Below are 288,358 nucleotides of genomic sequence, written 5' to 3'. Positions count from 1 at the left end.
TTTGGTATGTACTTGTATGTGACCTGTGTAATCCATGAGCCTACCATTTTAATAGTATTACCCTGATTGCTGTGCAATTGATTTATACAAGAAGGAGCGAGGAAAACAAGTGTGTCTATTTGGTAGCAGCAGCAGTGAGCTAGTAAAAGTGTCAGGGAAAAAAACAAACTGTACTTCTTGGTTCAAAAGGAGGTGAGTGTCTGCTGTCAAAACTGTGGGGGGCAAGCCTTGGTGAATTCATGCTTCCTGTCCTCAAGACATTTTACTAATCTGACATTTAATTGTATTAATTTCATCTTCGGGAGGCAAAGTGGCACAGCAGTTAGCACTGCAGCATCACAGCACAGGTCACATTTTAGTTCGCTATAATCAGTCCAGCATTGATGACAGACATTTCTTTAGCCATCCCGAACATTTCCATGATTTTGTTGAACTCGAGGTGAAGCAAATTCAGTTTGCTAATCACTATTACTGATGTATAGAGCATCAAATAAATAATTGTACTGCATGGCTTTCTAGGAAACTATATTTCGTGTCAGGGGCACAGACAACTGGTTGTGTTTTTCTGTGAACCATTGAAATTGCAAAAAAAATTGCCATTGGGCAAGCAGCTTTCAGTGGCAGTCAGAATTTATTATCATGTGTTAATAAAAATGAAGGGAGACAGTGACAGGAAACTGGTGCCATTTAAACTGGAAGGGGTAAACAGGTGGTGTTACAGGAATTGGAGAATCAAAAGCAATTTACTTTTGATACATCGCAATTCTGGCCACTGACTGCACATTCATGTTAATTAATATTAGTGCTGTACCAGGAGAGTGACACTTCAGCTTTAAGGCTGTACAATTCAGTAAACCTTTGACTCAATTAATCTGCATAATAAAATATAACATTTAACAGTTAATGTGTCATATCGAATCCCATTAACATTGTGTCCTGGCAGGTGTTGCACAAAATCAAAACATTTTTGTAAAATGTAATAAATAGACACAATAAACACCTTGCTTTTTCACTGGAGACCAATGATTTTGTTCTCCTGGATTATGTACTACATGCTCATCAAAGTACACAGCTTCTTCAAATTTTGTGCTGTACTTGTGGATTACCTCAGTATCTAAAGCTGGTTGGTCATAATCCATTTGTTAAGCCATGCCTCTCCAGCCCATTGACGACCTCACCATGGCAATGATTTGAAACAGAAAACCGGACCCATGAACTCCTCTTAGCTTTAGTCATAATTAGTTTCCTTAATATGCATCTTGCCTGAAATATGAAAAAAGAAAAGTTCAGAAGTTTCCAGGCAAGGTCCATGTTTGACTAGCAATACTGCTGATCATGTCACCAGAAAGTGTAGGCTTGTTGCATGTTAGTCAGACCAGCAAGTAAGAATTTTACTGTACTGTACAAGTGACAATGTATATGACTTTGAATGTAAATGACACATTTTTGTTGGCTTTATATTCATTCCATGACTTCCTTATGTAAGTTTTAAATGTGTTTAATGATATTTGGGACATTAAAATATACAAATATATTTCAAAATTGGCTTAAATTCAGTTTGACAGGGCTCTAATTATAATATGCTGCTATAGTAATTATAAATTCGACTTTTCACGTATCACTTTGTGCTCACTATTGTAAGTTAATCTAAAAAAAAAAAAAAGGAATGAACCATGGTGTAGTGGTTAGTGTTGCTAACTGACCAGGGACACCATTTCAACTCTCTTCTTGGTCATAAAGTCTATGAAGATTCTACATTCTCTGTGTTTGCATGGGTTTTTCTGCTAGTCAGTTAGTTTTCTTTCACACCCCAAAAAAATTTTCATTTGATTGCCAACTCTAAATTGGCCAAGTATAAGGGAGAGTATGTGTATTGCCATGAACCTGGAGTTCCAAAGCATGCAGTTCCCAAAAAGCACTTCCAATAATGCCCACTATTGGGATAATACTGTCAAAACCCATCTAATAATAGGGAAAATACAGGGTCTTTACAAAATAAAAGATTTATTAAAAATAGTATACCAATAGCAATGAAGCTCTGTGAAGCACAAAGGCAAAATGGAATTGCCAGAAACACCAGGTAATCCAAAACAAACAAGTCCCACTACAGCAAATCTAAGAATCATGAAAAAATGGAGCAAAATGTCATAAAATAACAATAATTCACAAGCAGTATAAAGTGTAGCAAAAATGCAGAAACTCGCCAAAAAACTCACTAGTGCCCATCTTCGGGGACCACCCACAAAACATGCAGAATACACACCAGGAAACTTGCATACATAGGCACAATCAAAAACAAAGAAAATGCAAGCAATCAAAAGAGTAACATTAACATAAAACAATAATGAACAAAACAGACCTACAACATGAATTTGAACCCCAGCCTACCTTGGCCAAAGCATAACAAGTATGTAGAGCTGGCATTCACCCAGTGGTAATTCCTGCTGGAATAGGCTTCACAAACCTGCAACTCTGTAATGAATAAAGTAAGTTTGTAAGGTGAATGCAAAATAGAAATAAATGTAAGTCTTACCTCAGGTTTATGTCTTTGTAAGCTGATAAACATATTTATATGATTACAAATGAACTAATGGTGCTGGTTTGTAAATCGATAGTCCTACTCAGTGCTTAGTAATTGGAGTTACACTGCTATGATAACACTGTACATAAACTAATCAAGATGGGCCTTCATAGCTGCCACCCTTGAACACTTTACAATATGATGGATTTTATAAAACTGAGTCCTTTAAGATATAAGATATGGTGGATGAGAATGTACCAAGTAGTGACTCCTGTTATTGCCAGCAACATGCTACTTTTATTAGTAGATGGTGCAGTGTCTTCCTTCAAATTTTAACTGTAACATCAGAAAGAAATTATTGTGCTCCCAGGACAGCAGTCGTGTACTCTGATATAACAAGTGATTCAGTCCAAACCAGTCTGTGACTCTCCCTTACGAAAAGCAAACAAGTTGGTTTTGTCTTTAAGTTGTTGGGACAATCTTTGTGTATGCAAGAGCTGACAACCAATGACCTGGAAGTACTAAGGAATAAAAATAAGAAGGAATGAGAATCATGGGTGTTTTGGACTTGCCAAACAGAAGAGTCTGCATGTTGTATGATTTACATACCACAGCAGAATGATAAATAGAAAAAAGAGACAAGATTGCAGCTAAACCCACTATTCTTGTAAAGCCATCACATGAGCACCCAGCTCCGCCAGGCAGAATGTGATTGCTTGCAAGAAAAAGTGTTGAACTCGCTATACTTTGGAAATGTGAAATTTGTTATGCCCTGATTCAGTCATGCAGTCTGATATTCAACTGGGACAAGTTCAGCAGTCATTAAGCTTGACATCTCTGACTAGAATGTGTATAATGTGACATTAGTTTAATCTATCTTGTTCCTTCATAGTTGTTTCGAAGAACTGATTATTGTTAATTTTGAATTGTATAAAAAGTCCAACTTCAGTACATTGGACAGCATACGGTGTACCTTTAGAATGATTACATTTATAGCTTTCATGTAAACTTTACTGAAAACATGTTTTTTGTTTATTAATTTAGAATGTTTTAGCTATATGGCCCAGTACAGGGAAATCTGTTTCTTTTTTTGCAGTACCTATTCTTTTGCAAAGAAAAGAAAATATTTATTCAAGTTTTTTTTTTTTCTTTTTCTTCTATCAGCTAAGGCTCAGCCTTAGCAGATGGTTTATCAGAATATGTCAGTTTCTGCTCTTTTGTTGATGATACTCTTTGAAAGTGAAGTCTGAATGGTCATCACTCTTCTATCCATCCATCCATATTCTAAAACCGCTTTATCCGGAGCACAGTTGCAGGAGAGTTGGAGCCTATTCCAGCAAGCACAGGGCACAAAGCAGGAACAAATGCCACATACTGAGGCCAGTTTAGCATTGCTAATCTTCCTAACCTGCATATCTTTGGTCTATGGGAGGAAACCAGAGCACCAGGAGGAAACACATGACGACACATGGAGAACATGCAAACTGGAGGCAGGGACACTCTGGAATATTATGGACCTATTTGCTGTGAGGCAGCACTGCTCCACCAAGCAGTGGTCACTTTTCAAATTTGGCCAAAGTCTTACAAAAGTTCTACACATTACTGCTGAGTTGAGAGCATGTAGATGCCTAGAAAAGGGCATGTGTAATATTTATATGAAATGACAGCTGTTGGCTTCTTTTTGAAAAAGCACTTTGTTAGGCAGAAGAAGAAATACTGTTTTATTGTCATCCATCCACCCCTTTCATAAACCTATTTATTCCACCACACGTTTAAAAGAAGCTGGCAGCACTAGACTCAAGTCAGGACCTAACCCAAAACAGACCCCCCAATCCATCCCACACACAACTTTACTAACTCATACTTGGGTACACTTAGATTCAGTCCTGGACTCAGGATTAAAAGCTCCCAGGAACAGTGAGGCACTGACAGCTGGTCTTTTTTATTTGTGAAGATTTGTACGGGATGTTTTTTATCCAGGCTTTATGATGTTTCCATGGCCCTTTATGGTACAATTTAAAGTGATTTTGGGTGAAGCCTTTGGTATCCTGACGACATGCTTAGTTGTACTGTGAAGGTTCTCTTCATTTAATTTAATGATATTGTACAACATTCCAGAGGCTGTGTGGTCTCAACAAGTTCTTAGTAATTTAATTGATATATTGATGCTGTCAGCCCACCTGATTATGATTAATTCTCATTCACTGGTCTCTAAATCGAAGCTTGATGGCTTTTCCAAGTAAAGTTGAAGACTGTTCACCTCAGGAGAGCTTTTGGATTTTTGGTGATCTCTTCAACTTAAGCTAATGCTCCTATTTGTAAAATTGTTAAGATGTGCAAGTTTTCATTCATATATTTGTAGTTCCAATTTTATATCTTGCCTTGATATGGGGTAGTACTCTAGAAATGCATCAGCCTGGAAGACAACAGAAGATTTCAGGACTGAGGAAGTTGCGGCTTTACTTTCTTTGGATATTAATTTTCAACACCATTGACAAATCTACAGTTGCCTGCTTTGTTTTACTCTTAAACTATTTTAGCATGTGGGACTATGTGCTTAAATATAAAAAGGGTGGAAGCCACTGTTCACCAGTTGTGTTACAGCTTTATAGTTTTAAAAATATGGAAGTTGGGTAGTTGTAATATTTTTTAAACATATGATTTAAATTAATTAGAAGCAAGTCATGAACTGTCCCACATCCACCCACACTCACTCGTACTGAACCAGCACAGAGTTGCCAGTTAACCTAATACAGACATCTTTGGGACGTAGGTGGAAACCAAAGTCGCTGGAGAAAATTCACACAGACAGAGATATGATCGTGCAAACTCCACATAGACAATCACAGGCCCAGGAACTGTGAAACATTAGCACTAACCAGTGGGTCACTGTGATGACCTGTGAAGATTGTCACTGATTTGTTAGGATCCCATAGTAGAGGTTTGAGTTTGCCATGTTAGTTTTTTTTTTCTTATGGTTTCACTGCAGTTATTTTTGTGATTACTAGTTATGATGTACTATTGAACATATCCTGATTTGTTCAGTTTAATTGGTGAAATTATTGTTGTCCTCCTTGTTGTTTCAGATTGTTGTTCCTTTTCAAGAATGCCATTGTGTTGTTGATAGTAATTTTGCCATTTTAACCCCCAAGAGCCGAAACCTGATTAGAGCAGTGTGCATTCAATCTAGCATTTGATTATTAAAAACAAAATGAGCTGCAGTGTGAGCATAGCCATAATTATCATTTCTTCTCTCATATATGACACAGGTCTGATCTTTTTAGTGAAGTGTGATCATCAAACAATGACATGGAATCATAACATTTCAGAAGGAATTTACATTACTTTCTTAATTAATTATAAAACTTAAACATGTTTCCCTTCAAGTCCTGGCTCATCTCTTGTGTCCATAGGTTTTCTATGTACAGATATGGCAGTTTTTTTCGGTTTGTTTTTATTGTTTCTCTTCTTTGCCTTCATGAGCTGACAAATTTGCAAACATCCCAGACTGAACACTGTAAAATAGCACAGCAGCCAGTATCTGTCTGACAAAATTGTTTTTATTCATTTTGCACATGCCATGCACTCATGATAGACACTTGTACACACACTCTTATCAGATTTGTATCACTTGCAACATTAGTGTGAATAGTCAAAGACATAATCAGTTACGAGGTAAAAATCAGAATAGAGTCACTTTTAGCCATTGTGTGAATGTAGCCCTAAAAGACCAAACAACTGTAACATCTGAAGAAGTATTAAATGTGGGAAAACTGTAAATATGGAAGTACTAAGTTGGGGTTCTGCTGTGCATACAGTATATAAAATGTACTATATATAATAAAACTAGTGTCTGTGTCCTGTCCCTCCAAGTAGTTTGGGTGGTCAGTCTGGCTTTGATCTAATTGGACGGTTTGGCTTTGGTGACAGTCAAAAACGGAAGTGCCGGTAAAGAGAGGTTAAATCCCACAAGGAGGGATAGGAGGCACACTGAGAGTAGCCTTCAAAGACTGGAAATTTTATTGCAGACAGGAGGCAGCAAGGCTCCTCGAAATGCCCAAATCTGAGCAGCAGGCTTTACACACTTGAGAGAAGGAGTGCCAGGCTTTACATTATCTTGCAGCCAAATTGTATGACTCTTTCTATTATATGGTTAATTTAAATTCATCTGTACATGTTGTGAAATATTATTACATGTTAAACTAGCTGTGCTATCTATCTAAGATGGGTTGAAACCTAAGTAATCAACATAGGCTTTAGCAGTGTTGTTTGCAGTGCAGCATGTCGGTCCCATTGCTATATCTCTGTTACATACTGTTTGGCACAGGATACATTAAAGCAGAGCTAATGTTTGTGATGTGCCACCTGTTGGATAGCAGAGACATAGCAACCAGATGGACACACAGACAGACGCACACACCATAATGAGGTACATTTAAATTTAAGTACTGCATAAAGCTATATTTTTCTCTTAATAATAATAATAATAATTATAGCGCTTTTCTCACTAATTAATTCTTTTATTTTGTGCTTTCTTTTTTAGACCATCATCTTTGAAAATGAAGTCCTGCCAAAGATATTTCTTGATTTCCTAAATATTCGTCATTTTCCTTCACTGCCCAAAACTGAGAGTTGTGGGTAAGAACTTTTGATTTAATAATAAGCTATGCATGTTTCATACTACCATTGGTTCACTTTTTAAATTCAAATAGAGTTGGTATGTTGTTTAAATAACTTCTTAATTTCTATTTTTTTCTGTTTTTAAAATGTTTTATGAAATGTTTTTTTATTACTGATACTAATGTATATGTTCCTTTAGATCCTTTGATGGCACTGAATCTGAAGAATCAAGGTATTATCATACTCACTTTTATTAGAATACAATTTCACATGGAGCTTTATGCACTTACCATTTATTATTCTGACACAGATGTAATGACAGCTACATTTTTATAATTAATCTAAAAGTGCTGAAATTTTGTAGTAGGCTAATTTGTACGTATTAGCTCAACAGATTTTACAACATTTATTAGAACCCAGTCATCCTGAGAACATTGTTAACATTTTTTTTAAATATAGTGTTAAAGAACACACTTAAAAAAGCATACAGGGATACCTTTAGAATGTATGTATGAAGATTATAGAAATGAAATACTGTAAGCAATAATTTATAGTACATGAGATAAATTCTGTTGTAACCACTTGTGTGAATAGTAGCCATTTATTAATATTGCAATGAAAAACAGAGCAATATGGTACAGAATTACAAATGGTGATACTGATCAGCAACAACTAGAAGTATGTCATTATTTGACTATTGTTTTATAATTTAAAAAAACAGTTCCTAGGACTCAAAAAATAATTTATACATTGATTTAGGATTTTTGGAGATCCAGGAGTCATTCTGAATGTCATGGTGACATTCATTTTTTAATAATGCATTTAGTCATTTTTGCCTTTTTTAACAGGCTCTGTCATTTTAGGACTTTTTGGTAACAGTTACTAGGTAAAGACAACCAGAAGTATGCACTGTGCTATATCAATAGGTCCCAATTTGTAAGGCTTTAGTGCTTACCACTGTTGGCCACCACTTTAAAATGTCCAAGGAAATCAATATGTTTATTTGCTGTTAATAGTCAACAGTCTGAACAGTCAATAATTTAAAACTTTGTATTGCTAAATTTTCCCCATAGTTCCCATATACTGACAAATGTTAGATTTCTTGTTGCATAGAGAACCAGTATCAAGTGACATAATGCACTTTTTAGGTCATATTTGAAACAGTGCATGCAATTTTGTCCTCCATATTTTATGAAATTGGAAAAAGACCAAAATGGTACTCTGAAACAAATAAAACCTTAATGAGGACATGATTAGTTCTAAATTGTGTAATGCGTAACACGTAAGATATAGTTGAGGCATTTCAAGGGTTGCCTCCTACTCAGCACCCAATACTACAGGAAAGTTACCAGGGGCTTATGATCCAGGACTGGATTAAGGGGGACTTAGAATGTTGCACTGATGCCTGCTGTTACTTAAACTCTTCAATTCTATTAAATTGGCATTTTTCACAAACCTTAGATAGCTTTCATTTATGTTGAAAATTGTATTCTAGACCAGTTAAGTGGAAATGTGTTGAAAGTAGCACCTTGGGGGCCTTCAGATGTTGACATTAGTTTGCACTCATTAGTTGAACGGGAATTGACAGGTTCTGTTGAGCTTACTGGTGTTCTGTCATTTGTCATCATATCTTTTTATTATTCTCCAATATTTTCCTTGGGTCTGAGATCATGGGATGTCCGCAAGAGTGATTGAATTAAATATTTACATCTCTGCTATACTGTCATTATCCAATATGTGCTTGTGTGAATCCCTAAAGAGTTTATTTTATCTCCAGAAATAGTAAAATAAAGTTAATGACAACCTTTGAATTTGGCAATTAAGAGTCTTTTCTATAACTGTCTTAATCAACATGTACTGCTGTTTAGTCCACAAGTGATACTAAAGCACAGTGGTGCGTCCCAGTTCTTAGACCATGTTGCCCAGGGTTGTTTAGATTTATTGACAATGTAACCTGCACTTGCACAACGACAGTTAATTTTGTGCTGATTGCTCTGTTTCTCATTAAGTTAAGTAAAGGCCTCACTTCATCACTCTAAACAGCTGGAGGCATTTTCTTTCACTCTCTCTAATGCTGATCCTTCTGCTCTTGACCTTTCTAGTAAACTGTCCCACCAGCCAGCGCTTCTGTTCCTGAGGGATCCATATGTCTTGCCAGCAGCCGATGGTAATGAAAGCTGTCATCCTCAACCAGGTTTTTACTGGTTATACCCTTCACCGCAAAAACCAAATAAATGCAAATACTGTCCTCAGATTGACACGTCTCAGCAGCATGTCAATAACTTTACGTAGTGTTATGGAGGGCTTACATCCGTGCCGGCAGAATAGCTGAGATAAACAATGTTAGCAACAGCAGGTCTGCATTTTAATGGTGAAAAAAACAATGTTACTTCAAGCAAAAAAAAAAAAGAAATTGAAAAGTAATTTTGGTACTTTTAGGAAATCATAGATTTTCATTTCATTGCATTTTTTAATATCTGTAGGTTTGTCCAAATAGAGTATCAAGTTATTTATTAATAAACAATTGTCCCAACTGAATAAATGGTTTATAAATATTTAATAGCTGAAGATAATTAAATCATTGTCTAATTGGTAACACTTTAGGTACTTCAGAAATGTATCTATTACTCATTTACTCTAAAGTAACAAGTCCTTATCAAAGGCTTATTTTGGAGTTAATAACACTTACAACGCCTCAGTAAAACGGTTATTCATCTCTGCAACGTGGCCTACTAAAATCACTTTGGAAAAGTCAGAGGTGCCTTTAGTGAGACACATTTCTCTTAATATTACATATTTAGTATAAGACCTGTGAATCCTTCATGTTAACAAACAGTGTTACCATCATGTCAATATGCCACACTACACAGAGATGAATAACCTATCTACTGATGTTTTATAAGTGTTATGAAGACCAAAAGAAGCCTCTTATTACATAAGAGTAAAGGAGTAATAGGTGCGTTTTTGCAGTAGATCAGGTCAGGTCAAATTGGAGAGCATGCACTGGTACAGCACATTGCCACACCCACCACACCACGAAACAGCTCAGGATCCTGGTTGACAACCCCCCAGGCAGACACACACTCCAGTCCCACCCTCCGGAAATGACCCTCTATCTACCACAGCCAGGTGTTACATTGGCATCCTCTTGGCCTGGTCCAGCCACTTGGCCCTTCAACAATGAGGATCCTGCAAGCCGGATCACCCTCGGGGAATCACTCCACATGGCCATAGTGCCATAACTGATGTTCCCTTACAATACAGGTAATTTGCCTCATTTGGGACTCCATGAGCAACTGCTCATTCGAAACAAAGTCAAACCAGCAGTACCCAAGGATTCTCCGAAGAGACACAGTACCAAAGGAGTCCAGTCTTCGTCTCGGGTCAGTGGATAGTGTCCACGTCTTGCAACTATACTGTATAGCAAGACAGAAAGCACCAGGACTCTAAATGCTTGGACCTTCGTCCTTTTTCATAGATATCGGGAGCACCACTCACCCCTTTGCAGCGACCTCATGGCCCCCCCATGCTCTCCCAGTCCATCTATTGACTTCATGAATGTCACTGCACAGGTAAATAAACCTCTCGACAAGGTCGACACTGTCTCCTCAGACAGACACACTGCTGATGGCTGTACCTAAAAGGTCATTAAAGGCCTGAATCTTGGTTTTTATGCAGGACACTCACAAGCCGAGACACTCGGACTCCTCACTCAGTCTCTCCTGAGCCCCAATCAGAGCCTCCATTGATTCAGTGAAGATCATGGCATTGTCGGCAAAATCAAGATCAGTGAATCTTTCTTCACCAACAGATGCCCCACAGCAGCTGGACCCTATGACCTTGGCCAAAACCCAGGCCATGCAAGCATTGAACAGAGTAGGAGCAAGAACACGCCCCTGATGAACCCCAGAATCAACAATTTTGCAGCACCAAAACTAAAGTGTTACCATCTAATGAAATCTTTACACAGAAATACAACACTACAGACACTTTTCATGGCTAATGAGTGAAAACATCCATCCATCCATTTTCCAACCCGCTGAATCCGAACACAGGGTCACGGGGGTCTGCTGGAGCCAATCCCAGCCAACACAGGGCACAAGGCAGGAAACAATCCTGGGCAGGGTGCCAACCCACCGCAGGACACACACAAACACACCCATACACCAAGCACACACTAGGGCCAATTTAGAATCGCCAATCCACCTAACCTGCATGTCTTTGGACTGTGGGAGGAAACCGGAGCGCCCGGAGGAAACCCACGCAGACACGGGGAGAACATGCAAACTCCACGCAGGGAGGACCCGGGAAGCGAAACCCAGGTCCCCAGATCACCCAACTGCGAGGCAGCAGCGCTACCCACTGCGCCACCGTGCCGCCCCTGAGTGAAAACAGCTATGTCCAAATCTATGCAGCCATAAATAACACAGCAAGCTGGTGTTCATAATTAACGCTGCATGCTGGTGTTAGCATGGTTGTGCCACACCTATATTTTCTTGCGACAAACTCTTAAGAAGGCCAGCAGGGCACCTACCCTGTGGTCTGAATGTGGATTCCAATGCCCCCAGTGTATTGACGGGGATACTGTGCTGTAAAAATGACACCATCCTTTGAATGAGACTTAAAATTGAGGGCCTGACTATCTCTGGTTATAAAAGATCCCAGGGCATCTTTTGTAAAGAGTAGGGTTTATCTTGATGTCCCTGCTAAATTGCCCACCACAGCCTAGTCATTCTTACCCCCTAATCATTCCCTGTGTCTGACTGGCTAACTTTCTCACTCTTTCACCACCTAACAGCTAATATGTGGTGAGCGTACTGCCGCAAAATGGCTGCTGTCGCATCATCCAGGTGAATGATACACATTGGTGGTGGTGGAAGTGGCTCCCCACTCACTATGTAAAGTACTTTGAGTAGTGAGCAAAATGCTATGTAAATGTAAAGAATTAATATTATTATCAAATGCGCAATGTCAACTTTTTACACCACAGTTGATGCACTTAAAAAAATCATTATGGAATTAACTCATTACCTTTGAAAATAAATGCTGACACCTTCTGTACATCCTGTGGGCTTTTTCCCTTATGCAAATCCTCCAACACTTAATTAATGGTGCTTAAAGGAATTTTTGTGCCTAAATGTAAATCATTTACTGGGCAGGTATGTCCAGATGTTATTTCATCTTAGCCCAGTTCTCAATATTCAGAGCTTCCACAACTGTACCTTGAGGTAGACTGATTATAAATGTGTGCAGTCCAAAAAGGGTTTTGTAAATTAAAGGTTTTGAATGATTTTACAAATTCTTCATTACATTTTTGCACAATTTTTAGTTTTTAAGATGCTTCTAAAGCAATTTCATAGTTAGAGGCCAATTAGCCTATTCAATCACAGCTGAAAAATGCAGAAAACACTTTCTTTGATTGTCATTTGTATTGGAAATAAATACCTCATATTAGTGTATGTGTTTCTAAAATCCAGCATTGAACATTCATTTCCAATAAATGTTCATTATTTAAAGTAGTTGCTTAACACTAAAATCCCTGAAGTTCTCCCAGCTCAAGTCTCTTTATGTGGGTGTGAGGTGCCTAGAGTTGTATAGGGTAAATAATATATCGTTATTTGGAATATATGCATTTCATGTGTGTTCTGTGTCTACAATTATCTGGGTAAATTTTGGATGACAGGAAATGTGAGGCAAGAAATGTTGAACACGTAACTAAAACAGAAACTTTTTCCATGTTATAATAATAATGACGTGGGAGAACTTCAGCTGCATCGGTGGTGGATGTGATAGCAGGCTGCTTGTGCTGATTGACACATCTGCAAAATAAAGACACTGATGAGGAGGTGCAAAGGAATTTAAGGTGCCCCGGCATTATGACTTTTTTCGTAGGCGTCAGGGATTCTAGTGTTAAAAATGTACTGCAAAAAATAAGCATTTGTCTGGGTTTTTAAATTAACTGTGGTTTGTTCTTTGTTTGCAGATACCTTCTCCAACGTTGTTATTGATGGTGTAATTCATGGAATATTTTATCCAGACCTTCAACCAAGGTAGACATGAAAGAAATATGGAATCAATGGGCTAGAGGAAATGAAAAGTGGTGGTAAACTTAAATAAGAAATGTAAAGCTAAGGAATTGATAACCAGCACGTGTGGCCTGCATAGCTGTACCACATATATATAACGTTAAAATGGAAGAAGGAAAAGACACACAAACCAACCGTTACTGGCTGCTTGTACGCATATCTGTGTGTGTGTGTGTGTGTGTGTGTGTGCGCGTGTGTGTGTATGTGTGTTTTTATTAGAAACGTTTATCTGCCTTTGTTAGTGTATATTAGGTTGAATAATTAATTACCTAACTAGGAACGATGCTGCTAAACAGAGTGAAAGGCTCTGCCAACAGTATTTTTAGAGTAATAAGAGCACAATGGCAAAGGATGACTGAAAATTTTGTAATTCACAATATGAACAAATATGAATATTACTACTGTCTTTTGAACTGACAAAAATACAACATCGCTACCTTGTATAACTTTTTAATAATTATTGCCTTTACAGTTATTTAATGTACTGTCTTTGTTCTAATAATGTTGCATATTATTTTAATACCATAGCAATTTCCATTGTATTTTCCTGAGACATGTATTTTATTGAGACAATTTGTTTTGCTATCATTATTTTTACATTAACATATTTATTTAAGAATATTCCAATAAATACAAGTCTGTTAATTAATTTGATTTTTATTAAAAAAAATCCATACAAAGCACACTTATACTTTTGTTGGCAGTTGTTTAAGAGGTTATTTTTTTTATTCATTATGTCTTTACTTTGAAATAACCTATATGGGTAAAAGTATTATTTAATAATCACTGATATTATTAAGACCGTAAACAAATGCATGCATTGATACTTTGTATTTTTGAGGGATTCTCACTGTCTTCCATTTTTCAATAAAAAACAATAAACTAGTGTACAGTATTGCAATTCAATATATTACTCTTGACTCTTTTTGCCATTTATCCTCAAAATGTCATAGGTTGTTGTCTTTTTCAAAATATTTTACATGAATTAATCCAAAGGAAAGATGACTTTGAATGCCACCAACAAGAGATAAAGCAGAGTCTTCTAAAGTCATTTCTTGAATAACCAAGGATGTGGTGACACAAGTCTGGCACTCGGGCAACACTCAGCCATGTGTTACATGTTCCTTATGCTTTGAGGCCTGCAGACACACTCCTGCCTCAAACAAACTGTTTTCTTGCAGAATTTTAAATAAACACTTGTACTAACATGCTCTGTACTTTTTTGTATGTCTGTTTAAATTACTTTGGCCAGTAATGATAACAGTATAAGCCATTTTTGTCCATCAGTCTACACCCAATGTCCCATAATGACAAAGTGAAAATGTGCTTTTGGAAAGGTTTGCTAATCAGAAACTGTAATCTCTCATTTCATTGAAGTATTAATTCAGGTCCTTTGGTAACAATTACAGACTGAAGTCTTCTTGGGTAAGACTTCACAAGCTTTGCACACATGGATTTGAGGAAAGAAAGAAAGAAAGAAAGAAAGAAAGAAAGAAAGAAAGAAAGAAAGAACGAAAGAAAGAAAGAAAGAAAGAAAGAAAGAAAGAAAGAAACTTTATTTGCTCCCAGGGAGAGCATTGTTCACAGTGGCACTCAGTTTTTTTTTTAAATTCTATTCCTTTGCTACGACCTCCAAGGGGTCCAGAGTGCGTCCTATAACTTGCCCTATTAAGCCTGTTGATTTGGCGGGCTTTTCTTGAAGTGTTGTTACCAGCCCAACACACCACAGCATTCAAAATTGCACTGGCTATCACAGTTATAGAAGATGTGATGGATGTCACTTCCCAAATTAAAGGAAACTAGTTTAGTAAAAAAAGTGTCTGCTCTGCCCCTTCGTATTACAGTTCCTCAGTGTTACGAGACCAGCCCAACCTATCATTGATGTGGATCCCCTGGTACTTGTAGGAATGGACCACCTCCTGAATACTAACCAGACATGGAGGCTGTTTGGTTCTGCGAACGTCCATAACCAGTTCCTTGGTTTTTCTTATGTTAAGTTTCAGACAATTCTCTTTGCATGTAGAAACAAACTTCTCCACCTGACTTCTATATTCTACCTCATCCCCTTTTTCAATACCTCATTAATGCAGAATTATGAGAATGTCATTTCTACCTCCTGTGACCAAAATGTATGCAAATACCCTGAAATGAAAGTCTGCATTGAGCACTTTAATCATGTCGGTATAGTCTGATTTGTAATTTTAAAATTGTGGAGCAGAGGGGTAAATCAAATGCGTCTCTGTCCCAAACATTACGGAGCACACTGTATGTTTATAGTCTGAGGTGTACAGAGTGAAGAGAAAAAGAGACAGAACTGTTCCCTGTGGTGCTCCAGTGTTGCTCACATCTGTATCAGAAACAGTTTATCTCCTTCTTTCTGGAACATCCTCTCAAGCTTCATCAAACTAAATGGGAAGCTTTTGTAAACTGCCATCTTCAGGAGTCTATACACACGTTTTATGGGTTTTAAGTCTGTGCTCTGGTTGGGCCACTCAAGCATAGTCAGAAACTTACCATGAAGCCACACTAGCCTTGTCTTGGCTGTATGCTTTTGCTCGTTGTTGTGCTGAAAGGTAAACCGTCACCTCAGTCTTAGGTTGTGTGCCCTCTGAAGCAGGTTTTATTCAAGGACCTCTCAGTGTTTGGCTACATTCATCCTTCTCTCAATTCTGATTAGTCTCCCCGTCCCTCCTACTGAGAAGCACCACTATAGCATGATGCTACCACCACCATGCTTCACCATAGGGAGGGAATTAGGCAGTTGATGAGCAGTGGTAACAACAAATAGCGCAGACAGAGTTCTTGGAGTTCTGCCTTAACAGTCAAATTTATGTCTCATCAGACCAGAGGGTCTTTACCCTCATGCTCTGAGTCCTTTAAATGCTGTTTGGCATACACAAAGCAGCAGTTAGCCACTCTATCATACACGCCTGACTGATGATATTTACCATGTATGTGCATGTGACTGTGCAACTATTTATAAATATATTTGGTTTAAATACTTACAGTACATGATGACCAGGCCTAAGAGAACGTTTATGGATGTGGTGAGAGAAGACATGCAGGTGATGGGTGTGACAGAACAAGATGTAGAGGACAGGAACATATGAAACAAGATGATCTGCTGTCACAACCCCTAATGGAAACAGCCGAAAGAAGAAGAAGACTTGCAGTACATGATGGAGCTTATCTTGAACATTGTAATGATAGATAGATAGATACTTTATTAATCCCAAGGGGAAATTCACATTCTCCAGCAGCAGCATACTGATACAAAAAAACAATATTAAATTAAAGATTGATAATAATGCAGGTAAAAACAGACAATAACTTTGAATAATGTTAACATTTACCCCACCCAACCCCCCCGGGTGGAACTGAACAGTCGCATAGTTTGGGGGAGGAACGATCTTCTCAGTCTATCGCTGAAGCTGCTCTTCTGTCTGGAGATGACACTGTTTAGTGGATGCAGTGGATTCTCCATGATTGACAGGAGCCTGCTTAGCGCCCGTCGCTCTGCCACAGATGTCAAACTGTCCAGCTCCATGGCAATAATAGAGCCTGCCTTCCTCACCAGTTTGTCCAGGCGTGAGGTGTCTTTCTTCTTAATGCTGCCTCCCCAGCACACCACCGCGTAGAAGGGGGCACTCGCCACAACCGTCTGATAGAACATCTGCAGCATCTTATTGCAGATGTTGAAGGATGCCAGCCTTCTAAGAAAGTATAACCGGCTCTGTCCTTTCTTACACAGAGCATCAGTATTGGCAGTCCAGTCTAATTTATCATCCAGCTGCACTCCCAGATATTTATAGGTCTGTAGCATCTGCACACAGTCACCTCTGATGATCACGGGGTCCATGAGGGGTCTGGGCCTCCTAAAATCCACCACCAGCTCCTTGGTTTTGCTGGTGTTCAGGTGTAGGTGGTTTGAGTCGCACCATTTAACAAAGTCATTGATTAGGTCCCTATACTCCTCCTCCTGCCCACTCCTGATGCAGCCCACGATAGCAGTGTCGTCAGTGAACTTTTGCATGTGGCAGGACTCCGAGTTGTATTGGAAGTCCGATGTATATAGGCTGAACAGGACCGGAGAAAGTACAGTCCCCTGTGGCGCTCCTGTGTTGCTGACCACAATGTCAGACGTACAGTTCCCAAGACGCACATACTGAGGTCTGTCTTTAAGATAGTCCACGATCCATGCCACCAGGTATGAATCTACTCCCATCTCTGTCAGCTTGTCCCTAAGGAGCAGAGGTTGGATTGTGTTGAAGGCGCTAGAAAAGTCTAGAAACAATTCTTACAGCACCACTGCCTCTGTCCAAGTGGGAGAGGGATCGGTGTAGCATATAGATGATGGCATCTTACGGTCCCACCTTCTCCTGATATGCAAACTGCAGAGGGTCGAGGGTGTGTTGAACCTGTGGCCTCAGGTGGTGAAGCAGCAGCCTCTCCATGGTCTTCATCACATGTGATGTCAGAGCAACAGGCCGGAAGTCATTCAGCTCACTAGGACGTGATACGTTTGGGACTGGGGTGATGCAAGATGTTTTCCAAAGCCTCTGGACTCTCCCCTGTTCCAGGCTCACGTTGAAGATGCATTGTAGATGACCCCCCAGCTCCGATGCACAGACCTTCAGCAGTAGTGGTGATACTCCATCTGGACCGGCTGCTTTGCTGGCACGAAGTCTCCTCAGCTCTCTGCTCACCTGCGCTGTTGTAATTATGGGTGGGGATGTCTCTCCTATGCTGGTATCAGCAGAAGGATTTGTGGAGGGTGCAGTACTCCGAGGTGAGAGTGAGAGTGGGTTAGGGTGGTCAAACCTGTTAAAGAAGTTGTTCATTTGGTTTGCTCTCTTCACATCTCTCTCGATGGTGGCACTCTTCCTTCTTGTGGTGACATTGAGAGTGCTCCAATAGAGATAAACGGTGGGGCAGCTATGCATGTGCACACATCAGCAGCGGGGGGCTTATGGAGCGCAACATGAGTCAGCCAAGTCCGGTAATGAGGAGTTGTCCAGGCACAAGGTACCAATTATGAACTAGGTGTCTGAAAACCCATAGTTCCAAAAATGCTATCTAGAGGGAGGTATTACTGTCAAACCCTGGCTTGTAATAAGGGCAAACATTTATAAATGACTGCGGTGGGTTGGCACCCTGCCCGGGATTGATCCCTGCCCTGTGTTGGCTGGGATTGGCTCCAGCAGACCCCCGTGACCCTGTGTTCGGATTCAGCGGGTTAGGAAAATGGATGGATGGATTTATAAATGAAAAGACTTATTCTTTACAAAAGTGCTCTTCCACAAGAGTGTTTCAAAGTTCCAAAGGAGCACAAAAGTCAATCCAAAGCAAACAAACCCCAATACAGATATTCAAAGAATGGTCAAAAACAGACTAATAAGGTCAAAAATTCAAAGAATATCAAACTCCTAAGCACATTTGAAATGAACCACTTCTTGTGGGACCACCCACAACATACCTGGAACACCGAGACATTGAAAATAGACCTGGGAAAGTTAATGCATTAATTTTTACGATTAATATGTCCAGTTTAACGCATTAAAAAATACTGCCACATCCAGAGCCGGCAAAGAGGTAAACGGTTCATGCAGTGCTTTGGTCAAGGCATTATTTTCATATAGTTTTTTTTAACATTACTAAGCAATAATAAAAAAATGTTAAGTGTGTACTGTACCTAAAGAATTACATACACATCCAGTACCGCATTTACATACTACATTTACTGTTTCAAGTTAAATGAAATAAAATTTCAAATTTCGTATTACGATACGCCACATGTGAATACATAGCACTGGTGTTTGTTTTATACGTACTGACATAGGTGCAGTAGAGTGAGCGGAAAGAGGACAGGACGGGGGCGTTTATGGCATTCCTGGTGTAATAACAGAGAAAAATTGCAAGGATAATTATTCTTCTTTTTTTTTTTGTCATTTCATGTAAGAAGATCGAAAAAATGTCATATCACATAAGTACTAAATAAGTTACCTTTGAGTGGCAGTAAAACCAGCGTTCTTCTTCGGACTGTCACACATGTCTGATAAATGAAGGAGAATGACTGATAACATTCATGCAGTGCTTTTTTTTTTCCTTTTTGAGTTGTGCTCGTTTATTCGTGTTACTCAATAGAGAGCGAATCAGTGTGATTGTTATCAGTGCATAGTTAAAACGTGGAAATAACAGGCATGTTCCCAAAAATGGAAAATAGATGTAGAAAACTGAACTTTTAAAGTTGAATGGACAAACCAATATATGTACATTCTTCCTGTGGGAAGTTCAAAACCAGTCTGTCTGATGCGTTCTAAAACGGTGGCTTTAGTAAAAAGTAGCAGTGTGAAGCGTCACTATGAGAGAAAACACGGATCGTTTTTGCACAAACATATCGGCGGCAGTCCGAAGTGAGGGCCCACTATGACAGATCCACCAGAGTCCTCTCACATTTGTTTACAGCCCAGCAGCATGCAAATGAATGTTCAATTAAAGCAGCGAGGATTTTGGGGCAACATTTTCTGATTGGACCGTTGAAAAGGAGTGCAGTTTTTAGTTTTATTCAGATGGTTTTGTTTTCTTTTACTTAAAATGTGAATGCAATAGGCCGACTTTAATTCTTTATTAAAGAGAGTTGTTTCTTTATTTTATATGTTATGATAAAGATTGTATTCATAAAATACAAGACCAATTAAATTCAAAGCTTCACGTGTTTAAAGTCCTTACTGAAAATTGAAAATAAATATTGTTGAAATGCTATGGTAATTACACCTTGTTTCATTTTTTTATAGATATTCAATGACTACATATATAAGACTCTGAAACATAGCACAGACCTTTGATAGGAGAAAATTTAGTTGGTCGAACCTCTTTAAATTTTAATTCAATACCCCTGCTCTAGTACCTCTGTATTTAACTCACCAGTCTACCAGGTATCATACAGTGCTGACTACCCTCATATAATGACAATATTCTGCAAAATAGAAGTGTAATTTTTATCCCTATTATTCCATTTTGCTGTATCTTTGCTAATTTATGCAAAGAACGCCACATAACCACCCGAGTAATGCACTTTATCACTTCTTAAACGAGACAGCAGCTACAGAGACCTTTTTTTAGCTTGCCAGGAGTAAAGGTGGAGGTAGTGTTTTCAGGCCTTTTTTCTGGGGTGGCACACTTTTTGCAACCCAAAAAATCCCAAGGTACATCACAATTCTACCAACCACAAAAGCATTAAATCTATACACATGCTAATCTGTCCAAAGGGGCAGGACAGGGGGAAGCCAAAAAGAGCAGGTCGGAGATTGTCATTCGCAGACACAGCACTTAGTGAGCACTTTGGACTCATTTCCCAGATGCTTCGTCCTTGTGTCCACTCATAAAGGCGGTCATCTCTCTGCCTCAATCCACTGACCAGGGGCCTCATATATAAACGGTGCGTGCGTACAAAAATGTTGCATACTCCCGTTTCCACACTCAAATCACGATGTGTAAAACCTAAACTTGGCGTAAAGCCACACACATTTTCACAGTAGCGCAAACCCTGGTGTATGTAAGTTCTCTGCTCGGTTGTACAATCTGGCGGCACCCAGTGTCAAAGCAGTGTTTTTATTCCAGTGCAGTTTCCCTTTCTTTTTTAGATCCACATCCCTGACGCAGCTTTATAAATAGACTGAAATTAACCACATATTGTTTATTAGTTTAAGGCATCTGATTGTAATTAACCTGTAACAATATAATAGATAGATAGATAGATAGATAGATAGATAGATAGATAGATAGATAGATAGATAGATAGATAGATAGATAGATAGATAGATAGATAGATAGATAGATAGATACTTTATTAATCCCAAGGGGAAATTCACAGTGGTCCACGGAATGGGCAAACTATTCCAAATACCATAGCTGCTTTAGTATTGTTACTTTTAATGCACCACTCAGACTATTTATTCCACTGTGTCTGAGTGTGCAATCTGATCGGAAAGAGAATTATCGGTATACACCATCAAGCATACGCTGCCTCAGCCATGCTGTCAATTGAACTGCTCTCAAACGGCAAACGCTTCACAGCCTTTCCTGTAGGGACATCACGGTTCAGAAACAGTTTCATCCCAAGAACTATAAACACATTCAATCAGTCCATCAAGTGCTCCTTGTAGAATTGTTTGTACTTATTAGTACAATTACCTCACTGTAAACTTGCAATACAATTATAATATTGCACAACCTGAGCCATTTTATAAAGCATGTATTTACATATCATGACGATATCATTTTTAAGATGAAACGCAGCAAAATATGTTCATTACATTATGCAGATAAAATGTTAACATCATTTAAATAATCTATATTGTTAATATTTAAACATGTGAGGACACGGTGCTGCAGCGCTAGCGACGATCTTTTGCCTCGTTCACGGATTGTTCCTGCCTCGCGCTGTATTCTTGCTGGGGATGGCGCGACACTGGAAGGATAGATGGATAGAATAACTAAACACTACGAAGATATTTCAATGTTCCTTAAAAGTTTTGAAGAATCGGCGTTCTAAGCTTACAGATGGCTTAACATCTATTACAGAGCTGATTGTGTGGCGATTGGTTACTTGGAGAAAGAAAAGGAAGGACAGGAATTGTGTTAGTACGTTTGAAAGAGACTGTACTGCTGCAATAAATTATTTCATCGAAGGTCGCGCACAGCGCAACAAACATCTTGCGTGAGGCAGTCTGTGGACAGGGCGTCAGCTCGTCACAATCACTGTGCCACCGTGTTCTCATGTTTAATAACATGCTTTAACTCCTATCATCATAAAAGTGATATCAAGTATACATCTCAGTATTTTAATTATTCAGAGAGCTGTAATATCACAAATTTAATGGATTCTGTGTCCAGTCGTTTAAGAAGCATGTAGTGATTCACACACATAGAGCAGATAGAAGATCAAATACAAAACAAAGCATTTAACATGCTACTATAGTTGCGATGGTATTTGAGAAACTAGTAAACGACTTAAAGATGAAGTTTATGATGTTCTACTTTAACGACAAAATAAACTACATGATTAAAGTGGAAATTTCAAGATTAAAGTTGACATTTCGAGCTTTTTTCTCACTGTGTCCCTATTTTTTTTTTCTTTTCTCTGTACCCTAATAAGCTTTCATATGAAACTTACACAGTGGGCTACGACTCGCCTTTTCACGGCGACTTTGATATCTGACAACTTCTTTTTTATTTCGGGCACTGTGCGACTTTGTGAACTTGAGCTTTCAAGTTTCTTCGACACTCTATGTCACTCGATCAACGTCGTTTTGTTGTTTATACCACTGTTTAAACCAACAAATAGTACATTTTTCCTTGCCTCCACTTGGTATTCGCTGAAATTCTTCTATTTTCCCCCATGCTTTTGCCATTGCCTTTTCACAGAACTCTGAGCTTAAGGGCTATTTATATTGATTTGCATATTCAAAGAGGTGTAATTCTGGGAGGAGTTTGGGTGGGACAGCAGGCACGTGCACGTGCGTTACTTTTCACACTGACCGGGATTTATGGAGCGGAAGAACGTGGAAGTTGGCGAACACACAGATTTATGCATCTGGATTTTTTTGTGCATACAAACATTTCCACTTTTGTTACCGTACGCCATGTTATAGTGTGAATTCTACGTACAGCGTTATGCATGAGGCCCCTGGTGTCAGAGGCAACTTGTATGCCCACTGGCCCTTGGTTCTGCGAGAGTCACTGGTGAACCCACACCCATGCCATTAATTTTTTTTTATTTCTTTGTGTTGATTCTACATTAATTTTGTTATTCAGTGTGTATTTACTTCATGATTTATGTTTTATTATAATTTCATGTTTTAATGTTAGATGCGATTAATTAGTTAACTTTTTAAAATCAATTTCCAGCCCCAATATATATATAACGTTCAAAAAGTTTCCACACTTTTTTTTTCTCTATTTATTAAGAATTTCAAAAACAAATTACATCACTTTTCTGTATAGTCACCTTCCTTTGAGATGCAATTTTCCCGGCATTGTACCATCTTTTTAATGCCCAAATACTAGCTGAACATGGGGCCGACTGGTGTGGCTGGCCATCTTCTTGTCTCTTACATTTATGTTTTTATTTCGTCTTTATGTGTTAGTTTATCCCAGCGGCTACTGTCATATGATCGCATTTCTTTACCTAACATCTTTTCTTGTATGCTATCTTCTCAGTTTTCTTCTTGTGATGAGACTTTATTTGAACCTCCACCCTTATTTTATTCATCTCCTGACTTCTTTATCTGGATTCCGGTGTTCACCTGTAAGAGTGAGCGGAGTACTCCTTGGACACGCAGACAGTCCTAACGCGGAAGGTGTGCTGGCTTTGCTGTTAAACGACAAGGCTCAATTTTTCATTGCCAGGCTCGGATTCTCGATACCTGAGAGTCATCTTTGACCCATCTTCTCCTGCAAGCCCGGCGCTGCTGGATGCTGGATTTAATTTGTAAATCTCAAGGTGGAATCACTCAAGGCTTTTTTACATCAAACAAGGCTGCTTTCCTAAATGTGAGATCTGTGGCTAATAAAACTCTTATCCTGCAAGAAACTGGGATTCTTTTTCATCACCGTGTCCTAGATTGTTAATGGTGACTCTTCATGTTTTACTGACTTGGTACCATCAGACTATTCATTTTTGAACTCTCCTCGGCTGTCTCGTCGTGGGTGATGTAGAGGATAGCATTGCCACTGTTTTTAAAAGTATGTTGATTTGTTTTCAATCTTATTTTTGTAAAAATTGATTTATTTGTAGGGAATGTTGTGTGATTTCAATAAAATCATTAAAATAATAATACAAAAATTTAAGAAATAAAAAATAAAAGTATTTTCTTTTATCGGGCCTTATAAGGGGTCTATTTAGTAGCTATGAACTGCAACTTTTTGAAGTGTATAGCTGTTCCTATTTGCTGTGTTGTGTGTCTTTTATAGGCCTTCTGTACTTAATGATATGTTAATTTCTGAATTCTCTGGCTGATATTATGCTCTACTTATTGTTGGTGATTTTAACATACACGTTTGTTGTCAATCTAAACCTTTGGTTAATGACTTTGATTTTATCCAGTATATTAATGCTCCAACTCATTCTCTTGGTCGCACCCTTCATCTCATTCTTGCACGTGTATTTCAGTTAATAATACTGATATATGTGATGTTCCTTTTACTGATCATCTTTCTCTAACAATGGATCTGAATATGTTGATGTTACTACTACAAGCTGTGCCTCACACTATTCTCGTTTTTTAAATTCTTTTTTTATATCTGATTTTAAAAACATATTCTCCAGTCTTGATATACAAGGCCAGTGTGATAGTATTGATGGTTCTGTCTTATCTTTAAATTCATCATGTAAAACAATTTTAGACTCAATTACTCCCCTCAAGATACGCTGCAAAAGGGAAGACCTGCTCCTTGGCCTAATGACACTCCATGGCAGCTGCGCTGCACCTATAGAATTGCTGAATGATATTAGAAGAAAGATATCTTGGCTGTATCTAAGCAGATTTTTAGGACTTCTCTGTTCGACTTCCAGGGTGCTGTTAAGAAATCTAAACAAGACTACTTTGTGATTTGGCATCCTCTCATTCTAATAAACCTAGGGTCTTATTTAATGCAATGAATGCGGCTGTTTATCCCCATTCAGAGATGGGATTAAATAGTGCTATTCTTTCATGTAAGCAGTTTCTTTCATTCTTTGTGAGCAAAACTGATACTCTCCGCTCTGGCACTGTTCCTACTGGTTATGTACCTCCTGTTGTTAATCATGGCATTGTCTTGGAATCTTTTGATGTTTCACTTTCACAGCTAAAAAGTACTATCGACACACTTCAACTTGCTTTCAGTCCTCTTGATGTTATTGCATCACACCTCTTAGTTGAAGCTTTTGATGTTCTGGGTCCATTTTGTTAGCTATTATCAGTGTTTCTATTACTGAGAGGGTTGTGCCCTCATTTTTTAAATATGTGGTGGAGCCACCTAAAAATGGCAGATTTAGATCCTGGAGTGTTAGCTAATTTCCCAATTGCCATTTCTTGCTAAAATATTAGAAAGAATGATTTATAATCAATTGGTTGATCATCTTAACTCCAATAATTTATTTGAGATCTACCAATCTGTGGGCGGCACGGTGGCGCAGTGGGTAGCGCTGCTGCCTTGCAGTTGGGAGACCAGGGGACCTGGGTTCGCTTCCCGGGTCCTCCCTGCGTGGAGTTTGCATGTTCTCCCCGTGTCTGCATGGGTTTCCTCCCACAGTCCAAAGACATGCAGGTTAGGTGGATTGGCGATTCTAAATTGGCCCTAGTGTGTGCTTGGTGTGTTTGTGTGTGTCCTGCGGTGGATTGGCACCCTGCTCGGGATTGGTTCCTTCCTTGTGCCCTGTGTTGGGTGGGATTGGCTCCAGCAGACCCCCGTGACCCTGTGTTCAGATTTGGAAAATGGATGGATGGATCTACCAATCTGGCTTATTATTATTGTGGTGAGACAGCCCTTCTGAAAGTATTTAATGACATCTCTCTCATTACTGACTCAGGTGGGGTCCTCCTAGACCTTTCTGCAGCCTTTGACATTATTGACCATGAAATCTTGTTGTTGTGACTTGAACATCTGGTTGGGCTTAAAGGGGCTGCTCTTAGCTGGTTCAGGTCATATCATACTGGTGGACACTTTTTAGTGTCTTTCAATTCCTCTTTCTTGTCTACTACTCCTGTTAAATGTGATGTCCCTTTTGGATCCTGTTTTATTTTCTATATATCTCCATCCTATAATAGCTATTTTCAGGAAATGTTTCCTTTCACTGTTATGCTGATGATATGCAGGTGTACAGTATATTCCTGTTTATAACTCTGCAAATTAATTGGCTGCACAATTGTCCTTTTGAACTAAGATTCTGGATGGCTGACAATTTTCTTAATCTCAACCAAAATAAAATGGAAGTGTTGATAGCTGGTCCTTCAGCCAAAGCTCAAATTGGTCTTGAACTTCTCAGCTATTTTGCTGACTTTTGCAAACCTCAAGTCCAAAACCATGGTGTCATTTTTGACAGTAACCTCTCTTTTGAGAAATAGATTAACTCCGTGGTCAAGAGTTGCTTTTTCCAGCTTCATCTTTTAGCAAAGGTCAAACCTTTTTTGTATCTCCTAGGGATCTTGAAAAAGCTACTCATGCTTTTTTTATCTTTTCTCGACTTGTATTGTATTGTATTGTAATCAATACAACATTTATTTCTATAGCACATTTTCATACAAAAAGTAGCTCAAAGTGCTTTACATAATGAAGAAAAGAAAAATAAAAGACAGAATAAGAAATTAAAATAAGACAACATTAGTTAACATAGAAAAGGAGTAAGGTCCAATGGCCAGGGTGGACAGAAAAAAAAAAAAAAAAAACTCCGGAAGACTGGAGAAAAAAATAAAATCTGTAGGGGTTCCAGGCCACGAGACCACCCAGTCCCCTCTGGGCATTCTACCTAACATAAATGAAATAGTCCTCTTTGTAGTTCAGGTTCTCATGGAATCACTTGATGCTGATGGTCATGCAGACTTCTGGTTTTTAATCCATCTATCATTGTTGGAACATCATGGTGCTTTGAGTAGATGGTGGTGGTGCAAGCCACCACCAAAAAGACACCGGAAAAGGAAACAGAAGAGAGAGTAGGGGTTAGTACAGATTTTAGAGCCACCATGAATAGTTATTATAATGAATTGGATATACAGAGTATCAGGATTAAATTACAGTGAAGTTATTAGAAGGCCATGTTAAAATAATGTGTTTTCAGCAGTTTTTTAAAGTAATCCACTGTATTAGCCTGGCGAATTCCTATTGGCAAGCTATTCCAGATTTTAGGTGCATAACAGCAGAAGGCCGCCTCACCACTTCTTTTAAGTTTTGCTCTTGGAATTCTAAGGAGACACTCAGTTGAGGATCTGAGGTTACGATTTGGAATATAAGATGTCAGACATTCCGATATATAAGATGGGGCGAGAATATTTAAGGCTTTATAAACCATAAGCAGAATTTTAAAGTCAATCCTGAATGACACATGTAACCAGTGTAGTGACATCAAAACTGGAAAGATGTGCTCAGATTTTCTTTTCCTGATTACGGAGATCAGCAAATCCCTGATGCGCAGGCTGCAGTTGATTCAGAATGCTGCTGCCCATTTTTTGGTTGGGGCAAGAAAGTTTGATTTTGTTTCTCAAATATTACCTTCTTTACACTGGCTGCCTGTTAGTTTCAGAATTGACGCTAGTTTTTAAATCATTATATGGGTTTGTTCCTGCCTATTTATCTGAATTGTGTGTTTTACAGATACACCGGTCAGTTGTCTCATATGATCCCTGATGTAAAACTAAGGGGGACAGGGCTTTTGCGGCTGCTGCACCCTGTCTGTGGAACTCTTTACCGAATTACATTATGGAGTCGCCTTCAATTGAACCGTTTAAAACGAGATTGAAGACCAATTTCTGTTCTCTAGCTTTCAGTGAGCTGTACTGATACTTATGATTTCACTGCTCATAGTCATCTTCTTTCTTTTTCTTTTAACTCACTGCTGGCTGTATTTTGTTTCCTTGTACTTTATTTGTACTTATTTTATTTATGTTCATTGTATGTTTTAATGTAAAGCATTTTGGCTACAGCATTACTTATATTGTTTTAAATGTTCTCTATAAATAAATTGACATTGACATATATACTGTGGCAGGTGGCCGGGTGTGGTCCGCAGCCGCCTGCCTATTTAAGGAGCCGCCTCCCTACAATCAAGGCTGGAGTCGGGTGAGGAGGTGGACAAGGTCAGAGGAGGCGGCAGGAGAGGCCCTGAGTGTTGTGTTGGAAGAGAGAGAGAGACGGCTGTGAAGAGCCAGGACTTTGGGTGACGGTTGGGGTTTGTGTGGTGCACTGAAGACTTTGTAAATAATAGTGACTTTGTGTAAATAAACGTGTGGTGATGGCTTGTAATGTGTCTGCCTGCCTGTGTCCAGGAGCACCCTTTCACAATACGTATAGTGTGTGTATAAATATATATATAAATATATAGGTCTCAATGACATCCGGTTCCTCTCCTGATGATGTCATTTCCCCTGACTGTCTTTAAAACTGCCATATTCCTCCTGTTATCTCAGTTCTGTTTTGGACTCATATCTGTAAAAACCTATTATTCAATTTTGCCTTTTTTTCAGCCAAAATTCAAGTATACAGACTAGCCCCCAAACCTTTTTGTTGTGTCAAGGTGTATCATTTCAAAATATATATATATATGAATTGACATTGACATACATGTGCCTCCACAAAGCAACACAAGCACAAATTATCTCTCTCTTCTAATCAACTCTCCTCTCTCTGTTGCACTTCCTTCCTTCCAGCTTCAAATCGCCTGGATAAGGGAGTGCAGTCCCTTTTATTGAGGATCTGGGAGTACTTCCAGTGCCAAGGTTGCTGCCTGTTGGAAGTACTTCTGGGTCATACAGAAGTCCAATATAGCAAGGAGCAGCTCTCCCTTCAGCACCCTCTTGCAGCACCCACGGACACCAGCAAAGCTGTGCTGCCGGACTACAACTCCTGGCATTCCCTGCTGGTTCCCAAATGGCCACCGATATGGAGCGCTGCTTCCATCTAACTCCTGGGGGGAATAAACACCCTTCACCCTTTTCTTCTGTACAGGGAAGGTACTGGAACCATGTCCGGTCAGAATGCTTGTCCATTTGCCCAGGGCCTCCCATCCTGGTAAAAAATCTTCTCTGTCCGTCCATCCACTCAGGGAGTCTATATTGGGTCTGGCACCTTCCTTTCTCTTGGCCATTCAGGTAAGGTCCCATCCCTTCTCCCGGTTGGGATGCCTGTCCACCCTGTATACCACCTACATATACTGTATACAGTACATATATATATATATATATATATATATACACACACAATATGCACACATATATCCCTTGAGCATGGGAAAGGTGCTACATAAATAAAATGTATTATTTCTGAAATCCAATTCAAACTGCATATGCAAACAGCATACTATAGTAATACGCACATTTTTACTAACTTCTTTTTCTCAGGTAATTTCAAGTTTTTAACTATTAAAAATGGTAGTTTTTTTAGGCTGTACACAAGCAAAAAAATATATTTTGTTAGGTGCCTGGTTTTTTACTGTCTCTCTGATGGCCTCCCCTACTCTTAATTGTGACAGCCGAGAGCATTTTTAAATGTCTATGCTAAAACACACTAATTTTCTAAAGAAACCGCAAAGACCATTCTGTATATTAAAATAGCATCTTGTAGATTAGTATATGTGTAACCCTTGTCCAGCAGTACACTCTATTTACCATTAGTAAATAGTTTATTTTATGTTTACATGGAATTAAAAGTTAAACATTACCATATACAGTTGTGGACCACCAGGGGGCGTACAGCTCCCCAAACCCCCAGACAAAGTAGACACACAAGCCAAGTTCAGCACACAAGACACATTTATTCCCATGGTGACACTTTTGTCTCGTTCCCCACATTGTCACAGTTCCCAAGCACAACACAATGATATCACACTTTCTTCCTTCTCGCTTCCTTGTTCCGCCTCCACTCCACTCCTGGCAAGCTTCGTCCACTTCCTCCCGACTCTGGCTCCCCACATGTAGTGAGGCGGCTCCTTTTATTACGCTCCTTGGAGTGCTCCAGGTGGCTCATCAGTGTTACCTGGAATCACTCGTAGGTATGGTGGAAGTCCAGTATTGGGTTCTACAGTTCCCCCTGACAGTCCCCACGGAACCTAACAGAGCTGTACCAAAGCCCTGTGGAAATCTGTGGGTCCCTCTAGCGTACCAGGGGAGGTACTGCTTCACCGATGCTCTCTCCCCTAGTCCTTCCATTCCATTGGTGTCCCGGCCAGGTAATGGCCTTAACCGCCTGTCACACAGTATAAACATTTTTCTACAATATAAATCATTGCCCAGAATAATGACAACTTGAAATGCCTAACTGCAATTATAGTGTACTTTGAGTACATTTATCTATTCAAAAAAAGGAAAAAAAAGAAAAATAGAACATAACTTTTTATTTATTTGTTTAGAAAATAGTCATACAGCAGAATACAGCAGAAACATCTTACTTGACCAAAGTAAACAAACCTCATCTAGCTGTGCATATTGTTACATCATCTATTTACTTCAGGTTAATTATATGTTTATTGGGGCTTCAGGCCATTTTACCATGCAACAGTTCACATATTATCCTACCAACCATCCAGTTCAACCACAAATGGTTCTTTAACATCAATTTTGCCGCTGTTAATTATAACACAGTCCTGGAAGGGTCGATTCCTGTCATCCGTGTCCTGGAGTTCAATTGTGTGTACTACAGACTAAAAATGAAAACAAACAACATATTAATTAAATGTTTGGTGTCATCCATTTTAATGTTCTCTGAAATATATCTAATGATCTTGCATGAAAAAATAAACCATTACATGTATTAATTTAGAAAACTGCTCAAAATATTTTACACCTTAATAATAATAATACATTTTATTTATATAGCACCTTTCCCATGCTCAAGGCGCTTGATAGGCACCTTGGTAGCCATGACTCACAGCTCAATTTTGAAAGTCAGGAGAATGTCCAAGAACAGTTTTACTTAATATCAAATGGAGTTATCAGATCACCTTCTCACTTAAACAGTCGCACTAAAGCTCTCTTCTTCATGTAAATGGAGCAAGTGTGCAAACCCTATCCCAGCGGCATCAGTTCATTTTTTTATAGCACTCGTCTCAGAGAACTTGCCAGAGTTTCCAGCTATAACTTCCATAATTGAACATACAAGCTACATTAAACACACAGTACGTGGAACAATTTCAATTTGATTAACACAAACAAATCATGAAAATATAGTCTGTTAATGTTTTACCCAGGAATTTTTTCCCTGACTTTGGTTTATATTATCTTTTTGGTTTATTTTAACGTATATATATGTCATATGAAAAAGTTTGGTAACCCCTCTCAGACTGCATAATAATTTACACTACTTTCAACAAAAAAGATAACAGTGGTATGTCTTTCATTTCCTAGGAATATCTGAGTACTGGGGTGTTTTCCGAACAAAGATTTTTAGTGAAGCAGTATTTAATTGTATGAAATTAAATCAAATGTGAAAAACTGGCTGTACAAAAATTTGGCTCCCCTTGTAATTTTGCTGATTTGAATGCATGTAACTGCTCAACAGTGATTACTTCCATCCATCCATTATCCAACCTGCTGAATCCGAACACAGGGTCACGGGGGTGTTCTGGAGCCAATCCCAGCCAACACAGGGCACAAGGCAAGAACCAATCCCGGGCAGGGTGCCAACCCAGTGATTACTTGCAACACCAAATTGGTTGGATTAGCTCGTTAAGCCTTGAACTTCATAGACAGGTTTGTCCAATCATGAGAAAAGGTATTTAAGGTGGTCAACTGCAAGTTGTGCTTCCCTTTGACTCTCCTCTGAAGAGTGACAGCATGGGATCCTCAAAGCAACTCTCAAAAGATCTGAAAACAAAGATTCTTCAGTATCATGGTTTAGGGGAAGGCTACTAAAAGCTATTTCAGAGGTTTAAACTGTCAGTTTCAACTGTAAGGAATGGAATCAGGAAATAGAAGGCCACAGGCACAGCTGCTGTTAAACTCAGGTCTGGCAGGCCAAGAAAAATACAGGAGCGGCATATGCGCAGGATTGTGAGAATGGTTACAGACAACCCACAGATCACCTCCAAAGACCTACAAGAACATCTTGCTGCAGATGGTGTATCTGTACATTGTTCTACAATTCAGCACAATTTGCACAAAGAACATCTATATGGCAGGGTGATGAGAAAGAAGCCCTTTCTGTACTCACAGCACAAACAGAGTCACTTGTTGTATGCAAATGCTCATTTAGACAAGCCAGGTTGATTTTGGAACAAAGTGCTTGGACTGATGAGACAAAAATTGAGTTACAGTGATCCCTCGCTATATCGCGCTTCGCCTTTCGCGGCTTCACTCCATCGCGGATTTTATATGTAAGCATATTTAAATATATATTGCGGATTTTTTGCTGCTTCGCGGATTTCTGCGGACAATGGGTCTTTTAATTTCTGGTACATGCTTCCTCAGTTGGTTTGCCCAGTTGATTTCATACAAGGGACGCTATTGGCAGATGGCTGAGAAGCTAGATTGCTTACTTTTCTCTCTCTCTCTCTTGCGCTGACTTTCTCTGATCCTGACGTATGGGGATTGAGCAGGGGGGCTGTTCGCACACCTAGACGATACGGACGCTCGTCTAAAAATGCTGAAAGATTATCTTCACGTTGCTATCTTTTGTGCAGCTGCTTCCTGAAACGACATGCTGCACGGTGCTTCGCATACTTAAAAGCTCGAAGGGCACGTATTGATTTTTGACTGAAAAACAAACTCTCTCTCTCTCTCTCTCTCTCTGCTCCTGATGGAGGGGGTGTGAGCTGCCGCCTTCAACAGCTTTGTGCCGCGGTGCTTCGCATACTTAAAAGCAAACAGCCCTATTGATTTGTTTGCTTTTCTCTCTATCTCTCTGACAGCCTGTGCTCCTGACATGCACTCCTTTGAAGAGGAAGATATGTTTGCATTCTTTTAATTGTGAGACAGAACTGTCATCTCTGTCTTGTCATGGAGCACAGTTTAAACTTTTGAAAAAGAGACAAATGTTTGTTTGCAGTGTTTGAATAACATTCCTGTCTCTCTACAACCTCCTGTGTTTCTGCGCAAATCTGTGACCCAAGCATGACAATATAAAAATAACCATATAAACATATGGTTTCTACTTCGCGGATTTTCTTATTTCGCGGGTGGCTCTGGAACGCAACCCCTGCGATGGAGGAGGGATTACTGTATTTGCATGGCGGAAGTAGAACAGCACATTCCAAGAAAAACTCCTGCTACCTACTGTCAAATTTGGTGGAGGTTCCATTATGCTGTGGGGCTGTGTGGCTAGTTCAGGGACTGGAGCCCTTGTTAAAGTCGAGGGTCGGATGAATTCAACCCAATATCAACAAATCCTGAAGGATAATGTTCAAGCATCAGTCACAAAGTTGAAGTTACGCAGGGGATGGATATTCCAACAAGACAAAACACAGTTCGAAATCTACAAAGGTATTCATGCAGACGGAAAAGTACAATGTTCTGGAATGGCTGTCACAGTCCTCTGACTTGAATGTCATCGAAAATCTATGGGATGATTTGAAGCAGGCTATCCATGCTTGGCAGCCATCAAATTTAACTGAACTGGAGAGATTTTGTATGGTAGAATGGTCAAAAATACCTTCATCCAGAATACAGACATTCATCAAAGGCTATAGGAGGCGTCTAGAGGCTGTTATTTTGGCAAAAGGAGGCTCAACTAAGTATTGATGTAATATCTCTGTTGGGGTGCCCAAATTTATGCACCTGTCTAATTTTGTTATGATGCATATCACATATTTTCTGTTAATCCAATAAACTTAATGTCACTGCTGAAATACTACTGTTTCCATAAGGCATGTCATATATTAAAAGGAAGTTGCTACTTTGAAAGCTCAGCCAATGATAAACAAAAATCCAAAGAATTAAAAGGGTTCCCAAACTTTTTCATATGACTGTATATATACGCATATTTGTTAATATTATATTTATGTTTAGTAACTATGTGTAATGCAATGTTCTCTTATGGCCCTTCTGTTTTGTGGATGGTTCCCCAGGAGGTGGAGCCACGTTGATGTCACTGCTGCTAAGACCTCCCCCTAGCTATTTCTTCTGTCAAGGAACAGGCCTCAGTATCAGTCACTGAAGTCTGGTGAGAGTTTATTTGTAAGTATTGTGTTGATTTTCCACTTTCCTGATATTTTTCTGATCTGGTATTTTTGGATTGTAATTGCAGACTTGTTTCCTGTGGATTGTCTCTCAGTACACTCTTTGTTGCTCTTTTGAGCATTTTGATATATTTGCTTTTTTTTGTCAATTCATATTTTTGTTTATGAAGATCTTTATCCTGGATTATCTATACAAGCCGGAGGTTTCGTGGTTTCTCTTCCTTGACATTTTAGAGTATTAAAAGCAATTTGAATTCTAAAAGCCAATTTCCCTATTTTGGGCATGGTCAACCTGCAGGCTGCAGGTTGCTGTTAGAGGTGGTCTAATTTGGGGTGGAGCCATTCTGAACAAGCTAGAAGAGATCCTGACCTGCCCTGGTAGCACTTTTCTCATTATGTGTGCTACTCTCACATAACAATATTCTATGTATATTGTAACTGAGATATGACCAGTTAACAATAGAAGAGCAGAAAACAAAAAACCCAATCAACAACATACTGAAGAAAATTAGCATTTGGGGTAGGTCCCCTGTCATTTAAAACAAAAACAGTCACAGTGAAAGCTCGACAAAGCTATAGTTCTGGTGACCTAAGTTAACCTGTCACAAACCCCTTGATACTGTTGCTGCATACAAAAAGTAATTCAATAAAGTTTCACTTTTCTAGTTCCTGCAAACAACGTATCATTAATTGGAAGAAATGTACTAGGTTAGTGGTCTCATACTCTGGTCCTGGATGGCCAATGTGGCTGCAGGTTTTCATTCTAACCATTTTCTTAATTGGTGACCAATTTTTGCTGCTAATTAATTCATATTCCTTTCATTTTAATTGACTTGTTTTTTAAGATTTGTTCCCCTGAATTTCTTTATCGTTCCTCTGAATTGCTCCATTTCTTTCCTTAAATGGCACCCAAACAGAAATGAAACTTGAAGTGAGTGAGCCAACAGAAGACCAACTCAGTCAGGGCCTCAAACTCCAACCAATTTCACACCAATCAGGAGCAAATTCTTGTTGTTAATTAAACCCGTTCTTTAATTCCATGGCTTGTTGCTGCTCTCATTGTGCAATGGCATACATTTCCAAAATTATTGATTTTCTCTTTTCTAAGAGCACTGTTAAAATGTGTCACACACGACAATTCCACGCCAGGCCAGGGGGCAGTGGGGTGCATTGAGCCTCTCTCTTTTCTCTCCGCAGACCAAACATGAGAAATCCTTCCTGTCCCGGCCCCGAGGATGTCACTTCCTGTGAACCAGCTATAAAAACCCCTCAACCTCCATACTTAAGCAGTTCTGTTTTGGACTCTAACCAGTACACATTATACTATACTTTAAAGTCTTTTGCAGCCAGGGAAACTATATGGGTGGCTTCCCCAAACATTCGTTGTGTGTCCGGCTGTTTTTTTCACACTGGCGTAGTCAGCAGTGAAAAGAAGCAGGAGAGAACCCTTAGAGGAGCCTGGACACACCATCCCACCAACAAAAAACAGGTGGAAGAGTATCGTTCCCAAGCTGCCATGGTGAGGTCAGTTGGTGTTGGTGGAGGGAACCTGGGGGGCACTCGATCCAAGGGTCTTATACAAAGCCCTGGGGATGTGGACGTAAGGCTTACAGAATAGGGCCGGGGTCAAAAAGCTGCACAGGCGGGACAGATTATGGGCTCCTGGGTGAACGGTCTGCTCCCAAAGCCCCCACAAAGGGAAAGAACCTTGGTAATTGTGGGAGTGCCCCAGGTTGGCAGGCAAGGAGAGTGATGCAGTGGGAGTTTGATCCCCAACTGCCGGTGGCTCCCCAAGCCATGAAATTATGGAATGAAGTTGAGTGTTGGCTACGGCCCGAATGAAATAACACCCCACAAATAGTTGAACAAGTAGTGTGTGCGCTACTGCTCAAAGCCCTCCCGACTGACCTCGCCCACCCGGCCTTGGGGTTGGCTAATCAAGAATATGGTCTCGTTAATCGAGATCATACAAACTGTAAAGGTGGAGACATACTCAGGGAAAACAGAAAGGAACCCCTGTGAACCCATACAATCCTGTGTCCCTACCTCAATGCCCCGTTGCCACCCCACAGAGCAAACCCGGGAACTTTCTAGCCAGCAGCAGCCGTCGTTTTGTGGTGAGCAAGGGGTTTGCGGAGGCACAAAGACTATGAGGTGCTGTGCTTGCTAACCCTCTGGCTTGTGAACATATTGGGGAGGTTTCAAAGACCAGCCTTCTTCGATTCAGGTAGTAACATTTCAATTGTTGCTCGCCACTTAGTGCTGCAGCGACAATGGCGTAAAATGAAGACCAGTGTAACCTGTGTACACAGGGATGTCCGTGAATATAAATCCACCATGTGCTTTGTCAGCTGTGACGGACTGGTTAAAAAACCAATGGTAGCCGTCATGGAAGACCCTCCGTCCCCGGTGATACTCTGGAGAAACTGGTCAGACAGTAAAAGCGGCATAACACTCCACCTTCCTAAACAACCGTTGGGCCTAATAATGGGTGCTACGAAGGCGTCCTCGGCTGACTCCACTCCGTGTTTACAGCCGGTAGAGAGGCACAGTACGGCCTCTACTGATGACGTGGAGATCCCAGGGCCATCCCGCGCCGATACATCAAATACAGGCGCCACAGTGGTACAGGCCGAAACCACTCCCATTAAGGTCACCTCCGACCCTCTTTCTCAACTGCACTTCCAATTGTGGCAGACACCGGCTTCTTTTAAAAGGGAGCAATGGAATGATGACTCCCTTAAGTTTATAAAGAATGCAGTCATTCTGATAAACGGCCATCACACTCATCATCCTATGCCACAGGGTCCTCACTTTGTACTAAATAATGACCTCCTATATCGGGTGGCTAAACACGAGGGGGAAATGCGCTCCCTGTTGCTAGCCCCATGAACTTACCGGCGACAAGTTTGTGAGCTAGCACATAGCCATCTCCTCGAAGCCCATTTGGGGCCCGAAAAAGACTCTAGATCGTATCAAGCTCCAATTTTTTTGGCTGGAAATCAATGTGGAGATCCATCGCTTTTGCGTGTCCTGCCTGAAATGTCATCTGCAGCAGAATCCAAAAAGGGACCATGCTCCTCTCATTCCTCTACACCTGGTTGATGTCGCATTCGAATATGTCAGGGTTGACCATAATGGGAACCGTCGGCCCAAGGCCATAAATATATAATGGTCCTGGTGGATTATGCAACCCGATATCCTGAGGCTGTTCCATTGCGGTCAGCTACTACTAAGGCTATCGTGCGGGAATTAGTAGGGGTCTTCTTGTGTGTTGACATCCGTAAAGAAATCCTTACGGATCAAGGGACGCCCTTCAAGGGAAACGGCTAAGTTACTGAGAATTAAAAATTTAAAAACCTCGGTGTATCATCCTCAAACAGATGGTTTAGAAGAGTGGTTCAACCAGACCCTCAAACAGATGCTTCGTAAGGTGGTCAGTGAGGACGGAAGGAACTGGGATCAGCTCCTCCCCCTCGTTCTTTTAGCATACCGGGAAGTCCCACAAGCCTCTACGGGCTTCTCACCATTTGAGTTGTTGTACGGATGACAACCCCGGGGCATATTAGACATTTTAAAGGAAGGTTGGGAGGAAGAGACCGTCCCTTCCTCAAATATATTAGAATATATCGTGCAGTTACGCAATAGATTCGCTAAAATTAGGCCTATTCTTAAAAGTCACTTGGAAAAAGCGCAAGCAGCTCAGGCCCACTGTTACAACTGCAGCACATCTCTACGGGAGTTCCACCCGGGTGATCGTGTCATGGTACTCGTTCCTACCTCCCATTTTAAACTCCTGGCCCATTGGCAAGGCCCTTATGAGGTTAAGGAGAGGAAGGGGCTCGTACACTATTTGGTTAAACAACCAAATCATCGACCGAGCGAGCGGATATACCATATTAGCTTACTGAAACCATGGAAAGATAGGGATCCCGATCCCTCCTCCAGACAGCCCCGTTCACACTTCGCTCGCAAATCTGACCTTAACTTTAGTCCTGATTTGACCGCCCTCCAATGCCGAGAGCTGGAAGCAACCATCTCGGCTATTCCTGAGGTAGTGAATGAAAACCCAGGGCAGACCACACTGGTTATGCATGACATAGTGACCGAACCGGGGTAATAGTCCGAGAACGTCCATTTCACCTTCCAGAGGCAAAAAGAACTGAAGTGAAGCTGGTGATCAAACGGATGCTGAAACTAGGTGTGACAGAGGAGAGTCATAGTCCCTGGTCCAGTCCTATCGTATTGGTCGGAAAGCCTGACCGTAGTTGGAGGTTTTGCAATGACTTCCGCCAGCTTAACCAGGTCTCCCGATTCGACGCTTATCCAATGCTGCGCGTGGACGACCTCCTCGAACGGCTAGGACACGGCAAATTCTTGACCACCCTCGATATGACAAAGGGGTACTGGCAGGTTCTCTTAACAGATTCCTCAAAGAAGAAGACTGCGTTTAGCACCCCAAGCGAACACTGGTAGTATCATGCCCTTTCATTTGGGTTACACGGGGCCCCTGCAACCTTTCAGCATCTGGTGGACAAAGTGCTTCGGCCCCATAACTCATACAGTGCTGCCTACCTAGATGATGTTATTATCTATTCCAGCACATGGAAGGAATACGTATGTACAGCAGGTACAAGCGGTATTGCGGACACTGAGTGAAGCCGGCCCACGAATTAATCCAAAGAAATGTTTCTTTGGGTTAACCGAGGCCAAATATTTAGGCTACCTAGTGGGCCAGGGTACTATACGACCACAGTGTTCAAAAGTTGACACCATATTGAAATGGCCCCATCTGAGGACCAAGCGGCAAGTCCAAGCCTTTCTCGGACTAGCGGGCTACTATTGCTGGTTTGTGCCCCATTTTTCCGAGAGAGCAGCGCTCTTGACGAACCTCACAAAGAAGAGGTGCCCAAATCATGTGGTATGGGATGCTAAATTGGAAACTGCATTTAGTAACTTGAAACGGGCCCTTACGTCAACTCCAGTTTTGAAAACCCCTGACTTTTCTTTACCCTTTATGACACTTCGGACACAGGTCTTGGTGCCATGTTGAGCCAAAGTGTCAATGGAGTAGAACACCCCATCCTGTACCTCAGCCAGAAACTGTTGGAACGCGAAACCAGGTATGCGGCAGTGGAGCGGGAAGCCCTGACGGTTAAATGGGCGATCACCCAGCTGAGATACTACCTCTTAGGCCGTGAGTTCACCCTGGTGACGGAACATACGCCACTGCAGTGGATGGCTTTGCACAAGGAGTTGAACCCACGGGTCACAAGCTAGTTCTTGGACCTCCAGCCGTACAAGTTTTTGGTCCTTTACCTCCAGGGTAACCTACAGGCCAATGCCAATGCCCTTTCCAGGTGTCACGATCTCTCAGCTAAGTATGCCCGACCTAATGGGTCTGGGCTGAGGGGGGGCCATGTCACACAGGTGCGCTTGGGAGTCAACCAAAGGGACCAGAAAAGAACAATTCCAAGACAGGCCAGCAGGCAATGGGGTGCACTGAGCCTCTCTCTTTTCTCTCCACAGACCAAACACAAGAAATCCTTCCTGTCCCGGCCCCGAGGACGTCACTTCCTGTCCCAGCCCTGAGGACGTCACTTCCTGTGAACCAGCTATAAAAACCCTTCAACCTCCATACTTAAGCAGTTCTGTTCTGGACTCTAACCAGTACACATTGTACTCTACTGTAAAGCCTTTTGCAGCCAGGGAAACTATACGGGAGGGCTGCCCCAAATTTTTGTTGTGTGTCTGGCTGTTTCTTTCATAAATGTTTTGTGAACCTGAGCAGATCAGCATTCCTGAGATCTTCATCTTTCTTTATTTTCAGATATTGTATGATGGACACAGTTTGCTGGTTATGTTTTGGCTCATTTTGTATCTCATAACTGTTTGACTGGTAATTAAGGAAAAAAAAAACAATTGAGTAGTCTGAGTCTTCAAGAACAAGTCATTTAAAATTAATTCAAAATAAGTTAATTATCAGTAAAAACAGGTCACTAATTAAGAAAAGGGCTAGAATGAAAACCTGCAGCCACTGCGGCACTCCAGGACCAGAGTTGGAGACAACTGTACTAGGTTTAGTAATGGTTAAATCACTGATGTGTGATCTTTTGCATTATATGAAGTGAACAATGATGTTGTCATGAACAATCAATTGTTTTGTGCTTCTGTTAAGTATACATTTCTAAACCTGCAGGTTTAGATACACAGGTCAATCAATGAAAATAAAAGCCTTAAAACTACTTATCAAATATAGACATTTTGAAGCAGTAAAGGTTTAAATTTAAGAAAATGTGATTTTTGCATTTTTAAAGCATCCTTGTGCTATTAAAAGGAAATAATCATTTTATCACAGATTCTTGGAACTATTTCTCTTAAAGTAAGAACACATTTTCTTTTCACTTGTCTGCTCATGGACTTCATTGTGTGCAGAGTTATGACAGCCTAACAAGTTCCCAACGTGAAGGTATATTCTGCTTATAACCCTACTTTTGCCTCTACATTGTGATTTTTTTTCAACAGTTATATTCTGCCATGACTTGTAATAAGAAACAGATGTGCACTTACATTATATGATTATGTTTTCCTAAACGGTGCTTACTTGTCACCCATTACATTCAATGTTGTTGTTTTACATAGCCTACAGATCGAGATTCATGCAGAGTGTCAGCATGGTGGAAAGAGCATACAAGAGTTTCATTGTACTCTGTACAAATAACAATTCAGAAACACATGGGGAGAACATGCAAAACTCATGCAGACCGTGGCACTGTGAGGCAGGGAAAACAAAAAAAAGCTCCATAAGCGGCGGTGGTAGTAGCAGTGCTAAGGGCTAGTGTGGCACATACCACAGACGCAATATTTGCTGAGCCTGTACACTATCACCTTATTTGGAGGCTCCATTAGCTGTACCTCGCATGACAGATTACTAGTACAGTTTTGTACAAAAATGCAAAATAAAAAATTGTGCTCCTGATGCGTAGCTGCTAAGGGGAGCTGTGGGAAACAGTGCCTCAGAACCTGGATGAGGTGGAAGTGCATGTTACTGCATAGTGGAAGCAACTGCTGAAATAGTTAAATAAGCTTCCATAAGGTCAAAGAATACAAGTGATGGTAAATGTGCCCTTTTCAGTTATTACTGCCTAGTTGTCTACAGAACACAGACAAATCAGGGCTTCTAATTTCAACATTAATAGCAATGTTTGGTGATGGCTTTCCATGGTGTATCCACTCCGTAGGCCCTGAAAGAATGCCATGGAAGAAGATAAGCGGCACAACAAAATGCCAAGTCTCCGTTTAAAATGGCTGAATGTCACAACAATGATTTGCTTTGTGCTTTTTTCCTTCATAAAATGACATGGATATGCTGTTTTGCAAGATGTGTGCAAACTCAAGATGCAGATCAATACTCAGCAACATTTCTGGCTTGAAAATTGACACATTTGGCAAATTTGAGTCTTTTTCTTTCACCTATGGACCTGTGTATCCATAGCCTCACTGAAAGTTACAAGAACAGGCAAGGAACGTTTAAAACTTATTAAAAACGGTTCCCTTTACAACACAGTTTTATGTGGCCAATTAATATATAACAGTGGCATGGTTGTGAAGAAACAACTTTGACTTTCATTAATCATTTAATTAATGATTATTAATTAATGAATCAATAAAATAGTCAATGGATTAATTGTTTACAAAATAATCATTTGTGGCAGCCCTAAAGTAAAGCAAGTATTCCTTGTTACACAAAATTTAGACTGATATTAAGCTACTTGTCAACATTTCTGGCATGTAGATTTCAAAACAGCAAATAAAAATGAGTTCATCGCCATTTAGGCTACCTTCTTGCTCCCTTGGCTCACATCAGATAATGTGCCAAGCCTATTTTACCTTACTAACAGTGCTCTAAAGTTCAGCTCCCTAATAGCTATTCTTTCTTTAGATGAAGGAAAAAACACATTCTGACCACATAACATTGGTACTTATATGAACTCTTCCATCATATGGTCACTTTTTAAAAATGATTAAAATACTCTTCTTACATAGATATTTTGCTACTTCTAAATTTCCTGTTCCCTTCTAATTCTCTAGTAATAATTTCAGCATCCTCTGCTGAAGTTTGTTACAATAAAGTTATTAAATCTAAAAATTGCATCCCAATCTAAGTCGAAAGGTTTTTGATCCAGTTACTTTCATTACAGACCAGTAAGAGTCAATGTTTCTATTGTTAATGTTTCTCAAATATGCTAAAACCCGGCTTTGTTAATTTGTTTCCACCTGTAGGAACACCACTGTGTTATCAACTGCTGTTGTCTGCACTGACAGCAATTATGGTACCAGATTGCTGAGCCCTAAACTGAAGCAGAGACTTCTGGCCAAAGGGAAAGGGACACTGTGGCATAACATTAAAAGGGGAGTGGAGGATGTGTGCAAATTGATGGAGCAGCAGCAACATTAACCCTTCATCTGTGGGTTTATCATTTTTTAACCTGGATTTGAGTTCTCGTACTTTGTTAGTATGACCATCTGTATCTTGTAACCAGTGCACTTCCAACAGAACCACCCACAAACATCAGGGAAAGTCAGGGAAAAAATCCTGGGTAAAACATAACAGACTATATTTTCATGATTTGTTTGTGTTAATCAAATTGAAATTCTTACATTTACTGTGTGTTTAATGTAACTTGTATGTTCAATTATGGAAATTCTAGCTGGAAACTCTGGCAAGTGCTCTGAGATGAGTGCTTTACAAAAATGAATTGATGCCACTGGGTAAGGCTTTGGGCACTTGCTCCATTTACTTGAAGAATAGAGCCTTGGTGCGACTGTTTAAGTGAGAAAGTAATCTGATAACTCCATTTGATACTAAGTAAAACTGTTCTTGGACATTCTCCTGACTTTCAAAATTCAGCTGTTAGGATCCTCTATTGGTCACAGGGATCTGTGTTGGAGCCGCCAGGCTTTGTGCCAGCAATAGTGTCTGCTGTGCTTGCAACGTTAGTTCACGAATTTGACAGACTTCATATGGCGCATACAAACGACAAAGTTTTTTAACTTCTCACAGCACTTGCCTCAACTCTATCCAGACCAAGATGACGTTTACTGACCATAATATCGATACTCTGAAATGCTCGGCCGAGTTCAACAGTACTTGAAAATCACAAACTGCAGGTGATATGCATTTGGCTGACTTCTAATAACAAGGAAATAAAATCAAAGTTAACAGATCTTAAAGTGACATAGTTGAAGAGAGAATTGTGATCTCGCCAGAGTTAATTGAAGGGGCTCATACTATTTCTTTTTTCCAGAGTTCTTCATGGATCTTCTAGGCCGTGTGATTCTGAGTTCTCCACCAGAGTTGAACAGAGTGCATCAAGGCTCTATAGCAAAGCCATGCATTGGTCACGGTGCACAATTTTTAATTGTCAGGCTTCACCATTACCATATCAAAGAGTTTATAGTGCAGGCTGTGAGGGAGTGTGGCAAACTCCAGCAAATGTAGATCATAGAGCAGCCATTAAGGACATCACGGCTAACGTTTTAAGAGTGCTTGCTTCATCCTGTGACGCTTCGAGTCACTCACAAAGGAAAAACCTTACAGTATTATTCTTCAACCGCCAAAAAGCTGATGACTTTTATAGAGATTTAAACATTTCACCTACTTGATATTCAGGTTCATATATAGTTACAGTTGACTTTTCTAAAACTTGTATGCTTTGACACAAACTGAGAATTAATCTTTTCCTTAGGTTTAAAAAGTTATTCTCCTCTTAATTTTACAGGCCGTTTTTGTTGTAATTTGAAATTTAAACAGTCCTCTAGTAAACTACCATCTTAACTGTGACCGTATTTATGTAAGTATATTTATCTATTTGTTTATATATGAGTCTATATTCAATTTTATCACTAGACATAATTAACTTTGGATGTGTTGTTTTTGATCAGATGTTACATCAGTAAATTGCTAGTTATACTACAATAAACAGTGAATGGATGTTTCATTTACGGGTTGTAACCTGGAGTGGTTATGGAAGCTTATACTTGTACGTTGAATTTTATTCACTTTGTTATAACTGTAGTACATGGTATTCATGATTGGATTCTTCTAAAGGATTTTTATATTAACTTGTTTGCAGGATACAGGGCTATCAAAATGACTTTGCCTGTTCCAAGGCTAACTGCAGTCTTGGGGAGGCTGCCTAAAACTACAAAGTGGGATAGTTATTGGTGGAAGTTATCTCGTTCATTAGATTATTTTTCTTTCATAATTAGAACCCTTGATTTCAAAGTACAGCTGTCAATATTGTGTTTTTCTATTTTAATGATGTTTCCTTTTGCCTTGCCTTTCTACCAGATGTTGTACAATTACCCAAACAGCACACATATTATGGCCTTTATTACTTTACTAACATCCTCTCTTATCCTTAAACAATGGTAATAGTATTCAGTTCTGTTGCATTCCCACTTGACCAAGCATATAGTATATTTTGCTTAACTGGATAAGGTTTGACATATCCTCAAAGGATTATATGCCATCATATTTTTCCTTTATAGGAAGACTTAATTTCATATTTGGACAAAATCAGATTGTCTATCAGTGATGACGATAACAGTAATTTATCGCTGATACAAAGTGTGCATCTTTTCAAGGTTTTCCGTCTTCTTTTTTTGGCTGGAAGGAGGGCTGTGATTTAGGTCTTTATTATATCAAAAAGAAGAATTTTTTTTTATTCAGTTTACTATATTCATTTTGCATTCAATATAGACTGTGAGAGGAGTATTTTTGGATTTTAAAAACATAATTATAATAAACAAGACAGTATTTACTAATATATACTCAAAAGCCAAATTATCATATAACATTTTATAAAAAGTTAAGCCATGTCTTACAGAACTACTTAAGAATGCACAGTTTAACTGTGTAGATCGAACAGGTGCAGAGTTACTGTACAGCAATCCAATTTCACCTCAGTTGTTAAATGAAATTTTTTTTATTTAAATACATTATTAATGTGGGCAGCACGGTGGCGCAGTGGGTAGTGCTGCTGCCTTGCAGTTAGGAAATCCGGGTTCGCTTCCTGGGTCCTCCCTGCGTGGAGTTTGCATGTTCTCCCCATGTCTGCGTGGGTTTCCTCCGGGTACTCTGGTTTCCTCCCACAGTCCAAAGACATGCAGGTTAGGCTCCCTGTCTGGGGTTTGTTTCCTGCCTTGCGCCCTGTGTTGGCTGGGATTGGCTCCAGCAGACCCCCGTGACCCTGTAGTTAGGATATAGCGGGTTGGATAATGGATGGATGGATTATTAATGTCTTGTTAATACCAAATGAGTGTGCTGCTGCTCTGAATACAGGTATAGTGTCAGGTACCCTTTCCATTTGTCTCTGAATTTATGTCTTACATCACCAGCAAATATCATCCTTGTAAGAATAAGTTTGATTCCAGCCGATATTCTAATTATATCTTAAATGACTGTCAACAGTAAACACAGCATAATGCCCTGGATCAGATTTGTCCCATATGTAAAATGTGCATAAATGCAGAGACATTATACCCAGTTTGGAAACTTACAATTGATACGTAAGTGCATTGATAGATCAAAATCAGTACTCCCCCATCATGTTAGCCTTTAAAGGGGAATACAAGTTTCACTTCATTATTTCCACTAAAAGAAAAGAATCAACAATTAATTACTAACAGTCTAATTTGAAATGTTATCTTACCATTCCTTCAAGGACCTTTCCAAACACAACATGCTTGCCATCCAGCCAAGGTGCTTTTGCTGAAGTAATAAAAAACTGTGAGCCGTTGGTATCAGGTCCTGCATTGGCCATGCTTACCCAGCCAGCTCCCAGATGCTTTAATTTAAAGTTTTCATCTGGAAAGGTTGCTCCATATATGCTCATACCTAGAATGAAAAAATACACCCTGAGTTTAACTTTATTTCTCTATCATTAAATGCGTATACTATGTGCAAATTTCACTTTCAAATATATAAAATAATTTACGTTTTGTTAAAAATGCACACTTAATTAAAACTATGCTTTGCTCTCATTATCTCAATACAGCACTTCTTCACTTAGCATTACGTTATAAATATAGCAGTGTTTTGCAATATAGATTTGAAAATTATGAGAAACTGTTTTACTGAGACATGCCACTATGCATACAATAAACTTCCGTGTTTCTTGTGTTCATCTTCGCCTTTTATTAAATACCCAACCATTTGAAAGTAGTACAGAAGGAAATATTATTATACAAATTCCAAAAATCAACAACTTTCTTAATTATTGTTCAATTTATTTGAATAAATCAACACAAGCCATCTTCTCCTGTCATTTTATCTTAGATTAATAAAATATTGATTACAAAAAAAACAACAAAATGGCATACATGCATCCATGTGCATTCTTTTATTTTATTTAACAGAACAAATTATACTGTAACATACAATTCAGTCAAAAATACATTCACATACAGTGCAATAACCATTGTATTACAAAAAAAAATCCATCAAACTAAAAACATCACATTACTTCCAAGAACTATATGACAACAAAGACCCAAATATGATACCCCATATACAGTGGAACCTCGGTTCACAACCATAACTCGTTCCAAAACTCTGGTCGTAAACCGATTTGGTCGTGAACCGAAGCAATTTCCCCCATAGGATTGTATGTAAATACAATTAATCCGTTCCAGACCATACGAAATGTATGTAAATATATATATTTTTTAAGTTTTTAAGCATAAATATATTTTATTAAACCACAGAATGCACAGCGTAATAGTAAACTAAATGTAAAAACATTGAATAACACTGAAAAAACCTTGAACAACAGAGGAAATTAACACTGCAATAGTTTGCACTATAGCGCTACCAACCGCTGGCTAAAAACACTTTTTTTAATGAGTTTTAAGCACAGGGAAAAAAATGAACATTTGAAAAAATCTGTAATTTAATAAACCACCAAGAAAAGTAACATTGCAACAATGCACGCTACGAACCGATCGCTGTAAACAGAAGTGAAAACAAAATCAAGTCCAGTGCATTCTTTAACTGCCTTCTCTACCTTATGAGTCCAGCCCTCTCTCTCTCTGGCGCTGCCTGTGTGTGTGCGCGGCTCTCTCTCGCTGCCTGTGTGTGTGTGTCTGTCTCTCTCTGGCGCTGCCTGTGTGTGTGCGCGGCTCTCTCTCTCGCGTTGCCTGTGTGTGCGCAGCTCTCTCTCATGCTGCCTGAGCTCTCTCGCTCTCTCTGTTACTCACTGCACAGGAAATGCACAGGGAGAGACTGAACATGTACAAACCGAAAGGGAAACTGGCTTGTTCGTATACCGAGTGTGTGGTCGTGAACCGAGGCAAAAGTTTGGCAAACTTTTTGGTCGTAAACCCGATTTGTACGTGTACCGAGACGTTCGTGAACTGAGGTTCCACTGTACTGTATATTTATATATCAGCAAGGGTCTCGCTAAGAACCGACAAGCCATTTTACAAAAACTTAAATAAACTCCTCAAAAATCTCACATGAAAAAATCCTGCTGCTTTTCAAGGCCCTCCTACCCCCAAATACATAATTAGTGCATGCCTTAATAGTCTAGTAATGTGACAGATCAGCTGTTGCAATCCTTTTATGTTGCAGTATCATGCATTTGAATAAGGGATTTAAAATAATGATGAGATTAATTGCTATTTGATAGAGCATATGTAGAGCTTTGCATTTATCGTATTTTTAATGAATATGGCTTGTGTTTTCTGACCAACCTTTCATTTTTTAATTGGCTCATTCAGTTCACAGTTGCTGGGAGCAGGTACCTATCCCATATGAATATGAGAATGAAGTAGAAACCACCCTTGGATGAGGCACAACACTTACACATATCCACAGTTACTCACATTGGACTTTTTTTAGAGAAATTCAGTAATCTAACCTCCATGTGTTTGGGATGTGGATGGAAAACCAGGGTATCCAGAGGAAACACCACATAAGTAGTACCTGCTACAGTTGTAGTAAGAAAATATCAAAGGCAGCTGTTCACAACATTCACAATTCAAGTCTTGCCTCAGATTTATATTTAGACAATTTTAAACAAGATATGTGTTCTTTATGTACACCTTTAGCTGATATACAGTACAATATACTTTGAACAAGCTGAAGAAAAATGTATTCAAATAGCTTGGTTCCTTTCCTTTCTAATAAAAAATATCCCGTGACTGCTGAGACTACAATGTGGTGATAAAACCTAAAAATACTACCAATATCCATCTGCATTCTAAGAAATTTAGGGGCATGGAGAACCACAGCAACATTGAGTGCAAAACTGTAATAAATTCTGGACAGTACTTCACAGAACATATTTATGTAGATAACCTAAAACATTACCTTTACTAAAATGTGTAATACTACATTTGGTAAATTTTAGGGTTTCTGGCAAAGAAAAAAAAAAGCATTACCACACCTCCTGTTCCATCTCCAGCAGTAAAATCTCCTCCCTGTATCATGAAATCCTTTATCACCCGGTGAAATTTACTTCCTTTATATCCATAACCTTTCTGCAAGTGAAAAAAATACATACTTATTTTATAATTTTTTCAAAACAATTGTAACATGATGCCATATTTAAGGTGCTACTCTATGATTAGTATATATGGTATTTGCACACCTTTCAGTTAAGTGTCATAAATGTGATTTAATTTCAGTTAATGACATTTGTACAAGACAAAACATGTATAAGAGGCCATAAGAAGGCTACATTCATTATAATTATTGTATATATGGAATGGGTAGATGTAGTTGCTGGCTCGTAAATCTGACATTTATTTAATCATTTTACATACCCTGTGGAGCTATTTTTGCCATGTCAGCCATGTCTTTAGCTTAATCCTGCAGCAAACAATTCTGCATTTGCATTCTCAAATTGCAGGTTATAGCTCTCAAATGAAAATAGAGAATTAGCTTAAAGAACTTCTGATATGCAATTTCTTAGTCCAAAACATAAAGAAGTACTAATCTAAGTAACTTTTATGCCTGCAAAAATGCTAACTCCTCAGCAACATACTATGCTTCTGAAATTTCTGCAACCATGATTTCCTTTGCAAACACTGATTTAAAACTAAAATCAAGTAAACATATGAAGCAAAGATATCCTAAATACACATTTTTTTACTATTAGTAGTAGTTTATTTACAGCATTTAATTTTTTAGAAGACTGTGTTGTAACAATTCATGGATTAGGCCAAACATTTTTGTCTAGCTTATACATAAAATTGTTGACACTACTTAATTTAGTGGTTCCCAAAGTGTATTTTCACATTAGTAGGCCCAAAAACTGCCCAGGCCAACTGAACAATCTGAAAGGTAAAGAAAGGAGATTGATTTCTTAGAGATTATCGGTCAACTCCACGAGTCAAACAAGGAGATATTAATTTCCAGCACTTTCCCAGAACTTCCAGGCAACTTGGGACGTCTGCTTTACACAAGTATGACAGCTATTAAATTTGGCACTTAGAATTAGAAACTGGGCTACATCACGATGTAGAAGTTTAACAGAAGATACATGAACCAAAAGAACAATGGTAAGTCAGCACTTTGTGCATAATACAGTTATATGAATTTTCTTATTAATTTATGCTTGCCGATTGTTGTGAGTTGCTGCTTTATTTCTTAAAATTGTTTAGAATTCTTCGAAAAGGTGAACTGTTCTCCAACTTATCTCGTGGCTGCCTTTGAGGTATTCAGACCTCAAATATTATAGCCTCAATGTAAATACAAATGTGAATGACATCGTGTTTTAATTTACTGTATATTCAGACTTTTTTATTTCAAAAACAACATTTTATGATGTTTTACTTTAACAGTGCTTATACTGCATTATAACTATTATGTATATACTAAGATCTTCCATTTAGGCATATGTTTGTTGCTTTTTCATCCAAATATGACCTGCACTGGATTGTTACCTCATCTATGATTGATTCCTGCCATGTGCCCAGTGTTGTCTGGATAGGTTCCAGTCTATTGCAACTCTAACCTAGATAACCAGGTTAGTGAGTAGGTACATTGTTGTTTTTCTTTTTATTCAGTCACAGCCTAATCCCTTTCACTAATTAAACACATTGCTTTATTAGCCTCCTTCAAATATTTTTTTACCATACAGTAGATACAACGTCTCTGTAGTTCCTATAAACTTTTGTCTGGGTCATGTTTTAACAGGTGTTTACTGATTTCCAGATTTTTAGCTTCATGCTTTATTCAGTTTCTTACCCCTGTTTTTGAAAAGGTTTACTGATTAAACATTTCTTGGCATATATTTACTCAACTATTACCACAAATAAAATCAGCAAATGTCCATCCATCCATTCATTTGTGTTCTGAAATGCTTAATCACAACTTAAGGTCAATATAAATTATAAATGTGTGTAATATAATTTCATATTTACCCTAATAAATGATTAGCATGTATTCTACATGGCATTATGTCACATTTCCTCAATTAAAAGAAAGGGCTAAGTTGATCTACAAATAATGTAAATAGCATGTTTACTACTTCTCAAGCCCTTTACTTGACCACAAATTAAAAGAGAGCCTCAAGTTACTGAATTTAATTATAAATCACATAATTACTGCATATGTTTACTTCATAAGACATGCTTCAGCACAGACTACAATTTCAATGTCATCTTTGAACTCTGGCCTAGACCACACAACACATCTCATAAAATTGCCTTTAAGAAGGCTCAGAGTGTACGCTTTATGGTCTATGAGTAAATGCCAATATAATGCACTAAAAAATGCCCACTTGATTACAGAGCTAGAAATCCATAAGCATTTTGAAGCATCTTCACTCGTTATTACTCTTCCATTTTCTTAAATCGTTAGTCTAGTACAAGGTCATGTAGAATCAATGACCTTGCTGGCAGGAACACGTGCCATACTTAACACTAGAATTACCAGAGCCTACGAAAAAACTTATAGATCCGTCCCACCTTAAATCGCTTCACACTTCTCCATCAGCGTCTTTTGTCCTGTAAATTTGTTGATAAGCAGCAAGCAGTCTACTATCACATCCCCAACCGCTGCACAGTTTTCACAGCTCAAATCTGTTTATCTGCATGTCAGTTGCTTGGAGTTGTATAGAGTGAGAAGTCAAGCAAAATTACACCTTTTATAAATACTATATCGTTATTTGGAACACATGCATTTCATGTGTGTTCCGTGTCTACAATGATCTATGTAAACACATCGTTAAAACAGAAACGTTTTTCATGTTTTAGTAATAATTGACAAAATGTAGACATGAAGTTTATAATGTGTGAAGCCTAAAGTCCAAATATCAAAGGAACACTTTCACAAGAGGTACAAATATAACAGAATAAATGCGCTCAGTCAGTCTGTAACTGCCGGTGTAAATGTGTGATACTTGTAAAGGTTAGCTTTGTTTTGTTTTTTTTTTTAATTCAGTTCCATTCTCTGTCGCATTCACGATTCTACCATACCCCCCTCCCCATCTGACACTGCTGTTTTCACATAAAGACGCGCTACAGCTCAAATGTTATTTATTTGGATCACATAAAGACGCGCTATAGCTCAAATGTTTTTATTTGGATCACATAAAGACGCGCTATAGCTCGCATGTTATTTATTTCGCCAACGCTACACCTTCCAGATCTAAACACTAGCGTGGTGTATGTGCCCAAAAAAAGTCTAACTGCATTCTCGTACCATTACTCGCGTACTGAAGTGTCAGCAGGTATTTTTCGTGACATTACACGTGTAATTTGTGAGCATGCCTTTGGCGATCAAACAGAGGAAGCTCTGCAGTTCACTGTTGACTTTATGCTGTAGATCTGGCTCTTACATACAAAGGACGGTGCATGTGCCCAAAACATTAACATTTATATGTTACTTACATACAGTAAAAGCCAGAGCTAATGTTATTTACCTATTTACCTTGAGTTATTTACTTACATGACGAGGGTTCTACATCAGATCAAGAATGTACTTTTGCCATCGCTGTATTTTGTATATGTACATGGGAAGCACTGCACTCGAGACTTTACGCTGTAGGAAGTAAGTAAATAAATAAAGGTAAATAGGTAAATCGAATGTTATTTACCTTGAGTTACTTACTTACATGACAATGGTTCTACATCGGATCTGGCTTTTATGTAAGTAACATATAAATGTTAATGTTTTGGGCACATGCACCGTCCTTTGTATGTAAGAGCCAGATCTACAGCGTAAAGTCACAAGTGCAGAGCTTCCCATGTGCATATACAAAGTGCAGCGATGGCAAAAGTGCATTCTTGATCCGATGTAGAATCGTCGGCATGAGTTGAGTATACCTCTGTTATAGCGCGTCTATGTGAAAACAGCAGCGTCAAATGCGTTGGCGCGGGGAGTTGGGAACGTGAACACGGCTGAGAGAATAACAGAATAGAAAAAAAACAAAGCTATCCTTTACAAGTATCATAAATTACACCGGCTGTTACAGACAGGAATCAAATGTATGTTTTTATTCTAAAATAGTAAGAACACGAGCAGCTCAGTTCTCAAAACGGACTCACCCGGGATCAAACCCGCGAAGCTTTGATTACAAGTCAGCAGCTGATACCGTTGCGCCACTCAATCTGTTGTACCAATTGCGTGTCAATGTCGCAGGTAAACGCGGGTTGTTTTTTTGCAGTTATATTTTTGAATAAAAGCTCATTTGTTCTGTTATATTTGTACCTGTTGTGAAAGTGTTTCTTTGATATTTGGAATTCAGGCTTCACACATTATATACTTCATGTCTACATTTTGTCAATTATTACTAAAACATGAAAAACATTTCTGTTTTAAGGATGTGTTTACATAGATCTTTGTAGACACGGAACACACATGAAATGCATGTGTTCCAAATAATGATATAGTATTTATAAAAGGTGTCATTTTGCTTGACTTCTAACTCTATACAACTCCAAGCTACTGACACGCAGGTAAACAGATTTGAGCTGAGAAAACTGTGTGCCGGTGGGGGATGTGATAGCAGGCTGATTGCTGTTTGCTGCTTATCGACACATTTACAGGACAAAAGACGCTGATGGAGAAGTGTGAAGCGATTTAAGGTGGGATGGATATACGAGTTTTTTCGTAGGCTCTGATAATTCTAGTGTTAATCACAACGGAGCACTTGGATTTGCTAACCATCCTAAATGCATGTGTTTAAAAAGCTGGGATACCTACAGGAGGTTCATGCTAACAGGCTGAACAGAAGCAAGGTCAACACGGAAAGTGACTAAATTGGAAACAAACTAAACTCAAATCTCTTTTGGGTGGTAATCCACTGTGCCACACCATTTCCTTACAATACAATCAAATTCTCAAATGAATACTAGGATACAGATTACTGGATTGATCATTCTTGGTTGCTGTCACTTTCAGTTGCATTGTATACTTATTCACCTGTGCAACATAAAATGCTTTCTAACCAAATATTCATAATTTCTCTCACCTTAGCGTGGTCAAGCCAAACAAGTAGTTTAGATAACAAAGAAACCAAATGGATGAACAGATGCTATGAGTGGGGCAACCCCACCCATATAGACCAGCTTGTCACAATACTAATACACAGCTTTGCTAATTTCATCCATTCATCCTTCTATCCTGCCATTACCTGCACCTTCTTAATACAGTTCAGAGTCACCGATACTTTTGTATCTTATCCCAGTAACAAGGGGCACAAGGTAAAAACAATTTTGGATGGGGAACCAGCTCACTACAAGGAATATTCATAAAAAACACATACACATAGGGCCAATTTAAAGTCACCAATTCACCTAACAACATATGGCTCTACTGAACTCAAAATGCAAAGACTAAGTATGAATACAAGTAATGAAGATGTCAAACTAACAATAAAGTCCATTTACAACCCTAAATTAGACTCAAATTAAGAGAATGGTTACAAAAACCAACAGTTACTTTAGTCCTTAATCAATGAGCCCCTGTGCAATGTACGTCTAGGTGTTGTATCTTCAATTAAAACACATCTCAGCTACAGAACCTCATTAACCTTACACAAGTATGGAGATGCCATGCAGACTCCACATAAACACATTAACCCACATTAGAATCAAATATCAAATGGACACTTTGGGTTTGTGGTCTGTTTTAGACTCCCACAAAACTACTATTTTTTCAAATTTTCAAAGTTCATAAGGTTTTCTTTTTGTTCTTACATCCAAATAAAATTTACGAACTGTTTAATGTTTAAATATGGAACAGGATAATGATGGCATATAAAAATACTTTCACTTATTTGGTTTATGGTTAAGGAGACCATAAACACTTAACAGATACAACTGTCTTACACATGTAATTGATTGCTTGGTCAGCAGCAGGATTATACATTACATCCATCCATCCATTTTTCAACCCGCCGAATCCGAACACAGGGTCACGGGGGTCTGCTGGAGCCCATCCCGGCCAACACAGGGCACAAGGCAGGGAACCAATCCCGGGCAGGGCGCCAACCCACCGCAGTTATACAATACAATACAATACAATTTATTTTTGTATAGCCCAAAATCACACAAGAAGTGCCGCAATGGGCTTTAACAGGCCCTGCCTCTTGACAGCCCCCAGCCTTGACTCTCTAAGAAGACAAGGAAGAACTCCCAAAAAATAAACCTTGTAGGGAAAAAATGGAAGAAACCACGGGAAAGGCAGTTCAAAAAGAGACCCCTTTCCAGGTAGGTTGGACGTGCAGTGGGTGTCAAAAAGAAGGGGGTCAATTCAATACACAGAACAAAACAAATCCTCAATACAGTACAAAAATATGCTCATATGCTAATACCAATGTATTGTGTGTCCAAGTGTCTGTGGAACTCAAACAAAGAATTGGCAAGTAAAAATATTTAAACATGCCATGGAATTTGTAACCAAAACTTCCAGCATGACTATATGAGAAACAACAACCCTACAGGAGTTTCAGTTTATGACAGAGTTAAGTGTGCACAGAGAACAGACACCCTTAAAACTGTGGTAAGACAGCCCCCCGTACACTGACAGACAGACACCGAATGTCCAAAGCACACACGTTTAATGGCTTCTTTGTCTTTAAACACCACATAATGCTCTAATCAGCTCAACTCAGTCCCTTCTTTTCTCTCTCTTCTGCTTCTCTTCTGTCGCCTTTACTCCGCTCCTCACAGGATCCCCAGCCATCCGCCACAAAAGACAACATCAGTCCAGAGATCAAAAACTAACCATTGATGAAAAAGGCCAAAATTGGACAACATATTTCATTCAGAGTAACAAAGGGCCTTCATCTACCTAGCTAAAATCTAAGTACTGTAATGGAGCACAAGGAGATATTGTACGCCAGATAACAAAGATCTGATCTATCTTGACATTAATGTGGTGTAGCATCAAATGACCAAATAAACTCTACTTCTGTTTGTGTAAAAAATGGAAGGTATAGACAAAGCAGGCTAAGGAACACAAGCACCATAAAACTGATAAAACCTTTGCCTGAGAGGACAGTGAAAAAGCAAAAAAAAAAAGAAAAACAGTCAATGAATCTATCCTTATAGGTGTTACTGTACAGGATGGCAGCAGCATGTTTTTTCTTACACTTGCTGGATTTTTTTTTCTAACATAATGTTATTTAAATGCTGAACATCAGAATAGTGGTGTTAATTTGGTACATCCCTTCGTTGTAGCACTGTACCCAACTGCAGATAGGTTATTAAAGCAAGATAATGTTCTATTAGGGCGGCACGGTGGCGCAGTGGGTAGCGCTGCTGCCTCGCAGTTGGGAGATCTGGGGACCTGGGTTCGCTTCCCGGGTCCTCCCTGCGTGGAGTTTGCATGTTCTCCCCATGTCTGCGTGGGTTTCCTCCGGGCGCTCCGGTTTCCTCCCACAGTCCAAAAACATGCTGATTAGGTGGATTGGCGATTCTAACTTGGCCCTGGTGTGTGCTTGGTGTGTGGGTGTGTTTGTGTGTGTCCTGCGGTGGGTTGGCACCCTGCCCAGGATTGGTTCCTGCCTTGTGCCCTGTGTTGGCTGGGATTGGCTCCAGCAGACCCCCGTGACTCTGTGTTTGGATTCAGCGGGTTGGAAAATGGATGGATGGATGGATAATGTTCTATGCCACAAGAAGATAAAGTTCTAGTTAGTTTCCAGCAGTAGTACATTTTGTGGTCTCAGATCTCAATCCAAACGAACATCTGTGAAATGAAATGGAATGAGCTAGGTACAGTGGAGATCTGCCAAAAAGCTAATGTATAACTGTGGGGAGTACTGGGTCTGCATCACTGTGTTTCTTTCAATATCTTGTTGAGTCCATCCCCAGTGAAACTGAGTAACTCTAACAGCAAATGGGGAACCAACCATAGGTGAAATGATCATTTAACATTTTGTCAACAGTAACATTTTGTTGGTAGATTTTTCTGTTGTCAGTTATTTATGTACATTTTCAAATTGAAAACTGATACTTTTAAACGAACTTTAAACCCTCACTCTCAACTTCTTGGACACAGAAACAAACTCAATTAACACTGCCACAGTACAGTATCAAGAAATACATAATAAAATAATTTTCCATGAACTAATAAAAATGTGAAATGTTTGGCATCACAAAACTCTAATTTTAATGTCAGTTTTCACTTTTTCGGAGTAACCAAGGAATGTTTCAAGGAGACACTGCTGCCAACAGAATTAAAATTTGGGATGTAATTACATTTAATAAATTGCTAATGGATGGATGTATCGCAATATTTACAAATAAAACAATCTTTCTGGCAGTGGGTCTAGTATTCAATATGAAATCTGCTTTTGTGTCATAACTTATGATCTTCCAATGTGTGCAAATATTTATTGAATGACAACTCTTGACACTGTGTGACCCTGAGCAAAAAACTTCACACGTTTGTGCTTCACTTGGAAAAACAAAAGAATCAGAACCAGTTATATCTCAAATGTTGAAAGCTGCTTTGGATAAAAGCTCGGCCAAATAAATAAATGTAATTGTAAATGAATGTGATATGTCTCTGCCCTCATCATGCTGTTATAAATATTACCATTTGACAGCAGTTTTTAACTACAATTGAATTATTTCTAATTCCCCTCATATCACAGACTTTACCTGCTGTGCTCAGTGCACACTTGGGCCAACAGTTCAACTCCCTACACACTGTCAATGCTAGTTGTTTGTCCTTTAACAATGACACATTAACCACAATTAAAAATGTGTGGCACATGCAAGATTTGCCTTTGTTTGTTTTAATGACTTTAAAATTGCTTTTTTAAGAGCACGTTCAGTGTCATTAATTCAGTATTAATATTAGTCACCCTGAGCACCAAGCACCTTCATAATGACCACAGAGCTTATGGTGTATTTTATAAGCTGTAATTTTCAGCTAAGCTGAGTAATCACTCTAATATTTACCTAAATGACTGATTATTAAAATATCAAGTTATTGAAGTCCTAGAACCAAATCACTATGAGGTAAATCAAAGTGGCCACTTGATGGAGTTAAATAGCATCATGTTTCAGGTATCAAAATAACCTACAAAGTAATTTCTTTCTCAGAAAAAGAGAACTGCAATTCAGCAGATGAGTATTTCTGTCCAGTATCAGCAGCACTGTAAACACTCACTGAACTATCACAACAAAAACAAGAGCTCATAATTGTAGGAGTAATTTTATTTGATTGCTTACTGAATTAATAAGTAGAATAACCTCTGCATATGTTGAAACATGCAGGGCTCTTTAATTATACCATCTGTACAATTTTTAAGCTGTGGAATGCAGCCTTAATTCACCTACGCAGTTTTTATCACCCCTAGCATTTGTGGTCATTAGATAAAAAAGACTGGCAATTAACAGTTAAAATTGTTTTATGTTTAACTATAACTTGCAAATAACGCATAACAATGGAATGAAATGCTTCACCCTGAGGACAGCATTCTGAGTGTAAATGTCTAGAAAACTCGTCAAAAATAATATTGTTGTTCAAAACTACAAAAACTATTATTGGCTGCTGCTTGCAATTAAGAAGTAAGAAACTTTGCTTTTTGATTTTGACAACTTGATTAAAACAGTTGAATAAAAAAAAAACAGGCAAAATTATTTTTTTAAGTGTAAACAGTAACAATGAATCCATATCTCACTGTCTGATTCTAGACAAAACGTGGCACAGAAATGAAAAATTTAAATTGCGGCTGACTTTTCATGATCTGTAAGAGATGAACACACCAGCAGGGCTTTCTCTTAACTTCAGTGCTATTACAAACTTCACAAAAAGGTGTAAACCTTAAGACCGAAGCGTCGGGTCTGTTAGTACTTACCTCGCCGGTCCCCAGGGCTATGAAGTTGTTCACCGTCCGGGGCACAACTTCTCCAAACACCCCGATTACTATTCTTCCCACCTCGTGTTCTCCCACTTGGATGTCGAGAAACACCTGCAGCGAAAGCACATGAAATATTTGTCATTCTACAAGCGAACTACACGCACACCCCCAGTCCGTCGCACTGCAGCAGAGCCGCAACGCCTTAGGCCGCCTGACCGTGGACACCCTTCAAAATGTGTAGCTACACATATGCAACGTGCAAGTAAAACGCAAGAAAGAAAGAAATAATAATAAAAAGATCTCGTGCATACGACACACATAGACACAATGCAATTGTCTGGACATGTCGTAATGAGCTTTTTCCAGAATAGGTCACCTTACGAACACGCCGGTATTTGAGTGTTCCTTTATCTGCATGTATACTTTACACAGTTTATTAATGCAATGATTCTGAATGTTGTCGAGAATTTAAGAGGATGACATTCCCTTTTATCAAATCTCAACTCCTTATACTGTACATTTCTAGTCCGCACACGTTAAATCCAACAAACATAAAATGTAACTACATCTGGCAAGAAGGCAACCCGTCCGAACCCAGCGCGACCGTCCCGTCCCTCGTAGAAATGCCAACCTTTGCCGTTACTTTCGGTCCTCTTTTCTTTTTGCTGCAGCTAACGTCTCCGGGAATGGTAAGCAGGAAGAAAATAAAAGTACACAGGCTCAACGTCGCTTTCAGTCCCATTATTTAAAATGCTGAGGTGGGATGCGCTGACAATTCCCTGACCCTTTCCGTCTGACTTGTTCTAGAAATGTTAACTCCTCACAATAGACTTCCTGCAGAGAGACAGAGAGAGAGAGAGAGAGAAGGGAGCGGAGGCAGATCAGAGACACCACCTCTTTCCAAAGGCTTCCGAGTTTTCATTTCATGGCAAGTAAAGGATTTGGCTTTAACACCAGCCCCCAAACCGCGCTGCTTTTGCAGTTACGTCATAAGGAGAACGTAGCGGAAGGAATGGTGAACATAACATTTTGTACAGATGTCATTACCGACTACAAGAAAACTCTTCTGTCTGTTAAAACTTTAAGGAAGTTTAAAACTGAGTAAGAAGGTTACATTAATGGAATAGTTTGAGAACTAAAGAATTAGTCTGAACGAAAGCCGGTTGTAAATTGGACTGGATGGAAATCAGAAATGCTTTTCATTTAAGAAAAAGCGTGCGTGGAATAACAAATCATAAACCAGCAACGGCTCTCTATCCGACACAGGAATCAGTCTTTGCTTTTTAGAGACAGCCGTCTACTAGTCTGTCCTTGTTGTCAGCAAGAGCGATCCACCAGTCCTTGGATGTTAGAGACAGATTCGGGAATTAAATCTCAATATAAAGCTATATGCAATTTCCAAATGTAGTATAACGACTTAACTTAAAACAACAAAGTGGAGTTTTATTTACGCACACTTTGTAAAATATTGAACAACTTTCGTAACCACTGTGAAAGAAGCAAGACGAAAAGGAATGGTAAAAAAAATCGCCAGGCCACTGTGCACTCCCCGTGTCATTAACTCTGCCACACCAAAAGAGGCGACATGGAAATTAAATTTATCAGTAGTCATATTTATATATAATTCTCTAAGGACAGGCTCGTGCATTTTTGCTGCCCTAGGCGAAACTTTATATGACGCCACCAAAACTGCAAAACCTCACCAAAACATTTTATAAGTGTACGATTATTGCTATTATACCTTTTAATTTAATATTACCAATTATAGTATTACCCATTATATTAATATTATTAATTATATTAATTACCAATAATATTAATATAACAATCATTTTACAAAGGGAGTACCACTTTTAAAATGTATATATTATGTTGAAAGTCCTTTACGATGAAAAAAATACAATTGAAACTGCTTTTTTCTTGACTTCAGGAACATCGAAATACAGTCAGAAGAAAGCACCCACGGTCTCTGATTTACACACATACAAGTTCAATCAGAGGCACATTTAAATGGGACTCAGTGCAAGTAAAATTCAAGTCTTATATTAAAAGTGCCAGAGAGCTGGCTTAAATCCAATGAAAATGCCATTAACAGACATTTGGACATGAACCCGGCATATGCAGACTTAAAAAGAAGAACATGCACATAATAAATAAGACCAATAACCCCCCCAAATCCCACCTCATCAAATCCCCTATACATCCACCTACCCTCTCCTCTTTATTTGCTATATATTGCCTTGGATTCTTCTAAGTCTAATTATGTTCATCTGATGATGATTCCTGATAGGAATTAAAAGCTTATGCATAAAAGGCTATGTTAAGATATGTGATTCATTTGCTTCCTTTGTGGATTACCAGCTACAGATATGCAAACCGTATCACAGACCTACGCCTCCTGCATTACCTATATAACATTCTGTTTATTATTCAGATTTACATATTTACAAAATGTGTAAACACAAATAATGCATTAATAAAACATCAATAAATCGGTTAATTGCCTGATGGTATCATTATTTATAAATGAGAACACCACTTTTAAAAAGGATATATTATGTTGAAAGTCCTTTACAATTAAAAAAATACAATTGTCCTGAAACTTTTTCTTGACTTCATCTTTGTGAGTTTAAAAAGTATTGCTTTCAAAATAAATTGTATCAGCTAATTCACTCTCCATTGATAAGGTTGCTGACAATTACAGAATATGAATCATAACGAAAGAAATACACACATACTGTAGTGTATACAGCAGAACAGGAAGTTATTTGAGATAAGGAAGGTAAAGTAGACAGACGTTTTGAGGGAAGGTTGTTATAATCACTAAACATAGCACAAACTCCTTACGTGGAGTTTGCATGTGTGCAGGGGTTTCCTGTGGGTGTTCTGGTTTCCTCCTACACTTCAAAGACATGCAGGTTAGGTGGATTAGCGTTGCTAAATTGCCCCAAGTGAGTGTGTGCTGGGATAGACTCCAGCTGTCCTAAAGAGAGATGGAGTGATGCAAATATACAGTATATATATATATATACTAGACAAAGAGCCCGTTTCGACAACGTAAGATGAAACGGGCACGAGTGGAATAGTAATAAGTATAAGCACCACAAATGTGATATAGGTGTATTGAATGAATGCGTAATTGAATCAGAATGCATAGTTAGGCCTCGAGCTGTAGTCGAAATCGCCTTTCAGACCTCTAGAGCTTTAATCAAAGTCGCCTTTCTCTTTCAATTTTTGCGTCCGTAAATCCGCCTCCTGCCGCGATGTTGGGGTTGGATGTCGGTCGAAGTCGCCTTTCTCTTTGAATTTTCACGGCCGAAAATCCGCCGCCTGCCGCAATGTTGGTCTCGTAAGGTTTTTTTCGGGCAGCTGTGCAGAAGGCGACTGCGCATTCGGCTTCGGATGGACGTGAATGAGTGAGTGAGTAAGTGAGTGAGGAGGCTGGCAAATTATGTATTAAGATATATATATATATATATATATATATATATATATATATATATATATACTATATATATATATATATATATATATATATATGAAGAGAGAGAGAGAGAGCATATCATTGTACCTTAGCCTTAGAAATATTTTCCTCTTTATGTATAGCAAAGATAGTATATTTTGTAACATTCTTTGGCATACAGTATTACAGTAACAGGTGTAGCATTTTAGGCAGTAGCACTTGTAATGTATGGCATTCATTTCAGACAATGCTTTTGTTTATTGCATGTTTACACATCTGTATTTAAAAACAATATTTCAGTAAGCAATGGATCACAAACATATACACAGTTTTAAATTTTCTTTTCAATGTGCTTTGCAAATTTTGGTAAGTGTTTTAGAAAGAGGTGGCACAATGGTTAGCACTTCAGCCACAAGAAACAGGTGTCCATGGCTTGAACTTCTGATCTCAGTTCTGTCTGTATAGAGTTTGCACATTCTGCCCATTCCTGCATCGATTTTACTTCATATATCCTTAAAAAAATTGTTATAAAAATTATTTTAAGTTTTTCAAGGCTGTAATGAAAAATTAACTCATGCAAACCACCATCACATAAAATATATGTTGTAAAGAATAGAATAATAAATAATAGCTAATAATACCTTTACAGTATATTGTGCCTACTTCTTTTCATACATCATTCACTAAATTGAAGATATTATCAAATTACTGAGATTAGGTGTTTTACAGTGTGTCTTTATTTTTTTCTATTGTTTATTTATTTAACTTTTATTGAATTTATTAAAAGCATGTCTTTAAAATGTAATCATCAAAGATTTATGACAGTTTATCAAGGGAATCCTTAAAGATTCAGAAAAGGATTGGCTGAAAAACATATTGGATTTTTTTAACCACGTGCATATTGTGATATGTGGCCAGCCTTTCATCCCAGCCAATACCCCCAGGCCATCAGGTGGAGCCCTTCCTGCAGCATGGAAGTGCCCCGAATGCCTGCAGGGAATACTGAACAATGTAGTTTTTATTCTCAGCCCTGTTGGATACCTTGGGGCCCACTAGAGGACGCTGCAGGGAGGCACAGAGACTATTTGCCTTACGCCCAGGAAATACGTCAGAGTCACGTGGACAAAGGGAACGATGTGCTTCCTGGGTGAAGAAAAGAAGGATTTTTATCTGACCCGGAAGTGTTCCAGGTCACATGGACAGAGAGGGTGAAATGCTTCTGGGTCAAGGACTATAAAAAGGACAATGAAAGACCAGAGCATTGAGCTGAGCTTGGTGAAAGGGTGGCAACGCATCTGGGAGTGGAGGATTGTTTATTGATTATTGTATTGATTTATTATATGAGTATTTTGGAGTGTAGGTGCTTTGTGCACTTTAATATTGTCCAAATAAATAATAATTGGACTTTTACCTGGTGTCTGAAGAGTGGTCAGAGGGTTCAAGGGGTCGAGAGGACCTCAAACTGTCACAATATATAACTTTCTAGGTTTATTTTATGTTTTCAATGCATCTGTTAGTTACAATTTCTGGGTTATTTCAAAACTTATACTATAACTGCATAATAATCACATTTTTTAAAATGTAAATTATGCATGTTAGGGTTTTTGGATTGCTATGGTTTGTCATGTGGTGGGTGCGGCAATGTATCAGCGGGTGCTCCTAACCTCTCTCTCTCTATGGAAAAAGCTGACTGGAAGGACAGGTAGGATAAACTCAGCCTCTTTTATTAAAAACTAGAGTATAAAAAAATGGCAGGATTCATATTTTAAGTCTGTAATTTTCTTTTTTATATAAGAAATAAAAAAAATCAGATGACAGCTAACACCTGTTATTCTGCATGAATTTATTAGAAATATTCATTTCTCGTCACCCTGTACGCCTTGTAAGAATTACATCAAGTCATGTCACTCACAGAAATTCTTAGATAATTCTGTACTAATGGAGTCAGGTAGGGAAGCAAAACCAAAGAAAGGGTTATTGACTTTTGTCACAGCAAAGGACCTCTATGCCTAGTCACTAATCAGGCAGTGGATGTGAAGGTGGTGCACTACTACAGATACGTGCGTGTCCACATCAATGACAGGCTGGACTGGTCTTGTATAAAAAGGAACAATATACTGTAAGGACTGCATTCTTTTAATGTGGGTAGAGACATCCTTTACATTATCTACAACTCTAAGATATCCAGTGTGATTTTATATACTGTTGCTGGTCCAGTAACAGAGTCCCACTGATTTAACAAGCTAATTAAAAAGGCAGGCTCGGTTATAGGACACTTTCAACCTGATGGAGGCTTTTAAGCAGAGGAGAAAAAAAGAGATTAAACTGACTGCCATTAGGAACAATGCTACATGTCCTCTCTCTGTCACAATAGCACTGAGGGCTTGCAGTCGACAAATTATTCAGGAGAAGTGTGTGAGGAAACCCTTCATACCAATGGCAATATGTCTTTGTAGTGTCTCGCTGTGACTATTATAATATGAATGTATGTATGCATTTATTTACTTATGGAAAAAGGCTAAAGGTTATTTCCATTCTGAAAAGGAAAGGAAATTAAAGACACAATGTTTTGGCTGTGTAGCCTTTATCTTGTGTTCAACTGAAAAGAGAAGAACAGGTAATATATAGGAAGGAACACAGTCAGGGCAGCTGAAAGGAGAAAAAGTGAGAATAGGTGAGAAAAAGTTGCCATTAGAGAAGATGAAGGGAGAGATTTAAAACTTAGTTAGTCATTAAGACCTGGAGAAATATGTAAGCATGAGCTTGGCTTCTTCTGTTTTTCTTTGTGAAGTGTCTTTGAAGCCCTGTGAAAGAAAACAGACGGATCAGTGTGGCTATGAGCAAGGGATGAGAAATGTTTTACAATAAGCTTTGTACAGTCCTAGTCCTTTAGTGTTCCTAAAACGTTCTGCTAGCTGTCTCCCTGTTTTACCTATGTGGATGGCTGAACACTTCCTAAAAGAAATGTGGTAAATAAGATTTTAAGACTGGCAAGAGGCTTGTTGTTTAATATTGAATTTACCAGAGGGACCAGATTCAAGGGTGTGTTTGGCAACATATTTGCAAGTGACACAGCAGCTCGTGTTAGAGCTCAAAGTGCCTGGTGAGGAGATGTGATGGTCGAGGTGAGTTCCACACTCCATGGTTGCTTCTGGGAGCCTCTTGAACACAGGCCCATTGATAGTCATGAACTAAAATGAGCCGTGCAAGTGAGGACATAGTCAGCAAGGGGTTGGTGCAAAAGTGGCAAGTGCTATTAATTAAACCAATGCACTGTTCAAAAGTGCAGTGCATGAAATAATCCAACAATAAATAAATAATCCATTAAAATCTAAGTGTCAAAAAGTGGAGGTTAAAATCCAAATAAATAGAGCCAACGAAAATAAGATTAAAATCATGACAGGAAGCTGTCCATTCATTTAAAATAAACCAGTTCCTCTCTCAAAAATCTGGCGTCTCCTCAGCCTATCACTCCTGGACCTTGCAGCACGAGGAGACGTGTGCAGTCTTCCACCTATCCCAGGTTCAGGGATCTACTGCTAATCCGTTGGCATCTGTAGGACTACCTGCCGAACCCCACTCATTTCTCCCTCACCCTGTCCATTGGCAACACCAGGTACTGTAGACACTGTACAATGGGGCCACCCTACTCCTCTTCGTTGCTCAGTCGGAACACCCCTTCATCAGCCCTACACTCGAGTGCAGGCCGGCCACTCTCTCCTAAGGTGCATACTTCTGACCACATGTGTCCATTCTTTATCAAGCTCTTCAACATCCTGCCTCTCTCTCTTTCTCTCTTTGATTTCATCCTCTCTCTGTCAGGCAGGCCCCCTTCATATACTGCCCAAGTGGGTGCAGGTGCAGTCCTCCATCTTCTCTAAGGTGTGAATGAGGCACCTGATTGATCCGCTCACGTTTGCAAGTGAATTTGCGATTGTCCAAGAACTCCAATCAACACTGGAGCAAGCGCCAGCATGTGCACACCTACAACCATTTGAAGTCTGCATGCTCCAGTGCTTCACACCAGACCTCTTTTCACAGGACTGTGGCTCTCCTCTGTGTAGTCAACTGTAGAAGAGAAGTTTGCATAGATTAGGTACTAGATGGAGGGAGATCAAGGGAGTATTAGGGAAAAAGGCTCCTGTGGAAGGTTAAATTTGCAAAACTGGGAAACTTTATTTGATGACTTGTGAGAGAGATAGACTTTTTCACAGTGATGGTTTCTCCTCCAGAGTGTGCTGTAAGATGAATCCCATGCTAAGGCAGTTAAGGTTGATATGAACTTGGGGATTGTCCATGCAAAGACTGATCCTTGTTTAGTAGTGATCGTTCATCCTATGAAAGTGGGAGGTCACCAGGACTAGTTACTACAAGAATACCATTGGAGAGAATGGAGGACACTTTCTTCTCTGGCTTATTTTTCAATAAGGAGTTTAGCTTGCTCTCCTTATTTTTGTTGAGAAAATTATTTTTTTATTAAGTTTCTGTTTAAAAGCTAAGTTCACTCTTGGGACAAATAAAGTTCTATCTATGAGTTCTATCTTTTTTCCAGTTCTGCATTTGGAACTTTATGAACTTTTTGGAGACCTGTGAATGTTGGAGATCTGTCTGTTGCTGTTTCTTCGTCTTTGTTAAGATCTCGCTATCTGTCACAAGGTTTGCATGAGCCCTTGTTAGCTCTTGATAGCTCACTCTAACACGGCATCCTGTGAGTAAGATGCCACTTTTCTTTTGGCTTTTGTTCGGTTGTCTGTGTGTTCTGCCTTGTGGTTGGCTGGCTAATGTGTTTAAACCTTATGTGGCTGTGTGGTGATTTGGGGATTAGATGTCCGCTCTGAGAGCAGCTAGTTTTTGTTTATACCATTTTTCTGGATATAGCACCTTATCCCCTGTTTCTCAGCTAATGGGCTAAGCTTCTGCACTTCCGTGGCTTGTTTATTCACACACTGCTGAGTTTGAACTTTATGGCTTGACTGGGAGCTGGATTATATAATCATTGTTATACGACTCCCCAACTATATCCACTGCAGATCTTGTCGGAAGCTGCACTGGAGTGCACCCTTCAGTTCCTTGACTGAAAGTTTTATTTCCACCATCTGTTCTGCTCCTGGATTTAAGGAGGAGGAGTAAACTTTGACAACCTTTGGTAATTGAAATATTCAGGTGTGAATAAGACCAATCTAACAGATTGTGAAATATCATCAAAAGGCTTTGTGAAGATGACCTTAAAGAATGTTCGGCCCTTGGCCAATAAATCTTTTATTTTAACTTACTTTTTTATGTCCCATAACCTGAACTTTTCATTTATGTCAGAGACTTGGTTAAATGCTAGCAACTCAGTTTCTCTCCATGATCTTTCTCCTCCTGATTGTAACTTATTTAGCTCACCTAAAATCTTTGGTTGGGGTGGTGGGCTTGCTCCTTTTTTTCATAATCATTTTAAATGTAGACTTATTTGTGTAGACAATTTTTCCAGTTTTGAGGCTAAGCTGTTTAAAATTGAGCTTACCAATCCCATACTGTGTGCACTTGTTTATACACCTCCTAGATATAATAAGAACTTTGTCCAGGAGTTCTTTGAGTTCTTATCTTTCATGGTGCTACCCACTGATAGATTGCTGATTTTAGGAGATACTGAACATCCAGGTTTAGGTTTAGGTTAGGTTTAGGTTTAGTTTTATTTGTCATATATAGGTTAACACAGGGTCAACATACAATGAAATGTGTATGACGAGAAAAACAAGTCACTCAGCCTAGATCCAATAAAGCTAAAAAATAATTTTAAAAAAAAATTACAAGTTAAAAATAGACAAGCCATATAAAATAAAATCTGTACGTTTTAAAAGAAGTTATAGAGCAATATGAGTTGAATGAGCAGCAAGTACAAATGACAGTTATTGCACAGATAATGTTTTATAAATACAGATGCATATTCCATAAAGTGCAGATGCATGTTCCAGTCAGTATTCAGAGTGTGTGCAGGTACAGTTTGTGTGTGAGTAGTGCAATGTAGGTGTAATGTAAGTGTATGTAAGTGTTCAGGTGTTGCTGTTGAGGAGTCGAATGGCCTGGTGGTAAAAACTGTTCTTAAGTCTTGCAGTCCGAGCAGTCAGACTCCTGTATTGTCTGCCAGATGGTAACAAAGAGAACAGCTGACGTGCTGGATGACTGTGGTACCTTATGATGCTGCTTGTCTTACGCAAGCACCGATGGAGGTAAATGTCTTCAATGGCAGGGAGACTCTTGCCCGTGATGTGCTCTGCTGCCTTCACCACTCTCTGTAGTGATTTCCGTCTTCTGGCAGAGCAGCTCCCATACCAGACGGTAATGCAGCCCGTCATCAGACTCTCAACCACACTCCTGTAAAAGTTTGAGGTGATGTTGGCATTCATGCCAAACTTCCTCAGCCTCCTCAGGAAGTAGAGCCACTGGCGAGCTTTCTTAACCACCGTGTCTATGTGAAGGGTCCACGAGAGATCCTCGGTGATGTTTACTCCGAGGAACTTGAAGCTGTTAACCCTTTCAACTTCTACGCCGCTGATGTAGATGGCCTGGTGTTCTCTGCCTTGTTGTTTCCGATAGTCCACGATCATCTCCTTGGTTTTGCTGACATTAAGAGACAAGTTGTTATCCAGGCACCAATTACTCAATGCCAGCACCTCCTCTCTATAGGCCGTCTCATCGTTGTCAGTGATAAGGCCTATGATGGTTGTGTCGTCTGCAAACTTGATGATGGCGTTTGTGCCGTGTTTTGCAACACAGACGTGGGTGAACAAGGAATACAAGAGGGGGCTAAGCACACAGCCCTGCGGTGCTCCTGTGTTTAAAATGAGTGATGAGGACATGCGTTTGCTGACTCTCACCACCTGGGGCCTGTTTGTGAGGAAAGAAAAAATCCATCTGCAGATGGTCATCCCCAACCCAAGGTCATCAAGCTTCAAGACGAGTTTTGAGAGGATGATGGTGTTGAATGCCGAGCTGTAATCTATGAACAGCATTCTTACATATGTATTTCCTCTTTCCAGGTGGGTGAGGGCAGTGTTTATTATTTTTGTTAGCGCAATGGCATCCTCTGTAGATCTGTTTGCTCTGTAAGCAAATTGGAGAGGATCCAGCGTGTCGGGGAGGGAGGAGCAGATGTAACCTTTGACCAGTTGCTCGAAGCACTTCATAATGACCAATGTCAGTGCAACCGGGCAATAGTCATTCAGACAGGAGACCACCGGTTTCTTTGGGACAGGAATGATGGTGGATGCCTTAAAGGAAGTGGGGACCACTGACTGCCTCAGGGAGAGATTGAAGATGTTGGTGAACACACCTGCTAGCTGGTCAGCACATGCCCTGAGGGCACGGCCTGGGATGCCATCTGGTCCCGGAGCTTTGCGAGGATTGACCTTTTTGAAGGACCGTCTCACATCAGACGTTTCAAAGATCAGAGTGACAGTCTCACTGCCCCCTTGAGGATATAGCACCTGTTCTTTGTTGGCTGCATCAAAACGAGCATAGCAAGACATGCAGTGGGCTGAACACTGACTGTGTTTTTCTTTTTATAGTCAGTGATGCATCGCAGTCCATTCCACAGGCGCTTGGTGTCAGAGCTGTGGTAGCTTGTCTGCTGTCTGATAAAACCCCAATTTAAGGAATTCCTAGCTTTTGTGGACTCTTTTAATTTAGTTACACATCTGAAAGGTCACATGTTGGACTTATTTCTATCACTTGGCCTCTCTGTAAATAACCTGGAGATCGCTGATTCCGGCATTTCTGATCACTTTTCAGTTGTTTTTAAAACCAATCAATTACACTCTACCACAGTAATACTCACGTCCTATAAATGCTGATACTGCGTTGAAGTTCTGTGATAGTTTCTCTGACACTCACTTATCCTTGGTGACGGAAGCCTTTTCCGTTTGCTCTGATATTCATGATCTGGTTAAGGTTCTAGATTACATTTGCAAGGATACACTGGGTCTGGTCGCACCCTTAAAGTAAAGGAGAGACAACTTTAAATCCATTGTTCAGCCCTGGTTAAATGACAGCACTCATGCTCTCAGAAAGGAGTGTAGGCAGGCCAAGCATAGGTGAAAGAAGGATAAAGTTCAAGTTTCTTATGAAATTCTCAAAACCTGCTTGAAGTTCTACCAAGAGGCTGTGAGAACAGCAACAATCTAATTAGTTACCTTTTTTAATTGCCAATGCTGCCTCTTTAGGACCATGAACACTCTTTTAAATCCACCTGTCTGTGGCTTCCCTGAGTGTACACCTGAGACCTGTGGACTATTTCTTAATTTCTTTATACATAAAATCCAAACCATTCAATCCAGCATTATTCATCCATGTGCTGTTCACTGTGTGCTGCTGTATGCCAGTGCACAGCTGTTTTACTTTTTTCAGTGTCCTCTTCTCAGCTAGTCGATATAGTCTTGCATATGAAACTTTCCAGTTATCCACTAGATATTTTCCCCTCACACCTGTTTAAAGATACTTTCAGTCATTAGTCCAATTGTTTTGGCTATTACTAAAAACTGCCTAAAATCTAGTATAATGCCAGACAGTTTTAAACATTCAATTGTTCAATCACTGAGGAAGAAGCCCACTCTTGACCCCACAGTTCTTTCAAACTACAGTCCTATTTCTGAGCTCTCACGTTTGTCCAAAATTATGAAAAATGTGGTTTCTTTAGTTACTTTCATATCTGGAGGATAACAATCTATGTGATGTGTTTCAAACAGGTTTTCAAAAACTTCATAGTGCAGAATCTGCTTTGTTGAAGGTGACAAATGATATTCTATTAATGTTGGACTACGGTTTTTGTGCAATCTTAGTTCTATTGGATCTTAGTGCTGCATTTGACATGGTGGACCATGGGGTTCTCGTAAAATGGCTTGAATATGAAGTCTGCATTCATGGCTGTGTATTGTAATGATCTGAGTCTTACCTTAAAGGTAGATCTATGTCTTGGATTAAAAGCCAGAAGTCTGTATGACCATCAGCATCAAGTGACTCCGTGAGAACCCTAACTACAAAGAGGACTATTTCATTTATGTTAGGTTGAATGCCCAGAGGGGACTGGGCGGTCTCGTGGCCTGGAACCCCTACAGATTTTATTTTTTTCTCCAGCTTTCTGGAGTTTTTTTTTGTTTTTTCTGTCCACCCTGGCCATCGGACCTTACTCCTTTTCTATGTTAACTAATGTTGTCTTGTTTTAATTTCTTATTTTGTCTTTTATTTTTCTTTTCTTCATTATGTAAAGCACTTCGAACTACTTTTTGTATGAAAATGTGCTATATAAATAAATGTTGTTGTTGTTGTTGATGTCTATTAACATAGGTGGTAACTTCTCTCAGCCAGTACCTCTCATGCAAGGTGTCCCACAAGGTTCCATTTTGGCCCATCTTCAATTTGCCCTATATTTGTTACCCCTGGAGACCATCTTTCAAAAACATGGTGTCGCTTACCATTGCTATACTGATGATACCCAGCTACAGTGTTGTGCATGAACTAGTTCAAAAGAGTACGTTCATTGAACAAGCTCATTTTTCTAAGAACGGTGAACTTAACGTAACATATTTGCAAGTGAAGAACCTGAATGTGAGCTACTTCAGTTTTATGTGACATTCTGGATCTGGTTTATGTCCAGATTAAATGTTTTACCTTACCCTGTAATGTAGGGGTGGAGTCGAATACAAATATGGTTTTCGGATAAGCACAAATATTGGAGTTTTACGAATATTTATTCCGTATGATTTTTTTGCCATTTATTTGTATTCGGAAAAAAATGTAAAATCAAATACACACTGCCTGTGTCTGCCTACATTTGCTTAAGCTGAACCCCGCTGACATGAGCACGTGGTGAAGCTCCACTTTTGCTTTTAGGAAAATGTTGTACTTTGTGAGGCCACTTTATATTTTTCCCCATTGGACATGCAATATGTGACGCAAATTTTGACCAGCAGCATAATAGGTTAGTTCACCTACATGCTGGTTCCACAGTCACCATTTGTGTCACACGGTTGGAAATAGAGCGGTAATTTATATGCATACTTGCATCTATTTAATTTCTTTTTTGACAGGGAGGATATTAGCATATATGGTTATATGTGTTTGTTTCTGGGTATAACTTAATAAAGTGTATTTAAATAAAAAAGTCTTCATAATTATTGTATTTTATTCAAGAACACTGTAATAGCCTAATATAAGGCAAAAAAGTAAACTCATTGGTCATTTATTCTCACTCCTTAAAAAATACAAAATGAACTGAACATGAACTAGTTCAAAATTGAAATGGTGAACTATGAACGTGAATTTTTTCATTTTAATCTGCATGAACTGAACTTTGAGGTAGTTCTCGTACGGTGTGAACTTACACAACACTGCCCAGTTATACCTCAAAGGTAGACCTGACATCATTTCATTGATAAAAAAGCTGATTGAGTGCCTTGATGATATTAAATAATGGATGGTGCAAAACTTCTTATAATAAAATGAAAGTAAAACAGAGTTCATTATTTTTGGTCCTACCTCATCCATTGCTGAAATCGACACTCAGTTAGGCTGTTTGTCAGCAACAAACCTAGGAATCATCTTTGAGTCATCACTATGTTTTGATAAAGAATGGTTTCCATGGTAGTAAAGTCCAGTTTCTACCAACTGAGGCAAATCTCAAAACTAAAATCCTTTCTCTCACTGAAGGTCTTGGAAACAGTCATTCATGCTTTTATCACATCTCGGCTAGACTACTGTAACTCCTTATATGTGGGATTGCCCAAATCTGCTCTGTCATACCTCCAGTTGGTTCAAAACGTAACACCAAGATTTTTAATAAGCACTACAAAAAAGGATCACATCTCCCCTCTACTAGCCTCTCTCCACTAACTACTAGTGAGATTTCATATTGATTTTAAAATTTTGTTGTTTGTTTTTACAGCCTTACATGGTCTTACTCCAATATACATCTGCAATCTCCTTCATCTCCACTCAGCACTGAGGGCATTGAGGTCACTGGAACAACTGTTCCTCGTAGTTCTAAGATCTTGGCTGAAGTCTAAGGGAAACAGAGCTTTTTCAGTTGTTGCTCCTATGCTTTAGAATGATCTGCATTTCCACATCAGGTCTTTGTCCTCTATTGAGGTTTTTCAAACTCAGCTTAAGGCCCACTTCTTCTCTTCCACCTTTCACTATGTCTAAGGGTTGATGGGGGGTGGTCTTAACGGATTGTTTAATGATTCTCTTTTTATACTATTGGTTATATTGTTTATTTTACTGCCCCTTTGTACAGCAATTTGGCTCAAAATCTGTTGTTTTAAATGTGCTTTTATAAATAATTTTGACTTAAAAACACGTTAATTAAATTACTAGAAAAAGTCACAAATCAGTCTTGCTTTTCTTTTGTTTTACTCTTGAAACACATTTCACAAAAACTGTTCAAAATTTCAAAATATTGTTATTTTCCTGAGATCATCTCTTCTATTGTCAAAGTTATTGATTACCTATACCATAATGGATGGCTTTGAGTTTGTTACACATTGACACAAAACAAATAATTCTTTATTGCCTAGGGTAACATTGCTCAATACAGGATGAGGCATCCAAACACTCTGCCAACATGTAGTTATTCATTTTCAATGCATGATTAAGTTTTGCATATCATTTTGATTTTGGTAATGTTTACTTGTTAGAGTTTATGTAGGAAAATGGTTTCCCCTTAGCATTCACTAAAGGGTCAACCAAAAATTCACACTTATAAAATTAAACTGGTTAATTTTGTTTATGCTTTGATTTGTTACAACCTCCATTGTTATAGCTGATTCAATATTAAGACAAAATAAGATATCAAAAACTGGTTTACAATTTGATAATAGTATCTACTGCATTTTTGGAGAAATCACTTATAGGCCATTTTAATCTTCATCTCTATCCTTGTTTTTCTAACAAGCTACTACTATGTCATATTATGTTTGCAGAGAAAAGGAATGGCAAATGTACAAAGCCACTGGATTAACTTGGCAGTTCAGTCATGTGTCATTATCTATTCAACACTGCAATTTTCACTGTAATGCAAAATTATTTTAAACTTTTCCTGTATTACAAAATTCTTGATCAAGTTAAAAAAGCTACAAAAGAGCAAAGATTCTTGTTTTTGGAACCAATTTTCCTCTAGTAAATGGTTCTGGGGAACCAGGAGCTATTGAACAGGAACAATTCCACGTATGAGGAAGGGATTGTGTTTATGATATGGCCTATCCACAGTTGTTTCTTCTTATTAGCCTGAATTTTTCTACGTGGGCTCAGGTAATGGGTTGAAGAAGGATCTGCTGTTGACACTAAACAAAAAAACTAAGCAAATAGATTGAATCTTTGTTCTTTTAAATGCATTGGGTGCCTACTACTATATGTGAGCGACAGAGATCACCTACCTAATTGGTAGGCAGAACTGTAGCCATAAACAAAGCTAGGCCTACAATCATGAAATTCTACCTACATTTAGTATTACTTTTAAGTAAGCCACCACAAGGTAGCGTCAGGGAAACCAAGAGTTAAGAACCAGAAATAAAACCAACATCAGTGTCTAGACGAGGGAGAAACCATACTCTGTTGGATGTGCCAGTGGCTGATCCAAATAATCCTGAATAAATTGGTGAGCTAAATTAACAAAAAGATGTTGCTATGAGAGCAAACAGGAAGACACCAAACAGTTAACCCCACAGTGGTATTGACATTTAGACAGAAAAACAGAAATTGGGCAGCAGTACATTTATGAAAGGTAGTCTGCTTCTCAAAAAATAATTGAAAAAATAGAAACCATGACTATAGCCGCATAGGGTAAGGGTTTGGCTAGCCTTCATTAGCTACTGACTATCCATCCATTATCCAACCCGCTATATCCTAACTACAGGGTCACAGGGGTCTGCTGGAGCCAATCCCAGCCAACACAGGGCGCAAGGCAGGAAACAAACCTCGAGTAGGGCGCCAGCTAACAGAAGTCAATAGCAAAGTAGACAAGGTAAAGAATAGCTGTCAGGGATCAAGTGGCAGAAAAATAATATTTTGTTGCCTTTCTGGATGAGTGATAAAAAAGAAACAAAAATAACTGCCACCTTCAATAGTGTACAGGCTTTCAAAAACTTTACAGCTAATGTTCAGATCTCTGTTGTACAGACTGTACAGATCAGCAGTCATGTTAAACTGAAGCAGAATAAGAAGACGAATTGTTAAAAATAACTACAAGATCAATAGATACTCATGATAGTTCAGTTATACAGCCTGTATACAATTAGAATAGTAGTCAGAGTAAGCCACTACATAAGAGCGTAGGGAATTAAAAAAACAAAAGACCACTCAATCTATCAAGCTTGTGTGGTTAGCTAATACTTAAACTATTCAAGTTGCACATCGCATTTAAGGATAAAAATGAAAACAACCTCAATTTTTATTAAGGAAAATGGTTAGTCTTGCCAAAAATAAATTAGCTTTATTAGACATTATTTCTTCTAACATTAGTATAAACAATAATTACATATATAAATAACTAAATATATAGAATTTCAGATTAAGACATTTGCCATTAGTGCTGAAACTATTGGACTGCAAGTTGTTGCTCCATGCAAAGAGTGTGACAGTGCGGGTCAGCTCCATGTTCACTCTTCCATTTTGGGAGCCTCTCGAACCCGACACCGTCAATAATGCAACCAGGTGAGCCTGCCTAGATAAGAACAAACACACACCAAGCAATGGGATGGTGAAAAGTGCTCTAGTACTTTTGTTAAAATAAACAAACCAAAACAATGTTAAAATAGTGTACTGCATCCAAATGTTCAATAAATAAATAATCCAATTAAAAGAAGGTTTTTGTGTGGAGGTTAAAATCCAATCAAATAAATATTCCTTTAAAAACTGAGGTTAAAACTAACATTACAGGAAACTGTCCCTTGAAACACGTGTCCTAGTGCAATCCATTAAAATCACCGTCTCCCCAGCTTATCTTTATAGGCCTTGTAGTTGAGGAGCTGCCTACCCAACAGACTCGGCCATCTTTCTTCTGCGGTCTACAGGTCCGGGTCCCTGCTGCTTCCATGACCCCACAGTACTGATCCCAATGCAGACTTAGGCTCGGGTTGTTCCCTCCCATGCACCACTGTCACTGACTCTCACTGCCTTGCCAGACTAATGCAGAGCCGCACTCCTCCTCTCACTCCCTTAAATCATTCAGCTTAAGCGAACCATCACTGCAACCAGCCAGTGTTGGCCGCACGCTGTCCTCTTAGGGCTCTCCTTCTCCTGGCTGTCTGCCTCCTCACTCCTGCACTGGCTATTCCTTATTTCCTGTCTGCTTCGTACTCTCTTTTTTATTGTCCATTCTTTTCTCTTTCTCTTCTCTTTTCTTGTTTTTCCTCTAACATTCATGCTTTCCTTTTTAAAGTGGGATGAGGTGCAGCTGTGGCAATCACAACTGCAGTGCTAATTTGGGTCACAGGTGATCCTGCACACGTGCGCAATGTGCAAAACTGTCTGCTCCCGCATTACGCACTGAAGCCTTCTCCTGACACCCTACCATACCCGACCCGAAGACATGAGTGTCATTTGTATTTATTTGTTTAAAATCAGGCCCTGCGCCACAGACCATTCATCACAAAGACCATTTTGATAACTTCAATAAATTGCACATTAAGCACATTTAATTCTGTACATTCATTTTTACACTTGCCAGTAAACTGCTACAGTGAGCCAGATCCTTGCCCGAGTCTAACAAATACAAGCCAAGAAAGAACCATTGATTGGATGACACACTCACAGACTGTATTTCACTCACACTGGTCTAACTTCCTTTCCCAAATAACTAATTTCTAAAACAGGATTCCAGTTCTTAAAAAATATGTAAAATTGTAACTTAGAATCAATGAAAGTAACTGAAAAAGGTCAAGTTGTGGTACCTACTAAACCCATACTTATTATGATTACGCCTATGTATTAGTTATCATAGTCTCTCATTTCTTGAAATCAATAGTTGTTTCACCTTTATTGAAGATATCAAATGTAAGTCCAAATGTATAGAACAATATATCATTTCAAAATTTGCAGCTATTTTATTTGAGTGTTACATAAACTACAGGAACTTAATTGAAAAATTGTAGGGTCCCGTGTTCTGTCACAGAGCAGACTGTTGCTTAGCATTAGTTACTGCATAAAAGGCCTGCTGCTGCAGAAACTGCCACATGTTGTCCTGCTTCAAGACTTAACTGCTTTCTAGGTTCAGGCCTGGAGGAATACCCAGATGAGAAATATGAAGGCAGTGGTGACCTTAAGGTTCATACTGCAGTTCAAGATCTCTGGACCTGGCACCTGGTGTTGAGACTTGAGCAGCTTTGGCTACCTGTTGCAGGCCACTATCTCACAGACTTGTACTTAACACCCCTAAACATGCTTAGCCCTTCAATGAAACCCCAAAACCTTTAAATTGATCCCACAGAACCTCTTAGACCAGAAAGATATAAGAATCTAGACCAAATTAATATTAAAAGAGTTTCGCTTATTTATTAAATGACATATAAAAAAGTAACATAAAAATAATATTCTTACAATAATTCGGCAGCGATATCAGAGATTCAGACCTTCTTCTCTATCCTCAAGAGGGTCTGTCCATCTTTGAAGTCTCATTGAGCTTATATCAGAAATTCTTGACCAAAACATTCAGTAACTCCTGCATCCTTCCTAACTTCTGTCCATCCCTGGACTTTCCCTTCTAGGATGGTGTAATACTATTCTTGAAATAAACAGTTTCCTTTCATATCTCACAACCTAAAGCACATAATTAAAATATACATTTCATTATACAAGTAGTATTTACTTATTTCTAATTTTATTTCTACTAACATGCATTATAAGTTTCACATTTAAATATTTAAAAACTCATTGGTTATATAATCTATTAACTATTTCAAAGCATAAAACTTGAGTATAAAACTGTACAAACCTTTGAGCAAATCTTAACAGAAAAAACACTTTAGTTCAAACATTCAGATCTTCAAACAGATTTTAATGAGGAAATTGAAAAATAAAATGATTTTGGTTCAGATCTTCAAGCAAATTTTGATAAGAAAAATGCTTTAAACTGATTTTTATTCTTGTGTTCAGTTTAATTCTTTATTTTTCGAATTTTCTAAGCTAACATTTTTACAAGCAATCTTAATATTTTTGCACCTGAGTTTCACCGGTTAATTTCTGGCCCAATCTGGTTTTTAGGCTGAGCTTTTGCTAGTGGGTGAGGGTGATCCATTTTCTTGAAACTGCTGCATTTGATAGTTAATCTAATTACTTTATTTAGTTTGAAACTTAAAACACATGCTAAGCTTAACATAATAATGATATGATAATATGATATGATAATGGGCCATTAAGCTTCCTAAATGAGACTTACTCTGAAACAATAATTATTTTATGCCAAATACAGTACATCTTTCAAGAATATAGCCAAAGTTGATCGATAAGAAGTATGGTTTAAGTCAAACTCCTAGAACAGCAGGTCCATGCTTGCTTTGTTGAGAATGTCTGCTCTACAAATGTCTTTAAATGCACAGAAGTTCTGTTTAAGTTCTGTTTCCATTTATCTTTCTTGTTAACATTTAATTGTTTTATTTTTTTCTGATTTTTTAAAAGACAAGAGTAAATTTAATCTTACATTTTTCAGTGTGTACAGAAATCTGGTAACAGTGTACATTGATTTTTTTCTCATGTTGGAGTTCCACATTGCTAATTTCTGCACTTGATAATATTTCTCAATGTAAGTTATCAACAAAAGAAATCATACAAAGACATAAAATTTATCTTCATTCCTATTCTGATAACCCTTAGCTGTTTCAGTCTATAAGGCCTAATGGTGTTCTTTCTGTTACTGGATATCATTTTTAAATTCTTCACAGTGATAAAATAATGGATTCTTTATCGTAATAATAATAGGACTATTGTTTTTGACCTTATTCTATTCTTCTCCAAGCTTGTTTCTCCTTTCATTTTCTGTACATGATAATGGTTGGTCAATTGCTGCTTCAGTGAGCACTTAGCTGCGTCAGGAATTTATTAAATGTTACATTGTATTATTTCCTTTAATTTCAAATTTTTTTTAATTGTTATTTGTGTTGTCATTGATTTTTATAGTTATGTTAATAACATCATCACATCTACATTTTGTCTGATGTTTTTTCATGGACACCATCTTGAGCATGCTTGCTACCGCAATGATGCTTGTTGCCAGTCATTGGGTCAATAGTGACGTTTCACATAATGTCCTGATGTTGTCATTATAAAATATGTCAGCACCCTTGAGAAAGTGTTCAAGCTACAGATAAGGACAGGTGGACAGCCTTGCAATTGTCTAGTAATGAAGCACATTGAAAGAACAATCATAATTAATGTTCATGTCTTTTCAGACCTGCCTGGTTTAATCATTTTTTTGGAATCGCTTTTATTCATTTTTATATATATTGTTGTTTTTTGTTTTTGGATTTTTTTGCATTACTTTATTGCTTTTGTGGATTGTTGCCATTATTTTGGGACACTTTTTGCACAGCCGTGGTCATGTTGGTTGTGGTATGCTTGTAATGAATGCCTCCTATTCTTCTACTGTATACCTCATCAGCCTAATTTGGATGAATAAAAGTCCAAAAAAAGAAGATCAACACATTCACCAATTATAATCCTTAGCTCTTCTCACCTTTCAACAAGAATGAAATTAGTTATTCTCAGCCAGGAAAACAAAGAAACTCTAATTAACGTATAAACAGTAATGAAATACAGATAATAGACATTAAAGGATCCCTCACCACAAATCTAAGCAAATTAAGATAGTCCAGACAAAAACAAAAACTCTAGTTTAAACATAATAGCTGTAATAACTGGAAGTGTTACAAGCTGGAAAGGTGGTGGGAAAGGTAAGATCAAAACCAATTTATTAAACTATCTCATTGTCCCTTAAAGTACAGTAATTCCGTTCCTTTTCCAGCAGCTCCACCAGACTTGCCATCTAAGACAGTCACCTATCCCAGCAATGAACCACCCATCACGTGATCTGACATTTTTTGTCAGCTTGAAGTAGTTGCTACTGTTGAAGTTCCAAACCTTTTTTGTGTTGCTGTTGTGTTTTTTGTCTTGCAGTTCCAGCGAGATGGCGGTCTAAGAAGTCAAAATGTGGTCTTTTTGCATATAGGTCACTAATTCAGACCCACAACAAATTGTCAGCACTCAGCAGCATGTCTGTCGAGGCAGAGAACAATAAAGCGTGGAATTTTAGAATTACAAACTATCTTAAAATCGAATGCCTCCTGGGATGAAGGTATCTGACATATAGGCTAAATTGGACTTTCTCGCTTATTGTTGAATGTCAACACTAACAATATCACTCTGCAGCAATATGAGGTATTAACACTAGAATCACCAGAGCCTACGAAAAAACTCGTAGATCTGGCCCACCTTAAATCGCTTCTTAAATCCGTTCACACCTCTCCACCAGCATCCTTTGTCCTCTAAATGTGCTGATAAAAGACAAGCTGCCAGCAGCCGGCTATTCCATCCCCCCACCGACTTAGAATGTGAGCGAACTTTTCCCAGCTCATGCCTTGATTGATTATCTGGGAGTGAAGTGGAGTTTTACAGTGAAAATAGATCGTTATTTGGAACACACGCATTTCATGCGTGTTCCGTTTCTAAAGTAATCTGTGTAAACACATTGTTAAAACAGAAACTTTGTCATATTTTAGTAGTAAATGTTACCAAATGTAGTAGGCATACAGAGAGTCAGATGGGGGGAGGGGTGATGTTAGAGCGCCTGAGCTTATTCATTGCAGCAGGAACAACGCACGTTGATCTTTTTTCTTCTTTCAGTACATGTGCCTTCCCTGTTTATTTATATATCTAGTGACTTCTCTGCCTGTCTGTCTCTCTATTACGCAGTGCTCTGACTGTCTGTGTGTTATGGATCTTAAAAATAACAGTTATAAGGACAGTTGTTCCTGTTAATTGCAGTCTCAATTGTTAAAAAAAATATTTTAAAAGGAGCATCCCACATGAAAATATAACGATCTCATTAACTGACAGTGCATACCAATTTATAAATTTTATGTCCGTTTGAGGTTAAAAAGAAAAAAAAAAGCAACACTTTATCCTCAGTGGGGAATCGAACTCAGGTCTGTGAGGCGGCAAAGCTGTTGTGCTCTAAGAGGCAAATCTTAATGCGCTACACCACGGAAGTTGTTGTACCATCCTTGAAGCTTTTGTGAAAGTGTTTATTTGATCTTTGGAACTCGGGCTTTACTCATTCTATAGTTTATGCCTACTACATTTGGTAACATTTACTACTAAAATATGACAAAGTTTCTGTTTTAACAATGTGTTTACACAGATTACTTTAGAAACGGAACACGCATGAAAAACTCCACTTCACTCCCAGATAATCAATCAAGGCATGAGCTGGGAAAAGTTCGCTCACATTCTAAGTCTGTGGGGGGATGGAATAGCCGGCTGCTGGCAGCATGTCTTTTATCAGCACATTTAGAGGACAAAGGATGCTGGTGGAGAGGTGTGAACGGATTTAAGAAGCGATTTAAGGTGGGCCGGATCTACGAGTTTTTTCGTAGGCTCTGGTAATTCTAGTGTTAAAGAAGAACTTCATATCTTTATGCACCAAAGCTAAAAAAGGCCACTTACAAAGAGACCGTCCATTTTCCAACCCGCTGAATCCCAACACAGGGTCACGGGGGTCTGCTGGAGCCAATCCCAGCCAACACAGGGCACAAGGCAGGAACCAATCCTGGGCAGGGTGCCAACCCACCGCAGTACAAAGAGACCTGGTATGCAAATACAACTATAGCCTATGTGAATAATTGGGATGATTTTTGGGAAAGATCTGAATCCAAATTGGAGGGCATTTTTTGTTTTATCCCAAAATATGGCAGCAAAAATACTTGGCTGACTGATTAGAGCACAATACAGGCTGCAGCCTTGTGATCTTAAACCACAGGCTTTTGTTTATCCAACCTGTTACTATTCTGTAGCTGATAACCAGAATCCCTGTTCTGGATAATCTTATAAATTTAATCTTGAAGCAAAAATTAAATCACTTGTGGCCTCATGTATAAATGGTGCGTGTGCACAAAAATGTTGCATACGCCTGTTTCCATGATCACTTCAAAATGTATAATAGCCTAAAACTTGGCAAAAAGCTATGCGCATTTTCACGGCAGCCTCACACCATACATACGCACTTTTCTGCTCGGTTTTGCAAACTGGTGGCAGCCAGCATAAATGCAGTCCTACTGTTTCTGTGGTCATTTTTAGATTCAAATCCATGAGGCAGGATGTATCAAATACACAGAAATTAATTGTAGGCTGTATCAAAAACACCAAAATTAATTGCATATCATTTATAAATTTAGGGCACTTGATTTTAATCATTCTGTAACAATATAATGGTGCACGGAATGGCCAAACTATTCCAAATGCCATAGCTGCTTTAGCATTGTTACTCTTAGTGTACCACTGAGAGTTTTTTAACCTGTTTATTTTATTTGTGTGTGGTATCACAGCTGCACAGGTTGTTTCAATAGCACAGAGGGTTAGAGCTTACAGCAGAAGATACAGCTTCCAGTCCTTAAGGGCATTTATAGCACACCCTGCCTCAGGACAGCCACCAGCATCTGCATGGATTCCACTCATCCATGCTACAGTCTATTTGAACTTCACCCATGCTTCAGAGCCTTTCCTGCATGGACCTCAAGGCTCAGGTAAACACACTCAATCAATCCATCAAGTGGTCCCGGTAGAACTGCTTATACTTATAATTACAATTACCTCACTGTAAACCTACACTACAACTGTAATATTTCACAACCTGAGCCACTTTATGAACCATTTGCACTATCTGCACTATATGTAGATGTATATTGTACTCATGCTTTCATATTGTACATTTTACATTGTTTTTTAATCATAACCGGAACTCATAAACAAGAGATATCTATTTTGAAATAGATCAAAGATGGTGCCGACTATTGATTCACGCCGTCAGCCGCTCTGGCTTTTTTGTTTCTCGTTAATCCTGCTTTTTCCTCGGCTTACTTGCTCTTGTGATGCTCTTCCTGACTCGATGATTCGTTATGATTGCTTCACCCTTCTGGCTCTTCGAACGAGTGAGGGGGTTTCTCGACATCTGACTCCTGAGTTCAGTCAAACCTTTGGCCGACTCTTTGAGGAAGTCCCAGCCTTCCTCATTACTGTCTACGGCTTGGCCGGTCGCCGATTGAAACGCCGCCGCCGGGGGAAGCGTGGAGGCATCAGGGCTCGGCTCCGAGCCTCCCGGATCCTCTCTAGGAACAACTCTCTTGGCTCCCAACATGAGTCAATGCTCCCGGAATACTACTTACCCTCGGATGCTCCGGTGCACCTCCCTGTCCCGCTCCGTCACCGCCGCCGGGGGGTGAACTTTAACAACCTACGCCGCATCACAACAATGTCTGCCCCCATGACTGGTGCGTCTTTGTTAACTTTGTCCCAGCCGGTTTGTTTTGCGCTGATAAATGCCAGATCGGTCATGAACAAAACTTTCATCCTGAAAGACACTGTTCTTTCTAATGCCTGGATTTTTTATGTGCTGTTGAAACTTGGATTTTACCGGGCGAGACGCTCTCACTCACTGAAGTTTTGCTCTCGGGATGTTCCTTTATCAACACGCCGAGAGCGCAGCGCCGCGGCGGGGGTTTATTGACCTTATTTAAATCTGATTTTACCTGCAATCGCCCTTCCCTTCCCCTTTCATTTTCCCCTTCAACTTTTGAGCTCAGTATGTTTGAACTTGTCTGTTCTCCACCGTTGCTATGCACACTCATCTATCATCCCTCAAAATATAATAAGGACTTTTTAGATGAATTTGCAGCTTTTTTTGCTGATATTACCTGCAGATATGATCACTTCCTTTGTTTGGGTGATTTTAATATCCATGTTTACTGTCCCGTTAAACCTCTAGCAAAAGACTTTTTGGACATTATTGACTCCTTTGGTCTCTCTCAACTAGTGAATGGACCAACACATGGACAGGTTCACACACTGGACCTGGTTCTTTCTTGCAGTCTCAGAATCAGTGACTTGGACATTCTGCCTCCTAGTTTTTCTGATCACTCGCCTGTTCTGTTTAATTTGGATTTGGTCTCAGCTGAGCATGGTAAATCCACCACTACCCGTCCCTCCCGTGTCATTTCCCCTTCTGCTGCTGAAGATTTTGCAGCTGCTTTTTCATCAATCTCCACATCATGTGAATCCATGGATGCTGATGTCTTATTGCAAACCTTCTATACTTCCTGCTGTTCTGTGATGGATGTTGTAGCCCCACTCAAACGGAGACAATCCAAAGTCAAGCATGACCCATGGCTAAATGAACAAACTCGCTCCATCAGGCAAAACTGTAGGCGGCTAGAACGTAAATGGAGGAAAGATGGTCTCACTGTTACCTTTGACTGCATGAGAGACGTGTGGTCTCAATACCAGAGAGCAGTCAGAGGTTCAAGGAACCGTTTTTTCGCTGACATCATCTTAAAAAATTCTGGCAATCAACGTGTCTTATACAAAACACTGAATGCTGTCCTCTCTCCAGCTGCAACTGTTTCCTTTTCTCCCTCCAATGCTCTTTGTAATCAGATCCTTACATTTTTTCTGGATAAGGTTACAAACATTAGATCCCAGATCTCCATTTCTTCTTCTGGCTCTGGTGATTTAGCCGTTCCTGTACACGGCTCTCTCACCAGCTTTGAATCCATTTTGCTTCCCCATCTGGAAAAAATCGTCGCCTCAATGAAGCCTTCGGGCTCTCCGGACGATGTGGTGCCGTCCAGATTGCTGAAAGATGTGTTTCCTGCGATTTGATATGATGTCCTAAAGATCATAACTAGTAGTCTATCTTCGGCTATAGTTCCTCGTGCTTTCAAACACGCAGTTGTACATCCAATCGTGAAAAAACCTGATCTTGACCCTGCCGTTTTTTCCAATCTTCGTCCAATTTCCAAACTACCTTTCTTGTCAAAATTACTCGAAAAAGTAGTTTATGAGCAATTAATTCATCACTTACAGGACCATCAGGTAATGGACCTTTTTCAGTCAGGCTTTAGGCCCCAACATAGCACAGAATCCGCTCATTTACGTGTCCTAAATGACGTCCTCTTGGCATTGGACTTAGGACTCTATGTGATTATGGTTCTTCTCGATTTATCTGCTGCCTTCGATACAATCGACCACGACATCATGATCTCTCGACTTGAATCCTGGGCTGGTGTATCTGGCTTAGCCCTCGATTGGTTCAGGTCATATTTCTGCAATAGGACTCTTAGAGTCATGATAGACGATTTTTCATCTGAATCAGTCCCACTCCCATGTGGTGTCCCCCAGGGTTCCATATTGGGGCCACTACTTTTTTCAATTTACATCCTGCCTTTAGGTGCAATTTTTAGAAAACATGCAATCTCATACCACCTATATGCTGATGATTACCAAATTTATTTCTCCCTCAAGTCAACTGACTCCACTAAACCTCTTCTCGACTGCTTATCTGACATTAAGGACTGGCTGGCTGTGAACTTCCTTCACCTGAACGATTCAAAAACCGAGGTCATTGTTTTTAGTCCTGACCGCAAACAGACCCTACCCTTTGGCCTCGACTTTCTTCCCATTCCAGTAACTTCGTCTGTTTCCAGTCTTGGAATCAAAATGGATATGGTCCTGAAAATGGATGCTCAAGTCAACAGCACATTAAAATCCTGCTTTTTCCATCTCAGGCGAATTGCTAAAACTTAAACCAATTCTGTCTTACCACCTCCTGGAATCAGTAATCCATGCATTCATTACGTCCCGGCTCGACTATTCTAATTCCTGCCTATATGGTATTGGTAAAGCCAATCTTTCTAGACTCCAATTGGTTCAAAATGCGGCTGCAAGGCTTTTAACTGGAAGCAGCAGAAGCCAACACATTACACCGATTTTAAAAACCCTACACTGGCTGCCGGTTAGATTTAGAATCGATTTTAAGATACTCCTCTTAACCTATAAGGCACTAAATGGTCTAGCCCCTGCCTATTTGAGTGTCTTGCTCCATTGTCATAATCCCCTCGTGTTCTTAGATCCGCTGATCAGCTGCTCCTAACCATTCCCAAGGCACGTTTTAAAGTTCGTGGTGAAAGGGCTTTTTCCGTCTTTGCACCCAGGCTCTGGAACTCCTTACCTTTAGTGGTTAGGCAAGCCGCTTCAGTCGCCACATTCAAATCACACCTAAAAACGCACTTCTTCACACTGGCTTTTAATTCTTAACCTGTCTTATTTCCTTTTGTTTTTTGTTATTTCTCTGTTTTATTGGGTCCCTTGACCTGTTTTTATTGTCTCTGTTTTAATTCTTTCTCAATGTTTGTTTTTAATATTTTGCTTTTAGTCTTGCTTGTTTTTACTGTACAGCGCTTCGGTCAGTTGTAATGCTGTGTTTTTAAGCGCTCAACAAATAAAAATGGTATGGGTATGGTATGGTATATTATTATGTTTTTTATCATTTTATAGGAAAATAAATTTATGGAGGAGTTGCATATTGAATTTAATTGTACCATACAATAACAATAAAGGAATTCAATTCAATTCAATAGAAGACTGCATATTTATAGATGATTAGGACTGGCTTCTAAGTCGATTTAGATTATCCTTTTGGAGATGTGTGCTGTTAGAATACTAGGATGTATACCTGATATCATTTTTATGATAAAATGCATTAAAGTATGTATATTACATTTTACAAATAAATTGTTTATTCATATAAAAATTTTATAATGTTAATAATTAAACATGTGGGAGCACGGTGGCGCAGTGGTAGCGATGAGCTGTCACACCATCCTGGGATTGTTCCTGCTTTGTGCTCTATGCTTGCTAAGACTGGTGTAACCCTGGATGAATGGATGAATGGCCTAATTAAATTTTCAATGCTACTTAATTGTTTTGAAGAATCAGCATTCAAAACTTGCAACTGGTTTTTCATTTATTACAGATTCTTATTATACTGCGATTAGTTACATGGTGAAAGAAAACAGATGGACAGGAAATGGGGGCTGGGTACATTTGACAAAGAAAGTACTGCTGCAATAAATTATTCCATCCAGGGTCGTATGTCTCCCAGTAAGCATCTTTTGGGGGGCATGAACAATCCCTGGATGGGGCGCCACCTCATTGTGACCGCTATGCAACCGTGCCCCCACATGTTTAATAAATGCTTTAATGGATTTCTTCATGAAAATGATATCTATCAAGTATACATCTTAGTATTCTAAGTTGTTCAGAGAGCTGTAACATCACAAATGTAATGTATTTTGTGTGGCGATCACTGCCTGCACGCTTCTGTCGGTGTTGAAAAAGCCCATTTAAGAAGGACATAGCAATTAATGACTGGATCAGAAAACATATGGAATATGAAACATCTAACATGCTACTTTAGTTACAATGGGATTTGAGAAACTAGTAAATTAAACATTGATTTTAAGATGAAGTTTGCGACGTTCTACTTTAATGACAAAATAAATTATGAGATTAAAGCGGAAATTTCAAGATTAAAGTCGACATTTCCACTTTAATCTTGCCATAGACCTTTTTTTTCTTCACTGTGACCACATTTTTTTTTTACTTCTCTGTGGCCCTAATATGCTTCCATATGACACTCAGACACTCACCTTTTCACGTCGATTTTGACATCTGACCACTTCTATTTTTGAAATGCTTCTTTTTTATATGGTCTTTTACCATTGTTTTTTAACAAAACACTGTATTGATTTGCATATTAAAATATGCAAAATTCTGAGAGAAGTCAGGGTGGGGCTGTAGGCGCATACACGTATGTTTAAAATTCACGGTGATTGGGATTTATAAAGGGACGCACAGGTAAACCTGTATTAGTAATTTAATTCATCTCTCTATTATAAAAAAAAATCTTGGAGGGGAGACTAGAGAGACAAGATGTGATCTTCTTAGAAGACAATTTGACATCCCGCGAGAGACACTTTAACGTCACACGAGACAAGGCAGTCAGACAACATTTAAAACAAGTTCACGAACATCTAACCCAGCAGTTCTTGGAATGCCTTTGGCAGACACACGTCATGTGTTCCCAGCTCTTGAAACAATGACAAGCAACAAGCAGAAAATGCAGCTCACCAGCAGCAGCAGCAGCAACAAGCCAGCAGATGATCCGACCGCTTCTCCTTAGCGTGCGTTCAGCCCCCCCCCCTCCCCCTTTGCAACTCGAGCGGAGATGCAATGTGGCAAAAGGACAGCTGCTGTACAGGCTTTTAAATGATCAATGCACAGCGTGACAAACAAAACACACAGCTCGCCAGCAACAGCAGCGGAAAGACAGCAGCTGATCCAACGGCATCTCCTTAGCGTGCGTTCAGCTCCCCACTTCACAACACGAGCAGCGTTATAAGTCATGTGAGATAGAGATTTAACTACACCCGGGGCTGGAAATAAAGGACAAGTATTGATTTTACAAAAGTTTTAAAGGAAAAGTGAAAATAATGCATATGTAACAATTCCCATGAAAATAACAATCCCTTTAAATTGTATATTTGGTAAACCAAACCCGGGGGTGGGTGAGCAGGGGGCAGAGCCCCCTAGTATTAAAATAAAAAATATAACACTAGCACAGAAACATATTTGCAGATTAAAATGCTGCTTACTAAACATACACTGTCTTTGTAATATGATGATTTGGTAAACAACATTATATTAAGATTGAAAACCAGCATCACCAGACAGTTATACATACCATCATAAATCAAGTGATACTGATCGAGGAGGTGGCCTTGGGATAATTCTGTGTGATGAAGTGCAAACTGCTTCTAAACATTTAGATGAATTTACATCATTAGAGGCATTCATTTTAAATATTTAAACAGATACCAGGACAATTGTAGTGCTAGTCAACAGACAACCACGTAAATATTCATTATTCAGGACAGAATTTGGCAGCCTTTTATCCAGTTTAGCCATAAATTATTATGATCATGTACCATTGGTGGACAATATGTACACTTTAATGTGGAAACTGACACTAATTTGTTAAACTCAGTAGGGTTTTTCCATATTGTCAATGGCCCATCTCAAAGTCATAGCCAAACATTAAATTTAATTATTACTTATACATTTGATATTCAAAATTTAAATATGGTCACTACTTAACAACATTTGATTTTGTTTTGTCCTTACCAGTACACTTGCAGATTATAACAAGGACAGTGCATTGACTAGATTGTAACTAGATACTTTGAGAATCTCAAGGATAAATGTGGAAAACAAATTGGATCAGCTAACATCAAATTATAATGTGACTTTGAAAGTGGTTTTGGATACTCTTGTTCTAAAGGGAGCAACATTAGAGTAGTTTCCATTAGAGTAAAGTTATAGCACATAGAAACTCTGAATAGTTTAATGAGAGCACTCATGCTCTTAAATTAGAATGTCAAAAAGTGGAGTGTAGATGGACAGCAACAAAGTTGAAGGTCTTTTTTGAATTGCTTTGACAGAGAGTGTCAAAAAGTATAAAAAAGCTCTCTTAATAGCCTCTCCGGATTACTATTCTAGATTAATACATAACAACAGTAATAATCTGACAAAGGATAATTCTGTGTTACAATGCAAAATACCTACAGACATTAGAAGTGCAGACATCATGAACTACTTTAATAAGAAAATTAACAGTATAAGATCCTATATATCAGCGTCACCTCGCAAACTTGATATTAGATCAGCCAACCCTGTCTCATCTTGCCCACACCATTTTAGTAATTTTAATTCAGTAACAGAACAGGCAGTCACAACTTTAATTTCTTAAATGAAACCTACTAATTTTTCCTTAGACCTAATCCCAACTAAACTAACAAAAAACTCAACAGATGTTCTAGAAGCACTCATTCTTAGCATTATTAGTAGTTCATTACTGAATGGTGTAGTTCCTGATACACTAAAAGTGTCAGTTATCTGATTGGTGCTTAAAAAGCCAGAGCTAGACCTACATAAACTAATAATTATAGACCCATTTCAAATGTACCCTTTCAGTCTAAAATACTCGAAAAAGCAGTTGTCTCTCAGCTTCAGTCACATCTTACATATCACAAGTAATATGAGAAATTCCAGTCTGGCTTCTGCACTAGTCAGCATTAATAAATGTTGTAAATGACATTCTTATATCCTCTGATGAAGAAAATTCCGAAACAATTATGCTATTAGATTTAAACGTAACATTTGATACCATCAACCATTCTATTTTTCTACACAGGCTGGAAAATTACATTGGACTCACAGGCACTGTGCTTGCCTGATTTAGTTCTTATTTATTAAATTGATTCCAGTACATACAGAAATGTGTTGACAGTCCTTCATCATTATACTCAGAAGTTAAATATGGTATTCCACAGGGCTCAGTATTCAGACCTTTACTGTTTTGATCTTACATGTTTCCATTGGGAACTGTCATTAGCAAACATAACATTAATTATCACTTGTGTGCATATGACACATAATTATACCTTTTTAATGACCAATTGACGATTCTCCAATGTTGTCCTTTCTTAGTTTTGCCATTGAGTTAGAGGAGTGGGATGGATGAGAACACCTTGTCTCTGAATACATAAAAAACAGAAATGCTATTTATTGGGAGGAGTGATGCTGACCTCAACAACATTCTGTCACTTTTTAATTCTTTCCGTTAGTTTTACTGAATCAACATGCAATTTAGGCATTACCATTGACACTAACATTTTTCATTTTATTATATGGTATTTACATATTTTATTTATTGTTTTAATGTTTTATTTTACTATTTAGGGCATTTATTTGTGTTATTTTTGCCTTGCATTGTGTGTATTTGCTGTTTAAGTTTATCGAATTGGGAATTGTTTTAGGGTATGGGAATGATTTCATTCACTTTCCGTTGTTTCTAATGGGGAAAATTGATTCAAACTTTGAATGATTCTGAGTTCAAATGGCCTCATGAAACAAATTAATTTTGAAGTATGAGGTACTCGAACCCGCATCTGGCCCAACTATCTCTTCTACTGAAGTCTGTGAGGAATTCCTTCACTTTTTCCGTAACAAAATTAACGATCTAAATAATTCAACTATCATAAATACATCATCTGTTTATATCTCTCCCTGTTTTCCCACTCCATCCAGCTCCTTCTCTAAGTTCTCACCAGTCACATCTGCGTTTGTTAATAACCTGCTTTGTAAGATGAGGCTGACTACTTGTGTACTGGACCCCATCCCCACCACACTACATAAATCCTGCCTTCATGCCATAATCCCAACTGTTACAACAATAACAAACTCATCCCTTGACACTGGCTCTGTGTCGCTCACTTTTAAAATTGCTTCTGTAACCACAATGTTAAAAAAGTCTGGTCTGGATGCTGACAATCTTAACAATTTCTGGCCTATTTCCCACTTACCTTTCCTGTCAAAAGTTCTTGAGCATGTTGTAGCTTCCCAACTCACCAATTACCTAACCTATAATAATTTGATGGAACCCTTTTAGTCTGGTTTCAGGGCGTGGCACAGCTGTGAAACTGCTCTGCTACGGGTAACCAATGATTTGCTTATGGCAGCAGACTCTGGACAAACCAGCATATTAATTCTGTTAGACCTCAGTGCAGCATTTGACACTGTCAGACATGACATCCTACTGTCCAGAATGGAGAACATGCTAGGTATCTCTGGCACTGCCCTCCAGTGGTTCAAGTCCTATCTGACTGATAGGCAAGAGTTTGTTAGTCTTGGCAACAGAAGATCCAGCTCAGCGCCGGTCACACAAGGAGTCCCTCAAGGCTCTGTCCTCGGTCCTCTGCTTTTCTGTATTACATGCTTCCCCTTGGCCATATTATCCGTAGCTATGGACTGGGTTATCATTTTTATGCAGATGATACTCAACTCTACTTCAATGTTAAAAGTGGAACTTCATCAGAGCTTTCTCAGCTCACAACCTGCCTTAGTGAAATTAAAACCTGGATGGAGCAGAACTCTTTTAAATTAAATGGCAATAAAACTGAACTCCTGCAAATTGGGACTAAAATGCAACTTAATAAAATGAGCTCCTTCCCAGTCTATCTTGGCGGTGATCTCATCAGACCTGCCTCTACTGTAAAAAATCTTGGTGTCATTTTTGATTCCTCCCTCTCTTATTCCGCCCACATAAATCACATTAAGAAATTTTCTTACTTTCACCTCCGTAACATTTCCCATGTTCGCTCCTTCCTCTCCTTTTCTAACGCTGAGAAACTTGTCCATGCTTTTATCACATCCCGCATCGATTATTGTAATTCCCTACTGGCAGGTGCCCCTTCTAATCTTATATCACAGCTCCAGCTTATTCAAAACTCAGTTGCAAGAGTCCTTACACGAACCAGCAGCAGCAAGCACATCACACCCATCCTGCTCCGTCTTCACTGGCTCCCTGTGTCTTACAGAATCGAATATAAAATCCTACTAATAACCTACAAAGCCTTAAATAACCTCGCGCCAAATGACATCAGTGACCTTCTCCATCACTATGTGCCTGCCTGCCCACTAAGGTCCTCTGATTCTTGCAATATTGTTGTACCCCACACTAATCCACACTCCATGGGTGACAGGACCTTCAGCTGTTTAGCGCCCAGACTCTGGAATGACCTACCGAAATTAATCAGGTCAGCTGACTCCATGAACTCTTTTAAAAAACAACCCAAAACTCATCTGTTCAGGAAGGCTTTTAGCTCTACTTGACTTTATTACCCTTCTCTCAGTTTACTTCTCTGTCAAGATGCTAATATAACCTGTATGTGTGTGTGCTAGACCATCAATTATGTTGTCTGGTTTTTTTTCCTCCAGAATTCACTGTCTTAATCTTCTTTATTTATTTATCTGGTTTGTACAATGCTATATACTGTATACACTGCTGTTCTTTATTATATTCTGTAAGTGCCTTGAGCATGGGAAAGGCACTATATAAATAAAATGCATTATTATTATTATTATTATTTTTGACCTTGACCCTTTGTGAGACAACTGAATGCAATTCTGTCTCATCCCTTGAGTATAGTTCCATCTCCTGGTTATTATTTATCTCTTAGTTGTATAATATTGTAGTATCCCTTCCCAGGCAGGCAAATAAATTTCACAAGCAAGTGGTGGTAATTGTCCAAAAAAACTAATCAATGGTTTTATTTATTTTCTTCTGACTTCACAAGCCAAAAAACTACGCAGTCAGGACAAACAAACAAGCACTGAACTCAAAACCATCACACTCTTCTTTTTACCTGAACCTCCTTTACAAAAGTCCCTCCTCCCCAGCACCCCAGAGGCTGCTTATTAAGAGTGGCAGTTGTGTCTTTGCCCGCCCCTCTCCACAGCACTCAGTGCAGCCCTCCATTTTTTTTTACTTTTTAGAACACACTGCTTCAGTGGCAATTTCTTTCCCAGATCATTACACTATGAACAACAGAAACTATATGGGTGTTTACAGTTAAGACTTACCCCAAATTACTGGTCAAGAGTCCCGTCAATTTTCAAAGCTCTGTCCCTTCTGAACATGCTTCCTGTTTATCAATCGTTTTCATTTTCCAGAAGTACTTATATAACAATATTTTAATAAAAGTTGCCTGAGTTTTGTACACCATGAACAATCTGTACAAACGGATGACCTGACATGTGGATTACGAGACTTTTATCATGGGCTATTTTTATATTATTTGCTGTTGTCCCACATTTTCACCATAGACTCCCATTCTTTAAAAAAAAAAATTAATTACAGGCTACATGGAATAAGTAGAATATAAAAAATTTTGGGGTGAAATCTATGAAATAACATAAACCAGTTAACATGGTTTACGATCAACATGAGCTAGCATGGGACTAGTAACTAAAAACAAAAAGCACAAAATGGCGGGCCCCATGATTAACAAAGTAATGATAAAAATACAGTATTAGCAAACTGAAATCAGTTACATTTAAAAAAACAAATGTAGAAATAGGTTCTGCTAAACTCACAAATTACATACAGTAAGATGTTCCACAAAGATCTATATCCAGAGTTTCTCCCAACATACTTTAGGTTTGTCACACTGGCTGCCTTGTGGTCAAAGCCCTGAGCAGAAAATTGTACCTCAGAACAAACTGTACTAATGATCTTCCCAGACACTGCTTGTCCCGGTCTGTTGTGAATATTCTTTGGGCATCCATCTGACCATTTGCTCTGAACAAAGTGTTAATCACAAGAGTATCTTTAATGTAGTGGAAATCTGAGCCTTAAGCTGGGAAATGGTAAGGCTAACAAAAAGACAGGACACCAGGTCAGGAAAACAGAATGACACTTAGAAGAGCCAAATGGTGTGCTTAGCTGCAGAGGTTAAAAAAGAGAACTCCAGTGAGTGCCAACAGTAAAGTAGCAAGTATCCTCATGAAATTCAAACTGTTGCTGTCAGAGTTTTGATCAAGTGAAAATGTGTGTTATATTAGTATAAAATAAACAGAAATACAAGCACAGGGGTCCATCAGGCTTCTGTGTATAGCTGAGGGCAAACCCACATGTAGTCATTGGCATTAGCACAGCATGTCCTTGCAGAATATGGGAGCTGAAACTGATGAAGTGGTGTTCCAGTAGAAAGTCCAGAAATATTGAATGAGGTGCATAAAAAAGCAGTTAGAAGTGTATGACAGGGTTACCACATTATTGAGACAATCCACAGGTGATCAACAGGTGTAAGCATAACACGTCTCCACTGAGTATACAAGAAGATAGTGCTGGTCTGAGAAAATAGTACAATATGCCTAAAATTAGATCTCCAAATTGTAAATAATTGTAAAGCTGTATGTACATCAGGCATTGCACAGAAGAAGGCAATTGAAAAAGATTTGTTCAATAAACTACAAAGAGTTCAAACCAAATTGCCCCAAAATATATGATTTTAATGAATCAGAGTCCAAACCAAAAGTAAAAGTGCAGCAAACTGTGGTCTTGAATAGACCCAAAGCAATGACAGCAATCATTCACTAGCATAATTCTGCCCATGATGTCTTCGAGCATCACAGATAGGGTTGCTATAGTCGGGCTGCAGTGTATAAACTTCAAGGTACATCTAGAAATTAAGTTTTGTGAGTAAAGCGCTTTAAAGAATGCAAGCGGTGGTCTTCTTAAGACAGGACATAGTTCTAGGCCTAGATGAGATAACCTTCATATTGTTCTCCACATCCAGAACAGTGCATGTGTAGTACACACCAGAAACAAGACTAGAAGTGTGTTTGCTACAGTAAAGAGTTCTCACAACCCTATTATTGACTGAGGTGCATTTTCCTTTAAAGGATTAGGCCCACTGATTTCCACAAATTGCAAAGAACATGCAGATAAACAGGAAGCAATTCTCTTATTCATCTTAGTGGATCATGTCTACCCTAAGGATGAGAATCTGCCTAGATGGCAATGCCCTCATCCACAGGGGGCGAGTGAGCAATGAATAATTTGAAGAAAATTGATAATGACTATACTGTATCACATAGTCTACCTAGTCATGAGATCTCAACCCAAATGAGCACTTATGAGAGCTTCTGGAGCCATGTCTATAAAAGTATTTTCTACCACCATCTGTATAAAACACCAAATCCTGCAATTTGTAATGATGAATTGCACTGCATCATTCCAATACAGTTTTAGACGTTTGCAGAATCTATGCCAAGAAACATTGCTGAAGGTGTGATGGCTCTGTGATTTCAAAAATTCTTGCTTGTTTTTCCTTTTAAGCTTACATAAAATCTGTTGTGGATGTTCAATTGTGTCATGAATGTGTGGCTGGAGATCATCTTCCTCGTTCTGCTAAGGTAAGTGGTACCAACTCTGGGGCAAGAGGGAGCACTGTCACTAATTGTATCATCTCTTCTACCCGCAGTTCCAAGAAGACATCTTGGGAGGACACTTAGCCCTGCCAACTGTGTAGAAAAGAGTGAAGGACTGACATGCTGTCCATAGTAAATAAACAACTTCTACAGTATTTGGTGTAAGAACATTAGCATAACATGCAGAATGGATCCTTTTGACTGTATTATCACATTCTATGCTATGTGGATTGAAAGAAAAAAAAGATAAAATAATAAAAGCAATTTGTGTGGATGTGCAGTCGGGGAGAGTTTATGCTGTTTATGCCGTTTTATTCAAATCTTGCAGCAGTTGATTGATTTTCGACTGATGTTAAACTTTACATCCTGTTTTCTAGAGAAGATGCAGCATTTTTGTTCTATACTCAATTTTACAAAATGAAATAAAGAAATATAACAAAATGCGTTTGGATAAGAAAACAGACTGGTGGAGGAGATAGCGGCAGTTCATGTTGACGATTTTTAAACCTAACTTGTGGTAAGTGTAATACCCTACTGTGTTTACTTAGCAAGAGTAGAATTGCTTATGCAGATCACACATTCCCAGAGCTGCAGTGTGGCACATGCTTATCCTTTGTGTGCTTAACATTCTGTAATTCTGAAATTATCATGGCACAGGAAGATCCTGCTATAATTCTAATGGCTGTTGCCTGTCTATCTACAGTATATTACACTGCCACACCTTTCCCTTCCTTTAACATATGATAACGGTGGAAAATGGGGACAGTCTTTCTCTGTGTTAATTACCCATGTCATTTTCATGGTATACAAATAACTATTTAATAAAGCAGCATTATCAGTTCACCTAGCTAAAACCAGATAAACTTTCTTTCCATTTCAACATTGCTGCTTATATTAAATTAGTATGCACCCATCAATGCTTATAAGTGAAATAGCTTTCAATGTTCATATCTGTAAAAGAATGTTGTGTGCCTACTTAATTCATTTACATGGTAATGATAAAAGGGAAGATTGTGATTGAACCTGGTAATGCTGCCTGATGTTACTTAAATAGATCTCAGATCCCTATGACCCTATAAATGAAAAAGAAAAATTAATAATGAATGGACGGCTGATATGGTAATAACATACTTGGAAACTGCATCATGAAATAGAGAGAGTGCTGTTGTGGAACTGTTTAGTCTGCTGGTATCACATCACAGTTTGTAGAATCCATCCAACATTGTTCCATGATATTCTCTTGTGATCGTTCTATTTTCTTTTAGTTGGACGTATTGGGTAAGGTGGGAGTGAAGCTTTTGGGATGAGAGATGAAAGTCACTGATCCTGTTGCTTAAAAAAAGGGATAGGAAAACTTGGAATGGTTGGCTTGAGGAAATGGAAACCTATGTAGGCAAGCTTGAAGTCTGTAAACTGATTAGGTGAGAACAAGCACAAAAGGAACAGGCAACGACGTAGTCAGGGACAATGGAAAAGGTTCAAAACATGGAAAGAGACAAAATGAGAGCAAGAATGAAATCTAATAATTATAAAAAAACAAATCATATATGAAAAAAGATATTGATACTATGTAAGCAAGGACACACTAAATCCAATTTGAAGGTCAATTTCAAAGGTCAAGAGCCTATTCTAGCAGCACTGGGCAACGTGAACAAGGTGCTAACCCATCACATTGCACACTCACATTTAGCCAGTTTAGAGTCACCAGTTATCATCTTTGGGATGTGGGGGGTACACTTGAGTACCTGAACATGCAAAGAATATGTCAGCTTCACATATTGTACACATGAACTAAACTAGGTCTCAAACACAGACTCCTGAAGCTACAGTATGAGGCAGCAGCACATTGTGCCACTGTTTTTATTAATCATTGTTATAGAATTGCTATTATTTAATGGGTCTGATCACATTAGTACATTATTGTTTTAACTTTTGTATTATTTAGGTTTAGGTTTATTTGTTATATATAGGTTAACACAGGGTCAACATACAATGAAAAACAATTTTACAGTTGTTTTGTTGCTTTGTATATGAACAACATTATCGATCATACACAATATAGTTATTTTGGGATAAAGCTGAGAATTGGACTAATAACTATTAAAATTATGTGTCTATCAACCCACCTTTGATTTACATTACTAGATCATCATTGGGTGGAAGGGTTATGTCTATATTGCTAAATGGGCTTTTATAGCATTGATTTGGACAAGGTCAAGTCATCTGCAAACTTTCTGTATTATTTGTCACCAACACCAAATATAGATCATGTATAGCACTCTATTGGATGTATCATTTCAATGAATCTTTGATGAACTGCATCAATCAGAAATGTCACTAAAGCTCAATCATTTACAAGTTCATCACACACTTTTAACACCCTTCCATGTGTACATTGTCACGCACGAGTGATTAGGGAGCAGCTGAGCGACCCGGTCTGTTGCATAAAACACCCCGCGAGGGAGCTACGGCAGTGTACTAACCTTTGTTTCTTTAACTCCTTAGAAAGGCCGAAGCGGCGGAGCCGTAAAGAGCGCCCGGAATCATCTCGAAAACGCACACTTCTGGGTGCATTTGTAAACAAGGAGAAAAATGGATGATGTCACTCCCAGAAACCACTGCAACGCCTCCCAGCATCCCTCCTACCTTATTTCCTGTCCCGCTTTATAAATTGTCCGTCCTGCCCTACTTTTTTGTCAAAGTTTTGAGTTGGTGAACTTTCTTTTGACCAGTGCTTTAATTTACAGTATACGGGGACTCAAAACCCCAACCCTTAATCTGCTGTTTTGTCCTTATTTGACAGTGGCGTAGTCGTGCGGATTGGAAAAAGGAAAAAAGTCCGAAAAGATGACTGAAGAACAGGACCTGAACGCGGTCCTCAACACCCTCGTCGCTAAGCTGCAGGCGGTGAAACTAGACGCAGCCGCGACTAAAGCCGAGCTTGCCGATACGAGGAGGCGGCTGGCGGCAGCAGAAGCGGTAAGACCAGAGCCAGCGAAGCCTCCTCTTCCTCCAATGTTGCCCCTTACGGCCGATGATGACATAGAGTCGTTTCTGGGCATTTTTGAGCGTACTGCCAGCCGTAATCAGTGGCCGCGGGCTGACTGAGCGTCCCTTTTGGCGCCGTACTTGAAGGGACCCGCGCAGCGAGCTTATCATGACCTTCCCGAGGAGGAAGCCGCCCAATATGACCTCCTGAAGGCCGAAATATACCAGAGGTACGGAGTGACCTCCGGCCAGCAGGCACGCACCTGGCGGCAGTGGAGATTTGACCCCGCACTCCCAGCAAGAGCCCAGGCTTTCGAGTACTGGGGTAAGCTAGGGCGCTGGCTACGGCCAGACAAGAACCAGGCTCGCCAGGTGGTAGAGCAAGTGGCATGTGAGGGTTTGATTTATGCAATGCCAGACTATCTCGCCCAGCAGGTCCGGAGGCACCCGTTTAAAGACATGAATGGCCTTCTGGAGGTATTGGAGCGTCAACTGGCGGTGTCCCAACTCGGGGGATCTGATGGCTCCAGTCGGGGGTCTTGACAGGGACGGCCCGTTGTCTCCGAGCCCTCTCGCCGCCCCGCTGAGGCTCCGGTCAGACCAAAGGAACGTAAACTCGCGCTCCCGCGCTATTTCAAGTGTGGGGAGCCGGGACACTTGCTGCCAGCTTGCCCCCTCAATCAGGAGCCCATGGACTGCAGCTGGACCCGGGAGGAAAGGTACTGTGCACTGTCTAATCCCCTCGCGGTTATTAATACGGGAGTGGTGTTATTGAATGGACACTCGGTGGTGGCTATGTTTGATTCCGGGAGCAACATCACCATTGTTGCTCGCCGTTATGTTTTACCGCGACAGTGGCTGACCCAGAACTTGGGGGTAAAGTGTGTGCACGGAAAGACCCGGTCTTACCGGTCCGCAATGTGTTTCATCTCTTGGGAAGGGACTCTAAAACGAATGATGGTGGTCGTGATGCCAGAGCCTCCCTTCTCAGTAATATTGGGATGGGACTGGTCTAACAATACAAGCGGTAGGACTGTCACCACTCCAAAAGCCAAACCGAGTCTAGTTATGGATGGTCGGAGGCCCTCCCAGCTGCTCTCACGCCGTGCACTTCGGCGAGTTTTGATGACGTAGGGTGCTCGGGGGAGCCCTCTTCGGCGCCGGACCTCAATCGGGACGTAACCCCGGGTGGAGTTCCGGAGCAGTCGAGTGCTCCCACGGACCCAATAGTGGATACCCTCAGCGGGTTAGACGTGCAATATCGCTCTACCCCAGCGTCATTTAAAAGAGAACAATGGAACGATGATTCCCTGAAATTCGCCAGAAATGCTATAGTGTCCGCTGACGACATATCGTCTATGGCTTCCACACCACATGGGCCGTACTTTGTATTAGAAAATGACTTATTGTATCGAGTAGCCGAGCATGACGGTGAGGTAAGGAAGTTGTTGCTAGTGCCGAAGACTTACCGGCAGGAGGTCTGTGAACTAGCTCACGCCCACCTCCTAGGCGCCCATCTCTGGGCCGAAAAAACACTGGAGTGGGTAACGCTTCGATTTTACTGGCCCGGGATCAAGGAGGAGGTCCGACGTTTTTGTCAATCCTGCCCGCTTTGCCAATTACGACAGATTCCTCGGAGGGACCGCGCTCCTCTAGTCCCGATTCCCCTTATTGACATACCCTTTGAACGGATCGGTGTCGATCTGGTAGGACCCCTGGAAACCTCGGTGCGTGGTTTTAAATATATTTTAGTAATGGTGGACTACGCAACTCGATACCCTGAAGCAGTTCCCTTGCGAGCTGCTAATACAAAGAACATCGCACGGGAATTAGTAGAATTATTCTCCCGGGTGGGCATACCCAAAGAAATCCTCACGGATCAGGGTACCCCATTTACCTCGGAAACGTTCAGGGAAGTTGCCAAATTACTCCGGGTTAAGCATCTTAAGACATCCGTTTATCATCCCCAAACGGATGGATTAGTTGAGCGCTTCAACCAGACATTGAAGCAGATGCTCCGCAAGGTAGTCAGAGAGGACGGTAGAAACTGGGACCAGCTTTTACCACTCATACTTTTCGCATACAGGGAAGTACCACAGGCCTCCACAGGGTTCTCCCCTTTTGAATTGTTGTATGGACGTCAACCCCGGGGTTTATTGGACATACTAAAAGAGGGATGGGAAGGGGAGGCCCGTCCTTCCACCAATATGTTAGAATATATCGCGCAATTACGCGATAGATTGGAGAAAATCAGGCCATTATTAAAAGATCACATGTCTAAAGCTCAAGCAGCGCAGGTCCGGAATTACAACCGAAACTCCTCTTTGCGTGAATTCTGGCCTGGGGATCGCGTAATGGTGCTCGTGCCCACCTCACACTCAAAATTGTTGGCCCATTAGCAGGGCCCATATGAAGTTAAGGAGAGAAAAGGGCTCGTCGATTATTTGGTGAGCCAGCCGAATCGTCAACCGAGTGAGAGGGTTTACCACATCAATCTTCTGAAGCCGTGGAGAGAACGGGAACCGGACCCTCCTCCCGGCCCTACTCTCGCCCTATTCTCTGAAATTACGCCCCTTAACTTCGGCTCCAATTTGGTGCCCCACCAACGACAGGAGCTCGAAAGAGCTATCTTGTCTGTCCCGGAGGTGGTCAGCGAGACACCGGGCAGGACCTCGCTGATTAAGCATGACATTGTGACTGACCCAGGGGTAGTTGTCAGGGAACGACCCTACCGTCTCCCCGAGGCAAAACGTGCTGAAGTGGAGTTAGAGGTTCAACGGATGTTGGACATGGACATCATCGAGGAGAGCCACAGCCCTTGGTCTAGTCCTATCGTCCTCGTTTCCAAGCCGGACGGGTCGTGGAGGTTTTGCAACGACTTCAGGCGCCTCAATCAGGTCTCGAAGTTAGATGCATATCCCATGCCCCGGGTGGATGAGCTCCTAGAGAGACTAGGGACGGCCCGCTATCTGACTACTCTTGACATGACGAAGGGGTATTGGCAAATTCCCTTAACGGCGTCCGCAAAAGAAAAGACGGCATTCAGTACCCCTAGCGGTCACTGGCACTACAAGGTACTCCCATTTGGACTGCACGGGGCACCAGCGACATTTCAGCGCCTGTTTGATCGAGTGCTACGGCCCCACCACTCCTATTGTGCCGCCTATCTGGATGACGTGGTTATCTATTCCGGCACCTGGGAGGACCATGTAGTGCAGGTTTATACGGTTCTCCTGGCGCTAGCGAAGGCTGGGCTTCGTATCAATCCTCGAAAGTGCTACTTTGGGATGAACGAAACCCGCTATTTAGGCTACCTAGTGGGAGGAGGATTAGTTAAACCACAGTGCGCCAAACTTAAAGACATCTTTTAATGGCCCCGTCCGATGGTCAAGAAGCAGGTGCAAGCCTTCCTAGGGTTGGCCGGGTACTACCGCCGGTTTGTGCCCCGCTTCTCTGAGAGGGCAGCACCCTTGACAGATCTTACAAAGAAGCGGGCCCCTTTTACTGTGGTGTGGTCCAAGGAAGTGGAACGTGCATTTCGTGACTTGAAACGGGCCCTTACCTCAGCACCTATTTTGCGCACTCCTAACTTTTCTTTACCCTTTCTTCTCCAGACAGATGCTTCGGACACAGGTTTGGGTGCCGTGTTGAGCCAAAGCATCGATGGTGTTGAGCATCCTGTGCTGTATCTGAGCCGGAAACTGCTGGACCGGGAGACCAGGTATGCGGCGGTGGAGCGGGAAGCCTTGGCGATTAAATGGGCAGTAACTCACCTGCGGTATTACCTGTTGGGACGGGAATTCACTTTGATTACAGACCATGCCGCCCTCCAGTGGATGGCCCTACATCGTGACTCGAATCCTTGTGTCACCAGGTGGTTTTTGGACCTGCAGCCGTTCAAGTTCACTGTCGTTTATCGTCGGGGCTCCCTGCAGGCCAACGCGGATGCTCTCTCCCGCGTTCACCACCTCTCGGTTCGGGTCGCCTGACCCGGTGGGTCTGGGCTAACGGGGGGTTCTGTCACGCACGAGCGATTAGGGAGCAGCTGAGCGACCCGGTCTGTTGCGTAAAACACCCCGTGAGGGAGCTACGGCAGTGTACTAACCTTTGTTTCTTTAACTCCTTAGAAAGGCCGAAGCGGCGGAGCCGTAAAGAGCGCCCGGAATCATCTCGAAAATGCACACTTCCGGGTGCATTTGTAAACAAGGAGAAAAATGGATGACGTCACTCCCAGAAACCACTGCAACGCCTCCCAGCATCCCTCCTACCTTATTTCCTGTCCCGCTTTATAAATTGTCCGTCCTGCCCTATTTTTTTGTCAAAGTTTTGAGTTGGTGAACTTTCTTTTGACCAGTGCTTTAATTTACAGTATACGGGGCCTCAAAATCCCAACCCTTAATCTGTTGTTTTGTCCTTATTTGACAACATATGCCATCAAAATAACAATTAAAGATGTGTCCCTGCTCTAACTCACACCCAGTAAGGGAACTAATCATGGTACTGGAGACATGTTGCTGGTTGATGGGTACATACAGGTAAGGATTCTGTACAAGCTACAATGATGACCCTACAAACCTATAGACCTATATTGTTTCTTTTTATTTAATATGAACAGACTCTAATCTAAGCTGTCTGAAAATGCAGATTTCTTTTTTTTTACTTTATAAACCCTATGGAAGCCATGAACTGCTTCATTGAACCACTCTGCCATCATTTGGGCTCCAGAGTACATTACAGAGTGTTATGTACAATTACGATGTTTTTGTCTCCAATATGAGTTCAATGCATTATGTTACAACTATTCGGTTGAGGGGTGATAGGGCCACCTAAGCATGCAATACAATAACTATTCAAATGGTGGTGTCTTCTACTCAGGGAGTCTGTGAGATGGAAATGCTCAATTAATGATACCCTTGCTGTGCATACTGCTGCATGTATAGCACACAATGTAAGATTTCAAGATTAGAAGAAATTGATAAATGCGACCATGATTTCATGCTTTATTAAAAAATGCATTTCTTTCCCTTCTTTTACTTAACCACCTAGAGTCTAATAAAATATTCGAGATGGTATAAATTACTAATGGCACTTCATTAGAGATTTTCTTAACAGAAACTGATAGATTAATCAGTGACTAGCCAACATTTTAACATATTTCCAAAAATATAGTTGACACAGGAGAGGTCAGAATAAGACAAATGCCTGTTAACTCTTTGGAGAATAAACCAACTAGTAATACAATTCCCCATTCCTCCTCCAATCACTAGTCATCAATAGCAATTAACAATATAACAATAGGGCTGAAAAAAATAATTGTTTTCCATTTAACCATCAACAGCTTGCTAAAGAGAATTTAATGAATTGAAAAGCAGGTGCAGATATTGGTCTGATAGTCCTCTAGATATGCATTCTTATTTTATATCAATAAATGTAACAGTTTTATATGCTGCATTTCCAATAGTATTTACTACTTGATTAGAACTGTTGGTGTGAAATTCTAATCAAATTAATTCTGAAAGACCTTTATATTGAACTAATAAACCCACACAAAGAGAAAATATTCCATTCACCCTCTTTACCTGTATTTTCTATTACAGGGTCATTCCTCCCAGAAGCATCAGACATAAGACAGGAATCAGCTCTGGATGGGAGAACAGTACATCACAGGGTCAGTTAGTCAGTCAGTCATTGTTCAAACCGCTATATCCTAACTACAGGGTCACAGGGGTCTGCTTCAGCCAATCCTAGCCAACACAGGGTGCAAGACAGGAACAAACCCCGGACAGGGCGCCAGCCCACCGCAGGGCACACCCACACACCAAGCACACACTAGGCACAATGCACCTAACCTGCATGTCTTTGGGCTGTGGGAGGAAACCGGAGCACCCGGACGAAACCCATGCAGACACGGGGAGAACATGCAAACTCCACACAGGGAGGACCTGGGAAACAAACCCAGGTCTCCTAACTGCAAGGCAGCAGCGCTACCACTGCGCCACTGTGCCACCCCACATCAGTATACACATAAAAATACACCTCACACATACCAAGATAGTTTAGTAAGAGCAATTCACCTAACGTGCATGTCTTTTGAATTTAAAAGGAATGCAGAACAACAAAAGAAAAATCCACACAGACCAAGAGATTATACAAGCTGTATAAGACAACAGCAGGGCTGGAAACTGAAACCTAGGTCAATTCAAAATATTGTCTATTATGCATAATTTAGAAAAGGTACATAGCTAAGTGTGGACATTTGTGCATTAGTCATTTGCAGTAATTAATTGTATAGTCTACAAGTTCAGGACTGTCAGTGTATAATTAAAACTCTGGAGCAGAGGATGCTCAGAAATATGGCAGTCTCTGATTACTTAAATTTCAGGTTTGATTCTGTGCTTATGTGTGTTCTTTGTGGAGTTCCCACTATAGTTTCCTGCAATATTCTAAAGCTGTATTGTCTCATGACTAGCTTTACTAATCATGCCCAGGTATGAGTTTAAATGTGCTTTGGTGAAGGACTGGCATTTCATCAGAGGGGTCTTTTTGTCTTTTGCCTCTTGCTGATATGAGAGGCAGGACACTGATTAAGAAAACTTACTCAAACTCAGATCCTACCTTTCTACATAGCATATCGAGCAACAAGTGTTCTCTAGTATTTCCAGTCTTTGGCAAAGGTCTTGGCTTCATCCCAACTGATGTTCAGTGCCTTCAAATCTTGTCTGAACATTCTTCTCCAAGTGTTCTGTGGGTGTCCTCTTGGTCATTTGGCATTGGGAGGTACCCATATCATTGCTGTCTTTGGGATCCAATGTTTCTCTATATGAAGGACGGGTGGAGAAAGAAACTACTTCTTTCTTGAACCTTCTTAGTTGTACTTGGCCATAGTATCGGATCTTGAGAATTCGGCGTAGGCACCTCTGCTGAAAGACGTCAAGCTTCTTGTTGATATTTGCTGACGCATGCCAGGTTTTGCTGGTATAAATGGCCATAAGGATCACGATAAAAGTAAACAGGTAAAGCTTGATCTTCAGGGTGATGGATGGTGAAGACCAGATGTTCATCTTCTGGAAGACTACTTTTGCCTTCCCAATGCGCCACTTGACATTTGCTTCTCAATCTTTGGTAATCACACTACCCATGTAGGTGAATTTCTCTGCTTCTTCCAGCCGCTTCGGTCCAATCATCACTCCTCTCGTTTGGGTCGTGGCATGTATGTTCATAATCTTTGACTTATTGGCGCTGATCCTGATGACAATCTTGGTGTCTTCTCGGTTGAGGTCAGTTGTTGCATCCTGCAACTTCATCTCATCCTCTTTGAGCAAGGCGATGTTGTCAGTGAAGTCCAGATCGCTGAAGTGATCTTGATCAGTCTAGTGAATACTGGCTCCAATGCGCACCCCTGCTCATTGCATAACAGAGCCCAGAGCAACGAGGAAGAGGAACGGGGATAGGATACAGCCTTGTCTGACCCTGGTTGTAATCTCAAAGAAGTCCATGTGGCCAGTTTCAGTTTTGATGCAGCAGCTCAATTGTCATTACAAATCTTTGAAGATGGTAATAAAGGCTGTAGGTATGCCATAGGAACACAGGATCCGCCAGTGAGACTATCTGTGTATACTGTCGAAAGCTTCTTGAAATCAGCAAAGTTGATGGCTAGTAATTTTTGGAACTCAACACATTGTTCTATATTGTTCTGGAGGGTAAAAATTTGTTTGCTGCATGATCTTCCCCCTCAGAAGCAAGTTTATTCCTCTCTCAGGAGTATGGTTTATTACTTCCGTGGAGTAGGACCACGCAGAATGCTTTCCCGGGCACTGAGAGCAGGATGATGCCTCACCAGTTGATGCATTCAGACATGTTGCCTTTCTTTGGGATCTTGACTATGGCACCTTTCCACTAGTCTACTGGGAGTTACCAGCACTTTAATAGTGGCACGATCGCTTTTGCAATGGGCTGACTGTCATGTTTCACAATTTCAGCAGGTATTTTATGTAAGCCGGCTATCATTATTCACGAGGCTTCTGATCACAATGTTTACTTCCTCAGTGGTGATCACCCCATTGTTCACTTGTAGTTCCTCCAGGGCCTCACTTGCATGGAAGTTGTAGGTAGTGGTCGAGTCTGGCCAGTTTAGAGTTTCCAGGAAGCGTTCAATCCATCTTTCATTCTGATCTTCTTTGGTGGTCAGAAGCTTCCCGTTTTTATCTTTAATTGGAACACTGAAATGTCTTTTTTATCTGGTCAGCTTGTTGACAATACAGAAAGTGTTTTGGTGTCATTATGGTCGGCTGCCTCTTGCACTTCGTTTCCCTTTTGTTTCAGCCATTCTTCTTATCTTTCTGACAGCTTTTCTTCACAAGCTGATTGAGCCCCACATATGTCAGCTTTCCTCTTTTTCGGCATTCATGTTTGTGGCCTAATCACTCTTCATCTTTGCAATCCCTTGTCGCATTGTCGATCCGCTTCCATGAAGAAAAACTAGTCTAAAATTGAATAAATATAATACTTCTAATATAAAATTAGGACACATTATAGTATTCTAATATAAATAATTATACGTTATTAGAGAATCTCTTAATGATTATGTGACATTACTGCAATCTTCTTTTGGTTGAAATTAAAACAGCTCATCCTTTCAAATTAAACTAATTTAGTGCCGTATAGATATCTCCGTGTAGCTGAGAGGGAGTATGCCTTGGGCATTGATCTCAGCTGTTCAACTAAACTACACAGGAAGTCAGTTAGTGGACTCCTACTGGTGATGAGGGGCATCTGGGAGTATTTCTTTGCCCTCCCCTTAGTGTCTAGGAGAGGGTATACTACGAAAACCCAGCACCGCATGTAAAATCAGTACCAGATGCAGAGAAGCAGCTGTGTCTAGCCTCCACGGGAGGAAGGCACTATTATTAGTACTATGGTTAGAACAGCACCTGAGGAGAACCTGCACTGCCTAACCAAGCAAAGTCTAAACATTACTGCACTTCCACCTCACCCCAGTAAGATGATGTAGCCTTTTTGGGATCACAGAGTTAACCATGTATCAATGTCATTCAGCACTAGCGTCTTCTCTACTGCATAGACTAACCTGGTACAAACAGGTACCAGTGTGATGCATCAAAGTTTGGACCCTTGCAGAATGCAATCTGCAAAGTGTGAAAGAAAACTCAAACGTTGTATGTTATAACATTTCAGTAATCACTTGGGATTAAATGACAAGTGCCAGGCTGCCTGAAGGAAGACGATTGCGCAGGATGGGCTAAAATCAGAGAGACTAGTATCCTTGCTTAAAACTTATGAGGCTAAGAACAGGTGTCTGGTCAGACAAAGCCAGACACTGCACACACAGCTTCAAACAGCTCTGGAGAACGAGAAGGATTTAAATCTCATAGACGCAGACCTCAAGCTGACCAGGCAAAGTGAGACACAGTACATGCCCACATATCAAGGTGATTACGAGCAGCTGAGTGTGCCCATGTGTGGTGCTCTCAGCATACCAAGCTAACAAGTTGCATGTACTGTATAAAGTAGAATGAGTGTTGCGGTAATGAGACTTCAACCAGTTAGAGTAAAGAATGTGAGACATACAGTATAGGTACATGGCCAATGCATGATTTTTATGGATCAACAAATCAATGAAGCGTTATAGTGTGTGATCAAGGAGCCTTATTTTTTTGGCCAATAAGATGTATTCTTTTATATTATATAACTGTAATATACAAATCTGTTATGTATAAATAAGACTCTGCACATCTGCTCAGGGACCATCCCCCCTGCTATTCCATTAGCAGCAGAGACATCCCTTTTTGCAATAAGAAATAAAGACAGATGACAAGCTTCCTTCTGCCTGGTTCTTTGGGGTGATTATTTATATCGATTAAATTTCTACCACAGGATACCAATAAGGATTGCAACATGGAATGTTACTACTACTTATCTTGTTATGCATTACCATCACCAGTCTTTCTGAAATGTGGTTCATTTTGCAAGGCTTGAATAATGTCAAAGACATCAAACCACAATGCTATGGTGAAGATAATCATATTAAAGGATTTTCACTTGCCTTATGTGCTCCTGCAAAGAAGACATTAGACCCCTGGTCTACAATGTCTCCAAGTACTCAGTATGCCAGATTGAAGTACTGACATGGTAATCTTTTTACAATTCTGGTATATGCACCAACAGAAATATCTTTGCACAAAGATAAAGATTTTTTTTAATGACTATCAGGATTACATAGTTACTGCTGTGTCTGCGTGACTACTTGATTTTCCTTAGTGATATCAATTTAGCATCAAGTACTGATTGCTCAAGTGTTGGTTTTGTGATTGGACCATATAAGTTATGAATGACAATTCTTTCCATATACTTTCCTTCTGTTTTATCAATGGCCTGGCTATTCTTGGATTTGGTTGAAGTGTCAGCTCATCTGTTGGATGACATGGATCTCCAATGATGATAGGACTTATAAAGTTATCAATCACATTTTCACTTGGGAATGTGATGGTGCGGGTCAACCTGCTCTGCTCACAACACTGCCGATACATGGCTCCTCCCAGAGAGAGCGCACAGTCCTCCCACCACTGCCAATCGCTGTCTCCTCCCAGCAGGAGCACACCATGAACATAATGGTTGCTCATGCTACATGGTTACTCAACAAGAGCAATCCCTCAGCCCCCTCCTAAGTGCCGGCCACACGCTCCTTCTTGGGGCTCATCTTCCTTTCCGCCAAGTTCCTCCTGTCTTGCACCTGCTCTTGCCCACTGTTGCCTGTTTCGCTCAGTTCCTTCTTTAACCTCTGTTCTTTTTTCTGTCATTATTATCCTTTCTGATTCTCCTCTTTTTCTCGTGCTGGGTCCCACTTATATGCCTCCATGGGTGCAGCACCTTAATTGTACACCACAGAAGGCCGATGAAGCAATCAAGACAGACTGCACCCTCAAGTGCAGGTGTGTCTCACCTCAATTACCTCACCAACCTCCCGCAGCTGCGCGAACATGTACACCCACAGTGATCAAGCCAGCTATTTATTTATTTATTTAAAAAGGCTCCTAATTGTTAAGCCACTGACCCACTATTCCACAAGGACAGGATAATTTTTCATCATGCCTGAAAATACTGTATCGCAAATGTGTTGGGACCACTTACTGGTTGCTGCCACACTGCAAATTAATCTTCAACAAGAACCTAAGATGAGAGTAATTGTAAGAAGGAAATTCAATTCAAAAGTCCTTCATCAACATGAGAACATTGCATCATGGTTCTCTCTTGAGATCAACAATCGTTTTAATTGCCCTAGAGAAAATCTCAGGCAAAACAGGCACAGTCGGGGACATGTTCTACATGACACCATAATCTTCTGGTGACAGTGTTATCAGCTTCAAGCCATGTACAAATAAATCATGGCTACTTCAGGAGGCACATGTTGTTATTAAACAGAAGTCTAAAGTTATGACAGGCTTCCATACAAATATCACCAGAAAGCCTTCAGTATCCATTGCATAGTATGATAGTGAACAGTTTCTCAACCAATTAGTTGGCAAGGCAGAAAAAGCCCACATCACACAACAACCGTTGGCTAGGGCTCCTTGTGTTCAAGCTCTTATATGGTTTGTCTACTAGCATGAGTAATTGCACAAATAATGGCAACTCTGGTAATGCAGGCATGACAGAGGCGGCATGTTAGTATGTTGGACTGGGTACTGCCAAGGGGAAGATGTGGCTGTTGTGAATGTCAGTATTAGTAAAAGTATGTTCTGGACTTCCCTAGGTTTTTATCACCTTTTTTCCTTTCATTTTTTCTATATTAAGTACCTTAGGGCTGCGGTGGGTTGGCACCCTGCTCGGGATTGGTTCCTGCCTTGTGCCCTGTGTTGGCTGGGATTGGCTCCAGCAGACCCCCGTGTCCCTGTGTTCGGATTCAGCGGGTTGGAAAATGGATGGATGGATGGATGAAGTACCTTAGGGCAGAGGCTCAATGATTATTCTCTATCTTTAAGGAAAGATTTATTTTATTTTCTGTTATGTACCTTAATTATTGTATCCCCATTTTGATTCTTAATGCACACTGCCATTTTCTAAATCTATAATAAAATTGGTAGTCCCAGTTGACAGGCCTGTGCTTTTGCATGACATGATGTGTGACATCATTAGAGCATCATGTTATATACTGGTGCAACTTGTATTTCTTCATTCATATTTGGATAAAAAACCCTTTTCACACATCATACTGCTTTATTCAGCTTTTCTGATTTGATTACTTTGTGCACCCTTTTCTAATACAAGTTTGCTTCACAAGTTTTGGCTTTGTAACTTTTGATCTCTCTGCTCTCCTGGTAAAGATCTCACTTTGATTTTTGACCTGGCTTAATTTCCTCATCACATTCTTCTCCTTATTTCTTGAGTTTGGCCCTGCCATATCAGTGTCAGGCTACAAGAGCAAATTTATGACAGGTCTGAAGATGAAAAGTGTTCAGAAATTTGGCTCAGTCAAAATCACGAAATCAAGTCTATCTTTTTGTCAAAACTAAAGCATATAACTAAGTCAGATTCAGAGAAAGAATTGTTAAGTAGTTTGCCAGAAAACTCTAACCATAAATATATCAAAAAGTTTTGAATGTAACCACAAACTGCACTAAACTGGCAGCAGTCTGAAATGAGAATGGAGTCAGGAGAAGGGAGTTGGTACTGTATAAACTCGTCAAGGTTAAAACTGGAAAAACAAGAAACAAAGCGAAAACCTCAGAGTCAATTTCTAAACAAAAGATAAATAAGCTATATAACACAATAACAATAATTAATGACAAAAGTAAACAAATGTTTGAAATGTTCATGTAGAAAATTGTCTGAAAGTTCACTGAGAAAAATGTGTAACACTGGGAAAAATTTACAAGGAAATGCAATCATAACAGGTGAACTATTGCACTGTTGTGCTATGTCATCCACCTGCCAAGACATTACGAGAACTAGAAACTGTGGTGAATTTTGAGATCCCAGATCCAGATATTTTTGATAGCACAGTAACAGTTTAAAAAGTCAGAAGACCCACCGGTAAGCTGGTAAGTGGCTGAGCTGCAGGGGTGTATCGACTCTTGTCCTGAACTGATAAAATATGCTAGTGAAACTGTTGCAAGGTATCTGCACATATTTTTTCTGTTGGCAATCAGTTAAGATAGATAGATAGATAGATAGATAGATAGATAGATAGATAGATAGATAGATAGATAGATAGATAGATAGATAGATAGATAGATAGATAGATAGATAGATAGATAGATAGAACACATAGCAGAATGACTGAAAATGAAGAAAATTAAAAAGAAACAAAAAATTCTGACTTGCCTGTCACAGTCACAGTGAAGAATTATCCAGACATATTGCTGTTGGTATAAGCAGCCCCAGTAGTGTTTCTTGACACACTTCTCCTGAATAATTTGCTGGCTGAAAGTACTCAGTGTTAGTGTGTCACAGAGAGGATCTGCAGCATTGTTCATAATGGCACTCAGTTTTGTTTTAATTTTCTCCTTTGCTACTACCTAAATGGGTCCACAGTGTATCCTATAACTGAGCTTGCCCTTTTAATTAGCTTGTTGATTCGGTGGGCCTCTCTTGAAGTGATGTTACCAGCCCAGCACCCCACAGTGTAGAAAATTACATTGGCCATCGCAGAGTTATTGAAGATGTGAAGGAATTCACTTCCCACATTAAAGAAACACAGTCTCCTAATAAAAAAACACCCTGCTCTGCTCTTTTTTATTTAGTTCATCTGTGTTCTAAGACCAGTCCAATCTGTCATTGAATTGGACCCTCAAGTACTTGTAGGAGTGCACTCCCTCTACATTCACTCCCTGAATAATAATAATAATTATAATATATCTGCTGTCCACTCCAATTACTATTACTATTTCACTGGAGTCCTAAAATGCCAATGCAAGAGCTTTAGACCCATCAAATTCCTCTCCATACAGTACATGTCATGGCTTTGTATACATGCTGTTTGCCCTGTTGAACTATTATTACACATGATTCATCATCTTCAACAGTTTGGTTTTGCTTTAGATCACTGTGAATGTCGCTGTCCCCTATTCATGGTTTATGTCAGTCTCGAATTTGTCTTTGATTCTGTGGATTATATTTCTTTGTTAATGGCTCTTCAAGGTGCCCAACAAGCAGACTGTACAACCAATATGTCACCACCTCTAGAGTTAGACAGGAATGAATCCTTGCTAATGTCCTCTTTTGTGTAGAGTTATTAACTTAGTTTATGGCACTTGTTAACTACCTCTAAGGCCACTACATATTGCTGATTATGTTATTAGTTATTACTGACCTCAATTATGCCGACAATGCATTTCTTTTTATTTATGACCCAGATTAATTGCCCTTCATGTCAATTGGCTGAAGACGAACATACAGAACTTGGGGCTACTGACCAGCACAGGCCTCTATTTTAATCAATGGCAAGTTTATGGTGACTGTAGAGTGTTTTTATCTATTGTATCTCAGATCCAATGTATCTTCTAATACCAGCTGTCATGATGAAGTGACGCGATGGCCCTTGCTTCATCTGTAATGTTATAGCCGGATAGGATTTGGTGCCAAAGATATTTAAGCCTTAGGTCTGAATTCAGAATATATTCAAGCTGTGTACTAGCAGTGCTGAAAAGGAACTATCTTGACACCTTCAATCTATGCTGTCAGTGAAGGATCTTAGGTATTAAGTGTTTTGATTTTGTCACTAACATTGGAATTTATAGCAGAACAAATTTACCCAGTGCACTGTCCATGACATGATGACATCTCTTATTGACCATGTTGTGTTTCTCATAGATAAAATTGTCGAGTGCATGGTCTGTGATATGAGTAATGGCATTCCACCTGACTGGCACTGTTCAAGTGGTCATCCACCTAACGCTGGGTGGCATCAGGTGTTTCATACTGTGACTTTGGAACCTGTGAAGCATCACTTATCATCCAAGACAGGAAGGTTTGGAGGAGGGTGTACATTCTGGCTGATGGAGATGTGTAGATAGATAGATAGATAGATAGATAGATAGATAGATAGATAGATAGATAGATAGATAGATAGATAGATAGATAGATAGATAGATAGATAGATAGATAGATAGATAGATAGATAGATAGATAGATAGATACTTTATTAATCTCAAGGGGAAATTCACAATAATAATGATGTTATTGCATGTAATTTAAAATGGGAGCATACAGTAGCCAAGCAAGTATTAATGATACCTGCATCCAGCTTCAAATGGAGTGTGCTCTGTGTGGCATTTGCCTGTTTCCATTTTTAAAATGAAGGCAACTGACTTGAGAGTTTAAATTGCAATAACAATGAATTATGAGATGTGGTAAATAAAGTCTTTTAGCCTCTTGTACATTCAAGATACAGTTTTGTGTTGAATAGTGTCAACTGAGAAAGCTGCAAGGGAGAAGATATTCCATATTTTCACTCACTGAGTGAAGGATCCATTTCAAATATTTATGATTTGCCATCCATTCCAGGGTTAGTTTGTACCTGTGCTCTTTTTTTTACTAGGTTAAGTTTTATCTTTGTGACCTTGGAATGCAAAAGGAAGGCCAAGAAAACTACTATAGCATCTACTATAGGAATTGTTGGAGATTGTATTCGATAACATTTTTATTATCAATACAGCCATGGCAAGCATATTAAATTCTATTAAGAAAAATAATATTGATCTAGTGGCATAAGTGGGAAATACTGCCAACCAATTTCATACTGTATGCATGTGCAAACTACCCCTTTAATTAGTCAGTGCTATAAATTATAAGTTTGGTATTTTTCAAGTTAAAATTATTTCTTCACAATCATAAATTTGGTATTTTTCAAGTTAAATTTATTTTTTCACAATAATGGTATATATTACTTTGCAAATTGCATTGCAAAGTGAAACATAAAATGTAATTTTTTAAATACCGTAAATAGTTCACTCTTCTGTTTTATAATGGAGCCAATGGGTTGCAATCTTAAAACTTAATGAAAATGTCTATTTTTCAAGGCAAAATAATATGGAGTATTATTGACTCGTGTCTTGAGACTATAAAATAAAAAAGAAAACCATGTTTGTGAGATTCAGCCATTTTAAAAGGAGAGCTACTTCACTGCTCGTCATCCTCCATGGCACCTTTCAGTCCCAGAGGTGGGGATTCACCGCAGTACTCCAATATCTTCTGTCTCATCCTATCACTGCCTCCTTTGTAGTCTATTGATATGGACATCTGTAGATGTATTAGCCAGGCAGAAGGTTTTAATTGGTACTCATCTTTTATATGTTTAGCTAACAACTATGAATTAAAGATAAACCCTCTGTTCAGATTTTTATAACTAGCCAGTTCTGCAAGATATTTTTCAGTTTCTATAATGAAAGCAGTGCTGACTGTCATATATTTTGATTGACCACGTCTACTTTGAAAATGCAAAAATACAGTGGTGCTGCTGGGTAAGCTTATCATGGTCATTTCTGGAAGTAATGAATTTTGTGATAACTCTGCACTACTTGTTCATTTCCTCTGTCCATTGGTTTGATGGCTCCTGAGGACCAAATGGTGCTTCTGCATTAAGGGCCCATGGGACACAGCCTCACTAGATGATGTGCAAATTAAATAATAAGTTTTCCTGGGTAATTTAACTTATTGCAATAGTAAAACCATTGTGAGCAGGCAACCATCACTTTATATGTATAAAATTATTTTTTCATTTGTTTGCCAACCTCAGGCTAACCAGTAAACATTGCTCCTGGGCAGCCCCAGAGTCTTGCGTTCAAGGTGTGCAGTGTGTGTAGTCTGTGGGTTCTGCACATGTTATTATGGCTTGTCCTTTTTAACCTCAAAGCAGTTTGATTCTAAACTTTCAATTTAGGCAGTTCATAGCCAATACATTTTCCTTTGCAGCATTTGGGTGTAAGGCTCTGTTTATTTAAAGTTTAAATGTATATTGCTATATTTTGTGAGAGGATTATGACACTAGATAGTATGACCTAATACAAATTGAGACAGATCAGGTACCGACATTACCTGACATTATCACATTATCTGATTAGTTTTTTGTGACACAAACTGTACACTACCTTGCATGCCTTACTAATCATTAGCAAAAGAGGGATAGATATTATTATCTAGGTGTGCTAATATTAATGTTTGAGACATCTGCACACAGTGCTAATGATTTGTTCCACAAATTTGCTTCTACCTTGCACCCTGATATTCCCATGTTTGTGGAACTAGCATGGTATTGTCTGAACCCAATACAGTTTTTCAGCTAATTCTGAGTTTAAGGAAATAGCTTTCAGAGAGACACTTGTGACGGCTTCTTGAAGGATAGTACAATTGTTTACTAAAGCTGCTGTATAAAAAAAATAATTTTTGAACATTTAGCATCTATTATTCTTTAAATGGAAAAGGTCATTATGGAGCTGCTCTACATGCTTGATGTCTTCTTGCAGGTAAATTAGACATGTCTAGAAGTCTTTTATAAGTGAGGGTTACTATTAGGTCTTACCTTTGCATGGAATAAGCAATTATTCTGTAGGCACATGAGGCTCAGTTAAAATGAAATATAAAAATATGATTTATTTAGTAATATGTTTTTGAATTGAACCTCATTTTATCTGCTAAAGTGTGTAGTGTTTGAAAAGTTCTTTGTACAGTTTTTAAAAATGATTCATACCATATTTCTTTTTCTAATGATTTTTGATCTGGTTTTAGAATTCACCTCTTGCCTACACCTGACCACATCCTCACCTGCTCTTTTGTTACTGGGTTTTCTCAACCTTTGGTCATTTGACCATATCCTTTTTTCTCAAGTATTAATAATTAAAATCCAAATGTAAATCTCTGTGAACATCTACCAGCACTGACCAGGTCTTTTCTGATAAGTCCACAGTCTTTTGTTCCTCCAGCAACTGAATAAGTCAAGAGGGAAACTGGCAGACAAGTGTGCAAGTAAAGAATCCTACAATGGAGATGTTAATTCATTGTAACTTACAGTGCATTTTAAAGGTTTACTTCACACATATTACTGCAGAAAAGACATCATGGAAAAATAATATGTATTAACAAGTTATCTGGAGAGTGAATATATTATATTCTTGAGGACTAACATATCTCATGAATAATACATTACTTTACTAAGTTTCTCACCCCAGATGCATATTAAATTCACAATCAAAGCAAAAAGGAAAAAAAACAGTTTGGCTGTTCTTTCTGCTGTAAAGTGAGTATAATCGATATACTGCATTTCTTTATTTACAGGATGTTGTTTACTCTGACCTCTAAATCTTTCATTGTTATTTGGAGTCTTGCCACTTTATAAAGCCAGAACAGCACAGAAAATAATTAAGTTTGCAATTTTATAATATTTCACATACCTGATATAACTTTAAATCATGCATGTGTGCCTTTGGATCAGCTTTCTGGCTCTACTGAGGTAATCAATTCTACTCTAGATCTAACGCTGTCTCTTCTCTTCCCTCTGCCAATAACACGACTCCATGTGGTGGTGGAGCGGTTGAGCCCAACACATCTTCAGACGCTGCACACACACCTCTGCCTCAGACATCGCTGGGTGACCATCTGGCTCTGAGCTGATGGACGCTGTTCTGGAATCATAAAATGCAATAGTGGATACTGTAAGAGATGTAACCAATGAACTAAGGAATATAAAGGCTGTATTATGTGATATTAATTACAATTTAAATGAATTATTTAAAAAATAAATGCTGCATCTGATTACTTGTTTTTACTTTCTGCTAATTGCATTCAAACAAAGTTGTAACTCTGTCCAATCTGGCTGATCATTTGGTGGGTCAAGGTTAGGTTCATCATACCACACCTCTTCAAGTATGGGCAAGCCACGATTGTGTGGCACATTATGCAAGACACTACATGCCTGCACAATGTCACACTCTTTCTGTGGACTATAGAGCAGCACATTATTAGAGTGGAAATGCTTTCTATTTACATAATCAAATTAATTCTCTGAAGGCACCTTTAGAGTGTGGTATCAGTGCTGAGCGACACAATGGATCGATTCTCTTCTCTTTATATGGCTATTTGAGGTGATTCGCAATCTTTAAAAGAACTGCTTGCCTTTTGTCTCACTAGTTGGAAAAAACAACTGTGTGGAGCTTCCATTTTTATAGGCTCTGTCACTATATATGATGTAATGCCAGGTCATTCTTTTGGTGATTCATCCCTGGCTGATGTAACTTGTCCAGCGCCATTGCAATAGCAATGTGTGTACATCTGACCACTCCGATTACATTTGGAAAACCATTGCTGGGAATTGTGCTTTGATGTTTCACAGTTCAACCACAGTGTAAGGAAACCATATAGTGTATATCTGGATGACAAGCGAATAATATTATCCTATACAGCTGGCATGGAGCGACTTGGTGATGTTTGTGAAATACCTGATTGGTCAGCAAGTTCACATTGAAAAACTCCTGTGGCTTAAAACCAGAGAGTGGACAGAACTTGAAAAGGAGCAGCTAGAGCACAATTCCTCAAAGTCTGCCTTTGTAAAGCTGGTGCCAGTTCAGCACAAGGCTCCAAGAGGATAGCTCTTGGAAATCAAAATCAACTCAAAAGCCAGTAATCATCATCATCTATAAATACACATTCTCTTCTAATTCTTCCATTTGCGATGTCTTCTAACAATGCTAAAGCAGCTATGGTTGGAATAGTTTGGCCATTCCATTCACAATTATATTGTTATAGAATGATTACAATCAAGTGAATTAAATTTGTAAACGATATGCAATTAATTTCAATGTATTTGATAAATCCTGCATCATTGATGCAAATATGAAAAAGAAAGGTAAATGACACAGAAACAGTAGCACTGCTTTTACGCTGGGTGCCGCCAGTTTGCAAAACTGAGTAGAAGTGTGAGCACACAATGTAGAGGGCTACCGTGAAAATGTGCATAGCTTTACACCAAGTTTACTTCTTATACATCACAAAGTGTGTGAGGAAATGGGCGTGCGCAAAATGTTTGTGTGTATGCACCATTTATACATGAGGACCCAAGACTACAAAAAGATCTATAAAGATATGAATGCTCGTCAGGTTGCAATGCTCCACACAGTTCTCCTGTGGGTGGATAATAGTGTGTATAAATATAATTTAAGGAAAGGCTGCAATTATACCCAAGAAACACAGATCATTGTAAAGGATGATGGCATTGTAAAGCCCAGGTTGCCAACAGCTGAACTTGAACTTAGTTATGACCAAGATGACAAGGGCAATAAGAAGACAGAAAAAAACAAGATTGGTGTAAATGTGCTTAATGCATTTCATTAATCATGGTCCAAATAAATAATGCGCTGTGCAAGTCAATAAATTAATAAATAATTCATTAATAATCCATAAAAACAATGTTCTTCAGTGGGAGTAAAAAACAGTCATCAGTAATCAAATAAATTCAAATGAGGGTTAAAATCAAATATGAAACCTTTGACATAACATTGGGGTTCCTTTTACTAAGCCTTAGTACTTCTCTATCCCATCTCATTCCTCATTCATCTATGATGTCTCCTCAGTGAAGTTGAGACACCAGCATGCTCGATCATCCATCATATGGCTTTCACCCCAGCCACCTAAATTGATCACCTGCTGGAACGCTCCCTAGTCCCACCCCACCCCCCCTTTGGTGTCTGTAGGAAAATCCTCAAAGCCCTTTGGCAAACGAATAATTAGCAGGAGTGAACCAGCCCCATAGCAGCATTCTTTTCACTCCCTGTTTGGCCACCTTCCGATTGCCATACCTCCTGTATTTATAAATAGCTCTATCACTATTTTTTCTATCATATTGTTAACAAATATCCGGACAACAATACAAATTTCCATACCGGATCGGTTGAGCCCCGGGTTAACAACGTCTGCCACCAGTACTGTTAGCCAACAGGGTGCTGGTGGAAATTGGGCTACTGTTGGCCGAAGAAGAAGAAGAAGATGAAGGAGAAGAAGAGGGGGGAGACGTGTCCAGAGGCAGGAGGAAAGTAAAGAGAGTGGAACTGAGGGTAGGAACTTTGAATGTTGGCAGTATGACTGGTAAGGGGAGATAGTTAGCAGATATGATGGAGAGAAGGAAGGTTGATATATTGTTCATGCAAGAGACTAAATGGAAGGAGAGTAAGGCCAGGTTGGTTGGAAGTGGATTCAAATTGTCCTATCATGGTGTGGATGGGAGCAGAAATGGCGTAGGGGTTATTCTGAAGGAACAGTATGTCAAGAGTGTTTTGGAGGTGAAAAGAGTGTCAAACAGAGTGATGATTATGAAGCTGGAAATTGGAGGTGTGATGATGAATGTTGTTAGTGCATATGCCCCACAAGTTGGGTGTGTGATGTGGGAGAAAGAAGATTTTTGGAGTGAGTTGAATGAAGTGATGAACAGTGTACCCAAGGGACAGAAAGTGGTAATTGGAGCGGATTTTGATGGACATGTTGGTGAAGGGAACAGTGGAGACGAGGAGGTGATGGGTAGGTATGGTGTCAAGGAGAGGAATGAAGAAGGTCAGAGGATAGTGGATTTTGCCAAAAGGATGGACATGGCTGTGGTGAATACGTATTTTAAGAAGAGGGAAGAACATAGAGTTAAGTACAAGAGTGGAGGAAGATGTACACAAGTAGATTACATCCTTTGTAGAAGAGTCAATCTGAAGACTGCAAAATGGTGGCAGGGGAAAGTATATTAAAGCAGCATAAGATACTGGTCTGTAGGATGACGTTGGAGATCAAGAAGAGGAAGAGAGTTAGGGCAGAACCAAGGATCAAATGGTGGAATTTGAAAGAGGAAGACTGCAAGGTTGAAGAGGATGAAAAATGGAAAGGCCGTTGGTCCAGATGACATACCCGTGGAAGCATGGAGGTGTTTAGGAGAGATGGCAGTGGAGTTTTTAACCAGATTGTTTAATGGAATCTTGGAAAGTGAGAGGATGCCTGAGGAGTGAAGAAGAAATGTACTGGTGCCAATATTTAAGAATAAGGGGGATGGACAGGTCTGTAATAACTACAGAGGGATAAAATTGATGAGCCACAGCATGAAGTTATGGGAAAGAGTAGTGGAAGCTAGGTTAAGAAGTGAGGTGATGATTAGTGAGCAGCAGTATGGTTTCATGCAAAGAAAGCACCACAGATGCGATGTTTGCTCTAAAGATGTTGATGGAGAAGTGTAGAGAAGGCTAGAAGGAGTTGCATTGTGTCTTTGTGGACCAGGAGAGAGCATATGACAGGGTGCCTCGAGAGGAGCTGTGGTATTGAATGATGAAGTCGGGAGTGGCAGAGAAGTACGTAAGAGTTGTACAGGATATGTACAAGGGAAGTGTGACAGTGGTGAGGTCTGCGGTAGGAGTGACGGATGCATTCAAAGTGGAGGTGGGATTACATCAGGGATCGGTTCTGGGCTCTTTCTTATTTGCAATGGAGATGGACAGGTTGAGAGAGGAGATTAGGCAGGAGTCCCTGTGGACTATGATGTTTGCTGATGACATTGTGATCTGTAGCGATAGTAGGGAGCAGGTTGAGGAGTCCCTGAAGAGGTGGAGATATGCTCTAGAGAGGAGAGGAATGAAGGTCAGTAGGAACAAGACAGAATACATGTGTGTAAATGACAGGGAGGTCAGTGGAATGGTGAGGATGCAGGGAGTAGAGTTGGCGAAGGTGGATGAGTTTAAATACTTGGGATCAACAGTACAGAGTAATGGGGATTGTGGAATACAGGTGAAAAATAGAGCGCAGGCAGGGTGGAATGGATGGAGAACAGTGACAGGAGTAATTTGTGGCAGACGGGTATCAGCAAGAGTGAAAGGGAAGGTCTACAGGATGGTAGTGAGACCAGCTATGTTATATGGGTTGGAGACGGTGGCACTGACCAGAAAGCAGGAGACAGAGCTGGAGGTAGGAGAGTTAAAGATGCTAAAATTTGCACAGGGCGTGACGAGGATGGATAGGATTAGAAATGAGTACATTAGAGGGTCAGCTCAAGTTGGATGGTTGGGAGACAAAGTCAGAGAGGCGAGATTGCGTTGGTTTGGACATGTGCAGAGGAGAGATGCTGGGTATAATGGGAGTAGGATGCGAAGGATAGAGTTGCCAGGGAAGAGGAAAAGAGGAAGGCCTAAGAGAAGGTTTATGGATGTGGTGAGAGAGGACATGCAGGTGATGGGTGTAACAGAACAAGATGCAGAGGACAGTAAGATATGGAAGAAGATGATCTGCTGTGGCAACCCCTAACGGGAGTAGCCAAAAGAAGAAGATTGTTAACAAAGGAGTTCTGGTGACACCATGTGACCCCAAGAGGTCTGTCTTGTGATGTGATCTTTCAGAGGTTATTTAAGATAGTGACATGCTGTGTCTTAATTCCAAAATTTTGGATTTAGCTGCCTTTTGAAGAGTAATTAGCAAAAAGGGTAAGCCTTGTTCATTTTTTATTTACTTTGTCCTTGTTATTTTGGAATTTTTGGTCTCCTGGCTCTGACCTCAGCACATGTTTTTCTACTACATTTACTCTCTTCTCATCTTCTAATTTGTTAAAATACATTTTTTATACCGTCAACAGTCTTTTGTGAGTAAACCATCTCCTGAAGGCTTTTCATGTGATTAACCCAACAGAAAGAACATTCACGCTACTCAGAATAAAGCTTCCTCAATGGCAATGTATGTCTCTGAGAGATTTTTTTCTCACTTAATAATCTACATTTATTTTTCTGATATATACAGTTTGGATGGCATGGCTACACAGCGTGCAGAATGACCAACTCACAGAGTTTATACCTTACAGGATGGGGTGTCTACTGTGTACAGGTGACATCTTTTCCCTGTGTTTGCATGGGTTTGCTTTAGCCATTCCAGTTTTCTCTCATTATTCAAAAAATACTATTAGGATGCATGGCAAGTCCAATTTTTCCTGATGTAAATAAGATTTGAATTTGCATGTGTATAGGAGCATCACGATGACTTGATGTTCTGTCCTGGGTTGATCCCCGCCTTGCATTCATTGCTTTCTGAATTGGCTCTGGAGTACCATGAGATTAAGAAAACGAATGAATTGTTGCACAGCTTTCTAGGAATTTACTGTGCATGAGAAATTCATATCTCCTGATTCGGTTTTTGCAGGGTATGATCCTAGGTTTTGTCTGAAAAAAACATTTAAGGATTAAAAATGGAGAAGGATTGTGGGCTATCAATGCTTAAATTTGCTGTAACCAGAATCAATTGTTCATTTTCTAAGGAAACATAAAATTTGATACACGTTATGAATCTCATTATTTTGGAATTCTATATGTTTCACACAATTTTTATGAACATGCCTTCGGTGCAATACTTATTTATTTTTATCTCATCATCTCATTTTACCACCATTTTTGGAGCCTATTTTGCCAATTGCATTCTCTTTTTGTGATGTTTTGTATGGCTTCAGCCATAATGTATACTGGTAACCAAGGTGAATGTTATCATATGATGAGAAATCATCACACAGGTACTACTTATTACATCACAGCAGCTAGTGTATCCCAGTTTTTGGATATATTTTTAAAAGAAACAGCCTTTACACCTTTACCTTTACTTTGGCTCCAGGTTGTGCTTGAATCTTTAAGAATTATGATTTAGTCTTTGTCATCTGTTTTTGTTCACTGGTTATTATGATCTTTTGTTACCAACACTCTGCCTGAATTAAGATCACAAGATGCTTTCACACTTTCAAAAAAAAAAATCTCATTTAATTTCCTTATCCAAAGCTTTTCAAATAATTTTTCTTCAGGCTGCTTGCCAGTCTGTTAATTACAATACATGAATAAAAAAAGTGTTACTGTCAGAGCAATGGAAGAAATCATTGTACAGGCAGATAATCATGCATGAATTTGTTAAAATAACATTAATGTTCGGAAAGATAGTTTGTCTGCGGTGGGTTGGCACCCTGCCCGGGATTGGTTCCTGCCTTGTGCCCTGTGTTGGCTGGGATTGGCTCCAGCAGACCCCCGTGACCCTGTGTTCAGATTCTGCGGGTTGGAAAATGGATGGATGGATGGAGATAGTTTGTTATGCATCATATACAGCAACTAGCTATTGTAATACATATGACCAAACATCCAAAGGGTGCCACTTTTTGTAAATATCGAAAAACGCTGTTATAATTTTTGCCATGCAGATTCTTCCGGAATGGCATGAGAGTGCTCTGGTCAGTGTGTAACCAGATATATTGAACTGACTGCATAGTTACACAATGATTTTCAATTCAGTTTTTATCATAATCACTCCATTGGTCATATCTTATACATAAACGTCTATGTGTGGAAGTGTGTGTGTCTGTCTGTCCAGCCCGGAAGTGTGAGGCTAATGATAATAAGAATAATTCATTACATTTATATAGCGCTTTTCTCAGTACTCAAAGCGCTATCCACACTGGGAGGAACCGGGAAACGAACCCACAATCTTCCACAGTCTCCTTACTGCAAAGCAGCAGCACTACCATTGTGCCACCTGTGAGCTGGCAAGATGGCCCCAAGTTAATGAGTTGGAAGATAAAAGAAGTATGAGGCTACAGCATGAAGTTGAAAGAAAGTGACTCCGTCGTCAAAGTGAAACCACTGACAAAAGACAAACTTAGCCGTGTGGCACGCCGCTGAGGGTGGTACCCAGCTGGGACGCCCAGGAAGACCGGAGGAGGGCTTGTGCCTCCTCCAGACCACGAGGGGGCGACCGCCCTGGTTCCTTTGGGGGCCATGGGTACAGAGCTTGGAAGTTCAACCCTGTATGGGCCCATAGTCACCGCCAGGGGTGCCCCGATGCCTTGGGAGCCCTGGACCTCAGCACTTCTGCCACACCCGGAAGTGCTGGGGGGAAGAGGATCTGGGACACCCGGAGTCCGTCCGGGTGCACAGCCGGCATTTCCGTCACACAAGGGAGTGTCAGCAGAGGAGTGTCGGGAAGCACCTGGAGCGCATCCGAGTGTGTATAAAAGGGGCCGCCTCCCTCTGTTTGATGGCTGGAGTCGGGTGGAAGAGGACAGAGCTCGGTGGAGAGGAGTGGAGGCGGACCAGAGACAGTGAAAGGCAGTGTGGAAAGGCCAGGACTTAAGGGGTGATTGGTGCTGCGGCACTGGGTTGTGCTCACTTTTGTGTTGTAAATATTGTAAATAAATGTGTGTGTGGTGAAACCATCATGTCTACCTGTCTGTGTCCGGGCTGTACCCCACAGCCGCTAATACACAAGTAAGATGAACGCATTGGCAAATGAAACCTCCGATGAGAGAGATATTCGCTTAGCCGCTGATAGACAAGGGGGGCGAGCATGTCCGCAAAACGAACCCACCAACTCTGCATTTCAGTTTTTTTTCTGACAATTTGAATAGTTTCTAGAAGCCCGGGCTATTTACAGTACAGGCTTACACAGCTAATACCTAATAATAATGCTAGTGTGATGGTGGGCCAAACATTCTGACGTCTCCATGATCTGACCATGCACAGTTAGAACATTTTAATGGAGAGCCCAATAAATCTGTGAATTCAGTTTCACTTGTTTCTGTAGTGGTTGATGATTTGGGTGATAGACAAATAGGGGGTGAATCTATTATAAAACTGGTGAAGCTTAAGCTTCTGGGCCCCTCCCTAATCCTGGAGGGGGCCCAGGAGCAACTTTAGTCCAGATTGGTTAAAAAATTTGGATATCTACTGTATGAGAAAGGGTTTTTAAAATCCTGACATGTAGTGATTAAATAAAAAAAATGTAGTGATCGGTTGTGGAACAACCCCATTGAAGAAGATAACAGTGGTTGCTGGTTGTGAAGAGGCCCATAACAGTTTAAGCTTCAGCACCCCAAAAATCTAGATGCGCCACTGAGCTCAACATCTAACGTTTCTCATTTTTAATCTGGACTTAGTACCAGCAATGGTAGGACCTGTAGAAACCTTTACAATTATTGGAGAACGTTTGCTGCCTAGATTTCCTTGTGGCACAGGTGGACTGGACTCTTATCAAGCATGTGATACAGGGGGTTCTAGTAGCATCCTCAGTCTTTACAGATATCTAATCATTTGTATACCTTGCTGATTCTTCTGATCTTCCATGTCAGTTTTCAGAAAAATTGAATCACTGCCTTGGAGGCAAATGTCTTTTTGTGAAAGATTGCTTATTATGCCAACAGCAGGGTATGCAAATTGAATAAATGTTTCATATCATATACTAGTATATCAATCAAGTAGGCTGCTTTATTTTTATTTTGTTAAGAAAAAAGATTTATGAATCTCCAGCCATGCTGAGCTTCAGTGAGTACATTTAAACAAAAAGTGAGTATAATATTTCTTAGGTGACCTGGATTTCAGCTTAACTTTGACTTTATTCTCCCTTTAGCTTTTATTCTGTGCAATGTAAATGATATATAACAAAGTACAGATTCACAAGTTACTCCCCCATTGGCAATAGTTTAATTTGCTATATTTTAAAATATTTAAATTTAACTGGAAACAATTGCAAGTTGGCTGCTTGACCAGCAATATAAAACTGTTAAAGACTTTGGCTAGCTCACCAGATTATACAAGCATAAATGTTTCTTTACATACAAATTAAAAATGTTCTTAAGCTACAGACAACAGCATCAGTTTTACAGTAGATAGTTCTATTCTGGATGTTCTTCATCTTGTTATAAAGCAGTAATATTCGAAGGACTTTCTCAACTACAAGGCCCATGCTTCCCCTTGGGGGTCATGTGCCAGATGTGACACAGGTGCACTTACTAATTAGGTGTCAGACTTTGAGATAGCGGAGTCAAAGTAGGTGCTTTGAGAGATGGGAGCTGCAGCCTGTGGTAGAATGGTAGGGGCTGCCATAAGCTTCAGTTTATCATGCTTGGGATGTGATAGTGAGATGCTAAGTTAGTATTTCAAAGAGCTACTAGATGGCATTTCAGATTGTTGGAGTGTAACTGAAGTGATCTACTCATACTTTATAAGAACCTATTCTTATTTGGTTTCAGCATTGTATTGTTATAGTATTTTCCTCTACTTATCCTTTACCTGTTTTTCTTCAAGGGTAAGTGTACTCATCAAGTTCGTTATTGGGTTGGTCTACTGTTGCACTTTAAGATGAACACACACATACTGTACATAGCTATACGCATACACACAGGCCCTAACCACAACAGAGCCCCATAAATGACACACACACAACTGATTAACCTTTAGCACTTTAAGCCACACAAGTGCTTTAGGAATAACATAACTGTCACTCTCTCAGTACTTCAAGAGACTTACTTATTATCGGCACAAACAACATACAATGTGTTAATGATATCTCAGACCTAAATATTACTTTTGGTCTACAAGAATACATTTAAACATACAAAGGCTAGGCATCATTGACTATAGGTCATTTATCATCCAAGAATTCCTTACTTTACATACTGTTCCCTACTATTGAGTGGAGCTCTCACTCGCAGCCTTAATAAACCTCGCAGCACAGAGGTAATGGCAAACCTCCGGCCACATCAGCTGCTTAAAGAAATCTAACTTATTACTTCAGTCACTCTATAGACATTAAAACAAAGCACAGAAAGTTAAAAGCAGCATGTTATTTATTACAATAATAATAATAATACCAGTGGAACCAAGAATAATAGAAAACAGGACTGATAGAAAAGTATGGATATATATAGTCTTTAGAAAAAGCTTACGAAAAAGTAAAGATGACAATGATGAATATCACAGGCGGCTTGTTGTCTAGCACTTGTAGCTGCCCATGATGGTTTTCTGACGACAAGTGACGTCTTCGTTCCCTCTTCTTCCTCCCTCCTTCCTCACTTCCTTACTTCCTTACTCACTATATCGCTTCTCAGATGAGGCATATTTATTCTAAAATTCTACTGGGGGGGTTTTGAAAAATGTGATTGTTAGATATTCTGAGTGGCTGGCTATCACTATGAAGACTTAATTCACTGTTCGTTTTCCCAAACAATAAAACTTTTTTATGTTCCCTAAGGTGTCACTATGTCTTCCTTTCCCAGACTGCAAAATAATTAGATGTCCATCCTTTCTCAGGTTATAAAGTAATTGAGCCACCAGCATGTCTTTCTTTCTATGTTGGAACAGCTGTTTTAAAAGTGAGATATAACTGGGAAGAAGACATGTTTTGATTTGTCCTGAATGTAGTTCATCTGTTGTCTTGTCTTGAACAAAATATAATGGAAATATAAACCAAAATGGACAGATTTTGTACCCCACAACAAGCATTAAGACATTGTTCCTTACCCAGTTTGTTCTGCCATTAATTTCTACAAATAGAATTCTTGAGTAGATAGAGTAGCTGGGCTAACACATTTACAGATGCCATTTTAGGGAAAGTGGTAGAAAGTCTGAGGGCAGTGTAAGCGTTTAAGCTCAATGCCCAGTTTAAGTCATTTGCCTTGCATGTCAACATATTGGCTGTACAACCTCCAGCCCATACATACTGATCCAGTAATAAAATACAGAGAAAACTTCACTGTTATTGCCCAGCATCTCCCAAAAAGATTAAGAACCTCATAAACTGTTGTGGCAGGACAGGTCGTCTGATTTAGCCAGTCTGACGATCACTTTGTGGATATGTGGAATTGGTGCACAAGTTCAAGGAAAATGACAAAAATTATCACTTGGATTCTCATCTGAACAACACTTGAGTTGCTGTCTCTGCATGGGAAGCTACAAGATAATTATTGTGTTTGGATTGCAGATATGTGGGCTGTTCAGTATAACTCAAGAACATATAGGTTTGATTCTCAGCTGATCAGAATTACACAACCAACTTAGAAAGCATTTTAAGATGGAAAATCTTTTATCTGTGGCACCTCTGCAAGAGAACCACCTCTTTCAACCCTCGCAAACAAATCTAGCTTTTAATACCTGGAAAAGATTTGGGATTAAATTGCTCAGAGATCTTTATATAGACAATATCTTTGCATCCTTTGAACAATTACGTTCCAATTCAATGTCCCAGCTACACATTTCTTTCACTATCTTAGAAACTTTGTTAAACAGAAACTGCCCGATTTTCCACATCTCGTACCTTCCACCATGCTGGAAAAAATACTGCTCAATTTCAAGGAATTAGACACCATTTCCGCATTATATAAAATCTTATTAGAATCCCTTCCTTTCAAAGATCCAAGAGGACATTGGGAATAAGATCTCTTAATCAATATATCAGAAAAGGAGTGGAAGGTAGCATTGCAGAGAATTCACTCGAGCTCTATATGCGCAAAGCATAGAATTATTCAACTAAAAATTATATATCGAGCTCATCTGTTCACTTAAAACTGTCCAAAATGTTTCCAGGGCAAGATCCAACCTGCGAACGCTGCAACCAAGCTCCTGCCTCACTGGGTCACATGTTCTGTGCCTGCACCAAATTAACATCATTTTGGACCAAAATGTTTAAGTGCCTTTCAGACAGCCTTGGGGTCACAATCCCTCCTAACCCATTAACAGCTGTGTGTTTTTCCAGACGGATTTGAAGTGGAGAAGGACAAGCAAACTGTGATTGCATACACTACACTTTTGGCACGCAGACTTATTTTGTTAAATTGGAAGAATCCTAACTCTCCTTTGATAAGTCAGTGGGAAACCGATGTTTTATATTATTTGAAATTGGAAAAAATCAAATTCTCAGTTAGAGGATCTGTACAGAATTTTTTCAAAACCTGGCAGGATCTAATCAATAATATTTTAGAATAAGAAGAAATAATTATTTCCGCATTTCTTTCCCTTCTTCATTTTTTATTTACCTATATATATTTTTTCCTTTCTTTTGTTTATTTTTGCCCTATTAAAAAGCCCTAAGCAATTCTCCTTTGGCCATGCTCTCCTTCTCAAGGGTGTGGTTTGATTTGTCTTCAATTCTTTTTTGTATAAATTGATCTATTTGTATGGAATGATTACAATAAAATTAATAGTTAAAATTAAAAAAAAAAAAAGAATTACACATTTCATTCACTCACTTTTACATAAGCACAGAGGGTATCCTGGAGACTTTGAGGAACACAAAAAATGATGTAGTTATTAGAACATTACTATCTTGTTCAAATCATACACTGTTATCACAAGTTTCACCTCCACTACTATAATTATAATTGTGCCCTACATTTCCATAAGTAAATGAGAAAAGAAATTATGTTCAAACTGTGTTTTTCTATGATTGCTTCTTTTCTCACTATCAATTATTGTAATATATAAAGTTGTCATATTTATATTCAGGGGTACAATAAGTATATCAGTGTACATATTTGGTACCAGAAAATTGAATAGGCAGCATGATGGCTGAGCAGCTAACACTGCGGCCTCACAGCTCTAGGGTCCAGTGTTTGTGTACCAGCTCAGTCATTACGTGGAATGTTCTCCAAGTGTATTTATGTGGGGTTTTTTTTGCCAGTTAGTCTTGTTTTTTTTTTCCCCAAATTCTAACTACAGGTGTACCATGTTAATTGGCATCACTAAACTGAACCTGTAAGTGATAATATGTGGATAGGTACAAACTAACCTTATGATATACTGCAATCCCATTGTGGTGGAAATAATGACTCAAAAAGTCTTGCAAAGAGTTGGGGAATGACCCCGTATAATGTTCTTAGACAAAATGAAATGAAAAATGGCAAAAGGATAAAAAAAAGAACATTTGACACTTGGGAATTGAAAGCATTGGGTTTTTATAACAAAATGGTGGCAGGAAATGAGGTTGACAGGAAATTACATCACAAGCAGATAGACGGAAGTGATGTCATCATTGAGGACCGGAAGTGACATTATCTCGGCGAGTCAGAAGTGACGTCATCAAGGTGGGGACCGGAAAAAGTGACGTCATCATGGCAGAGCCGGAAACTGACATTATCTTAGGAGAGCCGGAAGCGACATCATCGCTTGTATACAGAGCCGGGATTATGGAGTGGAAGCAATTTTGAGTGACTAGAAGTATGGACGGTGAGTTACTTTTTTTCTTCTTTTGTTATGTTGATGGAGAAAGAGAGAGGCATTAGTGTGTTTAATCAACCCTTTATCCCTTGTAGTATCACTCACCTTAGGGCTTGTTGGCTGCCTCCTAAACACATGTGTGTGACACCATCCATATCTGATTCAGATCTTACACCTAAGTGCTGCTAAGCTCCTAATACAGTAATGGGGAAAATGCCTCAGAAAAAGATGCACTGATAGACAGCTAAAGAATTTTATTTATGATATAAAAAATACAATTTTATTCAAGTAATGTTCCAAAGAAAAGATAATAGCTTCTTAAGGTTTTCAAGGTACTGTTTAAACTTCATTTGGAAAAAGTCACAATATGCAAAAGTAATTTTTTATCTTTTTTAGGAGAGGTTGTGTATGTAAGTCATTCTGGCATAAATTTTAAAATAAAACATTTTTGATAGCTTGTATGAATAACAATAAACAGCCAACAGCAGTCCTGAGTTTGAAAACAGGCCATTGCTGAAAAGCTGCCAGGAGAGACAGAGTTCACTTGTGTAGACAAACAGACAAAATATAGTCTGCTGACTAACAGCCAAATATAATAAGAGTGCTGTAAGCAGAACATCAGAACACACACTTTATTGCAGCTCGTCAAAATGGGGTATGACAGTTGATAATTCCACAATTTGTATTACTGTCCACTATAAACAAATGGTATGGTTGCTATGATCTAAGGAACACAAACACCGAAGAGGAAAATGTTCTCATGGTTTGATAAGTATCAAGTCCTCCTTAATCATATTGATTGGAAGACCAGGATTTGGTGTACACTTTGAGTTCATGGAACCATCCTGCCCTCTGTCAATAATGTAGGCTATTTGCAGTGGTGTAACGTGGGGTAAATTTTCATTGTGTACATACACATAAACTAGCTCTCCTAATAAAAGCAGTGTATTGTTGTAATACTACATACTGTAATACAGCACCTATAAAAAGTACTCACCTTCTTGGAAGTTTTCACATTTTACAGTATTATCTTACAACATTGAATCACAATAGATTTAATTTGACCTTTTGAAACTAATCAACAAATAAAGACTGTTTAATTTCAAAATGAAAACAGATCTCTTTAAAGTGGTACAGTATAAATTAATTATAAATATAAAACACAAAATAATTGATCGCATAAGCATTCACTCAATTCAAGTCATTATTTAGTAGGGTCGTGGTCGGCTGGGGGCTGTGCCCAGTCGCGACACCTGGATGGACCAGGACAGGGACTGTGCCTTCCCAGGACCACGAGAGGGCAGCCACCCTGCCTGGTTTGGGGGCAACGGGGTCTAAGCATGGAAGCTCAACTCTGTAAGGGCCCGTGGCCACCGCCAGACGATTGTGGAGCCTCGGACAATAGCACTTTCGCCACACCTGGAGGTGTTGGCGGAATGAATACCAAAGACACCCAGAGTGCTTCTTGGTGTGGCGGAAGTGCCGCAGGAAGTCCATCAGAAAGCACCTGGAGCACGTCCGGGTGAATATAAAAGGGACCGCCTCCCTCCAGTCGGGAGTTGCAGTCGGGAGGAAGAGGACAGAGCCTGGTGGAGAGGAGTGCAGTTGATGAAGGCTTAAAGAAGAGGGTGATTGGTGCAGGGGCACTGTGTGCCGTGAACCTTTTTTGTGTGAATAAATGTGTGCATCCTGGAACTATCGGTGTGTGCCTGTCTGTGTCCGGGGCTGGATTCCCACAGTAGTTGTACCACGACAGCCTTGAGTCTGTGAGCACAGGTCTCTTTCAGCTTTGCACATCTGGACACTGCAATTTTCCTCTATTCATCTTTACAAAACTACTCTGGCTCTTTCAGGATCGTGAGTGAACAGCCTTTTTCAAGTCAAGCCACAAATTCTAATTTAGATTGAGAACTGGACTCTGATTCAGCAACTCCATGACATTAATATGGTTAGTTTTAAGCCATTCTTGAATAGCTTTAGGTTTCTGCTTGGGGTCGTTGTCTTCATAGAAACAATTCTCACAAGGTGCGGCTCTTTTGCAGACTGCACCAGACTTTGCTTCAGTATATCTCTGTATTTTTACTGTTTTTATTTTAAACTTGACCCTCACAAACCTTGTAGGGCTTGCTGCAGAAAAGCATTCCCATAGTGTGCTGCTGCCACTGCCATGCTTTATGGTGGAGATGGTGTGTTATAGATAATGTGAAGTGTTTGGCATATGACATTTAGTCTGATGGTCAGAAGGCAAAATTTTGGTGTCATCAGACCAAACAATCTTCTTCTAGCTGACTTCAGTGTCTCCCATATATCTTCTGACAAACTCTAGCTGAGATTTCAGGGGCATTTTTTAATAGTAGCTTTCTTTTTGCCACTGTTTCACAAATCTGTTAGTTGTGAAGCATCCAGCCAATAATTATTGTCTGCACAGTTTTTCCAATCTTATCTACTATAGCTTGGAACTCCTTCAGAATTATCACAGATCACTTGGCATTTACCTTCTTCTTCCATGATCACTCAGTTTTTTTGCTCTAGGCAGACTTACAGCTGCGCTAATCTCTTTCCATTTCTTAATGATTGATTTAACTGACTCAAAGGAATATTCAGTGACGTGGATATTTTCTTGTATTCAGCCTCTGATGTGGCATTAAATCACCTTTTCATAGAGTTGTTTAGACTGTTGTTTTGTCTTTATTGTGTAGGGTAGACCACGATACTGACTCCCACAAGTTGGACCTTCAAGATAAGTTGCATTTATACTACAGTAACCAAAACCTTTTGACTACAGACAGGCGATGTCCGTTTAACTAATTACGTGATTTGTAAAACCAGTGATGATAAGTGTGCCATATTGAAGGGGGTGAATACTTATGTGACCATTTATTTTATGTTTGATATTCATTTATTTAGAGACTTTGCATAGCCCTGTTTTCACTTTGACATTAAAGATTCTTTTTACTGTTGATTGGTGTCAAAAAAGACAATTTAGATACACTGTGTTTCATTGTTGTGTATCTTTTTTGCAAACCAACCTCCCCAGTTTAACTACTGGTGCTTGGTGTATTACAGCACTGGTCGAGTGTTAAAAGCATCTAAGCTAGAGATGGGTGTTTCACATCTAAGTACAAAAGAACTGCTAGTGGAGATACACAAGGCTAACACAGTGAATCATTAAAAAAAAAACTCCAGAAAATCCACTTTTTAATCTGGCTTTTTCGTAGCTGCATTTTAGTTGTACTCCTAAAAGACTATACATGTATACAATTATCATATTCTTCATGTATTTGCAATCATTACCAATCTCTACTTGTCTGTGCTTTTTTCTGTGGTGGCATTTTGATCCACCAATACCTAATTGAGTCACTGCTCAGTCGTCTGTTGTGCTCATATGAAGGCAGGTGCCTGACTCTCCATGAGCCCCACTGCATTGTTTTCTTTGAAACGAAGCCTTGAAACAATGCGGAGCAACTTAAGTACATTTATACACAGTATGGGATGTGTGTTCTTTTGGCCTTGGAATCCCTGCAGAATTTGTTGTTTTCTCCAGCATATCTGGGGTCTTTTGATATTTTCTGTCCTCTCAGTCATCTGACCTTATCATTGGATTCGTCTTTAGAGACTTAGAATACGATACTATATATAAGCACTCTAGCTTTCTACTAATCACATATTTTATGTAAGCCCGTATTGATTTCCTGTTTGTTATTTATTCATTATCATCCTTACCTAATTTGATTTGTTTTTCTTTTCTTGTAACTATTTCTTTGACATTTTGTTAAGCATTTTGAGCTACGTGCTGTGTATGAAAATGTGCCATAGAAATGAATGTTTTTGTTTATTTTAGAAATAACCCACAAGATTTCTCACCAGAAACTAGAAATAATATTGACAACCAAAAGTAAACTTCTGTGAACATGTAATCGGCTTTTCGTTGAGCTTAACTTAAATCATTGTGAGGAAATTCACCAAAGTTTTGTAATACAACCAGAGCCAAAAATGCAATAGTGATGACTGAGTCAAAATGAAAAACCAGGAGTCAACAGCAGAATACTCAAAGTGACACTTTCTAAGAGTATGTCTTTACTGGGTTTCCTCCGGGTGCTCCGGTTTCCTCCCACAGTCCAAAGACATGCAGGTTAGGTGCATTGGCGATCCTAAATTGTCCCTAGTGTGTGCTTGGTGTGTGGGTGTGTGCCTAGCAGTGGGATGGCGTCTTGCCCAGGGTTTGTTTCCAGCCTTGCGCCCTGTGTTGGCTGGAATTGGCTCCAGCAGACCCCTGTGACCCTGTAGTTAGGATATAGCAAGTTGGATAATGGATGGATGGATGTCTTTACTGAGTGTATCTGCAGACAAAAGAGTTTGCACTGCATCATTGAATTGCACCAGGAAGGTGAACTCTAGCAACAGGCAGTATCCTGCATTGCACTGCTGCACTTTTGAGACCTTCAGTCTATGCGCTAAAACATTTTAAAAGCATATAGAGGCCAGCTTTCTATTAGGTTGGTGAGCCTAACAAAATGGACAAATATAAATGGATTATTTCCATGGGAATGATATAGAATTTAGCTTTAAACTCTGAAGTCTTCTTTGAATAAGCTGGCATTAACTATGTAAGGTTCTCTGGACCACATTTACTCATTACAAACATTTTTTTGCTGTTTCATTTTTCTCATCGTATATGAAAGACTTTGTTTTCTTTATCAAATTTGGATATGTTAATTGCCCTCATTATTTAAAATGATTTAGTCAATTAATTGAATTAAACGTTACATAGAAATTTCACATGAAATGAAATCTGAAGAAATGTAAATTGGCTGAAAGCACTTAAATTATCACCCATATCTAGCATTATTGGGAACTGAAATCACAGATGACAGTTAAAATTAAAAGTAAAAAAAAACTATCTACATGTGAATTCTCCCTAGTATACTGCATCTTGGTAATAAAAGATGAGATGGTGAATGAAAATGCTTTATCATAGGCCCAAAACTCAAAACCAGTATATTGTAAATTAAGAAGCATTTATAATATTATAACAGTTAATTTCCACCAAAATTCTTCCCAGTCAATTTCAGACATTAGATCAGAGAAAAACTTTGGAAAAATGTAGCTGGATGCTGATTTTCTCTGGATATGTCATACTCGGTTAAATTCAATGGCACAAGTTTAAAATAAGCCTCTGTCCAGCCATCAATTTTCATTCTTGTGATTTGTTTTTTCAGGTTTTTCTATTGGCTTTTCTTCTTTATTTTGTCTAGTGTTTAGAATTTATTTTCCAATAATTTCCTGCTGTGAGTTTTGATTTCCTGGTTATCTTTTAAATTCTTTTGAAAAAATCAGCATGTCCAGGTATGAATATCAATACACATTTATGGATAGAACTGCACTGTATGGGGTGCAATGCCAGGTTGAAGGCCTGCAGCTCAATTCCAGAGGAGCTGTCACTAAGGAGTCATGCTGCACTGTATGCAACTCCACTCTTATAAACAGAGGTGCCCAAGTGGTTAGTACCATAGAGGAACCATTTTTGGTTTCCGAAAGACTCATCCAGATCAAGGCTCTAGAAAGAACCTTCTGTTTATATATATCTGCAACAGGCTCCTTACAGCAAATAACCATGAATGGATGATAACAGATTTGTGAAATACCAATGACTCATAATTTTAAAAGGACTCTTGCTGCATAGATAACACAGGCTAAGTCCAGGTTTTCTTAATCTGTAAGTGTCCTGCTAGGTAGCCTACCATGCATTAAAGATTTCAGGTATTTTTCCCACATACTGTATTAGAAAGCTTTGCAACTCACAAAAGAACAACTTGATATGCAAAGAACCATTCCTAGAACGAAATGGCTCTTTGTCAATCAATAGTTCTACAAGGGACTGCACAACCTGTTAAAGAACCAAAAAATGCCATTAAAGAAACTTTTTTTTTAAAGAGGGTAACTTCTATGAGCATGACAACACTGTATGTGTCTTACAGAATGGAACTGTAGTCAACAGTATTGTTCTGCCTTAGCTGGATAAATGACCTAGTAAGCATTCTATACCGCTCAAAAAAATTAAAGGCACACTTTTTAAACAGAGTATAGCATCAAGTCAATGAAACTTTTGGGGTATTCATCTGGTCAGTTAAGTAGCAGAGGGGGTCGTTAATCAGTTTCAGCTGCATTGGTGTTAATGAAATTAACAACAGGTGCACTAGAGGGGCAACAATGAGATGACCCCCAAAACAGGAATTGTTTAACAGGTGAAGGCCACAAACATTTTTCCCTCCTCATCTTTTCTGACTGTTTTTTCACTAGTTTTGCATTTGCCTACAGTCAGTGTCACTACTGGTAGCATACTTGGACCCTACAGTGATACTAGGCGATATCACTGGGCAATCCCCCTAGGCGATACTTGGACCCTACAGTGTGCATAGGTAGTACAACTTCTCCAGGATGGCACATCAATATGTGCCATTGCCAGAAGGTTTGCCGTGTCACACTGCACAGTCTCAAGGGCATGGAGGAGATTCCATTACTCTGGGAGAGCTGGACAGGGCCGTAGAAGGTCCTTAACCCATCAGTAGGACCGGTATCTGCTCCTTTGAGCAAGGAGGAACAGGATGAGCACTGCCAGAGCCCTACAAAGTGACGTCCAGCAGGCCACAGGTGTAAATGTCTCTGACCAAACAATCAAAACAATCAAACAATCGAAACAATCAAATAATCAAAAGCAGACTTCATGAGGGTGGCCAGAAGGCCTGACATCCTCTATTGGGCCCTGTGCTCACTGCCTGGCACCATGGAGCTCGATTGGCATTTGCCATAGAATACCAGAATTGGCAGGTCCACCACTGGCGCCCTGTGCTTTTCACAGATGAGAGCAGGTTCACCCTGAGCAAATGTGACAGACGTGAAAGGGTCTGGAGAAGCTGTGGAGAATGTTATGCTGCCTGTGACACTGTTCAGCATAACCAGTGTTGGGTCAGTGACAGTCTGGGGAGGCATATCCATGGAGGGACGCATAGACCTCTATAGGCTAGACAATGGCACTTTGACTGCCATTAAGTATCAGGATGAAATCCTTGGACCCATTGTCAGATCCTATGCTGGTTCAGTGGGTCCTGGGTTCCTCCTGGTGCACAACAATGCCCAGCCTCATGTGGCGAGAGTATGCAGGCAGTTCCTGGAGGATGAAGGAATTGATGCCATTGACTAGCCCCCACACTCATCTGACCTAAATCCGATAGAGTACCTCTGAGACATTATGTTTCGGTCCATCCCACACCGCCAGTTTGCACCTCAGACTGTTCAGAAGCTCAGCGATGCCCTGGTCCAGATTTGGGAGGAGATCCCCCAGGACACCATCCATTGTCTCATTAGGAGCATGCTCCGACGTTGTCAGGCATTACTACAAGCACGTGGGGGCCATACAAACTACTGAGTACGATTTTGAGTTGCTGCAATGAAATTTCGGCAAAATGGACTAGCCTGCCGCATCATTTTTTCACTTTGATTTCCAGCATGTCTTTGAATTCAGCCCTCTGTAGGTTGATTATTTTCGTTTCCATCAAACAATGTGGCATCCTTTCATTCCCAACACATTACCCAGTCCATATTAATATAGATACCAAGCATGATTTTTTTCTCATCGAGATCTGATGTGTTTTCCAGGTGTTCCTTTAATGTTTTTGAGCAGTTTATTTAGGACCAGGAAATATAAGAAGCCAAAGTTGTAATCAGGGACAAAAATAAGGTCTGAAAGACAGAGAAAACAAAAGAAAATGACAAGAAAATTGTCCAAAATGTCACCTCAAACTCAAAGCCAAATCTCAATTACCAAATCCTAATATCACGATTATTTGTTGTAGGCAGAGAATGAAAAATCTTGGATGCCAAGAGGAGTGCACCATCACCTTAAATGCTACCTGGAAATGATGTAACAATATGCAGCTCTACTGATTGCACAGGGTGGCAGCAGTTATAATTAAAAATCAGAATCAAAACAAAGAGTGATTCAGTGGCACGGTGGCACAGTGGGTAGCGCTGTTGCCTCACAGTTAGGAGACCTAGGTTCGCTTCCTGGGTCCTCCCTGTGTGGAGTTTGCATGTTCTCCCTGTGTCTGCGTGGGTTTCCTCCAGGTACTCCGGTTTCCTCCCACAGTCCAAAGACATGCAGGTTAGGTGCATTGGCGATCCTTGTCTCTAGTGTGTGCTTGGTGTGTGGGTGTGTGTGTGTGCATGTGCCCTGCGGTGGGCTGGCGCCCCAAGATTTAGACAAGAAGGTCCAGGATGTGCAATAGAAATCATAGTGAAAGAATGGAGTAAAAAGGTCAGAAGCCCAGATCAGTATACATAGCTGAAGCTGAAAACAAAAGATGTAAATCACAATCAAGGACAGGAAAAAAAGTCTGTAAGAGCTTATAAATTAATCACATAAATGGAATGCTAAGATTTATTGACTATCCACAAATTTCGACAAACCAAGAAGTGTCTGATGTTGACCTTTTGTCTCGCAAAAAAAATCACACATGAAGGTGCCCATAACTAAAACAAACTGTCATATGTCAATGATTTTCATTTTAACATAATGGAAGACACATCATTCCAAACAAAAATGTAACAGCTAGATTCCTTAACTTCAACTTTCCAAAACAATGCCTCAAATATTTTTAGAGGCCAAAGAAAATTTATAATAACTATAAAAAGAAAAGTCAGATTATGGTAACATCTTCCTAGTGTTACATGGTAGCAATAAGGACCTGTTACCTTAAACAAAATAGCCGCCAATAAAAATAGTATAAAATGGTGGTAATTGTGTGAAAGAAAATGTAAGCTAAAATAAATAACAAAATAATTATAATAATAAGTTACATTTATAGAGCAAAATGATAAAAACTTTCCATATATGAAAAAATAGTAGGAAAGGTTTAATCAAGAAAAAATTTAATTTAATAACAAATACCTATGAGATCACTCATATCACCTCTACATGCATAACTCACAACATGCCCACTCAATCTTGTCATTCTCAACATGCCCAGTCTACTTGTTTGTACTAATATTATAATTTAGTAAAGAAAAAGTGAATAGAAAAAAAATGATAAGAATGAAATGACTGACTGAGGAATTAATAATCTCATTTCATTCCATTGACTGTCACACTAAAGCAAGTAACTGATGACATGATTGTCATTAAGAAGGGGTTTCAAACCTGAGTCCAAAAATCACAGTCACAAAAACCCTAGAGAAAGTTTGTTGTTAGCTCTAGAATAAGGAGTCCTTAGCAAGAAAAAATAAATCATAAGCAGACATTTATTATGGATTAACTAAGATGCTGACTGTGCTGCGCTTCCATGTTTTGTAGCTGTGCCATTATTATGTCACATGTAATGCTATAAATGCAATAAAATAATGATGCACACAAAAATAAAAATATCACTGTGATAAAAGTATTGATATAAATATGTATTATTCAAATATCAAAAAATAACTCCCAGATGGATCATACCACTGAGAAGTTATACACCTAACATCATAAAAAACATGGACAGATGTTAACATTCATTCATTTTCTGAACCAGCTTATTCCAATACAAAGATGGAGAGGGCTTGGAGGAACCTATGAAATACTTCAAACAAGGGCAAGAACCAGCTTTTGATTATTCATAGAATGCATGCACATCCACACAAAGCCTATTTAGAGGTGGAAGTTAACTTAAACTTCACATCCATTAAGAAATCCAAGTCACCCAGAGAAAATCCACTCAAAAACAGGGAACACTGTGCAACCTTCACACCGGAAGAATATTTCAAACAGTAATCAGGAGCTCTCAAGCAACAACACTAACTACTGTGCTACAATGCTGCTCAAAATTTCAAACAATATTGATTTCACCTTATTACTGTTAAGAGTTTTTTTAGCATATAGTAAAACACAGACTCATTATTGGCCAATAAAATGCACATCCTTACTGCCAAAGCAAACCGTATGTAACATTTACATTTTGTCAGTTACCGTTGCTGAACTGAAAGCAAATGTTACTATTTCCACTTACCCCTTTTTATGAAAAATACAATAAATAGTAAAAGAAAAAGGAGGAATTGTTTATTAAGAATGACCATATTTACAGAAATCTTCTAAAACAAATAAAGTTCAGAAAGAATAAAATGAGAAAAAAACAAAAAACACACAAAACTTAAATGTTTCGGAGTTAAAATATTAAATCAAAAGCAAAATAAAAGTCATTTGTTTACCAAGTCATGCCATCCACTGAATCGAAGAAAAAAATATTCTACAGTAAACAGGGGCACCACTTTTCATTAAAATTAGAGTGGTTCGGATCAATATAGATAGATAGATAGATAGATAGATAGATAGATAGATAGATAGATAGATAGATAGATAGATAGATAGATAGATAGTTTGTATGCCCCAAGGGTGAAATTAGCCGTAGAATTCTAAGCAACAGATCATCATGTGTATTAATTTTCTACAATTTCAAATTTGATTGTCTTAGTTTTTTAGTTTTTGCAGATCCCTACAAATAAATCATATCCATTCTCAGCAAGCCCTACAAAAACTAACAACAGTTGATATTCGACCAGTCAAGGTGTATGAAAATACACAGTGTTAAAGCCCAGGGCTTGTACAGCCGTCCAAACCCTGACACAGACAGGCAGGAGACAGGTTTTGCACATAACACCAGTTTATTTACAGTTCTTCACAGTGCACAAATCACCACACCCCAACACAGTTCCTTTTGCTGCCAGTCCTTTCACCTTCACTTTTCCTCAGGCTTTGTTCTTTTCCTCCTGACTTTGGCCATCGAGTGGTGGTAACTGGCCCCTTTTTATAGGGCACCTGGAAGGACTCCAGGTTCTTTAATGAGTTTCTTCTGGCCGCACTTCCAAGTGTGGCAGAAGTGCGGCCAAATAGGGCCCTGAAAATGTCCATGCGCCTCCTGACGGTGGCCAGGAGCTCCCATGCTCATGACCCGTGGCCCTGCTGGAAACCCCCTCTGTCAGTCTGGGGGAGAAACTGTCTTGGAAGTACTCATTCTCCTGGTTCTTCCATATTCAGTTCGTCCAGCACAACAGTCATTTCAATATGTGCGATTAAATATCAGTCTGAATCAAAAAAAAGAACCACAACTCTCTATAGTTCAGAATGAAGCAACAGGTGATAAGCATGTGTTTTTATTATTGTACATATTACAATCTAACTCATCTGTACCAATGAAGAAACATTTCTTGCTACAGGATGATCCAGTCACATTGTAGTTAACCTATTGTTTAGAGGTGTGTGTCTAAATCTGAAAGTAAGCCTTGTGTGGGTTGCTTGTCCCTGGCCTCAGTATTGTTTTTTTAACATTCCTCATATAATAAGGTATCGCTTAGTTTAATGCCTACCATGCAAATAGCATATAAAAGCATTAGAGCATACCACCGTTGGTGCCACATACCAACTTAAAATTAGTTAAGTCAATACTAAGTTCACACAAGGCCAGATATGTCCTTAAATCTGCTGATAACTCTGTCAGTGAGTTTGTTTACATACACACCAAAATGCTCAAGTCCACTTTTGGAGTTTTCCCTTGGCAAAATGCTCCAATGTTATAAAAATATGCCTATAAAAAGATTAACCTTCATGAACGGCTACCGTAAATCCAGTAACAAGCATGGAGCCTACATCTCATGAGACTGTGCTGCTGAGCTTAGCACTAATGTTCAGCTCATCAACATACGTAAATTTAGCAATTTCTGAAACATTGAGACAGATTATTTTGACCAGGAGAAGGAATAATGTGATCGCCCAAGGAAATTAATCTTTTTGGATGTGTGTGCAAAGGATATGTGCAGACAATAAAAGCTTTAACTGAAGTGCAGTTAAGAGTATAAATTGCCATGTAATTAGGGTTACTTGCAAATCTATGGGCTTTAAGCAGGTTTCTCAAATACAGATATTCAGCTTTTTCAAAGAAGAGTTTACATAGCAGTTCTGAAACTGAGTTTCTGTGAATAACTATATCATTAAAGTGATGTGAGCCTTCTACAACTCAAGGAAAATGGCCATAAACTGATTGTTGATGAGCTTCTTCAATGGTGTGATCATTCCTATTTACAGTTAAATATTTCTAAGACAAAGATTATGATTGCAGATTTTAGGGGTTCCCTTCCTCCTATTTTCTGTACAATAATCAAAGGGGGATTAATGGACATGGTGGAGCACTACAAATATCTAGAGAAAGTCATTGTGTTAACTTTTGATCTCAAATTTGTAAAAAAGTGCAGATGCGGCTTTTCTGTTTCAGAAAATGCAATTATTTTAAAGTGAACACAGCTGTAACTACCATTTTTATAAGCCTGTTATGGAATCTTTTGTTACATTTCCTGGTATATGTTAGTTTGGCTTAATAACATTGTAAAAATTTGCAATAAAATTGCTGGTTTGCTGCAGACCTCTGTCACTGAGCTGTATCATGAAGAGGTGAGAAAGAAGGTCGACTCAATTTTGTCAGACAGTAGCCATCCTCATTTTCCTAAATTTCAGCAGTTGCCATCATGCTGCAGATTTAGGTTCCTGAGGGTAAAAAGCAACAGATTTAAGATCTTTTTTATTCCCAGAGCTAGTATTTTAAAATGTTTTACTTCCAACTTATTATTTTATATACTAGTTAAGGTAATTATTCATCTTTGCAGTTAATCTTATGTATAGTATATGTACTTATGATGACATTAGTTTTCAGTTGTAGTGCTTTTGCTTATTTTCTTGTGTCTGTGTAACAATGCCTTATATTTTGTATTTTCCCTGTTTGATAATAAAGTCTACCTAACTATCATTACAACAGCATTTTAAAGCAGCATTTCAGTAACTGATTGGTCATTTTTAGAATTAGTCATTCCAATATTAACTTATGTTGCATTTAAATAAAAGTACATATTTTTATTATTAGGCATTAATGTGTCAAAGCGTAGATGAAAGATGCATTGTAATATCAGAATAAATTGCCAAAGCTGACAATGATAGGTTCTTGACATGACAGAGCACAATTCCTTTAAACTTCACATCATCAACATTATTCAACACTGAAGGCAGTTTTCTAAGACAAGCTGATGACACCAAAGAAAATAATGACTATGTTTGAAAGAAATGATTTAATTTACAGTGGATGTTTCACATCTTCCTGAGAGCCCCACTATATGTTTGTGTAGTGACTAACATTAACTTTATCTTGTTTAATTTATGACCCTCATCATAATGTAAGTGCAAAAAAGGAAAAGTGTTATTCCCTGTATAATATTTTTCTTTTTTGGATTTTTTATGTCATATTTATTTCCACAAGGTAGCAGCATGTATTCAATCAGAAAGTGAAAATTTACAGAAAAATTAATACTCCTAGTTTTGTATTAATACATTGATTGTACACGGAATAATAAACACCACAACAATAATACTGAGCACAATCCAAAATTAACACTGAGAAGGACACAGCTCAGAAAGATGTACTGTATTTCTGGGTCCTTTCATAAAATTAAATAAAAAAATAAGTTAGCCTGAAGTTCAAAGTTAATGTACAAAGGGGCTAAAAATAACATAATTCCAAGGAAAGAAATATTACAGCTCACCTGTAAGTCTTCTAACCCCGCACAGTCCTTACAATGGGAGGTCTCCATATCAATGTTCTCCATGTGGCTTTAGCATAAATAATTTAGCCATGCTGTTCTAACAAAACACAGTTCACAGACAAAAATCCTTATAACTGCAATCCGTTTGCAGCCTTTTGACTCCTACTTCCTCCGTGCTTTGATCAAAGTTGTAAATGCACTCAAACATTACCAAACTCCAACTATGAAATCCCTGGTAAGTAGGCCTGCTGCTATTTATATATCGAAGCTTAGTTAACAGGATTCAGGCATGAAGGCCCAACAGAGTTGAAAGTATGAAGGTGTCATCTTCAAAGCTAAAAATTTCATATTAAAACATGTGAGCCTGTACATCATATTTAAAACATTGGTGCTATTAATACAATTATTTAAAATTATACCTTTATAAAGCTATGGTAGAACTTAGTTTCAGTGAAGTGGCTAGCATTACGGAGGTGTGCTTAGCACTGTTGCCCTCTGCTCAGCTAAAAAGCGTTCATTATCTGTGTATAGTTTGCATGTTTTTGTGTGTGGTGGCTTTTCTCCAGATACTGATTTCCCTAAAATATTATAAAGATATGAGTGTTAGTTTAATTTAATACTCTTAATTAACCTGGCTTGAATATGTGTGTGTTTTTGTATGTTTGCCTTTCAATAGACCGGCACAAAATGTGTTTCTTGCTTGTTCCCAGTGCTGCAGGGATGACATTTATCTTTTTGTAATCCCTGATATAGGTGGAGAATACAGAAATATTCCCCTCAGATTAATCTAAAATTGAAGGATATAAGCTTGTAGAAATGGAAACTATATTATGTTAGGTAATATTTGAGAGTTAATCTAAATTTGACTCATCTAAGTCACATTTCAAAAGCTAGCTTTATTGTACAGAGTCCAGTCTAGTGTATCAGTTTGAGGTCATCCAACCATTGTCAGTGTAGGATTGAATCAGGAAACCCACAGGAAGGTTGATCCTCACCTTGGATGTTGTCCCAAATTACTGCAGCTACAATTCCATGGCTGTTATGTTACAACATGACTGCAAACCTTATTTTTAAAGGACAAAGAACAGATCCTGTCACCATTTGGACATGGATCAAACAGGGTGGTGTCATTATGCTAACCCTTTTTACCATTTGTTTTCACATTATTTTGCTGTACCCAATATCTATGTGGTGTCAAGAAAGTATATCAGTGTGATTGGAATGTTAAAAATCTGCACTACTTATAAGGCTAAGACAAGAACAATTACAGTATGCAGATGATAGTACTATTTTGCCATTTGCTATTTCCCAGAAGAACTCCAGACTATTTTGAGCCTTTTTTTAAGCAAGACTCTAGGACTCTTTAACATGGGGAAAACTATGATACACTGAACTCTTAGCAATCACTTTCTCTTTATTAACTTTAAAAATTGTTGACCCCCTTTTTTAACCTATGAAGGTGGAAGGTCAACACAGAATTAGCTGTGTCAGCACTTTCTTCAGAAAAACGCCTCTTTGGGTTCAAAAATTGTGACCTTTAGAAAGAAACCAAGCTAATTAATAATTTGCCTCACTGCTCAAAATGAAGAGTCACTTGATGAATCAATGCTGTGCCATAGGGGACATTCTATGGCTAGAGTCTCCCAGTTAATAATTCAGCTTTTGTATGGTAAGTCTTGGGGGCATCTGTGAATCACTTCCTCTGGCCATTCTAGATTCTCTGATATCAGTGCAACCTGATACCTGGAGAGATAGGAGTAGGGCATTCTGATGAAGTATTGATATGGAGAATCTTCCTAAGGGGATGGTGATATGATATCTAGAGAGGTGTTACTTGACAATAGGTCACAAAGATTTGTTGAGAAGCCAACAATCTACATGATTAGGCAAACAAAAGAGAGATGTCAAAAAGAGAGAAAGGGGGAACCAGGTCTATGGAGGTCACTCCTAAATGGAACCTTCTGTCGCCATTGTGCCAAGGTTTTTGGCTTAGCCATTGTCATACACGTGCGCATAGGAGGCAGCTAAAGGGCCTGAATGAGGCCCTTAAGGGCCTTAATTCCACACCAGACCAGAGGGTGGCAGAGTGTTCCAAGCCCTTCTCTCTTTCCACAGCAGACCGATTATGGGAAATTCCGCCTGGTCCCAATGACCTCACTTCCGGTTTTGGCCCTGATGACCTCACTTCCTCTACTCTCCCTTAAAACAACCACCTTTGCCTCATCAAGTCAGTTCTGCTTTGGACTCAAACCTGTACACAACTGTACATAATTTAATCATTTTTCAGCCAGGAAAAATTATATGGGTGGCCGCCCCAAATCTTTGCTTTGGTTCTTTGTCTCGTCTTTGACACCATCTTATGTAACACAAATTACCGGAACAAGGGTAACCAAAATATGTTTTCCACCAATTTGAAGCTATTTTTTAGAACATGCCCAATAAGCATTCCCATTCAAGATGCCCAGTGACATTTAAAGTTATAATTGACCAGAAGCACCAAACTCCCTGCAAGAAAGAGTTTACTGAACGTTTCATTCAAAAAGTCTAGTTAAACCCAACATATTTTGTTAAAAACAGAAGAACAATTATGTCTCGAATAAAAAAAACAAAGTACTCTCCAGATTGTTTTCTAAATTCTCTTATTTCTTTATTCAGAATTTTCTTACAGTCACTTAAAGGAAAATTGATTTGAAAGAAAATAGTCAACCCCATTGATTTTTTTTTGTTGGCTTCCTATTGCCCGAGCACATGGATTTAACCTGAACAGCTATAACTGGATTAATGAAGCATTGCCTCTTTTATCCTTTTCAAAATGTTTCAGATTGTTATTAGATGTTAATGGGCTCACCAAGATTAAATCAACTGTGTGGCATTTTAAAGAGAAGTTAAAATCTGGATGTTTGAGACTATGAGAGAAAGTACTGAAAAGCATTAGGCAGTAGTTTAGGAACATTTCCAAAGGGTTCACAAAAAATGCTTCATTCATAGTACATCTACTTATATTTTTGTCAAACAGTTCTTGAGGAATGATTAATTTTGTAACACTTCTAGGACATGAGTAAATGAAATGTACTAGAAATTCTGGCAAAAGATCACATGCACTGCGGCCATCTTTGCATTTAAGAAAATTATTCTGTTCCATTTGCGGAGAAAAAAAGGTAAACTTTTATAATTTAAGTTATTACTAAGCTTTAAAACCCTCTGAAAAATACAATGAAATTTGGTGAATAATTTAGCATCATTCACATTTTGCTCAATCTGCTCCCTAGGGTTGATGTGATTTAATACCACTAAGGGTGCCATTATTTCTGAAGGAGTGTATTAGCTTAGTGAAGTCTTTTATATAGGGGTAGCGATATGGCCAGAGGGTGTATAAACAAATTGCAAAACATATGCATATCTCAACATTCTATATGTTAGTCGACTGCTTTGAAAATTTTAGCATTTATAATTTTTGTTCATTTACTTCACCAACAATGCAGATATCACATTTGTATTAAATGTCTTTGTAATAATTAGTCATATTCACAAAAAACACAATACGTGTTAATGAAGTGCATTAAGCACATACTTTTAAAAAATGTTTTACAGTATTATGTAGTAAAAAGTCAATACCAAACAAGCTTTTGGTGACTGAAAAAGCATCAAAATTTAACTCAACTGATATAAAAATTGCACTAATTGATACAATATTTTAACTTATAGGTTGCAAAGGCTCTATGGTTAGCTATTGTTCATTACTCTTAAACATCTATTTTTTTTAAAGTTTCTCATTGGAGAATTAAAATCTATGTTGATGTCTACCTACGGGCATGCAAGCAGCTGAAGTGGCAACGAATTACCAGCCGCACGTAGAGTATATCTCTTCTGGCATTTTAATAACTTGTAGTGGGGATTTGTTTTATCATCAGTAGCAGCAAACAGATGTGCAAAAGACAGGAGTGTACAAGTTGAAATAAACTCTCTCAAGGTAAATTTTAAAGAGTAAAATAATCAGTCAGTGAGGTTGCAAAGAATGTTTGTGTTTTAACAAAGATTGTTTTGAAAATTCATCAATGTCTTTTAAATAAGAAGTTTAACAAATTCAAAAATGTGTACAGCACATTCTGTTTTGACATACCACAATGAAAATGGATTGTTCTTGACAGAATTCCCTGAAGAATAAGCATAGCAAATTGTTAACTTTAAATAAAAGAAAGAAAACAATTAGGATTTGGAGGGAAAAACAGTAGTACCTGTCTTAGGTTTTTTCATGCCCCCTACAGGTTACAGCAGTAATTACTGTATTCTTGTTAGGCTGTCATAGACAATGACTACAGTATTTATTGATTGATTTTGATTCATTCAGAAGAGTATGCAAAAAAAAAAATAATAAATAGAAATCTCTACAGACAAGGAGTGAGGTAAACTGGCTAAGCATTTCTGACCAACTGTTTGCAGGTTTAAATCCCAATTCCTGTTCAACTGTGTGCTTTGAAGACGATTATCTTAGCTGTTGATTTAGCCATATGTTTGTATAATGTGTCATGATGTATGTGTGCCATTCATTTTTATTTAAAATGAGTTTGTTCGATAACAGGACAATCATGTGCTAAAGCAAGGCAGTGGAATTCTAATATGGAAATAAAATAGATTATTTATGGTGAAAACAAATTATTCCAATATGTTTGATCTTTCATAAACAATTGTTTATTTATTTTCTGATCTCAGCTACTTCATTACAAAGTAGCAAAGGCCCACAGCCAGTCCTCAAAGCTTTAGGTGCAAAACAGGAGTAAGCACACATACACACACAAGGGGACATGTACACATCAGACCAATTCAATCTCACCAGAAGACAGAGTGCAGACACTAGAAGAAGATGCAAAATTTATATACATTCAAAGGACATACTCTTTTGTAAGGACCAGTGTGCAAGTGAAATAACAGTCATGTTTTTAAAACTAAAGTGTCTGTAGAAAACTCCCACCCAGTCATAGGAATAACATGAAAAGTGTACAAAGTGAGCAGGACATACTGTATATCCAAATCATCCATCCTTTATTAATACAGGCAACTCAGCTAATTATCATATTCACAAGATTTCCTCACCAAATATTTGAGCTTTTAACCCACCAAACACAAAACAGCCATGCAGTGCACATTTCTAATAAATTAAAATTGAATAGGAAAATACTCTTGGAAAAAAGTTCAACCAATACTTTACTTACTGCTAAACAATACAACATCCATATTCATGACAAGCTTACACATTTTAAAAATTGAAACAAAAAGTTGTACCTTCTAGACATGTTTAAATAGTTCAGCATTTAATACATTAAACAACCTTACCATTAGTTTTACAGGTAAATAATATCTGACGATGGGAGGACTGAACTTTGTTTAGTGATGGACACCCTGGCCAAAGCTAGCAGAACATTAAGTCCATTCAAAGTCCAAGGGCTGGGACAATAGATGCAGCATGGACAATGTGGATTTCATTTTTACAAACTGAAAGAACTTGGCCTTAATTGACTGATATTTATAGACTGTCATTTTTTTTATATTATTGATTTTATTAAAATCAAATAACATTCCATACAAATAAATCAAGTTTTACAAAAACCCCTGAGAAAGAGAGCTGGACCAGCAGAGTAAAATTTTAATCTAATAAAAATAAGTAAATAGATAAATTAATAAGTGAGTAAAGATAGGTGGAGTAAAAGAGGGGAGAGAACCTGCTTCCTCAATTTAATTGCTTATTAAAAAATGTTATTGATTACATCCTGCCAGGTTTTGAATATGTTACAGATCCTCTAAATGCGAATTTGATTTTTTCCAATTTCAAATAGTGTCACTGACTTAGAACAGGAGAGTTAGGATTCTTCCAGTAGAGCAAGATAAGTCTACGTGCCAATAGTGTAGTAAAGGCAATTACAGTTTGTTTGTCCTTCTCCATTTTAAGCTCATCTGGAGGTACACCAAACACAGCTGTTAATGGGTTAGGAGGGATTGTGACACCAAGGCTGTCTGAAAGACATTTAAAGATTTTGGTTCAGAATGATGTTAATTTGGTGCAGGTCCAAAACATGTGACGCAGTGAGGCAGAAGCTTGATTGCAGCGTTCGCAGGTTGGCTCTTGCCCTGGAAACATTTTGAACAATTTTAAATGAGAGAGATGTACTCAATATATAATTTTGAATTTTAGACTGTCATTTTGGTGTCCACTTGGTATGTTATTTAAATATGATGTGATAAGTGATGATTAATTTAAATTAGATTAGATTAGACAAATGCCTTTAATCCCAATTGGAAATTCACAACAGGCATTAAATTGTGTAGGTTTGTTGTTGTAATAATAAATAGAAACATTGTGTAATTAACATTGTTTTATTAAAAATACAGAAAAGCAATCCAAGATAAAGCCCTTAAATAAATTGTTGCTGACTAACCTCTGTTATTGGAAGCTTCCCCTATAAATTAATTGCATTTTAATTATTTTTCCATATTGTTATCTTGTACTGGTCAGTAATTCTTTCCTTTTTGCAATTGTAAAACACTTCATGATAGTATTCCCCGTGAAAGGTACTATATAAAATAAAGTATTACCTATGCAGACTTTTCCTATTCCCCCTGTGTCTTTGTAAAGATTCTCAGCGTACTCTCATTTCTCTTCATCTCACAAGGACATACAAGTTAGGTGGACTCTAATTAATCCAGTGGAGGTGCGCGTCCATGGCGGCCCCCTCCTTCTGCCCAGTGATGAATCCACACTTCCAGTAAACTGCGGGATGGATAGGTAAAATGATCACCTTATCACGTATTTGGCTGCCTTTCAGACTTCTTTGTTGAGCTTGATAGTTCTAGTGCCTTCACGACGGTTCTCCGCTCCCCTTTCCTCCCACATTCATGATTATGTATTCGGTAACTGGTGACTGCAGACTGGCCCAGTGCGAGCGTGGACATGGACTTGTGCATGAATGCTGCTTTATTACTTGCGCCTGCAAATGATAAAAATAAGTTCAGAAAATGGATGGAGATGTGACAGATACTTTAATGATAAGAAAATACGTTTAAGCGTGCAGTCAGTAAAGCAAGTTGAGATATTTTTTGACAATGAGTCAAACATTTTCCAACTCGCTTTGATCCCATTCAATTTTATACAAATATTGCGCCGTCTGAAAACAGTTCCTGTCCTGTTATGGGCAATAACAATTAAACTGGATAAGCATGCGTGTAAGAAAATAGATGGATGGGTTTATTAAATTAATTAATATATTTAACGTATTTTTTTTCAATTCATTCAGGCGAGATACATCTCAGAATTCTGACATGTCCCATTGCTCCATTAATACTATTTAAATAAGTGAATTTATGCATGGTACAAAACATAAAATGAGGCAATATTTTGCAGTATGTGTATGTCTAATGTAGTTTAATTTAATCTAATGGACTGTCTTTAGAAGGATTCCCACAATAATAACGTTTTTAATGTTTAAGTTTCGTTGAGAGCGGGGTTCATCTTAAAAATGTTCTCACATTGTTAAAATTCCTTGTGATCTCAACGGAAGCTTGATCAGGCTGATCTCACTGACAGCTGTAAGATGAACAGACACGCGCGAGGTCGAGATGCGACACAGGTGAGGTATTACAAACATCCTGAAAGTCAACTGCAAGATGAAAACTGCAGTTAATGACAAAACAGCATTGAACCGCGTATGCTTGATTAACGCTTTTATATAATATTATTGAACTAGAATAACATATACCCATATGCATCGGTAAAACACGCGCAGAAAATTGGCAGAGACAAATTAACACTTGAAGTACACAGTTTCCATGTGTGCACTACAAGGGTTACTTTAACAGTGTAAGAGTTAACCCTGGCGATTTGACTGCTTGTGGGTTGTAATATTAAGAAAAAAACAAACTTTTACGGAGTTAGAGTAACCGATTTTTAATAAACCCAAAAAGCTTTGAAAGGCTTTGCTTAAGTCTTATGATCACAGATGTCTAAACAGCTTAAGCCAGCGGTACAACGACATTAAAAATTTAACGCTTTATTTAATGCATTTTAAAATATGCTGTAGATGATATATAACTTATCATTTTTTTAAAATAAAATCTCTATTAATTATTCTTAAGTGAAGAATATAGAGACTGCCTCGAATCGTAATCAATCAGTAATTTTATAACGGGGCAGTATGGGGGTGTTATGAAGATTTCTGTGCCCCGTGGAATTCCGTGTCTCTTCTGAGTTGAAAATTTTCGTAACGTTTTTCTGCGGTTTCAAACAATTTTCGAGAAGAAGGACCTGCGCAAATTGTTATACAGTGTACTACGTAAAGATTACCAAAGACAAAAAAGTCCAATTAGTTTATACAAAAAGTTTGAAAATACAGTCTTTCTTGTAATATATTAATTTCTTTTTTCGCACTTTCTATAAGTGGAATTTCAAAGAAGCTTCTATATATCTCTTACAGTTTATTACAAGTCACCGTGAAATCTAAAGAAATCTAATAAAAGACACCCCTAAAGCACGACCCCAAAAACGATAGAGACGCTAAAAGGAGTCCTTCAGAAGCAATATGCGTTGTTTCAGCTTTGACTTGATTTCAGAGAAAAGCCAAGCAAAATGACACATTTTATTGGCTAACTAAAAAGATTACAATATACAAGCTTTTGAGGCAACTCAGGCCCCTTCTTCAGGCAAGATGTAATCTTTTTAGTTAGCCAATAAAAGGTGTCATTTTGCTTGGCTTTTCTCTACATTCATAATGGCTAACACGGTACAACACCCTAGTACTACTTGATTTCAGTAAAAGGAGAATCGGAAATCTCAGTACGAATCAGAAGGCTAACTTTTACTGAGAAAAAATATAAACTGCCTTTAAATTAAGTCGGCACTGCTGGATCCCATAAGGTGATTTTGCTCTTCAGTTGTCCAGTTTTTTTATTTTTAATAATTGTAAAAATTAGTACCTTTTCAAAGTAAAGGGTTGGAGAAGTTTAATCAACTGCCAGGTTCTTAATATTGTAAAACAGTAGCAACAAATGGCATTTAAGTTAAGAAGAATACTGAATCAGGCATAATTCGACTGCATCAATTATTATTAACAGGAGAAGCAATCCACGTCTTTAGTATGTGATGTGTAATTTGACCAGAAACACGAAACACAGCCTTTAGTAGTACAGATCGTTTAAATGTTTACATAGCCAGAAAGAACATGTTGATAGAAAGAAAGAAAGAAAACGAACGAGCATTATTTCTCTTTCTTTCTTTCTTTCTTTCTTTCTTTCTTTCTTTCTTTCTTTCTTTCTTTCTTCAACTATCCTGCCAACAAACTGCTTATGTTAGCATTTTATTAATTATGTGTAGGCACACATGTCCACACACTTTGCTCAATTGTATTAAAATGTTGCTTTGGTGTTGCTAAAGATGTTCGAACATATGCTGGTGGGTCAATTTCACCTTTCATTTAAAAGCTAGACTAGATTTATTTAATTATTTTTAATATTTTTATTATTATTTAAATCTGAGGTACTGTACAATGTTGTGATTGGAGATGTAAAACACTGTACTTACACACCGAATAAGCGTTGCTTTTTGTAGATACAATGTGGACTATTTCATGTTTGTTATAATGTAATTACATATGAGATTAGTTTTAGTACTTTCATAAGTTATATATATATATCAACTTCATAATGCACCCCACTCACATCAAGCCTGTTAATATAACCTTCGTGTTTGGATTACCTTAATCTTCGCTCTTCTGTTGCAGAAATTATAACAGATGATGCAAAAGAAAGAGTGGATCGTGGAGTCCCATCTGAATAAATGTCTATATTAATGAATTATAAACCCAGCAACCCGTGACCTTAAAACTATAATCAGGAGACACGCAGGGCGCGCAGAAAAGCTGTTGAATTCTTTATCGGACTCCTGTCAAAGAGAGCCGTCCATTTGTCTTCCATGGATCAGGCGAATTAATTAACAACAAATGTAAACTTTTTAATTGGATGTCAAACGGCATCAGGTGCCGCATGCATATTGAGGCGCAGTCTACGTGGAAGCTACATTTTGAGATCCCCGTCAAAAACTGCCAGTATAGGGATATTATTTTTGTTTTGCCAAACAAAATGATAAATTTCGGCAGTTAATTTATCGATCAGTGCTCCCTTTCAGGCGTGTTTTATTTTAGAGGTCATTAATCAATGAAGGAAAACAACACCGCTTTCTCCTTTTGCATTTCATGCACTCTAGCGCCTTATTTATTTCACTTCAACAAATTCCAGCTAATAGTCAGCCCTCCGTGTGAAATACAGGCGTCCAAAAAAGATGATTTGATCGCTTCCACGTTAAACTTCCAAGCTGGATCGTTTTGACAATAGGGCTGCGCTTGCATGTAATTAAGACTAAAAACGAAGAGTCGACCAAATCGCCTTCTATTTTATAGTTTTCTAAAAGAGAACAATTACAATATTACAGTAACAGAAAAGAAAGGTTACTCATTTGGGGGTAGAATTACATTTAAGGGCGATTGAAAATTGAAATATAGAGGGCCTGTTTAGGGGAGCCTGCTCCACCGGGTTGCTTATCAAAGACGAAAGTAGCTGGGCACCAGAATATGCTGCGCGAATTTCCTTACAGTTCTTCAGGTCTGCCTTTAATATCAATTTAACAAAGGTTCTGTGGTTAGCACTGTGATGGACACGAGGCGCGTTATAAGCCCTCGCAATCCTTCCCTGCGGTCCTCTCTTAATCAGACAGCCAGAGAGCGCTTTCATTGCTCTTTCGCTCCCAAGTTTGAAAGAAAGAAGTCCCTGGTGGCAGTTTTGTTTCTCTGCTTCTCTCGTTCTCGCCGTTTATAATTTGTAATTGAAAATCGGATTGGAAATTTGACTAAACCGAGCTTTCAGCTGTATCAAGCGACTGCCAGGTCATTTTCGCAAAGAACATGATTACAATTATGTGCATCATGCCTAAGATGTGCATCATGTTGAATCGATTTAGGGATGTAAATTACTTTGTACTGTGTGACAAATCGCACACTTCTGCCTTCACGACTAGAGTGTGTCCTAAAGTTGATTTCATCGATGTTTTAAAATTAAGGTAGCGGGTGTTGCATCTGATTGCAAATGATAATCTGATTTGAGCAAGAAAAGTTCGACTCAGGAGAAACAGCTCTGAATACACCAACAGTATAGAAAGAAACACCCTAATATTGGCATAGATAAGTAATAAAACGTGCATCTATACGATACTAAGGAGGATCGCTTAAAAGAACATCCGAGAGTTTAGCTACCCTTATAAGATAAATTAACCAGGACTGTAATTCTGCTCGCGTATCAAGCGTGGTCACTTAAGAGCAACCCAGAATGTGAGAGATGACCATCACTGTCATAAACTCTTCTGTAATTTCTAATCCAGGATATGGAAACATTGTGTTTATAATGGTTATCATATTTACGAGTAATAGCGAAGGCATCGTTACATTAAACGGAGTCGGTACACAAAAGTAGAAGCACGTGCAATACAAGACAACACGCAGTGACTGATACGACTGCAAGGTGTGATGACACTATGAAGTAGACACTAACTATGGATTCACTTTAGCAGGACTACCTCGGGTTCGTTTCTGATCGCCATTGGTTTTGTGGAGACGTGGGTCACCGCAGTGCTCCCGTGAGTGTTGTTGTCCGTGTTAGTTCGGTCCTAAATCCTCGAAACCATCGGATTCATTAAAAGGCGCTAGTTTGCGTGTGAATCTGCATGCAAGAATACGCTGGCCTCCAGTCCAGAGCTGGCTTCTGCCTTGAGGGTTCAAGCAGATATCTGGGAACACACATCTACAGTCCGTACAGTACATGTGGCAGACAAAGTGTATATACATAGCATAGTTGTTTAACACGGACTGTCGTAATAAAATTCCTTCTCTAGCCATGCATTCGTCTTTCAACTCGTATTATCAATCTCCTGAGCAAATGACGGATGACCTTGTCAAAAACACGCCAGTCAAAACATTTTTAGCACAACTGTGTCCAGAATCGTACAAAAATGCCCTCCACATTTAGATGCAGACACAATCCAAACAACACTAAGTTTCGCAGACTGAAAGAATGGATGGGAAACTGCAGACTCTGGATAAGCGACTCAAATAACAATGCGATGAAGTCAGTTATCGCTCATATAAATTCGGTTTTGATTGTTTAAACTGGAAAAATATCAAATATACGCTGCAACAAGAAACTAGAAAATCTTGATTCTTAAAAAAAAGTTCAATGGCTGGTAGATGTGAGACAACATTAACTCGTTAAATTTGGACGAACTGTTCTGAAAAGCAAATAAGGAATTTATTACCAATGATCAACATTAGAGCATCTGCAAATGTGAAGTCTAATAGGACTCTTTCAATGTAAGTACCGAACCCTTTCATCTCTCTCGCTGTTCGGCCATTAAATTAAATCCCAAGGCTGCGGGTTTGGTTTGTATTTGCCTTTCAATGATTTGTTTGTACGGACATGGAATGATGAAATCGGGTATATTCTCGTATCGATTCGTAAAACAATCTTCATTTCGTATAGTGCCTTTTATAATGTACAGTTTGGACACCAATCAACCCTATCTATCTATCTATCTATCTATCTATCTATCTATCTATCTATCTATCTATCTATCTATCTAGATTGCTAGCTAGCTCGCTGTCTGTCTGTCTCTCGCCAGACGTCCCTTTAAATGCCGAGAGATCTTTTTAATAACCCAAACACCAAGAATAGTATTGGCAGAGACAGATGTTAGGTTGTATTTTTGATCCAGTGTTAACTCCCCCATCCCTTGTGTTTTGTGCTGTCGTAAAACCCACGTGTCCTCTCACAAGCCAGAGGGCAAGCGGGAAGGGGGGGAGCGGCACTCAGATACTATACACTTTGACTTGGAGCTTGGCTGGAGAACACCTCTCATGTCCTATAAACAGGGAGATTATGGTTTAATGGTGTGGAATACACTTGCCGAGGCAAAGCTACTTCGATGATAAACTGGGTAAGTATTTTTTTTTTAGCACGAGATGCTTAATGTAAGACAGCCTGCGGTTTACTTAGCACTCAAGAGGCCATACAGACGCTCATCACCCAAAATATATTTTTACTTATACTCTGGAGCAAAATATTTTTATCAACAGCCAGAAGATGCATTACTTGTTTTGCAGTTTTCGTGTAGCTTTTTTGCTAAATTCTTTCTGACGAGTTACAAATAGTTTGGCAAGTTGTCGCGTCTCACGACAGCGCACATTGTGTTCTGGTCTTACCTGTTATTATTGGTCAGTACGCACCCATCTCTGTTTTACTGAGCAGCCTGCATGAAAGATAACAGAGACAGAATGCTACTTGAGTTGTAGTGACTTGTGGTTTAATAATCTTTCGGAATTACTCGCTGTGCTGAGTATGTTATAAATGCCTGTCAGATTTGCCGGATCGCACAAGAATGAGTAAAAAAAAAAGTTCTCATGTTGGTCTTTTTGTGATTTAGACGCACTTGGAGATGCTGAAACCCGGCGATCCCAGCGCCTCTGCTTTCCTGAAGGTGGACCCAGCCTATATCCAGCACTGGCAGCAGCTTTTTCCTCAAAGTCAGCTGAAGAGCGCCAGCCTGAACCCGCTGCACCCGGCGGACAGAGCGGATCTCCCGGTGGAAAGTCTTCGTCAGCGCCCCACTTCCATCTCGTCGAACTCCTCCTCGTCGGCTTCTACCCCGTCCTCGTCTTCCTCGTCAGCCTCCTCCACTTCCTCCTCCTCTTCTTCGTTAGCTGGGTTAGCTCAACTCAATGTGCCCCAGATTGCACTTTTTGGACACGCGCAGTGCACCGACATCATCAGCACAGCAGCACTCGGCAACCAAAGCAAAGAGCTTTGTTCATCATCCCAGTGCAAAAATGACAGAGCGCCAAGGTTTAAGTTTACATCGGAGGAGTTAGATTATTACCTTTATGGGCAGCAGAGAATGGAGATAATCCCACTGAACAATCACACCAGCGATCCCAATAATCGTATGTATAAACTCTGTACCTTTATCATTCGCTGGGATAACGGAAGCACCGAATTGCACATCCTCTCTGGGCCTAAATTGTTCGTCCTCCCCTTAGACAATGAAAGCAGTACAACATTTTTTTTTATTTTCTTTTCCCAGACTAAATAGTTGCAGATGGAAAATATTGCTGGCACTGGATATCTACTATCATAAATCCACAAAGAAGCGCAACCTTCCCTGTGCAAAATCTTTATCTTATTCTTTTATGTAACTTGATCTACTGACATACATTCACTTTGATTTGTTGCATTTGTGTCCTAAACGTAGGGCAAGTTAGAAGACAAACGCTCATATATTAAACGATAACTGTGTACACAGTTCATGCACATGGGCCACAAGATTCTCTTTTTGATAGACTTTAAATAACATTTTACAGTCGTTATTGTGTCCTTAATAGAAATTAGTGTTTTTTTTTCATTTCAGTTCTAAAGATGTAGGATGAATATATACTATATATCCATCTTTTTGTTTAATAGCTTTTTCTGTTGTTATGCATGTCGATGTATCTAGGCGTTCATTATTTGCAGTGCTCTGAGCCAGTATCGTGTAAAGGGCGCTATAATAAAGACAGCGGCTTGTCAGAATTAATCTAAGTTTGAATTTTAATTATAGTTTACTTTTTATAACTATTTTCACTTGTTCTGTTATCATATGAGCTTTTTTCAAAATGCTACTTTACTTATAATTTAAAACTTTTACTTTTAGAAAGCTGAAAAGTCACACAAGTCACATCTTAGTGTTATTTTTTTGCTCTGAGCATCACTGTAAAATGTAATTATGTAGCTAACTTCTTCCAAGTGATATTACACTGTGAATGATGCTGGAAAACCTGCGAAAATGTGAACTACTGTAGTTAGCGAAGTTTCTTACGCGTTTAGCAAGTAACGAAAACTGTTACAACAAACATGGAGGAAAGGATAAATTGTGTTTTAGGTAAAAAAAAGAATCATCTGTAGTTTAGCTGTGCCAGTTGCTTTTGACTGTTTCCAAACAAAAGTGCTGTAAAATTTAGGAGTGCATAAAGTAAAGCTCTAGTACTTGTTTAGATGTTGAAATATGCAAGTACTACATGTCTAGAATTTTGGCAAATCTTTTTAAAATGTGTCAATAATTGTTAAAACCTGGTCTGGAGAAAATCCATTAACTTTTTCATTTTCTTTTTCAAGTTTTGAAAGTAAGAGCACTACTACAAATAAAACACTACAGCGCTTATACGTTATGTTTAATGTGCATATTGTAGGATTTTAAAACATTGCTTAGATTCCTGATGTGTTTTGGATGATTATCGTCTAACCTGCATGGCATATACTTTGATGTTAGTGAACCGTAGAGCTGAACAGAACGTCTCAGAAATAAATATGACACCTTCGCTCCGGTCCTGCTATTTGTACGTTTGGCTTCATTAAACGATGAGATTCGCGTTCAAATACAATGTAGCGAGCTGAATGAGCCAACAGTATAAATGTCTTCAGCGAATTTTTCTTAAAGAATGCTTCAGGAACAGCCTATCAGACTTGGTCTGAATACTTGGTACACATGTACACGATTTTATGCGTCTCCCACTGACTCTTATCTATCTATCTATCTATCTATCTATCTATCTATCTATCTATCTATCTATCTATCTATCTATCTATCTATCTATCTATCTATCTATCTATCTATCTATCTATCTATCTATCTATCTATCTAGCTGAAATAACTATTAGGTTTTTTGTTCAGAGAGAGTGATGCCACTTAAACACTTCCTTAACGAGCTTACTGACTTTAAACTGAAGCTAAAACTATGTTAAGGAAGCTCTTATAAACTTTAACTGGTGCAACTTTTTATTTTCACCCGAACCCGTTTATTTGTCTAAACTGCGATTTCTGGCTCTGATTCAAAACGTTGGATGCAACGAAAGCATATATATTAAATCGGGATTTGAAAAGGTGGTGACTGTTTATTTAAGGTGATAAAATGGTCCATCAGCAGTAATCTCCATCGATATATGCCACAAGGAGATGAAGGATGAGGGGACAAGCCACAATTAATTGCCGTATAGTTTTGTAGAAGAGAGTGGAGTGAGTGCGAATCGCGGATCGATCTTCTCCAGCGGCCTCTATTCATCATCTCTTCGCGGTATATGGAGGTCTCCAGGGGACAGGGGACTGCTTTATCTACAGGCCGTGCTCTCTTATTCATATTTCAAGCAAATCTGCTTCATTTATACCACAGCCGAACTGTCTGTTTGAATGCTAGAGAGCACCGCAGCGTCAAATGCAGTTTATAGTACAAGCACCTTAATATTCTCCTTTACTTTGCATGACGCTGTGTCTTCTGACCTCGGGCGACCGCCGTCCTTCTGTTTGATCCTTGCAGTGTAAAATGAGCTACCGTTTTAGTGATGTTGTCTGATGAGGCCCAGTAGGAAGTTGCACTTGATCAAAATGTAATATCCCAAGTAGATGCCTAGATCGTTGAACGGTCAGAATGGATATGCTATAGAAGTACCGCATACAAATAACCAGCAGAGTTTGGGTGCACGAGTGCATCCAAGCTGTCATGTACTGTGCACTTGAAGGATTTCCAGTTTTTTTTTTCTTTTGGAAGGTTGACGCCACTCAGATGGAATTGAAGGGCTGTCGTATGATCAACGAAGCAATAAGAATTTAAAATCTATCTATCTATCTATCTATCTATCTATCTATCTATCTATCTATCTATCTATCTATCTATCTATCTATCTATCTATCTATCTATCTATCGCGAGCATGGAGCTAAAACTGTTCCGCCTGTCCAACTTGAATCATTAAACCATTATTCTCAAATAATTTATCCCACTTACTTTAAATTAACAATAGCCTATAGATTTTGCTTTGTTTTACAGTAAAATGGTATCGACAGGATAATGTATTACTCGGTAGATATTACTGCAGTGAAGCCCAAGGTTTTTGCTTTCAGTGTAAATATTTCCCTGTCTGAAACTGTGTTCAGTTTCAATCTCTTAATCCATACATAAACTGCACTCAATAATAATAATAATTATTATTATTATCATAATAATAATAATGCTTTTAAATAGCAAAATATGTACCACAAGGATATTTAATTTACTTTAAAAATAATAATCACCAAACTATAGGTAGGAAAAATATTGCTGAGGCAACTCTATAACCAAGGCCACTTTAACAATTAAAAAAGGGCTCTCAAAATCTATAGCTTTGTTAAATATTAGTTTTGTTTTTTAGTAGGCGACCGTAACTTGCTACCTGCTTTTATTTCATTAAAGGAGTCATAAACATGAAGTAATTTTGTGTTGTTCTCATGTTATAAATCAACAGACATGTATTTTAGATGCAGGTCTTGTTTTCTACAGTATTAATTGATCTATTTTATTCATTTTGATTTTACGTGTTTCCAAGAACCAAATTCAGAACATTAAAAGCAATCGTAACAACAATAAACAAGGAAAAACGTTGTAATGATAGTCGTTGATATTTGCTCATGCAGTTTATTATGGTGATCTAACGGCATTTAAGCTAGGTGATGAGAAAAAAAATGTTATTTGAAATATTACTTTGTTACTTTACTTAAGGTGAATTTTCAACTATTGCTACCAGTATCTTTAAAAAAGTGATTTTCTTTAATATAGCTTCCTGAATCTTGTGAAGGAATAACTTTCAAAGCTTTAAAAAATATTGATCAGACAAGTCATAGCAATGAATGAGAATTAAATTTAGAAATACTATAATGATTGTACTGCTTGTTTAGAAAATGGGTATATTTGCAATTAATATACTAAAGAATTGCTTTTACAATTGATTAACTAGTTTATGGTTAAATGTGTTTTACATAGTGTATTTTCCGCAACTTTTTGAACATGCCCTTGTTATAGGAGGGATACAAGATACATGAAACAACGTAGTCCAATATTTACACTAAACACTAACCTTCCTCATTTCTACTCTGCCCTCTCCTCCCAGGTTGTGACATGTGCGCGGATAACCGCAATGGAGAATGTCCAATGCACGGCCCCCTGCACTCGCTTCGGCGTCTGGTGGGAACCAGCAGCTCAGCGGCGTCCGTCGCGCCCCCCGAGATCCCGGAGTGGTTAAGGGACCTACCCAGGGAGGTGTGCCTGTGCACGAGTACAGTACCCGGACTCGGCTATGGCATATGCGCAGCCCAGAGGATACCCCAAGGCACCTGGATCGGACCGTTCCAAGGAGCCCCGTTGCTGCTGGACAAGGCGATTTCTGGGACAGCAAGGAATACGCGACACCTTTGGGAGGTAGGGCTCTAGGATTTCTTTAAGTCCGTAAAGTCGAGCCGAAGAGCAGCAATGGAAGTGAATTTAACAACTCTCAATCAGCATATACCTTTGAATCTATATTTGAATGCCTATAATTATCAATTCAAATTCAAGAATGAATAAAGGGTCCCCTAGATACGAGTTGGATACATCAGTAAGTCAAAATGGTGTTCAGTCCAACGATCCACGAAGCAGTGATAAGGTGTAATCTTCACAAATTATTATTATAGCGCCGTTGGTATTAAGCGAATCAGAAAATAGCTTTACGTCACAGTACATATGTATATCTAAGGTATTGAATTGTTTTTGGTTGCCAATAACACTTTTCTTTTAGAAATGATAGTTCAGTCTGTTTATTATCCTTGTGAAGTGCACTTTCTTAAATAGTTTGATTAAGACTGATTACACAGAAGAGATTTTAAAGAGTTTGTCATAGCACTACAATGTATGTAACAATGTTTTCTAAATGGTCAAATTCCGCATCAACCAGAATCGACTAATTAATAATATGACACCATAATTGTTTTGTTAGATAAGAAAGAAAGAAAGAGAAAGAAAGAAAGAAAGAAAACATCTGGTTCTAATTCAGTCCGAATGCCAAACAAAAAGACATCTGTAATGGCCTGTCAATGTCTTATAAATCCCGTATAAAGCAGGAAAAAAAACGTCTGATGATGATGTTGGCGTGACAAGTGACAAGCTTAAAAAAGTTAAAACATTCTCGGTTTGTTTTTTGTATGATGAAACACACAGTGAAATTAATTTTCAGTTACTGCAAAGTATCAGAATTGCCTTGCAATACAACCGATTCACTGACCATCATGATGACAGTTAAATAAACAACAAATCTACAAGAAAGATAACGGAAATAGATTACAATTGTCGGGTTCTTCAAAAGCAAGAATGATCATATTTGTGAGTACCAACATTGATGCAATAATATGAATTCTACTAAAGCTTTCCTCATTATCGGATGCATCTCTGCATGTGGGAACTGCATTCATTCTCTGTCAAGATGTTCTTGGACCCGAATGTTCTTTGTTTCTTATAATTTTTCCTGATGGATACGAGTAATGCTTTTGATGGTAAAACGTCTGGAAGCGTGCACGATGCCGTGCCATCTGACACCTGTAGGCGTTCATGGGAAAAGATAAAGTGCCCGTGCCAGAGGCGATAATATTTCTTTTGGTTTGGCATGAGGCTGCATTGAGATGACATGTTTAGCATTGGTTCACTGACTCAGAAACTCACATAATTAGTCATTTAAGTTATTTCATGCCCCATTTACCCTCAGATACCAGGGTTTATTGTGAAAGAAAGCAAGTTGAAGGCAGCAAAGCTTTGTGTTTGAGAAACATCAGAGAAAACGAGAGTGCGAGCGGGCGAGACGCTTGCCTTTTGGCAGTAGAAAAATCAGCTCTCCAACAAAAGCAAAACACAGAAAAAAAAATCATGGTAATTTTCAGACTGAAGTAATGGGAGCAATCATCATGTAGTGCTCCGCTAAAGAAAACAGAAACTTTCTCAGCAATTAAGTGCCATTAATGACATGTTGATAATTCACCCATTAACGTGTCTGCTAATAAAGATTTAGACAAAAAAGTTCACTTTCACAGGCAGATATAGCAAACATGAAAATATTATCTTTGTAATTAATGAACTCGATCTCGAGGGACAAATTAATCTTGCTTTGGGAGATTTCTGCGTTTTCTGCTTAACATCAGAGTGTAATAAGACTAGACTAAAGGAATGCGTACGGTATTAATCAAAATTCAGTGGGAATAAAATGTGCAACTAGAAAGTGTAAATAATGGAATATGAGGGTCTCTGAACAGAAAGGCGATGAGATTAGCGCTGACACTGATTCTAAAGCAAGTTTTCTTTTATTAAAGGTGACGTTGCTGAGAATGTTAACTTCTTAATTATATTTCTTATACTCCTATCTATCTATCTATCTATCTATCTATCTATCTATCTATCTATCTATCTATCTATCTATCTATCTATCTATCTATCTATCTATCTATCTATCTATTATTTTCATTGTTATAAACGTAAAAGGCCTCTCGTGAAATTAATAAGACTGATATTAAAGATAATTGTAAAATCATTGCTTGTTATTCCGCGTTGTTCTTCCCAACCTAGAAGTTTTCTTGGAAAATGCCCTGTGTCTTATCAATTTCTCTACTCACTATCTCATTCATATTTATATATTACTATCTCAAACTGATGAGGACTCTCGGCCTGCTTACAGAAAAGTCTGAGTTCTAATCACGGATAAGTAATGTTGATGATTTTATTGCAGCTTATTCACATGTTTATGAATCTTTTATGAAATTATGTCAAACAATACTGTATTTTCTTATGAAGCAATTCATAAATGTTCCTAGTCATTGACGAAATTTTTGAAAACTTAAACTAGTATTACTTTTATAAACTTTTAAACCCTATCCTGTATATCACAGAAAAGTATATCAAGAAAAGTTATGTCTTTAAGATATAAGCAAAAAGACACACGAAAGCAAATACATAAATAAATGACAGAATTATGGGCCAGTCGTTAACATTGTTTCTTTAAAGCTCAAGAATCTTAGGTTAAAATTCCAACTGTGTCACTATTTGTACAGAATTGGCGTGTTTTCCGGTTTCATGTCGGTTTTCTCGGGGTATTCCGTGTTCTTTTCACATTCCAAGGATGTGCAAACTAAGCTGTTAACTGAATTAGTGTGAATAAGTGAGTGTGTCTCATCCAGGACAGAATCCTGCCGGCGCGTGATGCTGCTGCAGTGGATGAAACAATGGCAGGAAAAATTAAAGAACGGGCACAACTTTATTTATTGCTACATTATCAGTCTGCATTCACACACTCACACACTCACACACGCACACGTTTTACATATCTGAGAAAAAGAGTGCGGAATCTATCTATCTATCTATCTATCTATCTATCTATCTATCTATCTATCTATCTATCTATCTATCTATCTATCTATCTATCTATCTATCTATCTATGGCAGTTGTTTAGTATCAAGCCAATTATTTTAACAGCATTACAGTTTGTTTTGAGTGTCAGTCTTCTAGTGTGGTGGGTAATCCATCGTATCATCTTAACCTATTTCTAAATCAATTCAAAGTGTTTACTAATTGCTGACAAACATATTGTAACTATTGGATTAAGGCAGCTCCTGTAAATATATAAACCGTTATTCATTCATTGACAGGATCATTGGTATTAGCGTATCATATCATTCAAGTGTTATCGTATTACGCTGACTAAACTACGTCCCTTTATATTATTATATCTTAGTTACCGTCAGTATTTAACGAGCCATAAAATACATCTTAATGATCTTTGTATTGTTTTCATCTGTTCTGATTTTGTACAGCTAAATTGTGTCCGTTGCTGCCTTGTACCCAGCGTTGACGGGTTAAGCTCCCGACGACTACTTGAGGCGAACTTATCTAATAATCTTAAATTGCGTTAAAACCTGCTGAACTTCAGAAAGATGTCCCAACAGTCTCTCTGTGCTGTGCCCAGTAAGCTTTTTTATCCATAACACTTTACAGTCCTATACAGAACTTGTTTTCATATGATGGGAGATTACACAGTGATATTTATTTATAGGTCAAGCGGTTATAGTTAATAAATATGCTGGTATTTCAAATTCGACTGCAAGTGTACCTATCTTTCAGACAATTCGAAGGAAAACATAGACGATTTTTTTGCTTACTTTGAATCAGGAATGTCTCGGGAATCAGCAAGTGAAAAGTTCAACCTTTGACATCCATTCGCAAATAATTACTTTTTAAGCACTCTTTAGATGCTTATATGGGAAAAATATGTCTTTCTTTCATGAATTGGTTTAATATAGTAAAACAGGAGAACGTGTTGATTCTCTGGTTATTTATTTTCTTTTTTGATATATGTTAAACCTTACTCAGCACATCTTGGTAACTTGATGGTTAAAATGTGTATGTAAGTTTAAGTAAGGCACCAGCTTATACCTATGCGAATTGCAATTAATGTTATGGTCACAACATCTCAATATCTTTGCTAATAATAAAGTAACAAACAGATTTCTAGTACTTTTCCAAACCTGCTTTGACAATCTTTCTCAGCAGAAAGAGAAACAGCTTTTGTTTTGGAACTTGGAGGATGACAGCTGTCATAGTAAATATCGTCTCTAGAGGGCGCTCATACTCCCACTATCTACTACTAGGTTATGACTTCCACATTCCTGCTCAAGATAGAAATAATTGTACTTTATATGGAAACGACATTTTTCTCCATTACATGTTCTGGACACTGGATTCAGATACATGCTTACATTTTGCAGTCTTTGTGAAATAAGTTGCAATGTGCAAACATTGGTGCCCACATGCAGTTTTCTTGAAGGTGGAATACATACATATACTGTATATGTATGTATGTATGTATGTATATATATATATATATATATATATATATATATATATATATATATATATATATATATATATATGCTGCCTTGCGCCCTGTGTTGGCTGGGATTGGCTCCAGCAGACCCCCGTGACCCTGTAATTTGGATAATGGATGGATGGATGGATATATGTATATGTATATGTGTATGTATATATATATATATATATATTTTTTTTTTTTTTTACACATTAATTATATTATATATAGTATAGTATACATAAGTATACATATATATATATATATATATATATAATGTACTATTCAGTACAAAATTAAATTGATAAATGCATACAGTTTTCAACCCTATCATCAACCACAGTCATTCTATTGAAATTATCATAAGCAGAATATATACTTGTGCTACATTGGATAGTACACAAGTTTATAAGTTTGTGTACTGCATACCTGAAATAAAGAGCTCATGTCCTGTGTAGGGCATAGGGAGAGGCAAAAAAGATTTTATATATATATATATATATATATATATATATATATATATATATATATATATATATATAAATAACTTTTTATGTAGGATCTAATTCAAAAACTATGAATCCATCACTTTTCAGAACCCACTTACTCTCAATATGGACAGTGGGGCATCAGAGCCTTTTCCAGCAGTATTAGGTGCATTGGAGGAATCAACTATAGAATATTCCTTTGCCGGGCAAGAGAAAAATAAAAGATCGCAGACAAGTTAAATGTTAATCAGTTCACAGCAAAGTTTAAATAGCAATATTGCCTTGTAGATTGACTCAAAGGTGTCTGTTGCACATGCTAAGTGTACAGCCAGGACAGTGTGTCTTTCTATTTTCATTCAGGTAAATTTGCTGCTCTAAAATTCTGAGGTGACAAACATAACTCACCATTGAATTCAGGTCATTCTATTTAAAGTTAGTGTACCTAAATATATACTGTATATTACTAATTTGTATAATCAGTTTATGAAATTTGCCAGCATGAGTGAATTATTTGCCACTAAAGTGTTTTTCATATCAAATATTGATACCTTCAGAATAATGAAGTTATTATGTTATAATGAAACAATGCATTCCCATGGTGTGCATTTTAACAAAAGGAGGACATTTAAGTGTTGATTATAATATGGATTATGTGCGCAAGAGATTTAAGTATATGTGCATGTGTGTGTCTATGTGTGTATATATTTTTATATATACTATATATATATATATATATATATATATATATATATATATTATGTTCAGCGTATATGTAAAACATATAGACAAAAGTATGCTTTATTTTGAGACATGTAGTTATAAGAATATCGATGTCCTTGAATGTGAACGCATTAAGAAGATATGAAAATGAGTATAGTTGTCCATTGTTTTTTATGATACACTTAATTCCGATGCATCACAGGAAATTATTTTATAGATACATATTTGGAAAACAATAAACGTGCCACTATAAACGACTTGTTCAAAATGCACTTTTGCTGTGATCTTTCTGATAAACTGTTAATAATATAAAATCTCAAAGTTTAAATCTGAAAACAAAAAGTTAGACTTAATGGAACATAAGCTGCATTGTAAGACCATCCTGGGAAGGAGCAAAATTATCTGCTTAATACTATTACTGCTTATCGATGGGAATAAGACAGAAATATTTGCAATACTGAGTATATGCTATGGATATAAGTATTTTTTTTTTATTTTAGTAGTTAATTTTATTTTGCATAAGATCAGAGCCAAATTGATTTCTGAAATGAATGAGGTTTCTGACTCAATCCAAAGAGGCATAGACCTTAATTATAAAGTTTCCAAATTCATTAAGCCATCACAGCTGAATTATTTTCATTGATTTTATTTGAACAAGTAATGTTCATAATATCTTGATGTGTGGGACATGAAATAAATTGAGCTATAAAAAAGAATTATCTTCTATAATTTAGCAATATTTTTTTCTCTTGTTTCACACATCTGCATAAATGGCAATTAAATAATAAGTAAGCTCAACACTTTTAAAATGTCATTCACATTTCAGTCAGTCCCAATTTGCCTCGCTGTGGGTGTACATGGCAGGCGTGGATAGCTCCTCCTAAGCAACGGCTGTACACCACTTTTAAGGGTTTCATTAGATAAGTTACAGAATTCCATTATCCAAATTGTTACACGTGTGTGACAGAGGTTGACCTTTATTCATGTCACTTCTTTCCACGTAGGCCTCAGGCTCTAGTCTAATACCTCAAAGTCTGATTTACTCACTGTAATAAGGGCACGGGGTCAAGCGATTGTCAGGCAGCCTGTACATACTCTCCTCAGAGTCTGGTCAGGGGCTGTTAACACAAAGCTTTTCAAAGTAAATTTACAACCACCATCCCTGACAGAGGCCAATCAGTACACCATAAATGTCAGGTTAGTGAGATTGAGCAGTAAGTAAACCACTGACAGAACACCATCGGCTAGAATCAATCGCTGAAGGTTTTGACTAAGAGCACCGATCTCTCAGCACCAGTAATAGAAAAAATAAACACCAAGGCAAGAAAGCATTTTGTTGAATTTTATATGTTGGTCACATCTGTCTTCCCACGCCACCATTCAATCGAATGTCGCCACATTTTTAAGAGAGCTTTGCTCCAGAAGCTGAGCCATAAAGTGCATCCAGTGGTTTACTGATCAAGGTATCAGCTAATTGCTGCAAAATGTTTTGTTGCTCGGTGTTTAGTGTACTTTCCCCATCTTTATGTCATTAATCAGACAATACATTTCATTCTTAACATTTTAACAGTGCATTTTTATGCAGCAAATTAGCGCAGGAAAGAAAGGAGTGCTTTGCTGTTTCTGGTTTACAAATAACTGAAGCAAGTGAGTTGATTTTAGAAGTCAGTAAATTTATCAACCAAAACATCAAGAAATCCACCTATAGGATATTATCAGTATCCAAAAATTAGTGCGTACCAGAAGTATTGAGAACAAAAGGAGTTAAATAATATTGCATATTCTCTGATAATAATGACATAAACATTCTGTCATTTGTATTGCACCATGGGCAGAGATGTCTAGAATGGCCACCATGCACATTGTGTCTCACAAATGAGTTGACACTGACACCATTCTTCAATGTTGTTCAATAGAAATAAGTGTATTTATGCTAATTCATCTTTCATTATCATCACTCTCTGTTTATGGATGTCTGCATTTTTCATAACTTGGTAGACATCTCTCTAATAATTTTATTTTAATAGTTGTTTTATTTATTTGATGTAATTTTATTCAGAGGCATTTAACACTATTTTGTGTTGTTTTATCACCGGAGTTGCCATTTCATTTACCATAGCTATGGCTGTTTGTGGTCATGTGCTGCTCTGATGCACATTATGACGTTAATTCCTTTATACTACGCAGCATATATGCTCACAGCATCCAAGTCTTTGATTTAATGAAAAATAAAATATGGACCACACATTTAAGATTTGTTAGTTAATCTCAAATCAATCATTATTTAGGACCTTAGGTGGTGTCATTTTTTTCATTATGATTTTGGTTTTGGTATTTGGCAACTCTTGCCCCCAGCTAATGATCTTAAGCGTATTTCCAGCAATTTTTCCTTACTCCTCTCAACACTTTTTTGTAAAAATCATTTAGCACTTTGTCCCTTCTGGGTTGAGCCATTCTAATCCAGAGAGAACAGTTTAATGTCAGTTCAATTTACTTCAGTAGTGTATTACAAGCATTCCCCTTTGAATGTATTCCCAACTTCCAAAACAGACTCCAACTGCTTGTTCACTAATTGAATTGCTAAAGAATATGGCTGCAGGAATAGCTTTTAAGGAGGAACTATAAATTGACACATCTATCTATCTATCTATCTATCTATCTATCTATCTATCTATCTATCTATCTATCTATCTATCTATCTATCTATCTATCTATCTATCTATCTATCTATCTATCTATCTATCTATCTATCTATTGCAAAGTTGACTGTCTGACTGATTCACTCACTCAATCATCCACACATACACTTTTTTTAGTTAAAAAACTGAAATTTGGCTGGATGGTACATCTAGGATACAAGTTATCTGCCAAGAAAGGACATTTCAATATATGAATATTTAGGGGTAAAAATCCCCTTATAATTAAGAAATCTCAAAGATGCTTTGACTGATTTGATTGAAATTTAGTGACACCGTGGAAAAAAAGAAAATGAGCCAACCTGTGTTTTGTCATTTGCCATTAATTGTTGCTAATTTTGTAGTGAGTGATCTGTTTTTAGGCACAGCATTTTTTTTAATGAGCGCTGAGAAGGAATCATGCAGAGAAATTGGCCTGCCACTTCATGCAAATAAATGCCAAAGTGGAACGACAAAAGTTCCGTGAAGCTCAAAGAAATGCTTAGCAAGTTGCCTCCTTGGGTGCATGCAATACTCCCTAATTTGTCAGCTTCAACTTTGAAATACATACAAATTTGATGGGGCTTGGAGTTAGGGGTATGGATCTCCCCATTAGATTGTTGATATTGCTTATATAAAGTACATATACTGCTAACTGGTGTCCTATTGGATGTTGGACTGCAATGTGCCGTTACTCTCCAGTTCGCAAAGCAGAAACAGTAAAGTGCCAATACAGTGTATCGGCTCACTTCAGATCTCAGGTGAAACACATGCTAGGAGCAACAGCATGCCCAGGTAAGTATAAACACTTGCGCAACTCAGTAAATGCTCCCCCATGTACAGACACATTGAAGAGCTGGATCTGTTCTTTTATTTACAATGCTTAAAATATTCAAGTTATTTGCATGGGCCATGTAAAGGTTATGTCATTTTCTAGCTCACTTAATATAGACTAGGATTTCTGTGGGGCTGAAGCCTATCCCAGCTAACACAGGGCACAAGTCAGTAACACACCCTGCACAGGGTACCACTCTATCACAGGGTGAACAAACACACACAGCGACACACCGAATACACACCAGTGGCAGTTTAGTGTCACTAATTCAACTAACTTGCATGTCTTTGGACTGTGAGAGGAAACCCACACAAACACAGGGAGAACATGCAAACTCCACAAAGGGAGGACCCAAGACATTTTCTTACTGTAAGGCAGCAGTGCTACCACTGCGCCATGTAAATGTGCAGCCCGTAAACATCAGTGCTGTATGTAATAAGTTAAAGTAAACTATGATTCAGTGTATACTGCTTTTGATCTAAACCCTCTAAAACTTTGTAACAGTACAAGATTAAAGTGGGATATTCAAATATAATTAAAGCTACCATTTTTACATGATGTGCTACAGGCTGAAATTATATTTATATCCAAAATTGCCCTAATATTCATACTACTTTTGAATTAAATCTGATGCAAATTGTTTTTCATTGACTCCATTCTTCATTTGTGGGTTTGTTCAGGAAAGGCTGCATGAAGGTGTTTATTCCAGAAGTGCTGGATACTCTAATAATTATAGACCTACAAGATGCAGTAGATTTATAAGACTAAGTTTACACCACGTGTTCACCCAGCACAATTCCAATATTTTGGCATATCTGACATTTGAGGTCAGATTCTCAGCAATGCACTCTTGGCAGTAAACTGGCACACATATTCTGATTCTTGAATGAGAATTGAGATCCACCATTAAAGTCTAAGGATTCCACTCTTCTGAGTGTGAAACAACTGTTTACAGTATGTCTAGTTTGCTTGTTCTCACATTGCTTGTTTGTGTGATTCTGTTCTGTTTTCCACTCACATCTCAGTAATGAATTTGTGAAGGTAACTGGAAAATCTTTATCCCTGTGTATGTGAGTGTGCCATGTGTATCAAGGCCCCGATGCATCATCAAGGATTGGTTTCAGCCCCATGTGTGTTGTTGGCTCCCTGTAACCATATGATTGGACTGGCGAGTTTGAAAATGGATGAATGGGCTGATGATTTTTTTTACATTTAGCCGTTATTATCTGGCAGCTAAAGTGAAGAAACTTATTGTAAATATGTTCACTTGAACCATGTGCAGATGGCTCAATAAATGTAACTTTGGTTGTGATGCATAAAACAAGACGACTGTTACAGAAATAAGTAGAATTGTGTCCAAAGAAGTGTCCATTGATATTGCAAAAAAACAAACAAACAAAACAATAAGCAATCATGGGCAATGCCAATGAAAAGTTAAAATGTCTGAAACAAAGTTTGCCTTGCTGCTGTGATGTTACTTTTTATTATTTATGACACTCTCTTTGTGTGAAGATGATGTTTGGTGTCACATTCACATGTCGTTTGTTTAGCAGCATTGCGGGCAGATGATATATAAAATGACATTTATCACTTTAAAAAAAGTATATAAATTACAGATGTGAAAGAATTTCTCGGTATCATCATTTTAGTCCTGTAGTGTAAACATCTTGAAAAATGTCTTACAAGTCATTTTCTATTCTTGCAAATCATATTTTTTATCATACAGTAGTGTGTAAAGGGATAATGTACCAGACCCAGCTTCTGTTCCAGGCCTCAGGATTGTAAATAGCCAATGTGAAATTCATGTACGTGCTTAAGCCATATCATACATACTCAAAAATCAGCTGCAGCTTTATGATCAGATTGTCAACTCATTAGTTCAGCATGTTGCTGCTTCTGTGTAGTGCAAGAGGCATTGCCAAGTGCTTCCCACTGGCATTTGTCACCTACTGCTTCTTGTTACCAAAGAGTGTGATCCTTCACAACTGCTAACACTGAAACTCTGTCTTCCTTTGAAATTACATTTCTGCTTGATTTAGTTGTTCCGCATTCCAGCCCTCATGCCTGCTGTAAGACTTGTGAGGGCTCCTTGGTTGACTCTGCAGTGTAATTCTGTTCCTTTCATTCTGTCTCCTTCAACACCATAATGTAAACTGTCAAAAGTCATTAGGCATTATTTTGGATGACAATTATTTTTACAAAAGTCTTTTTGAGCATCTTAAAGCCTAAGGCTAATTCGACCATGTCTGTCACCTTGACCAAAGCAGTCAATTTATAGGATATATGGATGTGGTTATTTCTGATAAAAATAACATTTCAATGAATATTTCAAAGCAATCTGTATATCATGATTAAACATTTAATTTAATCCTTTTTCCCATTTTCTTGACCAAATGAGTGCAATAAAGAGTCTGGACCTGGTAGCATTCAGTATCATGCAATTTCAGGGCATATTCACCCTTTCAGAGACATTTGCTGTAACCTCTGCCCGGAAAAAATCCATTCCAATACAAGGAAAAAATATATAGGTTTTGAAAAGCCTGCGGCCAAGGTGGGAAATGAATCTGCAACTCTAACCATTACACCATCATACTGCTTGACACTGCTTGACATAGTCTTGTTGGGACTTTGTTCCTGTCTCCCTTTTTTCCTTTTTTGTAAGGTCACTGTCCTATTTGAACATTACTGTTAATCATTTTCAGTGTCTAAAGAGGAAAAAAATGGCGGTACTCTCTGTTGTTTTGGTGAATAAATAAGGAAACTATTTTGGATATATAGTAGGTGCTCCTATAGTCTGTGATCTTTACGTGTTGCAGCTAATACAGCTGCAGTCACCTGAAGGAAAAAAAGGACTCCTTGACACTTCAGGTCTTTGCTGTAGGATTCTGCTATATTGCCCCTGTTCTGTTCCTAAGGGCAAGTCTAATTTAGTCACTTTCCTTGTTATTAAAGTTTAGAAGATATTGTTATGGACTCTTGGTTTGTTCTTTGGTTATTCTTTTCAATTAGCTGTTGGGTTTTTAACCTTTATATTCTGATTAATTAAAAAGTAAAGTTCTGACTTTAAATGCATTTTTTGTTTTGGCTTCTTAAACTCCTACTGGTTTTCTTTATTTTGTATTCTTTTGTGAATTGCTTGATGTTCATTGTCCTTTTTCTTGTGTTAAAGTTCAACTTCTATGTTTGCACATTATTTCAGGATATTTTGCTTAGTTTGAATCTTAACATGAATTAATTTCGCGGTGCTCTTAATTTGATTATTTTTAAAGAAATCTTTTTAAATAGTTATTTTGGAGAGGGTCTTTATTAGATTTTGTGTTTCCCCTTTAGAGCAAATCCTCAACAGTACTGATTAACCCTTAAGCAGATTATATTCCAAATGGTGCTTACTGCCAACAATATGATTCTGCAATCCTTACAATGTAAAAAAAATAGCAGCACTCCTGTGGATGTCATTTTATTTTATTTTCTATCCTGCTGAATGCAGACCAGGGTCGTTTCGGGGGAATGTGCTGGAACCTTTCCCAGGTAACAAAGGGCACATGGCAGGAAAGAACCCTGGACAGTGCTCAAGTCCACCACAGGGCGAACACACAATCATTCCCACAAACCAAGCACACACTAGGGCCAATTTAGCATCTGCAATTCACCTAACCTGTATGGCTTTGGAGAGTGGGAGGGAACTGGAGCATCACACAGACATGGGGAAGAACGTGCAAACTCCATGCAGGAAGGAGCGGGGACATGAACCCTGGTCTCCTTATTTTATGACAGCAGTGCTACCACTAGCCACTGTTTCCATTTTTTTTGTGGTTTTTTTAATTAGATATTTTAGTCTTATATTTTCCTGAATGCATTTCCTATCAGTGGGTGGTAATCAGATTTGTGTTGTCAACAAAGTATTTATCAGATTTATTGCCTTCGGTTTTTGTCTTGAGCAGCAGGAAATCCATTTGCATGTTTGTATCTTGAATGATTTTAGCATAACAGAAATTAAATGTTTTAGAGAGTAATTGTTTGGCATTGGGGTGGGGGGACGATGTTTATCTGATTATTTGAAGGTCTATAATATATCTTTTATATTTGTCATTCATCATGTAGTTTATTTGTAAGTCTGATCTTTGCAGAGAAAATTAGTATTACTTAAGTGTTGGTGTTCCACAATTAAGCTTTTATAGGGGTTCCTGTCATCCAAAATAATAAAAACAGTTTATTTTATTGCTCGAGGCTGACAGAACAGGGCTGTGGGTAGCAGGAATCCTTCCTGGCAGCATCTGATGCAAAGCAGGAACCAGTCTGCTGTATTTGAAAAGCAAAATAAATCTGAAACTGAATCTATTCATTCTCCCGAGTGTCCAGCTATATTATAAGAAAAAAATAATTAAAATATATAATGTACCAAAAAATGTTATAAGCACAAACGTGTACTCGTAATACACCTAAAAAATTCTTGTTTTAGTCCACAGTGTTTATCTGCTTACCCTTTTTCAGGCATTACTTACCTTGCTGGGTGTCCTAGGCAGTCAGCCAACTTTCTTGCAGGAATAGGTGCAAACCACCGTCATTAAGAAAACTAAACTGCTAAAAATACATTGCGTGACAATTTTTACATCTGTTTTTCTTGTTCCATTTACAAGGGAACTTGGTGCCCCTGGTTTGTTTTAGTGGTATGTTTTACTGTCCTTCTTTCTGGCAGGCTGCTTGTGTAATTGGTAAGTGTTTTCAGGTTTGATTAGGGCAAACATTCAAGCCGACATGTTATGTTTGAGGGAATAGTCATTTTTATGGATGTTATACAAGGCTATAAACTAAATACTTTTTTTTTTTTTTGGATTAATATGTTTTTTGTTGACTTAATCCTTTGTGTTAGTTTATTCAAGAAATGCTACATTAAGGTGTTTATAAAGTAGGCATTGGACACTTTCATAATCATAGACCTCAAAGATAGAAATGACCTATTAGACCATATTCACACCTTTAAAAGAAAAACAGTGTACTCAATTCTTGACAAACCCTGATTTGATTTCAAGCCAACTTCTTGTTTGCGTTGAGTTTTGTTTTACTACTCCAATTTTTCTCATACATTTCAGAAATGTGCAAGTTAGGGTTATTCGGATTCTGCATTAGCCAGTTGTTAGAGTGAGTATGTGTGGCATATGAAAAATGGCTCTTGTCTTATGCTGCCTACTTCTGGGATAGGCTCTAGCTCCCTAACAAAATTAGTGGATGAATATTTATGTAGGAAAAGTGGAAGGCGGTTTCTTACCTAGAGGATGTTCATCAAAAGACTTCAAAAAAATGTTTAACTTGTTGGAAGAGAGTATAGTCTGTGATATACTGTGCTTAAGAAAATACACAAAGGCAAGGATAGGCTATGGATGATGAGTCCATGGCTGGAAATGTTTTAATGGTCTTAGTTGTAGAACTGACATATGTGGATATATAATGGCGATAATTTGTGTGTTTAGAGCTAAACTGTCTCTTGTCTGAATTTTTCACTATCAATATTTAAACTAGCAAGGGAGCTGACCTTCTAAAGGTCCTTTCAGTTTTATTTTTATTTATTTACTTATTTACATTGTGCTTAAAATAATACACACAGGCAAGGATAGGCCTTTGATGATGATGAGTCCATGGCTGGAAATGTTTTAATGGCCTTAGTTGTAGAACTGACTTATGTATGTGGATATTTAATGGTGGTCATTAGTGTGTTGAGAGCTAAACTGCTGAACTGTCGCTTGTCTGAACTTTTCACTATCACTATTTAAACTAGCAAGGGAGCCGACCTTTTAGAGGTCCTTTTGGTTTTATTTTTATTTATTTACTTATTTGTTTATTCATTGTAGCCTATCCAATTGAAAAGCTGCACTATTTTACAAATATTTCTCCTCACCATAAGACATAATTAAAAGCGGGAATATTATAGGTTTATATTTTTTATAAGTCAATAATGAATGGAAGATGTAGCATTCCTTAAAGCTATTTGTGGTCCAAAATGATACGTCTGGCTTGATACCATTGCTGTTTTAAAGTCTCCACTAACTTAAATACACATTAATTATAACATTTGTTCTCTGTCTTTGCACTTCTCATTCTTTACATTTACATGCATTTATGCAGAAAAAAAAACTATATTCTGCATTTTATTTACTAGAATGACATTTCCAAGGTGCAAGTAATGTGGCTGTAAACATCTACCCATCCTTTTTCTTTTAATCTTTTTGTACGCTTGCAAGAAGCCAAAGTTTATTCAGAAAGCATCCTACAAGAGCTAAAACTGGGCAGCCCCCCAGTCTATCATCAGGGACGCAAAATCAGTCAGAAATACATAGTGCCATCCTTCATCCTTTTATGGATTTATTTTTCAGCTTAAAGACATACTGGTATCACGCAAAGCTCTAAAGAATGCAAACCACAAGGTCGATTTAAGGCTGACTGGTGTCTCTGTGTTTTGTGACTGGCTCCTGAAATACATAAAAATCCCATAAACCTTGATTTGCTTTACTGAAGTCTTTAAAAAGCTGTATCTTACTTGCTTTCTCTGATTTTAAGAGGAGCTTTTTTCATTTTCATATCTAGATTTTTCTGTTGAGTCTCACAGGAAGCCAGAACTTGTCCGAGTAAGAACAAACACAAATCAGGCGATCATTTCACCTGAACATCAATGCGTCTCAGATCACACTTATAATTAACATTTATAATTACCAAAAAATGTAACAGGAAGTGAACATTAGAATAAGGAGATATTCCTGACTTCAGGTAGCAGGCAGACCAAATGAACTGACGTCCAAGCATTTGGAGGAAGCAGCACTACCTACCGTGTTACCATTTGGGTTTTAATTACATTAATAAAAAAAGACCCAAAAGATAGAACAGCTCTAGATGAAAGGAAAACAGGTTAGCATAAATAAAAATATTATTCTTCATCATACTATATGGTAATCACTTTTATACAGCAGATTAATGGAATAACTTGTCTATGATATGCATATCCCATTGTTTGAGTTCAATTAGTTTTCATATTTTAAAAATAGATGTATAGCAAACATGTAAACATATATGATATATTAGATAGATAGGTAGATACTTTATTAATCCCAAGGGGAAATTCACATACTCCAGCAACAGCATACTGATAAGGAAATGATTCTGAAATCCTTGATTTTCATCCAATTGCTCTTGTCCTGGTTAGGAAATTGTTAAGGATTTGAACTTGAAATCACAAAATTCATATGACAGCACTTGTGTAGTATGTGATCCTAAACCAATTACATGCTTACAAGAGTGTGATATGTATGTATTAGATATCTATGAGATATATGGTGGCACAGTGCTTGCTTCACAGCTGCAGAAATAAGCACTGATCACTCATTTGGCTGCTATTGCCCATGTGGAGTTGACATCTGCTCCTAGAACTTCTCCCACATCCCACAGGCATGCATGTTAGGTTGACTAAGCACCCCACATTACCTCAATATGAGTCACTGTGGCTGTGCTGTTTGTGAGTCGGTTCTGTGTCACCCACCCCAATCCAGGTGGTTTGTTGTGTGGTGGGTGCAGCAATGTGCTATCAGTACAGGCTCCCAACCTCTCTCTGGGATGGACTGGTGTTCCATTAAGTACTGGTTTCAGCATGTTACCTATTGCGTCCAGAATAGACTCCTCAAACCAATGTGTAAAAAATGAATGACTTGATATAATGGTTCATGGCAGACAGTGTGGCATAGTGGTTAAGGCTTTGGACTTCAAATCCTGAGGCTGTAGATTCAAATCCTGTTACTGATACGGTGTGACCATGAGCAAGTCTCTTCACTTACCTGTGCTCCAAATGAAAAGAAAAAAAAACAAAAACAAAAGAAATGTAACCAATTCTATCTCAAATTTTGTAAAGTTGCCTGGGATAAAGATGTTAGTTAAATAAAAAAAAAAATGATACACTGAATAGTGCTGCAGTGTGACGTGCAAAAATTCATAAAAGAAATAAGTACTATTGGTTTAATTTACTGTACTTGTTGCAAAGGTTTGAGCACACAACTCTTAACTCATAACCATGTGGCAGGCAACAGTCAATTGATCAAGCACACTTACTTTGGGCAAAACTACAAATCAAAACACTCCAAATTTAACTTGCCATCAACACATTTCTTTTACTACCTTCAAATTAGAAACTTTGTTAAACAAAACCTGCCCAATTTTCCTCACCTACCTTTATTCTGGAAAAAATATTGCTCAGTCTTGAGGTCTCTAACAGCATCTCTGTAATATATAAAACTATTTTACAGTCCCACCCTTTCAAAGATCCCAGAGTACAGTAGGAAAAGGATCTCTCACTCAACATCTCAGAAAAGGAGTGGAAGGTATCAATGCAGAGAATTCACTCGAGCTCCATATACGCAAAGCATACAATTATTCAACTTAAAATGATATATCGGGCACATCTGTCTTGCTTAAAATTGTCCAAAAGGTTTCCAGGGCAAGATCCAACCTGCGAACGCTGCAATCAAGCTCCAGCCTCACTGGGTCACATGTTTTAGGCCTGCTCCAAATTAACATCATTCTGGACCAAAATTTTTAAATGCCTCTCAGACAGCCTTGGTGTCACAATCCCTCCTAATCCACTAACAGATGTGTTTGGTGTTCTTCCAGATGGGCTTAAAGTGGAGAAGGACAAACAAACTGTGATTGCCTTTACTTCACTATTAGCACGTAGACTTATCTTGCTTAACTGGAAGAATCCTAACTCGCCTCTTTTAAGTCAGTGGATAACTGATGTTATATATTATCTGAAACTGGAAAAAAATCATATTCTCACTTAGGGAATCTGTACAAAACTTTTTCAAAACTTGGCAGGATCTAATCAATATTTTAGAACAAGCATTTAAATCGAGGAAGCGGACTCTCTCCACTCTTTTTTATTCTATTTATTTCGATTCATTTATTTATGTGCATATTTTTACTGTTATTAAAGTTTTTCTCTGCTGGCCTAGCTCTGTTTCTAATGGGTGTTTGATTTGTTTCAAAACTAGTTTTGCTAAACTTTGCTAAACTTGACTTGCTTGTATGGAATGTTATTTGATTTTTAATAACATTAATAATATTTGAAAAAATAGAAATCAAAGTTGAGGAAGCAAAGACTTATTAGCAGAAGTTCTAATCAAATTATTGTTTTTGCAGCTTTTGAGAGTTTTTCTTTGCTTTATATGAAAAAATTAAAAGAGAGGTTACTGTAGCTGCTTGCTCTTAACCCCTTAACCGCCCTCTGCCGGATATATCCGGCACCGTTGTTTTATTGCTAACGCCATACTGCCGGAATTATCCGGCACATTTGCCTGTGGTTATGTGAATGCCTGGCACGTAGTACAACTGACAGTTTGGCGTGGGTATTATTACTACGTTGTATTTTGACAACTCTGCGCTTGTATTGGCCGATCACGTGATGTGATTCGAAAGTGAAAGCTGTGAATATGGCGAAACGTAAACTGACTTCAAGTGAGGCTTTGCAGGCGATTTTGGACAGTTCTGATCATGATTGTAGCAGTTCTGAAGAAGATTTTAGCGACAATGATGAGCAGCAACATGCGCTGCATGATACTGTGAATGAAGACGCATCGGATGACAGCGATGAGTGGGTGTATCCCCAGCATCTCAACTGGACTGCTGCCCGAGGTGAACTACCTTTTCTGCATCCGTTTGAGGCAACGTGTGGCTTTATTGTTGATGTAAACAATTACACTGCTGAGCAGTTTTATGAGCTGTTTGTGTCACCTGATTTGATCAGACATTTTGTTCATCAGACAAATCTGTATGCAGCACAGTTTATTGAGAAAAATCCCAATTTACCTCCACATTTCCGTGTTCGTGCTTGGTTTGACACTGATGAAAGCGAAATGAAAAAATTCATTGGGATTTTGATGTTGATGGGAATAATCAGAAAACCAGATATTGAGATGTACTGGTCTACAGATCCTATGTATGCAACACCTATTTTTGCAGCTGTCATGACACGTAACCGATTCTCTTTGCTGCTGAAATTCTTTCATTTGAATGACAACAGAAATGAGCCAGATAAGAAAGATCCAAACCGCGACCGCTTGTTCAAGCTACGTCCTTTGATTGATCATTTATTTGAAGCATTTCAGTTGCCCTACATGCCAGGACCGTCAGTTGCAGTTGATGAAAGTTTATTGTTGTGGAAGGGCCGCTTACAGTTTCGACAGTATCTACCATTGAAAAGGGCACGGCTTGGTATCAAGATGTTTTGCTTAGCTGAGAATTCAGGTTACATTTATAGATTTCGTGTATACACTGGCAAAGAGGATCCTATGAGTAGTATTTCAGCAGTGTTGCCAGATGAATGTAAGGACTTTGGACTTTCAGAAAAACGCTGTCATGTCTGTTCAAAGAAGGGTCAGCGTAGAGACGTCAAGACCTTCTGCTCAAAGTGTCCCAGCAATCCAGGACTTTGTGCAGTTCCCTGCTTTGGCCTGTGGCACAGCAAACTCAAATACTGGGAATGAAACTATGATTGACTGAACTACTTTTGACTTTTGAATTACTTTTGACTGTTCCGTTTTGTAGTAGACAATAAATCCAGAAGCCTGAGAAAAGGTACATTTTGTGTTTTATTATGTGTTTGCCCATTTCTAGAACTTGCACAACATTTAGTGGTCAATACTGCTTGAATAAATGTAAAAAATGTAAAAAAAATGTAAAAAAGTAAAAAAACGAAAATTGTTCAGATTTCACCTGGCGTGGGGAATATTTAGGGAGTTGGCGGTTAAAGGGTTAAATAAGATTGCATCAATATGTCACCAAGCGATGATTGCGCAAAAGCACCATGGCAGCTGGGATACACCCATAGATGCAAAGTTCAACAGCCGCCATAAAAACATCAACAAAGTATCAAACCAAGTATGCAAGTGAAAAAACAAAAATAGATTTGTAGAAAGCCAAATAATACGACAAATACAATATACACAGAATCTTGACACAGCTGTTTTAGATGTTATTTTCTTATATACAAATGACTAGCTATTGGGGATGTTCATTAACCGAACTGCATATTTTCTGCCAAGAAAACTTCCGAGTGGCAATGGAGACTTAACATATGAAAACAAGACTTTTGTTACAGTGTTTTCATTTTTACTCTATCATGTCATAGAGTTTGCTAATGTTTTCAGATTGAACAGGCAGTGTGTTGAAGCTGTGCAAATACGAATTGCTGCACAGTTGTAAAGCAAGTATGGATTACACCTAGGAGATTCGCTTTAAATTGTCTGGAGAATTGCTACCTCTTTTTGGGAAATGACTCTGATCAGAACAGCAAAACGCAGGGATAAAACTCAATAAGTAACAGTGGCATTTGTTTGTGTTTAGTGGCAGAATGAATCAAATAACTCACTACTGGAATGCAGTAATGGCCTGCTGTCCATTGGGTGTGTCATTTCAATGAGACGCATGACCTCTAGACTTGCTTACGTTTGGCCACCCATATCATTTTATGCAGTGACAGGCAGGAGGAGAGCTTATTCAGATTTTAGAACATCAGCACTGAAGATCTATTAAAATGCTGCTTGCAATGATTTATAAATTAGGCAATTTCCTTGATTATTGCAATCATTTACAAAATTGATCGCCTCAGTGTGGTATAGACAGATTTCAGCAATGGCAATTGACAGGGTTCACCTCCTCTAATGTACAGGCTCCCTCCTCAATAAAGTAGGGCATCACTGTAGAAAAGATTGTTTAGCCTTCACAGACATCTCAAGGTCAGATATGATATGACATTAATAAAAATGACGGCATGCGTATTGATGTTTTAGAGGCACAAGAGGTAAGCCACCCTGCATTGCCACTCGAGAGGCACTTCCACCCCTCCCTTCACCTCAACTAATAATTTCTTTCTTGATGACTTGAAGATTTGTTTTAGCCTGCAGTTTATCTTTGCTTTGTGATTTGTATTGAAGGGTAAATAATTTCAGCAAATCACAGTGGTAAATATTTATTTGATTAGTGATGCTCAGTCGATAAGTTGCTTTATTAGTTGCTTTTATGGTCCTCACTAACAGATGTGCAGTAATTTTGTTTTGTTAATTATTGGCAAAGTGGATTAAAGCACTTGTGCTAAAGTGAGATATTTCAACTGGCAGCCTGAAGCATCTGAACTTTTTAGCTAAAGGTTTTTAAAAGGGGAAGAAGGAATTCCACTTATTATAAACAGGACAGTACAGAAAAGGGAAAATGAGTGCATAATAAAATTTTACAGTGCATGCTTTGACAACTTGTTGCTATACTTCCAGAAGATATCTGAAAAATAATACAGAGCAAGTATCCTAATCCAAATTTACTTGCACATTATTTACTGCATGCTCAGCTTCTTCACCACTGTCCAGATATGCCGTGAATTCACATATATCCAGAGTACTAACAAAACTTCAATATGTACACAGTTGCTATTGTTAACCTAGTATTAATAAGCAGTGGTGTTTTTATGTGTACTACTGTAAGCATTTATGGTGGATCTGGGTTTTGATTCCTCCATAATCAGTCAGATTCATTTCTAAAAATATTAGAATTCATTTACAATCATAATGCTGGTGGCACCACTTTGTTTTGGGGCTTTGGTATGATTACCGCTATATTGCATTGATCCTTGAATGCCCACAGCTATATTTTTTCCTGCTGATATGTCATTTCAATGTCACGTGAAACAGAAGTCATTGACACATTCTGTCATTACACCAAAAATGGCAAAGTGCAGCTTCAGGCATCCACACTTTAGTGTCACTACTAAATTTCAATAACTTCTAGTCAGAGTAAATGCTAAAGATATGGAGGATGAGTTGAGACCTTTATTGCAACATATTTTCTAACTACAGCTTTGGTTTAGTGTTCTGCTCTTGATTATCAGATTTGTTTCCTCTGGCATTATAATCTCTGCTTGCTTAAAAATAACACTTTTTGCCTTCCTGTTTTTGTACGTTCCATCTCCTGGTCTGTTGTGTTACTCCCAATTCCTTCAGGACACCTCAACCTCTAAAAGTGTTCCTAGCAATAGTACTGTCTATGGAAATAACCTGCACGTACTGATTAGTTACAATGTGAGTACAGTAATCCCTCGCTATATCGCGCTTCACCTTTCGCGGCTTCACTCCATCGCGGATTTTATATGTAAGCATATTTAAATATATATCACGGATTTTTTGCTGGTTCGCGGATTTCTGCGGACAATAGGTCTTTTAATTTCTGGTACATGCTTCCTCAGTTGGCTTGCCCAGTTGATTTCATACAAGGGACGCTTTTGGCAGATGGCTGAGAAGCTACCCAACTTACTTTTCTCTGTCTCTCTTGCGTTGACTTTCTCTGATCCTGACGTAGGGGGATTGAGCAGGGGGGCTGTTCGCACACCTAGACGATACGGACGCTCGTCTAAAAATGCTGAAAGATTATCTTCACGTTGCTATCTTTTGTGCAGCTGCTTCCTGAAACGACATGCTGCACGGTGCTTCGCATACTTAAAAGCTCGAAGGGCACGTATTGATTTTTGCTTGAAAAACAAACCCTGTCTCTCTCTATCTCTCTCTCTCTCTTTGTCTGCTCCTGATGGAGGGGGTGTGAGCTGCCGCCTTCAACAGCTTTGTACTAGCGGTGCTTCGCATACTTAAGCCAAACAGCCCTATTGATTTTTTTTTTTGACTGCTTGCTTTGTTCTCTCTCTCCTGACGGGCACTCCTTTGAAGAGGAAGATATGTTTGCATTCTTTTAATTGTGAGACGGAACTGTCATCTCTGTCTTGTCATGGAGCACAGTTTAAACTTTTGAAAAAGAGACAAATGTTTGTTTGCAGTGTTTGAATAACGTTCCTGTCTCTCTACAACCTCCTGTGTTTCTGCGCAAATCTGTGACCCAAGCATGACAATATAAAAATAACCATATAAACATATGGTTTCTACTTCGCGGATTTTCTTATTTCGCGGGTGGCTCTGGAATGCAACCCCCGCGATGGAGGAGGGATTACTGTACACAGTAGATAGGAACACCTACTGTAGTACAGAAAAAAGCTTAAGAAAAGATTAGAAGAAAAAAGGTGAGAGACACAACGGTTTGGGTGTGTACTTCTTTATCACATTTGTAACTAAAGAGCAAAAACTGGTTACGTATATAGGAGAGAAAGGAAAGAACAAAGCTTGGGGAAATCAAAGGAGTGAAAAAGAAGAGTAGATGCAAAAAGCAGCCATTAGAGAAGGTGAAAGAAGAAATTAAAATATTAGTCCATCATTTGGTGTTTTAGAAATGAGGGATTCAAGTCTGAAACTGAGTTTCACTTCTCTTTCTTTTACAGTCTTTGACATGCTATGAACATAGAGATACAGGAAATAAAACACAGACCTTACCTGGTGGACTACTCTTTTAATTGTGCATACATTTCTCTAATTGTTGGTTTAGATGCACCTTCTTTATATTATAATAGGTTCTGTTCAATAAGGGCGCGCACAAAAAGGCGACCTTCAAAAGGGCAACCTCAATTGGGCGCGGAGAATAAAAGCGCACATAAATAAAAGCGATCTTCAAAAGGACGACCTCAATTGAGCGCCGAATAAATGCGCGCGCAAATAAAGGAGCGCTTCAAAAGAATGACCTTCGGAGCTAATTAAATTAATTGTCCTTGATTATGCTAATAGACCGCATCTCGAATATCTGCGTGGCATTGCACATAATCTACAGCTTCAAGTGTAACTTGCTTTCACCTTTTTATACATTCAGTCATTGCCTTAATCTAATTTTCTGTAATTTTGAAAACAAGGAAATATAGAGAGCTTTAGAAATAGTTCGTTAGAAGTAGTTCATTAGAAGTTCATGCATTAATTAATTAGATGTTTTAATATTCTTGCTTTCACCTTTTTATACGTTCAATCATTGCCTTTATCTAATAAATTTTCTGTAATTTTGTTGCATTTGCCTTTATTCGCTGCGCCCAATTGACGTCACCCTTTTGAAGCACTCCTTTATTTATGCGCGCAGTTATTCGGCGCTCAATTGAGGTCGTCCTTTTGAAGCTCGCCTTTATTTATGCGCGCAGTTATTCGGCGCTCAATTGAGGTCGTCCTTTTGAAGCTCGCCTTTATTTATGCGTGCCTTTATTCGGTGCTCAATTGAGGTCGCCCTTTTGAAGATCGCTTTTATTTATGTGCGGTTTTATTCGCCGCGCCCAATTGAGGTCGCCCTTTTGAAGGTAGCCTTTATGTGCGCACCCTTATTGACGGATACCATTATAATATACTGGTTAGTCCTCACCTGGAGTACTGTGTACAGTTTTGGTCTCCAGGTTACAAAAAGGACATAGCAGCACTAGAAAAAGTCCAGAGAAGAGCAACTAGGCTGATTCCAGGGCTAAAGGGGATGAGTTATGAGGAAAGATTAAAAAAGCTGAGCCTATACATTTTAAGCAAAAGAAGATTAAGAGGTGACATGCTTGAAGTATTTAAAGGGATTTAGTATATTGGAACAAGACTGTTTCTTTAAAATGAGTTTATGAAGAACATGGGGAGACAGTTGGAAACTTGTTAACGATAAATTTTACACAGACATTAGGAAGTTGTTCTTTATTCAGAGAACCGTGGAATAATTTGCCAAGTAGTGTGATAGACAATAGAACTTTAGCAACTTTCAAAAATAGACCTGATGTTATTTTAAAAGAATTAAGTGGATATGACTGGTAAGGTTTGTTAGCCTGAATGACCTGTTCTCGTCTAGGTTGTTGTAATGTTATTTCATGTGTTGCTTCTCCCATGGCTTTTCTTCATCTTTGTTCATTATATGAGATATGATTTCTTTAAATATAGGTGTTTTAAAAATAAGCCTACCCAGTTATTCTGGCTTGTTTGACAAGATAAGTTTATATTAGTGTGAATGCCTTATCAACTCACTTCTTGAAAGATGCCACAGCTGCTTTAACAACCTGAAAAAGCAATTAGATGTAGACTTTTCTGTGTAAAGAAACATGTCTCAATTTTTATCTTAAATACCATTTCTATGCATTTTTAGAAATCTGTAATGAGAAGATAATTAATTTATACTATCCATATCAGTATTTTATTTTCATATTCATTACCAACTTGTACATTAAACTAGCAGTGCTATCCATTTGCACTGCACCATGCAATGCATTTGTCTTTGTTATGTGCCATTTGGTATGGGATTCGTAAAAACATTGTTAATGTTTGTGACGCGTCATCTATTGAAATGACAAATACAAAGCTATTACTAAAAATGTGATGTGCTCTCTTTTGAATTGACAGAAACACAGCAACCATATAGACACATAGACACTTATCCTTTTATTACGATGGATTGGCTTGTATTATAGGAATGCAGTCTATATTCATTTGAATCTTCCTTTTGAAGGTCTTAAGGACATTCCTTTGATTGTTTTTACTATTGCAAGGATAAGGCTACAGAGTGAACAATTTTCTGTTTTGGTTAACTAGGAACTGCTAGTTTCAGATAACAACAACAACATTTATTTATATAGCATGTATTCATAGAAATGATGTAGCTCAAAGTGCTTGACAAGATGAAGAAAGAAAAAAGAAAACATATAAAAATAAAATTAGGCAATACTAATTAACAAAGAATAAAGTAAGGTCTGATGGCCAGGGAGGATAGAAAAAGACAAAAAAAAAAACTCCAGAGGGCTGGAGAGAAAAAACAAAATCTGCAGGGTTTCCAGGCTACGAGACCACCCAGCCCCCTCTAGGCATTCTACCTACATAAATGATCTCAATCAGTCCTTGTGGTTTTCAGGCTTCCCATGGAAGAATTAGATGATGATGGTCATGTGGACCTCTGGCCTTTATTCCATCAATGTAGGGACAGCATGGTGCTTTGATCGGGTGGTGGTGGTGCAGGTCACCACCACGGAAAACCGGACAAATAACAGCAGAGAAAGTAGGGGTTAGTACGGATTTCAGGGTCATAATAAAAATGATAATTAAATGCATATACAGAATATCAGGATTAAACTAAAATGAAGCTATAAGAAAGCCATGTTAAGATATTGATGTTTCGTTATTGGGTGTTTCTGGTCACATATTTTCATTATTTGTTATAATACAACCTATAACATTAGACTACCATATGTTACTATAATTATTTTAAGATACAACTTTACAGAAATATGGCAGTAAGCAGTATTGATGGTCAGCACTTATATGCGCTATATTTGTTTAGTGATCCACAGACACGTTATTAGGTGGATTGAGTTGCTATGAGTAAGTGTGGGTTTTTCATGGACTGACGTTCTATCCTGTTCTCTTTCCAACCTTCAGCTCAGTAGTTTAGTGCCAATTTCCTGATGCTAGGAAAACATTTCTTATAAAATGAATAGATGAATAGATCAATGCTAAGTATTTCATCAGCATTAACCACAATTGATTGACACTCAGTGTATACAGTAAACAAATTCTGAGAACTTGTGCAGGCTGGGCTAGACCATAGCCGGCCCTGATCCTGTACATATTAATTCTTGAAATCATAGTTGTAATGATCTTTAGGTTGAAACCTTACATTTTTTTGAACATTACATTCAAAGGCTGTATTAAGTTGAATTTAGAGTTAAATTAAGTTGTGTCTAAATGTACAATTTAGACATCACTCCAAAATATAAAGCAATCAGTCCAAGTTTTTCAAAAATACTTTGTAGCCTTTTCATTGAAAATTATCGTTTTGGATGAAGAATGAATGAAAATAAAATGGTGTTTCTCATTATAACAGCCAAAGACAAATTGCGCATTTCATTTAACTTAATATTATGATAAAGATGGTAGTGTAATTTTGCTTCTATATTGATTTTTATTCTTCCACTATCGCACCACCACCAAAATGGAAGAACATTTATATCAGAAATTTGGCACAAATAAAACAAACAGCAAGTTATTTATTGCATTTGTCATTTCCGTTCTGACATACATCATTCACCTAGAAATGTATTGCTGTTTTACCATATTTTGCATATGTGTCAGCTAATGTCGCTATATAAATAACCCCAATAAGTGTTCTCTTTTTACCCACAAATATCTACTGTTGTGTAAATTGTACTCCTGTTAAACAATTGTACTGTGCTAAATTTTACATATTGCAAACAAAAATAGACATATTAAGCTTCCATGGCTATGCAAAAGAAGATAAGCAAATGGGTAAATATATAGCTTGGCAGAACTCGTGTGTAGGCAGGGCTTTAAAAATCTCTTGAAGGGTTAGACTTTCTCTCTACACTTTTTATGGAACACTTAAGCACTTCACCAACATGTTAATCAGCAGTTCACAGAGATACTGCTTGCATCAGAACTGACGTAAAGGATTATAAATAAAAATTCAGTGCACCATCAGCCGGTGTAGTCAAAACTGATCAGTTAGTTCCACTCATTTATTCCAATACTGGATCTCTTGAGGGTAGGATATAGTCTAGTAGTAATGGTGACAATAATGGAGTCAGTCCTGCATAGAGTGCTAAACACTTGCCAACATTTGTACTGCACCGATTTAGCTTTGCCAACCACTTTAGCTTTGAACTCTGGAAAGCCAGACTACACAGAAGATACCCACACTGGCACAATACATCCAAGCACAATTCACTACATACTTAAAGTGGAATGAAAGTTTGTTTTTTCAGATGGCAGTGTTAACCACTGCACCACCCTATTTCATTTCCTCATTTTAAAATGTTGTCGTGGGTTGAGGGTATAATAGGAGCCAAGTGGAAATATTGGGGTGCCAACCGGGACACCCCATTTACTCAAATAATGAAGAAACTGAAATTAACAAATGCTCGATGATACGATATAGTGACAACAAGCAAAATTTAGCTGTTGGCTGAGGTTCTAAAAGCTGTCAGGCCTGGGGGTCAGAGCTCCATAGTGTAGGAGGTTCATCTCCTGAATGAGATATCACCTTCTGAGAGCGCCTTGCTTTTGTTGCTCCACGACCAGAAGGGGTAGGGTCAGTTGCCCTCAGTGGGTTGTGGGCAACAAATGAGACAGAACAGTCATTGATCGCACCCCTTGGTGTCCCGGGGTGGTAGTGCCTACCTCTGATGAGCCTGGAAGGTGACTCTCTGACACACATGCGTGACAATGTTCAAAATAAACATGTAAGTAAAAAGAGTATTGAAAAAAAGGTACTTTATAGATTGTAAATTGATATCTCTAGTTGCTTCTATTTTCTACTTTATTGTATAATCATAACATTTTTTAATGATTTGAGTACAGTGGAACCTTGGTTCACGAACGCCTCTGAACACGTACAAATCGGGTTAGGACCAAAAAGTTCACCAAACTTTTGCATCTGTTCACGACCACACACTCGGTATACGAATAAGCCAGTTTCCCTTTCGGTTTGTGCGCGCCGATGATTTCTGCACATGTTCAGTCTCTCGCTGTGCATTCTCTGAGCAGCGAGAGAGCAAGAGAGCGCAAGAGAGAGCGAGTGAGAGAGACAGACAGACATACACACGCACACACGCGCAAGCGCAAGAGAGAGAGGGCTGGCAGCATAAGGCCAAGAAGGCAGTTAAAGAATGCACTGGGCTTGTTTTTAAAGAGACTGATTCAAGCATTGTTTTAACCTTGTTGTATTTAATGAAGACTTTTTTCTATTGGATTTTAACCTCCACTTCACTTCTGTTTATAGCAATCGGTTTGTAGGGTGCATTGTTGCAATGTTACTTTTCTTGGTTGTTTATTAAATTACGGATTTTTCAAATGTTCATTTTTTCCCTGTACTTAAAACTCATTAAAAAAAAAGTGTTTTTAGCAAGCGGATTTGTAGCGCTATAGCATGAACTCTTGCAATGTTAGTTTTCTCTGTTGTTCAAGATTTTCTCAGTGTTATTCAACGTTTTTACATTTAGTTTACTATTATGCTGTGCATTCTATGGTATAATTAACTATATTTGTGCTTAAAAATCTTTAAATAAAATATATTTACATACAGTTACGTTCTGGAACGGATTAATTGTATTTACTTACAATCCTGTGAGGGAAATTACTTTGGGTTACGACCAGAGTTTTGGACGTATGGTCATGACCCGCGGTTCCACTGTACCCTGCTTTTTTGTTGTATCAGTTAGTTTATTTATAAAGTACATTTAAAAAACAGTATTGACCAAAGTGCTGCATATTAAAAAAAGATAAAAAGAGCTGCATTCTAAGACAGAAAAAAGTTAAACAATAAATAAAACAAAATACACATTAAATATGTTAAAGGAACCATTTCTAATTTAAAGCCAAGGAGAAAAGATGCGTTTTTAGGCTGGATTTTAAAATGGCTACAATTGTTACAGTATAGACATGAGCAGCTAAATTTTTCCATAGCCTGGAAGCTGAAGGTGCTTATCCATTTAAGCACCTAAAAATGAACAATAACACTTTAGAATCAACCTTGAAATGCATCAGAAGCCATTCAAGGGAGACTAATGCAGCACAAATATGGGTGTGTCCATCAAAAGTGTAGCAGCACCATTTTGGACAGTTGTAGACAAGAAAGGGATTGCTGAGTAACTTCAGTGCTAAATGAGTTACAGTAGTCCAGTCATGAAGAAATAAAAGCACAAATCACTGTTTCGAGGTCTGCAACGGACAAAAACGGCTTGATTTTAGCTAAGACTCGTTTAACTAGACATATTGTTTCTTGGATTCTGGAGTCCAGTTGAATGTTGTAAATGACTTTGTTTGCACCATTTAGTTAGTTTGCCTTTGGTCAAAAATTTTATTTCACAGAACTGTATTTGGTCTCTCTGATGAGCCGGGTGCATCTCATTGTTCAGACAACTTGAAAAACAGGCAAATTCAAATGCAACACGCTTATGTGGTGGCAGAAGGGAAGTCCTGTAAAGGTACAATGTATTTATTCTCAACATCTGAGCTCATTCAATGCATACTGTATAAACTCCACAGATAGTGATCAGGCTGGGAGACGGCAGTGCTAACCACTGGGCCCATTTGCTGCCCTAATTAAAACAGAAGCTTTAAAAATCAAGGTAGCAATTCTGATATTTTTGCGACATATTATCTTGCCTTTCATCATACATTTGTAGCATACACTTGGGAGTGTCGGTCATTGTAAGCATTGCTTAGGAATCTTACAGGCTTTAGCAAAATATGTTAAATGTCTCTTATGTGATGGATGCATTGACTGTGGTTTTAATGTTTTATTAACCCTGACTTGCCAATTTATTTTTTTATGTTAACATTTGTTCCCAATTGTACAACTCATTGGAAAGGTTAGTTAAAGTTCAGCACTCTGTGATGTTTGCTTTGGAGAAATCATATAGGATAAAGTCTGGGCAATTTTGAGCATTGTGGTAAGTTTCCGTATTAATACCATATTTTGAAGATTCAAGAAGGACAGATGTTTGCTTCAAATATTTTTTTTTTAATCTAAATCCAAACAGATACTTGAAAATGCGCTTCACATAGTGTCTCCAGTAATATTGGGTAGTGTTGTATGCACACCCGCTGAGAGCCATCCGATTATGTGAACTATAGACTTCAGCATGAGAAGAGTAACACAATTTTGGCCAAAGAAACAGCCACTAACCACTCTGAGTTTCTTTGGACTGGAGTAGTGGTGACATTATTATTAGCGATGTATGGTTTAATTATCTAGCATTATAGCTAGAAAGCTTGTGCAAGTGCTTTGAACCTAGATTTAGTGAAGAGGGCTACACAAAAATAAATTGAATTAAATTGAATGACTTTACCTCTGTTTAATAGGCTCACACCAAAGAGCTTTTTCATGCACTTTACACTATTACACGAATGATTATGAATCTAGCATAGCACACGTGCCCTCTGTATATCCAACTCTACTACAAATAACTACAATATTTTCACATCTTATATAATACGCTACCGTGGATTTCCGTTTGTCTGTCCAGGATTTTAAATCACCTGTAGCTCACAAACCGTTTGAATTATTGACCTGCAGTTTGGTACTTATATACTACGTGACGTCTACTGTCCACTTTTGAGGTGATGATTGACCTCCAAGGTTTATTCCTCTTTTTATTTTTATTTTATTTTATTGTAGAATCAACTGAATGTGTAGAATGTGGCGCATGCGTATGGGCGCTTTACTCATCCCTACCACCTTCGCCGTCACTTCTTCTACCTCTTCATATCTTAAATCATTCTTGAGGCAGATTGAAGACTTAAGTGCCAGCTTAAGGGAAAAAAATAAGGAAAACTTACTAAGTAATTGCAACACAAACACTGACTTAATCAGTTTTAACGCAAAAAAAATGCCAACAAAAGAAGAGAACAAGCGGGCCGCTAGGGTGGAGAAAAGAAGAGCTGCTCAGGAGCAACAAGCACAATAACCTCTGAGCAAACGAATGCTAAGCATACAGAGAACGAGTATGAAAACTATGAATGCTCAAGTCAAGTGTATTCACTGCATGTTATCGTGCAGTGCGCCATTACTGGTCACTAGCTATTGCATGAAGGTGTACTGTACATAAAGACTGACCTTTGATTTTTAATTTTCTCAGACAGATGTTCATTGAACAGAAAGAAAAAGAAACATTACATCTAATTTAAAAAAGAGGACTTCCGTTAAAAACCGAATTGGCTATCATGAAAGGAACATGTCAGGATTTTTAGTGTTGTTTTAGGAATTTTTCCACATTTTATTATTATTTTTTTTTAACTGATTGCATTAAATTGCCCCCATTCTTTTATTTTTTTCCACCTGCATGGTATCATATAATGCTTTCATGTTATGTTTCACATCCAGGAGCATTTGCAATTGACTTTTCAGATGCAGCCTTTTTTGGATTCAGCACAGAAATTGGTTGTACTTTACACTGAACATAAAAGAAAGACACATTCAAACTAAAATGAAAAAATAGTGAATGTTCCTGGTTGGGTCTTCAAGTAGTAATTGTTTGCTTTCTTGGTAATTTTGCCCTATTTAAGAACGTTTGCCCAATTGACCAACTCTTACTTGTCTTGCAATTCCATTTTCTTTGTTTGTTGGCTTACTTCTGCCACCTGTGAGGTAAAATAAAAAAAAATCATATGTGACACGCTCTTTTATTCATGGAAAGACATTCTCATTTGTCACAGTTGACACTTCAGATTTATTTATACCATGGAGTTTCAGAAGCAGATTAGTTGAGTACCGGTCAATAAAACAAAAGTGATGGTATTCGATGTGAAGTTTGTTCACATAGCAATGCTTCAGTGACTGCAGTTCTCCTTACAATCCAAAGACTGCCCGTCATTAATTTTGTGTTGAGGAAGCGCTCTTGTTATTCTATTTTTCATCCTATCCATACATTTGTGCATTTTTACTTTGACTAAGATATTTTTTGTCGTACTGTGCCCAAATTTTTCTGCAGCTCAGTGAGAATGTGCTTCATTCTTATCGCAGAACTCTCATTATACACTGTTTTTCATGAACTGTAACATTGAAGATTGTAATAAAACATGACAGCAGTTCTGCTATATGGTAACAGAAAGAGTTCAGCTTGCCTAAGATTGATGTAATCTTGTAGTAGGTATGATTACCTTTAGAGTGTTTCATGACATTCCCTTTACACTTGTGGTTACATTCTTTAGGCAGATACCAGTGAGACATGCTTGTGGGTAACTTACGAGAAGAACGCCAAACGTAACAGTCTTTGAAATGCAAAATAGTAGTAGAGGCCACATACAGTATCAGGCACTACATACAGTAGGTTGAGTATATGGAGAGTGGAGCAGCACATTAAAAACATCTAGCCAAGAGTGGAGTATTTTAAATAACTGTCCATTGATGACAAAAGATGTGCAAAAGTCAGTTAACTAAAACCTGAATGAAAGGGTGGTGCTAAATGAGGCATTTTAGTTTGAATAACATTTAATTTATTCTGGATTAGCAAAGTTGTAGTGGTTTGAGGAACACAAACATTGGTGATTATGCAACTGGAAATATATCAATTATTTTGAGAATTCCTCTTGCTGCTGATTCTTCCTGATGGGATGACCAAGAGGTTTTAATGAACCTCAGCTCTCTATTGACTATACAGTCTTTGAATGGTGGTGCAGTGTGGTGATGGATGTTTTTCAGACACATGTATATATATAATTTTTGGTGTGGTTAGTGAGCTGATTTCACTATCCATATTATCCTCCTGCTGGCATTTGTATGCCACTGCATGTAATCATTTTGTACTGGGTAGTACAATAATGACATATTAAATAAGTTGTCTTAACTAAATTCTCAATCCACTTGTACTAAAAAAAAATGTTTATTTTATCAGGCTAGCGTTCAACAGAATATTTTCTAGAAAATACTTGTGTATACAGTGGATTCAGACTCCACCACTTTCTGCGCACTTTATTGCATTTCAGACTTAATTTTAAATGGATAAATTTGCCATGTTTGCCCACCAGTAACTCAATAACCCATAAGGACAAAGTAAAAACTTTTTCAGAAAGGTCTCCATATTTATCAAAAATCAAAAAGTAAAATCTTTCATTCATATAAGTATTCAGACCCTTAATTCAATATTTGTTGAAGTTCCTGTGGCAGCAATGGGGTCTGAATACTTAGTGAGTCCACTGTAAGGTGCTGTTTGGACTATTACTATTAACCTATATAAATTGCTAATATACATTTATGAAATTTTTGACAAAAAAAAATAACATTAATGGGCAGCTGCTTGAACTAGTGGTATTTCCTGTGCTTTCTGGTGTTTTTGGTCAAATTTGTTGGTTAATCTACAAAAATACAGTATATCGTGTAATACGGTACTTTCAATTATTTATCAAATTTCAGACTAAAGGCACTGTTTATTTTCAAGATATCAAAGTGACATTTGTGTCTAAAAACACTGTGCTCATTCTTCATTCCACAAATATGTCTAAATTTCTCCATTAATCATTTGGTGTTTAAAAAAGATCTTAAAGAAAAACATAACCCATGCCATTTTAAGCAGCAGGGCAACCTCGTCTCATATCTCATTCTGTTTCTTTCATTTACAACTTACACAATAAGGACCATAAGCTGATAATCTCAAACGTTTAAACAAATTACAGTGAATCTGATGCAAGGATCATGGAGGCATGGTAACTTAACATTCAGTGCTGCATCCATACAGTTTCAAGAGAATAATGAATTATGGCCTGGCCATTGTGCTCATGGAGTCTGCATGTTCTTCTAGTTCTACTTCTTACATTTCATATTAGTTAGCGTAGTTAGCAGCTATAAGCGTGTACAATATGGGTGAAAGTGCCCTATGAGGGACTACTGCCATATCTCATGCTGATTATTGCATTTTCCCTGTGCTATAGGGATAGGCTCCAACTCTTATATAATAAATGTCATTTTGTTTCACTGACAAAAATATTTCTGCTCCATCTGTTTTGTATGGAAATGCATCTGTATGAGTATCAAGCGCTGACCAAAAACAGTGAAGTGTGTCCAGAACAAATAAATTATAATCTAAACATGGGAAAGTGCCAGACAGTATTATCTGGCATCCCTCGTAAGGAGAAAAGTGGGAACCTTGCTGAGAAGGGAAGCTGGAATGGAAGGACAAAGATAGTCTGCCATCCTGTCTGGGATGGGTATGGAACCCTTACCTGGACAGAAGGACAAAACAAAGGAGAAGTGGGTGAAGGCTCCTATTTATCCCTGTCCACTAGTTGGCAGCATCCCAGGACCTCAGAAACCATGGAGACACCTGCAGGGCATTATGGGAGTTGTAGTGCCATGATCAGCAACACTGGGTCCCATGGGTGCCATCAGGGGGTGCTGCAGAGATTCGTGATCTCTGTTTCTTGGGCTTCTGCTTGACCCAGAAATGTTCTGATCTAGCTATGCCCTGGCACTAGAAGTACTCATGGGTCCGACATAAGAGGAAGACGCCCAGCCTCCCCAGTAGAGTCAGAGTTGGGAGAAAGGAAGGCAACACTCGCTGGAGGGAGGTGGATGGAAAGAGGAGAGAAGGAAGAAAGAAGAATTTGATTGTAATTGTGCTTGTGCAACCTTAGAAGAAAGCTTTGTGAATTATTTTGATAAAGAAAACCTCTGTTTTGTACCCATGACTGTATTTATGTTGCTCGTATCCAGGGTTTTGGGGCTCGGTGGAGCCCCCTGTCACATATACTTTAACTTAATGGAATTTTCATTGTTTATTTCAGTATAGCAAAGTTGCATAATGTCCAGGTTTCTTCTTTGTACTTACTGCTGCTGGGATTGGCTCCCTCTGACCCTGAACTGGATTAAGCAGGTTTGAGAATTGAATGTTATTTGAGGGAAATGCATCATGGAATCTACAGGGTTATCATCACTTTCTCTCCGCTCTTGTGACCTGGGTTTTTGCCCAGTCTGGTTATTTTTTTTGTGTGTGAAATTCATACATTCTTCCAATATCTATGTGGCATTACTCCAAGTACTCTAGTTTCCTTACACATACAGTACTTGTTAGTTTAATTGGGCGAGTCTGAACTGGCCAGCAATATGTGAATATTGATGTGTGCTTGAAAAAGGCAATCCTGTCCATGGCATAGTTTCTGTCTTATATCTGATCCCTCTGAAATAGGCTCTGGTGTGTTTGATTCTGAAGTGGAGAAAGTGGCAACACAAAAGGGGTAGATGGATGACTGGACAGATGTTTTCATTTTATGAGACTGTGGTTACCTGGTGCTTATACTAATATACATATTATATACATATTATGTCTAAATGTATTTTAGTCTGTCTCAGAAAATGTATATCCCATAAAAATGAATACTCATTTACAAATTCAATTACTCAAAGTCTAGTAAAATTACTGTTCTGATCTTTTCAGTAGCATAGAGCTTTTGACATGGTGTAATAGTGTAACTATATTGTATCAACATTAAAAGTCACAAAACAAAAAAAGAGACGAAAAGTCATTCTGAGGAACAGGCAGAGGATGTGATCTAAAACAGTGTTTCCCAACCACGGCAGACGTTCACCAGTACATAGAATATCTGCGTAAATCAGTAAATTCTCAGGTCACGTTTTTTAGCCAATGTGAATACATTGATAACATTTTGAACAAAAAATTAATTTATGTTTGTCCTATGTATTAGGTGTACACACAACCTAACAAGGAATCTTGGATCTTGTATCTGGCTCAAAAGGTGTTAAAAACAGTCAATAAACCCCAAGCCTCTAAATCTGGATGCTTGAAACTCCAAGGGGGACCTGCCATCCGATCTAATGTAAATAAATCTAGAATCTCCCCTCTATTAAGAAATCAGACTTGAAAATAGAGTACTGCCCTTTATGTGTTTCCACTTCACGCACTGGTTGTACGAATTATGATAAAGTGTAAATAAGTTTATTATATTTTCCACCTTTCCACAGAAAAGATTTTCTTAGTCATCTGCCGGTCCACAAGTCAAAAATACCAGAAAAGATAAAAATAACAATAGTCAAAACCTAAACATAATCCAAAAATCAGTAGCCAAAGGTTCATAGCAAAACTCTCAAATCCAAACTAGAACTTCTTAAACCTTAATCAAAAACATTTTATAAAGAAATCATAACATCGCTGAGGACATTGCATCTTTTATATCCATGTTGACATGATGTCACTGATCAAACAGTACAGGCCTCTCTTGTCTAGCAACCCCTCAGCATTGCAGCAACCAAAGACAGAAAGCAGTGGTGCCTGTGAAAGAGCCAAATGAAATGACAGCATCCAAGCAAAAAGGCATCACAATTAATCAACCATAAAGTAATCATTAATTTTGCACATAAAATTCTAAATTAAACTAATGTGGTTTCCGATGTAGTCCTAACATTCCTTTAAGCAAGAACCTCAAAATAATGACCAAAACTCCAGCCCTAGGAACCACTTATGCACTAGCAGGAAATACAACATGCATATTTAAGTTATTGCCTATGAACATTCCATGACCCAGTTGTCTACTATCATCTACAGATAGATAGATAGATAGATAGATAGATAGATAGATAGATAGTGTGGCCGGAGCCCTTGCCTGGCCGGGACACCTCTTTCTTGTATGGACAGAGAGTGCAAGCCTGGTCAGGACAGTACCTCTCCTGGAACGCTAGATTGCAGCCCCCCTGGGTTGCAGCAGTGCCTAGGACTCCCGCAGGGCTTTGAGGGAGTTGGAGTTTGGTGCAGCCCTACTGGGATCCGTGGGTGCTGCCAGGGGGTGCTGTAGCTATTCCTCAGCCCTACAGAGCAGCTCTTCCACCACACCTGGAAGTGCTGCCGGAAATAGGTTGTCAAGCACCTGGAGCACTTCCAGTGCATTATAAAAGGAGCCGGCAGCCACTACTCCAAGAGCCAGACTCGGGAGGAAGAGGAGGACGAAACTTGCCAGAGGGAGAGTGGAGGAGAAAGAAAGAGAAAAGAGAAGGAAAAGTATTGTGTTGTGCTGGGGACTTTGTGTTGTGGACTCATGGGAACAGGGAAGACGTTCCTCATGAGTGAAGAAAAATAAAACAAGGCTTGTGTGCTTTGAACCTGTGTCCTACATCTGTCTGTGTCAGGACTGAGCTTTACAATAGATAGATAGATAGATTATACTTTAGGGCATACGATTGAATTATCTGCTTTGAACAAAGACTGGTTTATAATAAAACATAACTCAGTACCAGACACTCACTTACTGTAACTCTTGTAATAGCTCCACCCTTACTGTAATGAAAGTGTGTGATAATGTGTGGAGGTATATTTGGTCATTAATAAATCTTGAATGATCTGAAAAGGGCAACTGCAAATTTAAAAAATATAAAGCACTACTGATAATTTTTAGAGTAAAGGAATCTATTTTTCCCATGTTTATCTTAAGAATCTATTCTATGATCGTCATTTTTATATTTTTTTAAGAAACCCAATACATATCTAGCACAGATAAGGGACTTCATACTATGCCGTACATCCATTCAGTTTCACTGACACGCCTCTGTTAACCTTAATGGTCTTGCTAGATTATGCCCAACCCACACCCAGCTCTACCCTTTACAGTTTTCTTCTCACTAATAACAATATTATAGTATTTCCCCTTGACTCGTACTTATAGTTTATATGGCCTGTGGTTTGGGAGTTTTCCCTAGCTCTTTGACTCTTCAATCTACTATCAGGTAGCTACATTTTATTTTGTTTTCAACTTCATTTTGCCTGATCCAGTTATTTTTATTTAGCCCTGCTGTGTAGTGACTACAATGATGGTTAAGCCTTGTCACATTATCTTGTTGGCGCTCATTTGTCTGCCAGTCTCTGCCGGTTTAAACAATGTATTTTGTTTGTCCTCCGCTTGTCTGTCTCCTGTGATTGCATCCACATTTAACTTAATGATGAGCAGTAATTATTAGTGAAAGATACAGACATACAGACAATGAAGCAGGTAGGTTATTGGTGCAGAACTCTATATTTTAAAAACACAAAATTTTGTAATGAAAAGGAGCTATATCTGTCATTTCCATCATTCTTCAGCTTTAGTAAAGACAGAAAAGAAGAAGAAAATAAGATTAAAATCATTTTTAGGTCTGCTTGTAGGTACCCTTTTTTGAGACAAAAATATTTAAAGGTTGGCATGTAAAATCCATCTCATAAATAAACCAAAGCTAGTTGTAAATACAGTATTCTAACGATAATAATGCAACAAAATCACCTTGTTTTACTGTGTTCAGTCCTGCATTGTCCAAAGCAAATATTTTAAGTTATATTTCCTCCATTAAAATCAACTACATTTCTTAACAATTTCTTGAATTGGCACATAAACCTTCAGAGAAAAATTACATCGAAATCAGTTGCATATATTTTTCCTATAGTTTGAATGGACCTCAGAAATAGCTGGTTTTTAAGCTATGATTAGAAAAGTGTGCTACTTTAGAGTGTACAGGCCCTACAATATACGACTATGCCAATAAACTGTAAAATGTCAGAAATAGCAAATTTTCCACCTGGGCTGAGAAACATTTCTTTACAATACAGTAAGTTCCAATTTTTTTTCTCCTCAGAAGGGCATTCACCATGAAGTACAACATCAAAGAGGGTGGTTCCCTCCAGTCAACCATAATCTGGCTCCACAGCAGAGTAAAACGAATGAACTGTCAAGAGTTTTCTCTTTCTCTTTCCACTGGACACATTTTTCTTTCCAACTGAAAAGTAAAAGGTTCACTGGCTTGTTCTGATCACAGACCAAGTACTGATAATGAAAAGCTGATTCTCTTGCATCTCCCTCAGATCAGCTGGCGTGACATGTCAAAAGAAGATCACAGATTGATTGATGATCCACTTTCTTCTGATGGCCCCTGCCACCCTGAGAGATAAGTGAGATATTGACGGAGAGCAGATGCCTCCACCCACAAGGGACCTGTGCACATGTTGCTGCTACTTACATCTTATCTTTCCAATATAACAGAGATTCTATCTTTCCAGGAATTTGTTAGATAACTGTATAATCAATTTTGTTAATTGGTAGTATATTGGAAATTATTCTTGGCCAGCACAAATTTGTGTTCTGATATTGTTTTATATAAATGGGTGTTTATTATATTTCCTATGTGATTATGCATGATATCTATATGTATGTACATGTAGAAGTGTGTGGATAACATATGTAAAGAATGATTGCATAGTAGGAAATTGTTAGCACTGCACTCAGAGTTTGAATCCTACACCAGTATATATGAAGTTTACACATTCTCTTCATGTCTGTATTGACTTTTCAGCTGGGTGAAGTGGTTTTCATTCAAATACCAAAAACATATGTTAGCTTAGGATAACAATGTATGTGATGTGTTTCAATCAGGTTTTTAAAAACTTCATAGTACTGAATCGGCTTTGCTGAAGGTGACAAATGATATTCTATTAGCTTTGGACTCAGGCTCTTTTGCATTCTTAGTCTTACTGGATCTCAGTTTGGCATTTGACACAGTGAACCATGGGGTTCTGTTAAAACGGCTTGGGGATGAAATAGGCACTCAAGGCTGTGCACTGAAATGGTTCGAGACCTACTTCGAAGGTAGATTGTTAACATATAGTAGATGGGAATGTCTCTTAGCCAGTTCCTCTCACACAAGGCGTCCCACAAGGTTCTGTCCACTTCTATTTTCCCTTTATCTGCTCCCCTTGAAGGCCATTTTTTACAAACATGATGTCACGTGTCATTGTTATGCTGATTATACACAGCTGTACCACAAAGTTAGTTCTGACATCAATTCATCTATAAAAAAGCCGTTGAAATGCTTTGAGGACATTAAATATTGCATGGAACAAAATTTCTTACAGTTAAATGAAAATAAAGCAGAGGTCATTATTTTTGGTCCTACCACATCTGCATTTGAAATCGGCACTCAGTTAGGCTCCTTGGCAGCAATGATTCATAATGATGTCAGGAATCTAGGTATCATCTTCGAATCGTCACTAAGCTTTGAAAAACAATTCTCCACGGTAGTAAAGTCCAGCTTTTACCAACTGAGGCAAATTTCCAAACTAAAATCCTTTCTATCACTGAAGGACTTGGAAACAGTCATTCATGCCTTTATTACATCTCACCTACAGTAGATTATTGTAATTCCTTATATGTGGGTCTGCCAAAATCTGCTCTGCCGCACCTTCAGCTGGTTCAAAATGCTGCAGCTAGATTCTTAATTGGGTCAAGAAAAAAAGGAGTGCATCCCTCCCATTTCAGCCTCTCTCCACTGGCTACTGGTGAAGTGTTGCATTGATTTTAAAATCTTGTTGTTTGTTTTTAAAGCCTTGCATGGTCTCGCTCCAAAATACATCTGTGACCTCCTTCACTCCTATGTGGCACCAAGAGCATTGAGGTCATCTGGACGAGTACTCCTTGTAATACTAAGATCTCAGCTGTAGTCGAGGGGAGACCGAGCTTTCTCAGTTGTCAGTTGTTGCTCCTAGGCTTTGGAATTCACATCAAGTCTTCGTCCTCTATTGAGGTTTTTAAAAGTCGGCTTAAGACTTACTTGTTTTCTTCTGCTTTTAACTGTGTATAATGGGATTGCGGTGGATGTTATATTTAGCTATCTTATTGATCTGCTTCTTTATGGTTATTTGCATTGTGTTTACTCTAATGCTTCTTTGTACAGTACTTTGGCTCAACCTCTGTTGTTTTAAATGTGCTTTTATAAATAAAAATCTAAATCTAATCTTAGCTTAGTTGGTGACTCTAAATTGGCCTTATTTGGGTTTGTACATGATTGGACCCTGGGATAGACAGGTTCCCCATCCAGAACTGGTTCCTGCTTTGTGCCCAGTGTTGCAAGAGTAGGCTCAAGCCCCTTGTGAAGCTAAATTAGATTAAAAATGGTTTAAGAATATTATGTTATAAACATTAACATTAAAAATGTTAACATACCTATAGAAAACACTCTCAAAACTGTACTGAGTAGTTGCTAATTATTCCAAAAAGGGAAAAGGTGCAAGTGCTGTGAGGTGGAAATGCCTCTTGCTTTATTTCTCGATGAACAATGACTACTTGACCCTGAAAGGTGAAAATACATGCAGTGATAAGTAAAGTTTAACATTATTGACTATTTACTGCATACTGACTTAGGCTGGCATCTTTGGGTGTCATCAGATCAATACTTAAATGTCAATGGAGACCCACTGATGTACAATATGTACATCTCATGGCTGCTGTCAATGTCTAAGGAAAGGTTTTACATTATTCTGTCAAGGTCTATCTCATCTTGTCACCAGCAAGTATTCCCTGCAGCTCAATTGGATAAGTTGCTGTTTACTGACTTGGAGGCCCTGAGCTCATGCCCAGGCTTTCTGTGCGAGGATGTGAATTAGAGAATGGTGGAGCCCCAAGCCATTTCTCATTGGTGACATTTGGAAGTGTGTTGGCGCAAGTGAGAAAGAGACCAACTGCGACTGTTTAATTTGATACCCTTGCAGCTGCGGTAGATGTCAGATGTCTCACTTGGGTAGAAGCAGTTTTCCTTTAGTGCAACTAGAGACGTGCTGCTTACTGACTTCTGTGTGCTGGGTTTGTGGCCAGTCTCTCCTTACCGCTAACATAATGCCATGTGTTATACTTTTTATTATCACTCACCTGCTAAAATTTAGAGTGGGACAGACCTGTGCAGTCAGTTTAAATGATGACTTATCATTTGTGCAAAAGTACACACTGCAGGTCAGGCTGGCTAGCAGTGACTTGTGGATATTTAATAGTAATATCGCTTTGCATTTACTGCAGTGCATTGCAGGACTTCATATAAAGTAATCGGTTCTCCATATATCAGGTGAATCTGGCATCATGCTGAAATCTTGAATAGATTAGCGCAAAACTATAAAAATGTATTGAGCACCCCCGAGACATGAATGTAACCAGAAGTGTATTATGACTTGAGTCATCTTTTTCCTGTATGTGCTGTGTTAGGACAGGTTAGGTGGGAATTAAATACTTCAGCGTAATCATTTTGTGGTTTGTAAAGGTAATATGGCTAGCAGTGAGCAATATGTCTTTATGAATAAGGTGTGCATTTTGCACAAGGGGTGACTACATTTATTCTACTGGTTTACTACACAAATCAAGAGCAGAATATAGAACATTCTCGACTGTTCTTGATTTTCCAGCAGGATTTCCCACACTATTTTTTTTTTGTGATCAATTTTCTTATTAACAACAAATACGCTTTATCTGAGAATGACACTTTCGTCTGATTTGCAGTTACTTTTACATTTACGAGAAGTATACCTGTATAACGTAGCACGGCCGCACATGTACTGTGTGTACAGCTCTCTGTTCATCTATAAGCTAAAGAAGAACAGCATAATCATTACAGCTGCTGTCTCACAGCTCCAGAAATCTGGGTTCAAAGCCCCGGCCATTTGCTGCGTTTGGTATTTTCATTTTGTGGGTTTCCCTTCCAAATTCAATGGATGCATACCCATTGGATTCACTGGCGTCTGTAAGTTGGCCCAGTGTGGGTGAGTTAGTGAGTGTGCCCTGCGATCAACTAATGCTATACACAGGATTTGTTCTTCCTTTGCATTCAATGCTGTCAGATAGACTTTGGTGCCTTGTGACCAAGAAACTCAAGCAAGCAGATTCAGCAAGTGACATGCGTAAACATGGATATGTGTGAAAAATTATAGATTATCTGGAGTTTAGAATGTTTTAGCAGAAAATAATTATGTCCATAAATGTACATATGGATTTTGTTTGCATTTCCTGAAAAATGAAATCATATTTTGCTTCTGTCCCAAATGTTGCTTTGCAAGAATGCAAACATATCTGATTAAGATCTTACAGAGCATTATCAATTAATAACAATACCAATAGCTGACATGTATAGAGAATATTGCAGATTACAAAATAATTACACTCAAGTTGAACAAATATTTAGTCAATAACATGGGAAACTGTAAGATCAGCTAGAAGCTTGGAAAGGGCAAGTGTTGCTGACAGTTAATTTAAATTCTGTATTTCAGGACAACCCACCCTGCTTGATGAATGGAATGAATGTTAATTTAATTGTGTTACATGGGCTTCAAATCAGTTTTGTCTGATGAGGCAATGATTGGCTATTAGACAAGACAAAATAAATTAGACATTTAGGTTAAAAATATTTTCTAACCATCTCAACATATATTTTGATATTTGTTTATGTTGTGAAGAAATTGCACTTTTTGGGTTGAGGTGCCATTGAATGAATCTGTGATACTATACTCGTAATAAATATGAGCTTGGGGAGAATAATAATAATAGGAGATGTAAAGAATTCTCACTGAGATACATTAGTGTGTGCAACGATAATAAATACAGACACTGGAAATGAAAATCTGTATTCGTTTTAACATCCTTTTACATACTTTTTCTGAGTTTAATGCGTGAGAAAACCTCTGAAGGTACAATTTTTAGAATTTTCAAGAGATGTAAGGGAAATGCAGTAAGGAACTGTCTGTTATCCATCTATGATTAGTGAAAGGAGCCCACTGTTGTACACATAGTAAGATTTCTAGGACCACTCCACAAAAGCATCAAGCCAACTATGCTAAAAGGCTGCCCAGTAGATTGTCTACAGTGATACTGACATCACTTTGGTAACAGTACAGATATAAAGTACATAGCTTTCGCATGAGTTGATGACAAAATGAAAGAACTCGCCAAAACCCACAGTCTATCTTTATGCCATGCAGCTAAATATTCTGGATGCTAACGAATTTATGTCGATATTATTACAGTATCAATGTTCAATAGAGGATGCAAGGGAAGGCTTTGTCGGATTGTCTCGTAAACTGATAAGTTAACCAATGCACATATCTTTGAAAAGCACCTTAAAAAAACACATTATGTCACACACAGAGAGCATTTCCAAGTAATAGTTGCCTCATATGATAGATTATACTAACCACACCCTCATAACTACAAAATCAGAGACTAATCCAAATTCTTTTCTGGGTCTATGACCAAGGAGGGGCACTCAGGAGACTAGGTAATGAACTGCCAATTCCATTATGAAACAGAAGTTTATTTTTATGAGTTAGAAATATCAAAAATTTTATAGTTCTTTCTCAAACCTATTTCACGTCTGCCTTTCTCTCACAGAAATGTTTAGTTTACCAGTACAGTCTGTGGTTTGCTCAGCCCATAGAGTTTCTAGACTTTTTTCATCTACAATGAGGGAAAGTGGACCGGCTAAATCAAAAATGACTCCGGATGCAGTTCAGACTTTCAAAAAGCAAACTGACTCACGGACTTCCAGTCATCCCTTTTAAATAGGGTGGCCAGATTCTAAAATTAGAAATACGGGACACTATTAAAATCTCTCTCTATATTACTACAGTAATCCCTCCTCCATCGCGGGGGTTGCGTTCCAGAGCCACCCGCGAAATAAGAAAATCCGCGAAGTAGAAACCATATGTTTATATGGTTATTTTTATATTGTAATGCTTGGGTCACAGATTTGCGCAGAAACACAGGAGGTTGTAGAGAGACAGGAACGTTATTCAAATACTGCAAACAAACATTTGCCTCTTTTTCAAAAGTTTAAACTGTGCTCCATGACAAGACAGAGATGACAGTTCTGTCTCACAATTAAAAGAATGCAAACATATCTTCCTCTTCAAAGGAAACAGAGAGTAAAGCAAACAAATCAATAGGGCTGTTTGGCTCTTAAGTATGCGAAGCACCGCCGGTACAAAGCTGTTGAAGGCGGCAGCTCACACCCCCTCCGTCAGGAGCAGACAAAGAGAGAGAGAGAAACAAAGTCAAAAATCAATACGTGCCCTTTGAGCTTTTAAGTATGCGAAGCACCGTGCAGCATACTTAAAAGCTGCACACAGAAGGTAGCAACGTGAAGATAATCTTTCAGCATTTTTAGACGAGCGTCCGTATCGTCTAGGTGTGCGAACAGCCCCCCTGCTCACACCCGCTACGTCAGGATCACAGATAGTCAGCGCAAGAGAGAGAGAAAGAAAAGTAAGTTGGGTAGCTTCTCAGCCATCTGCCAATAGCGTCCCTTGTATGAAATCAACTGGGCAAACCAACTGAGGAAGCATGTACCAGAAATTAAAAGACCCATTGTCCGCAGAAATCCACGAACCAGCAAAAAATCCGCGATATATATTTAAAAATGCTTACATATAAAATCCACGATAGAGTGAAGCCGTGAAAGGCGAAGCGCGATATAGCGAGGGATCACTGTATATATATAAATTTAAACATGCCCCCTACACACACAGACCAATATATTATATAAAAGTAGAGACACAAGTTAAAAACATAAAGCAAGGATTTTAATGGGTTATGAGGAAAACAAAAGTAAAATCATATGAAAATTATTTACTGAAAGTGCAATTACATACACCACAGTTTGCTTCAAAACAGCTTCTGCCTTGTTTGATAAATGTCCATTCGCTGGAATGTTCATCACGAAATTTACACTTACATTTTGGCATCTTGGGATGGATGGATGGATTAGTTTTTATGTTAGAAAAAAAGTAGTAACAACACACTTTGTTGACACTGTTATGTTACAATGCTGATACAGAACTGCACAGCAGGAGAGCAAAACAGTAACAGTGTTGCTGTCCTCAGCCAACCATAGCAACTGAGCAAGTTGCAAACAGGCAGCAAACACTAGTTTCCTCGTTACATTTGGGTTATTTTCATCAATAGAATCTGAGAAAATAAAGTATAATTACTTATAAAGTTACAACTAAGTACTGTAAGAAGGTAGTAAAAATATATTTTTAGAACGAAATTTGAAAATGAACTAAATACAGGACATTTGAGTGTCCCTGAAAAGTCAGTACGGGACAGGGGACAAAATTATCAAATATGGGACATGTCCCATACATAAGGGACGTCTGGCAACCCTACTTTTAAGGTCACCTTTCAAATTATATGTCTGGATGTGACTGGGCTGTTCAATGGCCGAAATGACCTTACTGGGGATTCCTCATGACCTCTGGGTCATGTCTGTCTTATCTTGATTTCTGGTCCTCACCTGGGAAAAAAGCAGAATGTGTTCTGAGTCATTAAGAGTTCCTTGTCCCTCTCCCTAGGCCTTTCCTGTGCCATCTGCCCTTATATCATAATGAAGAGGAGTGAACCATGATAGGTGTTGAGCATTAAATGGCATGACTTTTAGTCAACTACTGTCTGATTTAGGAAGAAGGGAATATAAGGCAAGTTTACTGAAAATCACAGGCCAAAGCATATTTCAGTAATCCAAGCCAAGCACCACTACAGATTCATTACAGGCAGACAGAAAAAGAGAAAAAGAATGTGCAGCAAGGTGCAAAAAGCTGACACAGATGGAAGTTAATGGTCTTTGTAAAAAGAGAAGAGCGTGTCAAGCCTAGCGTCCAGGTAAACGAGAAAAGAGGAAGGAATTGGCATAGACAGGTCATTTTTAAGGTTATGCAGTCATTGTCTTCAGTTTGACAAATAATTTGGAATCCTTTAAATTTGTCTAAAGGCTATACAGCAAGTGAAAGAAAAATGAACATTTCAAAATAAGAACCTGAAGTGAATTTTTATTGATTATAGAACAGATATTGAATCATACCTGGACTGCACTTCTGAAGCAGAAATAGTCCTAAAAGAAACACTACTTAACTGTAAAGATTCAATAGGTAGAAGTAAGTAAAAATGTAAATATCACCCTATTATCACTTATTGCCAATGTCACCTCCAAAGCTTAGGTCATATACAGCATAAACTATCACCATGGTATCCATTATCATAATTTCTTTTAATCAGTTTGTTTTCCTGAATATTTGATTGCCTCTCATTCTTCCATTTAGTTTTTAAAACCTGCTTATTCTACCATTGTATGAGGAGCATACTTTAAGGTTAATCTGCATACTTTTAATATTTAAGAATTTCACACAACATATTGAAAAATGATAAACTAGGTAAAAAATATATTGGGCAGTCTGTCTTTGTGTGCAGATTATGTTTCAGGGAACAAAATTTGAGTATTCTAATAATATTTAATATTATTAAATAAATAGCTGTGTAAGCTCGTACTGTAAAAAGCCCAGGGTCCTAGAAACTACTGAAATCGTCAGAAAAAAAATTGAAATGTAGAGCTGTCAGGTAATTTAAAGGAACTACTCTGGGTATCTCTCTCCTAGGAGGTTTCGTTTTGCCGACATGCTTGCCTAGCTTGTTTATTAGCGGCTGGAGGAAAAGTAAAAGGGATACCGTTTTTGCCGATGTGCTTGCCTTGCTTCTGTATTAGCTGCTAAGCGAGTGACTCTTTCTTCAGAGGTTTCGCTTTGCTGACGTGCTGGCCTCGCTTGTGTATCCTCGGAGGTAGAGCCCTTACCCCGACCCCACATCTCACTTCCGAGGCGGACAGACACACACACACACACTTCCACGCAATAGACGTTTATATATAAGATATGATATAATAACAGTATAGTATAGTTTTTTTGGTGGCAACATTTTCGAATGATTTTGTTGATTATAAAAGGACAAATTCTGGAGAAGTAAAACTAGGTGAGTGGAGACAAAACTCTTTTTCCTGACTTTTTTCATAGAGAATATATGGTTTTGTGTAATCCGTGCAGTTCTTCTGTATGCATATCAGCAGGCTCCTGTTTATATTATGCCGTAGAAGGGATTTTGTATTTTTATGATGGAGTTGTGTTCTATAATTTTTAGTAATAAGGCATGGGTTCTGGGGGCACAATATTCAGAGATGATGTTGTTTTAAGGCATTTAGTAGAATGAAACTGTCTGTGGCAGCCTTATCCATAATTCTGCTACAACAAACATGCAATCCCTGGATCTTATTCTGCATTCCAAAATCTGTGTTTTTAGGAATGTGTAAACTTTAAAATATTTATATGCAATACCTTGTGGATATTAAAAAGTGTCATAAAATTTAATTCCACGTATTGAAAATCAAACAGAAGGTGAGCTGTGTAACCTTTCATATTGTATCAAGTATCTGTCTTTTTTTTTTTTTTTTTTTTACTTTTTTAGCAAGGAATTCAATTTGGGCAGCCCTGTGGCTCTGTGCTCACTGTGCTTGAACATCTAGGCTGTGAGCTTTCTCTGGTGATGTCTGCACATTCTCTATGTGTTTACAGTCCAAAATGTGTGTTTGGCTAATTGGCAACTGGAGTTTCTGCTCTGATGGTGGAGATAATGATGATTGTAATAATTGCTACACTTTATTTTCAAAGTTCCTTTTCTAACCTCAGAGTTTTTAATAGGAGCAGAAGAACCAAAAAAGGAGCTGAAAAACTCTGAATAGAAGCAATGGTGTGGGTTTAGTTCCTGCCAAGCTCCTGCTGCATAGGTTATGATTCCCCATGGCCCTGTACTGAATAAAGCAAGTTGAAAAAATGGAAGAAGACTACTATAGATATTGTGCTCTTTAAATATAATTTGTGATAATTTTAAACATATTAAATTGATAGTCTGATCTAGAGAATGATTTTTTTTTTGATGGAGATATTAAAAAAATGAATAAACAAATACCATAGCTTACTGAATACATAAAGAATGAATGAATTAATCTGTTGGTCCTTTGTTTCTAAGGTACCTTTTTGGTGAGAACTCTTAAGAGTGAAACACGTGATGTATTTAAATAGAACAGTTCACTACATGCTGACTTGAGCCTCATGGTGTTTCCATGCTGGATTTGCTTCTTTTGCATGAAGTACAAAGCTTCCAGGAGGTCATGTGGTCTGGAAATAGTGACGCCTGATCTCAATATAAAGTGTACTTTGAAGTGTTTTACTTGGGTTTCTACAGCCAAGGGTTTAAGGTCTTGTACAAAGGTAATTGTGAGTCTAACCTAAAATAATATATAGAAAATATAGTGGCAAATAAACATAAACATCATAATTAATGAAGTTAATGTGGAAAAGCAAGAGGGAAAGTGAAAAAGAGAGTTCTGGCATATCAACACTGTACCCTTTGGGGGATTTTTCGGCTGTAGTTCTGCATAAAATTTCAAAATACTTCAGAATTTAAATTTCTAGTTCAGTTTTATTCGAAAACATCCTGCTGTTGTTTGTTCTTTTCTCAATGGTACAATAAACCGACTGACAAGCTAAATTTTTGTTGACATAGTAGCTGAATGTTGGAGGATTTCCACATGGTGGAAAAGATTACTAATACTTTTGTTTTCAACTTCTTTTCAGATTTATGACCAGGAAGGGGCATTACAGCACTTTATAGATGGAAGTGAACCCAGCAAGTCAAGTTGGATGAGATATATTCGTTGTGCTCGACATTGTGGGGAACAAAATATGATGGTGGTTCAATACAGGTAAGACATTTATTTTACAATGAAATTAACTTTAAAACTGAAATAAAATGATTTCCTCTTTATCCTAAAGCATTTGGTAAAATTCATAATTGTGAATGTAATCTTTAAAAGGTCTACCAAAATGTCTAATGAATGTTTTGACCACAAAATGTAGAATTTGGTCCAAAATAATCCTACAAAGTTGGCATTTTATGGACTGTAACTTTTAGAAGAGAAATAAAAGGGAATTCCCTCATTGTATATTTTATCTGCTTTGTCAACTACTTATTTTAAACTAATTGGTCATTTCATTGACACTAATCTTGGAGTACTGACAGTCTGCATGTAAAAGCTGAGTAAGAGGATCTTAACAGTATTTTTCATGAGTATCACTGGAAAATAATAAACAGTGTAAATGTTTAAGTGTGCCTGGTTAATCATAACTTGAAATTCAGATTTTTTAATGTCAGGTATGCTTCCATATTCATAGACCATATTCAGGTTTGCATTCAAGGGCATTAAAATTTGGATAGAGTGGATCCAGCTTGTTGTGTCCTTAAATGGAACTCTTGTATTTCAGCCAGGGTTTTAAATTCATGTTTTATGTCTTATTTGTTCATTGTTGAGTCTTTGATTTTTGTTGATTTTCTTCATTTCTTCTTTTATTCCTTATGCTTGTGTTATGTGCCTTGTGTTTTGTGGGTGGTTTCCCAAGAGGCAGAACCATCAGTCCATCACCACAATGGACTGCCCTAAGCGCTACAAAGGTGTGGCAGCCCACAGTTCCTTGCGTTTCTTTCGAATGTGCTTGGGAGTTGCGAGCTCTTGGATTTGTGATTATTTCTTGTGTTTTGTGAAGTTCTGGATTTTTTAAGCTCTTCGCCTACTCTTTGAACTTAAAGATTGGGACTTTGTTTGATGTTGGCTTTGCCTTTTTTGAAGATTACTCAAAGCTTATTTCGATCTTCAGTGCTTATAATAATAAATCTTTTATTTATAAACTTTGCACTGTGGGGTACTAGCAGGTTTTTTCACAGGATTTCCCCCACCAGTGGGCATTTTTAGAATATTTTGGGACTTTTGTACTTTGGTACTCTCAAATATCATAACAGAAACATGCTGATTGAAGCTTGTTCTAGGGTCATAATGATTCATCGTTAGAGTGTTGGTAACAGAGTGAATCATTTCCATTGCTGAGCTAATAAACATTAAAAACTTCCAAGTTAGTCAGAGCTCAATTTTTTTGCCTATATTTGATGTCTTCATTTTTGTTTTTTGACTGATCAGTTTAAATATTTACTTTATAAACTGTAGGCTGATCCTGTATACTGGTAATTTCCATATAAAGAGTAAATATGATTGATTATTCTGTGTAAGGACAACATGATGGTAAAGTAGATATGCTGCTGCCTCAGCCTGTACATTGGGCAGCATCTGTGTTGAGTTTGCATGGTCTTCCCTAATCAGAGTGAAGTTTTCTCCCAACGTACCTTTGCATGTTAGGTTAGTGGACAGTTCTAAGTTGAACAAGTTTCAAGTTTGTGGATGTGTACATTTAAGGCGCTCCTTGGGGGCTGGTTGAGGCCTTCTTCCCCCAACCCAAAAACCAAGATTAACCTGGTTTGGAAACTAAATGGATGTATGCTTAATACATCGATTGCTTTCAGTGTAAAAGAAGAATTGCTTATTTTTATAGGGACTGGTGATATGACATAAAATACCTCCTCTTGTTTTTTTTCAGCTTAAAAAGTAATGGGCAATGCATCCCTGAAACTTGTAATACTGCAAATGTATGTCCACACATATATGGAACACACTCTCACTATTCACCTTCACTCTCAGGGTGAGATGCACTGCAGTACTACTGCTATTGGGAGCAGAAGCAGGAGGTTATTGGTCATCTGTGAATGTCCATAGTGGCATTTGGAGTCTGCCATGGAGTGGATATAATATCAAAAATGGTGGAAGTATTTTCAGACTCTAGATTTCAACTGAAATTGTGATCATTGGCCTAAAATGCAAAACTGCCAGGTAATTTGAATAAGTAGAACACTAATTTTACTGAAGTTTTTAAGGGAGAGAAGAATTAATTAATTAAAAATCAGCTTATCATGATATGGATGCACATTTCCCTTACCTGTGTCTTAAAATTAAGAAATAAATGGCATTATGTACTGTAAGTATGGCTCTGAAACACCATATTATCATGGAAATAGTAACATAATGCACTATTTTAAGGATTTCATAAGGCACAGTAATACCTTGCTTTAAAGTGTCCCTGGGATATCTTGACAACCAAGTGCATTTTGAAAAAAGTCATTAATTAATACACCTTTTTTAAGGATAGCAGAAGGTTGTAGTAAATAACCATCACAATGGTGCAGTTTTCTATTATGATGAATTATTTCAAAATAGATTTCTAAACTTGGTCCTAGGAAATCAACTGATGAATACCAATTTTAGTTTTTTCATCATTTTTAAGTATATATATGTGTGTATATATATATATATATATATATATATATATATATATATATATATATTATCTACTATCTATATTATCTACTCTCTATAGATAAAATCCTGAGTGCAACGATTTTATGTGACATTTTTATGTCATGTTTTTTGTCACGTTTTAAATCTTGCTTATTTTAAAACCTACATATATATGTTTGGTATCATTCTTTTCAGAATTTATCGAAATTTAATGTGATGATGTTAGATTTTTAGATTTTTATTCCATTTTTAAATTATAAACTAAAAAAATATCAAGAACTCACGTCTCACGAGACGAGACTTTGTGCCAAGAATGTTTGAAGCGCCGTGCAAGATACAGATCACAGCAGCAGCGCGAGCAAAGAGGAGGTTAAAAAAACTGCATTTGTTTCCCATTCTATCACTGTTTAAGAGGGGTGTGACTGCGTCTCCTTGGGGTGTGTTCAGCCCCACTCTTCACAACATGAGTGGCAGAGACGCAAAGTGGATGGCGCGTAGTGCAGGCCAGAGGGGTTGGTGAGCGAAGCGAGCATGGGGCGAACCCCCTAGTGTATATATATATATATATACTGTATATATATATATGTATATATATATATATATATATATATATATATGTATATATATATATATATTATACAATAGTTATTGTGCGATATATCCCTGCTTATTATTTCAACATTAGGTTTTGTGTTTATTTTTCATGTTCAATCATTTTCATTTCATTATTTCAGCAAAACATATTTCTAATTGTTGTATACTCCACTGGGCCTCTAACTAAAAGAACACTTAAAATAACGATAAGGTAAAATGTATTGCAATAATCAGTGTAAAAAATGTAAACATTATTGTAGGTTTTTTTTTATTCACACTGATAAGAATCAATCAAATTTAATTGAAAACTAAACTTTTTTGCTGGTAATATTATATGCAAATAATTCACATTGAAATGAAGACAAAATCCTTTGCTACACAGATGCTAACAACAGATGCCAGTCACTCTGTCACTTCAGGAAGGGCAACACCCTCAGCATCTACCTTCATGCTTTGTCACTTTTGTGTTTTCATGCGTTTTGTTGATTTTAAGTAACATTGGAAAATGACATTGTTTTTGATTGTATAGAGTACTTTTTTGAAAAGGTTTCTGTTTTAGTTTTTCATTTAGTTTATAGCAGCCTGTGACATGTACAGCAAATGTCTATAAAAAAAGCATTTGATCTACGGTTTAAAGTACAGGAGAAAATGGTTCACCGACTTCTATGAAAAAGAATTTAACCTCATAGTTCATTAGAGAAAACCATCCAAGTTTAGTTTTTTCGTTATAGGGTCCAAAATTCAGATTTGGATTGGATTTCCTCACTCACATGGAGTATTTCTAGAGATACAAAGCAACGTGACATTAATGGGATGTAGGAAGAGACTGGATCAACTGCAAAAAATCCAGAACCCAGGGAGATGAATAAACGTCAAACAGTCAGTGAACTGGCTGGCAATCAGCCCCTAGTCTCGGAAATTGTGAGGTGGAAGCTTTAAACCTCAAATAGAAATGGAAATTTAAGTCTTTAGTTTCTGACAAAATGACAGTAGAAGACATTACTGACTATGCACTGCATTAATAGATTAAATAATTTGGGAAGAAATTTGCTTTAAAAAAGAAAAAAAAAGTTATTTTTAATCAAATTGGAGTTGTAAAGTAGCTTTTGAGAGTTTGCTGCTATGGTTTTCAGGTGCTGCCCCTGCAAGTGCTGCATATATTCATTTGTTATGATTTCTGGTCTGTCGCTGTATTATTGTACTTAAGCCTTGTCTGCTGTCTGCAGTGCAGGCAATCATTGGCTCTACAAAAATAATAATGGATTGACAATTTAATTAACACCATTGAATGAAAAATATTTCACATTCTTAAACCAGCTTTTTGAATAATTTAACCTAACGTTTGTCTTTAGGATGAAGGAGGAAATTTGAAATACCCAACGCAGGCACAGAGAGAGCATGAAATCTCCGCACAGACGGAAACTGGATGTGATATTCACATTTCTATAAGGCAGTGGCACTAAACAAAGCGTCTTTTGTTAATTTGTTATGAAAGGCTTTCATTTTTATGTAAATTCATTTTTATTTATCAGTCACAGTAGTATACATGGTATAGTGTATGGTGGAAGATAAGTCCATTTATGCATTTTCATTTCTGTACTTTCCAGTAGGACACAGAGGGAGCATGCACGTTTCATAGTTCAAAGAGTGAATAACTTGGGAGTTCATATTTTAAAATATATTATATACTCCTGGAATACTGGCAACAATGCTGCATACATATAAATGGCATAAGCATGTCAACAGCATTTGCAGTAGCCGAGTAATGCAAGCCATGCCTTATTTGAAGAAAAACAAAGTTCCTGACTATGGTGATATCCATTTAGGTACGTATTAGCACATACACATTGCTTGCACACTTGTTCTTAAAGAGAATTGAATGTCAAAATGTTAGAGCGATGGCACTAGAAAAGCCAGGTAAAGACCTATTTCTCTATTGACCATATGTTACTGGTGAAACGTATTGTGCTATTATGTATTTCTCCTATGATTAACTCCGTCATGAGTATCAATCAGGCAGGTTTTAGACAAGGTCAAAGCACCTGTGTTCAAGTAGCAGCTTTGCCTACATACATCAAGAATGGCTGACAGCAACAACTAAAGCAAGGGTGCTGTATTTCTGCACCCGTCAGATGCCTATGATGCATTGTGCCACATAGGATTTCGGCAAAAGCTATTAAAGTACTTGTTTGTTCATCTGGTTTTGTTGCTTCTGTGAAATCAGAGATTTAGAATTCACATGTCACATGATGTGACTCCATGAAAACAAGCAAATGTTCTTACTGCAGAATCTGTGTTATCCCAATGCTTGTTTAATACTTATAGCCATGATCTGCCAATTTGAGATTTATTCATGTAGGCGACATCTGCAGCACTACGTTTATAGAACTGGATAGTCTGCTGACATAAGACATGACACTCTTGATGGATAACTGCCAGTCCTGGTGACTCAAGCCAAAGGTCAACAAAACTGTTTTATCTGCCTTCCAGAAGCATAATTTTAAAGCATATTATGAGATTAATATCTTCAGGCAAGCCTGAAACACGATCTACATACTGTCTGCCTTGGTGCTACCCTTGACCAAACAGCATCTCTGCAAAATAGCAGCAAAATTAGAAAGCCTTGGGCGCAGATGCATTAACTCTATGTATTTTGGCTTTGTCACTGTGTTATTCAGTGACAACGCTGTTGTCCTGTGTTGGACAGATCAGCACATACAACACTGGTAGACATACACTTAAATACTACAATGTGCATTATTTTGGGCACATTACAACCAGCCCAACTCCCCTTGCTTCCTTTAGTGTATCACATTCCACTTTCCAATCTATGCAGAAAAAACTGCAACATACCATTTGCAAACCAAACTATAACAACATTCAGAGTTGTACCGCCTCCCTGGGAGAACAACTAAACCCAGGGCCGCTGCACGATCAGAATACCGCTGGAGAAAAGCAGTTCCTTATTGGAATCTTTCAGGGTAATGTGACCAATGCTCGTCCTATTTTTGACCCAATCACCACACACCCCAGATTAGCATAAGATAACAAGCATTGAAGCAATGAAAGAGAAAAAAAAAGAAGTTATATTTACATATTAACAGACAAGACAGTTTACGTTATTCCCAAATAACAAGTACACAACAAGCAAAAAGGATCGAATACAAACTTGCCCAGATTAGGGTACGAGATGCGCGCGCCTGAGATAACACTGTTCCCCCCAAATCATCCCAAATTAGATCACTATCCTTACAGTTGAAGAGCCCTGTGAAATGCTGGAAGCCCAATGGAGTATGCCAGCAGCCAATACAAGTAACAAATGTTCTGTCCTACTGGTTGCAAAGGTCGCTCACTCTGGTGAAACCATAAAAAATAGTTAATCTTCAGAGACATGTCTCCCTTGTATTCCCAAGTGAAACGAAACCTTTTTCCAGCAGGTGGCTCGCAGGTGAGTACTTGGTACTAACACGCTGCTTCTCCCTGCTTGACTGCTCGATGTCTCCCTCTCTCCCCCTTCTTTTCCAGATTAAATTATCTGCAGCCCAACCGTCCTGTCCGAGCTGTGTCTTCCCCTTAAAGGTCTAGTTCCCCATTGTTGGCGAACACTCAGCAACCTATTTCCTGATGTACACCCTAAGGAGACGCAAACTGACAAAGGGACATTAGTACATGTGGCACCCACTACAGAGTGACTATACTGCAATGATATAATACAACTTCCTTGACATCACCTTATTTCACATTGACTACTACAGACAGACATAAGTCCTCATCATTCTTTTTGACCACTGGAGGAAGAACTAGCAATCAGCAACTGTTTTCAACCACCATCTAGTGGATGACCATACAATCCAAGGTCCAGTTTTCAATCTCCTGGGTGTCTGATGATCACTGTTGAGTCATTTTTGTTCTGGGAAAGTCCTGTGTAACACAAATCATTTTTTGCTAGCGCCTCAGCACTACTGAGAAATATCAGTGCAAAGAATTTCAGACAGTGAACAACATTGTCATTTCCTGCCCCATAATAGAGCTGACTGGTGGCATGTGAGCTCTGCAAGCTGTCAACAAAGATGCACAAGAGTGGTTGTAAAAACTGTTGCACACATAAAGTAAATTAAATAAGCCCCCCGCTTGGACATCTTGTTTAAAAGAGCAATATAGTCCCATGCTTGAGTTGAGACGGTTGCCGAATATAAGCCTGAAAATGTTTTGACTTCCTGCCAGCCTTCCATGGTTTTAGGTTCTGCTTCCAAGCAGCGTCAGACATCCCAAGCTCATACACAGTTGTTTGACCACTAGCTTCTGGAAAGAGCATTGCATTGTACTTCACTCCCTCTTTAAGGGTCTTACAGGGCCCTATCTATAGATAGATAGATAGATAGATAGATAGATAGATAGATAGATAGATAGATAGATAGATAGATAGATAGATAGATAGATAGATAGATAGATAGATAGATAGATACTTTATTAATCCCAAGGGGAAATTCACATTTAAATGAACAGGATAACAAGGTGCAATACCAGCTAGGTGAAATGAGTGACAAATTAGAATGAAATAAGCAATAAAAAGTAAAAATTAATTCATAGGATCTGACAATATAAAAAGTACAAAATATCATCACTCCAAGTAGCATTTTTGTTGGAAAAGTTAACAGAAAACAGACATAATTCGAGAACCAACCCTGCCAGAGCATCACTAGCAGTCGCATGCAAAGGCAAATTTAGAGTCCATCGAGAAACTTACTATACTGTTGTGACCACAAGAGGGTGCCACTGAGCCCCGAACCACAGACACAAGTCTACCTCTCATAATTCTGGGTTCAAATAAAATATATTTATATTTTTCACCAACACTATTACACATAAATGTCAGCCAAAGTACTCTAAACATGTAAATTTCTTCCTCCTTCCACCTCCAGTTGACCGACTGGAGGAGGCTGGACAGCTTCCTTTTAGGGTGGACCTGGGAGTTCTTTCGGTGCCAGAGTATTGAATGGCGTAAGCACTTCAGGGTCATGCAGAAACCCTACACTATGAAATGGGTGGTCCCATTCTCTTCAGTACCACCTAGTGTCACCCAAGGACCCCAGCTGGGCTGTCCTTCAGGACTACGATTCCAATGGATCCCTGTGGGCGTCCACACCGGGTCCATGCCAGAGGAGCACCGCCATCCACTGCCCTGGGGGAGGAACTGCTCTTGAGATACAAACTACCTCAGTCCCTCCATTAATAGTTCATCCTGACTGGGAAAATGATCAAGTCTAATGCCAGCCGGGGTACGCCACCTGCTACAACCATCCTAATCCATTCCAGTCAGGCTATCAGTACATCCACGATGGCACTTACATGGTACATATTTGCAATGTGTAAGGAATCTCAAGTAAGCAATGGAAAGGAGTGAGCATACAACCCCCACAAACACAGTGACTGGGCTTTGAGACAGTAGCCAACCACTGTGCCACTGGACACCAATGTACAAAATATCAAACAGGCAGTGAATTGACAAGTAAAAGTGCTGTCTCAAAGCATTTCATAAAGCATAAGTCATACAAAACATCAACAATGCCTTGTACATCTATAGGAAACCCAGGCAAGACAATGCAATCATATACCATATAACAGCAAATCAAATAAAGTGCAAAAGACAAATGCCAGTATGTCTTCTAGATACGAAAAGCTTCATTAACCAAATGGTACAGCTCTCCAGAAAGGAAATTCCAGCACTCCCACCCAATTCTGTGTGCCCATATATAAGCAAACATTAAATGTGGACATTACACTGCCAGAGTCATCAATGCTGTGCGGAGATGTCCTCCTCACTGCGTGTCAGCTGGTTTGAATTCCATATGTTATGATTTGCTATATCTGAATGGAATTTTCTTCAAAGACTTTTATGATTGATTTATCCATAGCCGAATGTTTTGTTTTTATTTTGAGGCTGAAAATAATGTTCATTGGCATGTGCTCGGCCTCGACTGTGTTGGGACGCCATGCAGTTATCTTTATGAGTCATCCAACCACAATACTAAATACATGTCAGCAAGGGAAATATTATCCAAAGTGAAAAGGGGGTAAAAAAGAAACATCCTTTGATGTACTTCAGCACACAGAGATTTGTGCACGTTTTGGAAAAGGCCGCCTGCTTGTAAGAACCAGTGTCCACTTACATTTGTTTCTCCCTTCTTGAAGTCTCCGAGACCACCCATTGCTTGAAAACAAGGGTCCCTCTTTCAGCAGCAAACCCAGTCATTTAGTCTTAGTCCATTTATTTGTGCGCAGGAGTGTTTATGTTAAGCAAAGGCAAACTGAGAGATGAAATGTTACAAGGATGAATTTGAGTGCACGGCCACGTTTTCTCAGGTTACGAGACCGGTGTGATTTATAGGCATGGCCTTATTTGGTTTTCAAACTGCTGGGGGAAAAAAAAAAAGAACACAACTCAAGTCTTTATCAAATTTTCAGAGAGTGCAGCAGTGTTTTTGTCATTTATTCATTGAAGTTCTATGAAAAAAAAAAACAACAAAAAAATGTTGCTTAGCAAGCAGTGTCTGGGTGCGACAGCATGGAAACACATGGAGAAAAACAAGAAGATAAATGAAATTTTTGCAGCTGCTAGTGGAATAGTAAGATTCTGCAGTTTTGTATTGATCTCCACGATCCCTTCGCCACAGGATACTTTGCAGTGACAAAAAATGGTGACAGCTGCATAGCTCAGAGCCATAAAAAGAAGCTAAAGTGTCTTTCCAAGTCAGCAGTGAAAAACAAGTAACATTTCTCCATTTTTTTGCATTTGCTTCGAAATACAACTTTGGTTTAAGCCCTGATGATTTTCTTGTTTGGACAGGTAGTTTCCTATTCATTAGGTGACTGGCTTTGTAATAAATATGTAGAAAAGGTCATTCTGGAACCATGACGGAGAGTTCAGTAAGGAAAGGCATTATAATAAACTGTCCTAGTAACATTTAAGTTTTTAGTTTTCCCAAAAAGTTTACATTAGCAATATAAACATTTCTTAACATTAGATCTAAGAGAAAGGTCATGAAGCTAAAATGGGATGATTTTTTTATGATGTCACATTTTTCTTGCAGAAGACCATCTACTGTATGTTAGACACCCCTCAATCCATTTTTCTAACCTGTTTACCCAGGGCAGGGTCATGGGGCTGCTGTGGTCTATCCCAGCAAGCATTGGGCACAAACCCCAGAACAGGGCGCCTGTCCCTTTCAGGGTGAACACAAGCACCCCCACACAGGCCATTTTTTGATGTCACTTTCTAATCCTCTTAATTCAGACCAGAGTCATGGGGCTGGAGCCTGTCCCAGACAGCATAGAGCACCAGGCAGGAACAAACCCTGGGCAGAGCAGCAGTCCATTGCAGGGCAAACACACATCCAGACAATAGGGTCAATTTAGCAATACATATCTTTGGTCTGTGGGAAGAAACTGGAGCACCCAGGAGAAACCCACATGAACACAAGGAGGACATGCTAACTCCGCAAAGTTAATATAGTCTTAACTGCCTGGTACATAAGTCACTGAATTTTCCACCACAAAGGTGCCCATTCATGTTGCGTAACTTATTTAAGATGCATAATAAGGGCAACATAGTACTATAAATTCATACTTCTGAAATGTTTTGGGGTGGTGATCTTTTATACAGTATCTACTATATAATAAAACTCTAGTGTCAGTGAATGTGTGTGTATGTGCGTTTGGTCCCTCAGAGCGATTAGATTGGATAGTTTGGCTTTGGTCTGATTGGCCAGTTTCTCTTTGGCTGTTCAGTCCAAAACGATCAGGAGAAGAAGCTGCATGCATGAGAGGCTGGGACATATGAGGATTCCAAGTAACTCAGAGCAACTTACAAAGATGAGAAGTACTCACAAAAATGTTTTTATAGCAGGAGATGGGGGCCTGGCTACCATTGGCAGCAGTTGAAAAACGCAAAAGGAGACAAGAAAGGCAGCTTGAAATGACAGCGTTTAAAAAAGCAGGCTTTATGGAATTGCGATAGAGAGAGGAAGGGCTGGGCAGAAGAGATTGAAACACACAAGAATACTGAAGACACATAAGGCAAGAGATATCAAATATCAAATATGTTAAAATTTACTCTATTGACTATATTACGGTAACATAGCTAGTATTAAATATGTTTAAAAACTGGTATTGAGTTAAATTATCTGCATATTGTTGGACTAGAATGAAACTTTATTGTGGCTATAGAATCATCTTTGTTCAGGGATTAAATACTGGCCATACTCAATGCATTTTTTAGGTACAATAAACTATCAGTACTATACATCATGGATATGATATTCAAAACTGTCAGAAGGCATTTTATACAATAATTTGGTACAAGAGACATCCATCTATTTTCATGCTTGACCAATTCCATTTTTGGGCCTTAGAGACTTGAAGCATCTGTGAGCAGCACCGAATGCAAAATATGAAGCGGCTTTCTAGACATTTCAGGTCAAAGTCACTCATAGTGCCAAATTTATAGTCATCAATTAAGTTAACACATATATCTTTGTGATGTAGGAGGGAGACCGGAGTACCCCAAAGTAAAGCCCACACAGACACTGGGGAAAAAGTGGAAATTCCATACAGCCAGGAAGAAGGCTTGGTTTTAAACTGAAATTAATGGAACTGTGAGATAGCTATGCTAGTGTTCATCCATGTCACCCCATGAAAGACCTGGGGCCTCATGTACTGTATAAATGGTGCGTACACACAGAAATGTTGCATATGAACGTTTCTACGCTCAAATCGCGATGTATAAAAACTAAACTTGGCATAAAGTCACGCACATTTCCACGGTACCTCATACCCTGGCGTACGCACGTTCTCCACTTGGTTTTGCAGAGTGACGGCACCCAGCGTCAAAGCAGTGCTACTGTTCCTGTGTGGTTACCCTTTCTTTTTCAGATCCATGTCCCTGACGCGGCTTTATAAATACACTGAAATTAACCGCATATTGTTTATTAGTTTAATGTATCTGATTGTAATTAACCAGTAACAAAATAATGGTCCACGGAATGGTCAAACTATTCCAAACACCATAACTGCTTTAGCATTGTTACTCTCACTGCACCTTCTTTTACTTTTTTCAGCTGCTCCTGTTAGGGGTTGCCACAGCAGATCATCTTTGTCCATATTACTCTCACTGCACCACTCGGAGCAGCTGATCGGAAAGAGAATTATTGGTATGCAGCATCAAGCACACGCTACCTCTGCCATGCTTCCTATTTGAACTGCTTCTCACAAGGCAAACGCTTCAAAACCTTTCCTGTACGGACCTCGCGGTTCAGAAAGAGTTTCATCCCAAGAGCTCTAAATGCAATCAATCAGTCCATCAAGTGCTCCTTGTAGAACTATTTGTACTTATAAGTGCAATCACCTCACTGTAAACTTGCACTACAGTTATAATATTGCACAACCTGAGCCACTTTATAAAGCGAGTATTTACATATGATGACAATATCGTTTTTAAGATGAAATGCAGCAAATATGTTTATTATATTATACAGATAAAACTTTAACTTCATTTAAATAATCTATATTGTTAATAATTAAAGGACACGGTGTCGCTACGGTAGCAAGGATCTGGTGCTCCATTCATGGATTGTTCCTGCTTCGCACTGTATGCTTCACTGGGACTGGCATGAAGGATAGAATAATTAAACTTGTACCACAAAGATATTTCAACGTTCCTTAAAAGTTTTGAAGAACCGGCGTTATAAGCTTACAGATGGCTTAACGTCTATTACAGAGCTGATTGTGTGGCGATTGGGTATTTGGAGAAAGAAAAGGAAGGACAGGAATTGGGGGTTAGTACATTTGAAAGAGACAGTACTGCTACAATAAATTATTTCATCAAAGGTTGTGCACAATCACTCCGCCACTGTGTTCCCATGTTTAATAACATGCTTTAACTCCTATCATCATGAAAATTATATCAAGTATACATTGCAGTATTTTAATTATTCAGAGAGCTGTAATATTACGAATGTAATGGATTTTGTGTCCTGTTGGAGGAAGAGAAAGCCGGTAAGCACGTAGTGATTCACACACATAAAGCACATAGAAGATCAAATACAAAACAAAGCATTTAACATGCTACTTTAGTTACGATGGGATTTGAGCAACTAGTAAATTAAATGATTTTAAGATAAAGTTTGTGATGTTCTACTTTAATGACAAAATAAACTACGTGATCAAAGTGGAAATTTCAAAAGTCAAAGTGAACTTTATTGTCATCTCAACCATATACAAGTATACAGATAGACGAAATTGCGAAGCTCAGGGTCCACAGTGTAATAACATTCCCGCTTTTGTGCTTACGCCATGTTATAGTGTGAGTTCTACGCAAGGCGTTATACATGAGGCCCCTGGTATTTTATAATACCATTCCATACCATTTCCTAAACAGGGTGACGTGGGGAGCTGGAGCTTAACCCAGCAAGCACAGGGGCAAGGCAAGAACATTCTCTAGACTGGTGGTCAGTCCATCGCAGGTTATTTTATAATATAATTAATAATCTAGGATTAAACACGTGCATTGAATATCTATCCATCAATTTATCTGTTTCGTTAATAAGAGCCTCTACAGTTCTCTGCGTGTAATGCCTGTGAAAGCTGCACACCCATACCTGCATGCCAAATGGGACCTGAGAAGATTTGTAAGGGTTTTTGTAGTAGTAGACAATCAAGATACACTTGAAAGCATTTTAATTCCAACCAATATACTTTCTGACACATGGGAGGCACTATATATGAGCATGGCACATCCCTGGCCAAGGAAGAGTTTAATCAGCCTTCCTAGGGTGCATTCCATGTGAGGAGAAGACTGGATTGTGGAGACAAATCGACCAATGCCAGGTAGTAGGATTACAGATAATGAAAAAAATAATGGCACTTAAAAACAGCACATTAAAGAAAAGGCAAACATCAGGTTTCAGGTCATCTCCTCTTAAGTTCAGTTCACTTGCTGGTGCCCAGACTGCAGTAAAATACAAAAACAATTGCACTGCTGCCATTTACTGAACATGTATAAAACATCCCTTAAACCAGTTCATTGCAGGGAGAACTGCAACCTGTTCTAGCACGAATGAAGCTCGATGGGTCACCATCCTATCATAGGCCCGATTAATGCCTCTACTCACTACTATGGATACAATTTAGAAACATTGATTAATCTAAAACTGGAGGAAAATATGAAGTAAAAAGAGAAAAACATGCATACACGCAGAAGATACAAATTGTAGTCCTGAGTCTCCGAAACCTGGAGACAAAATGGGCTAGTTACTACATCACCATGCAGCTCAGAAAGGTGGTTCATAAAATAAAAATGATAAAAATACAAATATTAGCAAATCATCTCTATTTACTGCTATGAATTGGACTAAGTAATTTGTAAAACATGTAGTTTGTGTTACAAACCTGATGGAAATGAGTCAGACGCATTTTGCTTTGTTTTTTAATCAATATTAATATTTTTATCTTTGAAATGTTTCCATGGATGTCACCATAATGTTTATAGTAACCAGGTTTATTGCCTGTCCTGCCCTTTGGACGCTTCTTAAATTATGATGTTGTGACATTTCCATTTTAAAGCAGGACTGCTTGCTTTTAAGCATTAAGTGTGACAAGGATGGACAGGATTAGAAATGAGCACATTAGAGGGTCAGCTTAGGTTGGATGGTTGGGAGACAGAGTCAGAGAGGTGAGATTGTGTTGGTCTGGACATGTGCAGAGGAGAGATGCTGAGTATATTGGGAGAAGGATTGCTAAGGATAGAGCTGACAGGCAAGAGAAAAAGAGAAAGGCCTAAGAGGAGGTGTATGGATGTGGTGAGAGAAGACATGCAGGTGATGGGGTAACAGAACAAGATGTAGAGGACAGAAAGGTTTGGAAGAAGATGATCTGCTATGGCGACCCCTAACAGGAGCAGCCGAAAAAAGAACAACAAGACTGTACAGTATACTTTCGTAGCTAGGACTTGGTTAACTAAAAAAAAAAAATTTGGTTTGGATTTCCCTGCATTGTTTTTACTTTCGATGGTTAGTTATTTGGTTTTGGCAAAAGATTTTAAAGCACTCTTTGTATCAGACAAGGTCTGCTCCTGATGATTCTGTTGAAAGGAAATTCCCTCAAAGGAATTCTACAGCCAAAAATTATATCTTTTTTATATGTTACTTATTCCATGTAGGGTGTAGTGATAGCCAAGAGAAAAAGTTTAATGTCAGGTTTTCATGCAGAACTGAGATTAAAAAAAAAGTTTGTGATATAGTATAAGGCAATGGTGACCAATATTAGACAACAGCAAACAATATTAAAACATCCGTGAAAAAAGTTCATATTACTCGTGTCGCATAATATACTGTACATTTGATGTCATCCAATCTTATGCTTGCAACATAAGATTGCAACATAACATAAAATATTGTTAAATAACTTACTTCTGGAAAATGTGGTTATGAACTAAAGTAGAATCAATCAATCGCAAACAAGCATTTGAATTATAGACCCGAATCCTCGTTATATTTATATTTATATTTTCATTATATTTATATTTATATTCTCAACTATTTACATTTATATTCTCAAATGGAGTGTTTCGGAATTATTTAACGTCAGGCTGTGAATCAGCTTTCTTCTTGTTGGCAAGGCATATTTGTCTCCTGATAATGTTTTCACTTGCTTTTCTTTCATTTGTAATCTTTAATTGTACATGTCTCTCAGTGAATTTTACACTGATGCCCAGGGCCGGTGCCATCATTAAGGTGAATGCGGGCACAGATTATAAGTGGTGGGGGGGCACCCGCAAGGGTTAGCCACCAAATAGTCGGTTGACGCACTAATAAGCTTAGCCTAGGGTGGAAAATAACCTAGCACCGGCACTGCTGATTCCATCACGTAAAACGCTGTGTGAGAGAATGAATAAGCTGCTACTGGACTGGACTCCTGACCAATGAATGAGGGGAGAAGGCAAGTCTTTAATTCAAATGCTCATTCAGGTCAGAGAGCATTCTTTTTTAGTTCACAAGAGCGTTTTCTGTAAGTAACTTTTTTTAGAAAAAAACGTGTTTGGGCCGCTGTGAGCATGACTTTACTTGTGGATTGTATGTAAATGTACATTTTTTCCATGGATATTTTGATATTTTTTGCTTTTGTCCAACACAGGTCATCATTGAGTTATATTGTATCAGAAACTTTTTTTTATCTCTGCATGAAAGCATGAGAGAAAAAAAATTCATGGATATCACTGTAAAATACATGGGGTAAGTAACATATAAAAAAATATACATTAATTGTTGGGTGGAGTATTCCTTTAAGAAAATGTATGCACATCTATCCTACACTGTAAGTAAATTGAACCTTGAATTCTTGTTCAGTACATACATAATAACACAGTGTTACAGTGGTGTATGCTGCTGCCTTACAGCTTCAGAGACTTAATTTCAATTTGCAGCCGCCGTCTGTTTGGAGGTTTCATCTTTTTCCCATATCTGTGTAGGCTTTCTGAATCCAGGTATACCAGTTCTCATCCAGATTAACTGGAACCTGAAATTTAAGAGAATGTGTCCAGTATTTCGTTAGAAAATTGTCCTCATTGGTTCCTACCCAGTGCTGTCAGGATTAGACTTTCTGCAATTCTCCTAATAAACAAAACATGAATTTTTGAAAAAAACTTGGATGTCAATATGCAGAAGAAGAAAAGTCTGTAAGATAATATTAAACAAAGAATACTTTTTAAAGAAGTGATCTTTTTCCTTTAGAAGAGAGACAGTACAGGCCTGAAAATATAGCCATCATGACATGTTCAAATCCCTTCTTTAATTTGGACCTGTCATGTGGTGAATAGGCACCCCCTAGGATTGAATGGGCCAGTGATGCCCACTGGGATTTCAGCAGAGTCACTGCACATACTGTATTAGACAGTTAAATAGTCAGAGGGTTTTGAAGCCCCTACATCTCCTAATGAGATTGAAGCCAGAAATGGAGCACAAACGTCTCAAGTGATTATGGGGCCCTGATAATGCACTGCCCTATGGTGGGGGATTTCAACATTCCTTTAAGGAAATCGATTTGAGACAGACATGTATGGTGACAAAAGTGATTTGGGGTGACTGCTGTATTAGAAGACAAGATGTGCACATTTTAATTGGGGAAGGAGAAGAATGCAAAAAAGTACAAGAGGGATTGTGATGTTGGTAAAAGCCTGGGTTCTTGTGGCATCTTTGTTTTGTTCCATTTATTCAACCTTGTTTGCATCACTGTTTTGAGTAGACTTGATTTCAAAAAACACTTTTTTATTACATAGTCAGGGAGAAGTCATAACTGAATAGTTTCTGGTTTGTGCGGAGTCTGCACATTCTCCATGTGTCACTAAGTTTTCTACCTATAATCAGATTTCCTCCTATATCCCAGAGACTGGCATGTGTGTAGGCATACGGTTGTTCTCATTGACAGACTTGTACCATATATTGGATGCTCCCTTGTTTCCAAGGTTGTTGCAGCCCTGCTTCAAACCCATATTGGACAAACCAAGTTTGATAATGGGTGGTTCATCAAATTCGTCAAATTGAAAACCAGTTATTGTGATTCTACATAACCTCATCATTATATCATTTCATCTAGTGTAGTAGTTCCCAACCTGGGGTGCTCGGACCCTCAAGAGGGGTGAGATGGCATTTCAGGGGGAGTGACAAAGAGGATTTGCCACAATTGAGTGAGGCGTATTGTCCGACTTTACCACGGTGGTACTGGTGTCTTGCCTTGTGCCGTCATTTGTAGGTCATTTATTAGTTATTGATCCAGTTCTATGGTATGTAAAGAATCAAGCTTTGAGCATGCAATTGTCACCTGTGAATGAGGCACAGAAATGCACATTCTCGCCGGTTCCTTCTGTGGTGGCGAATAACGTTTTTTTTTTAAGAGAATGGAATTTGGACATTGCAATGATCCATTGAGAAGAGCGAGGTCTAGTATTGATTTCAGTGCAAGTCCTGAACGTGTAATGCCACTGATTTCGACATCTGATTGACGTCTTTGCCTGGGGTGGACTGAATTGGATGTAATACCTGCTGCTTACACTCAGCCCAATTCTCCTGCTGACGGTCCTGGCAATAAAACAGTCATTTTCACTGTGCGGCACATCTGTTTTTGAACTGCAGTGCAGATGTTATCAGGAGACAAAGCTCGTTGACTGTGTTTCATTGCTTAGCAGAGTGATGGCACCTGTTGCTTCATGAGGGTCTCCAAGCCCCCAAACCCCTAGATCGCCGATTATGTATCATTTCTTTGTGGCGCTTGATGTTTCGCAGGATATCCCATACCACGGATCATCAGTCGAGTGTCTAAGCTTCACAGGGACACATTTACGAGATTATTGAAATTGCTGAATTTATATTTAAATTTTTTATGTACTGAGTTAAAAGTTTATTTTTGAGGTCAATTTGTTCACCAGCAGGACTGTATGTGGTTCAATTTGTGGTTCAAAAATTAGAAATTTGACTTCTTCATCTTCAAATGTGATATTACTTTTGCAGGGGGTGAGAACATAAATCAAAAATTTTCTAGGGTGTGGGACATAAAAAAGGTTGGAAACCACTGTTCTAATGTATATATCCATCTGTTATCGAACCTTCTTAATCCCATCATCTAATAAAGCTCATTAAAGGTTTTTCAGTAAGTATTACAAAAAAATCATGGATTCATCCATCCAACCATTTTCAAACTTGTTTATCTTGACACAACCACTGGTAACCAGCAAGTATCCTGGCAGTTGCAAGCAGAAGGCAGGGACCATCTTGAGAAACAAAAAACAAAAACACTGCAGTTCAGTTAATTGAATACGAAATTAATAAAGAAAACACAGTAAGTGTTTGGATTTTGGAGGAATAAATTGCCGCAAGGCTGAACATGAATAAGAATGCCACACAAAAGACACTCCAGCCTGGAACATGAACTCATTGTGCCAGAAAGTAAGTGGCACAAAATATTTTAGAGATGGCATTTAAATCTTCTCAGGCAAAGGTTTAGCTGGAGAAAAAAAAATTACTAAACATAAAAAGTAACAAAATGTTTAAGCTTGCAGTGGGACGAATGAGAAAGACATTTGCAGAAACTCATACAAAGACTGGTAAATCCTTAAGAACTTTAGGAAAACTGGAAAGGTGTGGACAAGCAACACATTCTTTAAAATTTCAGATGAATATTTGTCACTTAATTTGCTAATCATTGATACATCAGTGTATGTTTTTATTATTTTTAACGTATGGGCAGTTCAGTTGCATATTTTTATTATAGTTCACGGTCAGAAATACAACACTAAACTTCATTGCTGGAAAAAGTAAAAATAAACATAAATAAAAGCACAGATTACATTACTGACCATGTTCAAGAGAGTTTGAATGACTTGCCCTAAGTACAAAAGCAACTTTTTTCAATAAGCATTAATAAGAAAACTGCCTTTACTGAAGCAGATCAGGGACAAAAGGGCAAATTAACCACTGTGGCTCTGCTTTAGGGAGATTATTTGCTTTTAAGCGAATTGTTGTATTTTATTGATTTATATATGCCAAAGTAAACCTCTTCCTTCACAATATCTCCCTAATATCATGTCTAGGTTTATAGCTGTGCGATATCTCCTGCCAAGAAAAACATGCGCCAGCACTGGAGCAAAAGGAGAGAGCAATTTCATCTCAACGCAGTGTCTTGTTCAGTTATTTCAGTTGCTAAGATATTATTTTTGGGTAAACGCTGAAGGCTGTGGCATTATTACATAGAAGATACTTTATGAAAAAATTACTGAAGAAGAGTGAAACTGCTGTGACTTGTGTGCCGCTAAGAACAGCATTTTTCTGGGCTTATTCACAGTAATGGTACAGAACTGAACTGTGCCATTTTATATTTCCTGGATTTGCTGTTGTTGAGCGAGGCACATTTTTCTTGCAGACTTGGAATTGTAAGTTGGGGGTACAAAGGACTTTAATGGCTGCTTACAGTTTCAGATCTGGAGATAGCGGATATTCCATTCAGTAGTGAAGGCCATTTATGAAATCATGCACCATCTCAGTAGAAACATTTGGTTATAACCAGTGCTGAAAATTAGTTTTACAGTGATGCTTAATGTTACTTTTTCAAAGACATCTTCAAAGTATAACATGTTGGCTTGTCCGATTCTTTTTGATGGAAGAGTGTGTTTGGGATAACAGATGAAGCATTAATTCAACCACACTTTCAAACTTGCTTAGGATACTGCACCATAGCTGGCATGTATACATTAACTGGACAATAGATAAACAGTATACTGCAATTAAAAGAGAATTTATAGCTAGAATACATTGTGCATAATAGCAATATAGGGTGCCCAAAGTATGCACAGCACTTCATAATCCAAAATTCTTCTAATAATTATAACAGACCCACACAGCAGAAAGTTATTGGTCTTGGACAGCACTGTATTTAACTATACATTATAGATGGAATAAAAGTGCGTTACAAAAATGAAAAAGGGCACCTGGCACTGCATGCATTTCCCCCTTTGGTAGATGTGACTTTGACTTTTTATTTGCAACATACTGTATTTCAACTGACATACTGCACAAAGCCTGAGCCAAAGAAACATTTTTCATTAGATTCATTCCCATCAAAAATTCTCAAACTCACTAAATCCAATTCGGGGTCACAGGGGGCCAGAGCTTCTCCTGGTAGCACTTATTTAAATTCAAGAAAAGTGCCCTGGATGGGGCATCAGTACATCATAGTGTCCGCTCATGAGCCCATGGCCCAGTTTGGAATGGACAGTCAGCCTAACCTGCACATCTTTGGGATGTGGGGGGAAAATCAATGTGGGCACAGGGATAACATGCTGTCTGTACAGGGACAACAGCGGGCTGTGGGACTGGCACATGTGGATTGATTTTAATAGTGAAATGAAATCATTTTATTTTCTAAAATAATATTTCAACATATTTGTAGAGTACCTTTTCACCCAGGAAAAAAGGGTTGATATGTTTATTTTTTTTAACCTGAAGTAGACTGAAAACCTAAATTTCTTCCCTTTTAGCCTCTAAATCAAAGCTGATATTTGTTCAGTCTCTACCCTTGGATATATAATACAGTTGTTTGGCATTTCTCAGCTATAGGAATTATAATAACAGAATCAGAACTGATTTATAGCCACCACATTACATTCTTTCCTAAATATATTATAAATATTTTTCATATTTTTTTGCTTCAGCTGTTAAAACATTGATCAGAACTTGCAGTATTATGGTTCAAGTATTCATTATCAAACTCTTTGGTACAAGCCTTAGGTACCCCCATCACTGTTGGCAGATACTGTATTATGATTGGTAAAAAAATTTAAAAAAATAAGCATAATTCATGCCTGTAACTTTTGTAAAACTCTATCTTGTTAAATGCATTTTGAACTTAAAAATACCCCAAATTTTGCAAACTAACTCCACTAACTATGACCCTGCTAAGCATGCTGTCATAACTTCACAGTGTTCATTTACCTGTTTTACAGCTTTGACTGTACAGAGTGGAGTGCTAGCTGGCATTGTCCTGGATGAAAGTTCTTAAAATACCATGTGTGAGAAAGAGAGGTTAGGTGCACATGCTGATACAGCGCATTGCTGCACCCACCACATGACAAACCAATTCAGGATCCAGATTAGGACCCAAGTGCAGCCATGCAACGAGTGACACCTCAGCACCACACTAGTTCAGATGGAATGGAACAGTGTGAGGTTTTTTATGGTGGCTGGAGTGCCAATTCTGCCACCAACCCCCAGGTTTTTCCCTGCAGGTCGGAGAGCCTACATGCAGGGATCGATGCAGATTAACGTCATACCCAGGACGGAGCAACTGCAGGTTAAGGGCCTTTTACGGGATTCGAACCGGCAACCTTCCGATTGCCAGTGCAGATCCCTAGCCTCAGAGCCACCACTCTGACTATGTGTGATTCATCAATATTTATTTTTTAAAACATATAACGTGATTATAAGTCTTAGTGTATTGTGCTCTTGAAAATTTACAAAATTACATGTCAACAAGTTACTCTGCACTTACTTTTACTAATACATCCTTGTAAAAAACATTTCAAGATAGTTTAAAGTTAGTAAGCTCATTACAGAAGTGTTTAAGTTGACATATCTCTCTCTGAACGAAAGACCTAATAGTTATTTCAGATAGATAGATAGATAGATAGATAGATAGATAGATAGATAGATAGATAGATAGATAGATAGATAGATAGATAGATAGATAGATAGATAGATAGATAGATAGAAAAGGAAACTTCTGATTTGGAGTCACAGTCACAGTCAGGCATTATGCCTCCATAAAGTTTCTTGAAACACTTCTGCTGAATAATTTGTTGGCTGAAATTACTCAGTGTGTCAGAGAGTAGATGTGCATCATTGTTCATATCAGCGCTCAGTTTTGTTTACGTTTTCTCCTTTACTACTACTACTACTACTACTACAACTGCTACGACTATATTAATGAATTGTCCTGTTTCTCATTAAGATATGAGAGTAATTTCGGTGTTCTGAACAGGGGTTCAGGGGTCTGGGGCACAACAACTGCTAGAACCTCAATCTGTAACTCACAGAGAGCTTATACTTGTGGTAACGCCTGCCACATTGTGTCTCTAGTTTGTCAGAATTCTTGTTAAACATACTGTATATTATGAGATTACAGGACGCAGGGATTGTTTTCTTTAAAGTAACAATATGTTTGAATTTTGGAGACTTTTCACTTTTTTCTCCCATCACTGCTTATGCAAGATTTAACTGGTACTTAATTTCTGATGTGAGAAATACATTTGGCTTGTAAATCAACAACCAAAAGATGAACTGCACCTTTACATTTATAGAGCAGCTTGAATAGTATTGATATTAGCAGTTAGGAAACCTAGAGACGTAAACTAAGGATCCAGTGTTTCCATATATTTCTTTCTCCAATACACAAAAAAATGAAGAAACAAAAAAAGTTACATCTGTGCAAAGAAATTATTCTATTCTACAAATATTTTATTGTGTGGTGTGTTTAACAAAGAAACATCCATCTACACAGAACCCTAGCTTTGAAAACTAATTATGGGGATGTCACTGGAATACATTTCCATTAAGCTGCAATGAACATGGTGTAGCAGTGGGGCACAACTTGATATATGTACACAAAAATGATGCTGAAAAGTATTGAGTGGTGAAAGATTGCAAAAGATCTGTGAATTTCCTTAGATGGCTTATAAGAGAATATCACTCTTTACAACATATTGATACAGTATGATTAATTATGCACTAGAATATTGTTTGAAATACTTTTGTTTTGCTTGGCTGTTTTTGAGTATTTGGCAGAGTTTCCTGCTAACTTTTAACATACTGTCCTGCTGACTTTGCTTGACATTTTGTACTTGCCCTTTTTTGTATTCTGTATTCGATTTTTACTTTTCTTAACTGCTTTGTAAAGTGATTTGGAGATGATATTTGAAACAAACATTGACATTGACCATATAACAAAGGTTACAATTAGTGCAATAAAATTAATTGCATCATTTTTTTTCAAAGAAGGAGGATGCAGAGATATTTAGCTTGTAATCCAAGGTAATCCTGATCTTAATAATGAAACATTTTATAGCACATTAGTTCAAGAAAGCTGCACTGAACTGTGTTTGCCTCTAAACTACAAAATGTTAGAGCCCAGTCCTTCAAATGATTACATTGCACATGAAATGTGAAAACTATTCACATAATATTCATTCCTTAACTGATAAATCTGGGATGGGAATCAAGCTGAAAAATTTTATTCTGTACATAATGGAATGTGTAGTGTGTTACGTTCTGTGAGAAGGACAAATGCTCAGTTAAGAAAAGAGGTAATAAGGAGGTGAAAGAAGACATGGTAGGCAGTCATGTCATGTTAGATGATATGAAAAGAATAGGTGTCACCCCAATGGATGACCTGGACCATGAAGTATGCAGGCAACATATTTGGGGACAATTGGCTTATTTGGGTAAACCCGCAAAACAGCTGTTTAGCTAGTAATGATAATGATGATGTTGTCTTGGAGGGTGGAATAAATAATCGTACCAAAACATTCCCTGAGAGGAACTTCTCCCCACCATCCAAGAACAGTTTGGTAACAAACAATGCCTTTTCCAGTATGATGGCGCACCATGACACTTTGTGAAAACCAATACTTGTGTCATGATGGAACTCTGCGCCATAAGGCAAAAGTGATAAATAACTGGCTCGGGGAAAAAAAATCACAATTTTGGGTCCATGTCCGGGAAACTCTCCAGACCATAATCCCATTGAGAACTTGTGGTCAATCCTCAAGAGGCGGGTGGACAAACAAAAACCCACAAATTCTGACAAACTCCAAGAATTGATTATGGAGGAATGGGCTGCAATCAGTCATGATTTGGCCCAGAAGCTGATTGACAGCATGCCAGGGCGAATTGCAGAGGTCTTGAAAAAGAAGGGCCAACACTACAAATATTGTCTCTTTGCATAAGCTTAATGTAATTGTCAATAAAAGCCTTTGAATCTTATGAAATGTTTTTAATTAGTATCAGTATACCATAGAAACATCTGACAAAAAGATCTAAAAACACAGAAGCAGCAAACTTTGTGAAAACCAATACTTGTGTCATTCTCAAAACGTTTGGCCACGACTGTATTTGAGTGGGTCCTGCGAAGACACAAGCAGTCAGGTGTTTGCCAAAGGCTGACAGGACTGGCTTTAGACCCCATTTCTCCTGAAATGGAGTGAACTGTTTTTAGAATGATACAATATGCTAGAAAAATTCAGTAAATGTGGGTCTCAGAAAAGTGCAGTGGTATTTGATAGGCACTTGCAGAAAGTGAGAGTAGATTTGTTCAACATTCACGTGGGAAGTTAGGAAATGTGTTTTTTTTTCACTTAATACCTTTAAAGAAATATAGAAGACATTAAAGCATAAACAACATTTTAGCCTTTTCTTATGCTGTGTGTGTATTGCTTGATAAAGTATTCACTTTCATTACGAATTCTCCTATTTTGCTGAATAACTGTAAAAAATTATGCGATGGCCCTTATCTCGTACTATTTTGTATGTATTGGATACTTTTACGCATGTTAGAGATGTTTTCACATACATACAAGATACAGTTAGATTAAAAAATGCAGTTTTCTAATTTTTTAAATCTAACTTTATCTTGTATGTACGTGAAAATATCTCTTATGTATATAAAAGTATCCCATTTGTAAGAGATATTTTTATGAATGTATAGGATAGGGGTTATACCATAATTTTTTTCATTATGCGGTTCAGAGCTTGTGTAAATAACAAATCCTCCATTTAAAAAGTTATTCTCAATGAAAGAACTAAAAATTAAGTTTGTTATGTGACATTGTTTAATGCTGGAAAAAAATCAAAAAGTAATTACAAAGAAAGTATACTGTTTGCATAAGCATTAAATCCAAAACTTTAAGATTTTGTAGAACCTCATTTGGCAGCAACAACAGCTTTAAGTCCTTTGCGTAAGTACTGCTTTGCACGCTATTCATGAGTGATTTTGGCCCGTTATTTCAGGCAGATTTTTCTCATTTCTTACTCCGATTGGTCAGATGACACTCGTACACTGCACTTTTCAAACAGTGTCACAGAATGAGTTCAAGGCTTTGACGAGGTCATTGTAGGACATACATCTTTTCAGTCCTTGAGCCATTCCAATGTTACTTTGGTGTTCAGACTGGGATCTTTATTCTGCTGAATTCACAGAATTCTCATTATTTTCACAGACTTAAATTCTCTTGTGGTATTTGCTTATATTTTCAGCCATCCAGTATTCACTCCATTTCAACCAGCTGCTAAGTCCCTGCTATCACAAAAGCAGTGAAAAAGGAAAATGTTACCACCACCATACTTCACTGTAGGTGTGCTGTTTTTTGCAATGTGGTAAAGTATGCTGATGAACGCATACTGATGACACGATGCTGAAAGGATGCATAGAGTATTTGTGAGGAATGAAAGACATTACTTAAATCAAGTGGACTTTTTACTTAATTGGTTCAATATGATCTCTCTTATTCTGAAATGATAATTGATTTTAAGAGGAGGGCAGTGTGACTTAGGGAATAAGGCTTTGGACTTCAAACTATGAGGGTGAGGGTTCAATTCCAGCTACTGACATTGTGTAACCATGAGCCTGTACTCCAAATTGGAAAAACAAAAGAAATGTAACCAATTGTATCTCAAATGTTGCAAGTCACCTTGGATAAAGACATCAGCCAAGTAAGTAACTCTAAAGAGGCAGAAGTCTGCATATTCACCCATCATTGTTCCAGGGAAGGAGGTAGAAATAGTGACTGAATATAAATACATAAGAACTATCCTTGATAACAATCTTAATTGGAATATAAATACAAAAAATATATACTCTAAATGCAATCAGGGCTTATTTCTCCTCCATAAACCCAGACTATATCAAGTGGACAATGACTTCATGTTGTTCTTTTATCACAGTGTGATCCAGTCTGTCGTCACTTTCAGCTTCATTGCCTGGTTTAGTGATCTTACAAGCAAAAATTTACAAAATCAGACTGCATAACCAAGCATGCAGCTAAAGTTATCGGGGCTGATGTAGATGATTTGGTAAGTGTGTGTCAAAGCGCAATGTTGAAAAATTTGGAAATCATCTCAAAAGATGGCAGACACACATTCCATGCAGAACTTAACTCTAGTAAATCAGTGATGATAGTCGCTTTAAATAACCCACTCAAATTGTTTTAGAAATTCCTGTCTTCCCAGTGCCATAAGTCTTTTTAATAAGTTTTTGTATGTATCATGTATCCATTTTAGGTATAAACACACTATCAAGCTGTTAGATCTTTTAAATATTTTAGCATTTTTGTGTAATTTTTCACCTATCTTGTCTCTATTTGTTTGTTTTATTTCATTTCTGTCATTTATTGGATGCAACTAAGAAGGCATATTTCACATTTCCTTGACTCTATTACTTTTGAGCCACACATGTATCTTTGAAGTTTGGCCAAAAACCTTTGCTCCGCATTGCACTCGAGGTTTTGCCAACTTCCAGGTGTGTTTTGACATGGTTCTTTATGAGTATTGATTTCTTTTGTGCCACCCTCCCATACAGGCCAATGTTGTACAGCGCTCTTGATACAGTTAACTAGTATACCTTTTGTCCAGTCTCTGCCAGGGAAACTCTGCAGATCCTTTAAAGTGATTGTTGGTTGTTTTGTGGCTTCTCTCACAAGTCTCCTCTTTCTTTACAGTTTAGATGGACCACTTTTTTTTAGGCAGACCTTCCGTTCCTGATAAATTGCACCATCAGTGTCAGCTAAGCCATCCAGACAATGTATATAGAGATATGTATCGTAATTTCCTATCATTTTACCTCTTAACCTGCTGAAAAATTCTCTTTAGTCTTCATTTTCAATGGTGTTCTTCAGATTCACAAGGGTCCCTTAACTTTGAATGTTTTATCCAAAAACACGACAGTTAATTTACATGACTCAGTGGAGAAGTCATATGGGTCCTCTTTAAGCAATTGTGTTCCACAACAAATAGATTAAGCACTTATACAAACAACATTTTTCATTTTGGTTTTCCTCTTAATATTTTTTTCTAGCATAAGACATGTCGAAATAAAAATACATTTTGACCTTCAGTTCTTTGAAATACAAAACTTCACAGAGAACAAAATTATTTTAACAGCTACACTTTCAAGGCAGGATTGGCACTCCAGCCACTGTAAAAAAAAAAACCTCACACTGTTCAGTGTGGGGCTGAGGTGTCACCCGTTGCATGGCTGCACTCAGATTCAAATCTTCATCGTATGGTGGATGCGGCAACCCGCCCAACTTCTATACTGTAAAACTAGACAATTGCTCAGGGGTCTGAGACAGAGCTAGTGGCTTACAGATTCAGACGCCAGAGACCAAACGTAGGCCCAGACACTTTCTCTGTTGAGCTTGCTTAATCTCTCCATGTCTTCATGCAGCTGACATGGCTAAGTTAACTGGCAATTCTAAACTGGTCTGATGTGAATATGCCTTGAAATTGAGTAGCATCTCATCCAGGGATGTCAAAATACAGATGCTATAATTGATTCATTCAGGTTATGAAATTGAATGGATGATTATATATGTAAATTAGAAAATTATCAAAGGATTTCTTTCTGGTTTTTGGGTTTATCGCTTTTAATTATGTGCAGTAGGTATTGTGAAATTCTGATAAATGTTAAAACAGCTCACTGGATAAAAGTTTTCATTACATTTGCAGAGACCTTTCAATGAAAATTACTCTGTGCTTATTTCCAATAATTTCATTATGTTATTTACAATCTTTTACCAAGCTAAGAGCTCAAGAAGGAAGTCATTAGGAAAAAAATGGTCTTTGAATCATTTTTCTTTAAAGCAAAACAAAGCTAAAATAATTTCCTTCACAGCAAGGAACAGAAGGACAAAAACACAGGAGTGAAAGAAATACCGAAGTGGACAAATGGTGCTATGCTTTTTTATTTTTTAACATCTTTCAATTAAGGCTGGTACGAGATTTTGAATCACGTTGTGTCGAAATGTAACGTCTAACCCAACCCTCGTCATGTTCTTTCTCCGTGCCCAGGTCTTGTATATTCTACAGAGCCTGTATGGATATTCCCCGTGGCACTGAACTGCTAGTCTGGTACAACGACAGCTACACTTCGTTTTTCGGGATCCCTCTGCAGTGCATTGCACAAGATGAAAACTGTGAGTGATCATTTTAGATTTTAAACAGAAGTCCCATGGTAGTAGAAATTGTAATTCGCAAAGCACTTAAAAATGGAATTCTCTGCATTCATTATGAAGATTGCTATGTAATTACAATCTGAAGACTATAGATTTTTTGTGAGGTTAGCAGTTACTGAAAAATAAAATTATCATGTAAAGTATATACTGTATGTATATTTATCCATCTGAATATAGATATTTACAATTTACTTAATATATGGAATATAAATTGTTATGTTGGGGCTATGTTTTCTTCTATAAAATCTATTTTAAAGTAAAAGCAATAGTGTTTGATGAGTTTATTTTTATTGATTGGTTATATTTTCTGTAGGACAGTCATTTATTTCTCCCTTAAAATCTATAATTCCATTCTGCTCATTCATTTCATGTCTTTTCCTATATCATTCACCTTGGTTTTTCCCATGAAACATAAATTTCAAAATATACCATACGTTTAAATGACATCGCACAATAAATTTTGATGGACTGCCTAAATAACAGCTTTGTAATAAAAACCTTAATATTCCCAATTTACTCTCTGAGGTTTTTCCACAGTGTAATATTTTTTTGGAAACACTTTGAAGCTAAATGAAATACATTTCTTTCCCCTGAGTAAATATCTGCATGAGTGTAAATTTAATGAATGTGCTTGTGTGAGGTTTGAACCAATCAGTGTCAGGGAAACCAGTGAAGATTGTGTTCTCAGATATTTAAAGAATATTCTCCCCAGATGGAATTCATAAGAGTTAAATAAGAATTTAAGAAATGCACCATGCCCAGATGTTCTAATCATTTAAAAATCTAGGGTTAGTATTAAACATGAAACTACCTCTTAATTTGCTGACTGATTGGTAAAATACTTGATTTAAGTTACTGTATATACATCACAGTCAAGTGATCTTCTTAAGCCGCTTCATTATACAGAATGACCACTACCTATACTGACTCCACATCTATGGAGCACTGCGCTGAGGGTGTGAGCATCTGCGTATCTCTTCAGTTTAACAAGGAAGGCATTAACTTTTCTAGTAATAAAAAAGCACCACGTAATATCCCACATGTATAGGATTACCATTTGTTGGATCTCTGTATATTTTTGTACCCAGCATGTGGCTTTGGTATGAGTGTGAAATGTGGTGTGTCTTCACATAAACCATTATGGCTTTTGCTTTGGGATATGTTTTTATTCAGAATTTAATAGAAAATAGAACTGAGCAATCTTCAAATGTTTTTGATAACATTCATCGCAAAGAAAATGTTTGTATTTCTCTTTTCTTCAACAGCTGGTTTTACTTTAGATTATTTTTATTGTAAATTACTGTGGAACATGCCACATACACGACCTATAAGAAATTAAAGTTAATGTTTGATTTTGTGCAATATAGCATCTCATACTTCAAGGAATCGGGTCAAAGAGAAATGTTTTGAATTTTTTAATGTTTCTCTTTTTTTTCTCTCTGTGCCTTTGTCTTTCTTTCCCTCAAAGTGAATGTCCCTGCCTCCGTGATGGAAGCCATGTCCAGGCATGACACGTTACAGCCCTTTAACAAGACAAGCAAGGCTCCTTCTGCAGCACTACTGCGCTCAATGGTTTTCCCCCATGCTCCATGCACAAGAAATTTCTCGTTACTGGACAAACCAGAAGCTGGGCTCAACCAAATGAACGTTAAGAACCAGCGAGTCCTCGCAAGCCCTACTTCGACAAGTCAGTTGAACACTGAATTTAGTGACTGGCACCTCTGGAAATGTGGCCAGTGCTTTAAGACATTCACTCAGCGCATTCTGCTCCAAATGCACGTGTGCACACAGAACCCAGACAGGTAATACAAGGATAAATCAGTATTTTACAGTTTCCCACCGTTCACTCGTGAAGGCTTTTAAATGCATTCTGGAGTTAGAACTTTACCTGTTATTTTGTTTTCTAGCAAAATTAAAATTGATGTTCTTATTTACTAAAAGCCAACATTGTATTTTTTTGATAGTACATGAAAACTGTATAATACTTAGCAGAGAAGAAAATATAAGCAAAGTGTTTTTAAATTCTAGTCTTGTGCATATGAATTATGTAATTCCTGTATTATGCAAAACACTAAATATTAAAAGACGTCAATTGGTTGAAGTGAGGCAGAGCATAATGTGACAGAGAGGAGGACAGGAAGTCAAGAGAATAATCCATCCATCCATCCATTGTCTCCCGCTTATCCGAGGTCGGGTCGCGGGGGCAGCAGCTTGAGCAGAGATGCCCAGACTTCCCTCTCCCCGGCCACTTCTTCTAGCTCTTCCGGGAGAATCCCAAGGCGTTCCCAGGCCAGTCGAGAGACATAGTCCCTCCAACGTGTCCTGGGTCTTCCCCGGGGCCTCCTCCCGGTTAGACGTGCCCGGAACACCTCACCAGGGAGGCGTCCAGGAGGCATCCTGATCAGATGCCCAAGCCACCTCATCTGACTCCTCTCGATGCGGAGAAGCAGCGGCTCTACTCTGAGCCCCTCCCGGATGACTGAGCTTCTCACCCTATCTTTAAGGGAAAGCCCAGACACCCTGCGGAGGAAACTCATTTCAGCCGCTTGTATTCGCGATCTCGTTCTTTCGGTCACTACCCATAGTTCATGACCATAGGTGAGGGTAGGAACATAGATCAACTGGTAAATTGAGAGCTTCGCCTTGCGGCTCAGCTCCTTTTTCATCACGACAGACCGATGCAGAGCCCGCATTACTGGGGATGCCGCACCGATCCGCCTGTCGATCTCACACTCCATTCTTCCCTCACTCGTGAACAAGACCCCGAGATACTTGAACTCCTCCACTTGGGGCAGGATCTCGCTACCAACCCTGAGAGGGCACTCCACCCTTTTCCGGCTGAGGACCATGGTCTCGGATTTGGAGGTGCTGATTCTCATCCCAGCCGCTTCACACTCGGCTGCGAACCAATCCAGAGAGAGCTGAAGATCACGGCCTGATGAAGCAAACAGGACAACATCATCTGCAAAAAGCAGTGACCCAATCCTGAGCCCACCAAACCGGACCCCCTCAACGCCCTGGCTGCGCCTAGAAATTCTGTCCATAAAAGTTATGAACAGAATCGGTGACAAAGGGCAGCCCTGGCGGAGTCCAACTCTCACTGGAAACGGGTTCGACTTACTGCCGGCAATGCGGACCAGGCTCTGGCACCGATCGTACAGGGACCGAACAGCCCTTATCAGGGGGGCCGGTACCCCATACTCTCGGAGTACCCCCCACAGGATTCCCCGAGGGACATGGTCGAATGCCTTTTCCAAGTCCACAAAACACATGTAGACTGGTTGGGCAAACTCCCATGCACCCTCCAGGACCCTACTAAGGGTATAGAGCTGGTCCACTGTTCCGCGACCAGAACGAAAACCACACTGTTCCTCCTGAATCCGAGGCTCGACTATCCGACGGACCCTCCTCTCCAGGACCCCTGAATAGACTTTTCCAGGGAGGCTGAGGAGTGTGATCCCTCTGTAGTTGGAACACACCCTCCAATCCCCCTTCTTAAAGAGGGGGACTACCACCCCGGTCTGCCAATCCAGAGGCACTGTCCCTGATGTCCATGCGATGTTGCAGAGGCGTGTCAACCAAGACAGTCCTACAACATCCAGAGCCTTGAGGAACTCCGGGCGTATCTCATCCACCCCCAGGGCCCTGCCACCAAGGAGTTTTTTGACCACCTCGGTGACCTCAGTCCCAGAGATGGGGGAGCCCACCTCTGAGTCCCCAGGCTCTGCTTCCTCATTGGAAGGCATGTTAATGGGATTGAGGAGGTCTTCGAAGCACTCCCCCCACCGACCCACAACGTCCCGAGTCGAGGTCAGCAGCGCACCATCCCCACCATATACAGTGTTGACACTGCACTGCTTCCCCTTCCTGAGACACCGGATGGTGGACCAGAATCTCTTCGAAGCCGTCCGAAAGTCGTTCTCCATGGCCTCCCCAAACTCCTCCCACGCCCGTGTTTTTGCCTCAGCAACCACCAAAGCCGCATTCCGCTTGGCCTGCCAGTACCTATCAGCTGCCTCCAGGGTCCCACAGGACAAAAAGGGTCCTGTAGGACTCCTTCTTCAGCTTGACGGCATCCTTCACCGCCGGTGTCCACCAACGGGTTCGGGGATTGCCGCCACGACAGGCACCGACCACCTTACGGCCACAGCTCCGGTCAGCTGCCTCAACAATAAAGGCACGGAACATGGCACTGCACCCATGGGGCTCGGCCGGGCACAGCCCGAAGAGGCAACGTGGGTCCCCCTTCCCATGGGCTCACCACCTATGGGAGGGGCCAAAGAGGCCGGGTGCAGTGTGAGTTGGGTGGTGGCCGAAGGCGGGGACCTTGGCGGTCCGATCCTCGGCTACAGAAGCTGACTCTTGGGACGTGGAATGTCAAGAGAATAAGTCAAGGCTTTTTAACTTTATTTTGCAAAACTAGACAAGTAATCAATTTAAAGGTCATGCTCCTTTTTTTCTTCAGTGAAGAAGGACATCTCATGGAGATTTTGGGAAAACCAAATTCTGTAGTGTCTGGTAGAACAACCAGTAGAAGAAAGAGATATTGCATTTTTGATCTGAACCAGTTTGTAATGTTAGTGGGAGACACGTCTTTAAATTGAAACGCACGCATGTGTAGAGAGCAGAATACGTTCTTAAATGGAAAAAATGGAGCCCAACAGAAACGACAGATTTAATAGATTAAAAGCGAAGGCTCTTTCAAAATGAAATAAAGTCACACCCCTTCTTTTATTTATATGTGAGATGGGAGATGTGAATGTACAAACTTTTTTGACTCCACAGATTTCGCCATTGTTTGAACCCTATGTTAAAACCACTCGAACAAACCATTCAGTTCTTTCGGGTGTTCTTTCTTCTTCCAGCATAGAGAAGATTCCCGTTGCTGTAAATAAAAAAATGATCATATTGTCGATTTTAATGAAGAATACAGGTGACAGGTGGTGAATTTGAATTGTGGGTAAAATGAGAGGGAAGACCCTTTATTTCAAAACAAAAATGTGGTGCATTAGTGGTTGAATCATCAGATGAATCATGGGAGTGATCAGGGTGGATAGCATTGGAAGATGACATTATGCATTGCCTTCTTTATAAAACAATCCTTCCTGTTTTGGAAAATGAAAAAGGAAAGGGTGGGAAAGGAAGATTTGTATCATTTTAATACCAAGCAATATATTGAAAATATCTCTGCAAATGATACAATAGCATCACGACACAGTAAACTGAAGTCATGAAATCAAAAGCTATACACTGTGGTCTGCAGGGGGCGCACCAGCCTCCCAAACCCAACACAGACTGACACCAGGCGTTTATTTTATATGTGGAGCACTTTCCTTTAGCTCCCCACAGCAGCACAGTACTATAAGCATCAATTAAAGCGCAAGCCACAGTACTTTTCTTTCTTTCTTTCTTTCTTTCTTTCTTTCTTTCTTTCTTTCTTTCTTTCTTTCTTTCTTTCTTTCTTTCTTTCTTTCTTTCTTTCTTTCTTTCTTTCTCTCTCTCAATCCTCTTAGCCTCCACTCCTCCTCTGACAAGCTTTGTCTTCTCCCTCCCAACTCTGAGTTCCAGAGCAGTGTCAGCTGGCTCCTCCTATTCTGTTCCAGGGTATCACCCCCGGGTGTGGTGAAAGCCCAACCTAGCAGGGCTCTGCAACCTCCACAGCTCCCACTGGTGGCTTCCACAGAACCCAACAGGGTCAAGACCATGCTCTCTCCCCTTCCATCATAAACTTGTCCCAGCTGGATAAGTGTCCTGGCTGTACAACACACAAGATGGCAAGTCGAAGGAGCGATATAATGAATCAGATACACAAACCAGTAAATTGGAGAAATTTAGGTAACATGATATTCATACTACACAGAGCACAATGAAATGAGATATTAAGTTACACACACAACAAAGTAAGGGAGGGAATAAGATAACAAGTGACACAAGTAAATACATGGTAAAAGATTAAAGACTCAAAGCTGTGCTTCTCTGTTCACACTGGTTCATGCACTAGAGGATGACGAGCAAGCAAAATAATGCATCATGCATATAAGATAGCTGTTAAAGTGAAGGAGATAAATCATATCTGCTTAAAGGAATGAGATAAAAGTTGTATCTAAAAGATAGTAAGTTGAGGGAACAAGATAGTAAGCCAAGTCTTAAAAACAGTAATCTAAGGTACTAAGATAAAAACATGTCCAGCATGCAGGATGTCAAGTAAAAACTGATAACTGAAGGCACTCATTCTTTTGAGTGGTATAAGCCAAATGAGCAAATTCATATTAGATAACTCATATAGACAAGATATGAAGCTGAAGGAGTGACATGCAGCAAGATGGGATATGCACAACACATTAAACCCCATGAAAAATTGCATCTCTTTAGTTACACTTAAATTTCATACTTAGATCGGAATTGGTGGGGGGGGGGGGGGGTCAATGTCATATACAAAGTCTATACAGTTTTGGAGAAAAGTAAAAACTTTTTAAAGAATGTAATAGCTGGAAGTCAAGTGAAAGTCAATACGAGAATGTGTGAGTGGTTTATTGAAGTACACAATTAAAGCAGGGAAGACATTTTAGCGCATGGTTAGCGTCTCTAGTATTAAGCTTGATTCAAAGATATGCAGTCAGGAGGACAATTTTCAGTGCCTTCTTTGAAGTTAACTGATAAAAACTCCAATACAATATTAACCAGGCTAAGAAGTAAGTGGCTTACCGAAACACTTGGAGGGTGTTTGGTTATTTTACTTTCAAGTGTGAAGTCTATAGTTTGTTTACAATTTAAAATTAAAACTAAAAGGAAACCTATAAATGTTACTTCTGGACAAGATGTCTAGCTTTTTAATATTGGTTGTGACAAGACATTTTTAAGCTAATTTTTTTCAAGATACTTACTGTCAAAGATTTCCACTGTCAACCAATTGATCAGCATTGAAACCACCAGATAAGAATAATCCCCAATCAGTGTACTATGTTTTTATTTCTATTTGGGTGGTCATTTAATGCTGGAAAGAATGTTGCTATTCGGTTTTACTAATTCTATGCACAGTGCTTATTCAGAGGAAAATGTTTTTCGATCTCAAAGGTAACTTTTTAGATAGAGTAGAGGTGTTGAATAAGAAGAAATGTTTACTTAAATTAGAATTAGAATTTTCAGCTCAATTTTATTTCTATAATTAAAATTTCAGAGAATATCTAGGAATAACATATAACACACATAAAAGCTGGGAGGCACGGTGGCGCAGTGGGTAGCGCTGCTGCCTAGCAGTTAGGTGACCTGAGTTTGCTTCCCTGGTCCTCCCTGCGTGGAGTTTGCATATTCTCCCCGTGTCTCCATGGGTTTCCTCTGGGTGCTTCAGTTTCCTCCCACAGTCCAAAGGCATGAAGGTTAGGTGCATTGGCAATTCTAAATTGTCCCTAGTCTGTGCTTGGTGTGTGTGTACGTGTGCCCTGTGGTGGGCTGGCGCCCTGCCCAGGGTTTGTTTCCTGCCTTGTGCCCTGTGTTGGCTGGGATTGGATCCAGCAGACCCCGTGACCCTGTAGTTAGGATATAGCGGGTTGGATGATGGATGGATGGATGGATGGATGGATACATAAAAGCTGCAATTCACTTTAAAACCATTAAAGAGATTGAATCTGCTCAGTTGTAACTGTTGTAGGCATCATGCATGTTAATAGTTTCTAACCAGTTCTTTAAGATTTGTATTCTTCACCATACTTGATTTGGGGTACTTGGAGGCCTCATCTGGTGGTTCAACACTGAATTAATTCCATTTTATTATAAGATGTCCATTATTTTAGAAACAGTGTCAATTAAATGACAAGGCAAATGAAGAGAGAGAAAACCAAGAAATTACCTGCAAATGTTTAGGAAATTACATGCATGAAATTACATACTGTGATTTAATGATAAGCCCATAGAGATATCTTAATATCTAGGAGCATATTCAGACCAGAGTTATAAGCGTTCGAAAAGGCTAATCAACAATTATTTGCAATCCTGAAGTTTGAGGATTGGAGTGTCCATCTCTGATCCTGGTGGTCCACAGTGGCTACAGTTTTCATTTCTCCCTGTTTCTTCATCAGAGAACAGTTCATGCTATTAATTGGCTTCTTTTCCATTTATTTTAGTTGACTTGTTTTTTTTTTCAGACCAAGTCCTCTAAATTACTTCTTTTTTTTTAAATGGCAGGTCAGGTCAGGTCAGGCTGAGGAGCATACATTGGTACAGTGTGTTGCCGCACCCACCACATGACAAAACAGCTTGGGATCCTGGTTGGCAACCCCCCAGGCAGACACACAGTACAGTCCCACCCTTTGGAAATGACCCTCTATCTGCCACAGCCATGTGTTACGTAGGTGTCCCCTTGGCCTGGTCCAGCCACTTGGGTTCTCAATAATGAGGATCCTGTATAGTCATCCTCTGGGAATCATGCCACATGGCTGTAGTGCCATAACTGACATGCCCTCACAATGCAGGTAATGTGCCTCATTCAGGACTCCGTGACCAAACCGCTCATTAGACCCAAAGTCAAACCAGAGGTACCCAAGGATTCTCTGAAGAGACACAGTACCGAATGAGCCTAGTGTTCATCTCAGGTCACTGGATAGCGTCCATGTCTCACAACCATTTAGCCATTTCAATGGCAGCCAGACAAAAATGAAATGTGAAGTGAGTCAACGGATGACCGTCTAAGTTGGGGCAACAAACTCCAAGTTGTTTCACTCCAACCAGTTTCTTAATTATCAGCTGATTCTTGTTGTTAATTAAACCCCTTATTTAATTCCATGGCATGTTGGTGCTCTCATTCTTCCCTAGCAGACCTTTCTTCTAAGTGAACCATCCAAATATTTTGTGGACCTGAGCAGATCAACATTACCAAGAACTTCACCTTTCTTTATATTCAGATATTGTATGATAGACACAGGTTACAGGTTATGTGTTGACTCGTTTTGTATCTCACTATTGTTTGGCTGCTAATTAAAGAAAAAAGAAACAACAATGAGGTATGAGTCTTAAATATAAGGCTAAACAAGTTCATTAACACCAAAACTGGTCACTACAAAGAAAACAGAATAAAAACAGGCAGCTACTGTGGCCCTACAGAATCGGAGTTGACCACCCCTGATAGGGCCAGTCCAGAATTTAAAAAAGCCTTGTTGGTTATATTTTGGCTTTTAATAAATTTTATATGGAAATTTGAATGTTTAAAAGCAAAATTAAATTGGTTGACGCTTTTAACAGTCGTGGTTGAAATCATCCATCCATCCATCCATTTTCCAACCCGCTGAATCCGAACACAGGGTCACGGGGGTCTGCTGGAGCCAATCCCAGCCAACACAGGGCACAAGGCAAGGAACCAATCCCGGGCAGGGTGCCAACCCACCGCAGTGGTTGAAATCATCAGTAGACAAAAGACACAGATGCCGATTTGTTTAGTATGGCCATTAAGGGAAAGATTAGGTCTCCTTAAAAGATGGCACTAATGTGTGTTCTTAACGATTCTATCACAGTTGGCCAGCACTTGACCACATTACAATCCAGGTGTAAATGCACTTGTGATAGGATTACTCAGACCACATATGTGGGTGAACAGAACTGTATAGCAACTACATTTAACACATATGTCAATATAGAATACATTTTCCATCCGCATTAAATAGAAGATTTGAATATTGTGTATGGAAAGTAACATCTTATCTTGGTCCAGGTATGATGTGAACACTAAAGATGCATTTGAATGCCGTGTCTACAAGAAATCTGGGTAATAATGTCTGGATACAATCCAGATACAAAACACACGGCAATGCCAAGTATAAAGGGACCCACAGAGAGTTCTCATAGTTTGGAGAGGATTTTTCCTGAGATGATGATTTTGGAATGCCCAAACCTTGGAAAATTGTATCCACTTTAGTAATGCAAGACTTAAGTTAATATTTTGAATCTGTGAAAATATTTCCGGACATAAATATTTTTCATCCATCCGCACATTTTTTGGATGAGATGCAAGTTCATTCCATTTCAGGGCACAATTTTACCCACACTTACCTATCAATTTAACACTCACATTTTTGGGTGTGGGAGGAAATTAACTTACTGTCCCTGCAGAAAGCACATATGTCTCTAGAACAACTCTAACCATGCCACCCCAGCAATAGTTATTGTTTTTCTTGCATTGAGGATTATGTTGTAAATGGAGCTAATCTGGCAAGCAGTGTAACTTAGGGTCTACTCACACTGGTAGTTTCTTCCATGGCCAAGCACGTTTTTCCGCATGTAACCCAGCTAAGTCTAGTTCATTTGATTAGTGTGATCACTCCATGCCAGGCCAGCAATACCATGCCCTGGCCCGCTTGGAAGAGGTGTGGTCCGAACAAGGAACAGTGTGAGCGCTAAACGTGCCCAAGCATGGAAAACAAACATGACGTCAATGATGCCACAAGTCATATAGTGCAATTCTCATTTCAATCAATATCTTTTGAGTTAAAAACATGTTTTTATTCTCACCTTATACATGAACGTGAATTGTAGTTGTCAAGAAAAGCTGCAAATTCCTCCATTAACATTATTTGTCACCGTAAAAATCTTCTCGTCCATGCATCACGATTTACTGCAAAATGCTGCACTGCACACTCAGTTAATCTGTAAGAATGTCAAAAATTATCCTGTCCTACACCACTCTAAAACAACCACAAAATAAGTAAAATCATTTTGACATGCATGGTGTCAGTCCGTGTTCAGATCTTGTTTTGGCTTTACATGAAGTTGCACGGTCATGATGAAAGCGTGCGTGCGTGCCAAGAACGTTAAGTGAAGGCCTGCGGAGGAGTAGGGATGGTGGACAATCGTGATTGTGCATGGTACGAAACAAACGTGTCTAGTGTGAGTACACCTTTAGAAGCTAAGGTGCTAGAGTGTAAACTAGAGTCTAACCTTTGTTGGGGATTTTACAGCTTAAGTGTATTACTGAAGTGTTCTTTTTTGTCATTATTGGATTCCTAATTAGAGTGGGATTATGCTAGATAAGAACACAAACATTAACTTTATACAATCTGTGACTTACTCCAGAGTGACACCTAATTTTTTTCTGTCTCAATGGGCAAACTGTGAGAAAAATTTGTTGTTTAGTCGGGGTAATTTGATTAACCATTTATACACCCATAAACTGAACCCACTTATTTCAACTCAAGCATCATTGGATGCAAGGAAAAAATTAAATCCAGATGAGGATGCCATATAATAAACCAACAAGGTCCTAATTTTCAAATTTTACACTTTTTTTCATTTGTGTCTTTCCCCTTCACCAAACTAACATAATACAATTTTAAATGTAGAAGCGCAAGTCATATTTTGTACTATTGTGTATAATTTTATTAAACGGCTTTTCACAAAAGTGACATTACTTTTCTGGTCATATTATTGTACAAGCTCATAAAAGATTAACACTGTTTCCCTACGACTTCTCAGAAAGCAATTTTATAAATCAAACAATGAAAATCTTTCATTGGTAGTAAAAAGCGGTTTTCTCTAAAGACGCTAGTGAGTGGCACTAGGAGATTAGTTTTGCTTTAACATTTTAAAAGGATGTGCAACATAATTGTTTAACCTTGCTGCATATTTTATATAGTCAACCTCGCTGATTGAATCTATTGGCAGGGTTTATAGCCAGTTTGGCTCCCACCATTAAATGTTCAATATGTGTTACTGTCAGTAGAGTTATTTCTTGGTCAATGGTGGTGGGTGGCGTAACAGAACAGCAGCTGGTGATAAATGGGAGTAAAGGTGTTAAGCATTTATTACCCTGCTACAGTGTAACTGTAAAGCACAGAACAGTACTCTCTGTGTGCTGGTGCTCTGTGGGATATTTACTACTTCAAATAAGCGTGACTTATGACTAGAAAAGGTCTCAAGCTGCTAATTTATATGCAACAATTAGATTGTGAAATATTCTGTATGAGGAGGCAGCAGTTCAAAAGGTTGAGAAAGTGCTTCAGATAAGAAAATGTATTGAAATGAGCAGTTTGGAAGTAATCTTACTCACCCTGCTGAGAGATTGGGACCTGGCTACAAGAACGACTAACAGACCAACTGACATGAGGCTGAAGGGCAACAGCAGGCCGTATAGACGTGATGGAAGGCCGAACAGTGGGAAGGAAATTTGTGAGCGTTTCTGGTATAGCTAGGATGGTAATATGTAAACTTAACCGAGGCAGAGTGTCATCCTTTAATGTGGAATTTTTAATATAAAGACCAAAACAATTTTTGTTTTCCAGCCATATTTATCATTTTCTGTAATTAAAATGTAAACTGTACTCATTTTAAAGCTTTAACTTTGATGATTACCCAAAATGATGTTTAAACATTTATTGTATAAAACCGTTAAGTAAATTGAAATACTAAGTGTTTAGTGCATGTAGTGTAGAGCACTTGTAAATGAATAGCGTTTATCCTTTCAAGTGTATATCTTGATTATATAGAAAGGCAAGCTTTTTGTCCAAATTAGAAGCGTAGAGCTCAAGGGCTGCCTGTTTATGCAGCACAAGAATAAATATCGGCATGGCAGGAATGAAGAAGAAAATTGGAAGTTGCTCTCTCTCGCTCTCTCTCTCTATTGCTTTCTTAAACGATCTATTTCATCAAAGATGTTAGGCTGCTGTCATACTCATTTCAGAGTTCAAATACAGTGTGCGGCACCTCTGAACTTAATTAAGTACTGAGAGGTAATGAATTGGAATTTTTTGCTTAGCACTATTTTTCTTCAGAGCATACAAACCTATAAATTTAGCAAAGCTGTCAAAAGGAAATATCTACCCTAACTGTGAAGTGGAGGAAAACAGATGCCACTTATTCAATAAACTAATATCCATACTGAAGAAAAATGTTGCCTGGATACCTCAGAGTCGAAGTCAGTTTGAGTGTTTGTCAATATGAAACTTTATGGTCCTGAAGTGAGAATAAAATTTAGCTGAACAAGGAAATCAGCTGGTCTGCATATTTGGAAGTGACGGCTACACGCTGAGTTGCTGCCAATCCTATATCTTCAACTTCCCAAATATAATTTTATTGCAAATGTATGCAGTTGTACTTTAATAGGTGTATAGATTATAAAGATACATTGTGGTTCTTTAAAGAAGGGCCTCCACCCTCGGAAGACAATTTTATTTGTTTTGCTTTTATTTACACAAAGCTAGATATTAAAGCTATACGTATATATTTTTAATATTTCTACTGTACATCGCATGATCATGATATCATGTTGTTTCACAATATACAAAATTAAAAATAATTATTACCCAATTTATTTTGTGGCCTCCATCCACATAATACCAAAAGTGCGTTCAATACATCTGTTTTATGAACCGCTGTATTCCAACGTGGAGTCACAGGTAGGTGGGTCAATCCCAGCAGGACTGGATGTAAGGAAGAAAGTCAACCCCAGATGGTGGCACTAGTGTAGTACTGGATGTTAGTGATCTTTTAAAAATATTAATTAGTTATGAGCAGACATTGGCTTTTAATTTTTGTCATTATTATAAGTTTTATCAATAAAAAATCAATCTATCAAAGTTTTATTGTCATATATTTAGAGAACAGTATACAAGTATATTTGCGTGCATACCATGCAGAATGCAAACATTGACTTATTGACAATACATGGTACAATTAGCAGTACTGTTATGCAACAATACAGAGCAATAAATAAGAGAGAGGGCAAAATACTGTGCGGTAGCTAACAACATACAGTATAGCCTGGAGTGCTGAAAAATGAAATAGTATAGGGCATTAAAAAAAGTGACCAGTGTTGTTAAGTGAGGAGTTGTAATCACCGTAGCATCTTAGGAATTAACAGTGAAGTGACAATTCTGGGATTCAGTAATAATAATAAGAAGAAGAAAGTGCAGAGTAGGAAAACTAAAATGGTGCACACAATAAATGTCACACAGATAAATGACAGTTCCTGGACCGGACAGTATAGTAAGTGACATTGTAAGATAATGTAGTGCAAAATATAGTCAACTAAGTAAATGATTATGTAACACTCTTTATTCAGTTAGCAGAAAACTTATAAAGTGCATTAGAAATGCATGATTTTTTTGGAAAACATCAGGGTAAGTCGTGAATCTATCAAGGTTCATTTTGCTCAGAGCTCATATTACACATGAGTTTCTTGCTTTATGTTTGTTTCAAATTAAGAATACAAATTCTTGTTAAAAGTATCCTTTGATGTGAAAAATATTATAAATGTATTTGAGTTCTTAGGTCTTGAAGAACAAAATCATAGGATGATGTATTCTTGTCTTTGTCTACAACATACTATAGCTTTGAATTTTTCTTTGGTCACCTTTTTGTGTTTTGAAAGCATTCCAGAATTTATCATTACTCTAGCACAAGTTCTTGTACCATTTGTTACCATTATTTGATTAGGACATAAAGTAATAAATGTATATTTATGAATGAGTCTTAGTGTTGTACATATGTGATGGGGTGAAGTGGACTAATCTTAATGAGCGAGGATAATAATCAGGGCTGCAGTGTACAATGATGGGACTGCAGGGTCTTGTAGACTTTGAATACTTTGACTTGTAACATTCCTGTAGAAATCAAATCTTCCAGGTTAGGGACTGGTCAATGTCCAGCCCTAGCCTTTTCTTTTGGGGATCTACTGTACAACACCATTAGTTTTCATTTTACCCAATATGTTGCTAAATATATGTTAGAGTTATGGGTCAGAAGGTGCGTGTTCAGGCTTTGTTTCTTTTTGTTCTTAGGGAGAACAAGCCTGGAATCACCTGTCTGAGGAGTTCAAATTGGGAACAAATGGTGGTGTATACCCCAGAGGGCAATCTGATTCAGTAATAAAATATTTAAATACTACGCTTGCTGCCTAGACTGCATATGGGCCTTTCTGCAATAGTAAAGTAAAAAAAAAAAAATCTATCTATCTATCTATCTATCTATCTATCTATCTATCTATCTATCTATCTATCTATCTATCTATCTATCTATCTATCTATGCACATTATTTAAAATAATGCATAATTCTGTAAATATAAATAAAATAAAACTAGTACAGAGACTGATACTTTAAAATAAATTTAATGATTTATTGCATACCCCAAAAACAAAAATAATGTAGTTTAAATGATACATTTTCAAAGGAATATAAAATTTCATTAGATTACAGAATGACCCATATGATTTGTGTTTTTGAGTGTTCATTTTTTTTAATGTATATTTTATATTTTGCCATGGTCTTTTTAAACATCTAATGGACACCTTCAGAGATGTGTAATGTGTAGGAGACAGTAATCAGAATTAAAATGTTTAAGTTGTTGTGGTAAGCCAATGATGTGCAATGCGATTACAAAGATTAAAATAAGTAAGAAATGTAATGCATGGATAAACTGCTTCTGGTATTATTATGTAATATAACTAAAATGACTAGTTTCTGTAGTTTAAAAATCATTTAAAATATCTGATATATGCTAAGCAGAATGTTTTCTTAATATGTTAGCATGCAAACTAACTTTAGTTGTTTGCTAATGTAATAATAAATAGTGGCCTCTATTATTAAACAGTTCCAGAATGTGCTCTAAATGTTCTCTTTATATTAGGGGTCCCCAACTGCAGTCCTGGGGGGCTGCAGTGGCTGCAGGTTTTCATCCTAACCCTTTTCCTAATTAGTGACCTGTTTTTGCTGCTAATTAACTTCTTTTGAATTAATTTTAATTGACTTGCTCTTGAAGACTCAGACCTCTTAATTGTTTCTTTTTCCTTAATTAGCCGCCAAACAATAATGAGATACAAAATGAGCCAAAATAACTGGTGTCCATCATACAATATCTGAAAATAAAGAAAGAGGAAGGTCTTAGGAATGTTGATCTGCTCAGGTCCACAAAACATTTTAACAGTGCTCTTAGAAAAGAGAAAATCAACAATTTCAAAAATGTATGCTACTGCACAATGAAAGCAGCAACAGGCCCTGAAATTAAAGTATGGGTTTAATTAACAACAAGACTCAGCACCTGATTAAGCAATTCGTTGGAGTGAAATTGGTGGGAGTTTGAGGCCCTGACTTAGTTGGTTTTCTGTTGGCTCACTCACTTCACATTTCATTACTGTTTGGGTGCCATTTAAGAAAAAAATGAAGCAATTCAGAGGAACGATAAAGAAATTCAGGGGAACAAATCTTAAAAAACAAGTCAATTTAAATGAAAGGAAAAGGAGTTAAATAGCAGCAAAAACTGGTTACTAATTAAGAAAAAGGTTAGAATGAAAACCTGCAGCCACTGCATCTATCCAGGACCAGAGTTGGAGACCATTGTATTATATGATTAAGTGAACATGCAACATTGCATCAAAGTTAACAAAATGCTACAGTAAGTAAACAAAGATAACACAAAAAGGAGTAGAATTTGTATCGTAGATCAGCATGGTAAATGGCAATGCTGCCTTTTTTTAATGTCATGTTTGAGATGCATTGGTCATGTCCATTATGAGATGCATTTGCTGGCCAAGGGTACACAGTAACAATACAAGAAAGCAGTGAACTATGAAAATAGATAGCCAGGTACGAGAACAACAGAACATTAAACATTTCATTAGTAAATTTTCTTTTTTCATGCCACATATTATTTTGGTACAATTTAAATGTTATCTACAGGGTTTTTGTGGGGCTTTGCTTGGGAAATTACTAAATAATCAACAACCTCCATTTTCTATTAACTTCAGAAATGCACACAAAAGACAACTAAATGTTTAGAAAAGAGAACACAGTAACAAGATCACAAGCTCTGTCCTTCTTTTGTTTGGCGAATCAATTTTCAAATGAAAGCTAACATTACAGCTGCAACGTTTCGCTCATTTTTCTGGAAACCTCCCGAACTTGCATGCAAAAATCAAAATTAGAAAAACAATTTATTCACTTTCCACAAAACTGGAACAACATGACTACACAACTTTCTATTGACAGCAGTGCAGAAGCAATCCTCCATTTTAATGGACAAGCATTCATGCAGCACGTTGCTTATATTCATTTGTTTGGTTGTGCTGAACCTCATCCTTCAGAAACACCAAATTTGTGCCATTTACTTGGCAGAAGAGAACTTTTTAAAAATTTTATTTAAGTTTTAAAAACCAGAACATTATAATGCAATGCTACTCAATCAAGCAAATAATAATGTAACAGATAGGACAGTTTGAACACAAAGAAGAAAAACAACAAAGCAAAACAAAATTTAACTCCCCACCCAAGAGAAAGAAAGAAAGATAAGATAAGAACACAAGCTAAGATAACAGAGATACAAGCCAAAAAAAAAAACACAAGTACTGTTTTTTTAAAATATGATAAAACAATTAATAATATGAGAGTCAGTCATAGGCCCAGCATGTTTATGCTAAGATAATATTAATGAATTCTTGCAATGTTTTATCAAAGCTTTTGACATGTCTTCCGAGAAATATTTACATGTTTTTCTAATTTGGGATAATATACAATGCTGCTTACCCTCTGAGTTATTGAGGGTGGGTTGGGATTCTTCCCATTGAACAAGATAAGTCTGCATGCTAGTAGGGTGTAGTAGGACATTACAATCAATTTCTCCCTATACACGTTAATGCCATCCTGGAGCACACCCAATATCACCAATAATAAATTAGGAGTGATTGTAACACCAAGATGTTTGACTAAAAAGTTGTTAATTTAGTGTATTCCCAGAACATGTGGCCTAGTGAAAGCCCAGTCCGTCACAGGGCTCATTTATGCACATACAGAACTGTCACTCGTGCAGGGAGAATTTATAATGCACAGTTAGCTTATTTTTTTTGGTTGTGTTCCTGGGAAAAACCCACATAGACATTGGTAGAATGAGGAAACTCCAAACAGACAGCAATCAGAAGCAGGATTTGAACCCAAAACTCCTGTGCTATGAGATAGCAGAACTACCATCTGTGCTACTGAGAGATGTTTCAGTGCTCTGAATAATTGTAATTAGAAAAAGCATAAACACTTTTAAAACTGGAACACATTTGGTGACGTATTAGTGTTTTTACTGTATAGTCACCACAACGGGATAATTTAGAACTTCAAAAATAAAGCCATAAGGAAGATATAGACTGAGTATTTTGAATATGTAAGGAAAGAAGCAGCTCCAAATTAATGAGGGAATGTGGGGAGCATAAGGCATGGATTTCAGACAGCAGTAGAGAGCGTGAGAGAGAAAGACATAATATCCGCAACATTCAGACAGACATAGAAAATATGAGAAGGAACAGACACTGCATTATGCTGTACAAACCAATCAAAATGGTAGGCTGATCTGAAGTAGGATAAAGTGATAAAAATAATAGAGTGGCTATCATTAATCTTATTTTAAAATATACACTGTGGTGAAGAAAGACATGGGGAAGGCCCAAAAATGTTGGGGTGCCAGCCGGGTCACCCCTTTAAATATGTTCTTATAAACACAAAAGAAAACAGGAGCATGATGACCTAAGATAATTGAAATAAATAAGCAAGGCTACCTCCAAGCAAGTACTATTGCTCAGCAGAGTAAGTCTGGTATGGCCGAGCTCTGCCCTGCGGTATGCTCAAGTGCAATTGAGACACCTCCTTCTGGAGACTGTCGGCTTTTATAGGACCAACCAGAAGGAACAAAGTTGGTTTCCTTCTTAGGGAGTATTCTCAGCGCTGTGGGTGAGAAGAAAGACAATACTGCTAACAACAGCGTCCCGGAGTGGAAGTACATACTTTCGACAAGTCTGGAAGGTGATCCCCAGACACGTGCGTGACAACAATTATTATTTTACCAGTAATGGCGCACTGCACGATAATGTGCAGTGAATACACTTGACTTGAGCATTCATAGTTTTCATACTCTTTCTCTGTACATTAAGCATTCGTTTGCTCAGAGGTTGATGTGTTTGCTGCTTCCTGAGCAGCTCTTCTTTTTTCAACCCTAGCGGCCCGCTTCTTCTCTTCTTTCGTCGGCATCTTTTCTTGTTAAAACTGATTAAGTCAGTGTTTGTGTTGCAATTACTTAGTACATTTTCTTTAATTTTTTACTTAAGCTGGCTATTAAGTCTTCAATCTGCCACAAGAATAATTTAAGATTTGGAGATATGACGAGGTAGGGGAAGTGACAGCGAAGATGGTAAGGATGAGAACGGCACCCGTATGCATGCACTGCTGGCCACAACCGAGAGTTGATTCTACAATAAAATAAAATAAAAATAAAAGAGGAATAACCTTGGAGGTCAATCATCACAACGAAAGCGGATAGTAGACGTCATGTAGTATATGTGTACCAAATTTCAGGTAAATAGGTTAAACGGTTCACGAGCTAAAGGTGATTTAAAATCCTGGACAGACAAACGAACAGCCACGGTAGCATATCCTCTTTAATAAAATCCGTGTGTGCGTCCAGGTGTCCATGTGTGTGTGTCTTCTGGTGAAGTGCGCATGCGTGGGGCATGGTGCGATGCACGATATTACTGTCAGAGAAAGTCACAGGCGTTTTACGGAAATACAAACCAGTATTACTGCGAGAGGAAATTAAAGGTACACAATACAGTGACGCATATTACAGCCACATACAAGCCAGTATTACTGTCAGAGGAGATTAAAGGCATATTACCGACGCGCACGCCTGTATTACCGCCAAAGAAAATTAAAGATATATTACGGATGTACAAGCCAGTGGACGTACAAGACAGTATTACTGTCACAGAAAATTAAAGACACACAATACATGGTGGCAGCCCACGAAGAACGGTCAGCTCAGCAAATAAACATCAAAAAAAGAAAGGCTAAAAGAAAGAAAAATACGACCAACAAAAAGAATGAGGTCAAAGTCCCTTGCCATTTAATATAGACTGTTCCTACTAATGTTTATGCACTACTGTTCTAGCGCCCGTTATTGTAACGGGCTAAATGACTAGTTATATATAAAGATGGTGTTTCTTATACCAACAGTAGTTCAAAATGATGCACAAATAAATCAAGAGATGTAAGAGAATGAAAATAATAAATAAAAATATACACTCAAAGTTTTAAAGTTAAATGAATATGACAAGTAAGTAACCACCATCAGTGTAGTAATGTAACAACCCTTCATTATCTTTCTCATCATCTTTACACTGAAAGTGAGTGATTAGGGAAATAGAAAAAGTACAACTTGCATTACGACTCTTAAACCCGGTAACAAATTTAAACCTACATACTGCTGAAGACACTTTTGAAGAGTAATCATATCCACCTAAACATGTAATGTAATGATATCATAGATGCAGAATCTACCTCAGTTATTTCCATGTGGAGCTGTATTCTCACTATAAGCAAGATGGAAACTGTAATTATTTTCCATATTCCCTGCACCCAACAATTTACTTTACCTGCTTAAAGCAGTACAGATCTATAGGTAGTCGAACTGGCCATGACAGAAATTGGCTCTGGATAGGATGTTTCCCCATTGCATGGCATCATAACTCACACCCCCCACTAATTCATACAAGGCCTCACTCATCTGTGGAATGTAGGAGGAAAACTCCCAGGTCAGAAGATCTCACACAGACACTGGTAGAATATGTCAACTGCATATAGTGACTGAGCTAGGAATTGAAGCTGGACTTTGCTATCCCATCATTTCACCCCAGCCTTTGTATATTCCTTAGCCTGAAAAAAGTTTGGTAATCTTTGCTAGTCAAACAATTAGATTGCTGGTAGAAAAGAGTCAAACAGGAACTGTATAACAGATGTCATCTAGGTGTGGATGTATGAAATTAACCAATGTCTCCACCATATAATCAAACTGTATTTTATAAGCTGATGTGTGTTTAAGATAAATGGCATTGTGCTCTGCTTAATGCCAAATAGCGAGAAGATTTTAGGATATGCTGATGGAGCAAAATTATTCCAGTCATAGCCAACAGAAACTGATGGAAAATCTAAGGATAATTATAATCTCTATGAGTAACATGTATATTTTTTGGTTAATAGTCAATTAGAGAATGTTATGTCAAGATACTTGACATTGATGGTAAAAATGTTTTCCCAAATAAAAAATTTCAAATATTCGATTTATCAGCAAAGGAGTTCGGGGCTAAAATGGGAGCTTCAAGTTTGTATCCTGCAGTGTCTTAGAAACAAAAACATAACAGGAATTGTGAAGCTAGTTTTGTGGGAATGCACAAACTCTTCAAGGCATTTTCTACTACCCCTATAAAAGTAACTGTTGAACAGGTTTGCTCTTATTGAATAAGTGATCTTTGTTAGTTATGTAGTCACACTCCCCTATCTATATAGGGAGGGAAACACATCATTGTGCAAGTTTATATTCTTGCTTCCAACTTTTATTTAAATAAGTGATAACTTCAGTGTAATGCCTTTGTATTCTGCTTGATAGGTTATTTGCGAACCCAACAATACATATATTTTTGGGTGCTACAAGACTAAGTAGCTGATTTGAGTGTAAAAAGACTGGCAGTTCACTTTGTAGTAATTATAGTGATACTGTAACCTTTTAGAATATTCTGTTTGAGATAATGGACTTGCAAAGAGATGACGCACCACGCAGGGTTGGTTCCGGCCCCTTTGTCTGATGCTGCAAGAATGTGTTCCAGTCTTCACCAACCCTGAACTGGGTAAAGCTCGTTTGAGAATGTTATGCTATTTAAAAAAGAATAATTATTGTAATATGAGATTGCTAAAGAAACGTGTGATTTATTGTTCCATTAAATCATGAATTTGCTTTGAAAGTGACTGGAAAAACTGGTGGGTATACCCACAACTGCTGCCTTTGGGCACACTTCATTCAAACCCTATGCCTCTTGTTATATTGTTGTACAGCCATTACTGATGCTGTATTTCTAAGCACGCGGCAGCAGTGAGCTAAAGAAGAATAATTGTCACTTGACGGCAGTTTAATATGTCATTAGGAAAATGGTTTTCAACACCTGTGCACTAGTTATAAACCACAGAGCTCATCACTATCATGGCTTTATTGTTAAGCAGAATCATCAGCAGGCTAAAGTTGACTAGGTTTTATTTAGTATCTTATTAGGATGATATCTACAGTATGTATAAAGTAGCCAGTAAATTAATAACAGATAAGTGGTAATGGCCTTGTTTATTATTACTGGAGTATTGATTTTCCTTTTCCGTAATGTAGGGCTAGGCGCATTTATGGGAGCCTCGATGTTAATTTCGCCCCACATAGATGGCTTCGTCATTAGTTATTTGTATCAGATTAAAACAACGTAATTTTCTCTAAAGGCTTCAGTGGGAGTGCAGGACCTGTCTTGAAGCTGGTATCCACTTACAATTTAATGTTTTTCATTTAACAGTGCTTTTAATCTCAGCTGTCCTAAGAGAACATTGTGTACATGAGACTATGTACAGAAAAGGCTACTTGGCCTTAATGATCTTTTATTTATTTATTTTTTTAATTTAAGAGAAGTCTACCCCTTTTAGGGCCTGTGATGACATGCCAAATTGTTATTATGTCATTTGCTCAAGGTTAAGCTAACCATTTCTCCAAATACAAACCCATTTAACATCAATACTCATCATATAGTTATTATCAGCATGCATATTTCTTCTTCATTGCCTGTTATTTTCTTTTTGATGGTATAGTTGTTCACCTACAGTGCCGCAGAAGTTTTCACATTTTATTATTGTACAAAATTGAGTCAAAGTGGATTTAATTTGGCTTTCTTGACACTGAACAACAGAAAAAAACTTTTTAATCTCAAAGTGAAAACAGATATCTGCACAGTGGTCTAAATTAAGTACAAATATAAAATGCAAAATAATTGATTGCATAAGTAATTGTATCCCCATGACGGTCTTGATGAGTCTATCAGTCAACCACAATTGTGCCTGTGCCAAAGAAATCTGCTGTTTCCTCCCTGAATGACTATCAGCTCATTGCGTTAACCTCCTTGGTGAGGAGGTGTCTGGAGAAACTGGCCATGGTCCATATTAGCCATAACATCCCTGCTACCCTGGATCCACTACAGGATGCTGCCATCTCCCTCAGCCTGCACACTGCTCTAGAACATCTGGAAAGGAAAGTCACCTACATATGTCAGGATGCTGTTCATTGACTATAGCTCTGCCTTCAATACCATTGTGCACACCAGCCTGGTTATAAAGCTCAGACACCTTGGTCTGAGCAGTACCATCTGTGGCGAAGTGTTTGACGTCCTGACAAATTCACTCCAGTCAGTGAGGATTGGTAAACAATAACAATAACAATGCCCCCCTCCCCCATCCAAACAGTTGGCAACTTCAGGTTGCTGGGTGTCCAGATCGCCAACTGCCTTTCGTGTTCAGTCAACACCACCTATATACTCAAAAAGGCTGAGCAAAAGCTCTTTTTTTAGAGGGTGGGATCTAAAACACTTGTGAAATTTTATCGCTATCCTATTAAATGTTTCCTGACCGGATGCATTACGATGTGGTTTGGTAACCTGATCTGCCTGGATTGCAAACTGGTCCAAAGGACTGTCTGTACAGCTTCTAAAATCATTGGGCCTGGCCTTCCTTAGCTTCATACCATCCACTCAACCAAATGTCAGAGGAAAGCTGAATGCATCATCTATGATGAGAGCCACCCAGCTCATCCATTGTTTTCACTTCTGTCTTGTGAGAAGCGGTACTACAGCCTCACCTCTCACTCCACCCACTTCAGGAACAGCTTCTTCCCCCAGGCCTCAAAGTCAATGAACTCCCAGTAACCTGATCCTATCTGCCCTGCTCTTTTGTACTACACCCATCTGCTGGTTTATGAATACTTTTTTTAAGTGTTCTTTCTTTCTTTCTTTCTTTCTTTCTTTCTTTCTTTCTTTCTTTCTTTCTTTCTTATGCTGTTTATGCATTACTAATATACTTATCTTCTTCTTCTTTCGGCTTCTCCCATTAGAGGTTGCCACAGCGGATCATCTTTTTCCGTATCTGTCTGTCCTCTGCATCTTGTTCTGTTATATCCATCATCTACATGTCTCCTCTCTCACCACATCCATAAACCTCCTCTTAGTCCTTCCTCTTTCCTTCCTTACCTGGCAGCTCTATCTATTTACTGTACTCTAATTATTTATACATCACTGCAAAGGTGGCACAAGAATTTCACTATGTTCTTCCAGTACATGAGACAGTAAAGCTATCTAAATTAATACAGTATGTACAAGGTGATTGGAATAGTCCATATATGGCTGTTTTAGGGCTGCAACCAGGCATGGTTTGAGGCACATTCACAAATTCCGTTTTACAATATGATTGAGATTTTTTTCTTTTAATTTAAGCAAATAACATTCCACACAATTAACTCAAAGTTAACAAACTAAAATTCACCCCTAGAGAGAAACACAGGAGAGACCACAACAAGAGCAAATATTTTAAAGCAGCAAGGAAGGAAGAGTATCCTTTTCCCTGATATAGAAGCTTATTCTAAAATGTTATTGATTAGATCCTGCCATATTTAAAAAAAGTTTTGAACAGATCCTCGAAATAAGAATTTAATTTTTTTTCCAATTTCAAATAATATAGAACATCAGTTACCCACTGACTTAAAAGAGCTGGTTTAGGATTCTTCCAGTTAAGCGAGATAAGCCTACGTGGTAGTAGTGAAGTAAAGGCAATTACAGTTTATTTGTCCTTCTCCACTTTAAGCCCATCTGGGAGTACACCAGACACAGCTGTGATTTATAAAGGTAAATTGCATAGAAAGGTGTGTATGTCGGGTTTTATAAGTCAGATTTTTTTTTGGTATGCCTGTTCCTATTTTTTGGCATAAGCATATTTTCCTTGAATCCATGCAAGAGATTTATAAATGAGACCCCTGGACATTAACATTGTTATACTTAATTCACTACGGTGTAACTTTGGCTTTATGCTTGGGGTTGCTGTCTTGCTGGAAAACAAATATTCTCTGGAGGTGCAGATTTTGTACAGAATGCATCAGATTTTCTTGTATTTTGCTGCATTCATTTTTTATTCCAGGGCCTTCTGTAGAGAAGCATCCTCGCAGCACGATGCTGCCATCGCCATAGTTTAAGGTGGGGATGGTGTATTTTTAATATTGTGCAGTGTTTGGCTTATGTCAAACATGCCATTAAGTCTAGTTTTGCTCTCATCTGACCAAAGAACCTTCTTCTAGTTGACTTCAGAGTGTCACTTTTGCCTTCTGCACAACTCACAACTCTAATCAAAATGTCATGTGCGTTTTCTAACAATACCTCTCTTTACTACTCTCCCATAAAGCTGTGACTAGTGAAGCAACTGGACAACAGTTGTTGTCTGGACAGTCTATCCAGTGTTACCACTGTAAGTTATAAATCCTTCAGAATTCTCACAAGTCATGTAGTGGCCTCCTTCCCTAAGCCTTCTTCTTGCACCATTGCCCAGTTTTTGTGGACAGCCTGTCCTAGGCAGACTTCCATCTGAACTAGAATCTTTTAATGGCTGATTTAACTGCACTGCAAGGGATATTCAGCAACTTGGATATTTTCTTGATTCTGCTTGGAGTGTTCTTTTATTTTCACTCTGTAGGTTAGGCCATGATACTCACTCACCACAAGTTGGACCTTGTAAATAAGGAGCACTGATACTACAGTCAGTTGAAGCTCCAGACAGGTGATCTCCATTTAACTAATGTTGTGACTTGTAAAGCCAATTGTCTGGTCATTTAGGTGTGTTAAATTAAAGGGGGTGAATACCGTATATACTCACGTTTAAGTTCTCCTGTGGATAAGTCGGGGCTTGATTTTACCATATAATTTCCAGTATTTTATAAATTTGATCGCATAAATCGAATGTGGAAAACTCACACTATTGATCCAAGAGATTATGATATGCTAACGCCCACCTGAGAGAGTAACCACGGAGCACACTGCCTTTTTTTTTCTATGTATTGTGCCTACGTGACCACACGGTAATACCCAAACTATTCAGAAGCGACATTTGCACTGTTTTGTGTATTTTGTATCTCACGCCTTTATCGTATGAGCATGCCTTATCTACAATGGAGCGTTTGATCAGAAGAACATATGAAGCTGGTTTTAAATTAAAAGTTGTTGAAGTGGTGAAAGAAATTGGTAACTGCGTCAATGCAACAAAATTCAATGTGTCTGAGAACAGGCGTATAAGTCGGGGTCTGATTTTATGATCGATTTTTCGGGCTTCAAAACCCAACTTATATGCGAGTGTATACAGTACTTAAGTGAATGAATATTTTGTGTTTTATAGTTATAATTAATTTAGGCCAATGTACAGAGATCTGTTTTCATTTTAACATCAAAGAATCTCTTTCTGCTGATCAGTGTCCAATAAGCTGAATCAAATATATTGTGATTCTATTTTGTACAACAAAAAATGTGAAAACTTCCAAAGGGTGAATACTTTTTTAGGCACTGTAAATTATATCATTCATTCATTAATTAAATTATTTAAATCTTTCTACAATTATAGCTGTTTAGTAAGATGTACTTTTAAACAATACACTTTAAAGAGGTATGATGAACTATTTAATGTATCAACGTAACATTGGAGCTGTAAAAATACATGCATTTTCAAAATGTTTGGGCTGCTAGGGTGTGTTTGGCAAATCAACACAAAAATCTACAGATGACATTTGCAAAGCCAGGCATGCTGCCTTTTTTTTGTTTGTTTTCACTCCCCAGTATCCACAGCAAGGTTTTTCTGTTCAAATAAGAGTTTTATTGTCCTGCAGTGGTGCCAGGAGCAGCCTCTGATGCAGTGTTCTTTACTCTAAGAAGATGGAAGGCAACCCATTTAATATAGTGTGTAAAAATTTCTTGGTGTGGAGGATAAAAATGAAGGAAGTGTCAGTCTGCACATGCTAAGATCCACTTTTTAGGATGTCCAAAATCCAGTTGCAGAAGGTGGCACCAAGTCCCAGTTTTAGGAAATTGATCGGCATATTTGATGATACAACTGTTTTAAACATTGAGCTAAAGTCTGCCAACAGTACCGTGGCATAGCAATTTTTGTTATGTAGGTGTGCCAGGTTAGTGTGAAGTTCTAAGAATATGGCATCCTCTGTGGACCGATTGTGATGATATGCAAGCTAGAGGTGGTGCAGCCTATCTGGAAAGTGCCCACTGTCAACCTCTTAAAGCATTTTATCATAACAGGAGTGAAGTATTTTCTAGTGTATTATTTTGAGGTTTTTGATGAAATGAAGTCATTTCTATTCCATTACAGTTTATTGGTATAGTCATTTTTTTTAACACCAAACTCAAAGCAGATTTTTGGTAATACAGTAAATGAAGTCGACATACTATAGCATATATTGTATTACCAAATTTCCAAACTGCTTAATATATATCTTCTTGCTGTACATTTTTACTACGCTGGTGAGTAGCACATCTGTATATTTAGTAAGTTACAATTCTATACATCAATCCAGAAATCTATAATAAATGTAATTGGCATAATTGTAAAAAAAAATCACCTCTGTTACCTTTTAAATTGTTCCAGTGATTCAAGAAGGAAACAGTTAACATGTTTGGTAGTTCTGTGCTTTTACAGCATCCTAAGAATTTTAAATGTAAAAAAATGACATTTAGGGTTTTACACTTAAATGTTTACAATCCCATTGTGATGCTGGTCTTCTGTCTTGCCACCTAGGCCTTACCAATGTGGTCACTGCTCTCAGTCATTCTCCCAGCCCTCTGAGCTCCGAAACCATGTGGTTACCCACTCAAGTGACAGACCTTTCAAATGTGGCTACTGTGGTCGTGCCTTTGCTGGAGCCACCACCTTAAACAACCACATCCGCACACACACTGGAGAGAAGCCATTCAAGTAAGTAACAGTGAGTACCAACGCTATGACCAATACTGTTTCATTCACATCTGCTTTGTTTACATATTGTGTTCTGAAATGGGAAACATTACAAAGAAATATATTTGATAAATTAAATTTATCATCAGAATCCCGATTGCATCATTCTCATGTGATATTGCCACCTTAGATCTTGCAATAAAAGAAAAAAATTAAATGTAAGCAATGCCATTTTTTTTTAACAAACTCCAAAGTAAAAAGCATATTTTCCAATAAAGATTGCAGATGGGTGGTCGGAACTCTGATTAATTTTGGAATAATACCGAATGTGCTGATTCATGACCTGTGCTTCAGCCAGCCAATCATCTGAAAACGTTAATAATAGTGCTGATTTGATTGAATTAAAATTCAATGGGGATTTTTTTTTTACTTGGAACAAATTGTGAGCAATGACTGTTTTAAGAAGAGGTGATGCTAAATTGAAAGTAGAAAGCAATTAAGCCCTTTAATAAATGATGCAACTATTGATTATTTTAAAAATTAAACAAAAACCACAGCACAACCACATGAGCCAAGGAGCTTACAGTTGATCGATGAACTACATTGTTAGTCCTGAACCAGATTTTTCTGTATAATTCCATAATAACAACAGTGGCACTGAAAAATTAGCATGTGTGTATGGGGCACTTATACTTTAGCCTATGGAGCTGCACAATCTGTGCGCAGTTTTCTAAAGCGTTTACCACCATTTACAAAGTTGTATCTGGTGGTGAACACTTCTGGAAGCTACCATCTACTCACCTTGAAATTAAAATAAAACCATGCAAAAAATGATTATGAATTTAATCTGGGGGTAAAGAGAGTGTCCTTTTTCATCTTACCCCAAATAAATGTTTGCTTAATAATTAGAAGTTGCAAATGTTTCTAATCACTGAGCCCATTGATATGCCCACTTTGCTAGCATATCCATTTTTACTTTAAGTAAGTATTCAAATTTAAAATGAAATAGATTCCTGAAGAAGTGTCTAATTGGAAGATTAAATTAATTATGAAATATTTTCCAGTCTCTATCATAGACCAGGATAAAATTTTAAATAAAAAAAGTTACCACTGTAGCAAGAAGAATGTTTCTAAGTGGGCTCAAAAGAACTTGTGAAGGACACAGATAATATTCTAAACCAGTAATGGCAGACTTCATGATAACATGCAGTGAATACACTTGACTTGAGCATTCATAGTTTTTATACTCTTTCTCTGTACGTTTAGCATTCGTTTGCTCAGAGGTTGATGCGTTTGCTGCTTCTTGAGCAGCTCTTCTTTTCTCCACCCTCGTCTGCATCTTTTCGCTTTAAAACTGATTAAGTCAGTGTTTGTGTTGCAATTACTTAGTGCGTTTTCCTTAATTTTTCCCTTAAGCTGGCACTTAAGCCTTCAATCTGCCTCAAGAATGATTTAAGATATGAAGAGGTAGGGGAAATGATGGCGAAGGTGGTAGGGATGAGAACAGCACCCGTACGCATGGCCGCCCTGCTGGCCACAACCGAGAGTTAATTCTACAATAAAATAAAATAAAAAGAGGAATAACCTTGGAGGTCAATCATCACGCCGAAAGCGGATAGTAGACATCACATGGTGTACGTGTTCCAAATTTCAGGTCAATAGGTTAAACGGTTAGAGAGCTAAAGGTGATTTAAAATCCTGGACAGACAAACGAACAGCCACGGTAGCGTATTATATAAGAAGATTACTTTTTAAATTTCTACAAACATATACACAGTATTTTATATAGTAAACATTAACATTTTAAATATTTGGATACAATTACACAACCAAACATGCACACACATTATCAAATGTTAGTGTGGTTTGTTTATAAAAAAAAAAAATTGAAAATGACAGAATTTATGACCATTTCCATATATTCAACATGCATCATAGAATATAAAACACAATCTTCCATAAGATAATAAGCAACACAAAACGTAGAATGCAAAACGCTGCAAATCACTTCAAAACACAGTAAAGAATATAAAACATAATCATTGACACAAATTGGACACACGTTAATAAAATTTTGAGTGACTTTTATTATTCCCCTGAAAACACATAATATAATACAAACACAATCATCTGGAAATATCACACCCAAACATGCACATCAGCTGACTAAAAATCTAAAACACCATCTGTATGGGCAAAACAGTTCACAAAGACCGGCCTTTTGTCTTTGTCTGTCTTTGTCAGTTTCTGTTTCACTAGCATTTTTGAAAAAAGACTTCGACAAATTCCACTTTTTCAGTCATTAAATAGAAACCTCATAACACCATCACAGTATTGTGATAAGCATAAGGTATTTTCATCATTTGAATGCACTTCTCATAATGCATGCGAGCCAAAATTACAAGTCTCAACATCAATTTTTGTGCTTTATGACCATTTTAAAGCAAGACATTTCATACTGGATACTGTAGTACGCATAAAATGTGTAAGGTTAATATTTAGACACAGGTCATCTCATGGTTAAGATTGTGTTTTATAAGTGGTCCCTAAGTAACCGTCAGCTCACTCCGACATGTACTGACATCTTTCTAAATGAACCATCTGTCTGTCCATTTTCTGAGCACACACGTTTCCATTAATAGAGTTATGGAGCTCTTCCATTGAAGCTTGCACAGCACAGAACTAACCGAGCAGGCCTTCACAGACACACACACACCTACTCACACCAGATCAATGTGGAGTCACCAGTTAACCTAAAGTCTTTGTAACATGGCAAGACAATGAACCCACGTTGAAAGAAACAGAACCTACACACTCCACACATGCAGACTCCAGATCAGAATTCAAATTCAGGTTCATGAAGGTAGCATTTTATTACCATGTCATTCTTTTAATGCTGCAACAATGAAAACTAAATACACCGCAATAGGATTTTGTAGACTGCCGACATTGCATAATTTACTTATTGCTGTCTATGTACAGACGATCAGATTCTCTCTCCCTATTGCAATTGTAAATACCCTAAAATAGAATGATCTTTGTTATAATAGTACAACCAAAAGCCATCTAATGGATTTGGAAAATGAGGAAATAACAAAGTGTCAGGGGTGTAGCTCAGTGATGATGATGAAGGTCACACTGCTGCTTACTCCAGCACACTGTGCTAATTTGATAATACAAAATATATAACATGCCTTCAATAAAAGATTTGACAAAATCATCATATTTCCTTTGATATTTTTTGACCTAAAAATTAGAAATAGTATTAGAAATAGTATTTGGGAAAACACGGGTGCAACTATTGTGTATTTTATAATTTTAGAAATGATGTCATTGATTACAATAAATGTATGTATAAGTAACCTACAGTTTTTTTTCTTAATTCTTCCTTTATTTATTTTTATTTTTTGGTGGTAAAGCTGTTATGCTAGTTTCTGTATGTTTGAATATATTTTATAAAACTTGTTATGTTTTAGGTTCATTGGCAGTTTCAGTTTTGGGATATATAAATAAAATATATTCAGATACACATTAGACATGTATATATGTATTTGGGGAAATTTGCTTATTTGAAATTTTGAAAGATCTAGAATGCCCATAAAATTTCTCAGTATTGTAAATGAAAGTAATTGCAATTGTAAAGAGGTCAGGACACCTTCAGTGAGCAGTTTATTATGACTAACGTTTGATACATTTATTTAAAATGTAATACAAATTTTGAGATACTACATCAATCTATGTTGTATATTAGCTGAAAAAAGCGTATTAACACAGTAGGATTGGAGCTGTTATAGTGAGTTGTATTAAACTGCTTGACTGCGAAATCCCCTGCTCACATTTGACTGGAGTCAGTTCAAGTTGCAGTTAAAAGGCCTTTTTGCAAGTAGACTCTGAAACATGGAAAGTGATTTGGAAAGATTTCAATATGATTGATTTTATCAGGGTTACAATGTAAATAGATTTTTTTAATTAATTGAGGAGGTTTCAGGGTCAAAATGGAAAATAGATTTCTTTTAACCTAAAGCTGTTACTTACGTGTGACCTTGTTGACTCAACTTAATTTTTTAACACCTTATGTCTGTCATGTTTTCAATAAAGCTGCCATGCAGCCCTAATTGAAGCTATTAAGAACCCTTATATAACTATAACTAATGCACGCATGAAGAGTTAGCTAAAGTGTACTTATAAACAATTACTGGTATGCATCATAGCCTTTAAGGAGGAATGTTAATTATTTAGAAAATTAATTAAAATTAATGATAAAAAATAAACTAACGTACAAACATACAGTATGTATATATAAACAGTATACATTTACTCTGGATCCATTCTTTATTTCAAATCAGGGTTGTGATGCAACGGAAACCATCCCAGCAGTAATGTACATAAGGCTGACATCAACCCAGAACATTATCATACATAATCACAATGGACCAATTTAGATGGGGTATCTTAAGAGACACAAGTCTTGGTAATGTGAGATGAAGGAGACAGTACCCAGAGAACCATCCATGCTAACACGCACTGAATGCCAAGGCCAGAATTACAATACATCACTCTGGAGCTGTAGAGTAGAAGGTTGAAGTATTACAAATATATAATTTATATTATATATGTTATTTTTCTGTGTATTGTGATATGTTTGAGTGAGTGAAGTGGAGGTAAGGAATACAGGAGATAATGCCTCTTCTTAGTTTGGATTAATGTTAAGGAGACTCAATCAACAGTATTAAAATTAAATATACCAAAATAGACCCTGAACCTTCATCTCTCAGGTGGAATGGCATGCTCACTTTTGCTTACAAATGTCGATAAGCACTCACCTCGTGTCTCTCTCATTTTGACCCTGACCTCTTCCCTCTACCAATGAGACTCCATCACTGTGGCTTTAAGTCCTCTCTAATGGGGTTAGACCCTTCTTTGCATACTCTCTTTTTTCTGCAATGGTGTAACTGCCAACTGCAACTCAAGCTTGATGTGCATGACAGGCACCCTATGTAATTTGCTTCCCACAAGTAACACCTGCCTTCCTGACACTTTCCTTTTGTGGTCCTCAGTCTTCTGCGGAAGTCTGCTGTAGGACCTTTCTGAACATGTTCTACTTTTAGGTGCCTTTACCCCTACCAACCTCATGCCAGTTAGGTACCCTTTCATACATAATGTATGCTATGCAGTATATCCTTTCATTAGTTTTGGTGCTAGTCAGGAACTGGTCCTAGCATGTGATACCAGCCTGGTAGTGTACATTCACATAATTGCCTGCACTCAATTGACTCCAATTAACCTACTGTAATTTGAATGATGCAGGGATCTGGACTGTCCAGAGAAGACCCATTTGGACACAGTATGAACATGTGCTATAAAATGCACCACTGTGCCATCTATATATTGTAATGACCTGGAGATGCGGAATTAGCACTCTGATAACATTGGCAATAGTTGAACCCATTAAAAAAGATCCTTGATTTCTACGTGGTTGAACCCTTTGTCTCCTTCAGCTGTTCTACAACTCTTCTCCAGTCCTGCTTTGCCACTACTCACCTGGGGTCAGTGGCAACACCATCTGCCACACGTTCCATAAGACCATGAACTGATCCAAACCCATGAGTCAACTTAAGGCTCACCAGAGGTCACACACCCAGAACAATGGACTTTAGCAGTGGAGGAGTAGCCCCGAAGTGCTTCTAAATAAGTGCTTTATCTATACAATACAATATAATACAATTTATTTTAGTATAGCCCAAAATCACACAAGAAGTGCCGCAATGGGCTTTAACAGGCCCGGCATTTTGACAGTCACCCTAGCCTTGACTTTCTAAGAAGACAAGGAAGAACTTCCAAAAAAACCGTAGTAGGGAAAAAAATGGAAGAAATTTTGGGAAATGCAGTTCAAAGAGAGACCCCTTTCCAGGTAGGTTGGACATGCAGTGGGTATCAAAAAGAAGGTGGAAAACACAATACAATACACAGAACAAAACACAAGTAATCCTCAATACAATATAAAAGTAAAGTAAAAATATTACAAGTACAGAGCAGAATTTAACAGTAGATGATATCACATGATTTGGATTTGGATTTTATCTATGCCCTATCCTTCAAAGCTCTCAGGTGTCACTTTTATGGCCACCTATTCTGATAGTTCATGGCCATCCGAGAAATGTGTCCAAATCAATGATATTAGAATATATACAGAATATGCACACATATAACAGGTGACTGCTGGTTTCTAATACAAACACACACTTGCTTGATACAGGAGCCTGACAAGTTAAGGGGTGTCTTCTTTAGTAAGAAGTTTGCATTCTCTGTCCATGTTTGCTTGACCTTCTACTTAGTCCTCTATTTGGGGTTACCATACTTCAAGATTTATAGTCATCTCTAAATTGTTTTGGTTTCTGCTTCTGCATACCATGGGCCTGGATGCTGTTGCTGTTGGCTCTGTACAACCCTGACCAGGACACACAAAAACAATAGACATAATACTTCTTTGCTTATTTTCATAAATTATACCAATTGTCCCAAATTTCACATTCACACACCATTCACTCACAAACAAACACAGCCATTATGTGATGTTAGTGTTTCCTGTTACATATTGTTTCATATCGTTAATGCACTTTAATAGGGTAACATTGCTTTTTATGATTTCATGTTTGAGGAGGAAAGACAATAACTTTCAAATGTGCTCCTGATGAAAAGACGTGTGTTGGTGCACAAAATCAAGTATCTAATCAGACTGGTAATAAGCAATTTGCAATACACAAGCGTGTCATCAGACTTCTGAGGGCTCCGGAGAGATCCACACTCAGACCTTAACAAACACACCAGAAATCTTTACTTGATCAATACTCTTTGAGTTATTGTCATTGAACCCATGGGTTTGACACATTTCAGCTGACAGTTTGCATTCGTCAAGCCGTCCAATCATCATGTACTAGGGAAGCAAATTGCCTGGAAGGAATACACAGAAAAGCTTTTAGACACACTATACAGTATTTTATTACCAACAAAAGGGGATATGCAACAAAGCTTAGTTTTAAATGTTCTCATGTTGGAAAAATGTGTAATTGCTTTGCTATTAATATGTCTAGGAATGGCATACTTATGTATCAATCACAGGACTATCTGCTGTTTCATATAGCAAGTATTGCATTCATAACTGAGGATATACCGTCCGCAAAAAAACAAAAAAGCTTTTGCAATTACTTTACAAGAGGCTGTTCCTTTCTTCTGCCTTTCTGGTGAATTAGCAGGCAGCTAAAATTTGTTTTGTCATCCATTCCTCCTCAGGGCTGTAGAGCAGAAAACAGGAGAAAGGATGCTCTCTTTGATAGCTCACTACTGAAAATCTCTTTTTGTTCTTTATCTATTTAAAGTGACAGTGATCTGGAGAGTAACTGGACAGGCCTCTCAGGAGAAATCGCCTTCTTCCCAGGTTATTGACAGAACCCTCTGTTCTGAAACATGCAGGCTCTGTCCCATCACAGGCATCAAAGTCTAAGAAGTAGCCACCAATTAGACCTCTCCAGACTTGTAAAATTTCCAGGCGCTTTTAAGTGTCGGTTGTGATTAGGATGGAGGACGTGAGGCCCATCAGATCACTGGTCTCAATTTTCTCGCTTGCCTCTGCAGGTGCGAGAGGTGCGAGCGGAGCTTCACACAAGCCACCCAGCTGAGTCGGCACCAGAGGATGCCCAACGAGTGCAAGCCAATAACAGAAAGCACAGAATCAATTGAAGTGGATTAACTGATTGACTAGCTGGAATTAAACTGCAAGGAAAGTCATGATTAAATGTCACGGACACTTAAGCAAAACCAAAGATTTCCTCTGAGCAACTTTCAATCAGTCCCAGAAAACCGAAAGCAGTAATAAAATAAGTAAGATGTTAAAAGATATTGATCCCAGCATGGATGAGAGACCGGCAGCAGGAAAAAAAAGAAAGCAGAAATTATTTATGTATGACTGGGGATCCCGGTACGTTCAGTGAACATCAAACCTGGGGCTGCACAGATTTCCAAAGAAGTCCCTCTGTCTATAGCTTTATTTCTCAAAGCCTTTCCTAGGAATGGCAGTTATAACCAAAGTGAAAAGACAAACGACTGAGAGCGCACAGGAAGCGCGTCTGTATTGGTTGCACCTTTTTTAAGCATGTGTCTAAAGGGGATAAGAGATGCCCCTCTGTTTTGTCTTGATGTGGCTATTATAATGAAATGTGATTTTATTTTATTATTATTATTTTTTTTTTTAGAACAGCGCTTTTAAACAGACTGAAACTCTCTGTACAATATAATACCAAAGGATATTTATCTTCTGTTTCTCTTGTATGTTTTGTGCACTTTTTGATAATGCTGAGTTTTGGTTTTGTACACATTACCAGCCACAGGAATGTATAATATACCATTGCGGACGTTTCGTGTAGAACTGTGTATCAATGTAGACAGCTGGCAAATCTGGATCAGTCAGGACAAATCATGTAAAAAAATTGTGGCTTCCCAAGGGGAAAAAAGTAGCTGCCAAAATGAAACAAATTCATTCAAGAAATGTTTTTTTTTTTTTTTTACCTGAGAATACACCTTTGCAATTAACAGAGCAATATATAGATATATTGTAGGTAACTGCTTTGTGACTTATTAAATCAAAATTTCTTCACCAAACAGTGAATGTTAGGCTACTTTGCCTACTATGTAAAAATAATGTGAATACGGTGGCCTAAAGGCAATTATTGTGATTTCATTTTTTAACTGAGTTCAGATTAATAAACCAACTTTCTATGTCAGATGCCATTATCAGGAATATGCACTACAAATACCAGATTGCCAAAGAGTTTGTAGGTAATTGCAGTCAAAATATCCATGATGTCATCTTTGAGTGTACCATTGATAGTTGTTGCTGGAATACAAGTGACTCTTATTTAAGCTACATTTTGCCCTTGGCCCGCCCCTCTCATTATTATACATTAGGTTCACCTGGAAAGGGTGTGGCCTCTGCACAAACACAGAATCCTTGGAAAAGCTGAAAAGTCACTTGCTATTTGTACCCACTAGAACGGCAGATCTACCATCATCTACCTTGTGAAAAGTACAACAAAGGGGCCTGGATTCTACTAAACAGACATACTGATCAGGTAATGCCAGCAATGTTGAAGATGTGGTGAGTTCTAGCATACCTTGCAAGAAATCTGCTGATCTGTTTTACAACAGAAAGTTATCATGATTTCTGATGCATGAACCTTGAGATGCTTTCACTTTGTATAAGGTACTGGTAACATTGAACAAACTAAAGAGTTGGGAATCTGTGCCTGTATGCTCTGTTTATTGTATTTATTGAATAAGTAACACAACTTGGGAGATTAATGTAAAAATATCTGGATGCAAGGTGTCATAATTGTTACCAAAAGTCATTTTAAATAAAAGTTAGGTCTATTCATTTTTATAAATAGATGTAAGGATTTCCTACATAATGCCAAAGCAAACTATTTCTGTAAATGTGCTATTAATAGTTAGAATGGTTTGTTTCACCCAGTCAACATCAGCATATAAAGATATACTGAAATAAGAAAGGTGTGGAAAATGTCACTAAATGTGAAAATCTAACTGTCCATATGAATTTTAAACTTATTCCAGTTCACTGCCAAAAACTGCAGTATGGGAAAAATAAGCACAATTGTATTTGTTATACTGTATGTAGCAGACGTTCATCAAAAAAGAGCTCTAATTTTAAGAATTTCAATTGTCCAGATGAATCCATGATTGTAAAGGCACAGGAAGATGTTTTGAGGCGGTGGCACTTCCCCTGCTGTTTCGAAGGGTGGGCATCTGTGACTTGTAGTGGAATGAGGGTGTGCCATTCTAATCCTGTAAAATGCATTGAGGTAACTGCACTGCACAATATTGTATTGTGGTGGGGACATAGGGTTAGTTTGGCACAATTTTCACTTAAAATGGGGGAGCTATTGCCATCATATCACCATGCTGTCTGTGCCTTTGTACAACAGGGCAACCGAGTTCAGTACACAGGAGGCTGTTTCATGAGTATAACCAAACACAACAACAACGGCAGCAATTTATTTCTTCTTTAACCCAAAATCACAAAAGGAGTGCTGCAAACACCTCGTGTATATTGACTTCTTGTTTTCTATTTCTGCTGTCATACTGTAGTTCTGAATTAACCAATAGTAGGTACATTCAGGTTGTGAAACTTTGCATATATATACACGAACACATAAGTATGTAGCAGTAGAGGCAGTACTGTCACGTATACAGAGTACAATGAAACTGTTACTATCACATCCAACCAACATGAAACTGTAGTGTCAGGGAAAGGAGTGTCAGTAAACATTTTATGAGAAAAAAATCAGGAACAAAGACATAGCCGGAAAAAATAAGTGAAGGAAAAAACCAGAAGCATGCTCGTCAAAGCCACTACTACTAACCAGAAACAATCATAGAAATTAGCACCAAAAAGTACCAAAGAAAGTAACATGTAGTCACCAAGGATTTTTATCCAATCTTGGACAAGTTAGCATTATTTGAGTTAAACATTATAGAGTCACAGCAATGATGTCACTGTTGCACCAACCAGATGCATTTATTGCTAAAACAAATTAGCATCACAAATAACATTGAAAAATGAAGAACTTTTAAAATAATGTTAACAATTTAGAAATAGACATGAGAAATAGAATTTTCAGGTCAGAAAAGTCCAGAAAAGATGTATAACTTAATTTTAAAACCTTAAGGAGAACCCAAGAAAAAAATAATTGAAATTATCAGTTATAACAGCTATACATCTCAAGTCTCTGAATATAGAATATTACACCATATGCACTTTTTGAATATTTCTGGAATGGATTCTTCATGTTGGAATATATCGCCTTCTTCCTGTGCCCTTCGTGTTTATCACTGTGATGAGTTGTATGTTGGTCAGCATGCAAGTAAGAATTTCCATGTACTCTGTACAGAAGACGCTACTATTTCTACAACGCTTTAAATGCTTTACTAGCTGTTTGCTTTTATTGTCTTTATTTAATGCAGGCAATTATGTCTGCACAGCAGTGAACTGACTAACAAGGCTGCCTCACAGTCCTAGGTTTATTTTCTGTCCCAATTACAGTGCGCATGAGGATTTTGTCTCTTCTCTTCTTTGCCTGCTCTGCTTTCTGATCCCTTTGCAGTCATATGTTATGAACGAACATGGGCTTGTACATAATTGTACCCTGTCATGGACTGGTATCTCATCCATGGTTGGTTCCTTGCCTTTACACCACTAATCCAGACATTGAGTCTCATCCAAAACTGCCTGAATGAGTTGCAGGAAAAGTTCAGAGTAAACTCAATGATCATGAATGAGCATCTTTTCCTTTCATACATTATTTGCCTGTTTATTAGGGCTGAACATGGAATATTTAAAAAATTATTTAGATAGACAAGTGGATGGAAAGCATTTGTACAAAATTTTCAGGCAAGCTAAATCAAAAGGTGGAGCCCCAGAATAGGAAAACAAGAAGTCAAATGAAATAACTGAATAGATAAAAAACCTGAATCATCCTATTATTATTAATGCATACTGTACATGCTACAATCATTAGATAGATAGATAGATAGATACTTTATTAATCCCAATGGGAAATTCACATTAGTCCAATTTTGGCAGCTTTCCTTTATTAAATATTCAACAAGATGGCGTTATTAGTATTTTTGCAGTAACAATGCATTTTCCAAGGTGTAATATCAGCTCAGCAGTAAGTGCTTCTGTCATTAGGGCAATAAAGTGTGTGCTGCATATTTTGTTATCAGAACCAAAGAATTTAGAGCATTAAAATTTGGTCTACTGCACTCTGAAACTGGAGCGACAATTTTATTTTAATTGTTACAGCTTGCTTATGTTGTGTTAAGATACATTTTTAAATGTGGACCCCGATACTATGAAAGTATCGTAGTACCTTTCTGGCGACACCCCCAGTTTAAGTGTTCTCTTTAGTATGTCCAATGCACCTGAAACTTACTTGACTTGCGTTTTGTTTAATATGGACACATGCAACTTCTTCCACCATCTACTGTATTTTCAGAAAAGACACCATTATGACAGCTGCATAAAGCAAAATTTTAAGCAATATGGCTGCTGTCAATATGCACTGAGAAACATTTTCTTCAGATTACAGCAATTTTACTACTCCTAAAATCTTTGAACTGAGGGGTAGATGTGAGCCATTAAATGTGTTTCATAGACTTTGTGACTTATTTCAAAACTCTATGCTGGTGGTTTCCACTATATTGAAAGCTATTTATTTTTCTTGTTTAGTAAAAGCTAGCATCCTATAGGACGTTGAGGTTACTGCAACCAGATCATCAGTGTACATGAATGGTCCAGCCACAAGTCGAAGTAGCAGACTATGGAGGTACACGTTTTATAAGGCAGATCTGAAGAATCTAATACTAGAGTAGCTAATGCAAAATAGGAAAGTACAGATGTGTGGAGTTCAAGGTCCATAACCTTTTATAAACCAGGTGCTAAATATAACAAACACTGTTTCATGTGAGCAGGACATCTTGTTACTCAGGTCTAAGGCAGCTGCTCAATGCTGTAGTCTTATACGACTAGTGCGGAGAGAACACATTCAGTTTGCCAAAGAATATCTACCACAGATCCGTGTTAAAAATCAGATCAACATCTTAAAGATGAATGGAGTGTGTAGGTGCTGTTACATTACTAAAGAGATAAACACTTGCAGTGTTGACCTAATGAGGAGGTAAATATTACTAAGAACTAATGGTAGACCAAAACAGTGCTCCACTGGCGCCTGCACGCTGTCAGCATATCGTTAACGTCAATCATATTTTCTCAGGATATTACTGGAATTAAAAGCAGACTCCAAAAAAATTTTTATTGCCAAAATCTTTTAGGTGTTATTCTGTTCCTTCCCTGCTTCACAAGGTATTGTCTGTTTAAAAAATATAACTGACAGAAGTGTCCTATTTCAACTCCTTACATAAAGGTATAAAATCTACAGCTGTATTATTAAAGACCCAATCTCTCCTAAAAAAAAATCCTGCAGACAATAACTGTATGTTAATGCTTAGCAGTGTCTTAATTTATCATTGCCTGCAATAACATTGGCTGCATTAAGCTTAAAGGAAATTCCAAGAGGATGACAAATTAAATAAATACTGTATTATTACAAATAATTTAAAATATCATCTGTATAAATAATACTGACCATTCTTTCATTTGCTTGTCTGGCAATTCCACTGCCACGGTACATCTTTTTCTTTTATTGTTTTTCCATGTCCATTAAGGAGCAGTTAATACGAAAGAAGGGTGAGCAGCTAAGAAATTCAATTGTGTTGCATCCCGGTCATCACTTGCTAAAATCATTGCTGTAGATGTGATGTTTAATCTTCAAAGCACCAGAAATTTGTGAAGTGAAAAAGTCATCTTCTGTCAACGCATAATGTACTTGGCACTCATCTTATCACTTTGGTTTTATCGGAGAAAGAAGGTCAATTCAGAACAGTGACATTTAAACTTTGTTGCAGATTTGTAACAATAGAAATACTAAGCATGATTGTGCAGGATTTATTTCTAATGTTGTTTTTCATTATCCATTTCTAATTTTTCAAGACTTTAAAAGTTACGTCTTTTCACAAATTAATCCTGAAATGTTTTACTTCCCAATAAAGACTGCAACTTTTTTTTTTTTTTTAATAAAATGGCATCAATATACTAAATATAATGCAAAAGTAACGGTCTTCTACTCATCGGTACATGGAATCATTTTCGCCATAGTGTCAACACTGCAATGCATGTTACTGTATTCTTGGGGTATAAAATGTAAAACATTGAAAAAAAATGAACAGTCAATTTGAACAAATGGACATATATTTGATTAATAAATCATTTGTATAAAACTCAACTCTAGGCAAGGTTTGTTTTTCATTTAATCTGTTCGTTTATTGATTGCTACCAACAATGAATTTACATTTTTTAACTGAGCATTATGTCATTATATAAAAATGTAAATTCTGAACAAAATTATTATGAAATCTCTGTCTTTCTAAATGCTTGTCATTATTTCCAAATAATTTTTATATTTTTGAGTTATTCTGTCAGAAATTCACGAAGAACCACACTAAAACATGCCATTTACAAACCCTAGACCAGTGTTCAAAAATCAAAGAGAGTGTGATTTTACCTTTTAACAATGTTATTTAGTCCAGTAATGTCCCGGTTCAGTCATGGGGGACCCTATGCTGTTGTGATTTTTTGTCCCAACCAGTTTCATAGTCGGTAAGATCCTTTCACTACTAATGCACCACATTTTTTAAATAGCTGGTGTTGTTTCTTCTCTTATTCTGAACATAGCAAAGACCATTAGTATAAGAGTTACATACAAAACTATACTTTAAAGTTCTTAAGCAACAAAGGAAATTTGACAAATGAGAGGAGGCAATTCAGTCCATCATGTCTGTTTGTTTAGCTAATAGCTAAGTTGTCGTTATATATCATCCATATTCTTTGTAAAGGTTGTCAAGGTTTCTACTTCAATTACATGTCTCGGTAGTTTGTTCCAGTGCTTCCCGGATTAAATGCACTTCTCTTTAATTTCCACTGATGTCTTAAGAGTATGTGATTCACCCTTAAGCTGAAAAATGTTGCTGGATCTACTTTATCAATGCCTTTGAGGATTTTAAATACCTGGATTAGGACGCCACTCAGTCTCCCTTGTCTGTCAGAGTAGGACATGACCTTCAGTACTGAGATGCATTTGGTTGCTCTCCTCAACACTTCCATTGCAGAATCCCAAGGCAAAGTCAAAAAACAGAGCACACAGGTGAAAATTCCAAAGAAATCAAACAGCACAGGCACAGCATAAATACTAGAACTCACTAAATTTCTAGAATGCATTCAAAATGAACTGCCAAGTAGTATGGGAAACCTTCTGGATTTGTAGGTTAAAGGGCACTTCCTGGCGGATTGGCTTACGGGCCACCCACAAAATACACAAAACATAACTCAGGCAGCCTGCATACATAGACACAATAAAACAAAGAATAATGCAAATAATCAACAAAAGTAACAATAATGTAAATAAAATAATCAAAAATGAACAGAACAGACCTAAAATCTGAATTTTACCCCCAGCCAGGTACAGAACCTTGGTTGAAACATTAGCTATTTAGCTTATGATTATGGGACAATATACTCTCACTATGCAACCACAGCTAAGAAGAACAAGAGCTTAGTGCTGGATTTGTCACTTACTCCTTGAAAAGTAATTGTTGATAAGCTGCAATGCATTATAAAGAACATCATGTTCCAAAATTGCCACAGTTCACTCTTGTGATGACGTAGCCTTCGACTCTTCATTATTTCAGGCCATCGATACCATGAAGATAGTATCCTGCAAGTTGGAATTCATGTAAAGGTGAGTCCTGGGTAGTATGAATTCTCTTCTTTAATGCATTTTAGGTTTTAGGCCACACTTTGCCCTGGATATTGCTGTTTTGAGGGTAGTCTACTCAAATAATGTCCTTACTAGCTGATTCATCTGCACAGTGGGTATCGAGAAAAATGCAACTTAACTGTTTTCTGAGAAGCCACCTATTAGGTACATTTTCTGTCACACAAACATGGCAAATAATTCTATAAATGAAATGGAGTTATACACAGTGGTAAGGCATGTAAGCTCATTAGCATGTTGGAGTTTGTAGACACCAATATTTTACATTGTGCATCAAAAGCATTACTATAAATTAACAAAGATATTTTACTCTACTTGCGATCAGATAAATCTTCCTCTAAATCAGCACATGGAACTAATGGAGGAAAGCACTACTGAAGGTGCATCTTGTCCCAACTGTATATTTGGTCTGGGTATTAGTATTGTACATTGAGCTTGAAAATAAGGTGAAAATTCCTGGCAACATTGGTATCAGAGGATTTCAGATCTTTATATGCTTACAATCAGAAAATATCATTGTATAAATTAAACATAGCCAGTCATCCCTGTGATAAGTCTCCCAAAAATTCTACTTTTCCATGAAAGTTTTTTCTCCCACAGCATTGACCCTGAGAGAAGCATTTCTTTTTTTTTTTTTTGCTCATTTTAGGGCACTTTTCAAAGCTCCTTGGCAGAGGTGCTGATGGCACATATGTATTCTCTTAATGTCACAGGAGGTCTCAGACTTCATATCTTCCCCAAGGCCTTCCTTTTTCATGTAACTCAAGCTGTTTGCAAATTCCTCATTCCTTCTTCATGGTTTTGTGCCTGCCATCCCTGGACCTCTTCTAAAATGAAAACAGTACAGCCCTCATCTCTAGTTTTATCTCAGTAAGGAGGATCAAGTACAGTTTCCTAAATCTAAAGGAATGTTTCTTGAATATGTAGAAGATTGTTTGAAGGCCCACAACAAGAGGTGAGTGTTCTGTTGATTTGTTTGAAGGTTCACAACAACAGGAAGGTTTTCAATTGATTTTTAGATTACAACACATAGGAAGGACTAAGCCAGAGTGCCCAGTTTTTTGAGAGAACTTGCTTTACATTAGGGTTGTGGAGGTTCATGCTTCAGTTCAACAGGATTTAAAATGTTTAGTATTTTTGCCTCTAAAATGTCCTTTTTGTAGATAAAACTAGCCATCCCCCGTGGCTCTGCCCATGTAGAAGTGAAACAGAACAGTGAGGAGGGCCATGCCTGGCTCCCTACTCCTGACGTCATGCTTCCCCCTCCCCTCGGCCCGCAGCCTCTGACTCAGATTAGCATGAATATATCGCTCCTGCAAGCAAACTATGATTCTTAGCTGTGTAAGAGCCAATCTTAGAAAGTTAATGCTTTAAGTTAAGTTAAATTCATATTAGTGTTTGCTTAGTCATAACCATAGACAATGGTATAGCCTTTTACCCCCTGTAAGTTAATAAGAACTTTCTTGCTATAACTAAGATACAGTGTGACAATTGAGTCAGTTGTTGTTTAGAATAGATCCCAGTGCACAGGGACTTAAAAAGACCCATTTTCAACATACTGAAGAAATGGGATAGGCATACAGTTTTCTGAACGTTTTGAAATGGTTCAGAAACATTTAGAAGTGATTTGTATTGATTAGAAATGTAACAAGATTTATAAGCTTTGAACACAACTTCTCTTAAACAAAAACTTTTCTGATTTTTTGCTTTATCATTTTTGTCTTTTTTGTGTGAACTGTTTTACTTTGAATTTTAACTAAAACTTTTAAAAACGAAGATATTTTGTCTGTGGAATCATTTCGACACATCAGGCTTTTGCTGAATCCCATTTAGAAGCTGGAGCTGCAGAATGTTGGTAATTTTGGGTAAATGCAGCTACAAGCGCAATGAGAGAAGTCGCAGAATCAACTGGAATGTTCAAGCAAATTTTAGAAAAAAGCCCAATCTAAATCCATTAAGCAGTTCTCTCGTTCACTAGCTAAACGGATGTAAGATACACCCCAAGGCTGGCATGTGAGTGAGGAGGGCTCCCCCCACCCCTTTAGGCCCGCTGTCTCTCTCTCGGATTCGCGCAAATAAACCGGTACCGCAACCGACCTATGATACTCAGCGCAATGAGAGAGGTCGCAAAATCAACCAGAATGTTCAAGCATATTTTTTAAAAAAAACCCAATCTATATCCTTTAAGTAGTTCTCTCGTGAAAATCGGACAGACATATGAACAGACCAACAAATGTTGGATTTTATATATATATAGAGATGGGCTTTCACAAATTACTGTGAACCTTACTTATTTGAAATGTACCTTTGAAGACTATTTCAAGACGTTAAGTATCCAGTATAATAGTTTATTTTGTTTTAGCTTCTTTCCTGCGATTTAAAGTACTGTACTGTATATGCACATGTGTCGTACAGCATTAGACAATTATCTTTCAACTCTGAGGATTTTCCCAGGTTTCAAAAAGTTGTACCCCACTGAGATCAACATTAAAGCTTTCCTGTTTCAGAGTGTGAGCTCGATGTACACTCTACAGACAAAGGGCAAAGTGTTACCTAAGGCAGAAAATCTAGAAAGAAGACATTAGGGTGTGCTGGTAAATTGGACACAGAATTCACACTTCATCTCTGGTCATTAAATTGATCATGAGTTTTTGTTTATGTTAAATTTCCTGCATTCTTTGTTATCAAATATGGACGAATTTACTTTATGCTCACTTTTGAGATATGGTAGAATGGTGGAGAACACAGAAAAAAAAAAACTGCACGTAGTGACCAGGCAGGGTAAGACACATTCATTTTTATCTTGCAAATTTATTTTTATATGGGGCATTTACGTAGATTATAATTATATGTACTTCAATTACAAATATAATATTAGTGTAAATCAGTCTTGTGTCATTTTCTGCAACAGAATTTTTCCAGTACACCGTCACAAGATGCTGGATGCTATTCTAGCAGCACTGAGGACAACATACAATAAGAACCAATTCTGAAAGGGAAGTCCTGAACTGCATTAATTTGAATGTGTGTGTGTGTGTGTGTGTGTGTAAAGGAACATGTAATAGTATATTCCCCCTTCTTGATTTCTTTTATTATTGCAAATTTTTGACAAATTGTTTTCGGGTCTTCAATGAAAATCTGATACAAGATAAAGGCCATCTGATTGAACTCACAGTTCATTTTTAACTTATTCCAGTTATCTACAAATCATCCAACGCCAATTGCCACTATTTGAAAAAGTAATTCAATCCCTCTTTAAATTAACCCAATTAAATGGATAATTAGAGAGCCAATTGAACACAGCCAAGCTTAATTAAAATCAAGTCCATAATAGCAGATAATTACTGGATTGTGGTTGAAGACTTGAAAACATTCATTGTCAAAAATAGAGGAAATCAGGAATAGGACAACTATTTTTGCCTGGCACTGTATTATTTACACTTACAAACTGTGAGGCTACATGCCTCATTGAGAGCTGCTCTGGATGTGTAAAAATCTTTTTTGAGCTGGGGATCCCAGCCTAAAGTAAATATCAATGCACCATGGTGGTCCCAAATTAAAAGTAGAAT

General features: G+C 38.3%; 3 protein-coding genes across 5 annotated transcripts in view; 2 read left to right on the top strand and 1 right to left on the bottom strand.

Annotated features, from left to right (window-relative positions):
* snx24 (sorting nexin 24) overlaps nucleotides 1–14,124 on the top strand; it is a 247,675-nt gene extending 233,551 nt beyond the window's left edge. Inside the window, exons 4-7 of the mRNA XM_028805249.2 lie at nucleotides 7,065–7,159; nucleotides 7,341–7,373; nucleotides 9,244–9,308; nucleotides 13,125–14,124. Of these exons, the coding sequence (XP_028661082.1) occupies nucleotides 7,065–7,159; nucleotides 7,341–7,373; nucleotides 9,244–9,308; nucleotides 13,125–13,195 (264 nt within the window). The 3' untranslated portion in view covers nucleotides 13,196–14,124. The remainder of the gene's footprint in view (nucleotides 1–7,064; nucleotides 7,160–7,340; nucleotides 7,374–9,243; nucleotides 9,309–13,124) is intronic.
* A 16,171-nt stretch (nucleotides 14,125–30,295) lies between these two features.
* LOC114654612 (peptidyl-prolyl cis-trans isomerase C-like) lies at nucleotides 30,296–59,319 on the bottom strand. Its single transcript, XM_028805246.2, has 5 exons — nucleotides 59,051–59,319; nucleotides 58,417–58,530; nucleotides 48,541–48,634; nucleotides 45,805–45,989; nucleotides 30,296–30,616 (listed from the first exon to the last, which is right to left on the bottom strand). Exons 1-5 carry the CDS (start codon nucleotides 59,159–59,161, stop codon nucleotides 30,488–30,490), a joined length of 633 nt encoding a protein of 210 aa, XP_028661079.1. The 5' UTR covers nucleotides 59,162–59,319; the 3' UTR covers nucleotides 30,296–30,487.
* Nucleotides 59,320–157,279: 97,960 nt separating this feature from the next.
* prdm6 (PR domain containing 6) lies at nucleotides 157,280–279,703 on the top strand. 3 transcript variants are annotated; one of them, XM_028805244.2, is made up of 9 exons: nucleotides 157,280–157,381; nucleotides 157,868–158,384; nucleotides 162,392–162,699; nucleotides 212,517–212,644; nucleotides 241,372–241,496; nucleotides 243,004–243,337; nucleotides 256,295–256,378; nucleotides 269,173–269,349; nucleotides 276,961–279,703. In XM_028805244.2, exons 1-9 carry the CDS (start codon nucleotides 157,370–157,372, stop codon nucleotides 277,073–277,075), a joined length of 1,800 nt encoding a protein of 599 aa, XP_028661077.1. In that variant the 5' UTR covers nucleotides 157,280–157,369; the 3' UTR covers nucleotides 277,076–279,703. The 3 variants fall into 3 exon arrangements, with proteins under 3 accessions (XP_028661077.1, XP_051785935.1, XP_028661078.1); XM_051929975.1 differs by having other exon boundaries at nucleotides 269,173–269,359; nucleotides 276,961–277,070; XM_028805245.2 differs by lacking the exon at nucleotides 256,295–256,378.
* Nucleotides 279,704–288,358: the final 8,655 nt, after the last annotated feature.

This window comes from Erpetoichthys calabaricus, chromosome 7 (genome assembly GCF_900747795.2).
Source record: "Erpetoichthys calabaricus chromosome 7, fErpCal1.3, whole genome shotgun sequence".
In the NCBI taxonomy this organism is placed as follows: domain Eukaryota; kingdom Metazoa; phylum Chordata; class Cladistia; order Polypteriformes; family Polypteridae; genus Erpetoichthys; species Erpetoichthys calabaricus.
The sequence above is the reverse complement of the archived record's forward strand: the minus strand, read 5'-3'. Positions and strand labels throughout refer to the sequence as shown.

Excerpts from the sequence above, each read along its gene's own strand:
- LOC114654612 (XM_028805246.2), bottom strand. The coding sequence starts at position 59,161 with ATGGGACTGAAAGCGACGTTGAGCCTGTGTACTTTTATTTTCTTCCTG. Across the intron at positions 48,635-58,416 it reads TAGCCCTGGGGACCGGCGAG|AAAGGTTATGGATATAAAGG; the intron begins GTAAGTACTAAC and ends TTTCACTTGCAG. Across the intron at positions 30,617-45,804 it reads GAAAGGTCCTTGAAGGAATG|TCTGTAGTACACACAATTGA; the intron begins GTAAGATAACAT and ends TTTCATTTTTAG.
- prdm6 (XM_028805244.2), top strand. Across the intron at positions 162,700-212,516 it reads ATACGCGACACCTTTGGGAG|ATTTATGACCAGGAAGGGGC; the intron begins GTAGGGCTCTAG and ends ACTTCTTTTCAG. Across the intron at positions 212,645-241,371 it reads ATGATGGTGGTTCAATACAG|GTCTTGTATATTCTACAGAG; the intron begins GTAAGACATTTA and ends CTCCGTGCCCAG.